Genomic DNA, 250,007 nt, shown 5'->3' with positions numbered 1-250,007 from the left:
AGGCGTCCCGAAGGGGCAGCGTGTCCCAGAGTGAAAGTGACGTGGCCAATTCCCCTGCAGCAGAAGCTGGCCCTTGCCACCCTGCTTCAGGCCTCCTTCCTTGGGGTGATCCTGCTAGACCACCATCACATGGACCCCTTCAAGACTAGACCCTACCAGCTCCAGAGTGCCAAGGCCACCCATTAGAAACAGCCATCTTGTGATCTCGCAGTGGCAGCCAAGCTGGGACAGCCCTCCTGTCCTCTAACCCCGGGTCTGGGTTCTTTTCTGCCAAGCCCCACAGGAGGGAAGACAGGTCTTCCTACCTCCACAGCAGCTCACTGACAGATGGCCAGACCATGAGACAGTGGAGGTTTCCCAGACAACATGCTGATAAAACCTACCTGATCTGAGGGGGGGTGGGAGCCGATTCCAGCCCAATAATGTGTGTATGTGTGTTTTACTTTTTTTTTCTTTTCATGCACCACACACCATGTGGGTTTTTAGTTCCCCAAACAGGGATTGAACCAACCCATGCCCCCTGCATTGGAAGCACAAAATCAACCACTGGATCACCAGGGAGGTCCCCTCAATGGTCTGATTCTCATTTGGGTTTTTTGCACTGTTCATTCCACGTGCAAGAGCATCTTCCATTTCCTAAAACTGCTGCTGAGCTATTTGTGTGCAGTCATATCAAGAACAAGAACTTTTTGACCATACCCTGACAGAGGCATTTTTCTCAGGGGAAAGGAGATGGTTGTGTAGACAGCGTCTTCCCACTGGGCCCGCTGGGCGGGCAGGTGTGCATCTGCGCTGCTCCTCGCCCAGCACTGGGGCCACAGGTGTGAGCCACAACCCCGAGGGTGGCCAGACATGTGGCACATAGCTGTAGGGCACTGGGCTGCCGTCTGGCCCCACAGGACGTGTTCGATCAAGGGGACCCAGGGGTTCTCACTTCCCCAGGGTGGGAGCTCCGATGCGGGGGAGCTACTGCTAACCCCACGGGGGTAATTTACGCTGCCTCGTTCAGCAGGTTGTAATCTGTATATTTGCAGTTTAATTCAGCAGCTACAGCCCCTAACACATTGAAAACATAGGCCAAATACTATTATCAACTAACACCTTGGCAGTTTCCTGCGTGCCTCCAAGGTTGAAAGTGAAGTCGCTCACTCATGTCCGACTCTTTGCAAACCTGTGGACTGTAGCCCATCAGGCTCCTCCGTCCATGGGATAATCCAGGCAAGAATACTGGAGTGGGTTGCCATTTCCTTCTCCAGGGGATCTTCCCAACCCACAGATTGAACCCTGGTCTCCCGCATTGGAGGCAGATACTTTAACCTCTGAGCCACCAGGGAAGCCCTCCAAGGTTACCACCATTCTAAACACAAGCTTATCACATTACTATATATATATATATATATATATATATATATATATATATATATATATATATACACATACACACACACACATCTATAAGCAATATTTTAAGTTTTGAATGCATTTTTAAGCTATGTAAATAGAATCCTATTTTAAGGGTCATTTGAGTTGCTTTTTTCTTCTATGCTGTGCTTTGACATTCATCCATAGTAATGTGCATAGCTCTGGTTAGTATATCTTCAAGGCTGTATAGTATTCCATTGAAAGACTACATCGCAATTTACCAAGTTGCTCATTTGCCTGTTACTGGCCTTTGGGTTGCTTCTGTGAATATTCTATGATATTTTGTGGGCAGAACCTCTCAAACTCATCATTGTACACATAGAAAATGACATGTACTGTCACATCAAGGAAAGCAGAAAGAGCAGTCCAGGGGCTGCCTGAGGCGACCACTAGCCTGTGAACGAGAGGCCACTCAGCCACTTCAAAGGCTAAAGGGTTAATATATGTCCCCATTTTCCGCACTGAGACACATCCAGCTTTCTGCTCCAGTGTCTGACAGCCGACTCCTAGAAGATAATGCCAGTTTGTTTCCCAAATGCTTTTACTATGTTGGACTCCTACCAGCAGGGTGTTTCCCTCCCTTGATGTTTGGTGAGACAGGACTCCCTGATGTTCGCCTATGGAGTGGATGTGAAATATCTCACTGTGGTCTTCATTTGCATTGCTTACAACCAGTTGCATTGGATGAACATCTTTTCATGTGTTTCTTTTCTATCCTTATTTCCTCTTTCGTGATAGGCCTGTTCATGTCATTTTCCCAATTGATTCTTTGTGTTTTTCTTACCGACTTGTAGGAGCCCTTTATATATTTAATATAAAGAGATATATTTATGCACTATTTTATATAAAGTTATAAATATATTGAAAATATCTTTATATTGGTGTTGCTACTGTTTAGTCGCTAAGTTGTGTCTGACTCTGCAACCCCATGGACTGTAGCCCACCAGGCTCTCCAGGGGATCTTCCTGACCCAGGGATTGAACCCACGTCTCCTGCCTTGGTGGGCAGATTCTTTACCACTGAGTCACCAAGGAAGCCCATGTCTTTATGTATTGCACAATAAACCTTCATGTAAACCTGTTGCAAATACCACTCTGCCAAATACACACACACACACACGCCCACACACACACACAACAAGGGTTTATCTTGCCACTTTCTTTACAATACTTTTTGGTTAATTTTAATGTAATTGAATATAAATTTCAAAATTCATTTTGTAATTAGATCTTGTTATGTCTTCAGAAAACTAAGATCATGGCATGCGGTCCCATCACTTCATGGGAAATAGATGGGGAAACAGTAGAAACAGTGGCTGACTTTATTCTGGAGGGCTCCAAAATCACTGCAGATGGTGATTGCAGCCATGAAATTTAAAAGACACTTACTCTTTGGAAGGAAAGTTATGACCAACCTAGACAGCATATTAAAAAGCAGAGGCATTACTCTGTCAACAAAGATCCGTCTAGTCAAGGCTATGGTTTTTCCAGTAGTCATGTATGGATATTAGAGTTTGACCATAAAGAAAACTGAGTGTTAAAGAATTGATGCTTTTGCACTGTGGTGTTGGAGAAGACTCTTGAGAGTCCCTTGGACTGCAAGGAGATCCAGCCAGTCCATTCTGAAGGAGATCAGTCCTGGGTGTTCATTGGTAGGACTGATGTTGAAGCTGAAACTCCAATACTTTGGCCACCAGATGCGAAGAGCTGACTCATTTGAAAAGACCCTGATGCTGGGAAAGATTGAGGGCAGGAGGAGAAGGGGACAAAAGAAGATGAGATGGTTGGGTGGCATCACCAACTCAGTGGACATGGGTTTGGGTGGACTCTGGGAGTTGGTGATGGACAGACAAGGAGGGCTGGCGTGCTATGGTTCATGAGGTTGCAAAGAGTCAGACATGACTGAGTGACTGAACCGATGTCTTAAGATTCAACAGCAATTAGCTAGCCTCCTAAAAGTTTTGAGGTTTTTGCCTCCCATGCTTAGATTACGGAGAAGAAAGCAAGAGCTATATCAGCCCATGACCCAGGCAAGCCAAGTCTACAAAAGAATTCAGGCCAAACTCTCGCAGTCACTGCTTGATTGTAAAAGATACTCCGAGGCCAGAAAGATCTGGCTGAAAACAGCTCTCAGCCTTTCAGTTGTCTGAGTCACTCCTCTGTCCTGAGCTGGCTGCTGTCTCGCCCTGGGTCTCCTCTCACCACTGTCCTGGGGATGCCCTTCTGCACGCTCATCTTTGGGATCCTCCTAGATCCGTTTTCACATCTTCCTCTTGCTTGTTTGCTGCTGTATTTTGATGAAGCTGCAGTATATCCTGAGAAATGGCCTCTCTGTTAACACAAAGGACAAACTGTCAAATCAGACCCATCAGAGATCTTAGCCAGCACGAATGTTGACTAGCAATTTCAAGGACATAAGTAGTTGTTCAGCACCAGTGAAGCACAGGAATTGAGGACAGCCCAGTGTACTTCCCTTTCTTGTTCGGACACTAATGTGCACAGATCAACACATGGAGCCTCTAAAAATATACCTGCACCTACAGTACTTACACAGGAAAAAGCCATGTTGGTTATGGAGCATCTCTACCTAGATGGTTACCCAGTTTGTGTGATGTTTTCCCAGGAGCCACGCCCCACATATCAATGGGTTTCAGAGGGTTTTGTGTGTGTGTGGTGCTGTGGCTATAAGCAACCCTGGAGAGACCAGATACATCCTGCTGAAAGCATTTCCTAAGTACCAGCTCTCCCACTAGCAAACACCATTCACTGTTTGCCTGGAGTCCAATCACTAACAAATGTGTAAGAATTTTTAACCTCAGATCACCTGTCTTTCTCAGAAGCAGCCCCTCAGTGCTGGATTTGAAGGCCTGATGCAAGCCATAGTCTTCTTATGATGTTACAAGAGATAATTTCAGACCTGTTTAAGTTATGGTCCAGCTATTGGAAACCATATCAGTTATTTATTGGTATTAATACTGGCAGCTGATTTCAATACCTGTTAGAGAACTCAAAAACTAAAGGGTAATACTGATATGATGCAGAGTAACTTCAGAAAGCAACCGTTATCCCCGCTCAGCTTGGGGAACAGAAAGGTTGAGTTTGGTAGGAAACTGAAGGAGAGTTCCAGGAGGGTTCCAGCCTCATTTATGCCCTGGCCCATAGTACTTGGAAGTTGATATAAAAGAGAGACCTGGACCACAAAAAAAAAAAAAGAAAAAAGAAACTGAAGGAGAAGCCAAGCAGTGGTGATGAGCAGACCCCTGAGGAGTGTGGTCAGGGTGGGGCCAGGCCTCCCAAGACAGGACATCGCGGCTCTTCCTAGAGCGGGAGACGAAATGGGAAACTGAAGTCACTGTGGCTGCCATCAGCTGCTACTGCTGGAGTGCAGAACCACTGCTGGGAGGAGGCTAACAAGAGTGACCTGACAAGGGGAAGCAAGTCCCTTCACCGTCTCCAGCCTCCTAGTCTGTGCTTAGTACCCACAATTGGCAGGAAGAAGCCAGAGGGCCAGCTGGCTAAGGAGAAGCGGGGTTTGCAAGAGTCCCAGGTCGACCACCACGGTGGGAAATACAGAGGATAGGTTTGGAATTGAGACAATAGCTTAATAACCAGCACTCTTCTACACACTTCAGCTTCAGTATAAGAACAACTGGTTTGTGGATTTTCTTTATTCACTAGCAAGCTCAGCACTGCAGTTCAAGGATGCAATTCAAGTTTGTAATTAATCTAACATCTGTATGCTTTGCTGCATTGGAGCCTTGACAAATACCTCATATGCCATACTTTCTAAAGTGGAAACTCTATATTAACTTTTCAGATTCTCTGCAGAAACTGTCTATGTTCTCATCCACTCAGTTTTTATCTCCTGAAGGATCAGCCTCTCCATTAGCTTTTAATAAATGTGTCTCTGTGACCACGGGCAGAATCTGTGCCTTGCTTTTTTTTTCAAATGTCATCTTTTCAAAATAAGTGTATCATCAAGGCTCAAAGTTGTGTTTATTTGCTAAAACCAATTTGTCAGTCTTCAACAAGTCTTACTTGAAAGAGTCAAATAACATTTTTGTTTCATCCCAAAGTAAGTATTCATCAAGAATTTGCCTTTCCCTATTTTGGGCTCGTGTGTCCCTGTTTCCCCTCAAACACTGTTATTCATTTCATCCCTGTTATTTTGGGGTCCTCTGGTCCTTCAAAGAGATTCTTTCCCCAGTAAACATTCTTGGAATTTAAAAGGACATATAAGTGGTCATTTCAGATTCTTTTTTTTTTAATTTTTATTTTATATTGGAATATAGTTGATTTATAATGTTGTGTTAGTTTCAAGTGGATAGCAAAGTCATTTACTTAGACATACACACATCCCTGGATCAGGAAGATCCCTTGGATAAAGGCATGGCAACCCACTCCAGTATTCTTGCCTACAAAAACCCCATGGACAGAGAAGCCTGAAGGGCTACAGTCCATGGGGTCTCAAAGAGTTGGACATGACTTAGTAAGTAAACAGCAGCAGCAGCAGCATACATGTATCTATTCTTTTTCAGATTCTTTTCCCATATATGTTATTACAGAATATTAAGTAGAGTTTCCTGTGCTACAAGTAGGTCCTTGATGACCTTTTTTATATATAGTAGTGTGTAGGGACTTCCCTGGTAACCCGATGGTTGGAACTCCACTCTTCCACTCTAGGTGGTACAGATTTGATCCCTAGTCAGGCAAGGAAAACTCCACATACAATGCAGCATGGCCAAAAAATTATATATATATATATATATATATATATACATATATAATAAATTATATATATGTGTATATATATATGTAACAGTAGTATGTATATGTTAATCCAACCTCCTAATTGATCCTTTCTCCCCTCCCCACCTTTCCCCTTTGGTAACCATCAATTTGTTTTCGTAAGTCTGTGTCTCTTCCTGTGAGTTTTGTAAATACATTCATATAAAATTAAAAAGAAAATCTAGCCTTTAAGTGAAATTCAAGTCCAATAAATCTGTCCACCCTCCACCTCCGGGACTCCTGCTTCCTCCCAAGCTGAACATGGATGGATTCTAGAGAGAGGGCTTTTGAAACCGGACTCAGAGCCCTTTTCTGAATGTCCCCATGTGTCCCCAGCCCCAGCCCTGCATGTGCTCAGGTGCTGCTTCTCCCTTTGACAGTCGCCAGGGCCGCTCAGGCCCATCTGTTCACTTGACGTTCCATTAAGCGCAAGGGCTGCCCCCGGATCCTGTTCGTCTCTTCCTGTCTCTTGCCACACTCCCTCAGACAGAATGACAGAACTTACTGTAAAGCCTTGACATAAATCATCTCCCCCCACCCCAGTCTAACCCCCTTTCTCTGAAAGCACAGTCTTCTGGGCCTTTCCCCTTCAAAACCCAGTCCAAAACATCCCACGATGGAAATAAACATCTCCAAGTTAGGCCTCAGAAGATGATTTAACAACAACAAAAGAAACTGAAATATGTTATTTGTGTTAAAAGGCTGAGGGAGCAGCTATGTCAGTGAGGAGGATGGCAAGCAGGCTGACTTAGCAGGGACCCCAGCACAGGGGCCGCTTCTTGAGTAAATCACTCAGCCTGTCTGCATCTCAGAGCCTTCATCTGTAAATGGGAATTCTCATACCTGTCCCTCTGGTCTCAGGTTGTGTGAGGATAAAAGGAAACCACTCATTCAATAAATACCTGCTAAGAGCTGGACCATAAGGAAGGCTGAGCGCCGAAGACATGCTTTCAAATTGTGGTGCTGAAGAAGACTCTTGAGAGTTCCTTGGACTGCAAGGAGATCAAACCAGTCCATCCCAAAGGAAATCAACCCTGAATATTCATTGGCACAACTGATGCTGAAGCTGAAGCTCCAAAACTTTGGCCACCTGATGGGAAGAGCCGACTCCTTGGAAAAGACCCTGATGCTGGGAAAGATTGAAGACAAAAGGAGAAGAGGGTGGCAGAGGATAAGATGGTGAGATATCATCACAAATGCAATGGACGTGAAAATGAACAAACTCTGGGAGACATGAAGGACAGAGGAGCCTGGCATGCTGCATTCCATGGGGTTGCAAAGAGTCGGACACGACTGAGCCACTGAACAACAAAGAGCCCACCATCCCAGGCCCATCCCAGGCCCATTCCAGGCCCTGGGGATGCCTGGGTGAGTGTTCGAGAGGCTCATCCCGACAGCTGCCTCAGAGTGGCTCATGCTCATGACTAACTCGTATCCTATGCTGTGAATGTACCACACCTGCCTTATCTTCCTCTTGATGAACCCTGGAGATTTGCTGGGCTTTTGGAAACCGGAAAATGAGGCTACGAGCATTTTAGCACACATCCTTCGGGGAAACTTCCTACACATTTCTGTTGGGTCAGTTCCCTTTGAGTCTTCCTGACTGTGTCGGAGGGAAAGTCTCAGGCTGGTGCTGGCATGCTGTAATGTCTCCCTAGCTCTGGCCCATCTGTCATTTTAACAGATTGCCAAGCCCAGGCCCAGAGCCTTCAGCATCCTATTATATCGAGTCAGTTTACCAACATCATTTTCTTGGCATTGCATACGCATGTTTTTGAAAGATTATATTTGGTAAGAGATTATCAATGCACCATGTATGTATATATTTATATATAAACCTATTTATTTGTTACTTATACAAACTTAATTTTTTTAAAATGAGTTGTTTTTCTAGTTTAAAAAGTTGTCATTTGGACACAAATGAACCTGTCTACAAAATCAGACTCAGACTCAGACTCAGACTCAGACTACAGAACAGACTTGTGGTTGCCAAGGGGGTGGGGAGATAGGGGAAGGATGGAGTGGAAGTTTGGGGTTAGCAGGTGCAAACTAGTATATATGGAATGGATAAACAATGAGATTCTACTATATAGCACTGAGATCTATACTCAATATCCTGTGATTAGCCATCATGGAAATAATATAAAAATGCATATGTATGTATAACTAATCATTTTTCTGCACAGCAGAAATTAACACAACATTTTAAATCAACTGTACTTGATTTTAAAAAGAAAGTAGTCATTTTTTTAAAAAAGTAGTCATTTAAATAAAGATATTAAATAAATAAAGCCTTCCCAAGTGGCGCTAGTGGTAAAGAACCCACCTCCCAATGCAGAAGAAATAAGAGACTTGGGTTCAGTCCCTGGATTGGGAAGATCCCCTGGAGGAGGGCATGGCAACCCACTCCAGTATTCTTGCCTGGAGTATCCCATGGACAGAGGAGCCTGGTGGGCTGCAGTCCATAGGGCTGCAAAGAGTTGGACATGACTAAAGAAAACTTCACATGCACACACACTAAAGAAATACAGATTATAGATGGATACATGCAGAGGGCAAAAATGTGAAAAGAGTTTGCAAAGGGTTGCAATTTAAGAAATGCTACTCTAAAAAAGTCACTCTTTTGAATTACACACTTTTTTTAAAATCATCACTGAGTGGCAACTTGCCTAGATGAGTCAGTTTAGTTAAAGACAAGTGCTCAAGTTGGGGACACAGATATATCATTCTAAAATAGTGGGTTTCCACTCTTTCTCTGCTCAATATTACATAACAATCTAAATGGGGAAAGAATTTGAAAAAGATTAGATATATGTATAACTGAATCACTGCTGTACACCTGAAACTAACACATTGTTAATCAACTATCTGCGTGTGTGCGCGAGTCACTCAGTCATGTCTGACTCTTTGAGATCCCATGGACTGTAGCCCTCCAGGCTCCTCTGTCTGTGGGATTCCCCAGACAAGAATACTGGAGTGGGTTGCCGTTCCCTTCTCCAGGGGATCTTCCCAACCCAGGGATCAAACATGGATCTCTTGCATTGTAGGCAGATTCTTGGCCATATAAAAATTAAAAAAAAAAAATAGTGGATTTCCTCATTTTGAGAAGAAACAGGTTACAACAGGTAGGGAAAGGGAAACTCCCAGAAGGACTTAGGACAAAAGGAATGTTCGAGCTGAGCTGGGCAGGTGGAGAACAGTATTGTGTTAAAAATAGCACATTTTCTTGTTTCCATTTTCCTTGCTGGACCTGGTGGGTCAGTAGGGTCTTGACAATGAGGAATAGGACAGCATGTAGGCAAGAAGAACAGGAGCAAAAGTTTTGAGAAGTTTCAGAGGACCATCAGGGAGTCGCTCGACACCTCCAGAAGTCACTGCCTCTGCCATCATCCTTCACCTCAGTGTCACTAATAACCTGAGGGCCTCTTGGAATTTGACCTAAATCGCTGACCACGCCTCCTTCCAACTCACGTCCCTGACAGATTTCAGCAAGTGTTGTACTCTTGACAACTTCTAACCCCATTGATCCTGAACTGATCAATCACTTTCCTTGAGTCATTATTTTTGCCCTGATTCAGCTTAGGTTCCATGATGCTAAACCCTCTCCTGCCAACAGCCTTAACTCCCAGGCTGTTGTTGTTAATGGTCCATAATGCTGGACACGGAGTAGCTCAAGTGTCTGCCCACCCTATGCTGGGGTTGTGTGTGTGTGTCTGTGTTTCCCTGAGCAGGGGGATATTGCTGGAGAAATGCACACACCTGCGCTGACCAGTCACGCTTTAAGGTCACAGACATGAACCTCAAACACACCCTCACTCCTGCTCAGCTGCTCCATATCGCTACCCTGATTTCTTCCCCGCCCATTGTTGCGGGGGAACAATGGCTTTTCACACCTTCCCTCTGTCTCCTGAATCGTCCTGGCCCCATTCTGTGATCAGCTTGCCTCACAGTTGTTGAATGAATTAAACAAAGAAGCGTTAAAAAAAATTTTTTTATTGAAGTGTAGCTGATTTCCAATGTTAATTTCTGCTTACAAAAAAGTGATTCACTTATACACTTGTATACGTTCTTCTTTTTATATTCTTTTCCATTATGGTGTATCGCAAGACATGAAATAGAGTTCTCTGTGCTATACAGTAGGACCTTGTTGCTTATCCATCTTATAGATATTAGTTTGCACCCACTAATCCCAAACTCCCAATCCTTCCCTCACCCACCTACCTTCCCCTTGGCAACCACGTCTGTAAGTCTGTTTTGTGTTGTAGATTTGTTCACTTGTGCTATGTTTTACAGTCCACGTATAAGTGATATCGTATGGCATTTGTCCTTTTCTTACTTACTGCAGTTAGTACCATCATCTCTGGCTCCGTCCATGTTGTTGCAAATGGCATTATTTCATTCTTTTTAATAGCTGAGGAATATTCTATTGCATATACGTACTACATCTTCTTTATCCATTCATCTGTCAATGGACATTTAAGTTGTTTTCACATCCTGGCTATTATAAATAGTGTTGCAATGAACATTGGGGTGCATGTATCTTTTCAAATTATAGTTTTGCCTGAGAGTATGTCCCAAAGTGGGACTGCTGGATCATATGGCAACTCTATTTTTTGTTTTTTGAGAACCCTCCGTACTGTTTTCCACAGTGGCTACACCAATTTACATTCCCACCAATTGTGTATGAGGGTTTCCTTTTCTGCACATACCTGCCAATACTCGTCATTTGTTGTTTTTTCGGTGCTGGCCGTTTTGACATTCTGAAACGCCAATACTTTGGCCACCTGCTGTGAAGAACTGACTCATCTGAAAAGACCCTGATGCTGGGAAAGATTGAAGGTGGGAGGAGAAGGAGACGACGGAGGATGAGATGGTTGGATGGCATCACTGACTCGATGGACATAAGTTTGAGTAAGCTCCAGGAACTGGTGATGGACAGGGAGGCCTGGCGTGCTGCAGTCCATGGGGTCACAGAGTCAGACACGACTGAGTGACTGAACTGACTGATTCTGATAGTGCTATTTTAACAAGATACTGGTCTCCACCTGCTATAGTGCACGGGGGTCACAAAGAGTTGGACATGACTGAGCAACTAAGCACAAATAATCAGTTATGTTGAAGCTCCTCAAATAACTTCAAATATATTGATTTTTTTTTTTTTTTGGCTCGCAGGATCTCAGATATGGAACCAAGAATTGAACCTGGGCCATGGCAAGCGAAAGCCCAGAATCTTAACTGCTAGGCCACCAGGAAACGTCCTCAAACAACTGTCTTTTCCATAAGATCTTATAGAAAAACTCAAATGAACTTTTTGGCCAGTACAATAAAAATAGTTACCATATGATCCAGTAATTCCACTCCTGGCTATACAAATGAAGAACACAAAAAGCCTAATTTGAAAAGATACATGTTCACAGCAGCATTTTTACAATAGGTAAGTAACCAATCTGTGTCCATCAACAGATGAATGGATAAGGAAGACGTGATACACACTTGCACACAAACACACGACTATCACTCAGTCATAAAAAAGAATGAAATTTTGCCATTTGCAACAACACAGATGAACCTGGAGAGTATTGTGGTTAGTGAAGCAAATCAAATAGAGAAAGACAAATACTATATGTTTCCACTTATATGTGGAATCTAGAAAATAAACAAATAGCAGAACAGAACAGAAACAGACTCACAGATACAGAGAACAGAGCAGTGGTTACCCGTGGGGGGAGGGATGGGGAAGGGACAAGATGGGGAAGGGCATCAAGAGGTACAAACTAGTAGGTGTAGAATAAATAAGACACAAGAATGCGATGTTGAAGCTGGATTTAGAAAAGGCAGAGGAACCAGAGATCGAATTGCCAACATCCGCTGGATCATCAAAAAAGCCAGAAAGTTCCAGAAAAACATCTATTTCTGCTTTATTGATTATGCCAAAGCCTTTGACTGTGTGGATCACAATAAACTGTGGAAAATTCTTAAAGAGATGGGAATACCAGACCACGTAACCTGCCTCTTGAGAAACCTGTATGCAAGTCAGGAAGCAACAGTTAGAACTGGACATGGAACAACAGACTGGTTCTAAATAGGAAAAGGCTGTATGTTGTCGCCCTGCTTATTTAACTTATATGCGGAGTACATCATGAGAAACACTGGGCTGGAAGAAGCACAAGCTGGAATCAAGATTGCTGGGAGAAATATCAATAACCTCAGATATGCAAATGATACCACCCTTATGGCAGAAAGTGAAGAAAAACTAAAGAGCCTCTTGATGAAAGTGAAAGAGGAGAGTGAAAAAGTTGGCTGAAAGCTCAACATTCATTGGGTCATTTATTTTTCCGGAATTGAGCTGCAGGAGTCGCTTGTATATTTTTGAGATTAGTTGTTTGTCAGTTGCTGCATTTGCTACTATTTTCTCCCATTCTGAAGGCTGTCTTTTCACCTTGCTTATAGTTTCCTTTGTTGTGCAGAAGCTTTGCAGTTTAATTAGATCCCACTTGTTTATTTTTGCTTGTATTTCCAATATTCTGGGAGGTGGGTCATAGAGGATCCTGCTGTGATGTATGTCGGAGAGTGTTTTGCCTATGTTCTCCTCTAGGAGTTTTATAGTTTCTAGTCTTTAGATCTTTAATCCATTTTGAGTTTATTTTTGTGTATGGTGTTAGAAAGTGTTCTAGTTTCATTCTTTTACAAGTAGTTGACCAGTTTTCCCAGCACCACTCGTTAAAGAGATTGTCTGTAATCCATTGTATATTCTTGCCTCCTTTGTCAAAGATAAGGTGTCCATAAGGTGCGTGAATTTATCTGTGGGCTTTCTATGTTGTTCCATTGATCTGGTGCACTGAGATGACTCAGAAGGATGGTACAGGGAGGGAGGAGGAAGGGGGGTTCAGGATGGGGACCATGTGTATACCTATGGCAGATTCATGTTGATGTACAGCAAAACCAATACAATATTGTAAAGAAATTAACCTCCAATTAAAATAAATAAATTTTTAAAAATCGAAGAAAAAAAAGCTCAACATTCAGAAAACTAAGATCATGGCATCTGGTCCCACCACTTCATGGCAAATAGATGGGAAAACTGGAAACAGTGTCAGACTTTATTTTTCTGGGCTCCAAAATCACTGAACATGGTGATTGCAGTCATGAAATTAAAAGACACTTACTCATTGGAAGGAAAGTTATGACCAACCTAGACAGCATATTAAAAAGCAGAGACATTATTTTGTCAACAAAGGTCCATCTAGTCAAGGCTATGGTTTTTCCAGTGGTCATGTATGCATGTGAGGGTAGGACTATTAAAAAAGCTGAGTGCCGAAGAATTGATGCTTTTGAACTATGGTGTTGGAGAAGAGTCTTGAGAGTCTCTTGGACTGCAAGGAGATCCAACCAGTCCATCCTAAAGGAGATCAGTCCTGGGTGTTCATTAGTAGGACTGATGTTGAAGCTGAAACTCCAGCACTTTGGCCACCTCATTTGAAAAGACCCTGATGCTGGGAAAGATTGAAGGCAGGAGGAGAAGAGGACAACAGAGGATGAGATGGTTGGATGCATCACCGACTCAATGGACATGGGTTTGGGTGGATTTCAGGAGATGGTGATGGACAGGGAGGCCTGGCGTGCTGAGAGCCGGACACAACTGAACGACTGAACTGAACTGAAGAATGTAATGCACAGCACAGGAAATAGAATGACTATTTCATAATCACTTTATATAAAGTATATACAAATACCAGCACTGTGTTATACACCTGAAACTAATGACTCTACTTATGTAAAGTCATAAGTTCAAAAAAGAAAGAAAAGGAAAGAAAGAAAGAAAAAGAAAGATTTTAATGAATAGCCCAAATCACCCTCTGTCATATCATTCTAATTTCATATCTGCTGTGTCCTCACCTGCTTTATGCAAGCACTGTTTTCTTCATGGTATTTCTCCACCCAAATGTTAGCCTATTAAGAGTAGCACCTTACAGGGGTGGTGAGCCCCAGCACCTAGAACAGTGCTGAGACACACTAAGCACTCAGGAAACACTCGTTTAACCTTAAGTGAATGATAGAAACTTCAGGAAGGGAAATTGGTTGGAAAATTTTGTAAGGGGAACCCGACACAATACCATGAAGGCCCCCAGAATAGTTACTTAGAGAGAAATACTACAGATTCAGAAGGGTTTCTTGGTATTTCACAAGTATCTCAAGCTCAGTACAAGTAACAGCACACAGCATTATCCCTCTTGTTCAATCACCTGCTTCTCCTTCATAACCCTTGCCCAAACAGCACCACCATCCATCCACTGTCTGATAACCCAAAAGAAAAATACAATCCAAGAGACAAGACAGGCTTGTTTGCAATGCCTGAACTTGCTGGTGTCTAGGGTGAAACACCCCCATTAGTCTTATGAATAAGTTAAGTTCTGGAAAAAAAGAAAAACCTGCCTATGACTCCGGTATATCACATAGACTGTATGTACCTTAAATCGCCATCCAGCGGGTGCTTGGGTCCAGGTCGCAAGAGAGGCAGCAGAGAAGAACCCAGATGTTAGACCAGGAGGTCTCCAGTCCCTACTGCACCCGACCCACCCCATCTTTTCCCCCTGCCTGTGAAGGTGTGAGTCTTCAGTGGGGTGCCAGATGGTGTCTGGGTGAGTTTTAAAATGCAACACCTCGGCTATTATATCTCTGATAACATGAGACTGAGTAAACACAAAAACTTTCTGTGTTAATGAAACCAACATTCTTTTGGCTCTAGTTAACCACTGATGCTGAAGCTGAAACTCCAATACTTTGGCCACCTCATGCGAAGAGTTGACTCATTGGAAAAGACTCTGACGCTGGCAGGGATTGGGGGCAGGAGGAGGAGGGGACGATAGAGGATGAGATGGCTAGATGGCATCACCGACTCGATAGACATGAGTTTGAGTGAACTCCGGGAGTTGGTGATGGACAGGGAGGCCTGGCGTGCTGTGATTCATGGGGTCGCAAAGAGTCGGACATACCGAGCAACTGAACTGAACTGAACCACGCTTCTCCAGGAGAACGCAATGGCAACCCACTCCAGTGTTCTTCGTTGGAGAATCCCAGAGATGGGGGAGCCTGGTGGGCTGCCGTCTATGGGGTCGCACAGAGTCGGACACGACTGAAGCGACTTAGCAGCAGCACCCACGCTTCTCTACACTGGTACCCCCACATCCATCAGAGGTGTCCGCTAGATGGCGCTCGTCCTCCACTGTACCCAGGCCGGGTCGAGAGTGCGTACATTTCTTTGTAAAATTGAGAGGTGATTTCAAACTCTGGCTTTTTACAGGTAAGAAAAGTAGCTCCAAAGGAAACACGTCTTTCATGACGCCGTATCGCATCATCTCAAAGCTTCGAGCAAAACTCAGGTCCCCATATTTTTGAACTTAGTGAACTTTCATCACCTGGCTGTCTCCCCTCAACACATGATTTAGTTTGTTGATTAGAATAATAATGGCGTTTCTTTCTTTCTTCATAACAAGGTTTAGGTTCAGATCCACAGGCCTTGGGCTTCCCTGGTGGCTCAGATGGTAAAGATCTGCCTGCAATGAAAGAGACCCGGGTTCAATCCCTGGGTCAGGAAGATCCCCTGGATTCTTACCTGGGAAAATTCCATGGACAGAGGAGCCTGGCAGGCTACAGTCCATGGAGTCTCAACAGAGTCGGACAGAACTGAGCACATGACTGAGCACCTAAGCCAGCGACTAATACTTCACCTCACCACAGACCTTAGCATTCTTTATTTTCGAAAGTACCAAACAGAAAAATATGGTTAGATGTGACTGCCTAAATTCTTTGATTTCCTTAAGTTTGAAGTTCCTTTCCTGATGACTGTAGCACAGGAATAAATAAGGAAGACAATGGGAAGAAAACAACGTGAAGGTTCCTGGGGAGGGGACAGCTGTTAGAACAGAAAACACAACTGGGTTGGCATTACAAAGTCAGATCTGAATCTTCATGGTGAAGTCATTTAAACTCACTCCATGAGTCTGTTTCCTCATCTGTAAAACAGGGATAATAATGTTTTCCACCCTCAGGGAAATGTAGATAAAACTAAACAACAAGCTGCGATCCTGGCACATTGTTGGTGAGCAGCAATTGCTTAAATATGAAACTTCCTCGGCCCATAGTCTGATAATACACCTGGACCACGTGCGTGAAAAATCCTTGCGGGCCTGAATGAGGATGACTTAGGAACCCAGGAGCCAGGGTCTGCTGGCCGGCAAGCGGCCTGTCGTTTGATGCCCAGGGTGCCTCGGTCACGTGGAGTAACCTCCAGAGCCTGCGGACAGGGAAAGGGGGGTAATTCCCAGGTTCAGGCTGCCTGGATCTGGCTCCAACGAGGCAGTCCTGCGCGGAGCCCTTTCCCGGCGCGTCAGCCCGCGCAACTTAGCATCGGCCTCGAAGAGAACCGGGTACAAACCCTCGGGGTTAAAGGAGTGGAAACCCTGGCCCAGAGACAGCAGGTGAATCCGGCCACGGCCACTGCGTCTGAGAGACCCGCGTGGCCTCCCACTGCGAAGTAGCCTCCCACGCTGGCCATCGCGCCTGCCGCGTCTCCCCGCATCCTGCCCGGGGCGCAGGTGGAAGGCGGCAGGGGCGCGGCGCGCGGGGTACAGCGGGAACATCCCGGCGGACGCTGGCCCGGGGGAGCGCGGGGGCGTGAGCGGCAGCTCGCGACGCGTGCCCGTCCGAGAGCTGGGGTTTCTCCCCCATCGCCGACCCCACGGCTCTCCTACCCTCACTGCGCACGGCGCCTGGGCCCGCGGAAGCCTCACCCTCCGACGGCGCTTCGGTGGCTCGGGGTTGGAGGGTACGGCACGCAGGCGGCGTGCCGGAACCAAACTGCAAAGGAGGAAGGGTGGTGGAGGATGAGGATGGAAAGGAGAGAGAGAAGACGAAGACAGAGCTGGGCGAGGGGCCCGGGAGGGCGCAGAGCGAGCCAAGCGCCTCCCCGAAGCCCGGCCGACGACTGCCGGGGGCTCCCGGGCTCCGCAGATTCCCAGGGTCGGCCCGGGCCGGAGCTCGGAACTGATCAAACCTCGGGCGCGGTCGGGCAGCCGTGGATTCCCCGGAGCTCACGGTCAAGCGCTCAGCAAATCGCCCTCTCTGGGCTGCGAGCGGGGCCCCCGTGAGCCCGCGCCGACGCACCCCGGTCCCCCAATCTCCAGCCTAGCGACAAGCGCTGACTTGCTGTGCCCTCGCCACACACATTCCTCCTCACTCGCCGGCCTTGATTCTGCAGGGCATGTACCCGGGAAACCTCTATGTATCCGTCCACCTCAGCTCACCGGCCCCCAAAGCCTCCTCGTTCCCACCCAAACCCACCATCAGCTATTTGTAGTTCCAGACCTGCGAGCTTCCAGACCTCTCCGCCAACACTCCCGGCCCTGTCTGCAGGCATTCCCTGGACCTAAAGGTTAACTGGCCGCCGCAGTGGCCCGAGATGACTCCATCCCTCGCTGTGCGCTTCCTGAAGACTCATACCCCGGGCACACACCAAACAAACAAACAAAACAAAAAACCAGAGAGCTCAAAGTCACCGAACTACAACTTTCTAAGCTTTGAAAAATCTCTACCCAAGCCTGTAGCACGGAGTATAGGCTACTTTGATTTGGGATTCTTTAAAAAAACATTGGGAGGGGGGAACTAAGTGGTGGTTATATATTCAAGTAAGTCTTTGTATAGCTCCCAAACTCACTATAACACTCGGTCATTCAACCCCCCAGCATCTTTGCGTGTTTGTCTCCATCAAGTCCTAACCCCACAAAGGGATGATTGTCTGCGAGACACAGTTCACACCTGCTCGCTTCTCTCCTGGGCCACTCTTGTCCATCTCCTCCTCAACTCGCCCCCAGAGAGGAACAACAAATTGTCTAAGGTGGTGGGAGGGGGGCGTAACTTAAAGGGTAAATCAAGGTCAGCGAGAGGAAGGAAAGAATGGTTTTCTTTTGAAACATCGTGTGCCTTCTGTTCTGTTCCCCTCCGGCCCTGAAGAGCGTCCTGTTCCTTACACTTGCCGCCAACGGACACCAAATTGAAACACCTTTCCCAGAAAACTGTAGTAGTCGTATAGAACTACTAAAGGGCAATGACCTCTCCAAGGGTAAGGTTTTCTTCCTCCTTCCCTCCCCAAACACCACAGAATCTGCACTGGAGGGTGCTTGGGATGCGAAAGAGCATCACGTGGCTGAAATGCTGGAAAGTATAGATGCTGCGAAGCCCTCCACTGGCCCTGCAAACTACCAGTGTGAGGATTTCATCCTGCGGTGCAGAACAAGAACCACAAAAAAAGAAAGCTAACGAGGGCGAATGTTATTTGTTTTAGTAGTACCAAAAATACCAATCCCAGCAATTTCAATTAAATTAAAATCACTGAAATAAAATCATAGCTCTTTAAGCTTATTTAATGGTTCAAATTGTGTATTTGGTTTTAAACCTCCCGCAAAAATTTATAGCAGACAATGAAGTGTGTTCCTTGAGTAAAGTATTTATTTTAAAATTAATAATGAAAACAGTGACAAATGTTTTGACATACCCACAATATTTGTGTTTCTTAGCCTGGCTTCTACTACATAAAGCAATTCACTACTCATTTTTAAAAAGAGTATTAAAGTCATCAGTTCAGGATCCTGAACTTTGGCAATTCCCAGATATTCTTTTAAACAAAAATGTTTTTCAACTCACAAGTAGCAGAATATTTCAAGAACGAACAGAAAACTTCAATTTTCTTCCTCGTGTAAAATTGTACAAACTACTAGTACATTCAGTATTGACCGCCCAGGGAAATGATCGCTGAATTTCCAGAAACTCCCAAAGATAACCTCCAATTTCTTTTCTGACTTTAGCTCTATCTGACCCATCTTTTCTTTTTTCATGCCTCTCCAGAAACTGAATCAAATACAATCCGGTGAGGAAAGAAAACTATTTCTAGGGTGACTTTTGGTTCATTCATTATTTCAGAGAAAAGAATGAGCCGTGAGGAAGCCGCGAAACTGGAAGGGGAAAAGAAGCAGCAATTTATTCTTCGAATCTATAAACCTCCCTAGAGAACAGAAACTAAGCGCACGATTTAAGGAGCTGCGTTAACTTGGGTTTCCCTCCCAGATCGGACTCAATTAAATATCGCGTTCCATAAAAGTGCCAGAATAGGTAAGAAGCCTTGGTCTAGGTGGCTGAGCGTCCCTGCGGCTAGAGTATGATGCCTCGAGGACCAGACTTGGGAGAAAAGGGGTTAAGTCAGACCCTGACTTTCTCCGAGCAACGTGCCCAGTTTTGTCGGTTCAAGTCAACGTCGCCCAGGAGGAGCCAACCAATGGGCGGCCGGGAAGGCTCGGGACCGCCCCCCGAAGGGGCGTGGCCTGATGCTGTCACTCAGCAGTGAGGAATGACACCCGGGCGGGAGGGGGGGTGGACGGTGGAACGCTGGGGAAGGAAAGAGAGAAGAAACAGATAAAACCAGGACAGGGGGTAACAAGGTGCCCCGCGCCTCTCGGAATCCTGCGGCCGTCGCCGCCGCCGCCGCCGGGGGTGGGCTCCGGAAGAGCCGGCCCAGCAGAGCTTGGAGACGACGATCCAAGGAGCGAAATCCTGCAGGCGGGGAAGGAAGAGACCAGAGGCGCAAAGAAAAAGTGACTCGGGCCGTGCGTCCCGGAGGCGCTGGAGAGGGGACTGCAGTCGCGGAGGGGGGCCTCGCCGATCCTCCCCTCCCCACCCCAAGTCCTCCGAGGGCCAGACCCCGGCCCACCCCTAAGGGAGATTAATCCAGCCGAGCTGCGAAAAGGAGAACTTCTGGCGCTGGATTTAGGGGGAGGGGGGGTCTCTGGGTGGGGTGGGCCTCGGAAGTGGGGGTGAGGGTCGGCGCTGATCCGGGGCCCGTGGGGGGAGGAGGCTGCTAGGCAGCGCAGGAGTGGGCTGCAGGGGCCTCGCGCGCGCGCCGGGCTCACCCGCGCTGCAGCGGCCCCCGCGCGCTCCATCCAGCTCGGAGCTGCCCGCGCGCCCCAGCCGCCCGCCCGGCCGGCCGCTCCGGCCCGCGGCGCTGATGGCTGTGCGCGGCGCCAACACCTTGACGCCCTTCTCCATCCAGGCGATCCTCAACAAGAAAGAGGAGCGCGGCGGGCTGCCCGCGACCGAGGGGCGCTCGGCACCCGGGGGCACAGCGGTGGCAGTGGCTTCGGCGCCCGCTGTCTGTTGCTGGCGGCTCTTTGGGGAGACAGACGCGGGAGCGCTGGGGGGCGCCGAGGACTCTCTGCTGGCGTCGCCTGCGGGGACCAGAACGGCTGCGGGGCGGACCGCGGAGAGCCCGGGCGGCTGGGACTCGGACTCGGCGCTGAGCGAGGAGAACGAGGGCGGCCGGCGCTGCGCGGACCCGCCGGGGGCCAGCGGCGCCTGCCGTGCAGGCGCGACCCTGGGCCTCGGCCAGCCGGTCTGCGAGCTGCCCGCCGCCAAGGACCTGGAGGAGGAAGCCGCAGGCCGGAGCGACAGTGAGATGTCGGCCAGCGTCTCAGGTTCGGGCAAGACTTCGCTGGGAAAGGGGGCTGGGCTGAGGGGCTGGGCAAGGAGGGCAACCGTGCAGAGCGAGGTGGGCGCGCTGTGAGCACCCCGCGCCCTGGGCCCCCCGCTTTAGCCAAAACCCTTAGCTCTGCGCGCTGGCGAGGGCTGCTCTAACCCTCCGGCCACTGAGCCATAGAGAGGGCGGATGGGGTGAAGTCTCAGAGGAAGACCTCGGGCAGTGTGCTTCAGAACCTGGTGGGAGGGAACCACTGCATCCTAGCTTTGAGTCCATCGCCAGTGCCTTAGGTTGAGTCTGTCTCCAAATCCCTAAAATCAAGGAAAGGGAAGAGGCAGCAGCCCAGAGACATTGGGGAGCCAGTACCCTGGGCCTCGCCCAGAGAACAGTTATTGTTTATTCCTTTAAGTCCTGTTTGACTCGTTATGACCCCACGGACTGTAGCCCGCCAGGCTCCTCTGTCCATGGGATCCTCCAGGCAAGAATACTGGAGTGGGTTGCCATTTCCTTCTCCAAGGCCCAGAGATCAGAGATGCTCCCAGCCTGAGGTCCCAGAGCCTGGATGGGCAGCTCAAAGATAGGTAGCAAGGGATAACATTCAAATGGGCCAGAAGCCAACCAAGCCAGAGCTTTGGGAAGAGGGTTTATGTAGCTTTCTCAGACCCCAGGCTAGAGAGAGCTGCGCTGGGCTGAAGACCCAAGAGCTGGAGTAACGCCGAAGCCAGCAGAAGGCAGCCGGGCTCGATTTAGGTCATCCCAGACCGAGAAGGGGGAGGGCCCTCCTCAGCCACGAGCTGGCACGCCCTTTGGTCAGAAAGACCCCCGTGCCTTCCCTTTCGGTTGGACGGTGTAGGCCTCAGCGTTGGCTCCAACGAACAGTATCTGCTGCAGGCCAGAGGGCTGGACCTCTGCTAGGGTGCAGCCGGGGGGCGGGAAACAAGGAAGGGACCCAGGAGCAGGCATCGGATTAGAGTCTAAGGATTCGAAGCAGGGACACCCCTCAATCCCCAGCCTTCCTTTTATCCCTTTTCGAAGGGCGAGGGAGAAACCTATCCACGGCCTGAGCAGTAGCCTGTTGCCACAGCCCGCGTGTGTGTTGTTGAAATGCGTGTGCGCGCGCGAGGTGGCGGGTGAACCCAGGGAGAGAGTCCCGGGGTTCTAGGGCTGAGAGCGGATAAGGTTTTGGGGGACGCTCAGGCCCGATATCCCCATTTGCTGAGAAGCGCCCGGAGGAGCTCAGAGAAGGCAGGGAGCTGGATCTTGGCCGCACAGCGTTGATACAGCGGCTGAGTTCCTTGCCGGCTCACAAGACTAGAAAGAGGCGGGAAGAGACTGGGGCAGAGTTGTAAGACTCGCCTCCCGGACCGCGGCTTCCAGGCCCACCCCACCACTCCGGCGGGATCAAAGTGTATATCCGCCTCCCAACCCAACCCCCAACCCCCACGCCAGCGGTTGAGGCCAGACCTCACTCCTCGGCGGCGCTGACACTCTCTTGTTTCTGTTCCCACCGGGTCCGCAGGCGACCGCAGCCCGAGGGCCGAGGACGACGGGGTTGGCCCGGGAGGCGCACGTGTGCCCACGCTGTGCGGCGGCGGCGGCGGCGGCAGGCCGGCGGGCGGCGCGGAGGAGGAGGAAGGGCCCGTAGCGCCGAAGCCCCGCAAGAAGCGCTCGCGCGCCGCCTTCTCGCACGCGCAGGTCTTCGAGCTGGAGCGCCGCTTCAACCACCAGCGCTACCTGTCTGGGCCGGAGCGCGCAGACCTGGCCGCGTCGCTGAAGCTCACTGAGACGCAGGTGAAGATCTGGTTCCAGAACCGTCGCTACAAGACCAAGCGCCGGCAGATGGCTGCCGACCTGCTGGCCTCGGCGCCCGCCGCCAAGAAGGTGGCGGTGAAGGTGCTGGTCCGCGACGATCAGAGACAGTACCTGCCCGGAGAGGTGCTGCGGCCGCCCTCGCTGTTGCCCCTGCAGCCTTCCTACTATTATCCTTATTACTGCCTCCCCGGCTGGGCGCTCTCCACGTGCGCGGCCGCCGCGGGCACCCAGTGAGCCGGCCTGCGGTGAGGCCGCGAAGGATCCCAGTGCCCCAGCTCCGGACGGGCGCCGATGGCCCTGCAGGGTTGTGCCCGGTACAGGGGCGCCCCGCAGAGGGGGCAGCAGGTGGAGGATGAAATCCAGCCCGGCTCCTCTCTCTAGGACGTGAGCCCTGGCCGCGGGGACTGGGTCTACCCAGAGGGGGTCGCCTTTTTTTCTAGTTGGAACAGAGGCATCCTATGGCCTAGGGACCCAGCGTCCCCTCGTCCCCACCTGCTGGGAAAGCCCTCGGACACTATTTATTACCACCGCACTGTTGGATTTGGGTTGTGTCTGCGTGGGGATGGCGTTTCCCAGAGCGGAGAGAGCTCCTGGAAAACACGGAAGCCTGAATCCCAGCATGTCAGGCCTGCGGGAGCTTCGTGCGCTAGGCCACACTAGTTCATGGTATCCATGCTACCGATCTATGTATATCTACATATCTATTATTTTTGGAAATCGCATTTGTTACAAAGGGGTACAGAACACGGGCAGTCCCCAAGGAGCCCCAGGCTAGGGGTTCATTGAACCGTGAAGTGCTTGGTTCTCGGGCCCTCTGCCCCATCCCTCCCCGCTGTCGCAGCTCGGGTGGGGGCGCCTGATTGGGTGCTGAATGTATGGAAGGGAACCTCTGGGCACTGGGCAGGGCACTGGCTTGGTGTCTTCCCTCTCGGAGTCCCGGGGCTATGACCAACCCCGGCAGCTCCTGGAAGCCCCTGAACCAGGAGAAAGAGCAAACCAGGAGTCCTTCAAAGAACTTTCCTTTCTTTCTCTTTCTCTCTCTTTTTTAAGGAGGTTAAAACTTGTAGCACTTTGCAGTTGTTTGTATTCAAATGACGGTTATTTTTGTATTCAATGTGAATATCCTCTCCACCCTCTGCGACTCCTGCCTCCGGACCCGGGTTCTCCCATCCCTGTCCCTAAGACAGGTGACCCTGTCAACCTCGCCGCTTGTCGCCTCCTTAAGGGCATTGTGCACTCAACTAGAGTATTAACTTTAAAAAGATTTGTGAAATTTGGAAACTCTATTCGTTGTATTTTTTTCCCCTTTTAATTTATAAACGTTTAGTTTAACATGCCCTCCTGGACGCGGTGTGTTCTCTGAGCCTCTCTCGGTCCGGCTTTGGGGGAACCGGTAACGTGGGCTCAGTCTCCCATTCAGTCCTCTCCAGGAGTCCTCTCCCCCACCACGGAAGCCACCTGGCTCCTCACCTCCAGGAAGGGTTTAAACCCACACAGCTCAGGGAATCGCTATTTCTGGGACTTTGCAGGAGTCACAGAGGAATCCCAGTGAATCCAGAGCAAATGCCTAAGATTCCCCTTCCCCCCCCGCCCCCATGGGCACTAGTGTGTCAGAGCCTAGGAAGCGTCCAGAGTTGAATGAAAGCCACTCAGTCCTGTCCGACTCTTGGCGACCCCAGGGACTGTAGCCCGCCAGGCTCCTCTGTCCATGGAAGTCTCCAGGAAAGGATACTGGAGTAGGCTGCCATTCCCTTCTCCAGAGCTGAACCCGCTGCCAAATTCCATGCCCCCCCGCAATCCAACCTGTTCGCTTGTCCACCTGCCGGTATCCTCTCTGCTTTCGATTTTCTGAGAGTTTGCTCCAAGTGATCCTATTATTATTCCATTTCCAGACTAGGCTAGCAAAAACTCTCGCTGGAAATCTGAACTGATTAGGGGCGAAGGAAGAGCTAAAAAGGTGTCTCCTGCACTTTGACCCCTGCCGGGTGCAAATGACTCTGCACCTTGCTCCAAAGTGTTCCCACTTATTTCCCCAAGGACATGTCTTCATCTGATGTGCAAAGAAGCCCACCAAGGGAGCAGAGGATGGGCAGGGCAACGCTTATTTATTGCCCCATTTTAGAGATGAACTGCGCCCAGCCAGCGTTCCCCAGAATAACTCTCCAGATGCCAAGGACTCACCGGTGCCAACTGCTCACCACTACGCCCCTCACGCCGGGGCGAGCCAGGAAGAGTTAATGCCACATTGCAGGCGCTGAGGCCTTCAGTCCGCGGCCCAGCTGGGAAGACGCTGAAACCCAGGCCAGGCTAACTTTCAATTTCACCCGGAGCGGGTAGGCCAGCGCACTCTCCTCCCCTGCCCTCCGTCTTTCCCAGCCTCTGACCCTTCGACCTAGGCACCCACACGCCTCGGCTTCTGTCACCCCTCCTCCGGCGGTGCCAGTGATTCGAAGGAAGATTTTACAAAAAACGATTCCTGCTTCTGAAAACAGGGAGACGCCAAGGAAAAAGCAAAGGGCCTCAGCATATGCACGCCCTGGCCCCCAAGTCCGGCTCCCTTCCAAAGGGTTCCTGCGGTCATTTGGTTTCTTTTTGATACCTTTAAAAATTCCATTTTAATCGCGTCATTAATCCTAAATGCCTTTTCCTTACATAAAAGTAGAACATTTCCGATAATGCTAGAACCTCCTCTCTGCTCTCCAGAGATCTTGGGAGAGGAGGGGAGGTTTTTTCCCCCTCCCTCTGAAAACCTCAGTAGTTTGTGGCCACGTCCTGAGACTGTAGTTTGTTCTGCATCCTGGCGAACTTGGAGTCCAGAGGACTGGGAGTTTCTTAGGCAGGCGGGGTCGCCCCCTTCCCTTCCATGAGGCTCTTGGGGCTCCTGGCCTGGGCAGGTTCTACTGGGCTGGCTCGAGCCCCCCGGGAAACCTGACTCAAACGAATTCAGTTTGACCCGAATTGCTGCAGTTTCACTCAGCCGCCCCGCCGCTGGCGTTGGCGCGAGGCCGTAAGATCTGATTCCAGGAGCTGGAGGCGGCCTCCGGGTCCAGCCCGCCCTCCGATGATTTCCCACCACATTTCACGACCCAAGATGGATGTCTTTACCTGGGCCCCAGGCCGCAGACGTGGCTTTTCTGTTGGAGATTTTCGGAATTACTTTATTTCCTTTTCCTTCTCAACTCCCACCCTGGCCCTTTCTTTAAAGGCGAGAAAGTCAGTCTTGCTTTCTGCCTGCCCTACTTCCTGTCCAAGCGGATCTTCCCTCATCCACTCCCTGTGACCCTGGGCCCTACCGAACCCTCTGGGCCTCGCCAGGGCCTGGTCATCAAGAGTAGCTGTCGCTGGAGTCCGGGAGCCTTTTGACTTCACCTTTCTCAGTCCTTTTCAGCCATTAGTGAATTTCAGAGCTGGTGAAAAGATCACTGGGTTCGACCCACACACTTAGATGGGAGCTGTGGCTGGGTAAGCAGGCAGAACATGCTATGACCTGTGCTGAAATCAGTCCTGAGGGATCAGGCTGAGTCTACAAATCTTGCTCAGGGCTGCAAATTTGGGATGATAGGCTACCAGATGTCACTGGTGAGTGTGTACATGTGTGTTTAACCTGAACTCCGGGACCTGTTGACGACTATGGCAGTCCCAAGCAACATCTCACTCAGACAACTGATTGATTTGCGGGGTTCCCAGACTCCCAAGAGTATCTCCAAACAGTAGAGAAAGTTTGGGGATGGATTGCCTTTCAGAAAGTAAAGGGTTCCCAGGCCTCAGCGAATCCCCACTTCTCCACTTTAGCAAAGGACGGGGAATCTGACTTCACTGGAGAAGATCAGGAGAGTTCAAATGCGATGACCGAATGTCTCAGAGAGTCATGGTACTCGTGCCTGAACCCCAAGCGGCTGGGCTGGAGGAGGAGTGGCGTTTGGGGGAGCAGGAAACTGGCTGAGCGTGATAGAGTCACCCTAGCATCCCACCGGGGCAGGACCTCGTCCCAGACCTGCAGACGTCCACGGGGCGAGGACTCCAATGGCCTCCACTCGCCTTTCATCACCAGAAGAAAGCTGGAATCTGGCCTTCCACGGAGTTCACCTTGCCTTATAGAAAGGCTCCTGCCTTGGGGAAAGCTGGGAGAATCACACATTCCTGGCAACCAGTGAAGTGGCGGAGAAACCCTTGGGCTCAGAGGATGAGGAGGGGAGGGAGACAGACCTGAGCTGGGGCTCAGGCCTCTGCAGGCACTCCAGGGCTTCAGGCTTGCGGGCCACCAGCTCCCCTCTGCTAACAGGCTTCATTAGGAACCACACCAAGCTCCCTGGACACAGCAAATGCTTGAAAGCGCTGAGGGCAGGCAGGGCAGATTCAGGCGCCTGTGGGTGTTGCAAGGCTGCTGAAGAAGTCAGGCCACACCCAGAGCCACTAAAGAAGCAAGAGTAGCGGGGGGAGGAGCCGCCAAACAGTCATACCACCAGCAGCAACAATCATAGTAACAATTCCTCTAATTCTAGTCCTTTTGTCCAGGGCATCATTATTGAGTAAGTGCTTCCTGCATCCTGCCCTCCACTAGTAGTTCCCCGAGCCCGCCTTTTAGCTGGGTGGACATCACCTCCCCATTTTGCAGATGGGGAAACTGAGGCTCAGAGGGGAAAGTGCCCCTCCCAAAGTCACAGATGCCAAGAGGCCAAATCAGCGTCATTCAAAGCTCAGAAGCATATTTTAGAATTCAAGGCAGCAGGGTGAATTGTCCTTCAGCAGTCAGAGCCAGCATCCCCCAGGTTTGGCCTCGGGTGTGGTTGGCTCACAAGAGGGTGGGTGTGCTTTGAAATCCATTAAGCACCGTGCAGCTGGTGTGGACCTGCTATTATTGTTGCCATTATTATATTTTTATGAACTTCTGGGCAATGCTGAGTTGGCTGATCTGCAACAATCTTACTTGAACTCCTGCACCCTCCACAGGGTTCCAAGTGCTCTGCAGTGCTCAGGGAAGGGGCCCACAGAGGGGTAGAGACTCTGGACCTCCTCCAGTTTTGGAGTCTCCTGATAAATATGTTTTTGCAAGGAAGAAACGCCAAAACAGGATTGCAAAAAAGAAGTGTTATATTGTAAATGGTTACATCATGTAATAAATTAGGGTTCTTCCCCCTGTAGTCACACATATAAGTTATTTAACACAAATTGGGTTGTTCAAATTATTAGAGTATTCATTTATTTTCTTAAAATTACAATCCGGGTAGTCTGGTGTGGGATCCAGGTTAAGGAGAACGATGAACTTATTTCAAACCTGTTAGATGTATCTGAAGTTGTGCCTCCTAGGAAGGAAGGAAGCATCAAAAAGCGCATTTTTAGGGCAATTGGTAAGAACTGGGCAGCCGATTCCGCCGCCCCGCACCCCTCCCGAATCAGCAGCTCCCGTTGCAGTTTTCTGGCTTGGAGTCGGGCAGGGAAAGGCCAGAGCGTGGCTCCGGACCGGCCCGGAGCTGACCCGGCACCTCGGCACTGGCGAACAGCACCTCTCTTGTTCCTGCTGGAATGTCAAGTTCAAAGGGAACGTTCGGTAGCTGCGGGACCAGGGGCGTCGCCCCGGGGCCTCTGGAGAGGTAAGCTCGGTGCTGGGCTCCACGTTCCCTCCAAGTCTGAGTTGGGTGAGCGTGACACACTCCCCCGCGCGAGGCCCGCGATCTGCCCCATGCGCCCCACTACAGGCGCCGGGGTTCTCTCGTTCCGCGCCCCGCCCGCAGTCCGGGGTGCGGCCCGCAGCCCGACCGTTAATGCGCCCTCGGAGCCAAGAGCTCGTGGTCTCTGCACAGGCCTCACGTCTCCAGCGAGCGCCTGCAGACTTCCCTGCCGTTTCTGCAATTGCAGCTTTAGTTTCTGGCGTGAGGATCCAGCTTAGGGGCTGCTCCAGGCCTCGGGGCTTGTCTGTGAGTCCCGGCCGGGTGCCTCCCGCAGCCACATTTTCAGGCCTCGGGCTGAGCCTCGCTCCCTAGGACTTGGACCCACGCCCCAGCACCTAGGGCAACCCGGGTCCTGGAGGTGTGGGATGCACAAGGTGAGGGCTTCTCTCTTCCGCCGCGCACTAGAGGGTGGAAGTGCTCAGTGGCCTCATAGAGGTCTAAAGTGATTGCCCTTTCGACCTGGAGTCCACAGGTGAGAAGCTGCTCTGCCGCTCCCTTGAGTCTTAGGAAATGCATTTCTTTTCTGACTTTCTATTTCAAAAATTAAATAGAGAAAAGACAGTTGTGAGATGCTCCTTCAGGCTTCCGGATAGCCTTTAGGGTCTACACTCACCCACAGCTAGAAGTAGAAGGAAGGACAAAGCCTTTCTACATTTTACTGTAAATAACTGCCACCCCCTTTGGGAGCAGGGTTTCTTCGCCTCCGGGAGGGAGTTTGAAGAATCTGGGCCTCCCCAAGGTCATTATCTTGGGGCCTCCTTTATCTGCTGTCCTGGCCTGGGTGGTCAGCTGTTTTGAAAAGTCCAGCCTTTTCTGCTGTGAGGACTTCTCCCCACCCACCAAGCTTGGGAGAGAGGAGGTCTGAGGCCGTTCCGCTTCTGTGGCTGCGCTGAGCTCCAGCGAGTCCCGTATCCTTGGGTGGAAAACGCAACGTGTTAAGAAAAAAAAAAAAATTAATGGCACAAGTGTTTTCTCTGCCGTGGTCCACCAGAAAGCAAGGGTGGGCGGCACGCTGTAAAACAAGAGCCAGTAAAGCCGCTTATTTTAATAAGCTTATTAACATTTTTGAATGGTTTCCCTTGTGTGCTCCGAGGCCTCCCTCGGCGGCGTGGTGGAGCTGGGCGGTCGGGATTTTTTACGCACGGACAAGCATAGCATTACGCACCGGTGCTGCCGCTCTGGGTACCTGGGGTCTGATTGGGGGGGGGGGGTTGCTGACCGGATGGCTCCCACAGTGCCAACTCTGGACTTGGGCGTCCCGACTGGTCCACGCCTTGCTGCACGCCCTTAGCAAGACCGCGCCAATCGGAGGGTACAGGGGTTGCCTAGGGTCAGAGGGCGCAAGGGAGCTCCAGTGACCCTAGCTCTGACCCTGAATTGTGCCCACAGCTTCGAAGGACCGGCAGATCTGAGGGTTGGTCCTGCTTTCTCACGTTTCTGCTGTGTTTTTGCAAAGGGTGCTGATGGGATTGGCGTCCCTCCCGGCTCGGGTGCCGCTGGCGGGGGCCGGCGCATCCTGGACTCGTGTTCGGGTGTCACCAGGGTGACTGACTTCCGGGAATCCCTCCTCCTTAAGGAGGCCCGGGACGCTGTCCCTCCTCTCTCCGGGAGAAGCTGAGCGACGTGTCTTTGGCCCGTGCGGACCGTGGGAAACGAAACTATAGACGCAGAGACAGGTGGTGAGAAAGAGTGGAGAAGAGATGCGCGGACACAGGGCAGGTGAGCGATAAGGTGGGCTCACGGAAGACCTACCCCGGCGGTGAAGCACTCTCCTTCCAGGTCTCAAGCGATCTCAGGCCTTTCCGTAGCAACGCTCCCCGCCACGTTTCGATTAAAAAAACTCCCAAATCTGTCCCCCTGCCTCGGGCCGTATCCCTGGCCGAGAGGATAAGTGATATTGGGCCCTTGGTGTCGTGACCCCAAGGAAAAAGGCCCGCAGTGGCACTAAGCCCCCAGGGCAGAGTCTTTCGCTCTTTGTCGTTCAGGACGTACGAACTGGCAGGACCGATGAGTGAGGACCGAGATCCTGGGTTTAGTCCTTGCCTGTCCCGCCCACACCTTACTCGCACCTCGGACTTTGCGTGGTCACAGGAGCACGCGCGCGCAGATCAGTAGGGTCAGTGGAGCTTTCCCGAGCTTCGGCAAATTCTTTTCTCCCGGCTGGTCTGGCGCAGGCCCTGGGGAAGGGCTGAGTGTGAGATCCAGGCGTGCCTTGTGGGGGTCAACTTATTTCGCCTCAGGCTCAAAGGTTCTTCTTGGCGCTTGGGCAGCCCGCGTGGCCGACAGCAAACTCCACGAAGCGCATCAACCTCGGATTTGATCCTCTTTAAAAGCCCATCAAGTGCACATACAATCTGAGCAGTTAAGGGCTGAGCGAACCATGGCCCTGAATAAACGTTCCCTGTCTCTGATTTATATGGGAGGCCTGCTGGTGGCCCAATTTTGGAATTGGACAGACGCTGTGAATGGAGAGGGCCCGCTGGCCGGCAGGGCGCTGAGACCCGGGAAGGGCATGTGCCAGCATCCTGGGGCTGCGGTGTGTCAGGTGGCAGGACTGAACTCTCAGTGACTCTGGGCAGAGAGGCTTCTCCAGACTCAGAGGGGTGACCGGCCTCCCGCACGGCTGGCAGTCTTCTAGTTGGGCTTGCCCCTTCCAGCGACCGACCTAGGTCTTTGGACTCCCAACTAAGGGCCTGGCACACTGTAAGCATGCCAACGTTTTTAGATTCCTGCTGTCTTGCACCTCATGTTTCCAGAATGGATTCTCTGGGCGACTTCTGTTGAGTCTCAAGACTGTTCTGGTTGCATGAGAAGGCACGGGAGTGGGAGAAGGTGGTGAGTTCAGAAGTGCTCAGCTAGAAAGGCTGAATCCAGATATTCAAGCCGGGGAACAAACTTTGGGAGATAGTGAAGGACGGGGAAGCCTGGCCTGCTGCAGTTCACGGGGCTGCAAAAAGTTGGACATGACTTAGCAACTGAACAACAAGAAGGGAAGACAGTGAGCGCTTCCGCTTGAAAAATCCTGTAGGAACAGAATGTGGATTTGGAACCCAGCCCTTCATGAAGATCCAGCTTAAGCTTCAGGGCTGAAAATATGAATCATCACCCCCCTATCCCACCCTTGGCAGCCGTAGAATAATTTAAGAACCCTGTACTTCCTAGGCAGTAGGTGCTAGGAAAAGTTCAGTAAGTTTTGCAAAATTAAGGAAAGGACATTTAGCATTTAAAAAAAAATATGGTGATGGTAAGGGACAGTCAGGGAATGTTGAAAGATTGTAAAAATCACCAAAGGAGTGAGAATGGTCAACCCCGACTAGAAATCTCTGAGACAAGAGGTTCCCTGCATCCTTTAACACTGCAACTATAGTTTTTAAATAAATTCAACACGGAGACTTTTAGGGTTCAGAAAAGCAATCTGCTTTCCAGAGGATTCTTTCTGCACAAGAACTTACCTGCAGAAGCGTTTCTTTAGAAACAATTCTTTTCTAAGATGTGCTCTGTTTATTTGATTAGTGGCAATTGTTTTCCACACCATGCTGGTACCCCGTGTTTGTGGGAGGCCAGTGTTGTGCCTTCCGGTGGGTCAGTCCTGAGAATGCACCCCCAGAACAGGTAGGGGAGATGGCGGCAAGATACACAAGAAGGCCAGCTGGGGTCCTACCTTCCCAGGTGCTCAGCGGGGCAAGGACCTCAAAAGAAAGCTCCAGGGAAGCCCTAAACACAGAGTTTTGAGGGGGTGGTGGTGACGAGGAAAATCTTTGTTGTGGAAAGGCCGTCTGACCTTCTCGTTCCCCTCTGTTTTGTCCTTCATTCATTTGTTCAGATACTCAGCTTTATTTGTTAGGTGCCTGCTCTGCGCTGGCATAACAGAGCAAACCGGCCCCGCCCTGGTGGAGTTGACCATCTAGTGGGAGACAGAGATGGAAGTGCCAGGAGGATCATACAGCGGGCTGTGGGTTCGTGCCGGCGATATTTGGGAGGCTAGTGCAGGAGGTCACTGGCGTGCCAAGTGTTCGGAAGCGCGCTCTCGGCGCGGCCCGACGTAGAGCCGGGTTGCTGCCTCTTTGACTCGATCAGAGGGTCTCTATTTTGGGCCAAGTCTCCGACTCTTCTTTTCAGTCCTTCTCTGAGCTTTTTTGCGGGTGCGGCGACCAGGCCGAGAGCTCTGAGCGCTCTTTTAAACACACGCTCCTTCTCGGGAGGCCTGCGGGAGGGTCTGGAATGCGCAGCCGAGGACGCCTTCGGGTCCCAATCACCCGCACTCGGAGAGGCTGGAGACGCCAAGAAGTTTCTGGAGGAGCAGGGGCGGGGGTGGGGGGTGGCGTGTCACTTCGCCTTCCTCGACAGGAGCCCTCCAAGCCTGCGTGGGCATTCACCAGCCCGGTAACCCGCGCTTTATTTAGCGTCTGATTAGTTTGCGCTTAATCGTTGTCCTTAAGTGCTTTCCGTGAATTATTTCATTCATCCCTCCCCGCAGCTCGATGGCTGCTCCGCCGACGTAGGAGATCGACCCCTACGCTGCGGCTCTCGCTGGCGGAGCTGGGGTTCGAACCACATTGTCTGGCTCCACAACCACTCAGCGCTGGCCACATTTCCGTTCCCTTCCCCACCGCAGAGTCGCGGGGATGAGGATCCCACTTACAGAGGCGGCAAATGAGGCATGGGGAGGATAAGCGCTGTCCGGCGCCGGGCTGGAGGGTTGATGCTGCTTAGCTCATTTAACTTTCTGAGAGGCGGGATTCGTGTACCCGGCAGCGGAGGAGAAAAGAACTAGATACGGGGTGGTTAGCTGGCCTTGCCTGTGCGGGCAGCCTGGTGTTAAGGCTTTGGCGGCCCGGCCAGCCTTGGCTGTAGCGCTTGCTTTTTCCCCACTTCATGCATGGCTTTTGGACGAGTCCCCTAACCTCTGGCTCTCATGTCCCCCATCGGAACGATGGGACATGGGTTTGCTGGTAGAAAAAGAACATGACGTAGTCAAAGCCCTTGGAGTTGGTGCTGGCACAAAGCAAGTTCTCAGTGGTGATGAGGATGGAGGCTGAACAGGAACCAGCCTTCCTAGCCTCTTCCTGGTCTTTCCCCCTTTCCTTTCCATCCACAGAAAGGGAATAATTTTCCCCAAACTCCTTATTAAGGAAGCATTGCACATAGGTGCTTGAGCTCAGTCCTGTCTGACCTCTTTGTGACCACATGAACTGTAGCCCACCAGGCTCCTCTGTCCATGAGCTCTTTCCAGGCAAGAACACTGGAGTGGGTTGCCATTTCCTCCTCCAGGGGATCATCCAGGGGATCGAACCTGCATCTTCTGCACTGACAGGCAGATTCTTTACCGCGAAGCCACCTGGGAAGTCCCTAAAGGAAGCATCAGGGGATAGTAAATTGCCTTTTTGACTCCAGAGGGGTCTGAGACACAGCCTGTAGGGGAGGAAGCCTTCTTAATCCAGGCTCCATTTACTTTGTTCTTCTCCTTGGTGACAGTGTGGTTCCTGACACATCATAGATCCTTGTGGGCTGATGGCTGGCCCAGGCCCCATAAGCAGAGTGGAAGACTCCACACCCCTTTTCCTAGATATCGTGAAGGGGGAGAGGTGGATAAGATGTACAGAAAGCACAGCAGTTGCTGTGAATTCAGCCCTCCCTTTCTTGCTTTCTCAGGGCCTGATTGGCAAGAGCTTCTCAGTAGCAGTCATTCAACCCTGATCCCCAGCCCCTCTGAACACACAACTGCAGCCCCCATGAGCGGGGTCCCTGGCAACAGAGACAGGGCACTCCAGGAAGAGAAAAGGGATCACATAGGTCCAAAGGGCCTTTGCTGCTCAGCTCTGGCCGTATTTAATCTCGTTTCATCCTCAGGAGAATCCCATGAAGTGGGTGGGATTATCTGTCCTTAACAGATGAGGGAGCAAAGTTCAGGAGGGTCAAGTGACTAGGGCAGGGTCACACAGCTTGTAGGGAACTCACCCAGGGGACCTATAGGACTTCAAAGCTTCCAGCTACTGCCTGGGACATCCACACGCCCCAATCCCACTCCTAGGGTGGGGTCTTGGTGGTGGGCAGAGGAGGCGGAGTCCCACAGGGAATGAAGAAAGGGGTATTAATTCTCTGGGCAGTTTCCTATTAAGAAAACACATCTCTCTGGCCAGCTTCTTCCCAGGGGCTGCAGCTCGGCCTCCGAAGGCGAGGCCTGTATATTTGTAGTTCGATTCCGCCCGTCAAGGCTAATTTCTCCCTACAACTTAATGGACTTGGCTTGACATGCGTAATGATTCCTAATCATGAACATTATTTTCGCTAGCCGGGAGACATGTTCCAGTTGTTGTGACAGATCGCATTTCAGCCATAATGACGGAAAATTACCATTTCTAATTCTCCGGTTTTTGACACCTAAATCCACAGACCATATGTGGCAACAGGAACTCTGGGCCCCTCAGTCCTCCCTTCCCGCTCCAGCCGAGATCTGCAGTTGGTGCTTCCACCCCGCCCCCTCAGCCGCACCCAAAGTGGGGGGGGGGAGCAGGAGTGGTCCTAGGGATTGATGGATGGGTCTCTGCTGGCCACTTGGCCTTCCGGTCACTCCCGCCAACATGAGACGCTCAGTCGCCAACAACAAAAGCCAGAACTTGGAAGGGACCTGGGAGACTGATGCGTTTTCAGCGACCCGTTTTACAGATGGGAACACAGAGAGGGCAGAAAGGGGAGGGCAGGGTTGTCTTAAGATCTCACGACTGATCGTGGGAGGCTCAGCTTTTCTCAGAACCATTCCTGGAGTTTACCAGTCGTGGAAAGGGAGACCTGGCTGGTCCCTTTACTTGCAAACCTCAAAACCATGGGTGAGGCAAAACTTATGAGGTGAAATTGATGAGAGCTGGGGCAGAGGAAATAGTTGAGGCACAGAGAGGTTAAATAAGTTGCTCAAGATCGCAGCGCTGGTGGAGGTGGAATTGGGCCCAGTGCCCCTGCTCTGAACTTCTTAGCAAGGTGCCACAGTTCACCTTGACCAGTCACCCACCATAGGTGTGAGGAAATTGAGGCCAGCAGGCAAAGAGCTGAAGCCAAGACTCCCACGTCCTCACACAGGTCTTGCATACTTTTGAGGCTGGGAGCCCTGGCAGGGAACCTCCGTCCTGCTTCAGGAGTCACTTCCTCTTCGCCTTCCACAATCCCCACTCCAAGTGCCTCCAAGGTCTGAGGCTAGAGAAGGAAACAGGTAGAACCCCCTCAGGGCTTCACAGTGACAACTGTTTGTCATGCACACCTAAGGGGCCTAATAGCTGCCCGTGCGCTTTGTTCTAGAGAAGTACGATCGTCCACGGGGCACAAGGAGTGTCTGCTCAGAATTTACTAATCCTGCCTTGGGAATTCGTCACAGAACCTCAGATTCACCATCCTCTGTAAGAAGAGAGTGAAAATGCCTACCTCCGAAATGGCTGAGGGGTTAGGGGAGGCCCCCTGTCTAGGCCTGGGGGACCCTTGCAGAGACCCTGTCCCACTTGGCCCGAGAAGCCCCGGTGTCAACTCCCACGGTGACGGGTGGGGGAACGCAGCTGGTGCCAAGGGGCACACCCTGATCAGTCAAGGAGGCCTCGAGCCTCCCTGAAGGCTTTCTGTCTGTGAACCCCCGAGGGTTTTCTGTCGTCCATATGGGGCCCTGAGCCGAGGGTGGTGGGAGCACAGTCTCCCCGCTCTGCGAGTAACCACGTGGGTTTGCACATCCAAGCATGCAGCTCCTTGTGCAGAAGCAGCGACGACCCAGCAGGGTCAACCAGGCCAGGCACCCACCCCGGGAACTGAGAACTGGAGAATAGCAATCACTCGCCAAGGTCTGAACACTGGGTGTGGGTCTCTACCATCCAGGAGACAGACAGCCAGCCTTGGTGCATACGGCTCAGCAGGGCGCATCTCGCTGGCATCTGCCCCGCCCCCTCCCCCCACCCCATTCCCCCTCGCCCCACTCCACCCCCGCAGATCGAACCCCTCAGGGCCCCTTTTCCCACATCCAAGGTCTGTTGGGACCACGCTCTGTCCTTACCAAAGCATCAATTGATGTCCCCATCTCAGCGTCTTTGGAGATGCCCAGGGAAGCTGTGGGGTGTAAATGCTAAAGCAACTGTCTTCTCCACCATACCTAACCTACCCTACCTTGATGTCCACCTTTGTTGATTAAAAAGAAATGTCTTGAGAATAGGTTTTTCTAAGATACAGGTAAGTTGGAGGCTTCCACGGAAGGAAGTTGAAGACAGCTATCAGGATAAACTAGGAAGCTTTGCTCATGCCCTTGGTCAGCTGGAAGCCCGAGTGGTCACCTCGACAGAAATTCTGGGTTTCCCTTCCTTGCTAAACATGAAAGAGCAACAGATTCCTCTTCAACCCTGCTTCTCAACAGAGGGTGCAAACGAAAGGGTATTTGTGAAAGGGTTTTGGGCTGCCCTGGTGGCTCAGATGGTAAAGAATCTGCCTGCGATGCAGGAAACTCAGGTTCCATCTACCCAGGCCAGTGCTCTTGCCTGGAAAGTTCCACGGACAGAGGAGCCTGCAGCAACTGAGTGACTAAAATCCCACACTCCTTCAGGGCATATGTTTATTCTATTTATTTATAGGCACCTCTTCTCCCATTCTTTTCATTGGTAGCAACCTCCTGAGGGTGGATCATGCATTATTAGCACTGATTCAGACTGGTCTGGTTGGCCGACAGTTTGCTTCACAGCTGCCATCTTGCCTCTTTTTGTTGTTTGGTTTTTGGTAAGCGGAAAGTTATGCAAAGAGCCTGTGGTTGCAGTTCACTTCTAGGGGTTGCCCAGAGTCTGAGGAGAACCCCCTTGGCCTTCCTGTCATTCCAAAGGGATCTTCCATTTTCCAGTCCAGTGCAGAATCATTTATAGGCCAGACTACCTGGGAGTCAAACTCAACTCTTCATTTTCCTGGCTGTAAAACATTGACATTAGTATGCGTGCATGCTAAGTCACCTCCAACTCTTTGTGATCTGTGACTGTGTCCTGTGACCATATGGACTGTAGCCTCCAGGGTCCTCTGCCCATGGGATTCTCCAGGCAAGAACACTGGAGTGGGTTGCCATTTCCTACGCCAGGGAATCTTCCTGACCAAGGGATCGAACCCGTGTCTCTTAAGTCTCCTGAATTGGCAGGTGGGTTCTTTACCACTAGTGCCACCTGGAAAGCCCCATATCAGTATGTATACGCTTAGTCATTTCAGTCATGTCCAACTCTTTGTGATCCTATGGATTGTATCACACTGGTTCATGGGATTTTCCAGGCAAGAATACTGGAGTGGGTTGCCGTGCCCTCCTCCAAGGGATCTTCCTGACCTGGGGATCGAACTCACATCTCCTGCATTTCAGGCAGATTCTTTACCCACTGAGGCATCAGGGAGGCCCATCAGTATGGTCAGTTGTAAATTGGAAGGAGCAGTGGAATCTACCGCATAGGGTTTTGCTGAGCGTTACATGAGTTAAAACTTGTAAATGGCTTAGAATGGTGCCCGGTACTCGATCATAAGTGCCCAGTCTCTGGTGTCTGGTGTATAATCAGCTACCAGTATATGTTAACTGTTTTCAAAGACACCAAGGCTCACATGGGAAGGATTCTCAGGTCTTTGCCTGGATTTAAACAAACAAATGGACTTCCCAGGTGGCACTAGTGGTAAAGAACCTGCCTGCCAATGCAGGAGATATAAGAGACATGGGTTGTATCCCTGGGTTGGGAAGACCCCCAGGAGGAGACCATGGCAACCCACTCTAGTATTCTTGCCTGGAGAATCCCATGGACAGAGGAGCCTAGCGGGATGCAGGCCATAAGATTGCAAGAAATCAGACATGATGCAAGTAACTTAGCATGCATGCAAACTAACAAATATAGAAGCTTTCACAGACCAATGGGGCCTAAAGACATCTGCAAACAGATGCTTCAAGTATTGCCTAGACTGGCAGTTGGATGGTGGCCTTTCCAAACTGATGGATATCAATTTCAGCTCTGCCGCTTAGGCAGGTGGCCTTAATCTATTTGTGCATCAGTTTCTTCTTTGTAAAATAAGTTTTAAAAGATAGGTATAAAATATTTATCTCACTGCCAGACAATAAGAACTCAATGTTGTCAGCTCTTATTCCTTGTTGGTATATAAACTGCCTTACAGACACTGCCAGCATAGAGGGAGACAACGTAACTGGTGAATACTCTGGTACCTGGGTGTGACCCCTCAGCTCAGGGCCAAGGAGTTTAGGGATAATCTGAACTCCAGGCTGACAAGACCACTCACAGGTGGGTGGTCTTGCTCCAGTCACAGCCTCATTGAGCCAGCTGTCACCTCTGCAAGGAGGATAAAAATGATTTTCACTTAGCAGCAGAGACTCTAGAATTTTCTAATATAGGAAGGGTTCTAGGGTCCAGGGGCTTTGGAAGATTGCCTTAAAGCTGTTCTAGCAGAACAGGCAGGCTCCTGACTTAGACTAGGTGTGTGCTTGTGATGTGCTGGAGGAGAGACGGAGTGCCCTTTGCTGCTCAGCCCATTAAAGAGAACAGAATGCTAAGGTAGTGTTCTCATTTCAGGTCTGTGGGTGGGGCAGATAGGGCGGATTAAAGTCCGATTAAGTAGAGGGACTTGCTGCTTAGTCCTTCCTAAAATGCCTGGAGGAGGCCAGAATTCACTTGGGGTTCACAAACTCTTCTTCTAGAAGACAATCTTGATCAGAAATCTTGATTACTTACTAGATCTTATGGACCACTTCTGGAGAAGGGAATAGCAACCCACTCCAGTATTCTTGCCTGGGAAATCCCATAGACAGAGGAGCCTGGCGCGCTATAGTCCACGGGATCGCCAAAAGTTCACCCCCGCTCCCGGCCCGCCCCGCCCCCGCCCGCGCCCCGCCACACGGACCACTTATAGCGTGTCTGCAAGATGCTAAAAGGCTCAGAGGCTTCAGCGCCTATTTTGCAGATTTAGAATTAAAGCATGTAAAATGCTTGGCGATGTGCCTAGCGAGCAGTACTGGAAAAATGGGAACCCCTGTTATTAAGTCAGATCATAAATGCCTGAAATAAAACGGCCTAAGTAGGACCTTCTGGGATCTATTCTATGCATTTTAAAGCCCTCCCGGAAGAAGCTTTGCAAGGCCCGCGGTGCGACTTCTGTGCATTTCTCTAAGGACATCCTGAGGCTTGGAGACCTTTCTTATTGGAGTCTCAGTCAAGTGGAAGCCTGTTCTAGGGGTAGATTTCAGAAGAGACACAATGCGGGTCTCGGCGCTTGCTCCGTGGCTCCCCAGTGGCCCGCGTCGGGGGGACAGGGCGCAGCTCCACTCGTGCGCTCTGCGTCTGCACCGGCGGTTAGCTCTGGGGCATCTTGTTCGCGCCCTGTGCTCAGAGCCCTAGGGGATCGCCTTGACTCATAGGCCTGGGAGAGTGAGCAAGGCCTCTGTGCTTTGGGCTTTCTGGTCCTATAGGCAGGGGCTGAGGGTTGGCATCCGCTCAGCGCCCAGCTTGCAGCGGGTTCCTCGGTGCGTTTTTGTGTGTGTGTGTGTGTGTGTGTGTTTTTCCTACGTCTGCATCCCTTTGCCCTGAAACTTAAGGAAAGGTTGTTGGCAAGACCGGTGGACATCACGTTGCATTTTGAAAGGGTAAGGGGAGGGACGGCTCAAGATTTGTCGAGCTTTCCTTGTCATCATGACAAGCTATCTACTTCTGCCCGTTAAAACACGCACATCTGTTCTGCGAGGGATGGATGTAACCTCATCATCCCGAATTTACAGTGAAGAGGGCTGAGATACAGTTAACTAAGTGATGGAACTCGGATTTTGAACCTTGACGACTCATGTCCCTAACCACGCCGCCTCTCTACTTTTTCCTGTGTCGCCGGGGGCCAGAATGGTGGCCGACGTCGGTAGGCTTCTCTGAATATTGGTGGGAAAGGAGGCATGGTTATTCTCGCCAGACCATGATGCAGTAGACAGAACTGCAGAGTCAAACCCGGCCGGGAACAGAGCCCAGGTCGCTTTGTCGTGGTCTCCCCTGCGGTCCAGGTGGCCTCGGCGATGGTTAGAGGACTACTAGCCTGATGCATCCTTCGGTTACCCGGTTACCCGAGTCCTTCCTTCCCCAGAGGAGCATGAGGGTCTGTGAGGCAGGTCTCTCGGCCTGGAGGGCTGAGTTAGTAGTATTTTTTGAGAACTCCCATCCAAAGTCTACCCCCAGGACTCACCGCGGACTCACAGTTTCTTCAATCCGCGACCCCCAACCCTGGGCTGGTCCGGGGTGCTGGAGGCCAGCGGCGCGCTCAGATCGGTAGATTGGAGCGGGGATGCGATAATCCCATCGTTTCCCCGGGCGCCGCGGACAGAAAGAATCAGGCCGAGAATCCTGGGCGACTGGCTGGAGCGGCTGGCCTGGGTGGCGGGCGTGGGGAGTGGCTGAGGGCGGGCGTGAAAGGAGTGGAACCGGGCTAGGGGCGGAGGCTGGACGCGGGTGGCATGCAATGGGGGCCGGGGCCGCAGGCGCAGCTGTGGTTTGGGAGTTGGGTCGAGAGGTGCCGCCGACCCTTCGCGGAGGTCACCTGGCCCAGAGGCGCAAGTCCGGGCTAGCCAGTGGCCCCCTCTCCCCCGGCTACCTCCCCCCTGGCGGGGGTCTCTGCAAATCGAAGCTGGCTGTAACCGGCCTCTGCCCTCTCTGTGGGGCCCCTCCTTCCCCACCCCTCCTTTCCCACCCCGGCAACAGCAGCCGCATTCGCACGGTCGCGGGCGGTCCAGGCCCGGGCTTGGGGTGCAGGTGGAGGGGAAAATCGGTTCAGGACTCGGAGCTCGAGGGGTCAGTATCCCAAATCTCAGCAGCGCAGAGCTGACCCGACGCCGCCGGGATGCGGAGAGAGCCCCCCGCCCCGTCGCGCTGCTTCCTCCTGGGGCCTTGGGTAACAACAGGCCTCTTGCTGCTGCTGGTCCTTCTCTTAAGACAAACCTGAGGATGTCCCCTCGTCGAGAAGCTGGAGAAGGACACGGCTGCAACAAAAAAGCTGCAATCGGTGTCCGGGGCCCAACCCGCCTCCAACTTAAGCAGGCGTAAACATTTAGTGGGGAGTGTGCTTGGTTTCCCTAGGGGCGGGAACTGGGTGGGGGTGGGGGTGGGGGTGGGGACGAGACAGGATCTGTATTTTTACCTCTCGGATGGCCCCAGTATACGCGGTTCAGGGACCTCACAGGGAGAGGCCAGCCCTGCGGGGCGGAGAGGCGAGGGGTGTGAAGTCTGGCCTCGGCGGGATCGGCCTGTCCTCGGACCCTCGGCTCCGAGGGCACTGGGGACACGGGGGCGGTAAAAGACCTGCGCTCGATGAAGGGACAGCGCAGCAGTGAAGTCAGGCCTGGGACCAGAACTCTGCGTTTAAGCCTATTCCTCCAGCAAGGCCGCCGCGCTGCGGTGCGTGTGTAGCTCCGATGCGCCACGCGCCCCTCTGCCCCGAATCCTCGGTACCTCCAGGCCGCCTTGGTGCGGTTGAATCTGCGGGGCTGGGGATCCCATTGAGACTTTGCGGGGTGGAGGGCAGCTCAGAGCACTTTGAGGAGCATCTTTTCAGACCCAGTACGGCGACCGATGTGGCCTTTGCCGACTGGGAGGGTGATCAAGTGGCTGGAAACTTGGAGGGGGTTGAATTTTCTCTAGTTTGGGTCTTGGCGCCTGTTTAGACTCAGAGGGTAAGGCATCTGCCTGCCAGGCCGTGGACCCGGGTTCGATCCCTGGATCAAGAAGATCCCCTGGAGAAGGAAATGGCAACTCACTCTAGTATTCTTGCCTGGAGAATCCCATGGAGGGAGGAGCCTGGTGGGCTCCAGTCCACGGGGTCGCAAAGAGGCGGACAGGACTGAGCGACTTCACTTTCTTTCTTTCTAACCCGGGGTACAGGAGCAAACTGGGCCCCGCTGTAGTCGACTCGATGAGAACAGGGGCGTCGCTTCCTGCCCGCCTCGGCGAGGGTCACATCAGGCTTTCCAGGCAGTCGGGTTTGCCCCCGGCCTTGCAGCCAAGGCGAGCCACCTGCGGAGGCCGCGGGCGAAGAGTTGAGCTGAGCCCACACCGGGAACGTTCCCCTCCGCAGTTCCCTCCTCAAAGCCCTTTCCTTGCCTGTCTGAAAGGAAGCGAGAGGCTCTGCCCCTCCCTGGGGTTGAAGGCAATGAAGTTGTCAGAGATTCGCAAGCAAACAGTGTTTCCTCCCCTTTACCTATCCAGGTGAATTATTTGCGGTGACTTCTAATTTCCTTCCCCCAAAGAAAACCATGTCTTCCCACCTTGCCACCTTTTTTTCTTTTTTTTCCCTTTAAGCTTAAATGCTTATGAAAAATTGATGGAAAAACATCTTCAGTGGCCTTTGGGTTCTCCTAGAAAAACAACCCAAACCCAGACCTCACTAGTAATAGTGAAAACTGTAAAATTCAGCTCTTTATCCCTGGCTTCCCCAGCTTCCAAACTGACAACTCAAACTTGTTTGGACTTCAAAATGCCAAGCTTGATATCTGGCTCTTTTGCAAAGATGGCTTGGCTGATACATGACTGAAAATGTAAAATGGTAATTCCAACAGATTTGGAATCCTTCTTTTTGTCTGGTTAATTCCACTATCAGCTGGCTGAGTGGCCGTGCTAGAACTGAAAGTTTTGTCAATGTATTGGCAGTTTATAGAAAATTTTAAAAATGTAGGCTATCGAGCTAATGACATTTAGCAAGAATACCATTAGAATTTTCCCTTATTTGCCATGCCCCCCCCCCCCCCCCCCCGTTCTTTTACATGGAATTCCGTATAAAATAGAAACTATTTATATGAAAGTTTGCAGAGTGTTACAGTAACCAAAAATACAGGGAATGAAACAATTAAGGAGCACATACAGGCATATTAATTACCTCACCTCGCACAGGCAGCTATATGTTCTACATGGAGTTTTTCATTGCTACATGAGCTGTTAAATGCATAAAATAGGTACATTTGTGGGCACATTAACACACTATGAGAACTTGAACTTGTTCATTTCCTGGCTTTTATGGGCCTGGTTGGGCTGTATGGGCTTGCTTTGCACATGCTCACATGCCCTGAACTCACATTGACTTCTAGAGTCCCACCTTCAAGGTAGCAGGAGACAAGAAGAAATGGCATACGCCGCATGGTTAAGTGTAAGCTTCGTTGTCGTATGTGCTGTTTTCTATGCCTGTATGACACATTCTGTAGTGTGTCTGGCCCAGGACAGAAGGAAGCCCTTGACTCCTTATGAAGCTGGGCCCGGGGGCCTTTGTTCAACTCATTGTCTTTTCTGAGACCACATGATAAGTCCACCATTACCCTGGAAGTTTTTATGTTTTTGCCATTGGTTCGCCTAGGCTGTTCTCCCAAGTTTACCTGTCAAATATGCAACCTGAAATGAAGCTGTCCTGCTCCCTCAGCAGAGTACCTGTCCTCTTCCTTTGTACAAATGAGTTTGAAATAATTCTCACCCCTTCTCTCCACACAGTGAGCCACCTGTCACTCTCACCTGAGCTTCTAGGTGCCTTTATTCTCAATCATAAATATGAAAATAATGTTAATAGGATAATTGAGCTATGTGCTTAGTTGCTCAGTTGTGTCCAACTCTTTACGGCCCCATGGACCGTAGCCCACTGGGCTCCTCTGTACATTGAGATTCTCCCAGCAAGAATACTAGAGTGGGTTGCCATGCCCTCTTCCAGGGGATCTTCCCAACCCAGGGATCAAAGCCAGGTCTTCCGCACTGCAGGCGTATTCGTTACCATTGAGCCACCAGGGAAGCCCATTAGATTCCTAGAAATGGATTGCTTAGTAAAGATCAGGTAGATTGGCATAGAAATGAATAGTCTTGGGTGTTGCAATAAATGGAATTAATTTACATTATCTCTGTTGAAAAGCACTGCTTATGTATTCAAAACTGTGGAAAAGACTGCATATCTCTATATTGCATATGTATGTATTTAATTTTTTATTGGAGTATAGTTGCTTTACAATGTCGCATTAGTTTCTGCTGTACAGCAAAATGAATCAGTTATACATAATTTCACTCTTGTTTTTAGAGTCCCTTCCCTCCATATTTTTTTTCTTAGTTTTTTTTTTAAGAAATAAGAATCTAGCAAAATGTAGCTTGTTTGAATCTGAAATTAAGATAAAGAACAAGACTTTAGATTCTACTTGACATCGTCTTACATAAATAAAATTTAAAGTCAGCTTCAAGATAAGTCTTGAAATAAATATTTAAGATATGATTTGGCTTACATGTAAATGTCACATGAAGGAAAATACCACAATTGTTTTAACGATGGCAAATGGCTTTGAAGAAAAGTGAAAAATGTCATTTGTCATTTTTATATCCTATTTACAGGAACAGATAGTCAGATATTTTGACGGGGAAAATATGGTGGTTTTTTGGTGTGTGAGAAAGTGTTTTATGAACAGTCCACATTTTCATATTTTATCTGCTGGGTATTGGCAGTTTATAATGGATGATTGGGGTCTGAACTGAATATAGATAGTTTTAAAACACAGGACTTGTCATTTTTGTCTAAAACTACTCCATATAATTTTTTTAAAGGGTCAAATCAAATGTGGAGGTAACAGTTATCATTTGAAAGCTTCTCATGTGCTAGACACCATGCTTCATATCTTATAAATATTATTTCATTTCCTCCTTATGAAAATCTCTGATACTACCCCCACTTAAGAGATAAGAAGATTGAGCCTTTGTGAGTGTAAGGAGCTTCTTTATGGTTATACAGATAGCAGTGGACCTGGGATCAACTAACTGTAAGATTCAAATTTTACTCACTACTCTAAGCTGCATCCCTCCATTGACATGAATAACCATGTTTCACTGAACAGTCTTGAATTCACAGAACCTTGTATTTAAAAAAAAAAAAGTGTTTACTAAATTAAATGGTTCAAGTTGAAATGGTAGAATTGGCTATGAACTTAGACTTTGAGAAAAATTACCTGGCTTTCAAGAAGGTGGTCTTATTTGCTAGGCCTAAAATGTTTTACTTTACTGTTCTGTTTTGAAATGTTATGTTTTGGAGCAAAACCAGTGGTAAGATTCAGAAATGGAGATGCCAATATGAAGGATGAAATGCTGGAGCTATTTCAGCTGTAAACTGGAGGGAGCTGAATTGGGGGAGTTAATATGTATATCAGTTTTCATATCAGACAGTTTCATATGTCTGATAGATTTCATATAGCCCCTTTCTGCTGAAAACATTTTTATTTAACATTTGTTTGCTGAAAAGTGCAACTCCACAGGCCAAATTCCCTGGCTTGTGTACTGAAGATATTCAGCGTTTTGAGTGTTAAGAAGAGCTACAAATTAATCCCCAGGAAAAATTCCTTCCATTTCCAAGTCTGCCAATGCAGGATTTTCAGAAAGGATAGTTGACCAAGTAAATTAAACTCCCTTTGACTATGCAGATGTCAAGAAAGAGCAAACTTTTCAGAGCAAAATTATGAAACAGAAGAATTTTTTTTTCTTCTCTTTGAAATACATTTTCTTCTTGCTCTCGGTATCTATGTAAGTTTGAGTTTCCTATGCGACTTTTAGTTTCTTTATTCTTTGTTACTGTGTGGTACTGCTTTTTTTTTCTTAATAGCCCAGGAGCAATATTATATAAGGAAAAATGAAAAGTTCCGTTACAATCTCCAACTCTCTTAAATTGAAAAAAAAGTAAACTGGAATGAACATACATGCCATTGAAGGTTGGAATTTTAAATTTGGTTTTAATAGTCTCAGTACTTAGAAACAGCAGAATTATTTTGTGGTTGAAGATTCTTTATTTAATAATATTTATAGAATGTGGTGAACACAGGTTGAGCAGGTTAATGTGCTGCCTTTTTAATAGGGAGCTATTGCTACTGGTTTCTCCTCCATGAGGCATGTACTTGGAGTTGTTTTTCAGGGCTGTGAGTGCTAATGAAGGCCAATTTAAAGCAATTTTCTTCAAGATTGCTGCTCAGCCCTGTCTGACTTCTAATTCCAAAACTTATGCCAGGCAGGAGGGTGTAGCGAGGGGTTAGTAAATACAATTATATTAATACTGGTCTTATTTTAGTTACTTACAGCTCGGTTACCTTGAAGGCAACCAGTCAATGAATACAGACCTGTTACATTCAGTGCATTCATTATACTAATAAGTCTCGCATTGAAACAGATGTTGAAATTCAGTGTGTGAGAAAGGGTGCGTAAGTATTTACGTTCGGCCTGAGCTTGCTCTGAGCTGATAAGTGACGGCCAAAGCTTCTCTTTTAAAACTCTAAACTGCATTAGATGAGTCACTGGCCTGTGTTATCTCAGCTATGTCACTGCTACGCTTGCCACAAAATTATTCTATTATCAGTGCATTTGAGAGGTTAAATTATTTTACTCTGCTATAGATATTATTTCTGCCTGTCTTTTCTGAGCAGGATGTGCTCTTTCCGGACGGATTTATAAACTTGAGATTGGCTTGAGCTGAATGTTGTGAACGTACATCATTCAGACTGAGGCTAGTTCAGTGATCTTTGCACAGTGAAAATTCAGTAGGGTGACTTCATTACAAGGAAAATAAAACAGAAAAAATGACTTTGACACAGTCTTCTGTCATTTTGTAGCCTCTCAGTCGTTTTCAGGTTTCACTTTTCATTTTAAAAACAAAATTTTACAGGCTCCCATCCAAAGTATGTAATTTACTTCTGGCAACTAAAAAGAAATAAGTTGCTTTTGAAAACTTAGAAAGGTACCTCTAGGATTGAACATAATATTGCACAGGACTTAATTGGGTATAATATAATATTTTATACCTTAAATTCCCTTGAGACCAAAAACGAAACATCTTCTCTAAAGGACAAAAGATAAAAATGATTTTAAATGCAACTAAAAGGTAATTATATAAATAAGGCACTTATGTTCTCTCTTATTTTTTAATTATGTCACCTTGTCTAAGACAGGATGAAAATTTCCAAGGAGGAAAGTTTAAGGATACCTAATTTGCAATCAAAACTAGTAGGTTGATATTTGCAAATTCTTTTGTAAGTTTTGAGTAGTTAAATGGAGATCATTTGATTTCTCAGTGACATTTTGTGGGACTTAAAAAGAAAATGGATGGTGAATGCTACATAAATTTTGGTATTTGAAGAAAATTACTTAACCTCTTTCTCCAAGTCTCTGTTTATATCAATATATTACAATGTGCCCTTTTATATGAATGCTGCAATTATAGAGATAATGTAAATGAAATTTAAAATGAGGTAATTTAATTTTCAGGGTTAAGTCAGTAATTTGCATTTTGTTCAATAATTTAATTTTTCATATTTGACTAATGATGAATTTTCCACATTGGGCCTTTTTTCTTCTCATTTGTATTTTGACTTGCCTACAAAACAAATGCATTCCAAAAATTAAGACTTTGTGGTTGGCAGTCAAAGCTTCTTTGAATATTAAGAAAAATGAGATATTTTATGAGCGTAATGAGCACTTTTCTGGTGTTCATTTGAAAAGAATATGGGTTCATATCGATACAAATACTTTGAAGAGATTTTATTAAAATGTCCTCTCTCTCTGAGTTACCCTTTGTCTTTCCATTTACGTGGAGAATAAGGAAGCATATATAATTTATTACTATTAAGGAACTTTGTGAATGGCCTTTCTCATATTTCCCCCCTGGAAGCCATTAGATAATCTGTTTTTGTAATACTGAGTCAAACATTTGGTTTAGTATTCTTTTTTTCAGAACAGACCACATAATCATAGGATTATTAGGCATCTCATAATTTTTAGAGGTTGTCTTAAACCCATGCACCTTTATTCCAATGCGGAATTTCCTAAAGTTACAATCTTTAATTCTTGTTCTCAAAAGCAAACAAACAAAAAAATGTTACCCAAGATGCACATAAAACATGCATTAAAGGCGTTTCCTACTCTATGTTTTTTTATTATCCCTCTCCCTTACCACCCACCAGCCTTGTGGATTTAAGAGAGTCGACATAATTGAGTAAGTAAATTACCAAAAACCTAGGCAGCTGCTGCAGACACCTAGCAACTGCCTGTTCCTTGGTTCTAATGTTCTCGTATTAGCACATTAAAACAAGCAGAAAGGGGGCTCTTAATTACGCCTTGCTTTATGGGAGCACAATAAATTCCTTTTGTTGACCTTACTGCACACTCAATGGTGTTTTTGTGCAGTGTTGTATTAAGAGATATCAAAAGTCATAGATTGAAGGATTATTCTGAGTATTTAAGGAACGTGTAAGTAGGTAGTAATGAACCCCCAATACAACCAAATCTGCTCGTCTCAATGCTAAAGTACCAGTTATTCAACATTTCAAACTGACAGCTTGTAAATGTAAATTTTATTAAATGCACAGCAATAAAAATTTGTAGGTTTCTGTCACTTTGAATTTTAGTGGCTCAAAATGAGGCCTCTAGCCTTTTAAATCACAGCAGGTAAAAGCAGAGTTCTCAAGCATTCAGCATTTTGAACCTTTTTTAGGTTTCACTGTGTGCATTTGCTCACATAATATCCTTTGCAGGATTCAAGAATGGATGTGTTATGTCACTAACAGGCCCACATTTTCCATCTCCTTTATATCACAGTTCACAAAATGTTTCTCTTACAACCCAAGAGGAGAGAGAGTGACAGATTTTGAAAGAAATAAGTCACAGAGATTTAAAAGAAAACACTAAAGCAATTATCCTCCAATTAAAAAGAAATTAAAAACAAAAATAAATTAAGAAAAATAAGAAAGTGCAACAAATAATATGAATGAACTGGTCAAGCTCATTCTCATGGAGATAATGGAAAATATAAATAAGCATGTAAAATAAGCATATAGTGAGACAATATAATGGGGAATAAAATCTTGGTTAAGATTTTCTAAAGATTTCTAAAACCTAGAAAAAAAGTGAAAAAACACACATATTTCAAGACTCACTTTATTGAACAAAATGATAACCGGTGTTTCACTTAAGGAAAGCCCAAAGCTAGATTTAAATAACAGTTGTTTGCTATGTTCTAAACTTAATGACAGGAGCATTTCATTTCTCTGTTTATTGTCCTATAGAGAAGTAGTCTCAGTTGATACCTGACCAATATCAGAATTCAAACACAGTAATTGACTATGCAGTTTGTCAAGTAATATTACTTTACCTTAGTGAATATTATTGCTATAAATGACTTTTCTGATGAGACTTAGGAGAAGGCATTTGGCCACCTGTGGTTGTTAAATATCCCTCTGGCACTTTTTGTAAGAGTTGAAGTATTACCCTGGTTTTGGCCACATTCCAGTTTGAGCTAATGGCATTCATCCTTTCGAAGTTGCCTTTGCAGTTTTAATTGGGTCTGACTCTTTTCTTCACTCTAAGGAGGCTTCACCCCTAAATATTCTCATTCTGGCAGAGAGGAGACAGTCATCCTTCTTTGTCTAAATTTCTGGAGAGTATTACAATGTTCTGTGCATTATCAAAGCAGTTAAAGATGAACTTCAGCAGTGCATGTGTACTTATTAGAGGGGTTTGTTGATTAGTCTCTCAATCGTGTCTGACTCCGCAACCTCACAGGACTGTAGCCCACCAAGCTCCTTTGTCCATGGGATTCTCCAGGCAAGAATGCCAGAGTGGGCTGCCATTTCCTCCTCCTGGGGATCTTCCCCACCCAGGGATCCAGTCTGCGTCTTCTGCATTGACAGGCGGGTTCTTCACTGCTTAACCACAGGGGACGCCCCCATTCGTGGGCTTTAGCATTTATAGAATATAAATGTTATTTGCTGCATTCATAGAATCTTCAAAAGATTTTACTTTTAGAGTACTTTGACAGATGATGTAAAGCGGTTTTGTTAACTTGAGTTTCAACAGCTTATCTTTGAAATGGTGGAAATCAAGAATGCTTTATCATAGTTCATAATGTATGTAAAAATTATAATTACCAAGATAGTAATCACATTTTGTGGGGTTAATTTTTCTTTCTATGTTAAGAGTCAAAGTCCTTTCTCAAAGACCTGTGTGGATGAGCTAACATGTCTGACACTGTGTCAGTTTTAATGCCTCTTTCTGCTGCTGTTTTCACTGAATCACAACGAGAGTTAGGTATAGAGGACACAGTAGTTGAATGGTTCTTAAGGTTTCCTTAGCTAATATGTTTAAATTTGAGAGGTAATCACTCTCAAGAATATTTCTATTTCTGGTTTCTTATCTTCCCCAATCACTTCTGCTGTTAAGGTCAACTCCCTCTCTAATTAGAACTAGCAACATTTTGATGTATAGGTGGCTGTCCGAGGGAGGGAGAGGAAATAAAAATAGAGGTGTGGGCTTAAAATCATGGAATTTCAGAGGTTGGAATGTCGGAGTTCACATGTAGCCAGCTCACATCTTAGTCCACTTCATGGTTTTTTTCTTTTTATTTTACATACGTGATATGTGGCTATTTAAAATATATAGACTGGATAAAGTAAAAGAATTTACTTTCTTTTCTCCTCTATCTTGTGTGCTGTGCTTGTGGTTTCCGACTCTTTGTGTCCCCATGGACTGTAGCCTGCCAGGCTCCTCTGTCCATGGGGATTCTCCAGGCAAGAATACTGGAGTGGGTTGGCATGCTGTCCTCAAGGGGATCTTCTCAACTCAGGGATCTAACTAGGTCTCCTTAATTGCAGGTGGATTCTTTACCAGCTGAGCTACTAGGGAAGCCCCTCTTCTATTTTGCTTCCCCCAGTCCTAGAACCCTCCCAGTGATAATTACTTATATTACTTCAGTATTGGTCCTTCCAACCACAAATGCATTTTCACACATAATTTTGTTTCGTGTGATATATTTCAACCATAATTGGAATCACACCACATCACTATACCATATGCTTTTTTTCACCTTGTAATGTTATCTAAGGAGCTTTCCACATTTGTACATATAGATATACCTACTTCTTTTAAATTGGGGCTTGTAAATCCATAGTATGAAGCACCTCCCAGCTGTTGATTATTTCATTTTTATAACCAGGTCCCTTTACCCTTTTTATATAAATGGGGGAATTATTGCTCTAGAGTAAGTACCTGATTGACTGATTCAGAAATATCTGATGCTAAGACTGGACTCCCTTGTTTCAACTTGAGAAAACTCTGACGAACACTCTGTAGGGTGGGCTGAAGCCTCAGTAGGAGCTGCATTCAGGGTCAGCTTCTCACTCCACCCAATCCAGAGTTTCTTATAGAAGTGTTCTACCAGAATGCTTGCTAAGAAACCTGCATGCAGTTCTCTGGTTCAAAATCTATTTCCAGGGAACCCAATCCAAGACACCTTATGGCTTCAAGTGTTTCTTCCCTAAATGTGAATAAATGGCAACCAACTTTGGCAACTACTAATCTGTATCTATGAGATCTGTTTTTTTTTTTTTTTTTTTTAGATTCCACCTATAAGTGATATTGGGCTTCCCTTGTGGCTCAGCTGGTAAAGAATCCACCTGCAATGTGGGAGACCTGGGTTCGATCCCTGGGTTAGGAAGATTCCCCTGGAGAAGAGAAAGGCTACCCACTCTAGTATTCTGGCCTGGAGAATTGCATGAACCATATAGCCCATGGGGTCGCAAAGAGTCGGACATGACTGATCGACTTTCACTTCCACTTCCACCATGAGTGATATCATACAGTCTTTGCTCACTCTGTGTGACTTATTTCATTTAGCATAATGCCCTTTAGGTCCTTCCATGTTGTCACAACTGGCAAGATCTCCTTTTTAATGGCTGAGTAATATTCTTTTATGAGTGTATATAGTGAAAGTTCAGAGGCAGAACAGGAAATGATTCAGAACTGAGGATTCAATTCCGAGATGATTCAGTTGTTCAGAACTGGAGATTATGTCAATGGAATCCATAATTCCTATAGGCTCTAGGACTCAGTCTAAACATTCAGGGCTAAGCCCTGCCTGCAGTTAATACTAGAAGAAAAGGCACGGAAAGGATGAAGGGGAAGATGTAGAGAAGAGGAGAGCTGCTTCAAGTCATTTGGGGGACGAAGATAAATGTTGATAAATAAATAGATGAATAAGGATGGAGGAATTTTGTTCATCAGAATTAGTTTCAGGTATATGACTATCTTTTAGGGACAATACAATGATTAGTATGAAGCACCCATTTCCAAACCCCCCTCTTGCCCCACACTCAATCCCAATATGCAGATGTAGGCTGGCAAAAAGAGCATGTAGGAGAAAGGAGGAGAAATCTAAAGCTCTAAGGGAAATTTGGAAAAAGAAGCCAGGGTAGCTGGGGGCTGCCTAGAAGAAGGAGGTTAGAGGAGTGGCCTGGGTAGAAAGAAGGCTGAAACATAACATTTGAAGAACAAGAAGGTCTAAAGGGAGATCCGCTGTTTCCCATAAATTATGCAATTTCAGCCATCTTCCCCTCACCCTTTCTTTGATGAATGTCCTTCCCTGCCTAAGACCCTGTCTGCAACCCTGCCCTCCAGCTCCTGTTGGTTAGACCTGGAATGGACCCCTGAACTGAATCAAAGCAGTCAGATGCTCTCAGTGATTTCAAATTGGGATTCAGAGACAGAGAATTCATCTCTGTGTATAATTAGAATTACAGTCATGCAAGCCTGAAGGCTGAGGCATGGCTGTCTTCCAGAATGGGGCAAGAAAGCAGAGTATACCAGGCTAAATGGAGTGGAATAAATTATATGCCAAGAGAGAAATAAATACAAGAGATAGAGTGTCTCTCTCTCCTCCTTATGGATTTCTAGGTCTTGCTTAAAAGTCCTCCTGTGGAACTTAATTCCATTCTTGTCCTTTGGTTCTATAGGATACTCCAGTATCCCAGTAACAAAAATGACTAAGCCTAGTTCAAGGTACTGTCTACTAATTTAACCAAAAGAGTTTTCCACTTCTGAGAATTTATTCAAAGAAAGCAAAGGCACTAACTTGAGAAGATATGTATATCCCTATGTTCACTGCAGCATTGTTTAACATAACAAGACATGGAAACCACCTGTGTCTAGTCGAAGGGCTGAATGGATAAAAAAGATGTGAGATGGATATATGTATGTGTGTGTGTATGTATATTCATGTATATATATATATATATATGCATACATAATGGAATATTATTCAGCCATACAAAAAAGGAAATTTTGCCACTTCTGACAACATGAATGGAAATTGAAAGCTTTGTGATAAGTGAAATAAGTCAGAGAGAGTGAGTAAAGACTGAAAGATATCACTTATATGTGGAATCTTAAAAAAATGAATAAATAAAGAAGAATAGAGCTCAAAGGTACAGATCGTTGTTTTTGTTGTTCGGTCGCTAAGTCGTGTCTGATTTTTTGTGACTCCATGAACTGCAGCCAGCCAAGCTTCCCTGTCCTTCACTATCTCCTGGAGTTTGCTCAAATTCATGTCTGCTTTGGCCCCACCTCTTCACTTTTTCTGGAGCTATTAGTAATTGCCCTCTGCTCTTCTCCAGTAACATACTGGACACCTTATGACCTGGTGGACTCATCTTTTGGTGTCGTATATTTTTGCCTTTTCATACTGTTCATGGTGTTCTCACAGCAGTAATACTGGAGTAGTTTGCCATTCCCTCCTCCACTGGACCACGTTTTGTCAGAACTCTCCACTGTGACCTATTCATCTTGGGTGGCCCTGCACAGCAGTGCTCATAGTTTCATTGAATTACGGAAGCTCCTTTGCCACAACAAGGTTGATGATCCATGAAGGAGAGATGCAGATTGGCGGTTGCCAAAGTTGACCAAGTGGGTGGATGAAATGAGTGAAGGGGGTCCAAAGAAACATATTTCCAGTTATAAACTCAATAAATTCTAGAGATGTAATACACAGTATGGTGACTATACTTAATAATATTATATTGTTTACTTGAAAATTGCTGAGATCACTGCAGATGATGACTGCAGCTATGAACTTAAAAGATGCTTGCTCCTTAGAAGAAAAGCTATGACCAACCTAGACAGCATATTAAAAAGCAGAGACATTACTTTGCTGACAAAGGTCCGTCTAGTCAAGGCTATGGTTTTCCCAGTTGTCATGTGTGGATGTGAGAGTTTGACCATAAAGAAAACTGAGTGCTAATGAATCGATGCTTCTGAACTGTGGTGTTGGATAAGACTCACGAGAGTCCCTTGAACTGCAAGGAGATCAAATCAGTCAATCTTAAAGGAAATCCGTCCTGAATATTAACTGGGAAAACTGTTGCCGAAGCTCCAATACTTTGGTCACCTGATGCAAAAAACTGATTCAATGGAAAAGACCCTGATGCTGGGAAAGATTGAAGGCAGAAGAAGAAGGGGATGACAGAGGATGGTTGGGTGGCATCACTGACTCGATGGATATGAGTCTGAGCAAGCTCCGGGAGTTGGTGATGGACAGGGAAGCCTGGCGTGCTGCAGTCCATGGGGTTGCAAAGAGTCGGACACAGCTGAGCAACTGAACTGAACTGAAGAGAATAGATCTAAAGCTTCTCATTGCAAGAAAAAAAATGTAACTATGATGATGGAAGTAAGCTAGACTTACCTGGGTGATCATTTCATAATACATACAATATTGAATCACCATGTGGTACACCTGAAACTAATATGATGTTATATGCCAATTATATCTCAATTAAAAGAGTTTTAACTCAGAACATTGGTGTCTGAAGTTGGATTGCAAATAATAGCCCTTTGGGGATGAGAACTGTAGAATTGGCTCAGTTGAAGTGCTATAAAATGGCATGAAAATGAAGTTTTCTCCAGAGTGGGACAGGAATATAGCTTGATTTTGTTATTTGCAACCAGGCAGATATGACTAATCACAGTTAGAGTGGGAAGATTAAAAATGCCAAGAGAAAACCATGTAACAAAAGCCCATAGAGATCACTGGAGAAAAGAACTAGATATGGACAGGAAGATCCAGTGTCTGTCAGGAAAAAGTATTCAGGAAGTGAACTGAACAGTTTTTCTCTTCAGATGAAGAAAATCCTAGGTAGAAGTCAGGCAAATTTTACATTCAAATATGATTAAGTATGAGCACTTATAAATGAAAACCATAAAATGTAGCATGGTGTGTATAATATAAAAAATGGAAGCATTGTGTATTTGCTTCCCCGGGGTGCAATGACAAAGTATCACAGGCTGAGTGGCTTAAGACACCAGAAATTTATTCTCTCATGGTTCTGAAATTGAGATGTCCAAAATCAAGGTGTCTCCAGGGCCATGCTTCCACTAAAGGCTCCAAAGGAGAATCTTTCTTTGTCTCTTTCATCTTTTGGTGGCTCTAGGCATTCCTTGGCTTGTGGCAGCATCACTGTAATCTCTGCCTTCTTCTTCACATTGCCTTCTTCTCTCTGTGTTTTCACAAGGTATTCCTCTCTGTGTTTCTTTCCTCTTCTAATAAGGACGTTGGTTTTACTGAATTCAAAGCTCATGAAAATGTTCTTAACTCAGTTACAACTGTAAAGGCTATTTCCAAGTCAGATCACATTCATAAATGCTGGGGAATAGGATTTCCACATATCTTTTTGGAGGGGGACAATTCAACACAAAACAGATTGTATATAAATATATCTTTTTTAAATTATTATTTGGCCACCTGATGCAAAGAACTGATTCATTTGAAAAGACCCTCATGCTGGGAAATATTGAAGGTGGGAGGAGAAGGGGATGACAGAGGATGAGATGGTTGGATGGTATCACCGACTCAGTGGACATGAGTTTGAGTGAACTCTGGGAGTTGGTGATAGACAGGGAGGCCTGGCGTGCTGCAGTCCATGGGGTCACAAAGGGTCGGACACGACTGAGTGACTGAACTGAACTGAACTGAACTGAACTGAATTCAACACAAAACAGATAGTGTATAAATGCATCTTTTCTTATTCAGTAGACAGTTATTTTTCAGTCTGGGGCTATTGTAAATCATATCTTCAAAAAGAGGGCTACAATGTCTCCCATCTTGGGTACCCTTCTGCAGTGTTCTTTACCACTCTTCCACTGGTAGATGGAGTGTAATTCCCCTCCCATGGAATCCAGCTAGCCTTGGTGAATTGCAATAACCAAGATAATGCAGCAGAAGTGTCGTCACATGACTACTAAAGCTCCATCAGAAAATATTTTGCAGCTTCTGCCTAGGACTTCAGAGAAGGCATTGACAACCCACTCCAGTACCCAGTCCAGAAAATCCCATGGACAGAGGGGCCTGGTAGGCTGCAGTCCATGGGGTCGCTAGGAGTTGGACACGACTGAGCAACTTCACTTTCACTTTTCACTTGCATGCATTGGAGAAGGAAATGGCAACCCACTCCAGTGTTCTTGCCTGGAGAATCCTAGGGACGGGGGAGCCTGGTGGGTTGTCATCTCTGGGGTCGCAACCCCAGCCTAGGACTTGAGAATGCATGTTTCTAGTCACAGCTCTTTAGGGTACTCCCACTCAGAATACAGCCATGTCCTGTGGGAAGCCCAAGACACTGAGAGGTCACATGTAGATGTTTCTGTTGACAGTCTCACCCGAGCCAAGTCTTCAAGCTGTCCTAGCACACGATCCAGACACTGAGCGAAGAATGCTTCAGATTACTCCAGACTCAAGGCGTTTGTGTCACTCCCAGTCATTTGAGTCTTCCCAGCTGTAGCTTCAGCTATTGCAAAACACAGACAAGCCACTCCTGCTGTGCCCTGTCCAAATTCCTGATAAACAGAATCCCCAAACATAATAAAATGGTGATTGTTTTATATCCCTAGTATGTGATAATTTGTTCGGCTGCGATAGTAATTGGAATAGTGGGTCACAACTCATTAGTGTGATGTAAAATGAATTTAGTGGGAAAATTAAACTAAAAGTTAAACATTTTATATTCTGTGTCTTGAGATTTTTATTTTAAAATGTAAATATAAGTTTGTTGTTAAAAGTGATTGTATTTTGTCTTTGTGGTTTGGAAGGCTATGTTAGAAAAATTATTGTTGTTGTTTAGTCACTAAATTGTGTCTGACTCTTTGTGACCCCATGTACTCTAGCCCGACAGGCTCCTCTGTCTATGGGATGTTCCAGACTTTTGAACTGTGGTGTTGGAGAAGACTCTTGAGAGTCCCTTGGACTGCAAGGAGATCAAAACCATCAATCCTAAAGGAAATCAGTCCTGAATATTCATTGGAAGAACTGATGCTGAGTTGAAACTCCAATACTTTGGCTGCCTGATGCGAAGAACTGACTCTTTGGAAAAGACCCTGATGGCGGGAGGAGAAGGGGATAACAGAGGATGAGATGGTTGGATGGCATCGCCAACTTGATGGATATGAATTTGAAAAAGCTCAGGGAGTTGGTGGTGGACAGGGAAGCCTGGCATGCTGCAGTCCCTGGAGTTGCACAGAACTGGACACAACTGAGTGACTGAACTGAACTGAACTGAAGCAGGAATACAGGAGTGGGTTGCCATTTCCTTCTTGGGGGAACTTCCTGACCCAGGGATTGAACCTGCATGTCCTGCATTGCAGGCAGACTCTTTACCACTGAGCTACAGTTATTCAAATGTAATAGCCAGCAGGAAAGATGTGCTGGAAAATCTACGAACTCAAGGATAAATGTGTGAAAAAGAACTTTTGACAATGGAAAAAATAGAAAGAAAAACAAATGCTTGTTATACAAGCAAACCCATAACTTCAGTTTGCATGGGCAGCTAGAGGATAAGAATGATTTCTTTTTAATCAAAAATTTTAAAATTTTAGTTTCAGATGTACAGTATAGTAACATCTAAAACTGTGAAACTAGGTATACCCACTTTTCCAGATTCTATCCCCTTATAAGTTATTATATAATACTGAGTATAATTCCCTCTGCTAAAAGCATCTACCTTCCAATGCAAGAGACGAGACAGGGGTTCCATCCCTGGGTCTGGAAGATCCCTTGGAGGAAGAAATGGCAACCCATTCTAGTGTTCTTGCCTGGAGAATCCCATGGACAGAGGACCCTGGTGGGCTTTTGTCCATAGGGTTGCAAAGAGTCGGACTCAACTGAAGCAACTTAGCATGCCTGTACAACCCTAGACAACTCATTGGAAAAGACCCTGATGCTGGGAAAGATTGAAAGCAAAAGGGGAATAGGGCGTAGAGGATGAGGTGATTAGATAGCATAACTGACCCAATGAATCTGAATTTGAGCAAACTCTGGGAGATAGTACAGGACAGAGGAGATGGGCATGCTGCAGTCCATGGAATCGCGAAGAGTCTGACAAAACCTAGTGACTGAACAATCCCAGGAAGATTATATCATGCATCTAAAGTTCAGTATTTTCATCTACAAAATGGAGATTATAATAATACCTACTTCACAGAGTTGTTAAGAAATTACATAAGTTAATGTGCATCACCTAACAAAGAGCTCAGTTCAGTTCAGTTCAGTCGCTCAGTCGTGTCCGACTCTTTGCGACCCCATGAATCGCAGCACACCAGGCCTCCCTGTCCATCACCAACTCCCGGAGTTCACTCAGACTCACGTCCATCGAGTCCGTGATGCCATCCAGCCATCTCATCCTCAGTCATCCCCTTCTCCTCCAGCCCCCAATCCCTCCCAGCATCAGAGTCTTTTCCAATGAGTCAGCTCTTTGCATGAGGTGGCCAAAGTACTGGAGTTTCAGCTTTAGCATCATTCCTTTCAAAGAAATCCCAGGGCTAATCTCCTTCAGAATGGACTGGTTCGATCTCCTTGCAGTCCAAGGGACTCTCAAGAGTCTTCTCCAACACCACAGTTCAAAAGCATCAATTCTTCAGTGCTCAGCCTTCTTCACAGTCCAACTCTCACATCCATACATGACCACAGGAAAAACCATAGCCTTGACTAGACGGACCTTAGTCGGCAAAGTAATGTCTCTGCTTTTGAATATGCTATCTAGGTTGGTCATAACTTTTCTTCTAAAGAGTAAGCATCTTTTAATTTCATGGCTGCAGTCACCATCTGAAGTGATTTTGGAGCCCTCAAAAATAAAGTCTGACACTGTTTCCACTGTATCCCCATCTATTTCCCATGAAGTGATGGGACTGGATGCCATGATCTTCGTTTTCTGATTGTTGAGCTTTAAGCCAACTTTTTCACTCTCCTCTTTCACTTTCATCAAGAGGCTTTTTAGGTCCTCTTCACTTTCTGCCATAAGGGTGGTGTAATCTGCATATCTGAGGTTATTGATATTTCTCTCGGCAATCTTGATTCCAGCTTGTGTTTCTTCCAGGCCAGCGTTTCTCATGATGTACTCTGCATATAAGTTAAATAAGCAGGGTGACAATATACAGCCTTGACGTACTCCTTTTCCTGTTTGGAACCAGTCTGTTGTTCCATGTCCAGTTCTAACTGTTGCTTCCTGACCTGCATACAGATTTCTCAAGAGGCAGGTCAGGTGGTCTGATATTCCCATCGCTTTCAGAATTTTCCAAATGAGCTCAAATAGATAAATAAGAAGCAGAAAATTCAGTACTCTGGCTTAGCTCTAAATAATTGAGGTGAGTTAGTTGGTATGGTAGGCAGAATTCGAGGATGTTCCTCAAGATATCTACCTCCTGATGGATGCAGCTTGTGTGTGACTGTGATGGGATAGTCGATCCCATGCCTGGTTAGATTATGTGGCACAGGTGACTTCAGTTCAGTTCAGTCACTCAGTTGTGTCCGACTCTTTGCGACCCCATGGACTGCAGCACACCAGGCCTCCCTGTCCATCGCCAGCTCCCAGAGTTTACTCAAACTCATGTCCATTGAGTCAGTGATGCCATCCAGCCATCTCATCCTCTGCTGTCCCCTTCTCCTCCTGCCTTCAATCTTTCCCAGCATGAGGGTCTTTTCAAATTAGTCAGTTCTTCGCATCAGGTGGCCAAAGTATTGGAGTTTCAGCTTCAGCATCAGTCCTTCCAATGAATGTTCAGGACTGATTTCCTTTAGGATGGACTGGTTGGATCTCCTTGCAGTCCAAGGGACTCTCAAGAGTCTTCTCCAGGTGACTTAAAGAATAGATTATCTTTTCTATTAAAGAAAAGACAGGTGACTTAAAGAATATATTGTCCTGGGTTGGTCTGACCTAATCAGGTGAACACTTACAAGGGCTCTTCCTAAAGCAAGAAATATGAAGCAAGAGATTTGATGCAAGGGAGGTTCTTGGTTGCGGGCTTTGGAGTGAAGGAAACCAAACAAGAAGGGATATAGATGGGCTCTGGGAACTAACAATTTATCTGATTCTTTCGGATTTTCGACTGTACACAGTCGTATCAATGCCAGATAATGACTGTTGTTTCTTAATGTCTGATCATTATAATTACTTCTCCTTAAGTTATGGTGCCAACTAGGATGGCCAGTACATCAGTAAGTAATATCAGTGACAGAGGGACTCCTCTTTCTAGGCTCAAATGGAAGGTTTGAATTATTTAACACAAAGTGTAGCGTTTACTACAGCTGCTGGTAGTGAAAGTTGCTCAGTCACGTCTGACCCTTTGCAGCCTCATGGACTTGTAGCCCGCCAGGCTCCTCTGTCTGTGGAATTCTCCAGGCAAGAATACTGGAGTGGGTAACCTTTCCCTTCTCCAGGGTATCTTCCCAACCCAGGGATCAAACCTAGGTCTTCCATGCTACAGATGGATTCTTTACCATCGGAGCCAAATTTCTTTATCAAAATAAGGGAGTTCCTTTCCATTTCCTATTTGTTAAAATATTTTTTTTAATCATGAAAGAATGTTGCCTTCTATTGAACTATAACCTTTTTATTTATCACCTGAGTGGTCATAATTTTTATTCTTTAATCTTTACATGTAATATATTGTATTATTTAATTTTATAGTGTCAAACCATCCTTACATTCCTTGGATAAGCCCTACTTCATCATGACTTTAGACCATTTGTCTCCATTTATTCCTTTCTCTCCCAGATTTATTTGCTATTATTATAGTGTATTTTAGTTCTATGCTTTAAAACAATATAGAATATATTATTTTAATACTTTAAAACTCAGTATTCCTTTTTTTTTTACACACATGTTGATCACTTTCTTTCTTCTTCTTACATGTTAGTCCTTATGAAATAATTTTTCCTGCCTCATGTGCATCCTTTGAAATTTTCTTTAGAGTGAGTCTAATGGTGGTAAGTCATTTTTGTTGGCCTAATTTATCTCTTTGTACAGTACAATATTATTTCTGTGTATAGACATCTAGCATAACAGTTATTTTCTCATAGAACATTCAAGAACCCATTTGTCAGTCTTTTGCCTTCTATGGCTGTTGAGAAGTCAAAAGTCCATATGCCACTCCTTTAATGATAACCTCATTTTAACACACTTTTCGTCACACTGTTTTCATGATTGAGAATTTGGGATTGGCATGTACACACTGCCATATTTAAAATAGACTACCAACAAGAGCCTACTGTACAGCATAGACAACTCTGCTTAGTATTCTGTAATAACCTAAAAAAAAAAAAAGACACTTTCTTTGTCTTTGAATTGCACATCCACAGGGTGTATATGGATATGGATTTGTTTTTATTTAACTTGTTTGAGATTCATTGCAATTCTTGAAGCTGTGGATGAATGTCTTTCATAAATTTTTGGAAAACCTCATCCCTTATCAATAAAAATATTACACCTGCCCTGTGTTCCATTTCATTATGTTCTGGAGTTCAAGCTGGATGGTTGATAAACCATTTCATTTTATCCTATGTTTCTCAATAGTTTATACTTTTCACCTTTTTTTCTTTCTGTTCTGCATTCTGGATACTATCATCTGGACTATCTTATTCACAAATTCTTTTTTTCATTTGTGTCAAATGTGTTTGTTGTGTTTTTAATCTCAGTTATTTTAAATTTCATTTAAGAAATATTACTGGATTTCTGAATGTCTGCTTTGTTATTTTTTAATAAATTCCTTTTACCTGCAAAAATATTCCAGTTTTCAGACTTACCTTTTATGTCTTTAAACATACTGAGCACGTTTTTTTGTAATTTGTATTAATAATTCCATTCTGTTAGTTATTTTAGGTCTGTCTATGCTGTCTGTTATTTCTGGTGATTGTCATTCACAGTGCCTTATTTCTTTCTGTCTTAATTATCTTTGTGAACTGCTCATTTCTTCATGGAAAATTAGTCGTGGTGATGCTTTGTAACATAGGATAAGGGTGCCTTCTTCCAGGGAGGATTAATTTTTGTTTTTTCCCTGTGCCTAGGAGCACTAGGGCTGGAGACTAATTTTAAGCTAAATTCATGGTTTGAATTTTATCAGTTATATAAGTGGTGTATGTTTATTCTCATAGCTTGCCTTTTAACTTTGTTTACAGTGTTTTATCTTTTTAAACTAAAGTTTTTTTTTATCTTAAGGGGATCATTATATATATTTTTTATAGTTTTGTTTTTATTCTTTAACAGCTCCTTTCCTACCCCAAGTTGTATGTTGTATATTTTTATCTAAAACAATAGAAAGTTTTGATTTTCCCAACTATATATTATTTTAAAATATTTACTTACATTTGCTTATTTGGTTGTGTTGAATCTTGGTTGTGTCATGAGGGATCTTCCACTGTGGTGCATGGATGCTCTAACTGTGGCGCTTGGGCTCCAGAGCTTGTAGGTTCAGTAGTCGTGATGTGGGGGCTTAGTTGCTCTGTGGCATGGGGAATCTCACCTCCCTAACCAGGGACTGAACCCATGTCCTCTGCATTGGAAGGCTACTGGACTACCAGGGAAGTCCCCAGATTATTTTTATCTACAGTGTAGGATGTAAATTTTTTTTCAAATGAATATCCAGTAGTCCAAGCATGATTTACCTACTAGTTCATCCCTCCTTCTCTGATTTGAAACACTGCACTTCCGTGCATGTATAAGTCTGTTTCTGGATTCTCCATTCTATTCTAGCAGTGTCTTTGCCTCTACAATGTCTGTATGCTTTGTTCATCTTTTTCAAAATTACTTGGAACTTCAGGATTATCTTGTCAAGTACCATATTAATACTTGTTTCAAATTTAATCAAAAAGTATTTGGGGGCTTACAGTCCATGGGGTTGCAAAGAGTTGGACATGACTGAGTGACTAGGCACAGCACGGCACAGTATTTATGTAGACTTGGGGCTATTTTACAGTAATAACTTTAAAAATATTGCCTTTCACCTCTGAATATAGTGTATATATATATATATATATATATATATATATATATCTATCTTCATTTATTTCTTCAATGATGTGTTACAATTTTCTCAACAAAATTTTTGAACGTTTTCTGCTTCTCATTACCTCGGAGTTTTTGTGTTTCTTTGTGAATGGTTTTTTTCTTTATAATTTCTAGTTGATTTAGTTGGCTTAGAAATACCATTATTGTGTGTGTGTGTGTGTTAATGTTGTAACCAGCAACCTTAATGAACTTTTTAGTATTATGAGTTTACTAGAAGATTTACTTTGCTTTTCTATGTAGTTGATCATGTCATCTGCAAAGATAATTTTGTATTTCCTTTTTAATATTTATAAAGATGCAAAGTGATAAAAATTTAATCAAAGTGGGTATCAAGGGAACATATTTCAACATAAAAATGGCCACTTGTGACAGACCCAAAGTAATAGCTTATTCAATGATGAAAAGCTGAAAGTCTTTCCTCTAAATTCAGGAAAAAGGACAAGGATGCCCACTTTTACCACTTCTATGTTAACACAGTTTTGAAAGCCCTAGCCACAGTAATCGGAAAAGAAAAAAGCCATCCAAATTGGAAGAGAAGTAAAACTGTCACTAATTATGCCACAAAAGCTGGCATGATACTTTGTATTGGAACTCTCAAAGTCTCCACCCCAAAACTACTAGAAGTGAATTCAGCAAAGTTGCAGGAGGCAGAATGATACAGGAATATACAGAAATCTGTTGCTATTCTACACACTATCAGAAATAAAAAGTAAAAAAAAAAATTCCATTTAAAATCACATCTAAAAGAATAAAATACCTAGGAATAAACTTAAAGATATGAAAGACCTATACTCTGAACACCATAAAACACTAAAGACCACTAACTGCCAAAGCAATTTTGAGAAAAAAAATAAAGCTGGAGGTATTGTGCTCCCCGACCTCAGACTATACTACATAGTCACAGTAATCAATACAGCATGGTACTGGCGCAAAATAGAGACACATGGACTCATGGGGTCACAAAGAGTCAGACACAAATTAGTGACTGAACAACAAGACTAGTGGGACAGAACAGAGAGCCCAGAAATAAACCCACACATCTATAGTCAATTAAGACAAAGGAGGCAAGAATATACAGTGGAGAAAAGACAGTCTTTTCAACAAGTGATGCTGGAAAAAATTAGACTGCTTCATGCGAAACAGTGAGATTAGAACATTTTCTCACACCACATACTCAAACTCAAAATATAGATAAAATAAACTTAAAGTGGATTAAAGACCTAAATTTAAGACTTGAAACTGTAAACTCCTTTAAGAGGAACATAGGCAAAGCATTCTTTGACATTAAATCATAGCAATATTTTTCCGGATCTGTCCCCTGAGGCAAAAGAAATAACAAAAATAACAAATGTAACCTAATTAAAAGCTCTGGCACAGCAAAGGAAATCAATGACAAAATGAAAAGACAACACATAGGATGGCAGAAAATATTAGCAAAGGATATGACCTATTAGGGGTTAATGTCCAAAATATATAAACAGCTCATACAACCCAACATCAAAAAAAAAGAATCAATCAAAAATGGATAGAAGACCTGAATAGACATTTTTTCAAAGAAGGCATATGGATGACTAATGAGCACATTAAAAGCTGCTCAATAATGCAATTATCAGAGAAATCGAAACAACAGTGAGATGTCACTCACACCTGTCAGAATGCTGCTGCTGCTGCTGCGTCACTTCAGTCGTGTCCGACTCTGTGCAACCCCACAGATGGCAGCCCACCAGGCTCCCCTGTCCCTGGGATTCTCCAGGCAAGAGTACTGGAGTGGGTTGCCACTGCCTTCTCCAATGCATGAAAGTGAAAAGTGAAAGTGAAGTCGCTCAGTCATGTCCGACTCTCTGCAACCCCATGGACTGCAGCCTACCAGGCTCCTCCATCGATGAGACTTTCCAGGCAAGAGTACTGGAGTGGGTTGCCATTGCCTTCTCCGCCTGTCAGAATGGCTATCATCAAACATATACAAGTAAAAAATACTGGAGAAGGTAGGGAGAAAAGGGAACCCAAATATACTATTGATAGGAATGTTGGTAGGACGTGGGTTTGAGCAAGTTCCAGGAGTTGGTGATGGACAGGGAAGCCTGGCATACTGTAGTTCATGAGGTCACAAACAGTTGGACACAACTGAGTGACTGAATTGACTGACTGAGGAATGTAAATTGGTAAAGTCATCATGGAAAATGGTATGGAGCTTCCTCATAAAGTTGAAAATAGAACCACCATGTGATCCAGTAATGCCACTCCTGAGTACATATCCAGAAAAAACAAAACAACCCACTAATTTGAAAAGATACATACACCCTAGTGTTCATGGCAGCATTTATTTATAACAGGCAAGATATGGAAGCAACCCAAGTGCCCATCAACTGATGAATGAATAAGGAAGATATACACAGTGGAATATTATTCAGCCATTAAAAGAATAAAATCCTGCCATTTACAGCATTGTAGATGGACCTAGAGAATATTATGCTTTGTGAAATAAGTCAGAAAAAGACAAATACTATATGATGTCACTTATACATGGAATCAAACAGATAATACAAATGAAATATTTGCAAAACAGACAAACTCACAGAAATAGGAAGCAAACTAGTGGCTACCAAAGAGGAAGACAGAAAGGGGCAGGAACAAATAGGGGCTTGGGATTAAGAGATGAAAACTACTATACTATATATAAAATAAATTAGCAGCAGTGTGCGCAGCACAGGGAATTACAGCCTTTATCTTGTAATAACTTTTAGTAACTTTTAATGGAGTTGCAAGGAGATCCAACCAGTCCATTCTGAAGGAGATCAGCCCTGGGATTTCTTTAGAAGGAATGGTGCTAAAGCTGAAGCTCCAGTACTTTGGCCACCTCATGCGAAGAGTTGACTCATTGGAAAAGACTCTGATGCTGGGAGGGATTGGGGGCAGGAGGAGAAGGGGACGACCGAGGATGAGATGGCTGGATGGCATCACTGACTCCATGGACGTGAGTCTGAGTGAACTCCGGGAGTTGGTGATGGACAGGGAGGCCTGGTGTGCTGTGATTCATGGGGTCGCAAAGAGTCAGGCACGACTGAGCGACTGAACTGAACTGAATCTGTGAAAATACTGAATTGCAAGGCTATATACCTGAAATTAATATAATATTATAAATTGACTGTAAATTTTTAATAGTTATTGTAATGTTTCAGAGTAATTTTGCCTCAGAGTAAGAAAGTTCCCTTCTATTCCTCATTTTATAAGAGGGTTTATTTTTTTTTCCTGAATCATAAATAAATATGAACGCTTGGATTGTGCTTTTGTTCTCTGTAATCATAAGAGAATTAACATCTTTTGTCTTTTCAAGACCTGAAGTCATTTATGCCCATAGTTTCATTTCTACCTACTGCTTTAACCTTCTGATTCACCATGATTTATGTCTTGAATTCTATTTTATATGCTATCTATTTAGTCTTATATGTTCATAGTAGAGGAACTTGCCTCCAATAAAAACTTTATAGAACTATTTTAACTAGGAGCTTGATTGATAGATGTTGTGGGTTGAATGGTGGCCTCTAAAAAGATATGTCTATGTCCTAAGCTCTGAAACGTGCCAGTGAAACCATACGTGAAAAAGTGTCCTTACAGATGTAATTACATTAGGCATCTCAAGACAAGATCATCCTAGATTAACTAGAAAAGCTCTCAGTTCAATGACAATAGTCCTTCTAAGAGACATACAGAGGTCTTCTCTTCCTTGTCTGTATCGGATAGCCATAAGTCAAGGAATGCTTAGAGCCGCCAGAAGCTAGAAGAGGCAAAAAAGGATTCTTCACTAGAGTCTTCAAAAGGAGTATGGCTCTATGGACACTTTGATTTTGGACTTCTGACCTCCAGAACTGTGAACTAATACATTTCTCTTGGGGCAATTTGTTATAACACTTCTAGAAAACTCTTAATATTCTGGTTATTAATTCTTTTTCTATTTTCTTTTATGCAAACCTCTTCTATGAGCTTGTCTCTTGTCCTTTAGTGGAATATGGGTGACCATCACCTTTTTCCACACAGTGAATCTCATTGTCTTCCAAAATGTCTCTGAGTTGGTGTTTTGTTTGTTTGTTTTTTTTTTCTGGAAAGATTTGAACATTTTTTTTCTGAAATTAAGGTAAAGGCATCACAGTGGTCACATGGAAAGGTCTGTTTCTTCTTATAGGCACTGACAGCAAGGAAGTTAAGTCGTCTCCTGACAAAAATACAAATCAGTCTCGTAGTTGATATAACATTATCGACAGTTATCGTTCAGTCATTCAGTCATATCCAACTTCTTGCAACCCGATCGACTGCGTCCAGCACACTCTTCGCGCTTCCCTTCACTTTCTCCTGGAGTTTGCTCAAACTCATATCCATTGAATTGATGAAGCCATCCAACCATTTCATCCTCTGCCACCCACTCATGCCCTCAATCTTTCCCAGCATCAGGGTCTTTTCCAATGAGTTGGCTCTTCACATCAGGTGGCCAGAGTATTGGAGCTTCAGCTTCAGCATCAGTTCTTCCAATGAATATTCAGCATTGATTTTCTTTAGGATTGATTGGCTTGATCTCCTTGTTGTCCAAGGGACTCTTAAGAGTCTCCTCCAACACCACAGATCAAAAGCATCGATTCTCCAGCGCTCAGCTTTCTTTATGGTCCGACTGTCACGTCCGCACATGACTACTGAAAAAACCATAGTTTTGACTATATGGACCTTTGTTGGCAAAGTGATGTCTCTGCTTTTTAGTATGTTATCTAGGTTTGTCCTAGCTTTAATTTCAAGGAGCAATTTTCTTTCAATTTCATGGCTGCAGTCACCATCCTCTGATTTTGGAGCCCTAGAAAATAAAGTCTATTACTCTTTCCATTTTCTCCCCATCTTTTGTCATGATCTTAGTTTTTTGAATGTTGAGTTTTAAGCCAGCTTTTTCACTCTTCTCTTTCACCTACATCCAGAGGCTCCTTAGTTCTTCTTTGCTGTCTATCATTAGGATAGTGTTATCTGCATTTCTGAGGTTATTAATATTTGTCCCAGAAATTAAGACAAAGGACTGTACTTTCACATGGCATATGTGGGCAACATTTTTATTCACCTAGAAGAATCAGAGAGGGAAAATAAATCTATAAAAGTAGCTGACGTTTCTACATTGAGCATGTGCTCAGGTGAACAGTTCTGTGCGCATTCATGTGTGTGCGTGTGTTTTAAAGTGTGATTGTTTACAGTATTCAGGATGTAGCCTTTTGTAATTTTCTGTACAATACTTTTTTAAGCCTGAGATATAACTTTTTTTGAAATAAACATTTCTCTTTAAAATGACTTAAATCTGCAAAATCTCGGACAGATAATATGGTACCACTATTAACACATGACTATTCATCACCTCAGAAATTAAGTACATTATGTGTAAGTAGAAAATTATTTTCAAGATTTCTAGGATGGTATTAAATTGTCATTACTCTCTGAAAGCATGGATCTTCTGCTACCTTAGATCACCAGTAGAGGACCTTCCCATGCATTCCCAATAATAAGTATTTTTCTCATTGACTAAGAAAATTGATATTTTGGGTGAGGGCTTTGGAGAGAAGAAGCTGGAGTCTCGTAGCTTTGTATATTATACAGTAGAGCTCAGAGACAGGTATGGTCTCCTCAAGTACTTCAGCTTGACCTGAACTACTGGAGTTCAGCTTCAACTTAATTGCAGCACAGCAAGGAGTCCCTTCTGGAAACCAGCTGCTTGATCAGGGATTCATTTATCAGGAGGATTATGACTCCAAACATTTTTCTAAACTGTTGTGACCATTTAAAAAGGGAAAAAAAGAGGAGTCTGGGGAACTAATTAGGAAGGAGTGGCTCCCCTCTGAGTCCTGACCTTAACCCCACTGAGAAAGTGTGGGATTTGCTTTACCTAAGGAAAGAATATAAATAGTTGGCAAAAATGCTCTGTGGTATGAGTTCCAGCAAGTCATGAATTGGCCTGATACAGAGATGGAGAGAGGTAACAAAACACAAGAAGAACTCCAAAAGCTTTAAAAGTAACAATTAAATGCATCATTGTAACACATCATTATTTTGTACTTTCCTGATTACAGGAAAATAAACTAATTTGAGTCTGTGATTAGTATATAAAATATGAAAAAATTTTTCTTGGTTTTTGGCAGATTATGAAGTGTTATCACAATAAGTCTAGGTGTTATTTTCTATTATTCCACTTAGTATATTGTGTTTTCCTATCTGCATTTTAATGTTTTTTATTAATCTGGAAAATGCTCAGGCTTAACCTTGCAGAATCCTTCCACATCTTCTCTTCTTTCTCCAACTCTGTATCACACCTTTTTTTTTTTTTAAATCTTCCATGTTTCTTAATCCTTCTTTCATTAAAAAAAAAAATCTCCTGATATATTTGAGTTACATTCTGGGTAACTTCATTATGTCTATCTTCCAGTTACTGAGCTGTTTCAACTGGACTTGAGTTTGGACTGCTACTACTACCGCATAATCCATTCACTAAGATTTTCATTTCAGTGTTTGTAATTTTAATTTCTTAAAGTTCAATTTTTCTTTTTTAAATTTTTATTTTTACTTTATTTTACTTTATAATACTGTATTGGTTTTGCCATACATTGACATGAATCCGCCACGGGTGTACATGAGTTCCCAATCCTGAACCCCCCTCCCACCTCCCACCCCATATCATCTCTCTGGATCATCCCCGTGTTGTGAGGACTTTATACAGTTTGCAAAGCTGCTGGGAGCAAATATTTAGCCTTTTTTCAAGTCTATTTCTGCCATATTAAGTAAACTGTAGGAAAAATGAAGATATAATCACTAGGAAGCTCAAATGAACACAAATGAGTACCTCCTGGTATAGTCTGAAGAGTTCTTCAGAATATCGGCATTTAATTTAGTCAAAGTACTCTTGTGAGGTGCTTATTCTTATATCCATTTTATGGGTAACAAAACTGAGACTTACCCAAGGCCTCCAAGCTAGTAATAAGTAGAGCTGAAATCAAACTCATGTTTTATGACTCTCATTTTATTCTATATTTCTTCTGATATTTATCCTTAAACATTTTTTACATTTATGCTATGAGTTATTAGAGTGTTGAGTAAGTAGGTAAAGGTGTACTATATTTCACTATGACACAATTAAACTTTCTCTGAAAAAAGCTACTTAAGCTCAGCCCAAGGTAATTCAAAATGTTTCCTGAGTAAATGACAATGGGTTTTCAGAATAATTTTTTTCCCATCTTTTTTTTAAAATTTCCTTACTTCCTACTTTGCTTTTCTATGTTTCTACCCCCTCCCTTAAGGGTCTTATATTCTGTAAAGCAATTTATAATTTGCAATTTATAAAAATTTAAAGTGAAAGAAAGTGAAAGTCACTCAGCCATGTCTGACTCTTTGCAACCCCAGAGACTGTAGCCTGCCAGGCTTCTCTGTCCATGGGATTTTCCAGGCAAGAATACTGTTCCCTTCTCCAGGGGATCTTCCCAACCCAGGGACTGAACCCAGGTCTCCTGCATTGCAGTCAGGTTCTTTACTGCCTGAGCCACCAGGGAAGCCCAGTAAATAAAAAATATCAAAACAAGACACTTTAATAATAGGGTCTAACACAGATTTACTAACACAGTTGTGCTAAGCATTGTTATTGTTCAGTCGCCAAGTCGAGTCCAACTCTTTGTGACCCCATGGACTGTAGCACCCCAGGCCTCCCTGTCCCTCACCATCTCCCAGAGTTCGCCCAGTTTTAGGTCCATTGTATACATACATATATTGCATTGTATACCTACCTATAATGTATGTATGCATAATATTGACGAACCCTATAAAGAAAGAATATTACTATAATCTGTTTTATAGATGAGGAAACCAAAACTCATAGAATTTAAATTACTTGTTCAAGCTCGTAAACTTGACCACAAATGAAATTAAATTTCTTTGACTGTAGGCCAGTGCTTTAACCTCTCTGCTTGAGTAGATCTTCATGTTCTTACAATACGAATTTATTTGAGTTATAATTGCAAAGGCACTGAGAAAACTTTAAATACGTTCTGAATCAAAACATCTATCAGTAAATTGAAGTCTTCACATATGTAGGAAGAAATTGAAATCTTTTTCATATGAATTTTGTATAGGGGAGATTTAAGTATTGAAAATCATTTGCTTACTGCTTTTAAGATTTCTTTCTCTATTGGAATTTTTTAGTTTTGGATTTTGTTTGATGTGTACAGTTTTAAAAATCTTTATTGAATGCATTACAATATTGCTTCTGTTTTATGTTTTGGATTTTGGTCATGAGGCATGTGGGATCTTAGTTCTTCAACCAGGTATTGCGGAGAAGGCAATGGCAACCCACTCCAGTACTCTTGCCTGGAAAATCCCATGGATGGAGGAGCCTGGTGGGCTGCAGTCCATGGGGTCGCTAAGAGTAAGACACAATTGAGCAACTTCACTTTCACTTTTCACTTTCATGCATTGGAGAAGGAAATGGCAACCCACTCCAGTGTTCTTGCCTGGAGAATCCCAGGGACTGGGGAGCCTGGTGGGCTGCTGTCTACGGGGTTGTGCAGAGTCAGACACGACTGAAGTGACTTAGCAGCAGCAGCAGCAACCAGGTATTGAATCTGCAGCCCCTGCATTAGAAGGCGAAGTCTTAACCACTGGACCATCAGGGAAGTCCATAGTTGCAGAGTTTCTGAAATAATGTTGTATACAACATTAATTTTATGCAATCTCAGTACAATAGAACTTTGGTCAAATAAGTTTGGGAAATTTGGGGTTAAAAAAGTCCAAAAGAGTGCTTTTTGCAATATTGTCAGAGTCTGTTAGGCTCAAGTGCATCATCATGTTCCAACAGTGGGATAGCTATAGCTGTTTGCAAACTTTATTTGAAAAGCAATTCATGGGACTAGTGTCCTAAAGATCTTGCCTTTGGAAAATGCTATCCTGAAGGTAAGATGGTGTTTTATAATACCATCTTAATTGTCTGAATGTCTGAAACCTAATTTTAAAAACATAGGTAAACTGGAAATCCAGATGATGTATCTAAGGGATGATTACAGGTAAAGCAGTTATGATATATAGAGAAGAGCTGTGGAAAACAAGGTTTCTGAAGGGATCAAAGCAGAGGATATTAAGTCTTGGAGAATATCTGTACTGCTGCCAGTGCATGGAATCTGGAAATTCAGATTTTCATGAATACTCATGGAGTTCTCTATGCTAGTTCTTGATGGCCAGGGAAATGCCCATCCCCAAAGCTCCCACATTCATGTTCCAGGTAGTATTTTGCATTTCTACTGCAACTTCTAATTTTGGGGGGATGTTTTGACACGTATTACCTTATTTAACTGTGCCAGACTCACTGGTAGGTTGTGATAGGTCTGGTTTTCACAGCTGTGGAGGTGATTTGAGAACTCTCCTGCTTTACAAATTTTGGGTTTTGTCTGGAGCTTTGCTTTAGCAATCAATGAAGCACATCCCCAAGCAATGAGGCAGAACTGTGGACAGCTGGGAATCTGCAGCTCACACACCAGCCTGGGGTTCTCTTGCAAACAAGATTTTTTTTTTTCTTTTCAAACAAAGGCTCTTAGATGATTATGAAACCAACAGGTTTTCTATATTAGTAGAATCTTCTTGCCACACAATAAAGTTCTCATCTGCCCACTGTGAAAGGGTTGTAGGTAACTATTTAGTCTTTTGTTGTTATTGATGTATTTTTGCATGTTGTTTTTCTGACTGCAACATACATTCACGTTTACTATAAAAATTTCATACAACACAGAAATATATAACATGGAAAATGATAGTTTTCTATAATCTTGCTACTATTAATGGCTACAAATGGCTTAGAGTCGTCCAGATTTAGTTTCACTCTGCGTTTGCTATCAACCATATATGTGGATCTTTATAATTTTTTTTTGCCTGGTCCATGCAGCTTATGAGATTTTAGTGTCCTGACCAAGGATGGAACCTGGGCCCTAGGCAGTGAGAGTCCTAACCTCTGGACCACTGGGGAATTCCCCAGTATCTTTATCATTTTAGTTTCAGAATAACATACAAAAAATTGTAGTAATTTTTAAGAATATACCTAAGTGAAGTATGAGAAAGTAGACAAACCAGTAAGCAACCCATTAGCCAAGTAAAAAAAAGAGAGTTATACTAGTACTCTAAATGCTTCTTTCGTGCCTTGGACTTCATCATTACCCACTTCTTTCTCCCCAGAGGTAACCATTATTTTGACTTTTAATACCACAGGGGTTTTCTTCAACTTTATGTAAATGGAACCATGGAGGATGTACTCATTTGTGTCTGAATTCTTTCATTCCACATTGTATTGATGAAATTCTTCCATATTGTAATGTAGCAACTTATTCATTTTCATTGCTGATGATATCTCATTATGTGAATATGTCACAATTCAATGGCTGATGGACATCTGGATATCTTCCAGTTTTGGAGCACTGTGAATAATGCTGCAATGAACATTCTTGCACATGTCTTTAGCTGCATCTTGACTGCATAGAGAAGGGGATGGAAGAAGACGAGATGGTTGTGTGGCATCACCGACTCACTGGACATGAGTCTGAGCAAGCTCCGGGAGTTGGTGATGGACAGGGAAGCCTGGCGTGCTGCAGTCCATGCAGTCACAAAGAATTGGACACAACTGAGTGACTGAACTGAACTGATTGGAGAGATACTAAGAAATGAAGTTATTGGACTAGAAGTGAAGAGGAACTAAAGAGTCTCTTAGTGAGGATGAATGAGGAGAGTGAAAAAGCTGGCTTAAAACTCAACATTAGAAAAACTAAGATCATGGCATTCAGTCTGACCACTTCACGGCAAAAAGAAGGGGAGAAAGTTGAAACAGTGACACATTTCATTTTCTTGGGCTTCAAAATCATTGCAAATGGTGACTGTAACCATGAAATCAAAAGACACTTACTCTTTGGAAGGAAAGATATGACAAACCTAATTGTTGTTTGGTTGCTAAGTCGTGTCTGACTCTTTGAGAGCCCATGGACTGTAGCACACCAGGCTTCCTTGTCCTTCACTATCTCCTGGAGTTTGCTCAAACTTGTATCCATTGAGTCAGTGATGCTATCCGACCATCTCATCCTCTGTCACCCCAAACCTAGTCAATGTATTAAAAAGCAGAGACATCACTTTGCCGACAAAGGTCCGTATAGTCAAAGCCATGGTTTTTCCAGTGTCATATGGATGTGAGAGTTGGACAATAACAAGGTTGAGTGCCGAAGAATTGATGTGTTGAATCATGGTGCTGGAGAAGACTCTTGAGAGTCTCTTGGACTGCAAGGAGATCAAACCAATCAACCCTAAAGGAAATCAATCCCGAATATTCATTGGAAGGACTGATGCTCAATCTGAAGCTCCAATACTTTGGCTACCTGATGCAAAGAGCTGACTCATTGGAAAAGACCCTGATGCTGGGAAAGATAGAAGGCAGGAGGAGAATGGGGCAACAGAGGATGAGATGGTTGGATGGCATTATCGACTAAATGGACAGAAGTTTAAGCAAACTCTGGGAGATATGGAAGGATATGAAGCCTGGCATGTTGCAGTCCATGGAGTCGCAAAGAGTTGGACATGACTGAATGACTGAACAACAACAACCGGAAGGTCATATGTGTCCAACTTTAGTACCTGATGCCTAACAACTTGCTGAAGGAGTTACAGAAATTTATGCTTAAACCAGCAGTGCATAGAATGCTCCACATTTTCAACACTTGGCGATGTCAGTCTTTGCAATTTTATTCTGGTGAGGGTATAGTGGTAGCACATTATGGTTTTCCTTTACATTTATCTGATTATTAATGAAGTTAAGACTTTTTAAATGTTATTGGCTATTTTTTGAAATGTCTGTTCAAGTCTCGTGTCTAATATTCTGTTGATTTATTTGTGTCTCTTTCTTTTTGAACTCGGTTGTTGTTGCTTAGTTTCTAAGTGATGTCTGACTCTTTTGTATAAACCTTTTCAGTTCTAGATACAATTCCCTTATGAGTTATACGAAATGAAAATATCTTCTTCCACTGTAGGGTTTTCATTTTTCATTTCCTTAAAGATGTTTTTTGATGAGAAGAGTTTTAAAATTTTAGTATAACTCATTTAATCAGCCTTTCCCTTAACAGTTGATTGGTTTCTTTTGGATTTTCTTTAAGAAGTCTTTGCCTACCCCAAGATTATGAAAATAGTTTTTCTAAGTTATCTTTTAAAACCTTTCTTATTTTTAAACTTAGCTTTATAAAATGCCTGGAATTGCTATGTGAATATGGTGTAGAATACAAGCTAGGGTTCATTTTTGTTTTATATAAATATCCAGCTGACCCAAGATTATTCACTGAAAAGAGAGTCCATTTTTCATTGCTTTGGGGTGCCACCTTTGTGATGCAGCAAGAAAAAAATGATCTCTTAGAATTCCAGTTATATATTTTAAAAATATTCTGTATATCTTCTATGGTCTTTTCTGTAATTTCTTCACCACTATGTTTCTGTCCTTCATTTATTTTCTTCTGAGTTATCTTTTGTCTTATTATTTCTCTCTTCAACTGTGTCTAATCTTCTATTAAATTTACTCATTGGGATTATTTCTGTTATTATATTTTTTATTGCTACTTTCCACTTGGTTCTCCTTTATATTTTCAACTTCCCTGACCAAATTCTCTATCTTGTTATATAAATCCTTTCACATTTCAGTTATTTAACAACCATATTTTATATGTCCATTACCTGGATGTCTGTGGGTTGCTTCTGTTGTTCACAGTTTCTCTTGATTTTTGGTTACAAAATTTTGGATTGATTGCTAGATATTGATAGTGAGAAATTGTAGAGATAATTTGACTCTCCTATAGAGAGAATGGAGATGGCAATGGCAACCCACTCCAGTACTCTTGCCTGGAAAATTCCATGGATGGAGGAGCCTGGTAGGCTACAGTCCATGGGATCGCAAAGAGTCAGACATGACTGAGGGACTTCACTTTCTTTCTATAGTCCCTTTTGGAGAAGGAAATGGCAACTCACTCCAGTGTTCTTGCCTGGCAAATCCCATGGACAGAGGGGCCTGGTGGGGCTGCCGTCTATGGGGTTGCAGAGTTGGACACGAAAATCACTGCAGATGGTGACTGCAGCCATGAAATTAAAAGATGCTTACTCCTTGGAAGAAAAGTTATGACCAACCTAGATAGCATATTCAAAAGCAGAGACATTATTTTGCCGACTAAGGTCTGCCTAGTCAAGGCTATGGTTTTTCCAGTGGTCATGTATGGATGTGAGAGTTGGACTGTGAAGAAGGCTGAGCACTGAAGAATTGATGCTTTTGAACTGTGGTGTTGGAGAAGACTCTTGAGAGTCCCTTGGACTACAAGGAGATCCAACCAGTCCATTCTGAAGGAGATCAACCCTGGGACTTCTTTGGAAGGAATGGTGCTAAAGCTGAAGCTCCAGTACTTTGGCCACCTCATGTGAAGAGTTGACTCATTGGAAAAGACTATGATGCTGGGAGGGATTAGGGGCTGGAGGAGAAGGGGACGACAGAGGATGAGATGGCTGGGTGGCATCACTGACTCGATGGACGTGAGTCTGAGTGAACTCCAGGAGTTGGTGATGAACAGGGAGGCCTGGCATGCTGCGATTCATGGGGTCGCAAAGAGTTGGACACGACTGAGCGACTGAACTGAAGTGAACTGAACTGAAGCAGCTAACACACAGAGAGAGAATAGAGGTTTGTTTCTAGTACTCAGGGGCATCAGCATCTCAATTCAATGAGGAATTGCTGCTGCTGCTGCTAAGTCACTTCAGTCGTGTCCGACTCTGTGCAACCCTATAGACAGCAGCCCACCAGGCTCCCCCATCCCTGGGGTTCTCCAGGCAAGAACACTGGATTGGGTTTCCATTTCCTTCTCCAGTGCACGACAGTGAAAAGTGAAAGTGAATTCGCACAGTCGTGTCTGACTTCGCGACCCCATGGACTGCAGCCTACCAAGCTCCTCTGTTGATGGGATTTTCCAGGCAAGAGTACTGGAGTGGGTTGCCATTGCCTTCTCCAAATGACGAATTTAAGTATCACAAAAATTGGCTTCAGTTTCTGTGGAGGTGATCTATTTCCACTTCACCCACCCTAACTCTTAAGATATAGCTTTTCAGGAACTTCTTAACCTGAAAAATGGGGACTGGTTTACAAGTGTTCTTCCTTTGTGATGTGCCTTGACCTTCACTGTTTCTATTTTATAATTTCAATTAATTTATTTTTGGTTGCACTGGGTCTTCATTGCTTTGTGAGGGCTTCCTCTATTTGCTGGTGAGTGGGGTCTACTCCTTCTTGTCATGCAAGGGCTTCTCATTGAGGTGGCTTCTCCTGTTGTGGAGCACAGGCTCTGGGTGCTTGCACTTTAGTAGTTGTAGCACTTGGGCTCAACAGTTGTGGCTCACTGACTGTAGGGTGTGTGGGCTTCAGTAGTTGTGGTGCACAGGCTTAGCTGCTCTGAGGCATGTGGAATCTTCTTGCCCCAGGGACTGAACCTATGTCCCCTGCGTTGGCAGGTAGATTCTTAATCAGTTTTGCTAGCGGGGATGTCCTCGTCATTTAACAAAATTTGGCTATGCTAAGACTTCATTGCAGTGCTCTGGCTCTTCGTTATGGGCTTTTCTCTAGCTGTGGCATGCTGGCTTCTCTTGTGGTGGAGCACAGGCTCTAGAGCATGCAGACTCAGTAGCTGTGGTATACTTAGTTGCACTGCGGCATATGGGATCTTAGTTCCCTGACCAGGGATTGAACCCAGGTCCTCTGTATTGGAAGGTGGATTTTAACTCTTGGACCACCAGGGAAGTCCTGACCTTCATTGTTTGCCCCTTCTTCTCCCAGCTCTGAGACTGTTAATGTGCTATTTATTCTCTCTCTTGACTCTAGTCGTGAATCAGCAGGTACCTCCTGGGGAGAGTGGGCCTCAGTGCTTGTTTATGATCTTTGAGCTTCCTTCCTCTGAGCTCTATAATTACCCATGTCATAACTCGGTAATTCTCTGATAATGTCAAATAGATTTAAAATATATTATGTATGCTGCTGCTAAATCGCTTCAGTCATGTCCGACTCTGTGTGACCCCATAGAGGTCCCCACAAGGCTTCCCCGTCCCTAGGATTCTCCAGGCAAGAATATTGGAGTGGGTTGCCATTTCCTTCTCCAATGCATGAAAGTGAAAAGTGAAAGTGAAGCCGCTCAGTCCTGTCCGACTCCTAGCAACCCCATGGACCGCAGCCTACCAGGCTCCTCCATCCATGGGATTTTCCAGGCAAGAGTACTGGAGTGGGTTGCCATTGCCTTCTCTCATATTATGTATAACTTTTCTAATTTTCCTCATCTAATCTATATTTTGTGGAAGCTTATATGATCCTAATGGTATTTTTTGCCACATGAGTATTTAAAATTTTATGTACACCTAAGTATTTAATTTTTTGACTGAGCTTCATGCCATGCCTATATGGTATGGCACTTAACTTTTTATGCTAATTTTTATGAACACACCTAGTGATGTAGACAGCTGGTAGTGATAGTGATGGAGCGGAGAAGGGAGAGTTGGGGACTAATAGCAACTGGGTAGTGACTATTATGGATGGCTCTATCTACAGGTGAAGGGACTGAGGCTGTACATTGGAGCCCTGGGTTTAAGGTAACCCGAATAGAAAGCAGTGACGCGTCAATACGGACCATATCTAATGATGTCCAGGAAGGTGATACCCGTTAGTACTGAGTGCTTATTATAAGCCGGCCATTGTACTATGTTACTTTGCAGTGGTTACTTTAATTCTCAACCCTATGAAAAAAGTGGTGCCTCTCTTTTATAGATAAGGAAATTGAGGCTCAGGGTCACACCTCTAGTGAGTGAAGGTCTGTAATTAGAACTTCAGTTCGGCTGCCAGCGTGAGTACTTCCTTACTCTTTACTGCTTTCCCATTTGAATTCCCATAGTCTTTGAGAACTACTGCCTCTGAGCTAAGCTTTTTGTGACTTAAGCTTCCTAATTTGTAAAATGAGATAATTCTACCTAATTTATAGGGCTCCCATGAGGAGTGAATCTGATAATTCATGAAAAATAATTAACAAGAAGACATAGTAGGCCGGCATTAATATTGTGTAATTTATCTATGTTGAAAAGTTCAATTATGTTTTTTACCTGCCCTAACTGGACTGAGATCATCCAGAATAGCAGTTCTCGAAATTTTAGGGTTCAAGGCCTCCCTCTACACTCTTAAGAATTATTGTGGACCCCCAAAGAGTTTTTATGTTAAGTTATAACTCCCATTGCATTGAAATGGATACCAAGAAACGTTTGGCCCTTTAGCTCTCAGTGGTGATGCCATACAGATTATGCATCTTCTGGAAAACTTCTAAGTATATTTGTAAGCGCATGAACGTGAAAAAGGAAAGAAAAATGAATTATTAGGAAAGTAGTTTTGACTTTATTGGGATCCCGCTGGGTACGCCGGACCACACTTTGAGAACTGCGGCTCCAGCTTAAGCACTTCGTGAAGGAACCATCGGATTCCGCAATTTGGCTAAGAAAACGCAGGATCTGAGGAGCAAAAAACGAGAAGGCAGCGCCAAGCGGACGTTTCACTCTCGCAGCATCGCCCCGCAGCAGTTACACTTTCTTAGCCATCGCTTGCTCCTCGGCTGCACTGCAGTTCTTCCCGGCGCGCGACCCTCAAGACCCACCCCGTTCCGAGGCCCCTCCTCCCCTGCGCGCGCTCCTCCCAGCAACCCGCATCCGGGGCGCCCAGAGACAGGCCCCGCCCCGCCGCCTCTTCTCCGGGTCCGGGCTCCCATGGCAACCGCGGAGCGCAGCCTGGATCCACCCCGCCCACCCGCCTAGTCAGGCTAAACCATTCGCTTCAGGGATCTCCACAGGGGGAGATGATGGAAACAGAGGGATTTCACAGGACGTCTACGCGCTACTCTGCTCTTGTTTTTTCTACCTAGTTAAAATTTTTTTTCTCTTCATCTCGCTAACTGTCCCTGCGAGGGGTAGTGTCGCGTCTCGCCTGCTCGGTTCGAAGGCCCCCTCGGCCCAGACCGGCACTTGGGCCGGCCCGCCAGGGAGGCTCGCGGTCTGCCCGGGTTGGCGCAGAGGCAGGGCCGAGCGCCCGACGTAGCACGCGGTGGGGGCGGGGCTGCGCGCCCGACGTAGCGCGCGGTGGGGGGGCGGGGCCGGGCTCAGGGGGCGGGGCGGCGGGCAAGATGGCGTCCGGCGAGTGATACCTCCAGTGGCCTCTGAGACACCGGCGCTGGGGGTGGGGGGAGTCCTGTCCCCGCTGCCGGGCTTCCTCCTCTCCCCCGCCCCCGGAGATCTCCCTCCTTCCTTTCCTTCTTCTATTTCGCGCGGGTGGGGTCGGTGGGAGGGAGGGTAGGCGGGCCTCGTTCCTGGGACACCATGTCGGACTCTGAGGAGGAGAGCCTGGACCGGCAACTGAAAATCGTCGTGCTGGGGGACGGCACCTCCGGGAAGGTCAGTCCTCTGGTGCGCCCGCCGTGCCAGGCCTGCAAGGAATCCCGGCGCGGCCCCGGCGCCCTTCAAACCTTCTCCTCCTCCCCGTTCCCCCGGGCGTCGCCTTATTTCCGCGAGTCCCGGGGCGTCTGGGCTCAGGCCCGCCAGGAGGTGGCTTGGGGCCCGACACAAATTAAACGCTTGAAGTCCGACGAGAGCTGTCCAGCTCCTTAAAAAAAAAAAAAAAAAGTCATTTCCTAATCCCTGCCTGGATCGCGAACTCCTACTTCTCTTCAAGACCTGAGCCAGCATCGCCTCCCTGGGAAGCTTTCCAGCTTCTCGCCTCTGAGGACTAGCAGTGATCTGCCAAAACATCTTACCTGTTTTTCCTTTAGGCCGGGTCACACTTTGCGCCTTACCCCAACCCCGTTTACTGTTTCTGATGCCTCCGCTGCACTGGGAGCTCCCAAGAGCTTGATTCTGGAATCAGGCTCCCTGGGTGAGACAGCGGGGGCTCCCATCACTTTACTGGTCGAGTCACTGGAGGGCAAATTGCTATCCCTATTTGTGCTTCAACTGTAGGATGGGTATGTTGATAGGGGTCGTTTCGGAGGGGTGAAGTGTGCGTATCCACAGTGAATGTAAACATCTACATGCAGCTTGCAGCACACGGAGTGGCCGCACTAAACGTTAGTTTCTATGTTCATACCTGTTCATCTCTGTTCCCCAGCACAGCACCTGTCAACACCAACATTCAATAAATATCTCTCGAGCTCCTCTTGTGGCCTGGGTGCTGAGGGCAAGGCTGCTGGCATGACAGATGGCATCCTTGCCTTAAAATCTGTCCTGTGATGACAGTTGATTGAATGAAGTGAGTGCGTGAGAATATCTAGCCGCCAGTCCCTTTACCTCCAAGGCAGGGGGTCTTTAACCCAGGGTTGGGGAGCTCCTGAAATGGAGTAAACATTGCCCGGACCTTGCTCTTTGAAGACCATCCGTAAGATCTTGAAGGATTCTGGATCCGCCCCGCCCCCCAAACGAGGAGCAGAGCCTCTGGCCAGGAAACCTCCACACCTGTCGCTTCTGTCAGTGGCGCCAACGCTGCCTCTGGTCATACTGCTAAAGTTTGTCTCCTTTCTTCTCCCTTCCCTTTTCCCCACCAGAGGCTCCAGAAACGCGGGTTTATTATTGTTACCAGGGTTCTGTTTTCCACTCGGTTTCCGTGTGCCTGGTGTAGTTTGGATGCTGGTTTCTGTGGTAACCACTGCTGATATGTCTTCCCTTGGCACTTGGCACTGCAGCTGTTCGCCTCTTTCGTGCTTAGGGAAAGGTGTCATTCATAGGCAGAGTTTGGAGAATTCTGTTCATTTCTTTCTTGCCATCGTGATTCTTTGTTACTGATTTTTACTGTCGAGGAGAAACAATTCAATATTCTCTGATTACTTTTAAACATTTTGAGGAAGAAAAGAACTTGGGATCACTTTTCTTAGTCAAGTATTAATTATATGACTTTTTGTACGTTTATAACAAGTTTTTGAGTGGATGAATTGCTTTAAATAAGTCAACATTGTTTCTAACACAATACAAACTTTGTTATATTTTTATAGTTTTTCTCATGATTCGTATATGCTTTTGAATGCCTTCTAATTTTTCACTTCCTAAATCTTTTTATCCTTCCCTCATAAAAATTTATTTCCTGTTTAAAATGATAGTGACTATAATACTAATACACCTCAAAAAAAAAGACAAAAGTTGTCCATTATCCTATATTCTGTCATAATTCTTTAAATTTTTGTTACTTTTTTCTCCCAGTACTCATTTGTTATCATGCATGTATTTCTCAATTGAAATCTGTTCATAACTTTTTACCTCCGTTTTTCCTCTAGCCTGTCATGTATTGTCCTCTTTTTGCTAATTTAGTGTGAATAATTATGACTTTTCATATCTAAAATTCTGTCTAATATGTGACAAAGTGTATTTTTCTCATTCTATATTATGGAATTAGGGATATTATTCTGCTCCAAAGGATACTGGTGTTCTTTGTCATCTTGACTCATCTGTTTTAAAATTGTAAAGATGTTTTTTCTCCCAGAAATTTCTGGATACCAGCATCAGACATCTTACCTTTTTTTCATTGTTCATATGTCAAGCTGCTATTTTTTTCATGCCATATTCAGTTTTCAAATTATTGGCAGCTACCGATTCCCATTCTGTTTCTTTTACGGTCTTTTTCTTTTATGAATTCAGCCTCTATTTCATTCTTACTTGTATCCTGATTTAACTCCTGTCCATTTTTTTCTAGCATCAGTTTTTTTTTTTTTTTGCTAGTTCTAATCAGGACATTTTTGTACACCCTTACAAAAGCAATAGAGTATTGCGATGACCACTAACAGTTTATGCAAGAGAAGTTTAGCACCTCCTTCCATTAACACATTTTTCTATTTCTTTCCTGTTTTGATTCCTTTGATTCATACTTTGAATTTTATTATATATTAAGATTTTTTTTGAGGCAAAATATCCTTTTATGGTGTCTTTTCAGTATTAGTAAAGGTAGTATGGTTAAAAATTGCTAGCAAAAGTTCACCAAACCAAAAAGAAAACTGTAAAGAATCACAGATTTGATAGATGGTTGCTCACTTCATAATTGTTTAAGAAAGGTATTTCTACAATGACTTCTGAGAAATTATCAAATGAGACAGATAACATAATATCTAGATAATTGGAGAGGAAGTGCCTCTTTCCTGCTGATTCAGATGCTCCTCTTTAATTTTTGTAGTAAGATGTCTGGAGATGATGTAAGAACCTATTTTAATATTCGTTGTTCCTAATGACCTACACTTTTGACAAATTATACTTTATTACAATTGAAAATTCTAGTTTTATATGTCTCAAAAGTGTGAGGGTAGGGCTATCAAAATCCAGAAGTCCTATTTTTGGGAAAAGAAACACTCTGCTGAAGTTACATGTGCCTTGCATTTCTCTTAGACTTATGAAAGTGTTTCAACCGTCCATATATTAAACATTTTGAAATATCTGTAATAGTATAAGTAGTGTTAATTACTTTGCTTTAGAACCCTTAGCCTCTTCATAGATAGTTTTGTCCTTTAAGTTAAATGAGTTCAGTGGCATAAACAGGCTAAATAATAAAAGGCTTTAAAAAGGAATGCTTACTTTTTTTTCTTCTGATCTCTCAGTTTTTATATTATCAAGGAAGCCAAATGAATTTTCATTTTGGTGTAGTAAGTTTATTTCTCAGAGTGTAGCAGAACATCTTATGGTACTCAATATATATTTGACCAAATATTTTAGCAATTTCTTACAAATGCTGATTATATAAATATTAGATGAATTGGAATTAGTGTGTGCAAATTGCCATTTATCTGAAAAATATGATTCTTATGTCAAAGGAATTTTAGGGTTTTTTTGAAAGAAAGTTTGGCCCAGTTTTCTTTTGCACTGTCATAATTATAATAAGCTATATGTCATAATTATAATAAGCTATCTTGCAAATTTTAGGTTTCATTATTTTAGGAGTTGACATCTAATTTTACTTTTAAAATAAAAAAGGGTTATTTTTCTTTAACTTTGAGAATCTGTCTTGAAGAGCAGAAAAGCTTCATGACGCTCCCGTTCTCTTCTTTTAGAGGATGTTTACAAATAAATAGTGCATTACAAATGTTTAAGGAATTTTTGAGTTGTTTCACTATAATGATTAATTATTTGTTTGCATTGGTAAGAAATGGTACTGTAAAGAAACTCTAGAGTTTTGAGTGTAACTTTGAATTATTATTTAAAATATGTAGATATATATTGGTTCTAGTTATAATATTCTTGTGACTGTTAAGCTTTCTAGTTCTTGAATGGAATATATTTATTTTTGCCTGCTTAATATTAATCTTAAAAATTTCAATTTCTTCATTTAAAAGATAAATACTATCAGTTCTATAGAATCATTTTCATTTACATGCAGAGAAAAATTAGACACATTTCTTAGGGGGGAAAAAAGAAATTGTATAAACAGGTTCTCCTTTCCTTAATTAGTTTTACTTCTTATTAGCTGAGGACACAAACTACTCAGATGTTTGACCTCAGAAATGAAACATCTGTGAAAGTTGTGTTGAGCTGATATATGGGGACATATAAAATTCAGATCTTTAATCATGTTGTTTTAGTTTTCTCTGTTGATAAATAGAAATTCTAATTTCTAGAAAGGAATAGGAGGTTGATAGTTAGGAGATATAAAGAGATTTAAAGAGATTTAGCTGATTAGTGTGTTGTTGCCACTGATAGCTGGTTGGCAAGTGAAATATACCTGGTGGAATGAAAAGTCCCTCTTCCTCTTGTAATTGATTAGAACTGCTTAAAGTTGCTTGGTATAATTGGGGTATAAATATTAAGATTACTTAATAAGATATAGTAGTGATTTTGTTTGCATTTCTAAAGCCGAATACATTAATTTTGATATTCTGTGCATCAATTTTTTAGACCTCCTTAGCTACCTGTTTTGCTCAAGAAACTTTTGGGAAACAATACAAACAAACTATAGGATTGGATTTCTTTTTGAGAAGAATAACATTGCCAGGTAAGAGACTAAAATGTCTTAACATAGGAAGTTGTTCACATCTGACGATAAGAGACATAAGCAGAAATGTGTAACATTCAGGTACTGTTTCTGTGTGAAAATATATGTAATCAGTAAATGTGTCTTAGGGAGGTTCTTTCATCAGCATCTATCGTGAAGACATACTGTTCGTGTGTGTAAGGAAAAAGTTTATATACTCCCCACGCTACACTGTTTTTGACCGTTGCACATTTTTTGAGGATAAACAATAGTTGCTTATAAAATTCTAACCTTAAAAACAAAATCAAATGCCATATAATTATCAACAGATATTGTATAAACTAAATGTGAGAAGACTGGAAAGGATTATTTTTTTAAATGTTATTTTGATTAGCCTCTGCTTCAGTTTTTTGTTTGAGAGAAAGTTGGAACAGAAGTATAATGTAGCTATGGAACTTCTGTGCTCTAATATGTGAATGCTGTTTTATGCAAGGCAGCATGAAATTGCTGGCATTTAATAGACCACTAAAATTTAGGGTCCCTAGGCACTCATAAAAATACAGTTTGAGCATTCAAGATGTTTCAGTTCACCATGCAAAGAAACTATTTAGATGCCAGTCGCAGCACATTTTGTGGGAAATACAGGGAAATAATAACAAAAAAAGAGTGGTTTCTGTTTTAAGTTAGTTTCTGAACAATTGGGGCTTTAAAATGCTCTGTCCATTCACTTGTGCTTAAATTATGTGTTTAAAGTATTTTATTAAAAGCAGTTTGTCTTGATTGACTTCATAAACCAGTCAATCTCTCTTCTCTCTGAGGAAACACATTTGAATAAAAACAGTTGCAAGTGTAGTGTCAGATTCATATACTGGACCATGAGTGATATAGTGGGAAGGGGTTTAATAAATTCTAATATGATTGAACTATGTTAGTCTCTCAAATACAACTCTCTGTGAATGTTTTAGAACAGCTAATGCAAACTCTTGGTAATTGAAGGTATTCTGCATATCTCACTAGTAATATGCTCTGTTATATTTTGATGGTTGTTACTCGACTACCAATGAAAAATAAGAAGAAGATATAATTTCAGAAATGAATTCCAATTATCCATTACTAAGTTATTGTTCAAAAAGAGGTTTAATGAGAAACGTGTGTATTTTGTTTCATTTGTATTTTTGTATGTATTAAAAACTGAAAATTTCCTTTTTATTATTAGCTTATGGATAGGTTAATGCTGATATAAATAGAATATTTATCCCAATCACTAGCAGAATACATGTAGAAATCAGATAATATATTTACTGAAAACTTATTTTACAACAGTTTCTTCAGAGATGCCAGCTGTACGCAGAGAACCTCAGTATGTATTTAATTACTGTTTTGTTTCAGTGCTAACTAGCAGAAGCACTAACTTTCTGTATTATGAATATTATTTAATTTTTCTGATTTTTCAGTTCAAAGACTTAAGTAAAGGAGCAAGCACCTATTCAGACATTAAAAACATTTTAAGGCTGATTCTAAACATTTTATATGTGTAATACATGTTGATGATTTCTAGTTCTTTGCACAATGCCAGCCATTTTTGAATTTTGATGACTTTGTAAAAAGTATTTGTTATTTTTGAAATCCAAATTTATAATATATTTTAGAGTAGAAAGTACGTAGGTTAAAGAAATGACACTAGGAAATGCATACTCTTATTGAATGTATGTTTTAATTTTCCTGATTAAGCTTTTATTTTGATGGGCAGAGTTCCAGAAAAAAATTTTTTTTATATAAAGCGGTTGATTTTATTCTGTTTAGTGGATTTAAAATTATTGTATAAATATTAGTAGGAAAAAGTTGTAGTTTGATTTGATATTAATAGGTATATTAAGAAATAAGATGAATAAATTAAAGGTTTATAGTATACCCTTTGTATAGTTTAATTTTAATTCCTTGTGCCCAGTGATTAATATTTGTATCATTTGCTGAAACATTATAGGCAGCATTATTAAATTTATGGTGTAGCAGCACAGAAGGCAAATCTAGTATTTGTTAGTATTCTAGTGAGTCTTCTATCCATTCAGATCCTTAGAGGTGTAATACCTCCTGTCCATCTATTGACATTCTCTTCATGCAAGTTTTCAAGGTCATTACTTTGTAAATACTCATCCATGTTAGTATATTTCATGATCTGGTATGCTGTATAGTCTGGATGCAACCACTGTGCAGATTTTACTGCTTAAAATAGTGTATCTGTTAGTCAGAGATTCTGCTGATAGAGCTTCTTAAGAGCCTAGTCAAAATACTTTCAGGAAGCTTGTGGGTACAGTCCAGTAAACAGCGTTCTACTGTGAAAAGGATTTCTAAGTCTTTAGTACAAGAAGTGGGCAGACTTGTGTTTTTAGTTCCATCTTGACTATGCAGCACTTTAAGTAAGGTTAACCAAGGCACCAAGTGTACTTTTACAAGGTCACTGTTGAATCCTCTTGGTGGCTTTGATTCATACCAAAAGCAACTTACCTGTATTTTGTCACCTCATTTATTTATTTTTTTCCCTAGTTAAATGTCATTTCGTACAGAGGAGCAGGAGTAGCATTTTGCATTTAGGATTAGATTGCTGACAGTTTCCTCCTTAACATTCTTTATTAGTTAGAAATTTATTTTAATGGATTCTAGGATTTTAAAAATTTTGCAATGTTGATTATTTGAAAATTCTTACATAGTTTTATGGGCTTGTCATTTTGAAAGTATACCAGAAGACTTAATATATTTTTGCTTGTTAGAACTAAAGGGAATATTAATTTGAATTCTGTATTATTTCCCAAATAGGAGGAACTCTTGATTTATTTTTATGTGTTAATAAGCATAAAATTCAAATATGGAGTTGAAAATACATTTCTTGATACATGAAATAACCATGAAGTTAATATCATTTGTTGAAGCTGTAACAAGAAAAGTTGTTTGTTTTTTGGTTAGCATTGTATATTAGTAGGTTATTAGTAATACACAGCTATTTTTATCTGAGGCACTAGAATATGTATATTAAAGAAAAACAAGCCAAGAACAACAAATAGTGTTTATTTGGAAAGGTATGGATTTAACAATTATTCCCTCAATATTGGAATATAAACCTCTCAGGTGGGAGATAGTTGAATAAATGATTTTAAGTCTTGAAATTATGTTGTCAGAATTTAAAAGTATGTAGTGAAGATGATACTTCTAAAGTTATAGATAGGATAGGGTCTAAATATCAGAATGTAAAGGAAAAAAACTTCATATTTCTTGATATAAAGTTAAGTTTATTGACCTTGAAGAAAATGATATTAAATGCCCTTTATTAAGTTTGCCTAAAATCTTTAAAAAGTTAACACTGTTGAGGACTGCTTTTTGAAGTGAACATTAACTAAAGAGTCTTGTTAGTAAAATGAATAGAGTACTGCCTGTTTATCTAGAGGCTCCTGAAACTATATGACATTCTTCTAGTGTCAACTAGCCCTTTCTCCCCTGCTTAATTTGAGACAGCATTGTAGCACAGTGAATTTTGAATTTAGATTTCTTAATTTTCTAGAATTTAATTTTCTTAATTAAATTTTCTTAAAATTTCTTAAAAATTTAGATTTTTAAGATACTAGCTTTATACAAGTTGTTGGGTGAGAATTCATCTGTGATGTTTTGGTTTTTGTGTTTGTAGAGCTCTAAGAACACTTCAGTCATTACTCTGTGAGTGTTGAAAGTGTGTATATGTGGGAAAGATGACTGGTGATAAACTTCAGTAGCTCTCATTAATGCTAATGGAAGTTCCTCATGTAAATCCTGCAGGTTGGCAGATGGAACAGAACTACATCCAGATAATGGAAAGGTTGTAATACAGACCCTACAAAACTTAGAGTTAAGGGTAAAAGTTGACTGGTTAATCTAGTGTTGTACTTTCTTTCCAGTTGCTAAGTTGAATGGTGTGACTAACATTCTCCAATTTTAGTGTTTTGCATTGGTATAAAAATTCCTATCTATATAACATTTTTTGGTTTGTTTTTGAAGTGAGACTAGTCTTTTAGTATCTAAGATTTTGAGTTTTCCTGATTTGCAAATCATTCAGAAAGATACATTTTTGGTGTGGGAGCTCATTTTGAAGGTGCTGATTGAGATTCTGTCCACATTTGGAGAAAACAGCATAATTTTATTAGGAGAAACAGTCTGAAATGTTAAAATACAAAGCATATTGAACTTGGTCTTTAAATTTTGTTGTTTAGTCACTAATTGCATTAATGATAGAGAATAAAAATAAATTTATAAATTTATAAATTTTTTATCAAGTAAATATTTTGCAAAATGGATGAAAGAATTTTAAAGATTGCCTTTTAGTAATTTAGAATGCTTTTATAATGTTTGTATGGGAAAGAGATTTGTGAAATCATCAAATAGATTTATTTTATTTTATGAGGGCTTTGAAGCACATATTATAATTAGTTTCAGTTGACTGCTTTGAACAGATATAAATGCATCATAACAATTTGTGATATCCTGGGTATGCTCCTACATCAGTTCTGAATAGGGCTGTCAAAATGTTTATATTTTATAAGTTAAATTTGAAAACATGTAATTTTAAAATTATGTTCACTATTGTATATAGTAGCTGACATTCAAATTTAAAACTTCATTCGAATTGAAACCTTGAGATCATTTTTGTAGTGTGTTGGTAATTTGTGAGTTTTATTTAGAATCTGTAGAGTTTAGAAGTTACAGCAAAATTCATTATATGCAATAAGGTAAATTTCAGTTTCAATTTTTAAATTATATCTTACTCCACACTCAAGTGCTGTATTGTTTTAGTCTCTGTATAAGAAAAAAAAAATTTTAAGGTTTAAGATGGTTGTGAATTAAAACTTTATTTATTTTCTTTTGTTTTGGAGGTGATTATAAATGTGGTTGCATGGAACTGGGGTAAAGTGTAAACCTAAATTCCCCACTGTTAATCTCTTTTGACAGCATTATTTCACAATTCCACTTACGTGAACATGCAGAATAAACATGCACATTAGGTTCAGAGTTTATCACTGTGACTTAATGTTCTGTGAAACTGTATTCGGTTGTTACATTGTTCCTGTTTTTCTTATTTTTATATTCTGTTTTATACTGTAGGAAGCTTGAATGTTACTCTTCAAGTTTGGGACATAGGAGGGCAGACAATAGGAGGCAAGATGTTGGATAAATATATCTACGGAGCACAGGTATGAAATGAATTCTGTGATTATTCCAATACTGAATATACTCTGCTTACAAGCACATAGACAGATACATACACACACCACACACACATATGCTGTTTCTACCTTGATTTTTACATCATATGTATGGAGACTGGTTTTACATTTGTGCTAATCCTTTTATTTCATCCTCCCTCAGAGTCGTGTTTGGAATGATTTGGGTCAGGGAACTGGGTTAATCTTAATAGCTTTCATATGCTACTTGTATTACTAATATTACTGTTAGAAGTCTAATACATGTAGTAATAAATGATATTTTGATATTTAGTAACTGATTTTGGTCATATTCACCACTTACAGAATATATAAATTGAATGAAAATTATTAGAGAGGAAAATTTAATTTCATTTTAAATTGTAAGGACAAAAAACATATATATGTATATAATTTTTATGATGAATTAGTTTCTTAAATATTTATAAGTGTTCAGATTTAGTACATATATCAGAAGACTATGACTAACTGTATATATGAAGCACATACAGTTTTTTAACGTGATAGTCATGTGCAGTGTGTGTTCAGAAGAAAGTATGTAGAGTAAGAAAAACTACTTGAATAATTATATAATAAAAATTCTTTGGCAACATGAGCTTATATAGATATATAGATTTTAAAATTAAATTATGCTAATAGAAAATATACATAGTAATCATTAATGTACTTAATTATTGACATGCTGCTTTTTTGCTCTTTCCTCCACTTTGAGTTAGTGTGTATCTTTCATATCATCATGAGGTATTGGGGGGTAATATTCATGATTCTCATTTAGTTCTTTGTTGGAGTTTGATGTTTTAAGTGGAGAATCATAACTTGGTTATGTGGAACTGTGTTGCTCATAAAAAAATGAATCTAGAAAATGAAGGCAGAGTTTTAAGCACTCTTCTATATGATGTTTGATGCTTAACAAATATCATTGCCTTAATTTTGGATGGAAAATAGATTCTGAGTTATTTTCTAAAATATGCAGAAAAGGCTGAGGCTCACTTGGTTCTTGATCATGTCTGAAGGCCCTCGAGCTGTGTGCTTGCCTTGTTGACGTATAGATTAGGCTTTTAGGACTCCTCTTCGCCATTTCTTCTACATGTTCTTTGTCTCCTGGAAAAAATTTCACCTGTGACCATATGACTTAATATTTTATGCCTGTTCATTTTCCTCTTAGAAAATATGTCTCAAGTTTTTGTGTCTGGCTTTTTTATTGTTGTTTCTTTCTATTTTAAACTGATCATGTTTAAAGTAGATAGTAAGGTAAAGAAAAATTATTGGACAGAGGTTTGTAGAAAGCCACAGTCCTTGTTTCATTCACCTAGTTGGTAAAATAGGATTTGAAAAATGACAGTTTCTTTTCTTTTTGCTCCATTAAAATCTATCTACATGGACACATATTTGATTTAAAAAAAATGAGAACTAGATTAGTCAAGCTTCTAATGATATTTGACTCTGAATGTAAAATAGAATAACTTTTTATGGTTCATAGATATATCTAGAGTTAGTGGTGAATGGGAAGTTTTTATGCATCTCAGAGTAAATAATATAATACTCGATTAAAAATTTTTTTTCATTTAAAAATTAGGGGAATATCATGTGTGTGGATTAGACTCTCTTAATTTTACCTTACTCCAAATCATTTAAAAATTTGATATATTTAGTGTTGGTTAAAACAAAATTTATCAAATTTGTTATTCGATTTATAGGAATTTAAAGTTTATTAATATTATAAAATTATAATGTAAAATTAATATTGATATGAAATTCACATAGTATGCAAACAAACATTTTCAAAATGTATAACCAGTGATGTTTAGTACATTTACAATGCTGTGTGACCATCCCCTCAAATCTTTATAGTTCTTTACAGTGTGTGTTTCATGCTATTATGTAGCTGGTTAAAGTCAGTAGACATTCATGGGCAAATTTGTAGAAATTTTGAAAACTTCCATCATCTTTGAGAATAGTTGAGTTTAGTAAAATGTCTGTATTCATTTCTAATGTAATTCATATTTTGGGAGAAAGAGAATGTCACATGAGATTTCTATTTTGAAGGTAGTTGTTGATTTTATTTTTTGACAGTGCCTTACATTGTTTATATATTATAATCTCTGTAAAGCATATACCTTGGTTTATTTAAACAATGCAGTAAAGTATTTCTAGGAAGTGCATGAACATTTTCATGAAATCATTCCAGGAAAGTAGAAATTCTGAAATGATAAAATGAATTGTCATAAATTTTTTCTGCTTTCCAGAGATTCTAAGTTAAATGCTATATAAAAATACAATAAAGTACAGTAGTTTCTTTTGTTAAAATATATGTAAACTTTTTTACCCAGACCAGAGAAGCTTTGACTACAGTTCTTTACTATAAATTGGGAGAAATGTTACTTTTAAAAACAATGCTTTCATAAACATTTTAATAGTGTTTAATGTAGATTTGTGTCTAGAATCATTGTAGATGCTGTATATTGCCCATCTAATGAATACTTCAGATTTTTGTGCACATGCTATAGGGTAGAAATCTTTGAGAAATGTTTTGACAAGCTGTTTTGAGGACATCGGTATAATGAATTATTTAGGGTTTTGTTCTATGTTCTCTAACTTATATAATGTGTATGGAAAGAATTATACATAATTGGACTATTACGCTATGAATCTGTTTTTTTTAAAGCATTTTTTATCATCCAGGAAGAAGTTTATTTGTCGGCTAGGAATTAACTTAGATTCAAATCAAACTGATTGTTTTACCTTCTTCACTTTTTACTGTCTTTACTTTTTCTCAACCAGCAGCATTGAATTTTAGTGATAGTGTATTGAATAGTGTTGGTTAAAACAAAATCGAATTGACATCCAAGAAAACTCGTGAAGTATTTTGTCAAAAACTAGTTCTAAGAATTGAAGTACGTCCCAGTTAAATTCCCTGATTTTAAATTAACTTAAAATTTTCTAGGAGTCTTCAGAAAGATGTTATAGGCTATTTTTCATAGTGGTTGCAAGCAAACACACAGCACGTAGTGTTTAGTGCCGTGTAACCTGTGGCTAACAGAGGCTAATAACAAACCTCAGAGAAGGACTGGATGTTTCGTTTTTGTAGCTCTTTCCGCCCTGGAATCTAAGTGGTTTGCAAACACTGCTCTACTGAGTATAAACTCAATGAAGTGTAGTCATTTGTGAGGTAGAAGAACATAACTACTATTGTGTGCCAGTGCCCCACGCGATGAGCCACCTCGTTAACCACCAACAAAAGGATATGGTGCTTGTATGACAGCTGGGGAGATGGCAGATCTTGAACTTGGACTCCCTGAGACTCTGCTGTCTTTTACTTTGAATGTTTTTCTAGTTGGATATTTGCCAACTTGTAACTGATTATATTTACAGTCCTCTCTTGCATTAGTGTTGCTTCTTACAGGTTGTACTTACATAGTAAAATATATGTTATTATGACTATTGTATAATCTATATGATTTAATTCATTTCTATATTTAATTAAAATCTAAAGTAGATTATTTGTTGTACAAATAAGCAAGTAAAAATACCTGCATTTTGGGAGTGAGGAACCTTTCACTAAGTTGTATATATTGTATCTGTTAAATTTTAGAACTAAGTTTTGAAATACCTGATAATATTGTTAAGTGCTGCCACAGTGTTTGTTATTTCAAGACTGCTATTCATTATTCCTTTGAAAATGGTGTCCATTTGATTTACTGACTCATCATACTTATTTCGCATAGTGATAAGTGAAGCAGATGAAAACAAAGTGCTATCTAATATTATGTAGGTATCTACTAAAAGTCTTAAGGTTTATAAAGAGAAGAGTTTTTTTTTTTTTTTACAATGGTGAAGTTAAGACAGAAAAATAGAGAAATTTTTATGAAGAGTTTATTAAGATGTAGAAGGACTAATTAAACTTAAGAGTGTGATTTCCAAAAGTCATGGCAGAAAGATTTGGAAAGAAGAGGAGCATTTGGAGGGTCAGTTAGGAAGAGGAAGCGCAGGGCAGGATAGGGATGAAGACATACGTAGCAGAAGGATAAATGGTGGACAGGTGTTTGATAGAAGAGGGTATCAGGGACATGAGACATGGTGGTGGGTTTAGATGGCTGCAAGGTTGCCAAGAGACAGTTATTTCCAGCAGTTCCCTGGAGATTCTTCTCAGAGTTCAGTTGTTGCCGAAATGTGTTGCATTTCAGAGGGAGTTGTACTTTCTGATAGTTTTCTGGAAGAGAGCTGGATTGATTGATGTGGTGAGAGACTCAGGGCTTTGAGGTGCTTGTATGATAGGCTCCCAAAGAGGTGAGTACTTAGAGGTCTGACTTTGGTGTGCTGAAGCTGGTGGGTAGAAGCTCTGGGAGTCTGTGGCAGCTTGTATGAGTTTTGGCAGTTTGTGTGTTTCAAAGAATTGGTTCATTTCATCTGTGTTCTCAAATTTTTGGCCGTGAAGTTGTTCATATTATTCCTTCATTATTATTTTAATGTCTACGGGAATCAGTAATGATCCCTCATTAATTTGTGTCTCTTTCTCAGTCTCTCTCTCTCTCTCTCTCTGGTCAGCCTGGCTAGAGGTTATCAGCTTTTGCTTTTGTTAATTTTCTCTATTGTTTTCATCTTTCCAGTTTCATTGATTTCTGCTCTAATTTTTATTATTTTTTCTTCTGTTTGTACTAAGTTTAAATTCCTCTTTTCCCTTAGTTTCCTAAAGTGGAAGCTTAGATTTTTGATGTTTCTTCTTGTGATATATGTATCACAAGAGATATATATATCACAAGATATATGTGTTACAGTCAGTGCTCTATATTTTCTTCTAAGCATGTTTTTGCTGTATCTTCAAGTTTTGATAGACTGTATTTTATGTAAGATATTTTAAGTGTCTCCTGGGACTTCTTTTTTTTGACCCATGTGTTATTTAGAAGTATGTTTAATTTCCAAATATTTTGAGTTTTCGCAGCTATCTTTCTGTTATTGATTTCTAGTTTAATTCCATTGTAATCTAAGAACATGCTTGGTATGATTTCTATTCTTATAAATTTTGTTAAGTATGTTTTATGGCCCAGAATGTGAATGTTTGATGAATGTTTCATACAAACTTGAGAAGAGTGTACATTTTAATGCTGTTGGATGGACTGTTTTATAAATGATGAGATTAGATAAAGCTGATTGTTAGTGTTGTTCAGGTCAACTTTCTGACTTTCTGCTTGCTTGGTGTATCAATTAATGAAAAAGAGGTATTGATATCTTCAACTGTGCTAATGGATCTGTGGGTTTTGAATTCCATACAGTTCTGTCAGTTTTGGCCTCCATATTTTGATATTCTGTTGTTAAGTGTATATACACAAAGGATTATTATGTTTTCTTCGAGAATTAACCCCTTTATCATTATGCTGATCTTTATAAAACCTCATGATTTCCCTTATTCTGAAGTCTGCTTGGTCTGAAATTTATATAGCTACTGCAGCTTTCTTTTTGCTTGTGTTACATGATATTTCTTTATCCCTTAATTTTTAACCTGTATCTTTGTATTTAAAGTGTGTTTCCTATAGGCAACATACAATTGAGTCTTGTTTTTCTGGAGTTTGTGTCTTGCAGCTCTTTCAAATATAGCCTTTTACTTATACTTGGAGGCCTTTTGGTGTGTGGTGAAGTATGGAGGAGGGGAAACATTCTGTACCCTTATGATTAAGTCACAGCCTTGTGTGACGTAAGCATTTGTGCCCTTGAAAATGTCTTTTAATTGGTAGATTTAGACTGTTCACAGTTAAAGTGTTGATTGACATAGCTGGGTTCATAGCTTTCATGTTTTTTTCTGACCTTGTAATTGTTTCCCTCCTCTCCTTTCTGTCTTTTCTCATTTTAGTTGAGCATTTTATCTCTTCTCTTAGCCTGTCAATTATACTTAAACGTGAAACGTGAAGTCGCTCAGTCATGTCCCACTCTTTGCGACCCTGTGGACTGTATGTAGCCTACCAGGCTCCTCTGTCCATGGGATTCTCCAGGCAAGAATACTGGAGTGGGTTGCCATTTCCTTCTCCAGGGGATCTTCCCGACCCAGGGATCGAACCCAGATCTCCCACATTGGAGGCAGACGCTTTAACCTCTGAGCCACCAGGGAAGCCCATTCTTTTTTAAGTAATTGCTCTGGAGTTCACAATATACATTTTAAACTAATCTAAGTCCATTTTCATACAATATTACATTGCTTCCTGTGCAGTTGATAAAATATTTCATAAAAGAATATTCTCAGTTCATCTCTGCTGTCCCTGACAACATCAGTGTCTTTCATTTCATATGCTATAATATAATCACTCAGTACATTAAATAGTTATATTTTAGATTAATTAAGAATAAGACAAATAAATGATTTTATTTTACCTTTCCTTGTTGCTTCTCTGATATGCTTCCTTTCTTTATATGGAACTGAGTTTCTGACGTGTATCATTTCCTTATTCTTGAAGAACCTCTTTTAACATTTCTTCCTAGGCAAGTCGTTTGGCTGTGAATTCTCTCAATTTTTGTCTGAGTAAGTCTTTTTTCTTCCTTACTTATGAAAGATAATCTTACATTTGAAATTTTAGATTGGTCCTTTTCTTCATTTCAGTGCTTTAAATATTTCATGTCATTCTTGCCTTACTTGTGTGGTTTCAAATGAGAAATTCTGTATAATTCTTATCCTTGTTCTTCTACAGATAGGGTATTCCCTCGCTCCCCTCAGCTTCCGCCTTCTACCTTTTCTTAAGATTTTCCCTTTGTTTTTTGTTTTATAGAGTCCGTAAGTATATGATATGCCTAGGTGTAGATATTTTTGTATTTATCCAACTTGGTGTTTTCTGAGATTCTTGGAACTGTGGTTTTGTGTCTAATTAATTTTGGCAATTTCTTGGCTATTATTACTTCACATATTTCTTAAGTTCCATCTTCTCTTTCTGATATTCTAGTCCCATGTATGTACACATTCAGAGTTGTCCCACAGTTCTTTGATATTCTATTTTATTCATTCTTTTTTCTCTTTTCATTTCAGTTTTGTAAGTTTCTGTTATGTTCAAATTTGCTGATTCTTTCCTAGGTTGTGTCTAGTCTACTGATGAGCCCATCAGTGGTCTTATTTCTGTTATAGTATCTTTGATATCTGACATTTCCTTTTAATTGTTCTTTAGAGTTTCCATCTCTTTGTGTACTTTACTCACCCGTTCTTTCAGTTTTCTATCTTTTCCATTAGAGTCTTTAAAATATTATTCACAATTATTTTAAATTCCTGGTCTGATCATTCCAAAATCTGTCTCATGTTTGACTCTGGTTCTAATGCTTGCTTTTCTCTTCAAACTGCCTTTTAGTATGATGCCTTCTAAATTTTTGTTGAAAACTAGACAAGATGTATGGACTGTTCAGTTCAGTTCAGTTGATCAATCGTGTCCTGCTCTTTGTGAACCCATGGACTGCAGCACACCAAGCTTCCCTGTGCATCACCAACTCCTGGAGCTTGCTCAAACTCATGTCCATTGAGTCAGTGATGCCATCCAACCATCTCATCCTCTGTCATCCCCTTCTCCTCCTGCCTTCAATCTTTCCCAGCATCAGGGGCTTTTCCATTGAGTCATTTCTTTGTATCCGGTGGCCAAAGTATTGTAGTTTCAGCTTCAGCATCAGTCCTTCCAAAGAATATTCAGGACTGATCTCCTTTAGGATGGACTGGTTGGATCTCCTTGCAGTCCAAGGGATTCTCAAGAGTATTCTCCAACACCACAGTTCAAAAGCATCAGTTCTTCGGCACTCAGCTTTCTTTATGGTCCAACACTCACATCCATACATGACTACTGGAAAAACCATAGCCTTGACTAGACAGACCTCTGTTGATATAGTAATGTCTCTGCTTTTTAATATGCTGTCTAGCTTTGTTATACCTTTTCTTCCAAGGAGCAAGCGTCTTTTAATTTCATGCAGTCACCATCTGCAATGATTTTGGAGCCCCCCATAATAAAGTCTGTCACTGTTTCCATTGTCTCCGCATCTATTTGCCACGAAGTGATGGGACCAGATGCCATGATCTTGGTTATTTTGAATGTTGAGTTTTAAGCCAGCTTATTCACTCTCCTTTTTCCCTTTCATCAGGAGGCTCTTTAGTTCCTCTTCATTTTCTGCCATAAGGGTGGTATCATCTGCATATCTGAATTTATTGATACTTGACCTGGGAATCTTGATTCCAGCTTGTGCTTCATTCAGCCCAAGATTTCGCATGATGTACTCTGCATAGAAGTTAAATAAGTAAGGTGATATATGCACTCCTTTCCCCATTTGGAACCAGTCTGTTGTTCCATGTTCAGTTCTAACTGTTGCTTCTTGACCTGCATACAGATTTCTCAGGAGGCAGGTAAGGTGGTCTGGTATTCCCATCTCTTTAAGAATTTTCCACAGTTTATTGTGATTCACACAGTCAAAGTCTTTGGCATAGTCAATAAAGCAGAAGTAGGTGTTTTGCTGGACTTCTCTTGCTTTTTTTGTGATCTGACAGATGTTGGCAATTTGATTTCTGGTTCCTCTGCCTTTTCTAAATCCAGCTTGAACATCTGGAAGTTGTCAGTTCACATACTGTTGAAGCCAATCTTGGAGAATTTTGAGCATTTCTTTGCTAGCATGTGAGATGAGTACAATTGTGTGGTAGTTTGAAAATTCTTTGGCATTGCCTTTCTTTAGGATAAGAGCTCAAATAAATAGCCTTTTAATTAACTTGAGGTTGTGTCTTAATTTGGCCAGGAGTTGTTGTGTGCTTAATGCTTACTGAAGCTTTACATGCCAGAGACATGAAATGCTCTTAGTGTCCTTGTTTTTTTTCCTCCCCTGTCTTTTTGTGCGTCTTGAACTCTTCCTTAGTTGGAGTGTGTGTCTTGCAGCTCTTTCAGATGTAATCTTCCTCTCTTATCCTGGAGCCCTATTGATGTGTGGTGAAGTATGGAGGGAGGGAAACATTCTGTACTCTTATGATTAAGTCACAGCCTTGTGTGACTTCAGGATTTGTGTCCTTGGGCTATGACTTTCATAGGTATCTTTTAGCTTTTCTCATTTATGTGATATAGGTGGGCTAGAAGGGGCTGAAGTTGGAAAATGCCTGTGATAGAAGACTCTGATTAAGGTTTTTTCCTGGAAAGTATGCCTTTTTTTGGACAGTGCTCTGGGCATATTTTACAGTGGTTACTTTCTCTTTCCTCCTACCAGAGCTATGAGGGTATTTTTCTTGATTCTTCACCATGGGTAAAACCCATGAAAGTATGAAGGTATCCCAAAAAGTATGTCTTCCAGGAGTTTCTGATCCTTAGGCTAGACCATGCTCAGACTTCAGCAGTTTGTCAAAATTACCGTTTAAGTATGTCTACTATTTACTGGTTCTAGTGACTTTTGTTCCAGGTAAGCAGGATTTTGATGGTGACTTTCGGGATTCACTCCTCTTTCTCCGGATTTCAGGATGTCAATTTGCCCTACAAACTCAGCTGTCTGTTTGGTCTAAAAAAAAGTCTTTGATTTTCCGTTTGTCCAGCTTTTTTTCTTAATGTAAGGACAAATGTGATGACTTCCAAACTCTTTACATGTCTGAGCTGAAACCGAAAGTCCTAGAACTTCTTTTGCTTTAATGTCTTTGGCTTTCTCATTTTCCTTTCTCAGTTTTTCACCACATTGATGTGATTCAAAACTGGTGCAAAGTTGTCATTTTAGGAGCAAAGATAAGAATCATAATTTTTCATTAAATGATATTGAAAAAGGGATATATGAATCGATAGATATTTGGGTTGCTAGATTAATGGAAAGGTGTTTTTCTTTCTTTCTTTCTTATGAGTCGTGGACCAATTCATAGGTATTGCTGATTGGAGAATATTGGGATACATCAGTTTAGATGAGAAATTGGCAAACTTCCTTAAGGAACTAGATAGAAAATATTTTACGTTTTACAGGTCAGACTCTGTTGTGGCTACACAACTTTGCCCTCATAGTGCAAAAGCAGCCATTGATAAAACTTAAACAAGTGAGTGTGACTAGGTGTCAATAAAACTTTATTTGTAAATATAGGCTATGAGCTGAATTTGACCTTGGGGCCATAGTTTACCGATTCCTAGTCTAGATCAGTTATAGTTTTTATTCTTTGGCTCTGGTCTAGTACTGATTATCAAAAGATGCTGGCCATGTTTTATTTGCATATATTCTATTATGTTCAGATATTGATCCATGTTGTGATGACTATTTTAATATATTACTTAGAAGAGTTCTAAAAATTTTCAGGTTTAAGAGGCACCATAGGTCAAAATTACTGTAGATGGTGACTGCAGCCATGAGATTAAAAGATGCTTGCTCCTCAGAAGGAAAGCTGACAAACACAGACAGTGTGTTAAAAAGCAGAGACATCACTTTGCTGACAAAGGTCCATACAGTCAAAGCTATGGTTTTTCCAGTAGTCACATATAGATGTGAGAGTTAGACCATAAAGAAGGCTGAGCACCCAAGAATTGATGCTTTCAAATTGTGGTATAGGAGAAGACTCTTGAGAGTCCCTTGTACTGCAAGTATATCAAACCAGTCAATTATAAAGGAAATCAACCTTTCCTTCAGCGGAAGCTGAAGCTCCCAAATTTGGCCACCTAAGGAAAAGAGCATTTCATTGGAAAAAACCCTGACCCTGGGAGAGGTTGAGGACGAGGAGAAGGGGGCCACAGAGTATGAGATGGTTAGATAGCATCACCTACTCAATAGATATGAATTTGAGAAAACTCTGGGAAATAGTGAAGGGCATGGAAGCCTGGTATGCTTCAGTTCATGGGGTCACAAAGAGTTGGACTTAGTGACTGTACAACAAATAGGTCAAAGCTCAACTTATGAGAGTGAAAGCTAGCTCAAAGGTACCTTGAAAATGATTCATATTCATTCAGAATAATAATAAAAAAGTTCCCAGTGATTGTGTAGTATCTTATTTTTAAATAAGTCTGTTTTTATTACTTCACTTAATCATGACAGGTATTATAAAGGTGGGTGACGAAATATTCCCCGAGATCAGTAGATGGTAGGGCCAGGACTATAATCCAAAGCTGATTTGACTTCCAAAGCAGAGCTCTAAGCATAATACATTGTATCACTCATGTCAACTGAAGGTAGAGTCAATGGATTGAGTAGTAGCTTTGTTCAGAGGCTGTTTCTAGGACATTATTTTTAGTAAGAAAAGTGGGATTATGATTACTACTTCAAATAATTCTGTGCTGAGCATTATTTTAAAGCATTTAGGACTATAGAAATAGGTTTATAAGTTGCTAAAATAAATCAGACACATGATTTTGCATAAAGATTATAGAGTGATTAAACTGGAAGGGATCATAGAGAGTGTTTAGGCAAATAACCTGAGACCCAGAGAAGCTAAGTGTAGTTTAACGAATGACTATGCAATATATGTAAATTAAGCCTTCATGCTGTATGCCTTAAACTTATGTATGTCAACTATTTCGTGATAAAACTAGGGGGAAAAAAGAGCATAGAACTGAAAGGTCATAACAGTAGTGAACTAGATCTGGATAGGGAGAGTCAGTTGTTAAAGTTTTAGGAATTTTTTTGAGCCAATTGTTGAATACACTTGTGATTACAATATATATATATATAAACTCATAAATTATATTTAAAACAAAGATTTATACGATCAAAATGTATCACTTACTGATTATTTTACTGTATATTTCTGTTGTTTGTGCCCTTAAGGTTCTTTGTATCTAGTGTATCAAGTGTATCTATATAGTGGAAATGCTATATGGTGATGTCCTACCCAGCTCTGTTTGGTGAAGTAACACTGATAGATTTTAAATGACCACAGGAGAGTATTTACATTACAGAAATTGGCAAATGCTACAAATAACCCTCTCTCATCCTTTCCTCTCCTTACCATGCCTTAAGCTGGTTAATTAATATTTGCCAGCATACTGTTGCTGATGAGTTTTGTGTTATATACTTGTCTGTTTGTGTGCCTGGCTTTGTTGCAGGGCTGTGAGTTCCTTGAAGCTGGAATTTATGTTCCTAGTACCCAGCACAGTGCCTGGCGTATAACTGACTGACAAATGTTTATAGAGTAAATGAGTGGACTTTATATTCAGTCCTTGATTCAAATTCTGGCTCCCTGTGACCTTGTGTTTATTAGTGAAAATGAGGATAATACCAGTCTTGCATGATTTTTTGTGAAGAGGAATGAAAAGATCCAGATATCTCTCTGGAACATAATAGGTATAAGAAGTTGTCAACATTTGTGATTATAACTTAAGAAGAAGGAGACATAAATGCCATTAGGGTCCAGACTTATATATGCAGAGCTTTGTATTAAGTGTTTGAGCATAAATTGGATGAGAATCAAGAATGTAGCAGTGTTATTTTGTGTGTGTACATCTCCTTCCCACACAAAATAATGGGATGTATTGAAAGGAATATGATATATAAGAGACAGGAAGCAATCCCTCTGTTATATTTGGCTTTGTTCAGACTCTTATTACAGTATCATATCCAGTTTAACATTGCTCATTTTAAAGAGGATGTCAAAAAACTATATGTAGCATGCCTTGGGAAGAACCAACAACTATGATTAAAAGGTTAGAAAATAGGTCCTTTGAGGCAAGTTTAAGGAATTGAGTTTGTTTATTCTGGAAAGGAGATCGTGAAAGAGTTACTTAACTATCTTCAAGTACATGAAGGGTTATTATGAGGAGGATACTCTCATGTTGTTCTCCTAATGCACAGAGGACCGAAAGAGGAAATTGACTTATTTCATTTAAAGAAAATTGTGTTAAACGCTGAAATTGACTATCAAGGGATGCGCCATGGGATCTCCATTTTTGAAAATATTTTAAAAGAGCAGCAGCAGATGGTTATTTATTAAAAAGTTTAAATGTTTGACCTCATGAAAGTGACAGGCAGAATTGTAGACCTTGCAGCTTTTTCCACCTCTATAATAAGATTTTCTTACATTTATTGAAAGTTATCAAGCGTATCCCAGATATCTTATTGGGATCTCACTTACAATTTGATATAATCATTCTTTATCTTGCTTTGTATCTTAACATCTTGAATGAAAACATTCAGTATTATCTGTCTGCTAATAACAGAATTAAAGTCAGATACAAACAGTCCTTGCTTGTATTTTTTATACTCAACATATCTATTACTTATGAGTATTTAGTATTAATATTTTTTAAAGCAGTATATTACAAATGTTGTGTAACTCTCTTATGACAGGGAGTCCTCTTGGTATATGACGTTACAAATTATCAAAGCTTTGAGAATTTAGAAGATTGGTATTCCGTGGTGAAGAAAGTGAGTGAGGAGTCAGAAACTCGGCCCCTGGTTGCCTTGGTGGGCAATAAAAGTAAGTTACAAATGTATGTTTATATGTAGTAAATTTATTTGCCTATCTTCTAGTTTTTATCCCTAAAAGAAATGATGTTTGGAGACATAAGTAGCTTTTTTGGAAAAATAGCTTTTCTGGAGTGAGCAAGTTGAGAAAATTCATAAAGATGTGTGCAGTCTTTTCAGTAACAGTTTTGATGCTTGACCTGTCGTAACTGCTCTGCTGCTTTGGCTGGTTCCCTGTTAAGGTAAGTTGTGTTCTGACAGTGTGTGTGTTTTGGCTTCCTGTGGTCTAAGGATGCAGTGTGGACTATTAAGAACGGCAGCACAGCTGCAGATTTTTATGATATTGCACTGCAGCTTTAGCTCTGCCCCAGAGATTTTGAGAGATACATTTCATTAAATGGTACCCTGTTCTGGGGAAGGAAGCAGTGTCTGCATGGAATTCTGTGTGTATTATTCCTTGCCCTCATTGCTCATAGCTTCTTTTTCTAAATTTTTGAGGTTTGCTTTTACATTATAATTTTTTTTTTCTTGAGAAAGTGTATTATTGTGGGGAAGGTGTGGTGCTTGGTAGAAATGATGGATAATTTTTGAAATCTGTCTCTTGGGCTATGATATACAGCATGTAAGAATTATGAGACTGATTTCAGTATAGGATGGTTACTTGGTTCTTAGTCCTGCAATGCATTTACCCTGGAAAAGAGGACCTTAATAAGAGTTTTCAAATAGATATGATATGACCCAAACTTCTACAACTTATTTGAGGTCAGAGAAAAAGAAATGAATTTAAATTATACCATGGAGGATTCAGGTCAGAAACTGTTTCCTGACTATAAGTGTTGTTAAATCAGTACCCAAGTTTACTACCAAGAGAATTATCTCCTCCAGAAGTCTTTAAACATACAGTGCATTTTTGGGGGGATTTACAATTGTTTAGGAAATAGTGCTTCCTGAAGGACCATACCATGGTTTCTTCATTATGTGGTTTTGCACACTTAGATGAACATTTAATAAATCCAAGCCTTGCTTTAAAACCATTACAAAACAGGTGTGAATATAATTTCTCTGAAGAGTTAAAAATATAAATTTTATACTACGTTCTAGAAAACAGTATAACGTATCACAAAGTGGATGAAAACAGTTTTTATTAAGCTTTAATTAAATTTTGGTCATCTATTTTATAGATCTAACTAAGTGAATCAGAAGCTTTTCAACTTATTGAAAACTCATTTTACAAATCATAAGTTTTGATGAGCTTAGGTAGGTTCTATTTCTGAGTACAGCTTTTCATTTTAGAAGATCATTTGTTAGTGATTTGTCATGTCACCAAAGCATTGGCATACATTATAGTTAAATTTGTGCTTTATTGGAGGTTTCCCATCACCTTTTGGGAAATTACAGAGTAAGGAAGTGATGGGAGTTGGGATTTGTTTTTGTTTCTTTCAGGATATAATCTAACTACATCTGGAGTAATGGTGTGGTGGTGCACAATTATATACATTATGTTATGTGTTTATGCTATCCTGTGAGGCCTCCATCATTGGTCACTGTCAGGATGTCAGACTAGATGGGCTATTGGACTGTGCCGGTGATGCCATTCGGAGTTTTAAAAACAAACATTTACATAAGTTATATGAACTTATGCAAAAAATTGTTACAGTGTTATATTTGAGATTTAATAGCATGAAAACTGAAAGAATTTTTTTACTTTTGGAGTAATCCTTTTCTTGTATTTATATTACTAATACTCTGTTTCAGAATGAGATCATGTAATAGAGTATGTGATCACACATGTAAAATTAAGTGATTAGAGATGAACATTTATCTGGATACTGTTTACTATTATCTGTCACTGGCCCAGTTTCATATGATCAATATGTTCATGTAGTGAATGATCTTACAGTTTGTTTTTAAGAGATAAGGCATTACATTATAGTAGTATTTTCTTTTTGAGGAGGTATACTCATATTAAAAAGCAAAGATTTTTTTTTTTATCAACACTAAGCTAAAGAGATTTTATTAAGAGTTTCTATATCAAGGGCCTCATGAACATTGGAAAGTCTTCCAAGTCAAGGAAGCAGCTCTCAGATTCAGAGAATGTTCCATAAGAAAAGATGCTCACAGTTATTCTGTCGCACCTTTTTCATTCATCACATGAGTGTCATATTTGTTCAGGCTATTGCTTCTCTTTTCTCCTCTTTTTCTTCCTTGGTTAATTGATTATTATTCCATTTTATCTCACTTATTATGCATATTATATATTCATGTACTATATTTTTAGTTGCTTCTTTAGAATTTCGGATTGGGTGGCCTATCCCTTCTCCAGTGGATCTTCCTGACCAAGGAATTAAACTGTGGTTTCCTGCACTGCAGGCGGATTCTTTACCAACTGAGCTATCAGGGAAGCCCAAAATTTTCAATATACATCCTTAATTACTCTACCTTCAAATAATAGTATCCCTTTTCATGTGTAGCATTGTTTAACACTCCCTCAATCCTTTGTGTTATTTTTTTCAGACATTTTAAAATATTCTATAAACAACTTTTGTTTTAAATAGTCACGTAGCTTTCAAAACAATTACAAATAAGAAAAAGGTGCACTTTATTTTGGTGTCCCAGGCGGTGCTAGTGGTAAGGAACCCATCTGGCAATGCAAGAGATGAAAAGAGATACAGATTCCATCCCTGGGTAGGGAGATCCCCTGGAGGAGGGCAATGCAACCCACTGTAGTATTCTTGCTTAGAGAATGCCATGGACAGAGAAGCCTGGTGGGCTACAGTCTGTAGGGTTGCACAGAGTCAGACACAGCTGAAGCAGCTTAGCACACATAGCACACACATGTTTTATTTTACCTTTAGTTATTACATTGCCAACACTTTTATTTATCTGTATACATCCAAGAGTCTGATAGTAGATTCTTTCTCTTTTAAGAACTTCCTTTATCATTTCTTTTAGAGTAGATCTATTGTCAGTGAATTTAGGAAGACATTTGAAGCTGAATTATGATGATTATTATCTATATAGAGTCATTGTCTGCCTAACTGTGCTTTTAAAAATTCATCATTCTGTGCTGTTCTGTGCAGCTTGAATGGAAAGCATATGTTGAAAAAGAAGCATGTGTAGACTAGGAAAATATTGACAGCAGTAGCCAACTTTTAGCCAAAGTTTAGCAAAAAGATAAGATACAGAGAAAATTTCTGTGCACAGAGTGTGTGTGATCAGCCCTGGGATTTCTTTGGAAGGAATGATGCTAAAGCTGAAACTCCAGTACTTTGGCCACCTTATGCGAAGAGCTGACTCATTGGAAAAGACTCTGATGCTGGGAGGGATTGGGGGCAGGAGGAGAAGGGGATGACAGAGGATGAGATGGCTGGATGGCATCACCGACTCGATGTATGTGAGTCTGAGTGAACTCTGGGAGCTGGTGATGGACAGGGAGGCCTGTCGTGCTGCAATTCATGGGGTTGCAAAGAGTTGGACATGACTGAGCGACTGAACTGAACTGAAGGACTTATATTACTAAGTTATAAAATCATTTGTTTTTTATTAAAATATGGTAAATTCTCAGAAATTTGGGCTGAGGATTGAGGATAGTCCTAGGTAAAGGTGAATTACAGGTTTATTCATTTATTTTTTTTTAAATTTAGATTTATTTATTTTAATTGGAGGCTAATTACTTTACAATATTATATTGGTTTTGCCATACATCAACATGAATCCGCCATGGGTGTACATGTCTTCCCAATCCTGAACCCTGCTCCCTCCTCCCTCCCCATACCATCCCTCTGGGTCATCCCAGTGCACCAGCCCCAAGCATCCTGTATCCTGCATCGAACCTGGACTGGTGGTTTGTTTTTTATATGATATTATACATAATACATCAGTACTTGAACCGTGAACTCCCTGATGTTCAAGCTGGTTTTAGAAAAGGCAGAGGAACCAGAGATCAAATTGCCAACATCTGCTGGATCATGGAAAAAGCAAGAGAGTTCCAGAAAAACATCTATTTCTGCTTTTGACTGTATGGATCACTATAAACTGGAAAATTCTGAAAGAGATGGGAATACCAGACCACCTAACCTGCCTCTTGAGAAATCTGTATGCAGGTCAGGAAGCAACAGTTAGAACTGGACATGAAACAACAGACTGGTTCCAAATAGGAAAAGGAGTACGTCAAGGCTGTATATTGTCACCCTGCTTATTTAACTTATGTGCAGAGTACATCATGAGAAATGCTGGCCTGGAAGAAACACAAGCTGGAATCAAGATTTCCAGGAAAAATATCAATAACTTCAGATATACAGATGATACCACCCTTATGGCAGAAAGTGAAGAGGAGCTAAAAAGCCTCTTGATGAAAGTGAAGGAGGAGAGCGAAAAAGTTGGCTTAAAGCTCAACATTTAGAAAACGAAGATCATGGCATCCAGTCCCATCACTTCATGGGAAATAGATGGGGAAACAGTGGAAACACTGTCAGACTTTATTTTCGGGGGCTGCAAAATCACTGCAGATGGTGACTGCAGTCATGAAATTAAAAGACGCTTACTCCTTGGAAGAAAAGTTATGACCAACCTAGATAGTATATTCAAAAGCAGAGACATTACTTTGCCGACTAAGGTCCGTCTAGTCAAGGCTATGGTTTTTCCTGTGGTCATGTATGGATGTGAGAGTTGGACTATGAAGAAGGCAGAGCGCCGAAGAATTGATGCTTTTGAAGTGTGGTGTTGGAGAAGACTCTTAAGAGTCCCTTGGACTGCAAGGAGATCCAACCAGTCCTTTCTGAAGGAGATCAACCCTGGGATTTCTTTGGAAGGAACGATGCTGAAGCTGAAGCTCCAGTACTTTGGCCACCTCATGCAAAGAGTTGACTCATTGGAAAAGACTGATGCTGGGAGGGATTGGGGGCAGGAGGAGAAGGGGACAACAGAGGATGAGATGGCTGGATGGCATCATGGACTCGATGGACGTGAGTCTGAGTGAACTCCAGGAGATGGTGATGGACGGGGAGGCCTGGTGTGCTGCGATTCATGGGGTCGCAAAGAGTCGGACACGACTGAGCGACTGAACTGAGCTGAACTGAACTGATACATGTTTCAATGCCATTCTCCCAAATCATCCCACCCTCTCCCTCTCCCACAGAGTCCAAAAGACTGTTCTATACATCTGTGTCTCTTTTGTTCTCTCGCATACAGGGTTATCGTTACCATTTTCTAAATTCCATATATATGCGTTAGGATACTGTATTGGTGTTTTTCTTTCTGGCTTACTTCACTCTGTATAAGTGGCTCCAGTGTCATCCACCTCATTAGAACTGATTCAAATGTATTCTTTAATGGCTGAGTAATATTCCATTGTGTATATGTAACAAAGCTTTCTTATCCATTCATCTGCTGATGGACATCTAGGTTGTTTCCATGTCCTGGCTATTATAAACAGTGCTGCGATGAACATTGGGGTACATGTGTCTCTTTCAATTCTGGTTTCCTCGGTGTGTATGCCCAGCAGTGGGATTGCTGGGTCATAAGGCAGTTCTATTTCCAGTTTTTTAAGGAATCTCCACACTGTTCTCCATAGTGGCTGTACTAGTTTGCATTCCCACCAACAGTGTAGGAGGATTCCCTTTTCTCCACACCCTCTCCAGCATTTATTGCTTGTAGACTTTTGGATCACAGCCATTCTGACTGGTGTGAAGTGGTACCTCATTGTGGTTTTGATTTGCATTTCTCTGATAATGAGTGATGTTGAACATCTTTTCATGTGTTTGTTAGCCATCTGTATGTCTTCTTTGGAGAAATGTCTGTTTAGTTCTTAGGCCCATTTTTTGATTGGGTCATTTATTTTTCTGGAACTGAGCTGCATAAGTTGCTTGTATATTTTTGAGATTAGTTGTTTGTCAGTTGCTTCATTTACTATTATTTTCTCCCATTATTTTTGTAAAAATTCTGTTTTATTATGGTTAAATACAGAGAGTAACTGGAATAGGTTAATGATATAGCCAGCAGAGGAAGGGACTTGCTTTAATGAAATAGTGTTAATTAGTAAGTTAATTATTTCAGTACATACTAAAAAGTATGTAATACATTTGACCCTTGAACATCACAGGGGTTATAAACATAGTTCCTTCCTGCAGTCAAAAATTCACATTTCACTGAATTTTCAATTTCAATGACTATAGCCCCCTGTAAACATGGTTACTCTGTGTCTGTGGTTCTGCATCCATGGATTGAACCAATCTTGGATCATGAGGTACTGTAGTATTTACTACTGAGAAAAAAACCTGCTTGTTAGTGGGTCTGCACAGTTCAAACCAGTGTTGATCAATGGTCAACTAAACATAAAATATTTTATTTTATATTCAATTCTAAAAGGCTATAAAATACTAGTTAATGTTTTTTCTTTGTACTGTTTAAGATGGAAAATGAAGTATTGTGTCGTGGTTAAGATCAGAGGGTTTTAAATTGAGACAGACTTTCCTTACAAGCCCCATTTTTTCCTCTAGTAGCAGTATAATACCATACATTATTTCTTTAATTTCTTCATCTGGAAATAAGGATAATGGTTTCTGTTTGATAAAGTTAGTTTAATGATTAAATGGGCTATTACATAAAAACACTTTTCCTATATACGTAAGTGCTTGATAACTATTATTATTAATCATATAGCCTTTTAAAAGCATGGACTATAACTTCAACTCCAGAAACCATAAATTACAGATTAGTTGAGCTGAAATAGAAATTTTACAAAAGTAGCCTGAAGGAAATGGTTCTTAAAGAATTCTTTCATCACCATCTTTTCTTGGTTTTTACCGTGATAGTTCTCGTACTATGTTTTGGGTTGGGCAGTTCATTCAGCAGACATTCTCGAGGGCCAGCTATGTGTATTCAGGTAGCCATTATTATTTTGCAGAAGAGTAGAATCCAAGAGAATGCTTAAGCAATGTTTGGGACCTGCTAACCTGGGTCTTAATTATATTCTTTTTCTATACCATCTTCAAGTTTTCTAGAAATTTGACCTTCTTTTGCTTTGTTTGATTGTTGAGATTAATAAATAGTTATATTCAAATTTCCATGGAAGGCCTTACTTTTCCCTAATGAGATTAAAAAAATTCGTTTGGAAGTAGTAACGTTTAGAATGGGAAAGAGGGTAAGCCATCTACTTATTCTGTGTGTTTTATGGAAGTTTGGTTGAAGTTTGATGATGTTTGCAGCTGCAAGTGCCGTGAGATGTCTCATAGGCTACAATGACTATAGCCACATAAGGACCTGGAAGCAATTATATTACCATCTAGGATAGCTTCTACAATTTGGGGAACCAGTTGCACCAGGCCTAGACCTTGGTTTCCTGGCCTTGAAGGTCTTGCTGTCCCAACATTGGGGCACTCTCAGTTGACCAGAGCCTGTACTGCAGAGCCTAGGGATTTTCAGTTCATCTCCACTTACTACAGGCTTGTTACAAGTGGACCTGACCGTCTATCATGTGAACTATGTCACTAGCTTCCTAACTGTTCTTCCTGCTCCTAGCTTTGTTCTCCTACAATTCAGCTCCCAAACGGCAAATTGTGTTATATGACTTTTCTGCTTAAAACCCACTGGTGCCTTCTCATCACACTTAGAATGAAATCCAAACTCCTTATCCAGTTTCTCAAGCACAAGGTAATCGGGCTCCTACTTACCTCTCAGACTCATTTTCTACTAAATGCTCCCTTGTCCACTGTGTGTGTAAGGCACATTTGTCTTTTTTTCTGTTCCTATAACATTCCAAGTTAATTTGTACTTTAGGGTTTCTTCTGCTTGATAGACTTTTCCTTCTGGCCTCTGCTTGGCTGGCTCCATTTTGTCATTTTTAACTCATCTTAAATGTCATCACCTCAGAGTTGCCTTCCTCGACCAATGAAATCTAAAGGAATCTAAAGTCTGTCAGGATGTTCTGTTTTAGTTATCTGCCTAGTCTCATTGTCATCTGGTATTATTTCTTGTTTGTTTCTTATCTGTCTAAACTCTGTGAAAGCTGAGGATCTCATCACTTACAACAGTGCCTGAATGAATGAATACTGAATGAATGAATAAAAGCCTTTTCATGAAGACTCTGTTGAAATTAGAAGTGTTTATGGCCCGGGATATGTTATTCAGGGAAAATGGTTTCTTAATGAGGAAAAATACATATGTAGATACAGGGAATCTGTTAGATGGCCTTCAGACCCAACGGCCCTAGTGAATTCCACTCTGGTAAATAATGTCAGAGTTTCTTAGGAAACACATCGGGATTATATTATGCTGTATCATGTTTGAGATAAGATGTCATAGATTGTCTGTCATGATTTTAGATTAAATAAATGTTAAAAAATTCAGATTTTGCTTCATTTTTTAAACTTTTACATATTGGTAGAACTGTACACTTTTAACTTTTAATTTACAGATTAAAAATTTGTGTGTTTAATTTAAAAATCATAATCTGCACTCAAATGCAATTTTAGTTTTTCTTTTAGTGTTTCAGGGAAGGTTCAAATTAAAATGAAATGAACATGAGGAATATTAATTTTTTAAGATTAATTTTATATTCAATCCATGTTTTATAACTACATGACATTTTAATTTGTCATTTTGTTATTTTCTATCTTTAAGCTGTTATGTTTTCCTACTATCTGATCCATCACCTAGTTTCTCCCCTGACTAGCTAACATTCTCAGTTGGATAGATTGTAAACAGAAATTAACAGGGTTGCATAGGAGCTGCCCCCTTCCTGATTTATAGCTTCTTAGTTAGTGGAGGGGTGGTGGCTATCAGTAACTTGTATTGGGAGTAAGAATTATCACACTCCAGTATAGAGTGAATGGATGAATGATTTCTACTCTTAAAGATATTAAACAGATCCTTTCCCAAATAAAGACTAATAACTCAGATTTTTAAACAATCTTCATGACAGATGAGGGCATAGAGAAGAGTGCATCTACACTAATTAACAATGTTGAGTGTATATTCTTCTTAACAGTGATTGATTGTTCTTGGAGTACTATCTCTGCCCAGGAAGTGATGTTTTACACTGTGAGGTTCAAAGGTTGCATTTTAATGTACCCTGTAAGTTGTGTTCCCTGAACTCCATGGAAATGTATTAGTAAAACAAGTAAATTTTAAGTTGAAAATTTTACTGATCTTCTCAATAAAATTATCACAAGGCTTTTAGAGACTGTTCTTTATTCTTTGTAATAGAAGAGTGTAAGAGAAGGTTGTAAGTCCAGCTTTAAGAACTTCAGGGGAATTTACATGAAAATACTTGCCGATACTGTGACTTTTTTGAGTCTTCAGAAATTCTTATTTTATCTGGAGAGTGGAAATGTGAAACTATGAAGTAAGTAACATTTACTTTGATTCCTGTTTTGAAGGATTAATATCAACTTATATAAAAATTGTCATCTATAATATTATGACAAAGTGAACAAATGAGTCATTATTACAAATTTGTGTAAGAGTTTACAATTTATAAAGCATAAACAAAAGCTTTTTTGAGGATTGGAAAAGTTCATTCTGTTTATATACTCTAAATTAAAAGTCTGCTCCTTATCCATTTATTTTAATACTTTGGTTCTTTTTGTTCCAGTAATAGTAATCCCAAGGTATCAGAGCCAAGTGTCTTTTTCAGATGGATCTGACAGTTCTGTTTCTGTGGCTTTATATGTATATTGCTTTCTCCTCTGTTTACATGTAAATTTTTTAAATAGAGCTATGATTATGTACTTACTGGAGGATGATGATAGCGTCTTATTCTGACGCTGGTAGCATCAGTATTCTGTATATTGAGTGAGTATTTTAATATAAATACTTATAGCTGTTCTTTTATGTGATACTTCACCCTACTACTGTACTTTTAAGAACATTTGGATAATATTTCAAGTTTAATTGATTGAGTAGTATCCTCAAATAAATGCATAAGCTTGAATTCAGACTGGTATTGTGACTGATATGTTGGGGGGGAGAAAATGTCATATGAGTGCTCTTTCATAATACTCATTAAGAAACATTTTTCACTTGACAGTTGTTACAGTTATGTCATTTCATAGTTAACTTTTTTTTTTTTTTTAAGACAGCCTGCTTTAAACCATTTTGGCAGTATTATGGCTTACTTAGCTTGGGAAGTTTAAGGACTTTGTGGTTGTGTTTTTTCTTTTTTTTTAATTGGAGGCTAATTGCTTTACAGTATAGGGTTGGCCTCTGTCTTATGTGGTTTTGTTTTGTTTGGGAGGAGCTGTGTAAGGATTTTGGGCATAGCAATCTGTTTATATAATTTCTGTCTATCTTTTCTTGATATAGAAAGTTTATTAAATATTAAAGCATAATCCATCTTTTGTTTCTTTATGATGAATTTCTTTGAATTTAATTTTTAGAAGAAAATTTAATGACTAAAAGTTAAATTAATATTAAGTATTAAATAGAAGAATGCAGCTATAAAAACAGATTTTTTTGTGTGTGAAAAAGAGATTTGAGATTTTCATCAATGTAATTTAAGCCCATTTAATAGTTCGCTTTATATTTGCAGTGATTATATAATAAATCCAGTATGCATTAAAAGAATACTAGAGTAGGGATCAGAAAACTTTGTACTGCTGCTGTCATTTTTTTCTAACTTAATTACCTTGGCAGTTTATTCACTTAAGATGATCCTCATGTATAAGATGAGGGGATTGTACCAGACAATCATAAGCACCCTTTATTCCTAAAATATGGTGACCCTAACTGTATTTAGATGTACGTCTGATTAATTGAGCATATTTGTTGCTGTACAATTTTAAGAGAGTTTAACTTTACATGTAATTGAAATTCTGTCTTAATTTTAGGCTCATTTTATCATTCAGTTATTAATTATCCATTTTCCATATACATGAATAGATGCATTACCTAAAACAACAGTAATGATAAATCATAGTATTGAATTCTTAGCTGTCTCTTTTGTTCTACTGATCTATGTGTCTCTTTTTATGCCAGTACCATGCTGTTTTGATTACTGTAGCTTTGTAGTATAATCTGAAGCCAGGGAGCTTGATTTTAAAAAGCATTTCTTTTTAACTGAAGTTAAAAAGTTAAAAAGTTTGTTCTCGAGTTTAGAATTTAGTTAGTTTTCATTTTCTGTAACGTTTTCTAAAATTTCATATGAATGTCTAGTTTCTGCAGTAAGTAAAACAATTCAGCAGTTATTTTCTTTGTCTGCTTTCTTACATCTTTTCTTATTTATTTTGTCCACTCAGCAAATTGTCATTGAGCCCATACCTGTCTAGGTGTTCCAGTAGAGGAAGATAGGCAATAAATAAATAAGTATAATGTGTAATGTATTAAATGGCATTGTGTTGTGTAGATAGATAGAGCAGGAAAGGAGAAAAAGGAATTCTCAGAAGAGAGTGATAAGATTTTAAATATGGTAGTCAGGGAAAGTCTGAGAAGATTACATTTGAGCAGAGGCATAAAGGAGATGAGAGAGAGAGCCACATAGATACCTGGCCGAAGAATTATCCAGGTAAAGGAAAAGAGTAGGTGCAAAGGCCTCCCTGAAGTATTTGGTGGTTGTTTCTTCTCTTAGAAACTGAAGAGGCACACATGTGTCTGTGTGTACACGAGGGAGAGAAAGAAAGAGACAGGAGAGGGAGAGAGCTGGTAGCTGTGTGTGTAGCTCTGTATGGGGAACGGTAACTGAAAGACTAGCATAGGATTGAAGCGTGATGAGAGAGAAGGGGAGGACAGGTCAGGAAAGACTGTTGGCCATTGTGAGGACTCTGACTTTTATTTGAATGAGATGAAAAGCCACTGAGGGGTTTGAGGAGAGTGAAATGATTTAACTTGAAAGGATTACTACAATTCCTATTTTGAGAATATACCATAGTGGTTAAAAGTGGAAGGAAGGTAAATGGAAACTTTTTGACAATCCAGGTGAGAAGTAGTGGTAATGGTGAAGTCCCAGGTGGCCCTAGTGGTAAAGAACCCACTTGCCAATGCAGGCCATCTCAAGGGCACAGGTTCAATCTCTGGGTCAGGAAGATCCCTTAGAGGAGGGCATGACAACCTACTTCATTATTCTTGCCTGGAGAATCGTATGGACAGAAGAGCCTGACAGGCTATAGTCCACAGGGTCACAAAGAGTTGGACACGATTAAAGTGAGTCTGAGTGAACTCCAGGAGTTGGTGATGGACAGGGAGGCCTGGCGTGCTACGATTCATGGGGTCACAAAGAGTCGGACACGACTGAGCAACTGAACTGAACTGAAAGTGACTTTAACATCCATGAGAAGTGGTTGGTTTCTGGATATATTTGGAAGGTATTGATGGATATTTTCGTAGATTGGTTATGGAGTAGAGGGGAGAAGAGGCCATATAATGCCAAGATTTTTGTTCTTCACATCTGGAAGGTTAAAGTTTAGTTTACTGAGATGAGGAAGAGTGTTGGAGGAGCAGACTTGGATAAGATTGGTTTTGGACATGTTAGATGTACTTTTTAAGCCTCTATGTAGAGATGTTTAGTAGTTGGATCTATGAGTCTATCATTCAGTGACAAGATGAAGACTAGAGATAAAAGTCTGGGAGTCAACACCATATTCAGTCAGTTCAGTTCAGTCACACAGTCATGTCCGACTCTTTGCGACCCCATGAATTGCAGCACGCCAGGCCTCCCTGTCCATCACCAACTCCCGGAGTCTACCCAGACCCATGTCCATCGAGTCGGTGATGCCATCCAGCCATCTCATCCTTTGTTGTCCCCTTCTCCTCCTGCCCCCAATCCTTCCCAGCATTAGGGTCTTTTCCAATGAGTCAACTCTTCGCATGAGGTGGCCAAAGTACTGGAGTTTCAGCTTCAACATCAGTCCTTCCAGTGAACACCCAGGACTGATCTCCTTTAGGATGGACTGGTTGGATCTTCTTGCAGTCCAAGGGACTCTTCAAGAGTCTTCTCCAACACCACAGTTCAAAAGCATCAATTCTTTGGCACCCAGCTTTCTTCACATCCATACATGACTACTGGAAAAACCATAGCCTTGACTAGACGGACCTTTGTTGGCAAAGTAATGTCTCTGCTTTTAGATATGCTATCTAGGTTGGTCATAACTTTCCTTCCAAGTAGTAAGCGTCTTTTAATTTCATAACTACAATCACCATCTGCAGTGATCTTGGAGCCCCCCAAAATAAAGTCTGACAGTGTTTCCACTGTTTCCCCATCTATTTCCCATGAAGTGATGGGACCAGATGTCATGATCTTTGTTTTCTGAATGTTGAGCTTTAAGCCAACTTTTTCACTCTCCTCCTTCACTTTCATCAAGAGGCTTTTTAGTTCCTCTTCACTTTCTTCCATAAGGATGGTGGTGTCTGCATATCTGAGGTTATTGATATTTCTCCTGGCAATCTTGATTCCAACTTGTGCTTCTTCCAACCCAGTGTTTCTCATGATATACTCTGCATATAAGTTAAATAAGCAGGGTGACAATATACAGCCTTGATGTACTCCTTTTCCTATTTGGAAACAGTCTGTTGTTCCATGTCCAGTTCTAACTGTTGCTTCAGGTTTCTCAAGAGACAGGTCAGATGGTCTGGTATTCTCATCTCTTTCAGGATTTTCTACAGTTTATTGTGATCCACACAGTCAAAGGCTTTGGCATAGTCAATAAAGCAGAAATAGATGTTTTCCTGGAACTCTCTTGCTTTTTCCATGATCCAGTGGATGTTGGCAATTTGATGTCTGGTTCCTCTGCCTTTTCTAAAACCAGCTTGAACATCTGGAAGTTCATGGTTCACCTATTGCTAAAGCCTGGCTTAGAGAATTTTGAGCATTACTTTACTAGCATGTGAGATGAGTACAATTGTGTGGTAGTTTGAGCATTCTTTGGCATTGCCTTTCTTTGGGACTGGAATGAAAACGGACATTTTCCAGTCCTGTGGCCACTGCTGAGTTTTCCAAATTTGCTGGCATATTGAGTGCAGCACTTTCACAGCATCATCTTTCAGGATTTGAAATAGCTCCACTGGAATTCCATCACCTCCACTAGCTTTGTTCGTAAATCCTTGAGATTGGGTGAACTTTACATAGAATGAGTATAAAAAGAAAATAGGTCAAAATATTAGTCCTTAAATTAAGTCATATTTTAAAGTTGGGAAAGTGAAGAGAAATTAGCAAGGGAATTAAAGTGTAGCCAGTAAAGGTAGGAGGAAAATCAGGAGAGTGAAGTGTCCTGGGAGCCCAATGTACAGGATTTTTAAGGAGAAAGAAGTGATCAACAGAGCAGGTCTGAGGATGGTTAGATTAAGCAGTGCAGAGGCAGTTGGTGGTGACCTTGGCAAGCAGGTTCACTGGAGTTGTGGGACTGAAAGCTGAGTAGAGTGAGTTCCAGAGAGATGGGAAGGAAATGAATTGTAGACAGTGAATGGAAGCAACGTGTATATGCAATGCCATTGAGTGAGGGAGTTGATGAGTGGGGGAGCAGTGGGAGGGGATGTGGGTGACGACCCACATTAAAGGAGGGATGGTAGTACCGTATGCTTTATGTTCCTTGGAAAAGAGAGAGACAGACATGGAGGGGAGGGAGTTGTGCAAACACCTGATGATGTTAAATGAATGTTTCAATTTTTTTTTAAACTTGTCCTGATTTTAGATACAGTTTTAAATGTCATCTTTCTTTACTCTTCAGTTTGTTGTATTGATTCTCATTAAATGAAAAGGTAGAACATGAATGAAGGGTGTGTGTGAGAACTTTCCCAATTCTCTTTTTAGAGGGTTGAGGAAAATAAATAGAAAAGGACTAGGTAAGACAGAATACTAGATAGTTTCTCCCTTGATTTTAATACTTATTAGCTGTTTTATGTTTTTTAAACTGTGCCATTTTCCTGAAAAAGTTATCTCCTTTTTTTAGAGCGAAGTTTGTTTCATTTTTCCCTTTGGGATCATGCAGGTGTTCTGTGACTAAAGCTCCATGAAGGCAGAGACTGTCTTGTTCACCGCTGTCTCTCTAGGGTCCAGTTCAATCCCTGGCCACAGGAAACGCTCAATAAATGCTAATACTTGTTGTGAATGACTACAAAATTATTAATTCTCAATCTCAGTAAAAGATGGAATTATGGAACTTTTGAGATGATAAAGAGAAAAAATAATACCCCCCCCCCCCCCAGCTTTTGTAAAACTCTAGGCTAGGTTTTTCATTTGGAAGAGGCATTTAGTAACAGCTTCACTTACTGTAACATAAGATCCTGTAAAAATTCTTTTATATTACACACATAGTTGTTTTGAAATCTAAACTCTTAAACCCTAATCACTTAATTTACATTCAAAATTTTAATTTTAAAAGATGAGAAGTTGTATTTATTTCCCCGTATTGATATTTGTTTTGTAGTGTGTTCTGGTACTTTAATATCTTTATTATAAAGGCAGTATGAGTAGTGGTCAGGACAAAGACTTCTAAGTAAGATCACTTAGGTCAGATATGGGCTCACTTATTTAAATCTGTGACCATGGGGAGGTAATCACCCTCTTGTACCTCAGTTTTGTCATCTGTAAAACAGAAATGACAATACCACCTACCTTATAAGGAGGTTGTTAAAAGAATTAAACACATACAAAACTCCTGGAATCATGCTTGGTATTTAATAGGTGCTATATATATTAGTTGTTGTTTTATTTCCCACTGTCTCTCAGAATGCTGTCTTCTAGTTATGGGTAATGGGAAGAGATACTGCTCAGTCCATGTAGATTTTTAACTTAAGGATTTGAAAATCAAAAACATCAAAATTTTTATGAAATGTCTTTGAATGTATTTCAAATGATTATTAAAGTTTTGGTTATAATTATTGTTTGGAAGCCACCCTTCACTTGTAGTTTAGAAGTACATTTTTTTCTGCAAAAATATTTAAATTCAGTTGATGGAGATGTTATAATTTTGGTATTCAATCTGAATGGTGAAGGCTGGTGTACAGTTGCCATGATTTTTTATCTCAAGTTTATTTTGATTTGTAGACATGTGTCTAATAAAAAAAAGATGCTACATAAACCATCGTTTGAGTTTGAATGTTCTTCTGTTTTTGGTTGAGGTATAAATGTTATTTCTGGCTGTGTCCTTCATACTTAGCTCTTCTTACAACAAATGGAAAGGCCTTAATTGTGCCTAAGGGAATAGTTAATCCACAGTGGACATATGGTGGACAAAAGCCGAGTCTAGTAAATGAAATAAAATTATAAATGGTAAACATTTGAATGCTTACAAAGTCTGGTAGCTATAAAAGATAGTGTATTGTTTGAGATTAGCAAATTTGTGTGCAGCATAACAGATCTCTTGGCGTGTTTGTGTTGTGTCGGTGTATGTAAATTCAGTTGAAAGACATACTCTTAATTTATGTATAAAGCATATTTGTCTCCTTTTAGCTTTGTGACTTTGACGTCAGCAATAAAGGCTGATGATCTCACAATTTTGGGAAGTTACTACTCTTTTGATTGGGGGCAGTTAATTAGCATTAACCCAGAACAGCTCTTGGACTTCATGGATCTGAGTATTATATGGGGTTGCACTGCTCCAGCAAAAGGTTAAGTATTAATGGAAAATGGTCACAGCCCTTTTACTTAAAGAAAACATGTTCCTTGTAAGTTTTCTTTTGATTTTACTTTTACAGTTGCATTGAATGTCTTCATTCATTTAGCCATCCATAAAGCAAATATTGTTGCACATGAGGTGGATAATAAGTCTTTTTAGGACTACTTGTGTGGCATGTCACAGATCATTAACTGCAAGTAACCACCTGACTTGAGGGAAGCCTGGAAGCATCATTATAGTGAAATAAGCTTTTATTTAGGTATCACTGCAGCACATTGATTTATTGAAATGTCACCAATTGCTACTGTGAAAATACATTCTCATTATCATTCAGGGAATGGTTAAGATTAGCCACTGTATACTGTAAAAGATGTATTTTGCTAACAGTGGAAAACATAAGAATAAATATTGTGGTCTGTATGTCTCTAATAGTTACTTTAAATGATTAATTAGATGGTTAATTAGGCTAAATTAAGTAATTCTTGTGGGGCTCCCTTGGTGGCTCAGTGGTAAAGAATCTACCTGCCAATGCAGAAAATGAGTTTGATCCCTGGGTCAGGAAGATCCCCTGGAGAAGGAAATGGCAGCCCACTCCAGTATTCTTGTCTGGGAAATCCCATGGATAGAAGAACAGAGAGAGGACTGCAGTCTTTGGGGTCAGAAAAGAATTGGACATGATTTAGCAACTAAACAACAACAACAAAGTAATCCTTGTACAATGCTTTAAAATCTGTGTGATTCTATATATGTGTTAAAGACATGCTCTGAGTTCTTTCAAATTTGAAATACCTTGAAATTAAGCAGCATAGAAAGATAATAGCAAACTTAATTTAACTATTTAGTACAGTCAGTCTATAAAGTAACAAGTTCTTTTTGTGAGCACATGGCTGCTTCCTGGGCACATATGTCATGAATCCAGCCTTCAGGAAACTTGTCTTGTTGTGGAAGTAACATTAACGTAATGGGCAAAAAGTACAAAAGAAAAACAACATATTACTTAAGCTCTACTTTATCAGTGGACGGGAAAGGATTAAGAGGAATGTGGAACTCAAACTGAATCTTTGCAAAACTGTTAGGTTTGGATACATCTTGTTATGGTTAAGTCTTGAGCCAATTCAAGGGTATCTCTCCATTTAATGTCGGCTTAAATTTTTTTTTAATTTACTTATTTTTATTGAAATATAGTTGATTTACAGTGTTGTGTTATTTTCGGGTGTATAGCAAAGTGAATAAGTTATATATATGTGTGTGTGTGTATATATGTATATGTACACACACTATTTTTGAAGATTCTTTTCCATATAGGTCATGGCAGTGTTGAGTAGAGTTTCCTGAGCTATACAGTAGGTCCTTATTAGTTATCTGTTTTCTATGTAGTAGTGTATATATGTCAGTCCTAGTCTCCCAGTTTATCCCTAGCCCCCCTTTCTCCCCTGGTGACCATAGGTTTGTTTTCTACATCTGTGACTCTATTTTCTGTTTTATAAATAAGTTCCATTTTCTTAAGATTCCATATATAAGCAGTATCATAAGATGTTTGTCTTTGTTTGACTTAATTCATTCAGTATGTCAGTTTCCACATCCATTTGTGTTGCTGCAGATGGCATTATTTCCCTCTTTTTTATTGCTGAGTAATACTTCACTTTTTATACTACTCTATGTAACATATCTTTATCCACTCCTCTGTTGAAGGACATTTAGATTACTTCATGTCTTGGCTATTGTAAATAATGGTGCAGTGAACGTTGTGGTGTATGTATCTTTTTGAATTAATATTTTCTCTGGATATATGCCCAGTGTTGGGATTGCTGGATCATATGATAGTTCTATTTTTAGTTTTTAAGAAACCTCCATACTGTTCTCCATAGTGGCTGTATCAATTTACATTCCCACTTACAGTTTAGGAGAGTTCCCTTTCTCCACACCCTCTCCAGCATTTATTGTTTGTAGGTTTTTTGATGATGGCCATTCTGACCAGTGTGAGGTGATATCTCATTGTAGTTTTGATTTGCATTTCTCTAATAATTAGTGATGTTGAGCATCTTGTGCTTTTTGGCCATCTGTATGTCTTTTTTGGAGACCTCCTGGACTAATGGAAATAAAAACAAAAATAAACAAATAGGGCCTAATTAAACTTACAAGTTTTTGCATGGCAAACAAAACCATCAACAAAACAAAATGACAACCCACAGAATGGGAGAAAATATCTGCAAATGAAGCAACTGACAAGGGATTAATCTCTAAAAATACAGAGAGCTCATGCAGCTCAATGTAAAAGGAAAAAACAACCCATTCAGAAAATGGACATAAGATCTAAATGTTGGCTTTAAAAAACAAATCTCGTATGAACTCATTTTCGAGTTTCTTGGAGTATGAGTTCCATGTCCATATTTGGTGTTTGTTCTCATGTTGCTGCTGCTGCTAAGTCACTTCAGTCGTGCCCAACTCTGTGTGACCCCGTAGACGGCAGCCCATCAGGCTCCCCTGTCCCTGGGATCCTCCAAGCAAGAATACTGGAGTGGGTTGCCATTTCCTTCTCCAATGCAAGAAAGTGAAAAGTGAAAGTGAAGTTGCTTAGTCATGTGTGACTCCTAGTGATGCCATGGACTGCAGCCTACCAGGCTCCTCCATCCATGGGGTTTTCCAGGCAAGAGCACTGGAGTGGGGTGCCATTGCCTTCTTCGGTTCCCATGCTAGGAGAATCTAAATTACTGATCAATATTAGAGTCTGTATTAGCGTGCCAGGGCTGCCATAACAAAGTACTTCAAGCTAGGTGGTTTAAACAACAGAAATTAATTTTCTCAGTTCTAGAGGCTTTCAATCTGAGATCAAGGGGTCTGCAGGGGTGGTGTGTAAATGGCTTTGTCTTCACATGGTCTTTCCTTTGTGCATGTCTGTAGTTGAGTCTCCTCTTATAAGGTCACCGTCAAGTTGGATTGTTTAGTGTAGCCACCTTTACCAGTTAACATAGCTCCATCTTCTTCTCGCAACTTCCCACAACTTCTCTACGAGCACTTTCTGGTTCACCTTGTGCTTTCATGTTGATGGAGCATGGCTCCATCTCCATGGAGATGGCTTCTTTCCCTGGACCTTATTCATCAACTTTTGTTAGCTCCAAATGTTTCTTCTGGAGGTTCCTCACCTCTCTCAGCCTTCATTAGTTGAAGAGAGTGCCGTGCTTTGGATTTTGCTTTGACTTAAAGGAATGTTATGGCTGGATCATTTTCTATATTGACCTCTAAAACTTTCTCTGCATCAGGAAAATGTTTGCAAATGATGTGACTGACAAGAGCTTAATTTCCAAAATATACAGGCAACTCCTACAATTCAATAACAACAACAGAAAATCCCAATCGAGAAATAGGCAGAAGGCCTAAATAGACATTTTAACAAAGAAGACTCAGAGACGGCCAGTAGGCATGTGAAAAGATGCCCATTATTGCTAATTACTAAAGTAATGCAAATCGAAACTACAGTGAGGTACAGATGTACAGTGGAATACTACTCAGCCATAAAAAAGAATGAAATATTGCCATTCATAAAAAGGAATGAAATAATGCAGCAACACTGATGGGCCTAGAGATGATTATACTGAGTGAACTAAGTAACACACAGAGAGACAAATATCATATAATGTCACTTATATGTGGACTCTAAAAAAATGACACAAATGAACTCACTTAGAAAATAGAAACAGACTCAACATAGAAAACAAACTTATCGTTATGAAAGGGGGAAAACAGGGTGGGGGCAGATAAATTAGGAGTTTAGACTTAACGTGCGTGTGTGTGTGTGTGTACACACAAAATAGATAAAAACAAAGACATACTGTATAACACAGGAAGTTCTACTCTGTATTCTGTAATAACCTAAATGGGAAGAGAATCTAAAAAAAATTTACAGGTTTAGGTATTACAGAATCAGTTTGTCGTACACCTGAAACTAACAATAACATTGTAAATCAAGTATATAAAATAAAAATTTTAAAAAGTAGTAAAAGATTTTAAAAAGTTACCACGAGGTACTATGTCTGTCAGTTAGAATGATCATTACTAAAAGGTCTACAAATAATAAATACTGGAGAGGGTGTGGAGAAAAGGGAACCCTCTTACACTTTTGGTGGGAATGTAAATTGGTGCAGCCACCATAGAATACAGTATGGAGGTTCCTCAGAAAACTAATAGTGTTACCATGTGATCCATCAGTCCCACTCCTAGGCATATACTCAGAATTATAGTTTGAAAGGATATGTGTACTATTTGTACATGTACAAATAGTGCTCATAGCAGCACTATTTACATTAGCCCAGACATGATCAGTGCAAAGAAATACAGGAAAACAGTACAATGGGAAAGACCAAAGATCTCTTCAAGAAAATTAGAGATACCAAGGGAACATTTCATGCAAAGATGGACTCAATAAAGGACAGAAATGGCATGGACCTAACAGAAGCAGAAGATATTAAGAGGTGGCAAAAATACACAGAAGACCTATATAAAAAAGATCTTCATGACCCAGATAACCATTATGGTGTGATCACTCACCTAGAGCTAGATATCCTGGAGTGTGAAGTCAGCTGGGCCTTAGGAAGCATCACTATGAACAAAGCAAGGTTAGCTGATAGAATTTCAGCTGAGCTATTTCAAATCCTAAAAAATTATGCTGTGAAAGTGCTGCACTCAGTATGCTAGCAAATTTGGAAAACTCAGCAGTGGCCACAGGACTGGAAAGATCAGTTTTCATTGCAATGAAAGGCAGTGCCAAATAATGTTCAAACTATCGCATAACTGTACTCATCTCACATGCTAGCAAAGTAATGTTCAAAAATCCCCAAGCTAGGCTTCTAGAGTACATGAACCGAGAGCTTCCAAATGTTCAAGCTGGTTTTAGAAAAGGTAGAGGAACCAGAGATCAAATTGCCAACATCCATTGGATCATAGAAAAGGCAAGAGAATTCCAGAAAAATATCTGCTTTATTGACTACACCAAAGCCTTTGACTGTGTGGATCACAACACACTGGAAAATTCTTCCAGAAATGGGAATACTAATAGCTTACAGTGAATGGTGTTGAATTCGTGATCTCTGAAGAAGAAGATTTAGCATTGGGATCAGGGACTAGGCTTGATCACTCAACAGCTTTTGTGTAGCAGAGTTTTACCAAAGTATGAAAAGGGCTAGAGAAAGCTTCTGACATAGACATCAGAGAGGGGGATGGAGAATGCCCCCCCTTGCTAGTGTAAGCAAGGGAGTTATATACTTGTTAAATTACTCAGTTCTGTTCAGTCACTCAGTCATGTCTGACTCTTTGCGACCCCATGAATTGCAGCACACTAGCCCTCCCTGTCCATCATCAACCCCCGAAGTTCACTCAGACTCATGTCTATCGAGTCAGTGATACCATCCAGCCATCTCATCCTCTGTTGTCCCCTTCTCCTCCTGCCCCCAGTCCCTCTCAGCATCAGAGTCTACTGGAGTTTCAACTTTAGCATCATTCCTTCCAAAGAAATCCCAGGGCTGATCTCCTTCAGAATGGACTGGTTGGATCTCCTTGCAGTCCAAGGGACTCTCAAGAGTCTTCTCCAACACCACAGTTCAAAAGCATCAACTCTTCGGCGCTCGCTCAGCTTTCTTCCCAGTCCAACTCTCACATCCATACATGATCACTGGAAAAACCATAGCCTTGACTAGACGGACCTTTGTTGGCAAAGTAATGTCTCTGCTTTTCAATATGCTATCTAGGTTGGTCATAACTTTTCTTCCAAAGAGTAAGCATCTTTTAATTTCATGACTGCAGTCACCATCTGCAGTGATTTTGCAGCCCCCGAAAATAAAGTCTGACACTGTTTCCACTGTTTCCCCATTTATTTCCCATGAAGTGATGGGACCAGATGCTGTGATCTTCGTTTTCTGACTGTCGAGCTTTCAGCCAACTTTTTCACTCTCCACTTTCACTTTTGTCAAGAGGCTTTTTAGTTCCTCTTCACTTTCTGCCATAAGGGTGGTGTCATCTGCATATCTGAGGTTATTGATATTTCTCCGGACAGTCTTGATTCCAGCTTGTGTTTCTTCCAGGCCAGCGTTTCTCATGATGTACTCTGCATAGAAGTTAAATAAGCAGGGTGACAATATACAGCCTTGACGTACTCCTTTTCCTATTTGGAACCAGTCTGTTGTTCCATGTCCAGTTCTAACTCTTGCTTCCTGACCCAAGTACAGATTTCTCAAGACACAGGTCAGGTAGTCTGGTATGCCTATCTCTTTCAGAATTTTCCACAGTTTATTGTGATCCACACAGTCAAAGGCTTTGGCATAGTCAATAAAGCAGAAATAGATGTTTTTCTGGAACTCTCTTGCTTTTTCGATGATCCAGCGGATGTTGGCAGTTTGATCTCTGGTTCCTCTGTCTTTTCTAAAACCAGCTTGAACATCTGGAAGTTCACGGTTCATGTACTGCTGAAGCCTGGCTTGGAGAATTTTGAGCATTACTTTACTAGTGTGTGAGATGAGTGCAATTGTGCAGTGGTCTGAGAATTCTGTGGCATTACCTTTCTTTGGGATTGGGATGAAAACGGACCTTTTCCAGTCCTATGGCCACTGCTGAGTTTTCCAAATTTGCTGGCATATTGAGTGCAGCACTTTCACAGCATCATCTTTCAGGATTTGAAATAGCTCCACTGGAATTCCATCACCTCCACTAGCTTTGTTCGTAGTGAAGCTTTCTGAGGCCCACTTGACTTCACATTCCAGGATGTCTGGCTCTATGTGAGTGATCACACCATTATGATTATCTGGGTCTTGAAGATTTTTTTTGTACAGTTCTTCTGTGTATTCTTGCCACCTCTTCTTAATATCTTCTGCTTCTGTTAGGTCCATACCATTTCTGTCCTTTATCGAGCCCATCTTTGCATGAAATGTTCCCTTCTTGAAGAGATCTCTAGTCTTTCCCATTCTGTTGTTTTCCTCTTATTTCTTTGCATTGATCGCTGAAGAAGGCTTTCTTATCTCTTCTCGCTATTCTTTGGAACTCTATATTCAGATGCTTGTATCTTTTCTTTTCTCCTTTGCTTTTTGCTTCTCTTCTTTTCACAGCTATTTGTAAGACCTCCCCAGACAGCCATTTTGCTTTTTTACATTTCTTTTCCATGGGGATGGTCTTGATCCCTGTCTCCTGTATAAAGTCACGAACCTCATTCTATAGTTCATCAGGTACTCTATCCATCAGATCTAGTCCCTTAAATCTATTTCTCACTTCCACTGTATAATCATAAGGGATTTGATTTAGGTCATTCCTGAATGGTCTAGTGATTTTCCCTACTTTCTTCAAGTCTGAATTTGTTAATAAGGAGTTCATGATCAGAGCCACAGTCAGCTCCTGGTCTTGTTTTTGTTGACTGTATAGAGCTTCTCCATCTTTTGCTGCAAAGAATATAGTCAGTCTGATATCAGTGTTGACCATCTGGTTGACCAGTGATGTCCATATGTAGAGTCTTCTCTTGTGTTGTTGGAAGAGGGTGTTTGCTATGACCAGTGCATTTTCTTGGCAAAACTCTATTAGTCTTTGCCCTGCTTCATTCTGTATTCCAAGGCCAAATTTGCCTGTTACTCCAGGTGTTTCTTGACTTCCTACTTTTGCATTCCAGTCCCCTATAATGAAAAGGACATCTTTTTTGGGTGTTAGTTCTAAAAGGTTTTATAGGTCTTCATAGAACCATCAACTTTAGTTTCTTCAGCGTAACTGGTTGAGGCATAGACTTGGATAACTGTGATATTGAATGGTTTGCCTTGGAAATGAATAGAGATCATTCTGTTGTTTTTGAGACTGCATCCAAGCACTGCATTTTGGACTCTTTCGTTGACCATGATGGCTTCTCCGTTTCTTCTAAGGGATTCCTGTCTGCAGTAGTAGATATAATGGTCATCTGAGTTAAATTCACCCATTCCAGTCCATTTTAGCTCGCTGATTCCTAGAATGTCGACGTTTACTCTTGCCATCTCTTGTTTGACCAGTTCCAATTTGCCTTGATTCACGGACCTCACATTCCAGGTTCCTATGCAATATTGCTCTTTACAGCATCTGACCTTGCTTCTATCACCAGTCACATCCACAGCTGGGTATTGTTTTTGCTTTGGCTCCATCCCTTCATTCTTTCTGGAGTTATTTCTCCACTGATCTCCAGTAGCGTGTTGGGCACCTACTGACCTGGGGAGTTGCTCTCTCAGTATCCTATTATTTTGCCTTTTCATACTGTTCATGGGGTTCTCAAGGCAAGAATACTGAAGTGGTTTGCCATTCCCTTCTCCAGTGAACCACATTCTGTCAGACCTCTTCACCATGACCTACTTGTCTTGGGTGGCCCCAGGGGCATGGCTTAGTTTCATTGAGTTAGACAAGGCTGTGGTCCTAGTGTGATTAGATTGACTGGTTTTCTGTGAATATGGTTTCAGTGTGTCTGTTCTCTGATGCCCTTTTGCAACATCTACCATCTTACTTGCGTTTCTCTTACCTTGGGCGTGGAGTATCTCTTCATGGCTGCTCCAGCAAAGCGCAGCCGCTGCTCCTTGCCTTGGAGGAGGGATATCTCCTCACTGCTGCCCCTCCAGACCTTGAACATGGAATAGCTCCTCTAGGCCCTCCTGCAGCCATGCAGCCACAGCTCCTTGGATGTGGTATTGCTCCTCCAGGTCACCGCCCCTGGCCTCAGTAAATCAAATGATTGTCTCAAGGTTGTAAAGATCTTTCTAGACCCACTCCCAGAATTTATATTTTAAGATAAAAGGATTAGCCAGAAGGTTTTCATGAATTAGAAACTGTCCTCAAGCAGGATACACTGTTGTTCAATTCAGTCGCTTAGTCGTGTCAACTCTTTGCAACCCCATGAATCGCAGCACGCCAGGCCTCCCTGTCTATCACCAACTCCCAGATTTCACTCAGACTCACGTCCATCGAGTTGGTGATGCCATCAAGCCGTCTCATCTGTCATCCCCTTCTCCTCTTGCCCCCAATCCCTCTCAGCATCAGAGTCTTTTCCAGTGAGTCAACTCTTTGCATGAGGTGGCCAAAGGACTGGAGTTTCAGCTTTAGCATTATTCCCTCCAGAGAAATCCCACGGCTGATCTCCTTCAGAATGGACTGGTTGGATCTCCTTGCAGTCCAAGGGACTCTCAAGAGTCTTCTCCAACAGCAGAGTTCAAAAGCATCAATTCTTTAGTGCTCAGCTTTCTTCACAATCCTACTCTCACATCCATACATGACCACTGGAAAAATCATAGCCTTCACTAGATGGACTTTCATTGGCAAAGTAATGTCTCTGCTTTTAAATATGCTATCTAGGTTGGTGATAACTTTTCTTCCAAGGAGTAAGCGTCTTTTAATTGTTGTTATCTAATCTAATCTAATCTAAACAACAATTAGAACCAGACATGGAACAAAGGACTAGTTCCAAATTGGGAAAGGAGTATGACAAAACTGTATATTGTTACCCTGCTTGTTTAACTTATATGCAGAGTACATCATGCAAAATGCCGGACTAGATAAAGCACAAACTAGAATCAAGATTGCCAGGAGAAATATTAATATCCTCAGATATACAGATGACACCACCCTTATGGCAGAAAGTGAAGAGGAACTAAAGAGCCTCTTGATGAAAGTGAAAGAAGAGAGTGAAAAAGCTGGCTTAAAACTCAATATTCAAAAAACTAAGATCATGGCATCTATTCTCATCACTTCATGGCAAATAGATGGGGAAACAGTGGAAACAGCGGCAGACTTTGTTTTCTTGGGCTCCAAAATCACTGCAGATGGTGACTGCAGCCATGAAATTAAAAGAAGCTTGCTCCTTGGAAGAAAACAATGATCAACCTAGACAGCATATTAAAACGCAGAGACCTTACTTTGCCGACATAGGTCCATATAGTCCAAGTTTTGGTTTTTCCAGTTGTCATGTATGGATGTGAGAGTTGGACTGTAAGGAAAGCTGAGCACTGAAGAATTGATACTTTTGAACTGTGGTGTTGGAGAAGACTCTTAAGAGTCCTTTGGACTGCAAGGAGATCAAACCAGTCAGTCCTAAAGAAAATCAGCCCTGAATATTCATTGGAAGGACTGATGTTGAAGCTGAAGCTCCAATACTTTGGTTACCTGATGCGAAGAACTGACTCATTGGAAAAGACCCTGAGGCTGGGACAGATTGAAGGCAGGAGGAGAAAGGGATGACAGAGGATGAGATGGTTGGATGGCGTCACCAACTCAATGGACATGAATTTGAGCAAGTTCCAGGAGTTGTGGATGGACAGGGAAGCCTGGTGTCTTGCAGCCATGGGGCCACAAAGAGTCAGACATCACTGAGGGAGTGAACTGAACTGTGACATGGACACAAGCTAAATGTCCATCGACAGATGAATGGATAGAGAAGATGTGGTATGCATGTGTGAATATATGTGTATATTCTACACACACAATAGAATAGTACTCAGCCATTAAAAGAATGGAATAATGCCATTTGCAACAACATGGATGGATCTAGAGATTATAGTGCTAACTGAAAGTCATATCGTATATGATATGTCTTACATATTGAATCTAAAATATGGCACAAGTGAACATATCTACAAAATAAAAGCAGACTTACAGATGTGGAGAACAGAGTTGAGGAAAGAATGGGGAATTTGGGGTTAACAGATGCAAACTATTATTTATAGGATGGATAAACAACAAAGTTCTACTGTATAGCACAGAGAACTATATTTAATATCCTGTGATAGACCATAATGGGAAACAATATGAAAAAGAATATATGTATATAACTGAGTCACTTTGTTGTGCAGTAGAAATTAAACACAACATTGTAAATCAATTATAGTTCAATGAAATTTAAAAAAAAAAACAACTTTCTTCATGTTAGCAGTGAGGCTGTTTGGTTTTTTATCATTTGTGTATTCACCAGAGTAATTTTCAATCTTATATGGGCTCAGTTTTGATACTGATAACTGTTCTGTTGTGTCTGTCTCTTTGCCACCCCGTGGACGGTAGCCTGCCAGTCTCTTCTGTCCATGGGATTCTACAGGCAAGAGTGCTGGATTGGTTGCCGTTCTCTTCTCCAGGGGATCTTCCCAACCCAGGGATTGAATTTAGGTTTCATGCATTGAGGCAGATTCTTTATCATCTGAACCACCAGTGATGCTCCAAAACAATTACAATAGTGACATTGAAGATTGCTGATTATGGGTCATCATAATGAGCTTCCCTGATAACTCAGTTGGTAAAAAAGAAAAAAAATCTGCCTGCAATGCAGGAGACCCCAGTGCAATAACTGGGTTGGGAAGATCCCCTGAAGAAGGGAAAGGCTACCCACTGCAGTATTCTGGCCCGGAAAATTCCATGGACTTTAGAGTCCATAAGGTTGCAAAGAGTCAGACACAACTGAGCAACTTTCACTTTCACATTTCACTAACATAAGAAAATGAAAAAGTTTAAAATATTGTGAGAATTGCCAAAATGTGACACAAAACCCAAAGTGAGCAAATGCTGTTGGATAAATGGTACCAATAGACTTGTTCAATGCAGTTTTCCCTCAACTTTCAATTTTTAGAAAATGCAGCACCTCAAAGCACAGTAAAGTGAAATGCAGTGAAATGAGGTATGCCTGTGTCTAACATTCAAGTGAATAAACTTAAAAAAATATATATTTGGCTTAATTCCAAAAGATTGGCTGTTTTACCTCTTTTTGAGCTAATGGTTTTCAAGTTTAATAAATATAGGAATGTCAAGAGGGATTCTCTAGATTGAAACTAAACAGTCAGGTGCGCTGTTTGAAGTGTTCAGGTTGAACATTATCTCAAGATAATCCCCAGAGATAATAAATTGCTAATATGATAGTCATAAAATTTAAAATTGTCAATGTGACATTTTAAATCAAATCTTAAGTTTAACCTAAGCTTTAATTTGTTTTTCTTTGTTATTTCACTGCTATAGTATTAATACAAGCAAGTGTTGAAAGGGAATGGAAGGGGAGTAGTACCTCAAAGTGATAATCCTACGAGGATAATCACTTGTGTGTTGTTTAGAACTGATGCCGCTCCATAGTATAACTACTCTACTGTCTTTCTTGCCACACAACTCTGTGTGCATGTGTTAAAAAAAAAAAAAAAGAACAGTTGAACAGAATTCCTGAAATTGCTAGAACCTGTAAAAGCCAAGAACTTTGTAAGAAGTTAAAAGTTTCTATTAATTCTCCACTAATGCTGAATATATTAAGATCTTGAAACAATATATATGGACCAAATTTGGCTTTTTCTCAGAATTCCTCCTAGTCTTTTCCATACACACACACAGGTACACGTGCACACACATACACGCAGAGCACTCTAAAGTAGAATCTTGAGTGCTTTTCATGATGCTGGAGATTGACTTTGCTAGTGTTGAGGTTTCTGAGATAGAAAAATCTGCATTAAATTACCATGAAGGATTAAAGTATTTGCGGGAAACAGATTTGTTGACATAGTTTTATATGAGGTTCAGTCCTTAATTTTAGTAGTAGTCACGGGAGCTTAATTCCGAAACTGACTGCCTGCTTGCTGATATTTAAAAAATTTAAAAAAATATTATTAGGACTCTTATTTTTTTAAAAGTAGTGTGGAAACAGTGTCAGACTTTATTTTTGGGGGCTCCAAAATCACTGAAGATGGTGATTGCAACCATGAAATTAAAAGACGCTTACTCCTTGGAAGAAAAGTTATGATCAACCTAGACAGCATATTGAAAAGCAGAGACATTACTTTGCCAACAAAAGTTGGCATCTAGTCCATCTAGTCCAGGCTATGGTTTTTCCAGTGGTCATGTATGGATGTGAGAGTTGGTCTGTGAAGAAAGCTGAGTGCCGAAGAATTGATGCTTTTGAACTGTGGTGTTGGAGGAGACTCTTGAGAGTCCCTTGGACTACAAGGAAATCTAACCAATCCATTCTGAAGGAGATCAGCCCTGGGATTTCTTTGGAGGGAATGATGCTGAAGCTGAAACTCCAATACTTTGGCTACCTCATGCGAAGAGTTGACTCATTGGAAAAGAATCTGAAGCTGGGAGGGACTGGGGGCAGGAGGAGGAGGGGACGACAGAGGATGAGATGGCTGGATGGCATCACTGACTGGATGGACGTGAGTCTGAGTGAACTCCGGGAGTTGGTGATAGACAGGGAGGCCTGGCGTGCTGTGATTCATGGGGTTGCAAAGTCGGACATGACTGAGCGACTCAATTGAACTGAAGGTTCACAACAAAATTGAGGGGAAGGTACAGAGATTTCTCATATTCCCTGTGCCCCCACACATGCATAGTCCTGCCTCATTAATAAGCCCCTGGAAATGGTTCTTTTGTTACAGTTGATGAACATGTAATGGTACATCATAATCATCCAGAGTTCACAGTTTACATTGTGATTCACTCTTGTTGTTACACATTCTGAAGTTTCGAACAAGTATATGATGGCATGCATAGCCATCATTATGATAGCATACTGAGTATTTTTACTGTCCTAGAAATCCTCTATGCTTCCCACCTGTCCGTTCCCTCCCTGCAACGCCTGGCAGGCACTGCTCTTTTTACTGTCTCCATAGTTTGCCTTTTCTGTAATATTATATATTAGTAGTTTGAATCATGTGGTCCTTTTCCATAATATTATATATTAATCATGTAGTGTGTAGCTTTTTCAGATTGTCTTCTTTCACTTAGTATATGTATTTGTAGCTCCTTCATGGCTTTTTCATGGCTTAATAGCTCGTTTCTTTTTAGTGCAGTTTATTTATTCATTCACCTACTAAAGGACATCTTGGTTGCTCCTAAGTTTTGGCAGTTATAAATAAAACTGCTGTAAACATTGGTGTGCAGAGTTTTGTGTGGACATATTTTCAAGTCATTTATGACCAAGAAGTGCAATTGCTGGATCATATAGTAAGAATATATTTACTTGTGTGAGATATTGTCATGCTGTCTTTCAAAAGTGCTGTGCCAGTTTGCATTTTTACCAGCACTGTCTGAGAGTTCCCTGCACTCCGCATCCTCACTAAAGTTTGGTATTGTCAGTATTCCATTGCAGTAGGTCATGCCATTGCATTGGTGTTTTCTTTTCCATTTCCCCGAGTGATGCTATGATGTGGAACATCTTTTCATGTGCCATTTGCCATTTGTGTGTCTTCTTTGGTGAGGTCTGGCTTGTCTTCTCATTTTTTAGACATCATCTTTCCCAGAGTAGTTCTTAATTTTAACAAAGCTTTATCAACTTTTTCTTTCATGAATTGTGTCTTTGGTGTTATATATAAAAAGGTGTCACCATACCCAAGGTCATCTAGGTTTTTTACTGTTATCTTCTAGAGTTTTATAGTTTGGAATTTTACAAATAGTTCTATGATCCTTTTGGGGTTGATTTCTGTGGAGGATATAAGGTCTGAATCTAGATTTTCCTTTTTTTGTTTGCATATGGCTATCCAGTTTTTCTAGCACCACTGGTTGAAAAGACTTATTACCTTATTACTTATTACCTCCACTGTATTACCTTTACTTCTTTGTCAGAAATCTGCTACCTGTGTTTATGTGGTCTATTTTTGGTCTCTCAGCTCTGTTCCATTGATAACATTTGTCTTTCTTTTGCAATTCCACATGGTCTTGATGACTGAAGCTTCATGGTAAGGATAGCGGTTGGGTAGTGTCAGTACTCCGTTTTTCTCTTTCAGTATAGTTTTGGCTACGCTGGGCCTCATGCCACTCCATGTAAACTGTAGAATGAATTTGTCAGTATCCACAAAGTAACTTGTTAGAATTTTGAGTGGGATTGCATTGAATCTGTAGGTCAAGTTGGATAGAACTCACATCTTAAAAATAGCAACTCTTCTTATCCATGAGCATGGAGTATATAATCATTTATTTAGTTTTTCTTTGATTTTGTCAGAGTTTTGTAGTTTTTCTCTACATGTACAATTCCTTTATAAGATAGAGATCATATACATGATTTGTTAGATTTATACGAGGATGTTTTATTTGGGGGGTATTAATGTAAATGGCAGGAGTTGGTGATGGACAGGGAGGCCTGGCGTGCTGTGATTCATGGGGTCGCAAAGAGTCGGACACGACTGAGCGACTGAACTGAACTGAACTGAACTGAACTGAATGTAAATGGCAGAATGAAAACCATAGTCACAGAAAGCTAACCAAAGTGATCATATGGGTCATAGCCTTATGTAACTCATTGAAGCTATGAGCCTTGCCATGCAGGGCCACCCAAGATGGACCAGTCATGTTGGAGAGTTCTGACAAAACTTGGTCCACTGGAGAACGGAATGGCAAGTTCATTCAGTTCAGTTCAATCACTCAGCTGTGTCCGACTCTTTGTGACCCCATGGACTGCAGCATGCCAGGCTTCCCTGTCCATCAACAACTCCTAGAACTTCCTCAAACTCACGTCCATCGAGTCGGTGATGCCCTCCAACCATCTCATCTTCTGTTGTCCCCTTTTCTCCTGCCATCAGTCTTTCCCAGCATCAGGGTCGTTTCTAAGGAGTCAGCTCTTTGAATCAGGTGGCCAAAGTATTGGCACTTCAGCTTCAGCATCAGTCTTTCCAGTGAATATTCAGGACTGATTTCCTTTAGGATGGACTAATTGAATCTCCTTGCAGTCCAAGGGGCTCTCAAGTCTTCTCCAGCACCACAGTTCAAAAGTATCAGTTCTTTGGTGCTCAGCTTTCTTTATGGTCCAACTCTCACATCCATACATGACCACTGGCAAAACCATAGCTTGGACTACATGGACTTCTGTTGGCAATGTAAGGTCTCTCCTTTTTAATATGCTGTCTAGATTTGTCATTGTTTTTCTTCCAAGGAGCAAGTGTCTTTTAGTTTCATGGCCTCAGTCACCATCTGCAGTGAGTTTGGAGCCAACAGAATAAAGTCTGTCACTCTTTGCACTGTCTCCCCATCTGTTTGTCATGAAGTGATGGGACTGGATGCCGTGATCTTAATGTTGAGTTTTACGCCAGCTTTTTTACTCTCCTCTTTCACTTTCATCAAGAGGCTCTTTAGTTCTTATTCACTTTCTGCCATAAGGGTGGTGTCCTCTGCATATCTGAGGTTATTGATATTTCTCCCTACAATCTTGATTCCAGCTTTGAGTCATCCAATCTGGCATTTTGCATGATATACTCTGCATATAAATTAAACAATCAGGGTGACAATATATATCCTTGTCATACTCCTTTCCCAATTTGGGACCAGTCCTCTGTTCCATGTCTGATTCTAACTGTTGCTACTTGATTGGCATACAGATTTCTCAGGAGGCAGGTAAGGTGATCTGGTATTCCCATCTCTTTAAGAATTTTCCACAGTTTGTTGTGATCCACACAGTCAATGGCTTTAGTGTAGTCAGTGAAACAGGAGTAAATGTTTTCCTGGAAAGCTCTTGCTTTTCTCTGCCCCAGTGGATGTTGGTAATTTGATCTCTGGTTCCTCTGCCTTTTCTAAATCCAGCTTGAACATCTGGAAGTTCTTGGTTCACATTCTGTTGAAGCCTTAATATAGAATTTTGAGTGTTATTTTGCTAGTGTGTGAATGAGTACAGTTGTGCAGTAGTTTAAACATTCTTTGGCATTGCCTTTCTTTGGGATTGGAGTGAAAACTGACCTTTTCCACTCCTGTGGCCACTGCTGAGTTTTCCAAATTTACTGGCATATTGAGTGCAGCAGTTGCTTGGAGAACCGCATACACAGTATGAAAAGACAAAAAGATATGACGGTAGAAAATGAACTGGATTTAGAAAAGGCAGAGGAACCAGAGATCAAATTGCCAATATCCAGTGGATCATAGAAAAAACAAATTAAAAAAAAAATCTGTTTCATTAACTATTTTGGGATCAGTGCCTTTGAGTGTGTGGATCATAACAAACTGTGGAAAGTTCTTAAAGAGCTGGGCATACCAGACAACCTTACCTGTCTCCTGAGAAACCTGTATGTAGGATAAGAAGGAGCAGTCCGTAGAACCGGACTTGGGAACAACAGACTGGTTCCAGATTGGGAAAGGAGTACATCAAGGATATATATTGTTACCCTGCTATTTCGCTTATATGTAGAGTACATCATGTGAAATGCCAAGCTGGATGACACACAAGCTGGAATCAAGATTGCCAGGAGAAATATCAACAACCTCAGATGTGCGGATGATACCACTCTAATGGCAGAAAGGGAAGAGGAACTAAAGAGCCTCTTGATGAGGGTGAATAAGGAGAGTGAAAAAGCTGGCCTAAAACTCAACATTGAAAGAAACTGAGATCATAGCATCTGGTCCCATCACTTCATGGCAAATAGAGGGGAAAAGTGGAATCTGTGACGGATTTTATTTTCTTGGCCTCCAGAATCACTGTGGATGGTGACTTCAGCTATGAAATGAAAGACATTTGCTCCTTGGAGAAAAGCTATGACAAACCTAGAGAGCATATTAAAAAGCAGAGACATCACTCTGCTGACAAAAGTCCTTATAGTCAAAGCTATGTTTTTTCCAGTAGTCATGTATGGTTGTGAGAGTTGGACCATAAAGAAGGCTGAGCACTGAAGAGTTGATGCCTTTGAATTGTGTTGCTGTACTAGACACTTGAGAGTCCCTTGGTCAGCAAAGAGATCAAACCAGTCAATCATAAAGGGAATCAGTCTTGAATATTCATTGGAAGGACTGATGCTAAAGCTCCAATACTTTGGCCACGTGATGCAAAGAGCTTACTCAGTGGAAAAGACCCTGATGCTGGGAAAGATTGAGGGCAGAAGAAGGAGGTGAAGGAGGCTGAGATGGCATCACCTACTCAATGGACATGAGTTTGAGCAAACTCCAAGAAGTAGTGAAGGACAAGAAAGTCTGGTGTGGTGCAGTTCATGGGGTCAGAAAGAGTTGGGCATGACTGAGCAACTCAACAATAGGAATATAGACATCTGCCTGTACTATATTTATGTGTAGATCTGGTGACATGTAGAACACCTCTTGACTATTTCTAGTTTCTCAGTGAAATGGGAAGCACAGTCCTGGTGGTTTAAATTCTTTTCCCCTAACAAAATACATTGAAATCTTGACCTCCAGAATCTGTGAGTATGACCTTATTTGAAAATATGGTCTTTGCAGATGTAAGCAAGTTAAGATGAGTTGTACTTGTTTAGGATTATTTGGAAATCCAATGACTGATATCCTTACAAGGACAGAGAAATTCAGACAGAGACAGAGACACTTAGGGAGGAAAGTCACGTGAACATAGAGTCAGATTGGAGTCAGGGAGCTACAAGCTTTGCCAACGTTTGCTAGTAACCATAAGAGGCTAAGGAGGGGCAAAAAAGGATTCTTCCCAAGAGCCTTCAGAGGGAGCTTGGTCCTGCCAGTACTTTGATTTATGACTTCTTGCCTCTGAACTCCAAGAGAATACATTTCTACTATCTTAAGCCACCTATTTTGTGGTTGTTTGGTTCCAGCAGTCCTTGGAAACTGATACCAGTCTTCAACTGTGAGTGAGAATAGGGGAAGACTTGATGTTTTGATTTCTCATGGATTTTTTAAAAAACTTTTATTTTTTTGACCTAAGACTTTCCATGATATCAAGCTTCCTTGACATTTTCACTGGCTGGTGCCTAGAATGTTACTAGGCCAGTTTTTAATGGACAGAGCATGTCTTCAAGGCTACAGTCTTGGTGGTAGTTTTCTTACCTTTTTGCAATTCCAAGCACGTGACTTCTTGCAGGTAGGATTTAGAAAAGCTGATTGCTACACTCAGAACTGATTGACCCTTCTCCTCCCAATGGGCCTCTGTTGAATCAGTTTATGATTATTTCTTTGTTTTATAACATTCTTATAAAAATTTTTAACATAGAGGGAAGTTGAACTTTGCAGTAAACACCTATATACTCACTGTCTAGAGGAAAAGTTTGGCAGACTTTTTCTGAAAAGAGCCAGATAGTAAATATTTTAAGCTTGGCAAGATATACAGCATCTGTCACAAACTGTTGAACTGTCCTATTGTGGTGTTTTTCCAGCCATGAATAATTTATGAATGAATGAATGTGACTGTGCTTTATTTATAGACACTAAAATTTGAATTTTGTATTTCTTATGTCAGAAATTATTCTTTTCGTTTATTTTCAACTTTATTCAAAATACTGTTGTTAGCTCATGGGCCCTAAGAACAGGTGGCAGACCAGTTTTAACCCACAGGCCATATGTGGTTTATTGACCCCCATCTGGGGTTTGCAGTGAATATTCTGTTTTGTTTGCTTGATCACATATCTATCCATCTATCCATCCCTCTATCAGTCTAGCAGTTCATCTGTATTTTGATGCATTCAAAATTAGTTGTAGATAGTACCTTTTATATCTAAACACTTCCATTATACATATCATTACTTAGAGGTCAAGTTTGGGGGGAGTGTGGTAAAGTTTTCTTACAGTGAAATGAAAAAAGTCTTAAGTATATCATGTGTTGACTTTGTCAGGTCACGCCCCTGCATAACCTTTATCCTTATAAAAATATTGAACATTATCATCCCAGACGAGTCCCAGCCTTCCTCCCTGCCCTCCAGACCTTGCTGTAGCCATTGCTGTGAGCACAAAGCTGAGGTATTGGACTCAGCAGCAGCTGTTGCCACTGCTGTATCCTCCACTGCCAGAGTCGGAAGAGGTTGGTGATGACAAGAATGGGATGCTTGCATTTTTTTTCGTTGTCCTTTGTTTTCAATATTGGCTGTTTTCTTGAGGGTTAACAGATCTATTCCTCCCATTCATGCTCTTGATTTCTTAAGATCTGTAGACTCTTGCTTGTTCCTGTTTAAATATGAATGTAAAAATTGAGTAGTATTAGTACCTGATCTGGGCTTCCCTGGTGGCTCAGATGGTAAAGAATCTGCCTGCAGTGTGGGAGACCTGGGTTCAATCTTAGAGTTGGGAAGATCCCCTGGAGGAGGAAATGGCAGCCCACTCCAGTATTCTTGCCTGGAGAATCCCATGGACAGAGGAGCCTGGCGGGCTACAGTCCTTGGGGTTGCAAAGAATTGGACATGACTGAGCAACTAAGCACACTCACAGTAGCTGACCTAGGTTTTAAAATTTATGATGAAGGTTATTATTGGATTTTCTTAGTAGTTCTTACCTTGAAGGTGAGGACAGCCTTCAGGGTTTGCAATATTTCACCCTGATTTTAGAGTATTGGTAGTATATTGACAATCAGGCTTCTAACATGGGTGTGTAGACAGGCAGTATCGGAGACCCCTGTCCATTGTAGATGTTAGAAAGGAATTATTTTGGACTGACTTAGAGGAGTTTACCACTGTATACAGCTGTTCTTCCTTTCTCTTTTTATACTTTATGGCAGTTTAAGGATAAGTGGGTATACTGCTGTTTCTCTGGTGGCATTGTACTTGGCTAAACTGGAAATATGTTTCCAAAATTTCCTTTCCTGTACTGGTCAGTTAGCACTGGTTACAAAAGATATTTTGTGGAAAAGCTGTAGGAGAGAAGTGAAGTGATAGGCATGCTTTGTGGCTCTCTGAGGGTCAGTGCTGTGTTCCAGGCGCTGTGGCAGCTCTCACACTGTAGCACTCATTTGCTAGCTCACCTTGTAGGTGTGGAATGGCAGGTGGACCTGCAGTTCCATCAGCACCTGTCAGATTTCCCCCTTCAGCATCTCTGAGTACTTGCCCTGCATGTGCAGCTCCCTAGAGAAGGGTGTGCGTTTCTCCTTTTGGTCGCCCTTGGCATCAGGCTTGGGTTGGTGAGAGACAGATGCGAGTTCAGTTTGTCATTACTGTCATCCTTACAGGTTCCAGTTAGTTCTTGCAGACTTCATGTCTCCTTATCAGTTCCAGCTTATCCTGACAGGTTCCGGTTTATCCTTGCCCTTTATCCAGTTCCCTTCCTGACTGCTGGTCTGGCTGACCTACAGCATGACTTCATGCTCAAGACCAGATGCAGGGGCAACAGCCTATACCTGTTGCTCAGCAGCTCCCACAATGTTGCAGTCTGACCACTGTAATAAATCTTTCTTCTAATCACCTATGCTGTTCTGCCTCATTGATTGAACCCTAATTGATATACCTTGGATATTCTAAGGTTCACAAATTTATAATATTAGATCCCATATTTGGAGAGTTATTTCTACCAGTTTATTTTATCTTCCAGAAGTGTTTCTGTTTCTCTTCTATTCTTGGCACCTTTTCTTTATTTATTTTTTCCAGTGCTACTGTGTATTCTCATTTATAATACTTCTTCAGCATATCAGTGGCATTTCAAACCTTTAATAGTTTGAATTTAAAAATCCTTATTGTGCTTAAGTATTAGTTTTAAAAAACATTTAAACAGTTGTAACTGGAGAAGCCATGAAATTAAAAGATGCTTACTCCTTGGAAGGAAAGTTATGACCAACCTAGATAGCATATTCAAAAGCACAGACATTACTTTGCCAACAAAGGTCTGTCTAGTCAAGGCTATCGTTTTTCCAGTAGTCATGTATAGATGTGAGGGGTGGACTGTGAAGAAAGCTGAGTGCTGAAGAATTGATGCTTTTGAACTGTGGTATTGGAGAAGACTCTTGAGAGTGCCTTGGACTGCAAGGAGATCCAACCAGTCCATTCTGAAGATCAGTCCTGGGTGTTCATTGGAAGGACTGATGCTGAAGCTGAAACTCCAATACTTTGGCCACCTCATGTGAAGAGTTGACTCACTGGAAAAGATCCTGATGCTGGGAGGGATTGGGAGCAGGAGGAGAAGGGGACGACAGAGGATGAGATGGCTGGATGGCGTCACCGACTCGATGGACATGAGTTTGAATGAACTCCGGGAGTTGGTGATGGACAGGGACGCCTGGCATGCTGCGATTCATGGGGTCGCAGAGATGGACACGACTGAGTGACTGAACTGAACTGAACTGAACTGAACTGTACCAGAAAAGGCAGTGGCACCCCACTCCAGTACTCTTGCCTGGAAAATCCCATGGATGGAGGAGCCTGGTAGGCTGCAGCCCATGGGATCGCTAAGAGTTGGACATGACTGAGTGACTTCACTTTCACTTTTCATTTTCATGCATTGGAGAAGGAAATGGCAACCCACTCCAGTGTTCTTGCCTGGAAAATCCCAGGGATGGGGGAGCCTGGTGGGCTGCCATCTGTGGGGTTGCACAGAGTCAGACACGACTGAGCGACTTCACTTTCACTTTTCACTTTCATGCATTGGAGAAGGAAATGGCCACCCACTCCAGTGTTCTTGCCTGGAGAACCCCAGGGATGGGGGAGCCTCGTGGGCTGCCATCTATGGGGTCGCACAGAGTTGGACACAACTGAAGCAACTTAGCAACAGCAGCAGTAAACTGTTGTTAACAGTCTTTTAAAAACAGCTGAAGTCTTTTTACCATAAAGACCCACTTAAAATGGTGAGCTGGGAGTGTACCAAAAACCCAAAGAAGTTTTTGCATATAAATGGCCTAGAGTGAGACAGCAGTGTCAGTTTAAATCAGTACTATGGCAGAGACACAGTGAGAGGTGTTTGACAGCCAACCTTGAGACTGTTTTCACATTATGCTCTAGACATGTAATATTATGTGATCGATTATGAAGTAAGATGTTACACTTTTCTTTTTGGCAGCTTTAAAGTTTGGTCACCTATTTCAGTGACGTGATTCTCCATGGGGGTTGATTTGTGTATCATTTGTTTTCAACGTGTTTGTTTATTATCAGTATATTTTTTATTTCTGAGGTTGACGTTTTTTGTTGGCAGTGAAGTGAAGTCGCTCAGTCATGTCCTACTCTTTGCGACCCCATGGACTATAGCCCACCAGGCTCCTCTGTCCATGGGATTTTCCAGGCAAGAGTACTGGAGTGGACTGCCGTTTCCTTCTCCAGGGGATCTTCCCAACCCAGGGATCGAACCCCAGTCTTCTGCATTGCCGACACACAGTTTACCGTGTGAGCCACCAGGGAGACAGAATTATTTAACCATTCAGGTTAATTGATGCCACTTTGGCCCCAAATGAGATTTTATTATAATGTTTTTTTTTTTTCTGAGACATATATAAAGGACTATGAAACAAATAATTGTTGAATAAATTATGCCAAATGGAGACATTCAAAAATATTATTACATTTTTAGAAATATATTATTAAATATTGGTGAAATAATTTTGTAAAGTACAAGATTATCCTTGATATGGTTTTAAAAAAACACTTATTTCCATGTATTTATATCTCATATTCAAGTATTAGCATACTGAATTATTTAAAATTTATTACTTGTATAATGTAAGACATTGGCTTAAAATTGAATACCAAAAATGGTTGTATAGTTTTAGTTTCTTCTTTATTCCTACTTCTTCCCTACCCCTGCCATTTATATAGAGAAGTATAATTGGATATGCTAATATATAGAAACTGTGAACTGAATTCTTAATCAGTGGACATGAATGTTTTCTGGGCTTGCACTCAAGCTCACTCTTTCCTTCAGATCTTTTTTTTTAACCTTTGAAGATTACTGACAGCTATTCTATATTTTAATAAGAAGTGGTGAAAATTGATGAAGTTTTATGTGTAGTCTTAGGTTCAGGAATGATATTTTTCTCTTTGAAACTTTTTTTGTTAGGAATTATCTGTATTTGCAGTTTTTCTTAAATAGTTCCTTTTTTTTTTTTAAGAGGAAGCATTTTTAAAAATCCGTTGTCTTATTATTTATTATTTCTTGGCTTATTGACGTATCAGGCTAGCACCATCTTCTGAGAGTTTGTTACATTACAGTTTAATACTAAAGTCTGAGATATTTTATAATTAAGAAAATGCTTTCAGTTTTTGTGAGAATTTAAGAATTTTTTTCTATAATCAGTTTGGTTAAAATATGTTTTGATAATCATGAAAACATAACTACCTGTTTGGATTGGACTTTGTTCTTACTATTGTGAGCAATTCAATTTCCTCTGACAATATTTTAAAGTATTCATTCGGTCATTCATTCATTAATGAGTGCCTTTGACATTCTAAGTACAGTGGTGTGCAGTTGGTGTGATGGCGGTGTCCTAGCACAGTGTACTTGGTGTACAGGAGGACTTGATGTACAGGTACAGAAGCAGACTCTTAAGGGATACGCAGGAGTGTGCCACACGGAGAAGAACAAGAAACAACAGTTCAGGAACAAGTAAAAGAATGAATAAAGCCTCAGACGCTAGGATATAGCCTGAAATATTAAGGGAAATGTACAACATTTTGTTGTAGCTGTAGTGTAGAGTGTAAAGCAGGAAGAGCTGAGAAACAGAGACTGTATTTTAAGGAGTTTGGATTTTCTCCTAAAAGCTATAGAAAGTCCCTCAGGGATTTTAAGCAGAAGAATGATGTGAGCAGTGGTGTAGAGCAAGAGTCAGGAAACTGCAGCTTATGCCACTTTTTTGTATGGCCAACTACCTGAGAATGGTTTTTACATCTTTAAATGGTTGGAAGAAAATCAAAAGAAGGATAATATTTTCTGACACCTGAAAATTATATGAAAATCAAATTTTAGTGTCCATAAATAGTTTTATTGGAACAGAGCCACACTCATCTGTTTACATCTTGTCTATGCCTGCTTTTTCACTACAACGGCAGAGTTGAGTAGCTGCTGTAAAGAACATATGACCTGCAAAGCCTGAAATATTTACTGTCTGGCCCTTTACAGAGAATGTTTGCCAACACCTGGTCTAAATACACCAATTAAATTATAGAGATAGTCAAAATGGGTAGAAAAGCAAGACCCAACCATATCCTGTCTATAAGAAAAGTGAAAGTGAAAAGTGAAGTCACTCAGTCGTGTCTGACTCTTTGCGACCCTATGGACTGTAGCCTCAAGCTCCTCCGTCCATGGGATTGTCCAGGCAAGAATACTATAAGAAACCCGCTTTAAATATGAAGATTCAGATAGGATAAAAGTAAAAGGATGAGAAAAGATAAGTTCTATAAACCCTAATCAAAAGAATGTTGAAGTAGTTTTGTTAATACCAGAAACAAGAAACTTAAACCAGGGATAAAGAAGGCTATTACAATAATGATCAGAGAGTCAATTAAATAAAAAGCCATCACAATCCTTAACATATATAAAGCCACTGATAGAGCAGAGAAGAGTAATAGACAGATCTACCATTGCAGTTGAGACTTCAACACTCCTCTCACTACTGATAGGGCAAGTAGAAAATAATTAGTTAAGGATGTAGAGACGTGAACAACATCAACCAGGCAGATATAACTGACATTTACAGTACATTTACTCTGACAACAGCAGAATACACATTGCTTTCAGGTGTATATGTATAAAAACAAATTGAAAAGAATTGAATATATTCTCTGACAGTAATGGAATTAAATTAGGAACCAGTCACATAAAGATATTTGTAATATCTCCAGTTATTTGGAAATTAAACAACTCACTTCTGAATAACCTAAGAATCAATAGAAAATTAAATATTTTGAACTGAATAAAAATGAAAGCACTGCATATAAAAATTTGTGGGATGCAGCTAAAGTAGTTGTTTAGAGAGAAATGTTTAGCGTTACTAAATGCTTACATTTGAAAAAAAGAAAAATCCTCAAAGTCCGTAACCCAAGCTTTCATCTCAAGAAAACAGAAAATGAAGGGCAAGTTAAATCTAAAGCAAACAGAAGAAAGGAAAATGTAAAGCTAAAACCAGAAATAAAAGACAGTAGAGAAATTAATGAAATCAAAAGCTGATCCTCTGAAAAGATTGATAAAATTGAATAAACTTCTAGCCAAACTGACCATAAAAACAGAGAGAAGATACAAATTACACTATCAGGAATGAAAGAGAATTTGTCATAAATCCTGTGGATATTAAAAGGAGAATGGGAAATATACTGAGAAGTTTTATTTCCATAAACGACAATTTAAATTAAATGAGCAAATCCCTTTAAAGATATAAACTACCAGAGTTTACTCAAGAAGAAATAGATAACCTGAATACTGTGATATTTATGAAAAACAAAACAAAACTGAATCCATAATTTAAAATGTTCCTACAAAGAAAACTACAGGCCCAGATGGTTTTACTGGTGAATTCTGCCAAACATACATGGAAGAAATAATACCAATTGTGTGTAAATCCTTTCAGAATATCGAAGAGGATGGAACCTTCTGAACTCATTTTGTTGTGACAGCAGTGTTAATCTGATACTAAGCCCAGGAAAAGACAAAGTAACTACAGACTAATATCCCTCATGAACATAGACACAAAAAATTCTTAACAACATATTAATGAATTGAATTTAGCAGTATATAAAAAGGATACTACATCATGACTGAGTGGTGCTTATTATAGAAATGCAAGGCTGTTTTAGCATTCAGAATCAATATAATTTACTATATCAATAGGCTTCAGAAGAAAAGGCATATGATGATCTCAATAAATGCATAAAAAGCATTTGATAAAAATTTAACATCCACTCATGGTATTAAAAAAAAAGTCAACAAACTAGGCATGAGGATTGACTTCTTCAACCTGATAAATGGCATCTGTGAAAAACCTACAGTTAACATCATGCTGCTGCTGCTGCTGCTGCTGCTAAGTCGCTTCAGTCATGTCCGACTCTGTGCGACCCCGTAGACGGCAGCCCATCAGGCTCCCCGACCCTGGGATTCTCCAGGCCAAGAATACTGGAGTGGGTTGCCATTTCCTTCTCCAATGCATGAAAATGAAAAGTGAAAGTGAAGTCGCTCAGTTGTGCCCAACTCTTAGCGACCCCTTGGACTACAGCCCTCCAGGCTCCTCCATCCATGGGATTTTCCAGGCAAGAGTACTGGAGTGGGGTGCCATTGCCTTCTCCGAGTTAACATCATACTTGATAGCAAATGAGTGAGAATGGTTTCCTACTAAGATCAGGTGCAAGGCAAGGATGTTCACTTTCACTGTTCACCATATTCAACGTCATTGTTGAAGTCCTAGCTATTGTAAAACAGTAAGAAAAAGATATATGACATACAGATTAAAAAGGAAGAAATAAAACTGCAAATTCTCAGATGATGTGAATAACTACTTCAGAAATCCCTGTGTTGAGAAAAGTATACAGTTTAATATAAGCTTTAAATATAAGACCCCAAATAAAAGATAACTCCCATGTTCAAGGATACAAAGACTCAATATTATAAAACTAACATTTCATCTCAAATTGGTTTACTGATTCAGCATAATTTTTAAACCCAATGTTATTTATGTGTGGTATTTAAACTAACTGACTCTAATAGGTATATGGATGGAAAAAAGGGCCAAGGATAGTTAATATGGTCCTGAATTACAAGGTGAGAACCATTTGCTATGCTAGTGATAAAAATTTTTATAAACAGCTTGTAGTAAATACATTGAGGAATTCACTAAAGAAAATAGAGTGGAAATGCTAGAAACAAACCCTCATATAAAGGGAACTTTGGTGTTATAATGGAAGTGATATTGAAGATCTTCTGAAAGGATTGTTATTGTTCAGTTGCTAAGTCATGTCCAACTCTTTGCGACCCCATGGACTGTAGCCTGCCAGGCTCCTCTGTCCATGGGATTCTCTAGACAAGAATACTGGAGTGGGTTGTCTTTCCCTTCTCCAGGGGGTCTTCCTGACCCAGGGATTGAACCTGGGTTTCCTGCATTGCAGCCAAAAGATTTCTTTTTTTTTTATTTTTATTTTTTACCTTTTGTGCTACCAGGGAAGCCCCATAAGTAATAATGTACACATCAAAAAGCCTAAGAAGTAACAGAGATATAATATGAATCTATAGGAATTCATGTTCATTGCTGGGTGGATTGTAAATTGATAAAATGACTTTGAAAATAGTTTGCCATTATTCTGTAAAGTTGAACATTCATAGACCCTAGGATTAAACAGTTTTATATCTTAAACAGACTGCTATACATATGTATCAGGTGACCTGTACTAAGAGTAGTCATGCTGCTTCATTGTTGATAATAGCTAACAATTGGAAACAATTTGAGTGTCCACTTGGAGAAAAGATACATAAATTGTGGTATGTTCATACAAAGATGTGTTATATGGCAATGAAAGTGAATGAAGTATTCCACTTGGGATAACATGAATGAAACAGCGTCCTGGGGAAAACGACAGTTGTAGAAGATTGTACTACCTGAGGAGAAAGCTGAGTGAGAGTTAAGAATGCAGACTCTGGAGATAGACTCCGAGGGCCTTGAATTCTGGCTCCTCTCCTTACTAGAAATGTGTTCTTATATAAGTCATTTATCCTCTCTGTGATTTATTTTCTCATCTGCCAGATAGTGGTTATTGTGAGGATTAAATAGTATGTGTAATGTGCCTGTAAAACACTTTCAGTTCAGTTCAGTTCAGTCACTCAGTCGTGTCCGACTCTTTGCGACCCCATGAATCACAGCACGCCAGGCCTCCCTGTCCATCACCATCTCCCAGAGTCTACTCAAACTCACGTCCATTGAGTCGGTGATGCCATCAAACCATCTCATCCTCTGTCGTTCCCTTTTCCTCCTGCCCCCAATCCCTCCCAGCATCAGAGTCTTTTCCAATGAGTCAGCTCTTTGCATAAGGTGGCCAAGGTACTGGAGTTTCATCTTTAGCATCATTCCTTCCAAAGAACACCCAGGGCTGATCTCCTTTAGAATGGACTCGTTGGAACACTTTGGTGCTATATAAATGTTAACCATTCTTATTACTCTGGATTCTGTTGCTATTGGGCAGTTTTGTCTTTACTTTTTGTTGTGATTTTAAATCATGTTATATCATTCCCCCTCTCCCAGTGGATCTAATATATGGTCATTGAGGGCAATTAGAAAAGAGGAAAATATAAGAAATAATTAAACAACCATAGTATAATTGCTAGTTGAACCAGTTCTTAACTGTTGCCTCTGATCCTTGCAAGATCCCAGTCTATACTGGTATCTAGGAAAGACAAATACACTTTTTTTTTTTTTCATGCAAAAAAAAGAAGTGCATTTTTTTTTTTTAATGAAAGACATAAGTGAACTGGGACCTTGTTATACTATGTAGCTGTCATGCCGATCTTTGCAAATAAACCTATGTAATACTGGCCAGTATGAGATTCTCTAGTAATAATTCCAATGGAGACTGCCTGAAACATGACTCAAAATAAGAAGAGTCAATACACAATAAAAGTTATAAACTGTCACAAATACAGAAAGAGTTGCTTACTCCATGGTATTATGTCCCCATTTAGACCTGCTGCTGCTGCTGCTAAGTCGCTTCAGTCGTGTCCAACTCTGTGCGACCCCATAGATGGCAGCCCACCAGGCTCCCCTGTCCCTGAGATTCTCCAGGCAAGAACACTGGAGTGGGTTGCCATTTCCTTCTCCAATGCATGAAAGTGAAAAGTGAAAGTGAAGTCACTGAGTCATGTCCAACTCTCAGCGACCCCATGGACAGCAGCCTAACAGGCTCCTCCGTCCATGGGATTTTCCAGGCAAGAGTACTGGAGTGGGTTGCCATTGCCTTCTCTGTCATTTAGACCTATTATTAATTACATTTTAACGTGAAGTTAGAGGAGAGGTGGTTATTCATTACCCACCACCAGAGAGAATTTAGATAATTCAGTTAATGATACTAAATAAGTTGAAATAATATGAATGTTTCCATACTCTCCTTCCTGCCCTCTCGATTCTGCCTGCTGTTAGTGTTACTCTGGTGACTCTACAGAGTAAATGGTATTTATTATTATCCCCTAAGAATCCTTGTAGGTCTGGTTGTAGATATGTATGTGACTATACAATAGAAATACAATGTAAAATAATTAGGCAAATCTTATAGCAATATAGAGAATCTATAAAAATATTAGAGAATTACTATAATGAAAAGTAATTAAAAACTGAAGGATCTGGAGGAGTCAGGTAATAAATAATTGAAGAGAAAATCCACAAGATTCATGACGTATATAGAGAGGTTGAAAGAGTATGATTTGATAATTAAGGGACTAGAGAAGTCCTTGGGAAAATTGTGAAAACCATGAATATTTTTGCAGCAGTGACCTTATGATAATGTGAAAAATTCAGTTTGAAGAGAAGATTGTCATATTAGTGTAATTTTATTAGACTTTTTAATATGATATGCACATACAGAAAAGTACATAAAATATATGTGTAGTTTAAAGAATTGCTGTTCCTGGGTCATGAAGTAGAGCATTGCCAAACACCCCAGATGCCAACCAGGTGCCTTTATCAGTCCTTTCTATTCCTTTAGAGTTAACTACTGTCCTTTGTCCTAACGTTTTCCTTGATGTTCTTCTTAGTTTCATCATCTGTGTATTCTTCACTGATAGCTAATTTTATCATTTTAAAATGTCACATGAATGTTGTCATTTATGTGTATTTCTTAATGTCTTTCTGTTTTGCTCAACGCATTTGTGATGTTCATTTTTAATTGTGGTGTGAGACTCTAGCTCAGTTTTTCAGTCCTGTATAGTATTCCTGTAAAATGAAAGAATACGTATTAGCTCAGACACCTTTGATATTTTGTATTTGTTTTAAAACAAATGTTTTAAATGTTCTTGTAAAATTTTTCTAAAAATGTTTTTCTTTTTTTAAACGTTGGTTTATTTTTTGTTGTGCTGGGTCTTTGTTGCTATGCGGACTTTTCTCTAGTTGTGGCGAGCGGGGACTACTCCCTGGTTCGGTGCACGAGCTTCTCATTGTGGTGGCTTCTCTTGTTGTCGAGCATGGACTCTGCGGCACACAGGCTCCGTAGCTGTGGCTTGTGGACTCAGTAGCTGCAGTTCCTGGACCCTGGAGCACAGGCTCCTTGGTTGTGGTGCATGGGCTTAGTTGCATGCAGGATCTTCCTGGATCAGGGCCGGGATTTGTGTCTCCTGCCTTGGCAGGCAGATTCTTCACCATGGAGCCACCAGGGTAGCCCCCAAAATATTTATCTTTATTCAACCAGTATTTTTGAGTGGCTGTTGAGTTTTGTGCTTTGTTAAAAAATTTGTTTTTGTTTTTAGCTGCTTAAAAAAGAACCAGGAAAGGTAGCTTAAGTAATAATGAGCTTATTTTCTCAGTGTATTTTATTTCATAAAATTTTCTGTGATCTAATGCATCGTGAAAAGGAAAATCCTAACTTGAGGGAAACAGTCACTGGAAAAAATATAGCAGATGTCCTTCTTGTAGAAAACACACACATTGATAGGATAAACATTAAAAACAGTAGAAATGGGGAAAGGAGGGAAGAGGCATTTCACAAAGAAATTATAGAAAGTAGTACATATGAAAAATGTTAAACTGCATTGAGGTCTTTTTTTAAGATTTATAGTAGAAATTAGTTTCTTTGATGACACCTTTTTTCTTTATGTATTTGTGGAACACAGTTTCAGGCAGTTACATTTTTTAAGAAGTTTGGTTTGAGAATCTCCAAAGTCAAATTCTGGTAATTTTTTATTTTCTTGTGTTAGCAATTCTTCTAATACAGTATGATTTACTATGTCATCACAGAAAGACAGCATTAGAGAGTGTGCATGGCAGGGTAAAATTAAACATATGCTCACAATCAAATTAATGTATTTCATCTGTCTTCAACTAATAACAATCTGTCATGTTATCTATCTGAGTAGGGGCATAAACAGTTTATTTTGTGTTTGGAGTAACTTCCTGGAGGTAGTTAATGTGACAAGTAGTTTGTTTGAATTGAGTATAACCAGATCAACACTCTAGATGTTTCCTTGATAACCTAAAAATTACTGTGAAAATCCATACAAGTGCTATATCTGTATTTTGCCTCTTTAAGTTAGGCAGTGACATATTTTGCAATAACTTCACAGAGAATATTGTTTTTGCCATTATATATGGACTAAGAAGTGTAAATAGTTTATACTTTTAATGCTTTCTTTCTATTAACAGGGAACAGACAATAATGTAATAAGTTACCATCATACAGTACTCTCACTTTTTTAAAAAACATGAAGTAATTCATTCTGGTCTGAATGAAAAAGTCATATTCATTATAGAATATGTTCTTACAGGATGTCGAAAAGTGAATATTTAGGAAAATAGAAATATCTTAGGCCAATATAAAGCAATATAGAAACTATTGTGATTTAAAAATTTTGCTGAAAGTTTTATATTATTTAGTTTAATTAGTAGCTCTGATTATTGTACATTTGATACATAGTTTTTAGGCTATTTATTACATTTGGGACTGTATCTTGGGAGGCTGTTCTGTTCATTGCATCAACAATCCTGTAAGTAGCTGCAGTGGAGATCCTGAACATGGATGCCCGGATGCCAGTAAACAAATAGGACTAAGAAAGAGAAGTTGTCATATACTTGGCTTATTAGCATTAGTGTGTGTATATTAGAAGTCAAAATATATACATAATTTTAAGCACATGTAAATCAAATTTAATAAATTATTAAGGGTATTTTACTTGTCATGTGTGGGCTAATCATGACGGATCATTTTTAAACATTATGTAATTTCACAATTTGTATGTACAGCTGCAAGTACTTTGTAAAGGACTTTATATAATCAAGTGCTAAGGCAGAGTGTCTTATTTTGTAATGCTGATGGGATCAGTTTTATGATTTACTATTATTAATGAATACTTTTAAAGTACTAGTAAGCAATAACCGGGTATATAATAGTTCACGTTTTTACGGTAATGAGGTTTTAAAGTTTGATGTCTTTATTCTTTTAATTAAAACTCTGAATAAAAGACTATTACGTGATCATCCCCCAAACTGAGGTTCCTCCTTCTTTGTGAGACGCTGGCTGGATTTGGAATAGGATGGTTTGGTTCTCCCTCGTGCTACAGATGACTAGCAATGGGACTTTGGTTCAGTCACTCTGAAACTCAGTGTGTTGTGTGTGAAGTTAGTTAATGCTTTACCTGTCTGTCAAGATTGTTATGGGGCCCCTAAACGTTCTGTAAATTTTGAAATGGATTTGAGGTTCTTCAGAAGTCTCCTGGAGTGGTTTCTCTACATCTGTTTTGCCCTTCCAGCTCCCTTCTCCTCTTAGTAGCCAGAGTCAATTTTTCCGAAATGCAAAGATCACATTGTGTTCTTGCGTACAGCCCTCCAGGGACTTTGCTTTGCCGTGTTTCAGTGACATCTTTGTGTTATACCACACATACCCACACGCGCTCAGTACGCTTCTTTGTTTTCCTCAGTTGTACTCAGTCATTTTCCTCTTTTACATTGTGTCCTAGTGACAGAAACATTTATCTCTTCCAGTTTCCTCCTAACCTGGTTGGCTTATTCTCATCTTTCAGATCTCAGACCAAAGAGATCTTTCATGGCTACCTTATAATATTGTCATAGTTGCCATGGCGAATTCAAGTCAATGTATGGCAAAACCAATACAATATTGTAAAGTAAAATAAATAAATTTAAAAAATATTGTCATAGTTGCTATCTTGCTTCTTGTCACTCTGTTACTGTCTATCCGCTCAACAACCCCCCCCCACACACACACAATTTCTGATTATGATTGTTGCATTGACTTGTTTATGTATTTGTTTGCTTGTTTCAGTCTTTCTCCCTCCTGAATGTGAGAGTAGGGATAGTGTCTATTTTGTTCTCTAATTTGTTGCTTACACTTAGCATAATACTTGACATAATAGGTGTTTATATTTATTTAATAAACTAATTTTAAGGTGATCCATTTTCTTTTAAAGAAATACATGAACTATTTTCTTGGTAGCCTGTGATGTTTGCAACTGCATAGTTAATCTGAATCATCTTAGGTTGATTAATATGCAGTGTAATGACTAACGACTTTGTGTATAAGTATAGACCTTGCCATCTTCTATTTTTAAAGTTATAACATGACAGTGGCAACTATTTATGTATACAAGATGCCTGAACAGAAAAAAACATGTCCTATTCCTGAAATCTCCATTTATCATTTGCAGTTTTCTTTTGAATAGTCTCTGAAATTAGAAACAAAAGTAGTCACTGTGTAGTTAATAGAAATACTTTGAGTCCAGCAAGGAAAAGTTGAAGGTTTTCCAGTGTATATCATCACCTGTAGGATTTCCTTTCAGTGCTTATATTTTGGCTCAGATCGACTGGAATATATGAGGTACGATAAATGAAAGTGTAGTGGTGTTTTTGTTATCTACATGTATATGAACCTCTTATTATCCTATAAAGACCCTTATGCACCAGCCCTGCGGATTCTACCATCTCTTGGAAGCCAGGTTCTTCAGATGCTTTTGCACACGTTTCTTGGTAAAGAATGTGTGTCTCCTCTGTTTCCAAGACTGTCTGGGTAATTTTTCCTCATCCTTCAAGAGTTAGCTGAAGCATCAGCTTCTCTTGTGAGATCTTTCTTGTCCCCATGTGCAGTCTTAGAAGTTTTCTGTATTGCTCCTGTTGTACCTTATCTTATACAGACCACTGTTGTTCTCTTGGTCTTAGAATGTCATTGTATAATATCTTTCCACATGTGTTCCTCTCAGTCTTCTTAGCAGTTAGCACTTAGAAGGCCCTGGATAAATAGTTCAGGAATAAATAGATTAATGACAGTAATACTTATTATATGCCAGTCACATACTGTGTACCTTGCTATGTACCAGTCATTGTTCTATGTGCTTTATATGTATTTAGTCATTTTATCTTGGAGAAGGAAATGGCAACCCACTCCAGTGTCTTGCCTGGAGAATCCCAGGGACGGGGGAGCCTGGTGGGCTGCTATCTCTGGGGTCGCACAGAGTCAGACACAACTGAAGCAACTTAGCAGCTTAGCAGTCATTTTATCTATTACATATTAATATTATGTGGTAGGCACTATTGTTGTTGCCATTGCGTGAGCAAACTGAGAGAGGTTGGTTGTTCAAGGTTCCACAAACAGAAACCACAAGGCATCAAGCCCAGGCACTTTGGCTCTGCAGACTGTATTCTTTACTACATCTCCTACATCCTTTCCAAATAAATTGTGAATGATTGAAGAACCATAGTTTCTTCTATTTTTGCCATAATGCAAACATTTGAGAAGTTCGGAAAAGTTATTTCTTTTATTGAGACTAGTGTTTATATATAATCTACCACTCCAGAGAGTAAAATAGTAACAAAGATCATCTATTGGAATATGAAAAATATTGTTGTAATGACACTTATTTTATGATGATATTTGACATAATGTCATTTTTATCAAGATTGTGTATTGTTTATTAAACACCATTCACTTTCTGTTACTCATCAAAATCTGTTTTTATATCCTGATATAAAGGCCACTTTATCCTGAAAGTTATCAAAATAAGTAAATTTTGAACCATCACATCAGTTTAGGGGATTAGTGTCCCACTGGAATCAGCAGGACCAAATGAAGGATGAAAGTGACAGCTTTAGATTCAAAACTCTCATGTGTTGCTTCTAAATCAAAGCTTTGTTCTTCATTAAAATCAAAAGAAAGCATCTTAAGAATATATCATAAAATATCATGGTTGAAATGATATGGCTTTGATTTGCTTTAAAATAAGAATGTGGATATGGGTGAAACAAGATTTGTCATGACTTGATAATTTTTCAGATATTTTGTATCTTCCAGCAAAATGTATTAACAAAAGGAGAATGAACTTTTGTTTTCATACTGTTTTCCATGTACATATTACTTGAACTGTTTAATGGCAGAAGAAAGAACATTTCTCTAGTGGTTTATATTTGGTTTGTATTTGTTTCCCTGGTAACTAAAAATGTAATTGCCTTTCAATTTATAATTAAGTTTGATGTAATTTTTAAACTGTTTAGTTGAATATGACATAATCAGAATCTAAGAGATGACTGTAATGCTGGATTATATGATCTCACTAATTATAACTTCAAGTTTTCATTAGTTAATAACTCAAGACCCAATATAGGCTCAGGAAGAGGTTTATTGTTAACAAGAGTGATGAAAATCTATATTTTATATTAGTTAAGGTAATTAGTGGTAAAGAATCTGTTCAATCCCTGAGTCAGGAAGATCCCCTGGAGAAGGAAATGGCAACCCACTCTAGTATTCTTGCCTGGGAAATTCCATGGACAGACGATCCTGGAGGGCTGCAGTCCATGGGGTCACGAAAGAGTTGGATATGACTCAGCAACTAAACACCACCACCAACAGTCTGTATTAGTTAAGGTAATGCTAAATGCTATAAACAGACCGTCCCTGAAGTTTCAATATCTTAACACAATAACAATTTATCTCTTACTTACATAAAGACCAAACCCTGGTACTGCTTATCAGTGGCTCATCTCCCTTTCAGAAACCCAGACTCCTTCCATTTTTCTGGAACTGCCAGTTTCAACAGATGGCTTCATAGATTACTGTGAAAAAGGAAAGTAAGGACTATCACACTAGGGGTCAAGCCTAGTAGTGATCAGTTCAGTTCAGTTTGGTCACTCAGTCATGTCTGATTCTTTGCGACCCCATGGACTGCAGCACGCCAGGCCTCCCTGTCTATTGCCAACTCCTGGAGCCCACCCAAACTCATGTCCATGGAGTCAGTGGTGCCATACAACCATCTCATCCTCCGTTGTCCCCTTTTCCTCCTGCCCTCAATCTTTCCCAGCATCAGGGTCTTTTCTAAGGAGTCAGCTCTTCACATCAGGTGGCCAAAGTATTGGAGTTTCAGCTTCAACATCAGTCCTTCCAATGAGCACCCAGGACTGATCTCCTTTAGGATGGACTAGTTGGATCTCCTTGTAGTCCAAGGGACTCTTCAAGAGTTTTCTCCAACACCACAGTTCAAAAGCATCAATTCTTCAGTGCACGGCTTTCTTTATAGTCCAACTCTCACATACATACATGACTACTGGAAAAACTGTAGCCTTGACTAGACAGACCTTTGTTGGCAAAGTAATGTCTCTGCTTTTTAATATGCTGTCTAGGTTGGTCATAACTTTCCTTCCAAGGAGTAAGCATCTTTTAATTTCATGGCTGTAGTCACCATCTGCAGTGATTTTGGAGCCCCAAAAATAAAGTCAGCCATTGTTTCCACTGTTTCCCCATCTATTTGCCATGAATTATAGTAAAAATTGTACATATTTATTTTTCAAACAGCTTTCCAACTTCTTATCCAAATTATTCTTGTTAGCCAAAGTTAATTGGCTTCTAAGACTTCCATCTCATGAACCATGTGATTTTTAAGAATATGGCAGATAGATTTAGTATCTTGATAAATTATTTTCTTTTGTTCCATTTTAATTTCCAGGTTAAGGTGAGTGAGCTAAGGGATTTGGGGGGGTGCTGGGCACAGTTGATTTTGACAGTGAAAAATTTGGGTTTTCTTGTCTGTCTAACACCGTCTTAGAATTTTTTCATCTCATGTTTTTTTAATCTCCATTTATGTCAGCTACAGAAGAAAGCCTTTGACATTGTTATTATTGATTTACTTCCTGCATTCTTACCCTATACAGTTCTGTCCTTCACTTTTCAGACCCCTGTTTCTGCCCTTTCTTAACTTCTGAGATTCTTCTATTGGGTCTTCAGGAACTTACAAATGAGATATCAGTAAAATTCCTATACTCTCAACATCTTCCTTGAACCAGGCTTTCCTAGTAGCTCAGACGGTAAAGCGTCTGCCTACAATGCGGGAGACCTGGGTTTGATCCCTGGGTCGGGAAGATCCCCTGGAGAAGGAAATGGCAACCCACTCCAGTATTCATGCCTGGAAAATCCCATGGACCAAGGAGCCTAGTGGGCTACAGTCCACGGGGTTGAAAGAGTCGGACACGACTAAGCGACTTCACTTCACTTCTGTCACTTAGCTCTCCTGTAAGGACAGCGCTGCCGTCTCCTGAAGCTCCTTCAAATATTGACATCCCCTCCTGTCTCTGCCTTATCACTAGTACTGGAGGGTGGGTAGTGACCTAACCAGATCATTTTTCATCTTGCCTAAAAACCTTTAGATTTGACTATCAAGCTGTATGATTATACATCAGCCAACCCCTGAATCACTCACTACCTTGAATTTCTTAAAGATTTTGGTTCCTGAGTCAGTCACTGCATTACTGTTGCTATCTTGATTAGCAATTTTAGTTGCATATAGATTATCCTTTTAATACTTTGGTCTCTCAGTTCCTTGAATTCATCATCTGCTATAATGTTGCCACCTATCAACACTAACATAGTTTTTTTTTTAATTTATTTTTTTGTTGAAGGATAATTAATTGCTTTACCGAATTTTGTCGTTTTCTGTCACACCTCAACATGAATCAGCTATAGGGATACATAGTTATTCTGAAGACTTACTGTCTCCATAATATCAATTATCACTTTCATGTGTCCTAGTTTGTCTGTTATCTCTCATCTTTGGTAACCCAATTCCAGTAATTTTTAAATCCACTTAAGACTTTAACATTGCTTAATCTTATCAATTTTTCATTTTCTGGATCCCCCTTTTTATCTAACTTAAATTCCATGCTCTTTTCAATATAATCTACTCCTAACATTTTCTATTTTCAATTACCTGCCCTTCTTTTCTATAATTGTATGTGATTGGGAAAACTCCAGCACTGCTTAACTGCAGATGTTTATCTGCTCAGCACCTACCTACAATACACTGTTTCATTTAAAATCCAGGTTAAACTATCCTCAAGTGATTCTCTTTATCTTCTACATCCATGTCAAATCCATTAGTATTTCTTACTCACTTTTTATTCCCAAAATACATTGAGAATCTACCCTACTTTTTATCATCTCTCTTGCTCCTACTCTTGTCCAAACTACAGTCTTCTCTTTCCTAGAGTTTTACTGTAATCTTACTCAGTGTCTTCTCTGCTTTACATTTAATTACAGTTTATTTCCCAGTAGCTTAGCAGTAAAGAATCCACCTGTAATGCCGGAGATGCAAGTTGAGAAGATCCCCTGGAGAAGGAAATGGCAACCCACTCCTGATTCTAGCCTGGGAAATCCCAAGGACAGAGAAGCCTGATGGGCAGTCCATGGGGTCACGAAAGAATAGGATAGGACTTGGTGACTAAAACAACAAACAGTGGTTTATTCAGCAGCCCCAACCTTTTAAACTGTAAGATTACAGCTTAAAAAATTTTTTTCCTTACAAACCTCCCACTAGCTTTGTATCTCTCTTTCAGTGACTTATATAGTTGCTGGCTTTTAAAACTTCATTTCCTGGTGTTTCCCTCTCTTGCTAACTCATCAGCCACTCTGGCCTCCTGGCTTTTCTTTGAGTGTGGTAAGTGTGGTCTTCACCTTAAGGGTCTTTGGCCTACGTGTTTGAAAGAGTAATTCATCTCATGTATATTTTATTTTTTTTCAATAAGATATATCAACATTTGCAATACTCTGTAATTTACTTGTGTGTCTGTTTCTCTGAATTAGAATGTAAGGTCATTGTTACATATGCAGCTCTTAGGACAATGCCTAGCCATGTCTGTGTTTGTGTTAGTTGCTTAGTTGTGTCGGACTCTTTGTGACCCCATAGACTGTAGCCCGCCAGGCTCCTCTGTCCATGGAATTCTCCAAGCAAGAATACTAGAGTGGGTTGCCGTTTCCTTCTCTGTGCCTAGCCATAGTAGGCACTCAAATATTCGCTGAATGAGTAGAGTGAGTGATCAGTAAACTGGTTATCCATTGAAATTGTTAAGCATACTTTAAGCAGGGTATAGTATAGTAGAGCTGAAAGAAAGTTGCGTATTGCAGTGTTAATGCCCATGACCTTCAGTTGTTTAGATATTGGAAGGATATACACTAAAATGTTAACAGTAGTTGTCTCTAGTTAGTGACATTTTTTATATCCTTTTGAAAATTATTTTTCTGAATATTTGGGAAATGTTTATGTATTAATGCTGTTGGAAGGTTTTAATTCCCTTCTTAAAAATAAAATACAGGAACTAGCTGTATTAAAATAAGAAAATAATAACAGTAAGTATGTTATTAAAAACAAAATAAAATACTGGTTCACTGAAGCAGAGTCCCCAGCCCTTGGGCCATGGACTGGTACCACTCTTTGGCCTGTTAGCAACCAGGCTGTACAGCAGGAGATGAGCAGCGAGCAGGTAAGCAAGCAAAGCTTCATCTGTCTTTACAGCCATTCCCTGTTGCTCACATTGCCTCCTGTCAGATGAGCGACAGGCATTTTCATAGGAGTGAGAACCCTACTGCTCTTGAATTGGTCATGGAAAAAATTGTCTTCCAAGAAACTGGTCCCTAGTGCCAAAAAGGTTGGGGACCACTGCACTGAAGGATATAAGGGAAATTAAATCATATCAGTAAGATTGTTAACACATGTATGCTAGATGAATACTGGATGATAATTTTAAGGATGCTTTCAGAAATCGAAGAAATGAAAGAATTTACCAGTATCTCACTGTAGTTTCATTGTCAGAATTTATTTACTTCTGGATTATTTAGAATGAAGTACTCTAGTAACTAGGGCTTTCCTGGTGGCTTAGCAATAAAGAATCCTCCTGCCAATGCAGGAGACATGGGTTTAATCCCTGGGTCGGGAAGATCCCCTGGAGAAGGAAATGGCAACCCACTCCAGTATAGTGCCTGGGTAATCCCATGGACAGAGGAGCCTGGTGGCTATAGTCCTTGGGGTTGCAAAAGAGTCGGATACAGCTTAGTGACTGAACAACAATGGACTCTAGTAATTAAGGCCTTTTAATTTTGCTCACTAAATTCTAACACAACAGAGGAAAACAATGGTCAGTCAAATTCTGCGAGGGCCTTTTCTATATCTGCTGTGTCATTCTCAACATCTTGGTTATTTCAGATGACTTTTATATTTCTTAACTGTCTGTTATATTCCTAATACTGGTGGTAATTTTTTTAGGACCTGGATTGTATCTTTTTCCTCTTTGGATTCTCACTGCCTACCATAGTGCTTGGTATATCATAAATACTTACTGAATAATTTTTTATCAATTGGTTAGTTATAATTATTAGTCTCTAATGATTATCTTTGTTAGGAAAAAAACTTTTGGCTAGTAAATCCCCCAGTGCTATATAGATAAATTTATAGTAGTTTATCTACGTAAGTAGTTGAGGAGTTATCTGGTAGGGCAAGTGGAGAATGGAGAGAAGAAAGGAAAGAAGAAAAGACACAGCCGTGGCGGACTGTTCCATTAGAAAAGACAAATGCCCATGCATGTTGAATGACAGCCTTTATTTTTTTAATTGGACAGTGATCTCACTGGGGAATTTCCCTAGTGACATGATTTGTTCTTACTCTTGTTGAATTAGGAAAGTATTCTAACTTCAATATTATGGTAAACTAGATGTACAAATGTCAGTGCTAATAGCTTAGTATTTTAGTCGTCAACAAATTGATGCCTGTGGTATCTGGACATGTTTTGGCCTCTTCTTGTAAATAAAGTCTCAGTGATGTTTAAGGAACAGCAAGTTGTGGCCAGAAAAGAAAAAAGGTGCATATTATCCTAGTTAGGCAGTATAAATGGGGCTCAGGAATCCCCCAGTAGATCAAAAATCTCCTAGAGAAAGATCTCTTGAGCTTACAAACTAAAGACCTTCAATGTAATTTCAAATAAAGCCTTTTACATAGTATGAGAGCATTTTTTAGTTGATAATCAATTGCCACTATTATGTAAGCTTACTAGATTTGCAAATTTACAAGTTTTTACAAGTCAGTTGGGTCCCTTCCTCAGGAAATCAGTTTAAGTTTTTTTTTCCTATATTGACTCAAAGAGCCTAGTTGTCCTTAAATCCTGTGAATATATTTGCCTTATAATTTGACGGCATTGAATCAACACCCTTATAGGGTTTGTAGTGTTGTAAAAAGAGAAACTGTTCAATAAAAGATCACATTTGAAAAAATTAGACTGTGTTGGATAAAACCAGTATTGGATATGAGTACTATGCTTTGCTTTAAAGCACCTACCACTATTCAAGAAAATATATTCTGGCCCATTACTGCTTTCCAAATGGACACTTTTAGAATTGGAAAGCAAATGAGCTATGTCTTTGTGAAATTAAGCAGTAACTGTAAATAAAGTAAGTATATAATGAAATACTGATATCTTTTGGCAGAAAACTAATAATGTGCTTGTGTTAACATTAAAGTTTATAGAGATTATAGAACTATTGTAATTAATGTATTAAGGTAATTAAATTTTCAAACCAAATATGCTGTGGTAAGTATATGTTACAATTAATCACTATGTTTAAATGCATTATACTAATGCATATTTTTGCATATCATCAAATGTGCCTCAAACTATATAGATAATAGGAATGATCTTTTAGTTTTCTGGGCACTTAACATGTGCTGGTCATTGTGCATGAAAGCAAAAGTCACTCAGTTGTGTCTGACTCTTTGCGACCCTGTTGAGACTATACAGTCCGTGGAATTCTCCAGGCCAGAATACTGGAGTGGGTAGCCTTTCCCTTATCCAGGGGAATCTTCCCAAGCCAGGGATCAAACCCAGGTCTTTGGCATTTCAGGCGGATTCTTTGCCAGCTGAGCCACCAGGGACGCCCCATTGTGCACTAAACATGGATTAATTCTCAAAAAACTTTGTATATGATAGGTCCATTTGTTTTTCCCAGCTTTTAGATTTACAGACTGAAGCATAAAGAGACTAAAAGAATTGCCCCCAAATTATACTGCTAGTATCTAAACTGGGGTATAATATTGGAAAAGAAGTCACATTTAAACTTGTTAAATATTTATTGATTAACTTTATTATTGAATTTGGTTCTCTGTTTTTGTTCACCTTTCTAGTTGATTTGGAGCATATGCGAACAGTAAAACCTGAAAAACACTTAAGATTTTGCCAGGAAAATGGTTTTAGTAGCCACTTTGTCTCAGCAAAGACAGGAGACTCTGTAAGTAAGATAATGAATGCTGAATATTATAAGTAATGTTTTACTTTTATTTACTAATATTCATAGGAAGTATACTTCCATTACTTAACTTTTAGATTAATTCCTATTGAAGACATAAAATACCTTAGGTTATATACAGCATGCTTATTCTGTTGATACTCCTCTTATTTATTTAAAATAATTTCATGATTCTTTTAGGGAATTAAAAATACAAAAGTTAAAAAAAGAGTATAAATAGCTCATAATCTCAGCCTCCAGAGATGATCATTCATAACCTCATATGATAGTCTCGTTTTCTGATGCTGCTGCCACCACGGCTAGTGGACTGCTGTTTACTGAGTGCCTACTTTGTGATGGGCATGTACTACTTTGATTATCTCTATTTAGTTGTTAATTAATTGCATTTGATTGGATGCTTATTCTGTAAATCAACATAACCATTTAAATAAGTTTAGAATGATATTAAAATATTTTTGAATTAGTCTAAAATATCTTCACATATAAGTCAGATTTATTTTCCAGCAATCATAAGTAATTATCTCTGTTTTATAGAGTAGTTTTAGAGAGGTTATGTTGTGGGGGTTCAGGGTACACAGAATAAGTGATGGAGATAGGATTTGTAAACCTAAGGATTGACCTTCCAGCGTTTACCATATTAACTATGCTAAATGTTTATTTTTTTAAAAATTGAGATCATAATATAGAAATAATTTTGTATTTTTTTGTTTAATATGTTTATTCATAGAAAATTTTCTCATGTCACTTAATATTACTAAATAGATTAAAAACCCACTAGATTTAATAATCCATTAAATAAATGTTCAGATTTATTCAACCAGGTCCCTATTGTTGGATATATAGATTGTTTCCAAATTCAAGACATTGTAAAATTTTGCAGAATTTCTGATGTAAAATTTTGTCTGTAAGTTTTGATTATTTCCTTGGAAGGGAATTGAAACCTTTTGCCAAATTACCACCAGAAAGCCTAAGTTAATTTATACTACCATCAGCATTGTATGAAAGCCATATCACTGTAATCTTTTTTAACATTCAGAATTTATTTACTTTTAAAACTTTGTCAGTTTGATAGACAAGGGATTAAAAGGTATTTTACTATTTAAATTTCTTTGACTGCTCTTGAGGTTGAAATTTTTAAAATTTTATTACCTACTTTCTGCTTATATCTGTTTATAATATTATATACTTATTGTAAATTTATTTATTGTTGATTTTCTGCTTATTACCTGTTTATTGTATTTTTGTTGCTTTTTAAAATTTTTTATGACCATTTTTGTGTTAGGGATAACATAACAGCCATTTGTCATAATTTTTGCAAATATTTTCTTTCTACTGCCCAGATTTTTGTTTGATTGTTAATTTTCTTGACATTTTCAACCAGAGGACATTTGGATTTTTCTGTGGTTTAATCTTCTTGATGTTTTTCCTGTATGATTTCATTGATGGTTTTTATGCTTAGGAAAAATATTAAATAATATAAAAGGTATTTATTCTTTTGAGGGATCAAACATTTAAAAATGTGATATGTTAGCACCCTTTACCCAGGATAATGCTAATGTGGGACACCTACCTACTTTAAAAATGTATACAGTATCAATGTTCCTTGATAAACCCATCCATGGATTGGGTTTTTACCCTCACTTATCTTCCTGGGGGTCTCTTATCAGTTTAGAATTTTTTTAACTTCCAGTATTTTAGCTTGTGTTTAACCACTTAGTATATTTTGTGTACTTATGTTGAACGACTTTTAAAAATCCTCATTGTTTTCTTTTTAAATGCAACTTTGAAATGGTTTGTTCTTGTGAAATCAGTTTATGTCATCTCCAATCACAGATTACTTCACTTCATTGCTTGAGAAGTTGATCTCCAGTCTTACTGTACTTTCTCTGATACTACCTTTGTCATAATTCTTAGTGGTGTCAGTATCGTTGTTCACCACCCCACCTCATCCATGCGCCCGCATGCTACTGTAGCCCTTCTGTTATCTCCTGTCTCAGTATCAGGCATGCAAATCACTGACCAGCTTGAATGCCCTAGTCCAGTCAGTCTGCAGCCCCAGCAGGGCCTACATGACAGTGATCCTAACACTTGCCCCTGACCTTTCGTGTCCTCATTTTCCTTTCTTCCTTACTCGTGGTCAGTCAAAATCATTACCATGCAGTACTCTGTCAGTTTCCTTTCCCGTCAGTCACTTTATCTAACTTACTTGACTAAACCTTGACCACGCCCCTTTATATGGTTGCATTCATGTATTTGAACATGATGAGAGAAAAAAGCTTAGAGGCATGTTGGAGGTTTCATTACCGTCCACAGTCAGCTCACCTCAAGTGGACCTTAATGCTGCTTAGAACTTAGGTCTTTAGGCCATTGTCTCTCTCCTTCACCTAAACGAGTGTTCCATAGCTTCTCTTCTCAAATTTTCAAACCTTCATCATCCGTTCTCTTAGCTGATTCCCTTGTTTCTTATTTTATTAAAAAAATATTGAAACAAAGGGAAGACAACTTTAACATACTCCTGCCACCTCGTTTCCCCCAGCTCTCCTGCCCACCCACTGTCCATTCCCACCTCTCTGTCTCCTCTGAGATTCCTGTGGGTTGGGCTATCTCTGCTGGTAGCTAGGCTCAACTTCTCCCTTGTGCATTAGTCCCATGTCTCTTTTCCTAGTAACAAACATGGCTTAAAATTCTCACTCCGGCATCGTTTTTTTCCCATCTACTGGATTATTCTATCAGCACACGAAATGTTATAACTTCTCTTACCTTAAATATAAGAAAATGCTTGATCACCCACATCGTTAGCTGTTTCTTACTCTTTGCTACTTACCAGTAGAATGTTTTCAAAGAGCTGTCTCCAGTTCTCTCCTCCCGGTTTGTCTTGAACAGTTCCAGTCAGACTTTTGCCCCTAATATTTCACCCCCAGATGCTCTTATTAAGGTCATCAGTGACCTCCTTTTTGTTCAATTCAGTGGCCAGTTCTTAGTCCTCATCTTACTTGATTTAGTTGCAGCGAATAAAATAGTTGATCACTCGCTCCTCTTTGAAATACTTTGTTCACTTAGTTTCCAGAATACTACATCTTCTGGTTTCCCTCCTACCTTGCTAACTACTCTCTTATCGCCTTTGCTGATTCCTTCATTGAATTGCCCTAGGCACAGTCCTTGGATATCTCTCTTTTTTAAACTTATTCCCTTTGTGACCTCATCTAGTCTCATGGCTTTGGCCAGACTTCTTCCCTGAACTCCAGGCTTATATACCCCAGCACTCCTGCTTAAGTGTCTTAAGAGTCAGTCCCAGTTTAATGCAGGATTCAGGTCCAGAACTGAGCTCTTGATATTTTTTCCTCAGATCTTTTCCAGTCTTCCCCACTTCAATAAATGGTAGGTCTCCTATCTTGCTAAGAACAGGAAAATTTGGGGGTCATCCTTGACTCCTTCTGGTATGTCTTTGACATACCACAACTCTCACCAAGTCCTGTTGGTTCTGCTTTCAAAATGTGCCCATAATCTGGTGACTTTTCTTGCTATTGCCACTGCTGCTACTTTGTTTCAGGCCTCCATCATCTCTTACATTAGTGTTCTTGCCAATTTCTCTTTTTTACCCTTGATCTTCTATAGTGAATATTCAGTACAACAACCAGATTGACCTTGTAAAAATCTCAGAGTAAATGAAAGCCAAAGTCCTCCCCATAATAGCCCAACAGATCTTGCCTGCTTTGTTAGGCTTACCTAAAGCTCTTAGTCACTCTGCTGTTTTTCTTTTTACAGTCTTCCCTTTCTCTCCATTTCGCCACACTAGCTTTCCTATTTCTCCTTGAACTTTGACCATCAGTGAACTATAATATATAATGCTCTTTGGGGTACAAATGACATAAGCCTTTTGGGGACATCATCTCTTTTTGATTAGAAGTTAAAATTAAGTTGTTGAAAGTGAAAGTCATTCAGTCCTGTCTGACTCTTTGCGATGCCATGGACTGTACAGTCTGTGGAATTCTCCAGGCCAGAATACTGGCGTGGGTAGCCTTATTGAAGTTGTGATAAATATTCAATAAGTAATCATGAGTACAAAAAGTTCTTCATGACCCAGATAATCATGATGGTGTGATCACTCACACTCACCTAGAGCTAGACATCTTGGAATGTGAAGTCCAGTGGGCCTTAGGAAGCATCACTACGAACAAAGCTAGTGGAGGTGATGGAATTCCAGTTGAGCTTTTTCAAATCCTAAAAGATGATGCTGTGAATGTGCTGCACTCAATATGTCAGCAAATTTGGAGAACTCAGAAGTGACCACCGGACTGGAAAAGGTCAGTTTTCATTCCAATCCCAAAGTAAGGCAGTGCCAAGGAATGCTCAAACTACCACACAATTGCACTCATCTCACACACTAGTAAAGTAATGCTCAAAATTCTCCAAGCCAGGCTTCATTCTGCAATATGTGAACCATGAACTTCCAGACCTTCAAGCTGGTTTTAGAAAAGGCAGAGGAACCAGAGATCAAATTGCCAACATCCGCTGGATCATTGAAAAAGCAAGAGAGTTCCAGAAAAACGTGTATTTCTGCTTTATTGATTAAGCCAAAGCTTTTTTGACTGTGTGGATCACAATAAACTGTGGAAAATTCTAAAAGAGATGGGAATACCAGACCACCTGACCTGCCTCTTGAGAAACCTGTAATGCAGGTCAGGAAGCAAGAGTTAGAATTGGACATGGAACAACACACTGGTTCCAAATAGCAAAAGAAGTATGTCAAGGCTGTATATTGTCACCCTGCTTCTTTAACTTCTATGCAGAGTACATCATGAGAAACGCTGGGCTGGAAGAAGCACAGGCTGGAATCAAGATTGCCTGGAGACATATCAGTAACCTCAGATATGCAGATGACACCACCCTTATAGCAGAAAGTGAAAAGGAACTAAAAAGCCTCTTGATGAAAGTGAAAGAGGAGAGCGAAAAAGTTGGCTTAAAGCTCAACATTCAGAAAACGAAGATAATGGCATCTGGTCCCATCACTTCATGGGAAATAGATGGGGAAACAGTGGAAACAATGTCAGACTTTAATTTTGGGGGGCTCCAAGATCACTGCAGATGGTGACTGCAGCCATGAAATTAAAAGACGCTTACTCCTTGGAAGGAAAGTTATGACCAACCTAGACAGCATATTAAAAAGCAGAGACATTACTTTGTCAACAAAGGTCCGTCTAGTCAAGGCTATGTTTTTTCCAGTAGTCATGTATGGATGTGAGAATTGGACTATAAAGAAAGCTGAGCGCTGAAGAATTGATGCTTTTGAACTGTGGTGTTGGAGAAAACTCTTGAAGAGTCCGTTGGACTGCAAGGAAATCCAACTAGTCCATCCTAAAGGAGATCAGTCCTGGGTGTTCACTGGAAGGACTCATGTTGAAACTGTAATACTTTGGCCACCTGATGTGAAGAGCTGACTCCTTAGAAAAAACCTGATGCTTGGAAAGATTGAGGGCAGGAGGAAAAGGGGACGACAGAGGATGAGATGGTTGGATGGCATCACCAACTCAATGGACATGGGTTTGCATAGACTCTGGCAGTTGGTGATGGACAGGGAGGCCTGGTGTGCTGCGGTTCATGGGGTCACAAAGAGTCGGACATGATTGAGTGACAACTGAACTGAACTAAGTCATGAGTAAGTAGGGGTCAGAATAAACTCGGATATTTTGGGAGCAAAGACAGAATATGCAGACAAGCAAAGACTGTATTGGAGCTCCAGGAATCCTAGTGGACCCCAGATAAGCTATCTGTGTAGGAAAGGATGTTTATAGAAGTCTTCGCATGTTTTTGTTTCATGATACTGGATTGTGAAAGTGAAGGTCACTCAGTGGTGTCCAACTCTGCAACCCCGTGGACTACACAGTCCATGGAGTTCTCTAGGCCAGAATACTGGAGTGGGTAGCCTCTCCCTTCTCCAGGGGGTCTTCCCAACTGAGGGATTGCACCCAGGTCTCCCTCATTGCAGGCAGATTCTTTACCAGCTGAGCCACAAAGGAAGCCCAAGACTACTAGAGTGGGTAGCCTATCCCTTCTCCAGTGGATCTTCCTAACCCAGGAATCAAACCAGGGTCTTCTGCATTGCAGGCTATCAGGGAAGTCATATACTGCTACTTTTCTGTTTGACAAAATACAGTAAAGGATACTAATTTTTTTGCTCCACAGAGAATTTATTAAAATTGATTAGAACCTTAGAGATTATGAGAGTGGAAAGTAAGACCTTTCAAGGTAGGCTAATGCCATATCAAAAGATCAGTGTAAAATTGGCAGTGAAAAACTTTCCCCAGGTAGTAAAATATAGACTACTTTCATTTTCTTCAGGACTTACAGCAGTTTATTATTTGGCTAGTAGTCTTTTTTTTAAATGTTGTAGTTATAATTAATTATGTTAACTCTTTAAAAGTATAAGTTTTTCAGGATAAATGTATAAATTTAGACCAGCTCAGTGAAGTGTATGAATTTTCAAATTATGGTTTAATCATTTAAAAAATTATTATACTTAAAATGTTGCTGTATTTGACAAATAGAGCTATTTTTGAAACAACCTGGTACATCATATTTTTTGCAGTTCTTGCTGTTTATCATTTTTTAGAAAGTTCAATTTGTTTGAAGGTAACTTAGGCATGCCTGTTTTAAATCATTTAAACCTGTTTTTGTTATGCAGGTCTTCCTGTGTTTTCAGAAAGTTGCTGCTGAAATCCTTGGAATCAAGTTAAACAAAGCAGAAATAGAACAGTCACAGGTGATTATGTTGAACTGTATACTTAAAAAGATAATTTATTTCTTAAAAGACATTAATTTTCACTCTGAATCCTTTTACACTTATGCATTCTATGTACATATCCCTAACAGCCTTAAAAATAGATTGTGTGTATGAGTCATTGTTTATTGCAGAAGATGGAGGATGTTAACTTTTTGCCAAATGATGATACCCTTGAAACCTCATTTTGTCTTTTTTTTTTTGTCGGAAAAATGAGATTAATGTAATAAAAATTTCATCAGCAGTTAAATAATGGCTAAGGAACTGACCATCTTCTTTTGTACTTTTTTATTTAAGTTCTTCCATGATTACTATATAATATCCTTTTTATGTTTTATATAAAATCCCAACTATTTATTTAAGTTTAGTCTTAAGTAGTAAGAGTTTACCCAATTTGGCATCTTCTATGTTTGCTTTGGTGAAACACTATAAAATATAGTATTTCTCTCTGTTCTTTTGTAAAATATCCTGTGTTATAGTATTAATTCTTGATGTTATTTTATTGTTAATTTAATAATGGTATTAATTATTGAAGATTGCTAAATTCTCCCCTATTCCTAGACAGTTCTCTTAGACTAAGAAATAAACATGAATACCAAGTTAGCTGCTTAAAGATACAGCAGCACACTGCTTTACATGTTTGATTGAATAAAAAAATCAGAGCAAGAGCCTGTAGTTTAAAATTAGACTTCAGAAGTGGTTTGCTTAGAAGCAACATATATTGATAAATTACATTTTCCCTCAACCCCCTCTACTTTTTCCCTGCTTTGTGAAGCTACAAAGGTATAACAATCTTTCTCCATCCTTAAATTTTTCTTTAATTCTTTCTGAATTAATTCTGTGTCTTCTTTTCATGGTCACTCTGTGTGTGTGCATATGTGCATGTTTTTAGACAATTTGAGTAAATATCAATTGAAAACTGTTATGCTGATATGGCTGTTTCTAGAACTTCATTAAAATATTTGGAACTCTGTAAATCTACCTTTACTTCTCACATTCAAAAGACATTTCAACACTTACTGTGGCCAGACACGGTGTTTAGTTATTTGTGCCTTATAAATTGTTCCCAGACATAAAGTAGTTACTTGATTTTGGCCTAGGAGGATGGATACAAGAAGAGAAATCAGTGATTTGCTTGACTATACAGAACTTGGCAGATTCAAGAAGTCACGTGATGCCTCTGCTTTGTAGCTTCACTTTCTAAATGATATTTGTGCCTGGTTAACTAGGTAGTCCGTAAGTGATTTTCAGATGATGATAAATGATTAATTGATCATATAAGTGTGGTTTACTGCTGGATCCAGAGGAGATATAAGAGTTTAAGATGCAGTGAAGACAATGAATAAACGTGCCAGCTTCTGTTATATCATTTAATCCTTATAATAACTCTGGGGCAGGTGGCACTTCATCATTTTATGGTTGGAAAACTGAGACTGCAGAAAGGTTAAGTAACTCGATCTGCTTATCCACAGCTGGGCAGTGGTAGACCCAGGATTTGAGCTCGGGTCTGTCTGATGGCAGTGCCCCTAACGTTTCCATGCTACCATACTGGGAGAAGATATACTGGGTGGTTTGGAGTGGGGAGTTGAAAAAGAAGCTAGCACAAACAAGTTGAAAAGTTTAGATTGTATTTTGGAGAGAGAAGAGCTGTTTGGTAAAAATAAAGGACTATTTGTGTTGGAATGTGAAGGAAATTTGAGGAAAGATTATGGAGATTTATGAATGCCAAGTTGATAAATTTTAATCTCACATATTGACAGTGGAAAATAATTTTAAGCAGGGAAATAAGCAAAAGCAGTTTTTAGATGGGATTAATCTAATGGAATTTGTGTGTGTGTGTGGATGGGTGCCAGAGAGGTTGAAGCAAGGAGACTGGGTTACTGCCCTCGTGTGATAAAGACCGGAATTGGATGGAAGGGGAGGGATGGATGTAAGAGACATTTCACAGAAGAATCAGTAGGACTTGTAGAATGACCAGATAAAAGGGGAGAAGTCATCCCAGATCACCTTAAGGTTTCTCAGCTGGAAGAATGGAAAACGGGAGACCCAGTGATGAGCCCCTCTCGAGGAGACGGTGTGCCCGTGCAGCGCTGACAGCCCCGGACAAGGAGCCTGTACTCGCCCGAGCCCGCCACAGTGCTCAGGCTCCAGGGCATCTCCAGAGAGGTGGCGACTGGGGCACTGCTAAGAGGCAGAATTCTAGGGATGCTTGGCTCGTGTTTTTAGTTCACTGTTAATCACAAGAGACAGAAAGTTACTCTTTGGACTTCTGGAGATCGACTTACCAGCTAGGCACGTTTTAACTAAGCCCGTGTCAGCGGCGTTCACTCCAGAGCCCCTCGCCCTCCCTGGGCACGCCACCTGTTTGTAAGTGCGCCCCAGCCTCTTAGGCCATGAAGCTTGGCTCTGATTTCGACTTGCGGGTGTCTACTTTGACTTCATTCATCTGAAGACGAATTCCAGCCACTAAGCCCTCCTTGACTGGGTCTGTCAGAGCCTTCGTGTAGGGAAACCTCATTCTCCATTCCTTAGACCAGTGAATTTGGTGCCTTTGCCGGTTAAATTATGTGTTTCACAGTTAAGTGTTCTCAGTGGAAGGAAACATTTTTGAAAGTTCATTATTTTTAAAAGATTTTCTAAGAACATACTTGCAAGCTATCTTGAGCACAGTATTATTTTTTATTGAGATATACTTGCCACAAAACATTATGTAAATTTAAAGTATGTAACATGTTAATTTGGTATCTTTATATATTATACGATTTTGCCATTATAGCAGTAATTAGTACCTCTATCATGTTACATAAATATCTTTGTTAGTAGTTGGAATAATTAAGTTCTAATCCCTTAGCAAGTTTGATGATTATAAAGCAATATTGCTTTCTGTATTGACTATACTGTGTATTGTTTCTAGGACTTATTTACTAATAATGGTAAGTTTGTACCCTTTAGAAGACATCTTTCCTATCCCCTCATCCTCCGGGAACAACCATTTTATTCTTTTCTTTTTTTTTGCAATTTTGGCTTTTTAAAATTTCATGTGTAAGTAGTATCATACAATTCTTGCCATTTTCTGTCTGATTTATCTCATTTTGCACAATGTACTCAAAGTCCATCCAAGTTTTTACAAATGGCAGACTGTTACTTCTCATGGCTGAATAATATTACATTGTATGTGTGTGTACATATATTTATATTCCACATTTTCTTTATTCACCTATCAACAGGCACTTTGATGTTTCCATATTTTGCTTATTGTAAATAACACTGCAATGAACATGGAAGTTCATGTATCTTCAGATAAATACTCAGAGATGGAATTGCTGGATGGTATGGTAGTTTAGTTTTAACTTTGTGAGGAGACTCCATACTGTTTTCCAGGGGCTGCACCAATTTACATTCTCATTCAGGGTTTCCTTTTTTTCCACATCCTCTCTAGCACTTACTTCTTATATTCTTGAGGACAGCCATTTTAACAGGCAGGAGGTGATATCTCATTGTAGTTTTAATTTGTTGATTAGTGATATTGAGCCTCTTTTCATGTACCTGTTGGCCATTTGATGTCTTTGAAAGTTCATTTAAAAGCAAAGAAGTCCAGATAATCTGAACTTCGTTTCTATATATAATTTATATACAGAAAGTGGAGGAGTAGGGTGCAAAGGAAGGGAGAGAGCGAGAGCTCGTGCACCTGAGTTCTGTGGTTTTATGTCATTCGAAAGAGTCCTGAAGGAACTCAGTGTCACAGAGTGATAAAGTGGTTTGTATTATTCTATACAGAAGAAATTAGATTGTAGACTCACCAGTCACATGGAAATTGATGCTGTAGTAATTTTGTTTGTGACAAACATTTATAATAAGGCCTTAGTCTTAGTTCCATTCACTGATTATTTAAAGAGATTCTGCTATTTTAGTTTTAACCTAGATTATTCCCATTTTACAGTCATATAAAATGAGTTATCAACACACTTTACAAGCTGTTCAAGGAAGAGAAGAAGGAGAAAAGACGGAATGAAGTTTACTAAGACAGCAGACGTTTTTTGAGGGTCTTTATGCCAGAACACTAAAATCTGGGGATACAGAGATGAATAAGTCACAGTGCTTGTCCTCAGGGAGCTCCCAAATTACATGAGGGCAGACAGATAGGTCAAGTATGCTCTAGATCTGTTTTTTATAATGCTCTATTAGTGACATTTCCACTGGCCAGTTAATAAATTATGACTTTGTTTGCTTTGAACTAGGTATGTGTTAGTTTTAGTGATCCTATATTTTTATAGATTATACTTCATATAAAGTTATTAAAAATAGTAACTTTACATTATTTCCTTGTATTTTATTCATTTTTGTCCCTAGTAGGTTGTACCTCTTAATCCCCGTCCCCTGTCTTTCCCCTTTCCTCTTCTCTCTAACTACTGGAAACCACTAGTTTGTTTTCCATATCTGTGAAGCTATTTGTTTTGTTATATTTAATTGTTTGTTTGTTTTATTTTTTAGATTCTGCATGTAACTGAAGACACACAGTATTTATTTTTCCTCTATCTGACTTATTTCCCTACACATAATAACGGCTAAGTCCATCCCTGTTGTTACAGATGGCAACATTTCGTTCTTTTTATGGCTGAGTATATTCCTGTGTGTGTGTGTGTGTGTGTGTGTGTGTGTGTGTGTGTATCACATCTTTCTTACCCATTTTGGGCTGATGAACACACGTGACTTCCATATCTTGTTTATTATAATTAATGCTGCTGTGGACATTGGGGTGCATATATCTTTTCAGATTAGTGTTTTTGTTTTCCTCAGATATATACCTAGGAATGGAATTACTGGATTATATAGTATTTCTATTTTCAGTTTTTTGGAGAGCCTCCATAGTGTTCTGCATAGTGGCTGTGCCAATTTGCATTCCCACAGCGGTATAGGAGGGCTCCCTTCTCTACACATTCTTGCCAACACATGTTATTTCTTGTCTTTTTGATAGTATTCTAACAAGTGTGGAGTGATACCTCATTGTGGTTTTGATTTGTATTTTCTTAACTGTTAGAAGTATTGAGCATCTTTTTCATGTGTTTTTTGACCATCTGTATGTCTTGTGTGGGAAAAATGCTTATTTCAGTCCTCTGAACATTTTAATTCTGTTTTTCTGTTGTTTTGTTTTTGGTATTGAGTTGTATGAGTTCTTTTTATATTTTGTATATTAATTCATCATATCATTTGCAAATGTCTTCTCTCATTCAGTAAGTGGCCTTTTCATTATTTAATGATTATTTAATGTGACCTTTCATTGATGGTTCCATAACCATCACCTATTTTGTTGATGATTGGTTCCCTTGCCTGGGGAGAAAGTTCCAAAAAAATATTGCTAAGCCCTATGTCAGATCATATTCCATTTTTTTCTTTTTTTATTCACTTAAAAAAATTTTTTTTCCATATAGTTTCAAAACCAAATGGGATCTTAGCAGCCACATAGATAAACCTTATGTTTTATAGATTAGGAGAGTGTGAAGACCAAAGAGGTAAAGTAGCTTGCCCAGAGCTGTGACTGTTGCTGACAGCCTGGGATTGCATATTATGCAGTGTATGCGTAGGCCATTACAATGAAGGAAAAGGAGAGTCGCTTTCTTTAAGCTCCTACTGTGTGCATGGTACCATGCTTTTAAAAAATGCTATATCTGTGCTTTGAGTGGTAACCTATAACCTTTTGCACATTGAATTTGTATCAATTGTAGTATTCTTTAATAATTTATGCATTTGTTTTCCTTGCTAAACTCTTAATGAATCTCAAAAGAAAAAAAAGAGATCATGATTGCTTGTTGGAATGTTTCTAGTACCTAGAATAGTGATTTGCTTTGAATGAGTGATAGTGACAGGTGTTTTAGCTGTCAGAGTATGTTTCCTCTCTATCCTGAGGTGACCAGCTATGACTTTTGTAAGGTAAATATGTTTCTACTATCTGGATTAGAGCACAGTTGCAGAATTGACTAGATTTATCTTTCCTGAGTCCATCTCTACTGCTTATACCTTACCACTTCAACTCCTAAGTTGCTTTCTTGCTTACCCTAGTGAAGAGCCACCACTTCCAGTTCTAGTATCTGACTCTGACAACTCTGACAAAACAGGGGTTAAGCTGGTGTTCACCCACATGGCTCCCTTTCTCTTAGGGCCACTGCATTGTTTTCGTTCACTTGACTAATAGCGGAGAACAATTGAATTTACTCTGTTGCTCCAAACATAAAGCTGGTGTTTTGTAGGTAACACTTTTCTCTGAAAACATCAATAACTGAATGAATTGTAAACAAGCAACTACTGTGAAGTCCCCTACCATGAAGTTTATATCATAGAAATTATGCTTTATTTACTCAGACAAAGCAAAGTCCTGAATATGTAGAACTTTGAGTCTGGCTTCCAGTTCAGAAATTTTGTACTGAGCTTTATGTCAAACAACCAAGGCCCTCAAGAAAGATGTTGCCTTGTTAGTTCTTAATTAATTTGATGAGAATTAGTGGTGAAAATCCAAGTCATTTGTGTTAGTCAATACTTTGACCAGAATGTCTTGACCACAGGTCAGTGACCTGGTTGTGTTTATAAGATAGGGTTTAAACCATCATTTTGAAGGATTAATGAGTTGCTTGCTGATTATGAAAATCCCTTCTCTGTATTGTAACCCATAGTTTGGCATGAAGCAGTTAGGTTTGGGGAGGCCAGATGATGGTGTTCAACGGGTCATTGATGCGCCCTCCTCGTATGTCATGTGACAGTTGGCAATGCTCCTGTGATAGCATCAGGCTGAGTGCCTAGTAAATCATGAGTCTTGTCCAGAAGTTAATACTGCTTGCTGGAGAGCTGGAGCAGAGCCTGTCCAAGGCTAATACACCTTAGTGTCCTGTTCATTTACTCTCAGTTGTTTATCCAGGCTTTATAAACATTATCATAAGCAGCAGCCTGATTAATATGTTTTCCTCTATGTGCTAATTAATAGATGCTATGATGAAGGAAGATCTTTCCAAAATAAAATATTTGAACTCATTAAAAGTGGGTATAGTTCCAAGTCTAAAAACTTTGGGGAATGTGTTATCTCTGTCATATTTGTCTTATGTGGTCTTCTCATCTTAAGGGTTATAGTAATCAAAAAAATCTAACTAGTTTTGCTTTGTTACTTAGCAGAATTCATTTGAAAACATCAGCTGTCATGCTTAAAATATGGTATGTTTTTTAACTATAAAAATATATTTTGATCTTACTTATTTCTGTATGAAATTTCAAAACTTGGAGGTTAGGGCTGTGAGAGCCGGGGAAGTGACCATCAAAAGGAAGTCTTTGACAATAATGAATATGATTAAATGTAAAAACCGTAAATGGCATGCAGCATCCTCTCCCTACCTTCAAAGAAAATGAACCACTGTTTGTTCCCACACAAATCCACTAGTAAATGTCTTACCTGGTATGATGGTTAGCTGTCTGCATGTTCCCTTCCCACGGCAACTTGTGAACAAATCCTGTGCAGTTCATCATTTGTTCCCAGCGTAGAGCCACCGGCCCACGGTAGATCCTCAGTAATGTTTGTAAAAGGAAATTGAATGAGTACCTCTGCTGTACTTTAGTAGAGAAAAGCCCCCAAATTCTTTGTTGTCTTCTGAAATACTGGGCATTATATGTGTTACATGTAATTGTGATATCAAAAATAGAGCCCATAGCTTTTCTGGGAGGCTCAGTAGACAGGTCCATTTCAATAATTAAATAGAATTGTAATGTTTCTTGAATCTTGGTTCATTTTCTTTCCTTTTATATGTATATATTCTGCTATTTCCTTTGTGGCTTGTTTAAATTTATGTGCATATTTCTTTTTCTGCTTTGGCGTTCCCATCTATTTTCAGTCATTGAACACACTTTCCATTTTTTTCTTTCTTTCTTTTTTTCCCCCTTTCTCCTGCATCTTATTTCTGTTATACGGAATTGACAGCATATTGTCAGGGCAGAAATAGTGAAGTATTCGGAAGAAGATAACCAACATACCAGCTCTGCTCAGAGCAGAATCTGTTCAGTACAGTAGTGCAGGTATTAATCGATAAACTATTGCAATTTGTGGGAGGAGGGTGGGGAGAACTGGTGAATGTTATCTTGTTCTTTATGAATAAAAAATTCAAAGATTTATTGTACATTCTTGGGAATTAATATTGCATAAGTCCTGTTCTGGAACTTTGAAAAATTGATCCTTTGCCAGACTTACAACTTAAGGAATTGGGAACAAATTAAAATAACATTTCATTTACTTTCAAATGTATTTGTCTTTATGGTCATGTTTATTACATGTGCAGTGAAGTGGAGAATTGAAGCAGTTATTTCATTATTCTCTCCTTACTGTTTTTCCTGAAATAGCGTGGTAATTGAAAGAGTATTTTTAAAGTTTGCCTTGAATTACCCTTCTTTGTCTGCTTATATGTGCAGACTTAGTAGGAGTTGAAAACAGTTCAGGATTTGTTTTTCCTTAAATTATTACTTAAAGAAGAATGTTAGAGCATGTCGCTAAATTCATTGTTTAAAATATTCCTTGAAGTTGTGTTAGAGGAAAGGAAGAAAAAGTTAAAAATATCTTTTGATTTAAATTATTTTAATCACATGAATGTGAGGTAATATAAGTTTCTCATTATTCTATATTTTGTTAGAGTCATTATTCATGACCCAATAGTGGAGCCATTTGGAACTAAGTCAGGGATTTAGGAGAAAAGTTTTAAAAATTGGAAGAGTTCTGCTCAAAACATTTCTTCCTTATATGTGACTTCTCTTTAATATTTTTATTTCTTCTCACTAACTCACAAATTGATAAACATTTTTAAAAGAGTTATGCCTGAGTATAATAGTATATGGAAATATTAATAAATAATATTTTTACTTTGAAATGATGAGGCCTTATCTATGAATCAAAACTTGTAATGATTAATTTTAAATCCTTTGCTTTAAATTATAACCGGGGTTTAGTTTTTCATATTGATTTGCCAGTTTTTTACTAGACTTGTGATAACTGCATAGATATCATAAAACTAGAGAAGACTAAATTAAAAAATTGCTATTACACCCTTAACAAAACCAACCCCTTCCCCACCCCCCTTCTCCCCCCCCCCCCCAAAAAAAAAAAGAAAATCCTAGCTTGACATGAGTTGGTTCTGGCTGATACTTTTAATATCAGCTTCTGCTTCATTTATGACGTCTGTCATCAGGAGTTCACGAAAGTTCAGAAAATAAAAATATACTTTAAGGAGCTCTTTCTAAATGTTCTGATGTCCTGATAATAACTCTGTTTTCTTTTATGACAGAGAGTGGTGAAGGCAGATATTGTAAACTACAACCAGGAGCCCATGTCAAGAACTGTTAACCCTCCTAGAAGCTCTATGTGTGCAGTTCAGTGAGCACATTTTTCTTTTGTATTGATAGTTCTGACTGCCCTTCGCCTCTGTGTGGGCCCCGAGGACCTCTAGGAACTTGTTTTATCAGTGACCATCTCTGTAGTTCAGTTAACACTTTCCGCTCAACTCGCTTCATCATTGCGTGTTGCCTCAGCCGTAGGCAGCTCCTCTGACTGGAAAGAATTCAACTTTGGGACCACACACTTTGAATTCAGCTTGGAAAGCCCATTCTCTGGAACCAGACTGCTCCATTGAGAAAGAATAATGTTGGCTCTCTTATGGCCTCACTTCTTTTTTCTGTGATGTAAATTTTTGTTCAAACAAATATGAAAACTATCCAGGTCTTGATCATCAGCCAGGATTTTGCTGCAGCACAGTTTCATTCTCTTATCTGAACTCATACCTGGCAAAGTACGCTTCAGAGTGCAAACATCTGAATGAGTAATATATTTTATCTACCGATACTTAAGAAAGGATTCTTTTGCTATCTCTTGTGAGTAAAAATATATAAAGCAGTATCTAACTGAAAATGCTTGAAATAAAGCTATAGTAGAAATATTTTCTTCATTTTTTAAAAAAGCCTAACTTGTTTATATTTTAGCTGTAGCTCACAAAGTAGTGAGTATTTGATAGTGTGTTTTTATTATTGTATCATGGTCATTATGTCTTGTGTAATACTCTGGTTAGATGGTTTTGTGATTCTGATGCTCCATGCGGACTTGCTGTGTGAGAGTCCTCCCAGAATGAGCTGTGACTATTGTTGGATCATTGTGGATCAGACTGTACCTGACGGGCAGATATTTTTCTCCTGCAAATAAATTTATTTAAATTACTTTTGGGGGAGAATTTTCTTTCAGCCACGTCCCCTTTCTTTACAGAAAAGATATATTTGGATACAAATCAATGGTTGTGTGAAGTTTAATAAACATTTGGTCACTTAGAGTTGTTAGGACTTCCCTGCTGGCTCAGCGGGTAAAGAATCTGACTGCAACGCAGGAGACACAGGAGACAGGGGTTCAGTCTCTGGGCCAGGGAGGATCCCCATGGCAACCCGCTCCAGTGTTCTTGCCTGGAGAATGCCACGGACAGAGTCACAGACAGTCGGATATGACTGAGCACACGACCCGTGTTCAGTTGGTAGGTAGGTAGAGCTGTTAGGGAGCTTAGTTGAAGTGATGAAAATCCAGACCTCAAAGCCTGACGTTCAGGGGTTCCATGTCAGTCGCATCCTGCGCCCTGGACACAGCCTCCCACTGTGCCAGCAGAGTCACGGCCACGCGTGGATGCTTTGAGACACGCTGCATTCCTGTCTGCCCTGCACAAGTCCCCCTGCCTGGAATTCCTCCACCCTCTCTGTCTCCCTTCTGCCATTAGCCTTCAGGCACTGTGAAGGCAGGTGGCTTGGTAACAGTTTTGTTTTTTTTGTGCTCGGGCACAGTCCCTGGCATGTGGGTGCACTGTGTTGGCCACATCAAAACAGGATGAATGCTGCCCCTCTGCAAAACGTTTGTCATGCCCACAGCTGTGAGTTCCACATGAGCACCTCCCGGATGGCCATTACCCCCTTCCTGCCTGGGATCATGGTTATTTGTGTCCTTGTGTTTTATTGTTCATAGACCATAAGTTTATTGGAGAACATATCTCTCATTTGGTCTCACATCCTTCAGGAGTGCCTGTCAGGGCACCTTACTCATAGGAGACCTGCCAGAGAGGTATGGAGAAATTTTGGACTTCTGATTTTACAACAGATTTTAGAAAGCTTGCTAATTCCATCTTGTGTGGCTAAAGAAACTGAAGTCTGGAAAGAAAAAGGAACCTGCCAGAGATGGGGAAGCTGCTAGGGGTTCTGGAACTTTGCTTTTTCCATGATCCAGTGGATGTTGGCAATTTGATCTCTGGTTCCTCTGCCTTTTCTAAAACCAGCTTGGACATCAGGAAGTTCACGGTTCACGTATTGCTGAAGCCTGGCTCGGAGAATTTTGAGCATTACTTTACTAGCGTGTGAGATGAGTGCAATTGTGCAGTAGTTTGAACATTCTTTGGCATTGCCTTTCTTTGGGATTGGAATGAAAACGGACCTTTTCCAGTTCAGTGGCCACTGCTGAGTTTTCCAAATTTGCTGGCATATTGAGTGCAGCACTTTCACAGCATCATCTTTGAGGATTTGAAATAGCTCCACTGGAATTCCATCACCTCCACTAGCTTTGTTCATAGTGATGCTTTCTAAGGCCCACTTGACTTCACATTCCAGGATGTCTGGCTGTATGTGAATGATCACACCATTGTGATTATCTTGGTCTTTAAGATCTTTTTTGTACAGTTCTTCCGTGTATTGTTGCCACCTCTTCTTAATATCTTCTGCTTCTGTTAGGTCCATACCATTTCTGTCCTTTATTGAGCCCATCCTTGCATGAAATGTTCCCTTGGTATCTCTAATTTTCTTGAAGAGATCTCTAGTCTTTCCCATTCTGTTGTTTCCCTCTATTTCTTTGCATTGATTGCTGAGGGAGGCTTTCTTAACTCTCCTTGCTATTCTTTGGAACTCTGCATTCAGATGCTTATAGCTTTCCTTTTTTTCTTCTTTGCTTTTTGCTTCTCTTCTTTTCACAGCTATTTGTAAGGCCTCCTCAAACAGCCATTTTGCTTTTTTGCATTTCTTTTCCATGGGGATGGTCTTGATCCCTGTCTCCTGTACAGTGTCACGAACCTCATTCCATAGTTCATCAGGCACTCCATCTATCAGATCTAGTCGCTTTAATCTATTTCTCACTTCCACTGTATAATCATAAGGGATTTGATTTAGGAGAGTGAAAAAGTTGGCTTAAAGCTCAGCATTCAGAAAACGAAGATCATGGCATCCGGTCCCATCACTTCATGGGAAATAGATGGGGAAACAGTGGAAACAGTGTCAGACTTTATTTTTTGGGGCTCCAAAATCACTGCAGATGGTGACTGCAGCCATGAAATTAAAAGATGCTTACTCCTTGGAAGAAAAGTTATGACCAACCTAGATAGTATGTTCAAAAGCAGAGACATTACTTTGCCAACAAAGGTCCGTCTAGCCAAGGCTATGGTTTTTCCTGTGGTCATGTATGGATGTGAGAGTTGGACTGTGAAAAAGGCTGAGCACCGAAGAATTGATGCTTTTGAACTGTGATGTTGAAGAAGACTCTTGAGAGTCCTTTAGACTGCAAGGAGATCCTACCAGTCCATTCTGAAGGAGATCAACCCTGGGATTTGTTTGGAAGGAATGATGCTAAAGCTGAAACTCCAATACTTTGGCCACCTCATGTGAAGAGTTGACTCATTGGAAAAGACTGATGCTGGGAGGGATTGAGGGCAGGAGGAGGAGGGGATGACAGAGGATCAGATGGCTGGATGGCATCACTGACTCGATGGACATGACTTTGAGTGAACTCTGGGAGTTGGTGATGGACAGGGAGGCCTGGTGTGCTGTGATTCATGGGGTCACAAAGAGTCGGACACGACTGAGTGACTGAACTGAACTGAACTGAACTTGGGGTTCTGGCGCTGGGTGAGCAGGACTGCTTCTGATTCTTCTTGCCGTCCCAGCCCTCTGTGGAGGGGCTGCTGCAGTATAATCATATTTAAGAAAAAAGAAAAGGAACTTGACAGAAGTCATGGAATCACAAAGGTAGATCCCATAGGAGATCTTCTATCTCTCAGCTGGGGAGACACTTTTTCAAGAGTGGTTGGAAATTTATGAAATGTAAAAATTATGACTGCTGTATTATTAGGCAGTGAGTTCACTTTTTCCCTAATTTCTGTGTTCTTTTTTTAGCAACTAAGGAATCTTTTAAGCTCTTTTCCAAGGTGGCATGCCCTTCAAGATAGTTCAATTTATCCTTCCTTTCAACATCTATTATATCCCAGTCAGTCTGCTAGGACCTTTAGGAGAATATAAAGTGAGATAGAAGATTTCAACCCTCAGGGACCTTACAATCTAGTACGAGAGATGTTTGTTGTCATTGCTGCTATTTTAAAGCTACGACTGATTGAACTCTACTATTGAACTAAACTTGCCCAAGGCTTTACATTCAGTAAGGGGTGAGGACATGCCCTTTTGATCATTTCGTGTTATTTATATACCTATGTGAAAATTTTGAGGATTTACAAAAGTGGTTTTTTGGGGGTTTTTGTTTGTTTGTTTGTTTGTTTTCAGTCTCGTTATTGTAGTACTAAAATGTGTGACTTAACACTCATATGTGATGGTACAGGCATCTGGAGGAGACAGAAAAGACAAAAAGATCTGGGATCAGACCAAAATACTTGAGTTGTGTGTTTTAAAGTCAGAGCACTGAATGGGACTGAATGGCCTTCATGGGCTTGCTCTGTCTGGTACACATCCAAGAACTTGTCACAGGAGCTGTTTTATTTGCACACCAGTCATGAGAAGGTGTATTGCAGTTCCTTTCGTTGACGTGGGGATGTGGAAGCATGGAGTAAGTGATTGTACCAAGCCCCTCCTCCAGTAAGTGGTAGGGTCAGGATCCACATAAACCGTTTCTGAGGTAGGTCAGACCAGGCCAAGTACTTAACTAGGTTACCTTCCATTAGAAAAGATCACGCAGCTGGCCTTCCTGGGCCTTGACTAGGCCTGGGTGTTAACGTTGCTCATTTGCAAAGTGGTAATGGCTAACTCTGGTCCACCCACTTTCTCACACTGACCATCTAGACCTGCAAGCAGTGCGTGTCGAGAGAGGCTGATAATCAGTTGCTAAGTTGTGTCCAACTCTGCCACCCATGGACTACAGCATGCCAGGCTTCCTTGTACTCCACTGTCTCCTGAAGTTTGCTCTCAAGTTCATGTCCATCGAGTCGGTGATGCCATCTAACCATATTATCCTCTGCCTCCCTCTTCTTTTGCCTTCAGTCTTTCCCAGCATTAGGGTCTTTTCCAATGAGTTGGCTCTTCGTATCAGTGGCCAGAGTATTGGAGCTTCAGCTTTAGCATCAACCCTTCCAATAAATATTCAAGGTTGATTTCCTTTAGGATTGACTGGTTTGAGGCTAATGGGTATATTTGCCCTCTGATCACTGAGGTGAGGACGAAAAAATGCATTCCCTGCATTTGATCTCCTTGGTCTTCTGTCTTTCCCCTCTAAGCCTGACCAGTCAGTGAGAGCCGTTTGGCTCAAGGAGAGCAGGCACAGTGAACGTGCTGTAGAGGACAGGGCCGAAGCAGATTTCTGAATTCCATATTACAGTTTTCCCCACCCCTCGGGTGTTATTTTTGAAACAGAAGCATTGGATTGATGCTTATTTTACTTTGACTGTTACCTCTCCTGTCCACACTTTTTAATTTAAAAAATTACAAGTCTTTCCATCTAGTTTTAGGCACTTTGTCTCCTGAAGACGCATGCTATAAAGTTTCAAACACATTGTGGTCACTTCTGGTGCTTATTGAACTTTTTGAAAACACAAAAGCCAGAACTGGCCATTGGATGCTGTCTTTCAAGTGCACCCTCTATTATGTGTGGCAAACCACTCTGGAGTGGTTTTTGGAGTGGCCCAAAGAACCCCTCCTGTGACTGCTTTATTATTCCAGGAGGAGGTAAGCCAGGGCCCTTTAAAGTTGATCACTGAAACAATGCGATGGGGCATAATAATGTGTGTGTGTCGTTTAAAAATAGAAAAGTTTTCTGGCCATAACCCATGCTGGTGATTGGTGCAGTGCTGGACATCCTGAGAGAATGCTCACAGGATTCAGAGGAAATGGAAATGCAGACCCATAGAGCATCATGGCCGACATCTGTTGGCCTCCTCCCCAGCATCACGTCGCCACTTCTCCCAGCAACAGTCATCTCCCGGTTTCCTGGTGGAGCCCTCCTCCATTTTCAGCTCCCAGGGCTCAAGGGAGTGCATTCTCATTGGCTTAACCCTATTAGGATATTCATTTCTCTTGGCCTCAGTGATTGGCTCAGAAGTGAGTGGTTAATTCCATCAGAGCTAATGAAACTGGAGAGGACTTTGCTGAAGTTTCTGAAAAAGAAACAAGAAAGCTTTCATTGCCTGAAGTTTGCAGACGACACTCTGCCTGCTGGGCTCGAATGAGAAAGCTGTAGCCCCTTAGCAGCTCTCTGAAGGGTGATCCTGCCCAAGTACAGGGTTGACACTGAGGGAGCGAGGTGAGAAGTGGGGAGAACCCCTGTCCCCAGCACTGAGCTCCAGGTCACGCCATGCCATGAATCGTTTCCTTTATCCTTCTTGGGGCAATGTTACTTCATTTTTTCTGTTACTTCTTACATAAAAGTGTTAAGTAGGTAGAATAGGAAATAGGAGTCCAAAATGGCGGTGGCTAAAAAACAAGGAAGGGAAAAGCCCATGAAAATAGAACAAAGGAAGGTCCGAGGACCAGAGTGAAGACCTCAGGTAGAACAAAGAGCATTCCTGGCTAGCCCAGTTTACACAGGGCAGGCCCAGGGGGAGGAGAAACATGTAAAAAGAGGAGCCAAAGAGCCAGGGATTGGCCTCTCACTTGCACATGCTCTTTCTCTCTCTCTCTTTTCACATCTTTTGGGTTGGCATGCCCCCATGCCTCAAGGATGTATTTTCCTTTATTTTCTAAATAAAACCGAGGAAGCTATAACACTGTCCCAGAGCTTTGACGCACCAAGGGCTTTAATGTCCATCACTTCAAATTTTTGTTGAGAGGAGACGCAACTGAGGAGAATACACTTGCCTAACAAAAACATCAAAGATGGACAAGATCTGTGTTTGGTCCTTAAGCTCTTCCTCTAGGCACATGTATAACTCATCAAAATGTAATTAGGCTGTTAAATGCTTCCATAAAACTGTTAATACACAGGAAGGTATGGCTTGCTGCTGCTGCTGCTGCTAAGGCACCTCAGTCGTGTCTGACTCTGTGCAGCCCCATAGATGGCAGCCCACCAAGCTCCCCCGTCCCTGGGATTCTCCAGGCAAGAACACTGGAGTGGGTTGCCATTTCCTTCTCCAATGAATGAAAGTGAAAAGTGAAAGTGAAGTCTCTCAGTTGTATCCAACTCTTAGTGACCCCATGGGCTGCAGCCTACCAGGCTCCTCCATCCATGGGATTTTCCAGGCAGGAGTACTGGAGTGGGTTGCCATTGCCTTCTCCCGGGTGTGCCTTAGTGAGTGAAAAAATGGATTTCCGATAACAGGACTCAGGGTCAACAATATGACTACCTCATAAAAGACTGAATCATGTAATCTTTTTCAGTTCAGTCGCTCAGTCGTGTCCGACTCTTTGCAACCTCATGAACCACAGCACGCCAGGCCTCCCTGTCCATCACCAACTCCCGGAGCCTACCCAAACTCATGTCTATTGAGTCGGTGATGCCATCCAACCATCTCATCCTCTGTTGTCCCCTTCTCCTCCTGCCTTCAATCATTCCCAGCATCAGGTGGCCTTTTCAAATGAGTCAGCTCTTCACATCAGGTGGCCAAACTATTGGAGTTTCAGCTTCAACATCAGTCCTTCCAGTGAACATTCAGGACTGATCTCCTTTTTACTAATTTTTATTGCAGTAGAGTTGCTTTATGATGTTGTGTTGCTTTCTGCTGTACAGCAAAGTGAATCAGCTGTCTGTATACATATATCCCCTTGTTTTTGAATTTCCTTCCCATTCAGGCCTCCACAAAGCATTGAGCAGATAGAGTTCCCTGTGCAGTACAGTAGGTTCTCATTAGTTATCTGTTTTATACACAGCAGTGTGTGTATGTCAGTCCCAATCTCCAAATTCATCCCACCCTTCCTTCCCCACTTTGTGTCCATACGTTGACTCATGTAATCTTCAGTTCAGTTCAGTTGCTCAGTCGTGTCCGACTCTTTGTGACCCCATGAATTGCAGCATGCCAGGCCTCCCTGTCCATCACCATCTCCTGGAGTTCACTCAGACTCACGTTCATCGAGTCCATGATGCCTTCCAGCCATCTCATCCTGGGTCATCCCCTTCTCCTCCTGCCCCCAATCCCTCCCAGCATCAGAGTCTTTTCCAATGAGTCAACTCTTTGCATGAGGTGTCCAAAGTACTGGAGCTTCAGCTTTAGCATCATTCCTTCCAAAGAAATCCCAGGGTTGATCTTCATGTAATCTTAGGCTATGTCAATACAGAAAGAGGCTCTGTTCTCTGAGTTGGTTTGTGCAGATCAGCTGAAGAATATTGATTCAGTAAGCCTAGGGTGAAATTTGAGGCTTTGCATCTGTAACAAGCTGCAAAGTGATCCTAGTGCTGATGCTGGCTTTTGGATTGCACTTTGAATTGCAAGAGATTAGAGCATGCCTGCATTATTTTTTTTCCTCTTATGAGTGCTCCTCTTTTCAGATGCGTGCATGCTCAGTTGTATCTGACTCTTTGCAACCCCATAGACTGTAGCCCGCCAGGCTCCTCTGTCCACGGAATTTTCCAGGCAAGAATACTAGAGTGGGTTGCCATTTCCTTCTCCAGGGGCTCTTTCCAACCCAGGGATAGAGCCCATGTCTCCTGCATCATCTTGCATTGATTGGCAGGTGGATTCTTTACCACTGTGCCACCTGGGAAGCCCCTCTTTAAGAAGGTGGTTTCTGATTATGGTGTCCTAAGAAGCCGTGTCCTAAGAAACAGATGAAGACAGACAGTGGGCTTAACATGGAAAAGAGAAGGCCTCAGGGTCTCTGATGATGGTTTCCAAATTGATGAAAGAACTGCTTTAGAAAAAGGTTCAACTTCCAATATGGAACCTATAGAACTCTAGATATAGGATAGGTAGATAGAAGCTATAGAAAGGATTTTGATCCAGCCCAAGAAAGAACCTTGCAAACATCCGTTTTATGCATTAGAAATGTGTCACATTGCAGGGCTACAAACGCATATGGCATCAGGGGCTAGGAGGTAAGTAATACAAAGCAGTTAAGAATAGACAGCAGGGAGTGGGCTGAAATTTGGAGAGCATGTGCCCACCTAGAGCCACCCAATCCCATTTTTAAAGTTACATTGGCCAAATAAAACCTGTATATAGATAAGGCCACTGCCAGTGTGTATAGAATCACTGGGCTAACTAGAAAAAAATGTTCCTTTCTCACACCACTTTATTTCCCTCTTTTAGAAGACTGTCACACTGTTTTGATAGAACAGATCACTATATTATCCTGGAAAATGGGTGATTGAATCTACAAGACCTGTGATGTGAATGGCAGCTCTATTGATGGGGGGATTCAGCCTTTGGGATCACACCCTCAGTGTCTGGATGTGAAGCTGATGAAACTGGGAGAGAAAATTACTTGTCAAGGTCTTTCAGAGAGCAGAAGCGATGTTCAGGCCCTAGGGACTGAGATGCCTAGGGACATGGTCTCTGCCCTCAACTTAGCAGGGCACCCTCCCTGGTCTCAGGAGAGGGTCCATCGTGGTAAACGGTGGGCAGGGTACTAAGAGCAGCTCCGTTCCTCCAGGCAGGCCGGGGTGACGGGGTGGTCAGACAGATTGCCCAGGGAAGTGATGCTCAGCCTCATGGCCTTGAGGGAGACAACTCTTTCAGCACCTCCATCCCTGGGAAGCCAGCCTTTCAGTGGAGCAGGGCCTCAGGGCTGAACTCGGAACCGCATTTATCCCATCCTGCCTGGCCCTTCATTTCGTCAGTTTGCCACATTGGAGAGCAGGAAATGACTCTGCTTTAAAACGCTGCTTCCAAGTGGGTTGGAAGCACTGAATGTTCTTAGGCCTCTGACGCTGTAGATTGAAGCAGACACAGGGCTGGTGATGAGGGTGAGGGAGGCGTTTATTGTTGCCACTGTGCGCGCACCGGCTCGGCGAGCCACTGGCACCTCAGCCTTGCGAGCCGGCCTCCTTCACCCTTCCTTAACCTGCATCCACAGGTTGCATGGGATAGGACACCTGGACACGGTGTCTCGTGGGCATCCTTTTCCACTGCTGCCTTCATTCCCCGCTTGCGAATGTTCCAAAAGCCTGCTGAACTTGACTCATGGGTTTGAATCAAGTCACTCTTGTTCCAAACTCCCCATGGCTCCTCATGACCTTTTCCATCAAAGGAAAATGACTTCCTCAGCTAGATACTCAGAATCCTCTCGCAGCTTCCCTGTCCTTCCTTCTAAAACGTCTGTTCATCTTCAACTCTGGTAACTGACTTTGTTCTGTTACAGCAAGTGGTTGCTCACTGCTGTGGCTCCACTGGGATTTCCTGTAGGGAAAGAGTTATAAACCCTAGCAGAGACGAGTTAGAAAATGTGCTGCTTCTCCCGGCTCAGAAACCCACTGGCTGTATGACTGGTCAAACCGCTTAACGTCTCTGAGCCGGTTCTTGGGGCTCCTTTGTGAGTACAGTTATATGTCTGTGTTATCGTCACTCTGGCTTATAAAGAATGCAGTGCAGATACACCAAGCCCTTTATAAACATCTCCTCCTTTGATGGATGGGTTACTCAGCCTTCAAGACGGCCCCCGTGATCTTTGCCACCAATTTGCCAGCCCTTGGACGCAGTTGGCTTGGAAGCGAACTCTGGCTTTATCTGACTCCAACTTTGGCAGATACCTCCAGCTAGAAGCACCCAGCTGAGGTCCCCCCAAATTCCTGGTCTGCAGAAACTGTGAGATAATAAGTCATTATTGTTCTTTTAAGCCATTAAGTCTTGGAGTAGTTTGCTTTATAGTAATAGGTGACTAATACTGTGGGTACTTGTGTTACCTTTGATAGACAGGGAAACTGAGACTCAGGGCAGTTTAATATCCTAAGGTGGTATACCTGGGGAGTTATGGAACAGTGATCCAAACCCAGGTCTGCCTGGCTCAGCAGCCTGACTTCTTAGCCATCATGTTGTCCCCCTCACTTAGTATTATACCATCCCTGTGCCCCCATTCATAGTAAATGCTTATTAAACAGTTTCAAGTGAATGAACAAACTGTTTTCATGACTGAATATATAAATGAATTACATGAATGTATATTAACAGAGAGGAGCCTGTAAAAATAAAGAAAGAATATTTGCAATCTCTATTAAATCAAGTTGGAATTAGCCTAGTTTCTTCAAATGTTTTGATCTCCAAATGAAAATAGCTCTATCATTTGTCCTTGCTGTAGAAGCACAATAAAATACTTATTGCAGAGAAAAATAAAGAAATTAAAATCACTCCCACCCTGCTCATTATTGTTGACATTTTGGTGAAAAATAATCTTCCAAATATGCATGAATACACGTGTCCAGGAGCTATATTTAAAATGTATTATATTAAATAACTCACTTTGAAATTTGCTTTTCTCAATAAAAGTGATAAGAGACATCTTCCAAATCCATAAACAAATGCACATTGTCATTTTTAGTGGCTTTAGAGTTTTCAAGAGTAGAAAAGAAGAAAATGGAAGTTGTTCAGTTGTGTCTAATTCTTTGCAACCCTATGGACTGTAGCCCACCAGGCTTCTCTGTCCATGGGATTTCCCAGGCAAGAATACTGGAGTGGGTAACCATTCTCTTCTCCAGGGGATCTTTCCAACCCAGGGGTTAAACCCAGGTCTCCCACGTTGCAGGCAGATTCTATACCATCTGAGCTACCAGGGAAGCCTTTAATAATAGTGAAAACACGGGGCAGGGGAAATAGCCATAGATTGTGGATATTGGACTAAATTATCTAGGCCTTCTGCAATCTATGGGCATTTTTCCCCCAAATTTTCACTATTTTTATAATGTATGCTTTGTCGAACATCCTTTTCTGTTTTCCTTTATATATTTATCCTTGAGATAAATTCCTAGAAGTAGCATAGCTTGTTCAAATGGTAGTTTGAGAGTATTTTATGTATTTTTTAAAAAATTTGCCAAACCACACTTCAGAAATATTGTACAACTTATCCTACTGATGGCGAATGAAAGTGTTCACCTCCCCATGACCTTGGCAACATTAGAGATAGTAAATTCCTCATGCAGATGTAGGGACTTCGCTGACCTGTTCAGCCCTCTGCCTGGCCCTGGTGTGGACCGATTTTCACCAACATCCATGAGCCAAGGCAGATGCAGTATCTCTGTGGTCGTGAAGACTCGTCCTACAGGGATGTTTTCCCGGTGCCTCTATTTTGGTCTTAACATATTTCAGTCACGTCACATGGTTTCTTATACGCCCAGCAAATAGCCTTAGAAATCTTGAGTTCACCATCGTTTACTCTAACTTGAATAAAGTCACAGCACACAAGTGGCTTATTAAAACAAAACTAACTCACCTTCCATAAAAGGAGCCTTTGTTTTCCTTATTTTTCTCTCCCTTCCTCTGTCTGAAGCCTCATGCCTTCCCCCTGCAACTCCTTCCGCCCTCCTAGCCCCCCACCAAGCAGCAGTTACCAAGCCATCTTGTGCCTTTTGCTCAGACGTGGACATGAACCCTCCAGCCCTCCATCTGACCACAGCTACACTGGAGGCCCTGGGCTAGAAGCACCAGCTCTGAGCTCATGGCACCCCCAGGCCACCCAGGATTCTAAGGCCAAGATCCCTGTTGTTTGTATCTCCCTGGCGCCTGGCGCTGAAGAAGCACTCAATAAAGGTTTATTGAATGAATGAAACCTATCTCTGTTGTAGGTTGTCATGAGCAACGAAACAACCCAGAGGATGAGCTGGGAGGAGCTCTGTCCTGGAGACTGCCAACTCAGAGACTGACTTTGTCTCTGCAACCGACTGGCTGTGTGACCATGGGCTAATTCCTCTCCTTTGTCAGGCTCCGTTTCTTTATCTGAAGTTAATTTGTTAGATGCGATCAGTGGTTTCCAAACCTGTTGTCATCAGAGTCACCTGGAAAGCTTTAAAACAAAAATACTGATCTGGGGGCTCCACCCCCCCCCGCCCCCCGCCCAATGCAGAGTCCTGGAGGAGAAAATGGCAACCCATTCCAGTATTCTTGCCTGGAAAATCCCATGGACAGAGGAACCTGGTGGGCTACAGTCCACGGGGTCGTAACAAGCGACTAAGCATGCACACACACTTCTCTCTGTGTATCTGCTTCTCCCTTACGTGGCCAAGAACATGTTGCCAGCTTTGAGGCTTCTGTTTGCAGATCTGTAAAATGGGGATGGATAACCACAGAAAGTGCCCTGACAACTAACTCCATGGGGCTGAAAAGAGACTATGGGGGAGACGGACCTCAAAAACTTATAAGAATGCCAAACATGTGCATGAACTATTGGCCTCTTCTGTCTGCTTTTCTCAGTGTGACTTGAGGTCCGGTTTTGAATAGCCAAACGTGGGGCTTCCGTAGTGGCTCAGATGGTAAAAGAATTTGCCTGCAACGCAGGAGACCCAGGTTTGATCCCTGGGTTGGGAAGATGCCCTGGAGAAGGAAATGGCAACCCATTCCAGTATTCTTGCCTGGAAAATCCCATGGACAGAGGAACCTGGTGGGCTACAGTCCACGGGGTCGTAACAAGTGACTAAGCATGCACACACACTTCTCTCTGTGTATCTGCTTCTCCCTTACGTGGCCAAGAACATGTTGCCAGCTTTGAGGCTTCTGTTTGCAGATCTGTAAAATGGGGATGGATAACCACAGAAAGTGCCCTGACAACTAACTCCATGGGGCTGAAAAGAGACTATGGGGGAGACGGACCTCAAAAACTTATAAGAATGCCAAACATGTGCATGAACTATTGGCCTCTTCTGTCTGCTTTTCTCAGTGTGACTTGAGGTCCGGTTTTGAATAGCCAAACGTGGGGCTTCCGTAGTGGCTCAGATGGTAAAAGAATTTGCCTGCAACGCAGGAGACCCAGGTTTGATCCCTGGGTTGGGAAGATGCCCTGGAGAAGGAAATGGAAACTCATTCCAGTATTCTTGCCTGGGAAATCCCATGGACAGAGAAGCCTGCTGGGCTTCAGTCCATGGGGTTGCAAAGAGTTGGACACGACTTAGCAACTAAACAACAGTAAAAAAACCCCCATGTTAGGTAATGCCTTGCTGATGCCGCTGTTTTGCTTGTCCCACTGGGAGTCCAGATTCTCTTGAAAGCCCCACCCCCATTTGTTTCTCACTTGAGAGCAGGGTATAGTCTCTTTCCAGCTTTCCCCAAACCCTTGGCTCTGAGCTAACTTACCCATTCCCTCTCATCCCGCCTCTGTCCCCTGTTCTGTCCCTTATCCCAGTACTCTGACACTTTCTCAGATTTGTCTTCCAAGTTGGCAGGTGGCCCACTCCCAGATTGGCTGGCTGCCCTGTGTTGGGGTCAGGGTATAGGGATGATGCTGTAAATGCTGACAAGAAGCTGAGTGAACCAAGACGTGGGTACCATCTCATTACCTCTCCCATGACCAGGAACAGAGGGGACCTGGTCTAGTTTTACATGTGCTCTCTCTGAAGGCCTGTCCCCGAAGACTTGTCGATGAGAAGCGAGAGAAGAAAGATAGAGTGAAGGCATCAAAGATTCACTGAGGAGCTACTCTGTCCCGGGTCCCATCCTCGGCCACTCTGTGCATGGTTTTCGTGACAGCTGAGCTTTACAGCGCATCTCCTTTGCTGCACAGTCTCCTTCAGCTCAACTCAGCTCAGTCGCTCAGTCGTGTCTGACTCTTTGCAACCCCATGGACTGCAGCACGCCAGGCCTCCCTGTCCATCACCAACTCCTGGAGTTTAACTCAAACTCATGTCCATCGAGTTGATGATGCCATCCAACCACCTCATCCTCTGTCGTCCCTTTCTCCTCCCACCTTCAATTTTTTCCAGCATCAGGGTCTTTAGGGTGTCTAATTTAGCCCTCGTCTCAGGCCTGCAGTGGGAGTTGTGATCCTCACCTTCCTGATGAGAAAGCTGAGATGGAAAAGTGACCAGTCTAGTCCAGCCTCACCCATCAGCAGGAGGCAGAACTGGGATTTGAACCCTGTGCAGGGAACTGGCTCCAGGGTCTGCCCTGCCTGACAGGAATGGGTGCTTGTTCACGCTCCATGTTTAGCATTTAAATTTCTAGGGAAATGCTTGAACCTAGAAAGGGATTTCATCTTAAGTTTTTGGAGCCAAAATTATTTTAATTTTATGGCTAGGAAAAATGTAAACTTACATTTTCAGCAGACCAGAGATGATAAAGTGTGCATTTGTCAAATAAAATTCTTTGCCGTGATAAAGTAAATTATTCCTTGGCCTTGTAAAAAATTAGGCCTCACTTGAACTGTTTTCACTTCAGCCTTTGCTAATATTTCTGTTATCTCCATTAGGGATTACAATGATGAATGCCTTTTATTCGCATCGTTAAGCACTTCAGTGAATGTGTGAGCACACAGAACATCATAAGTCACAGGGAAATGAAACAACATGGTCTCCTGGAACGAAGGGAAGTCTTGAGAGCCTGACAGATTGGGGTTAGCAGCCTGTCTCTGCCACTCTCTGGCTATGCAAACTTGGTCAAATTCCTCAGCTTCTCTGGGTCTCTGCCTCTTAATGTGTAAAACACAGATAACAAAACTTATCTCGCTGGGTAATTTTAAGGATGGAATGAGATGACATACTTATAGCACTTTGCACAGTTCCTGGCATGAAGTAAGTGCGTAATAAATGTCATGGTTATTACTGGAATGGCTCTCATGATAACTAACTGTTTAATGACACGCCCAGCACTCACTCCAGTTATTAGTCCTTTGGGCAGCAGGACTGAGTTTAGGCCTTACTGTTTGATGGACCCCAGCTGCTGATGTACTTCTGCCCCTGTTAGAAATAGGTCAGGCAGTAGGCAAGTGAAGCTCATTAGAGGGTGTTATCTGTTGAGATCCTTTCGGCTGCAAGCAACAGAATATCCTGGCTTCCCAGGTGGCACGAGTGGTAAAGAACCCACCTGCCAATGCAGGTAGACGTGAGAGACACAGGTTGCATCCCTGGGTCTGGAAGATCCCCTGGAGAAGGGCTTGTCAACCCACTCCATTATTCTGGCCTGGAGAATCTCATGGACAGAAGAGCTTGGCGGGCTGCAGTCCATAGGTCTGCACAGAGTTGGACACAACTAAAGCGACTTAGCACTCACGCACGCATGCAACAGAATGTACAACTTAAAGTGTCTTGAAAATTGAGAATCGTGGTCACCTCTCACAACGTGAATTCTCAGGGTAAGGTGATTCTGAGATTATTTAAGTTGCTGAAAGATGCCACCAAGTTCTCAAAGTCTTCCCTCTCTTCTTAGCCATTCTCAGCCATTGTCTGTTATGGTCACAAGATGGCTGCAATAACACCAGGCATCACATCTTTACAGCACAAAATCCAAAGGTCAGAAGAAGCAAAGGGGAACCATGCCATCCTCATGCCCCTGTTAAATAAAGACAAAAAATTTTCTCAAAGCCCAGCCTTGCAGAATATTTCTCATCACCTTTGTTGGCTGGAGTTATTACCAGACACTCATCCCAGACCAGTGCTAAGGGGCATGGTTCAGGCCAGTGATTCTCAACTCTGGCTGAGATTGAATTGAGGAGCCTTTAAAATATCAAGATAAACAGATGTCCAGGTTTTACACTTGGAGACTGATTTAACTGGGCTCAGTTGGGGCCCTGTTCTGCATACACACGTTGTGTGTGTGTGTGTGTGTGTGTGTGTGTGTGTGTGTGTGTGCACATTCCAAAGAGCTCTGATAAGCATCTAGGGTTGAGAATCACTGGCTTAGACTCTCCAGGTCTCTCCCCATGGGACACAGCATCCTGGTCTTCAGTGAAGCGCATGGCCATAGGACAAGTGAGCCAACTGAAGTTCCAGAAACAGGAACTTCTATCTGCGGTACATGTCCAAGTGCATCTCCCAACACAGGTCCGGGCAGAGTATCTGGATGAGGCCACATGGTATTATGAAAAAAATACACTACAATCTGACAGACCTGAGGACTCCCGTTCTACCACTTGCAGATTGCATCAGTTTGATTAGCTTCATGTCTCTGCATCTCAGTTTTCTCACCCAAACAATGAAGGCAATACTACCATCCTCTTGGAGAAGTTCTGAGGCTACTGACGGCCAGGCAGTGAGAACTGCTGAAACAGATGAGGGCTCAGCACATGCTGGCTACGTCGCTGGAGGTCAGATTCTCCTTTTCTAGACCAGAAAATATAATTGGCTCCTCCCCGGGGCCCTTTTGGCCTGTCCAACATGGTTGTGACCTGAATACTTGACCAAAGCAACAAGAGCAATGTTCTTCTGTGTTGTTTGGATCAGAGGCTTGGCACAGAGTGGGTCAGAATGGTGCCCTAGGCAGGGTTGGGTGGAAGGTTTCGGAGACCTTGTAGGAAAGAGTGAGGTGTGAGTTCTGACTGGATTTGAGGCATATCAGAGGCTGCAGAGCCCAGGCCTAACTGCTTAATGGAATCCACTCTGGGCCTGCCCAGCCTCCTCCCTGTCAACCTGGTGGCCTCTTTATCTGCCTACCGGCCAGGAAAAGCGTCAAGTGTAAACCGACAGTTATGGAAATAGGTTGTCAGGTCATTGAATCAATATATTACGGTTAATCTGTTAGAAACAGCAAGGCTCCCCATTTGTAAACGTCTCCTTGATAAGCCCGTTAGAGCATATACAGCTGGGAAAATGAATGGCTTCCCACCAGCAGCCCTGGGATCAGTGTCCCCCTGTGCTTGTCCAAATGACCTCCCAGTTCAGCTTGACCCAGCCCAGCTGACCCCAACCCAATCCTGCACACGTGGACCCACCTGAGCAGAGCTCTGTGCTTTTCTACTCGGGACAAGGGATCTCCAAGGAGAAGGTGCAGACCTCCATTTTTTAAAGGCTCAGAGAATGGGGGATGAAGTAATTCTAGGAGTCTTCCTGGTGTAAGGATGTGATCGTGGGCTGAATACTCAGAGGACATTGGGCTTGGCTCCTGGTTCTCAGCTTGATGCCGTGTGGCTCCAGTAAGCTGCTGAATCACATCCTATGGGCACTTAACCTCCATAGATATAACTCCACAAACTTGGTAAAAGAGCTGGTGAAGAAGGGAGATGGTTATCTATAGCGTGGGTGATTTTGCCTGCCCGTCTCCACAGTGAGCACGTACCCAGGAGTGAGAAGTAGGCGGTGTGGATCTGAGTTGTCTAAGTCAGTGTTTGTTTGCTTATCTCCCGTGCTACATGCATCTTACTTTGTAGGGTGTGATTCAAGGGTCTAGGGCAAATGTGTTTGACTATAGACATCTTTTGCCAGGCTTGCTAACTTCAGAACCCAAGTGCTGTGCAGGATGGGATTCCATCCTCTCAGACAACATTATGGTGGCAGTGCCTAGGCTGTGTTACCTCATTTTCCCTTCCAGAGTGGGAGGCTCCTCACGGAGAAATCTGGTTCTTCTCCAGCTTTTAGTTGACCTTGCTTGCTCTCTCCGAGAACCTAGTGTAGAGCCCTGCACTTACTAAATACTGAAACTAACGCTTGCGTGCTTATGTGCTAAGTCGCTTCAGTTGTGTCCCCCTCTTTGTGACCCCATGGATTGTAGCCCACCAGAATCCTATGTCTGTGGGATTCTCCAGGCAAGAATACTGGAGTGGGTTGCCAAGCTTTCCCCCAGGGAATCTTCCCAACCTACAGATTGAGCCCCTGTCTCTTATGTCTCCTGCATTGGCAGGCAGGTTCTCTACCACTAGACCCATACTTGGTGCCCATATATTTCCACTTCCTTCTAAAATGGAAACTGAGGCAGAGATACTATTGTGACTCACCTTCTCTAGCCAAGTTGGTCTCAGCAGTGAGTTCCTGGCCCAGACAGACCAGTGAGTTCCTTCTTTAGGATTCCTGAATTTAGGAATGGCACAGTGGCTCAGGAATAAAAGATGGAGGCAGAATTTTTAATGGCATTCAAACCCCTGGTTTCAGTATGTCCTAGAATCCAAATACTGTGCTTGCGTGAGACCCAGTATCCTTATAAGAAACTTGCATGCTTGCCTAGTTCAAGGTCCATTTCAGTTACCTGAAACCAAAGGAGTTTTAAAGCAAAACAATTAGTTAGATTAGACAATGACCCCATGTCACTTGGATCAAAGGTTCCAGTAGGCTTATCGGCAGAGATTCTCACAGGCTATCCCACCTTAAAAACGAACTCTGTTAATCCTGAAACTAATGCAACATTGTAAATCAGCTATACTCCAATAGAATTTAAAAATATATATATATTTGGTCATTCAGATCATCAAAAACAACAAAACAATAACCAAAAAAAGAATGAGCCTTGTTGAAGATTTTGGAGTAGCCGCAGGGCTGAAGCTATTAGTTGACTGTCTCAGCCTGGGATGTTGTGGCTTAAGCCAGAGCTGATATAAGGGTACTCTATAGATGGAGATCTCTCAGGCCAACCAGTTAGGAGACACTGGTTATGTGTCATCAGACATAACTAAGGACTCAGATGAAATGTGGAGACTTGGTTTTGCCTTTTCCATGATAACTCTTCCCTCAAGCAACTGCATGTTTGGAAAATGGCTCAGCTTCAATACTTTGGTTCAGTCTATGAAATGAAAGTATCTCCTGCCATATAAATGAACAAGAAATGTCGCAGCCATCAGCAATTTCTGGCCTCCAAATGTAAATGAGGGCTCCCCAAACTGTGATCCAGGGATGCTGCCACCCCCCATGGGGATTGCTGAGGAGCTGAGGAAATGCAAGAAGCAAGGGGAACAAGGAAACAGGATTGACCCCAGATAGTTGAGATGTATATGAAAGGAATGACCTCAGCCCAGAGGCTTGCATCATCCCCCACACAGAATGCTGAGTTCCTTAACTTGATCCCTGGTCCCTGATGTTCAGACTGCCTGCTCCCTTTGTTGCAAACTTGTATATAGCCCGACTCCCCCTCCTGCCTCCTTGGAGCAGTTTTCTCAGAGCTCCTGGGATGCTGCCTCCTGGGCTAAACAGTTCAGTTCAGTTCAGTAAATTCGCTCAGTCGTGTCTGACTCTTTGCGACTCCATGAATCGCAGCACATCAGGCCTCCCTGTTCATCACCATCTCCCAGAGTTCACTCAGACTCACGTCCATCGAGTCCATGATGCCATCCAGCCATCTCATCCTCGGTCGTCCCCTTCTCCTCCTGCCCCCAATCCCTCCCAGCATCAGAGTCTTTTCCAATGAGTCAACTCTTCTCATGAGGTGGCCAAAGTACTGGAGCTTCAGCTTTAGCATCATTCCTTCCAAAGAAATCCCAGGGTTAATCTCCTTCAGAATGGACTGGTTGGATCTCCTTGCAGCCCAAGGAACTCTCAAGAGTCTTCTCCAACACCACAGTACAAACGCATCAATTCTTTGTTGCTCAGCCTTTTTCACAGTCCAACTCTCACATCCATACATGACCACAGGAAAAACCATAGCCTTGACTAGACGGACCTTAGTCGGCAAAGTAATGTCTCTGCTTTTGAATATATTATCTAGGTTGGTCATAACTTTTCTTCCAAGGAGTAAGCATCTTTTAATTTCATGGCTACAGTCACCATCTGCAGTGATTTTGGAGCCCAGAAAAATAGTCTGACACTGTTTCCACTGTTTCCCCATCTATTTCCCATGAAGTGATGCGACCGGATGCCATGATCTTCATTTTCTGAATGTTGAGCTTTAAGCCAACTTTTTCGCTCTCCTCTTTCACTTTCATCAAGAGGGTCTTTAGTTCCTCTTCACTTTCTGCCATAAGGGTGGTGTCATCTGCATATCTGAGATTATTGATATTTCTCTCTGCAATCTTGATTCCAGCTTGTGTTTCTTCCAGTCCAGCGTTTCTCATGATGTACTCTGCATATAAGTTAAATAAGCAGGGTGACAATATACAGCCTTGACGTACTCCTTTTCCTATTTGGAACCAGTCTGTTGTTCCATGTCCAGTTCTGACTGTTGCTTCCTGACCTGCATACAGATTTCTCAAGAGGCAGGTCAGGTGGTCTGGTATGCCCATCTCTTTCAGAATTTTCCACAGTTTATTGTGATCCACACAGTCAAAGGCTTTGGCATAGTCAATAAAGCAGAAATAGATGTTTTTCTGGAACTCTCTTGCTTTTTCCATGATCCAGCAGATGTTGGCAATTTGATCTCTGGTTCCTCTGCCTTTTCTAAAACCAGCTTGAACATCAGGGAGTTCATGGTTCACGTATTGCTGAAGCCTGGCTTGGAGAATTGTGAGCATTACTTTACTAGCATGTGAGATGAGTGCAATTGTGCAGTAGCTTGAGCATTCTTTGGCGTTGCCTTTCTTTGGGATTGGAATGAAAACGGACATTTTCCAGTCCTGTGGCCACTGCTGAGTTTTCCCAATTTGTCCCACCAAATAAAATAAATTTCTACTTTCAGGTTGTGACTATGCTTTTTAGTCAACAATTCTAACCCAGAACATGGCCTTCCTATTCTGTTGTTTATGGTGAAACCGTAACAAAACTTTCAGGAGGCAGTGTGGATCTGAGACTTAGAAGACCTGAGTTCTGGTTTTCTGTGAATGATTTGTTTCATCTCTCTGGGCCTCCATTGACTGATTTAAAAATGTGATTATCAGACCAGGAATGGAACAGAAGGTCTGTCTTGCCATCTCCTTCCACACTTGCCAGCTGATGCAACTACTACCTTCTCACCCAAATTGGCAGGTAATGCTCACTGCGCAAACTCAGGAATGCAAGACGTATTTATACCTTTGTGTTTTTCTACAGTGAACTTGATTTTTGTCTCAAGCCCCATTTACACTTGAGTAGTCTGTCCTATCTTTCGCCAGGGTCCTGTGCAACTTCTGGAAGTTTTTAGAGGCTGATTCATTGACCTTTAATTACCTTCTTCATCCCCCGTTATCCTGTCTTATTCTTAGTCTTTGGTGTTGCTCTTGCAGAGGCCCTCACGTGAATCCCATGGACCTTTCTCAGGGTATATCTTTATGACCTTGCATGTCCTCCTGACTTCCTTGGCCTCTGGGATGTCTGTCTCTTTCCTCCTCCAAACTCTCTGCATCCCCTATTCTCCATCTGCTTGCACTGGTCTGTCTTGCTTCTTGGTGCTCCCGAAGATCTCATTCTTGGCCTTCTCCTCTTATCGCTTTAGAGACTCTTTCATTCTCTGGAATTTCATTATTTCTCAGTTTAAACCACTCTCAGTAAGTTGCTAACCCCATCAAACCTCTGTGTGTGTGTGTGTGTGTGTGTGTGTGTGTGCCTTCTCAGCTGTGTCCACTCTTTGTGATCCAATGGACTGCAATCCACCAGACTCCTCTGCCCATGGAATTTTCTAGGTAAGAAAACTGGTGTAGGTTGCCATTTCCTTCTCCAGGGAATCTTCCGCATCCAAGGATTGAACCTGTGGCTTTTGCATCTCCTGCACTGGCAGGGGAATTCTTTATCACTAGCACCACTTGGGAATCAAACCTCTATTCCTATGTTAAACTCCTCTCCTAAGCTTCATTCAATTTTCCATCCTTTCAATTTACAAATACATGTCAAGAGTTTGATGCATGCCAGGATTTCCCTAGATTGGATTCAGAGATGAATAAAGCCCACTGTGTTCTGAAGACACTGGCTTTTGGACATCTCAGCTGGGATAACATACACACGACGTGTACTGAACTCTTGCTGTAACTCACTCTCACCCGCACCTGCTCTGGCGCCTGTGTCTAGTTCATGGTGTTGTCATCCAGCTAGTTGCTCTGGGTAGAAACTCAGGGGTTATCCTAGACCAGCTCTAACCTCAATCTCTATGTCCTGTGATCTTTTTCGATGAATGTTTCTGAATCTTTATGCTGACCCTCTGCTTTCTCAGCATAGCTCCATCCTTGGTGCTCATCGCCTACTGATTCTTTTGTAAGAAGCTTCTCATGAATCCTGGGGCCTTCAAGACTGTTCCTGAACACAAATAGGGCTATGTCACCCCCTCGTTAGAACTTCCAAGGGCTTCTCCTGGTGTCTGGAATTAACTGCAGATACTCTACTGTGATATCCATGTGATATCCTGTGTGTCCTTGCTCACTCCTCTTGCTGTTTCTCTGCCATTCTGTGCCTTGCTTTCGAGCACTGAGCTGCTTGTAGTTTAGCCACCTTAATCGATTTTCAGGTGCATGACTCCCCTTGCTTGTAGTCCCCTATGCTGATTTCTCACTTACCTAGTTCCATTTTTTCTTTAAACCTAACCTCAGGCATCAGTATCTCAAAAAACCTTTCCTGATCCCTCTCTCTCCCCACCGCATTGTACTTCGACATCCTGGATTCTGTGCAATCATACCAGTCTGTCCATGTCTTTCCCATGACACATCCTGTTGTTTTATCTGTCCACATATGTCTACCATTGGAATTGAAATCTTGAAAGAATTAAGTTAAAAATCCCATGTATGTGCTTAGCTATTCTGTTACTTACTCAATCACTCTGGCTCAGAAGAATTTGTGGGGCAGGGGAAAAATGTGTCCACAGGATTGTCTAAAGTGCCCAGCTGGGCCAAGAACTGAAATTTCACCTCTGACCTCCTGACTTTCTATTGCAGGCCCTGACTTTAAGACCACAGCAAAGCTCCCAGAATTTCAAGGCATAGGACAATCTCTCTGCCCCACAGATTAATTTTAGAGTCATTGAAATTCTGCCAGCTCTGGGGGCAATGATTGGGAGCCAGGCTGACAACCAGCAAAGGAGGAAATTACTCTGTGTCTATTTCAAGATGAGGGAGCTGTAACCACTGGTGCCTCCCCCAGTGATGCTGTTCGAAAAAACATAAATTTAATACTTTCATGAAACTCAATCTTCTAACCACAAGTGTTTCAGGGCTCTCTTTGATGTTCAGGAAAAGTTTCCTGGTGCCAATGTCTTTTGCACATATGGTGTGAAAGCCTCCTTGCACGTGAGTCCAGCATCTTGGGTCCCCGGCTATCTGGAAGGAAGAATTAACATTTGTTTCAATAACGCAACAAATATTTATTCAGCGTCTGCTCTGTTTGAAGCACACTGTGCTGCAGAAGGATACAGTTGAAAGGGTGTTCAAATCCTCTCGGCCCCTCACTGGCCAAGGATCATTGTCAAATCCCTTCTTCCCTTGAGCTTTGGTCTCCTCGTGTGTGAAATGGGCTTATGAGATCTACATTTCAGGGATACAAGAAAGATTGTATAAGATAGAGTGAGAAAGAGCCTGCCTAGCACAGTGCCTGGTACCTAAATCTTGATTTAAGAGAAACAAGGAGAAGCCAGTTTCCTACAAATATAATCTGAGCTGACAAGTGATAGCTCTTCCTTTAGGACAAGTAGCATTAAAAACCCTTAGGGACGCATCAATTGGAAATGTATTTGGCTGCAGACACACAAGACCAGTGGCCGATCAGTAAATGATTAACAATTGACCCTGGGAAAAAGTGAAACCCCAATTTGTAGTGTTTGCTGTTTTTCATAGTGGAAATACACCCACCATGGCTGGTTTTAAGTTACCAGTGTGATGGAACTTGATATGGAGTTGTAAAGATATATAGTATCTAGTACAGTATGTACTATGTACATAATATGGAATGGGGAGATAAACAGAGGGATATAGTCTCAGGAGCATAGAGAGCAGTAAAACTTTAAGCGAGTGAAAGTCACTCAGCTGTGTCTGACTCTTTGCCACCCCATGGACTACACAGTCCATGGAATTCTCCAGGCCAGAATACTAGAGTGGGTACCCTTTCCCTTCTTCAGGGGATCTTCCGAACCCAGGGATCAAACCCAGGTCTCCCACATTGCAGGCAGATTCCTTACCAACTGAGCTATCAGGGAAGTCCCTAAAACTTGTACAATATTTAAAAATTGCAAATACTGTAAAATTTTTTTAATAATTCCCTCACAGGAGTTGGTTGAGTCAGCTCCAGCACACAAAGCCTACCATTGTGACTTAAACATGTCATATTTTGTTTGTCTTATGTGACCTGAAGTTCAGGGATGGCCAGCCCAGGGCTGGTGGCTTGGTGAAGCTTCAGAGACCCAGACTCTGCTGGCCCGAGCATGAGTCCTCCATCCTCATGGATATTACTGCAAGACTACAGGAAGGCTGCCATCCCACCGGACCCTGTATCCACATCCCATGCAGCAAGAAGGGGGAAGGAGAGAGTGAAGAGAGAGTGTCTCTTCTGTTTGGGAAGAGACACTGTATAGTTCTGAATTGCTGCTGTAACAAACTGCCATAAACTTAACACCAAAATAGCAATGGTTAAAACAGCACAAGTTTAGAGATCAGAATTCCAAAAGGATTCCCAGTGGGCCAAGGTCAAAGACTGGGCAGGGCTGCATTCTTCTTTTCTGGAGACTCTGGGGGAGAATCTGTTTCCTGGATTATTCCAGTTTCTAGAGCCGATTCCCTGGCTTGCGAATCCCTCCAGCAGGGCCTCGAGTGTCCCTCATCATGTCACTCTGCCTCTGACGTCACATCTCCTTCTCTGATTCTACTGCCTACCTCTCTCACTTGTAAGGACCCTTGCGGTAGCAAAGGGCACATTGGATAATCCAGAATAATCTTCCCATTTCAAAATCCTTGCCTTAATCTCACATGAAAAGTCTTTTTTTTTTTTTTTTTTTTGCCAGAGGAAGAAACTTTCACAAGTCCCCATGTTTAGGACACAAACAACTTTGGGGGCCATTTTTATGCCTACCCTAAACGCCTTCCCCAGGGACAATTTCCTTTCACCCACTGGCCACAGCTGGACTGTCCCAAGGCCATCCCTACTTCAAGGCAAGCCAGCAGATCAAGCTTGAGCTTTTAGAGAAACAGAAAATGTGGATAAGGCAGTTGCCTAGTCACTCAGTCATGTCCGACTCTTTGAGACGCCACAGACTGCAGCCCTTGAGTCTCCTTGATCCATAAGATTCTCCAGGCAAGAATTGCTGGAGTGTGTTGCGATTTCCTTCACCAGGATAAGGCAGTAAGGGGCTGGAAATGACCCTTAGAATGTGACAGCCAACCAATGTTGTCTGCCACACTGGGAAATGATTAGCAAATACCTAAATGGTTCTATTCAGGGGGAAGGACACCTCACAGTCTCCCTTGAATCAATGGAATTGTGTGTGTGTGTGTTTTTTAATAGAGTACTATCCTAAATTGGTCATTGGTAGGCTTACCATATTAAAGGCCATTGTTCAAGCATGCTTCCTGCTTGCCTGCTGCACTCCTCTCTCTCAAGCATCCTGGCCTGTTTTCTGGCAGACGGGATGGGTCAGGGTGCTAGCTTTTGTGTCTCACACAGGGTGGATGTGAAGCTGACCCCCATGCTCTTCACATTGGGGAGGAAGCAATAGGATGCAGCCTTGTGACCAGCTACTTCCCTGGATCCATTAAGAATCATGCTGGAAAAGTTACAGACCTCTTCTGTCCTCTCTCCATTTGTTAGACACCATAATGGGAGTGCGCAGTGGGTAGGGAGTCAGGTAGCCAAAGGCATCTGAAGGTCAAATACAGTGACTTAGAGAGCAGAGGTACCTTTAGGGAAGGAGGAACTTCATGGTGCAGCTGAGGAGCTACGGTGTCAGGCAAGAATACTGGAGCAGGTTGCTATTTGCTTCTCCAGGGGATCTTTCTGACCCAGGGTCTCCTGCATTGCAGGCAGATTCTTTACCATGATGGGAGGGCACAGTGGGAAGGAAGTCAGGTAGCCAAAGGCATCTGAAGGTCAAATACAATGACTTAGAGAGTAGAGATACCTTTAGGGGAGGAGGGACTTCATGGTGCAGCTGACACTATAGCTCCTCATTGGCTTTGCCATGGGACCTGAGTTTTCCCACATAATAGGAAATGTGGCATGCAAACATTTGTAATTGGAAGGACTCCTTTTTTGGGGGGCTTTTGTGAAGTACTTTATTTTTAAAAATTCATTTGCCTTTAATTGAAGGAGGATTGCTTTACAATATTGTGTTGGTTTCTGCCATACATCCACATGAATCAGCCATAGGTTCCTCTTGAACCTCCCTGCCACCTCCCGCCCCATCCTACCCCTCTGCTGCTGCTGCTGCTGCTGCTAAGTCGCTTCAGTCATGTCTGACTCTGGGTGACCCCATAGACGGCAGCCCACCAGGCTCTCCAGGCAAGAACACTGGAGTGGGTTGCCATTTCCTTCTCCAGTGCATGAAAGTGAAAAGTGAAAGTGAAGTCGCTCAGTCATGCCAGACTCTTAGTGACCCCATCGACTGCAGCCCACCAGGCTCCTCTGTCCATGGATTTTCCAGGCAAGAGTACTAGAGTAGGGTGCCATTGCCTTCTCCGCCCACCCCTCTAGGTTGTCACAAAACCCCAGTTTGAGTTCCCTGTATCATACAGCAAATTCCCACTGCATATCTATTTTGCATATGGTAATGTATATATTTCCAAGCTATTCTTTCCTTTCCATTCATCCCACCCTCTCCTTCCCCCTTCCCCTGTGTCCATAAGTCTGTTCTCTGTCTGCCTCTCCATTACCAGTGAAGTCTTGTCCGACTCTTTGCGACCCCATGAACTGATGCCTGCCAGGCTCCTCCATCCATGGAATTTTCCAGGCAAGGGTACTGGAGTGGGTTGCCTCTCCATTGTTGCCCTGCAAATAGTTTCAGCAGTACCATCTAGATTTTAGATGGTAGAATTCTAGATTCTACATATATATGTGTGTTAATATACGTTATTTATTTTGCTCTTTCTGACTTACTTCACTCTGTGTAATAAACGCTAGGTCCATCCACTTCATTAGCACTGACTCAAATGTGTGGAAGGATTCTTTTTTAAATTAATTAGTTTGACCATGCTGAGTCCAAATTGTGGCATGTGGAATCTAGTTCCCTGACCAGGGATTGAACCCCAGCCCTTGCATTGGGAGCCCAGAGCCTTAGCCACCCAACCATCAGAGAAGTCCCCTGGAAGAACTCTTGATCTCCAACTTGGTTCCTGCAAATAGAATACAAGCCAAGAGAAAACGGCTTCTGTTCTCCTTACCAACAAACCAACGAAGCCAAATGAAAATTTTCATATCCCAGGAAAGTGTTGACCATTTCTCACTAAGTCGATGTCCCTTTTCCTTGGCCTTGTGTCTTGTGTGATTTTAATTCCCTGACCAGGGATCGAACCTGGGCCCTTGGCAGTGAGAGTGTGGAGTCCTAACCACTAGACTCCCAGAGAATTCCCTCTGCGCCCCTTTCATAAAGTAAGACACTTCAGAATTGACTATCCTCAAAAGCACTGTTTCCCTTAGAAACTTCTAGGTATCTTCGTCTTGGCATCAAGAACTGGTGTAACAACACATCTCTCTCTCTGAAGCTCAGCTGCAGCAGCTGTGTTAACTTGCACAACGTAAGTACTTTCTTTCTCCCTTTCTTCCTCAGTCCTGATTGTGTCATACAACCTTTATGCATATATGTAGGAGCTTCCCTGATGGCTCAGTGGTAAAAAATCCGCCTGCTAATGCAAGAGACTCGGGTTCAATCCCTGGGTCAGAAAGATCCCCTGGAGGAGGGCATGGCAACCCACTCCAGTATATCCTTGCCTGGAGAATCCCATGGACAGAGGAGCCTGGCAGGCTACAGCCCATGGAGTCGCAGAGAGTCTGATGTGACTTAAGTAGGAGCAACAGATGTTTCCTTTGGGCAGGCAGGTGAAGTAAGGATCGATTTGAAAACCAGAAGAACGAGTGAGAGAGAAAAGCTAGAAAATCAGCTATGGGCGTCCAGGGGAGGCCAGAACATTCAGAGGGGGCAGGCAAGGGAGAAGCCACATTCAGAGAGATAGGCTGAGCCACAGAAAGCAGGAGGCTGCTTGGATAAACACTTGACATCTCTATATAGGGCTGAGGCTGCAGGAGGCCCGGAAGGAATTTGCAGGGAAGAGATATTATAGACTGAGAACTTCCCTTTTGAGCCTCCCTAAACAAGGGCTTCGCATGCATATGGAGTGGTGTGGTTTGGGTGCTGCTGTTTCTCCTTCTGAAAACCGCATGTGCTACAGAAATGAAGCCAGCCTCCCCGGGAGGGGGCTGAGGACACATGGGCCCCTGCCACAGGCTCTGTGCCTCTTAGGGCGCCCCCAGCCATTTGAGACACCATGAGTTTACCGTTCGGACCCTGATGTCCAATTTGTCTTTGTCCCTTCCTGTCCTCTACCACTTGGGGGTAGCCTGGGTCACTCAGTTCAGTTCAGTTGCTCAATCGTGTCTGACCTTTTGCGACCCTATGGACTGCAGCACACCAGGCCTCCCTGTCCATCACCAACTCCCAGAGTCCACTCAAACGCATGTCCCCAGGATCTCATGAATCCACTTAGACACGTCAGCAGTGGGGCCTTCAGTATGTGTCCGATTTGTTCAGCACAGTGATCGAAGCCACTTCCTGGTGATGGGGCATCTGTCTTAGCAAATGGTGTGGGGCCAGTGAGAGCCAGAGACGCTTAACCTGAACGTGTGATCTTTACTCAAAGACATTGGAGAGTGTGGCGAGGACAGATTCGCTCTTTTAAAAATTTTGGTGAAACATCCACCATGTAAAGTTGACCGTGCTAATCATTTTTAAGTGCACAGTTCAGTGGCAGAGAGGCTATTGATAGTGTTGTTCAGCTATCATGACCATCCATCTTCAGAACTTTCCTAGTTTCCCGAAAGGAAACTGTTCCCATTAAACCGTAGTTCTCCTTTCTAGAAGTGAGGGAGAGGTAGAGCCTGCTATACAGAGTGAAGTCAGAAAGAGAAAAACAAATATCACATATTATCGCATGTATATGGAATGTAGAAAGACAGTCCTGATGAACCTGTTTGCAGGGCAGGAGTAGAGACACAGACATAGAAAACAGCCTTATGGACACAGAGGGGAAGGAAAGGGTGGGGCGCCTTGAGAGAGCAGCACGGAAGCATATGCATTCAGCTCAGCTCAGTCGCTCAGTCGTGTCCGACTCTTTGCGACCATGGGCTGCAGCACGCCAGGCCTCCCTGTCCATCACCAGCTCCTGGAGTCCACCCAAACCCGTGTCCACTGAGTCGGCGATGCCATCCAACCTTCTCATCCTCTGTTATCCCCTTCTCCCCCCGCCTTCAATCTTTCCCAGCATCAGGGTCTTTTCCAGTGAGTCAGCTCTTCGCATCAGGTGGCCAAAGTATTGGAGTTTCAGCTTCAATGTCCGTCCTTCCTTATGTTAGTCTTTGCCATTTCCTTCTCCAGCGGTAAAAATAGATAGTGGGAAATTGCTGCTTAACACGGGGAGCTTGACCCTGTGCTCTATGATAACTTAGAAGGGTAGGGGGTGGGAGGGAGGTTCAAGAGTGAGGGGACATATGTATACTTATGGCTGATTCACATTGTTGAATGGCAGAAACCAACACAATATTGTAAAACAATTATCCTTCAATTGAAAATAAATTTTTAAAAAAGCAGATAAGCAAGCAAAAAAAAAAAAAAAACCACAATAGTTCTCTGTTTCCCTGCCCCACCTCAAGCTTTGGCAACCACCGTTCTCCTCCTGTTTCTATGAATCTAATCACTCTCAGAATCTTGTTAAAGTGGAGTCATGCGCTATTTGTCCTTTGATATCTGATATTTCATGCAATACAATGTCTTCAAATGGGCTTCCCAGGTTGTGCTAGTGGTAAATAACCTGTCTGTTAATGCAGGAGATATGAAAGACATGGGTTTGATCCCTGGGTCAGGAAGATGCCCTGGAGGAGAGCTTGGCAATCCACTCTAGTATTCTTGTCTGGAGAATTTCATGGATGGAGAAGCCTGGTGGGCTATAGTCCATAGAGTCGCACAGAGTTGGACATGACTGAAGCATCTTAGCACACATGCAGTGTCTTCAAGGTTCATCTCTGTTATAATATGTGTCAGAGTTTCATTCCTTTTTCTGGTCAAATGATATTCCATCGATATACCCTATTTTGTTTATCCAGCCATCTGCCATGAAATGGTATCCCACTGTGGTTTTGATGTGCATTTTCCTAATGATCAGTGATGTTAAGCATCTTTTCATGGGCTAATTGGCCATTTGTGTGTCTTCTTTGGGGGAAATATCAATTCATATCCTTCACCCCCTTTTAAAAGAGGGTGTTTGGATACCGTTGTTGAGTTGTACAGATCTTTGGATAACAGACCAAGGACCAGTGAACTGTGATATTTAGAGTCAGTCCTTGGTAAACAGGTCTGCGCATCCTTCTCTCATTTCAGGTGCAAGATTTTTCAAGCATCATTCATATAGATTTGTTTCTGGGATATTCCAATCTCATTTCATCACCTTGACAATATCTGGATATTTCCATTCAAAGGCATCCATGCTACTGGTGTTGCATTGTTTTAGAAAGAGAAAATCTATGGAAGGAAGAATTGGAAATTCGGCCGTTGGTCCACTTTGAATCTATAATGTCGACTTGGGCAGAGGGCCTGAAATGGTAGAACCCAGGATGTACATGTTCTAATTATCTTCTGACCACTGTAGGGAAAAGAGCCATCTAGCCTACCTCATTGGCAGTTTTGCTGCCCAAGCCATATCATCTTGGAGAAACAGGGTGGCTGTCTGTACAGAATGCTATGAAACATAAAAAAAAACAGAGAAGCTCAGTCTCATTGCTGGGGTCAAAGGCAGGGTGGAAGTGTAGTGGGGGAAACTCCAGCCTCCAGGTACCCTCGAAGCCTTCCACAGGGTTCTGAGAACCTCAAGAAGGAGGTCCATCTCCTATCCTATAAAAACTTGCCCTTTTGGAGTTGTGTGGCTTTTGCTTCATTCCTCTCCCAGTCCTGATCTCAACAGCAATATGGTTTCTGGGCTTGGCTTGTCAAAGCTTTTCACCAGGGATGGTGGTACCTGCCAGTGCCTGCTCGAGGCTGATGAAACTGGCCTCAGGCACACCTTGACCAAATGATGCCTCAGCTGCTGGCTTCAAGGTTGCGGGTACCTTACACTTAACATGTCCCATTCTTCTAAATGTATTTGCTTTCGTATGATAGTCCCTGATCACAACAATAGTCAGACTCAGATGCTGTGTACAGGACCTCAGGGCTGTCTGGTGGACAGTGTGAGCTGTACCCAGACCCACCACGGATGCAGGCACATTGCCTCTGGTGGAGCTCATGTAAACAACTCATGAGATTTTCCCTGTCAGGGTACTCTTCTCACTCTCCCTTATGAAAATAAGCCTCACTGGGGTTCCCCTTGCCAGCTGTGAATAAACCTCAGGGTAGGCACAGGTGAGGCTCAGACTGGGACCCCATTACATCATTTTGAAGAGAGAAACACTGTGTTTTGGCTACAGTTATTCATTCACTCATTTTCCTCTGGAGATGATTCTAGAACAATGGTATCTCTGTGTTTCAAATTGCAAGATCTACACTTCATCCCTCCATTCAGAATATTCTTATCTTTTTGGGAATTTTAATCTTAAAATATTTTACTCTGTTCATATATGTACATATATGAACTTATTTTAAAAAATATATATATTTATTTATATTGGGAAGATCATGACTTAGAAGTCATGACTGAGTGACTTTTACTTTCATATATAAAGTGAAAGTAAAAGTCACTCAGTCATGTACAACTCTAGGTCAGAATACTGGAGCAGGTAGCCTTTCCTTTCTCCAGGGGATCTTCCCAACCTAGGGATTGAACCCAGGTCTCCTGCATTGCAGGTGGGTTCTTTACCAGCTGAGCCAAAAGGGAAGCCCAAGAATACTGGAGTGGGTAGCCTATCCCTTCTCAGGGGATCTTCCCGACCCAGGAATTGAACCGGGGTCTCCTGCATTGCAGGTGGATCCTTTACCAACTGAGCTACCAGGGAAGCTATCAGGGAAGCCCTATATTTTAAAGCAGATATAATGTATAATTTATGTATCATAATTGAATATATATTATATATAAACAATATTATTTATATATTTGTTATTTATTTGATTAAATAAATAACATATATTTAATTATGATATATAAATTATACATTATAGCTGCTTTGAGGAGAAGGCAATGGCACCCCACTCCAGTACTCTTGCCTGGAAAATCCCATGGACAGAGGAGCCTGGTGGGTGCAGTCCATGGGATCGCAACTTAGCAACTTCACTTTCACCTTTCAGTTTCACACATTGGAGAAGGAAATGGCATCCCACTCCAGTGTTCTCGCCTGGAGAATCCCAGGGACAGCAGAACCTGGTGGGCTGCCGTCTATGGGTTTGCACAGAGTCGGACACGACTGAAGCAACTTGGCAGCAGCAGCAGCAGCAGCAGCTGCTGCTGCTTTGAAATATATATGAATAAATATAACTTTTAATGGGGTTGCCCTAGTGGCTTACTGGTAAAGAATCAGCTTGCCATTATAGGAGACGCAGGTTTGATACCTGGATCAAGAAGATCCCCTGAAGAAGGCAACCCAGTTCAGTATTCTTGCCTGGAGAACCCTGTGGACAGCGGAGCCTGGTGAACTACAGTCCATGGGCTCACAAGAGACATGACTGAGTGACTAAATGACAACGACAAATCACTATTAATGCATTCATTTCCCAGTCCCCCCAAGGAGACTGACGAACCTAGAATACTTAATCAAACTTGGAGTCTTTCTGGAATAACTAAAACAACAGCATTAAAGGATGATGGGATGCTGTTACTAACATTTGGCCTCCTATGCATTCTATTCTAAGAAACAACCCTGGTGGAGAGGAAACCGATGCTAGTCAGTGTAATATTGGGACTTACAGACGGGGGAAGGCAAAGTGTGTGCTCATCAAATAAATAGTTCCTTTTTTGACTTGGCTTTAAATGGCATTAGAATCGAAACTGGAAGAAGCACTTGCGGTTAATTTAACAGATCCGGTCATGAAAGGACCTCTGGACAAATGTCCAAACTTTCCATTATACAAACAGGGAAGCTGCACAAATGGGGAAAATGAGTAGCTGGAACTCAAATCCTAAGAGAAAATGTCACTTGTTCATCATCTGTGGCCAAATAAGTCCATGCAGGTAGTTCTGAATCACAGTCATTACCCTCAGACTGTTTGCTAGTGGTTGTCGCTGACTGGTAATGGCTCGTGGTATTTACCTTTCCAGAGTCTAACATTTTAACGTGTAACAGAACGCTGATGCGCAGGAAGAAGACGGTTTTGACTGTAAAATAGGCTCTTCTCTAAGACCATCTAGAAAATGGAATGGGCAGAGCCCCTTTACCTAGGGTCTATGGAAGGACTTCAGCCTCTGATATCATATGAATTATTTTATGCACAGGCTATAGGTTTGTGCATTTTCTTTAGGCAGAGGATCTATTTATCCTGGACTCTCTTAGTTGGATAAGAGAGAAGTGTTGAGCATAAAGGTAATTTATTGGCTTATTTTCCATGGGCTCATACCCAGGATACTAATAGCTTCCAGAATGGCTGACTCGGGTTGTTCTGTTTCTTGACTTTCTCCACTTCTCCACTCAGCTTGCCTCTCACTTTATTCCAACTCAAGGTTCTTTGTGCTTGGTAAACAGAAAGGCTACCAATGGGACTCCCTTGGCAGTCTGTGGTTAAGACTCCATGCTTCCACTGCTGGCAGCACGGGTTCAATCCCTAGTTGGGGAACCTGCATCCTGCAAGGCATGTGGTGTGGCCAAAAATTTAAAAAAAAATGAAATAGAAGCTCTCTTTATTATTTCTTATTGAAAAGAAAGTGAAGTGGCTCAGTCCTGTCTGACTCTTTTCAACCCCGTGGACTGTAGCCTACCAGGCTCCTCTGTCCATGGGTTTTTCCCAGGCAAGAATACTGGAGTGGGTTGCCATTTCCTTCTCTAGGAGATCTTCCTGACCCAGGGATTGAGCCCAGATCTCCCGCATTGTAGGCAGACACTTTACCATCTGAGCCACCAGGGAAGTCCATTTTTATTGAAAGGCCACCAACAATGCTATACCTACACCTCCCAGCTTAGCACTACCTAGTAGGCAGAGAGTGACTCTCAGGACCCTATCTGGGTCATACAGACATGCCTTCATCATTTGCTGGGTTTTAGGGCATTGAGTCCCTCTGGTTGATGCACCTGGGTCACTTTTGCACCCTGTGCCCCCACGTTGATAGGGACCCACGTTGATAGGGACCCACGTGGAGTGGGGGAGGGGACCCACATGGAGTAGGGGAGGGGTCCCCCTCTAGGTGCAAGAAGAAGGGAGATGGGAAAGCCCACAGAGCAGATAAAACTATACCAAAACTAGGCCATCACTCACCAGACTTTCAAAGGATTTGTGATCAAAAAGGTCAAGAACCTTAGGTCGTCTTAGAGTCAAAGGCCATATCATGGATTTCCTATGAGGTCATGTTCAACACTCTGCTGGCCTAACTGAAGAAGATGGAACATTTGGAATGGAATTTGGATGGAACACATTTTGCTTCAGCCACCCAAGTGCACTCTGGGTACTCACTCTGCAAAATGTGCTAGTGATTTCAGTTTCCTTTTTGGAGACATTACCGTGTTTGGATTTCCTTCATCTGCACAAGTCTACTGATCGAGTCTTTCCAAATGACTTGGAACAGATAAAAACAAATAAAAGATCCTGTGCTCTGTAGAACGTAGTTTAACGCATGATGAACTTTATCATGGTCTGACTGTCTGTGACTCTGCATCCCTGAACACTCTCCATATAATTTCCATCAACCAGAACTCAGGGAGATCTCAAATGCAGGATATTTGCTTCCCTCACTCTCAGTGCCTGGAACCCTGCTGCAGTGCATATACAAAGGGCTCAGCACCTTTGCAAAATCACATGGACACTCAGGTTTTTTGCCTTCTCTTTTGGAATAAAAGTGAAGTTGCTGTCATGTCTGACTCTTTGCGACCACATGGACTGTAGCCTACCAGGCTCTTTCATCCATGGGATTTTCCAGGCAAGAGTACTGGAGTGGATTGCTATTTCCTTCTCCAGGGGATCTTCCCAACCCAGGTATCGAACCTGGGTCTCCCGCATTGCAGGCAGACGCTTTACCATCTGAGCCATAAAGGAAGCCCCACACTGAAAACCTAGCTATAAAGAGTGAATGAATGAGTGAAAGTTGCTCAGTTGTGAGCAACCTCATGGACTATACAGTCCATGGAATTTTCCAGGGCAGAATACTGGAGTGGGTAGCCATTCCCTTCCCCAGGGGATCTTCCCAACTCAGGGATTAAACCCTGGTCTTCTGCATTGGAGGTGGATTCTTTACCAGCTGAGCTACCAGAGAAGCCCATAAAAGAAGAGCTCTTTTAGGCCATTCTACAGAGGGGAGTTAACCTCTCCCTGGCTTGATAGAAAACACCTCCCCAGGAGAATGGAAATTAGACAATGTTTTGTGTAGATGTTACCCTCAAGGAGAAGGGAACGAGTTTCCATTGGTCTTAATTAGGGGATCTGTTTTAATGCTCCATTGAACTGCTTTCTGATGGCCCATCAGAGTCCATGAGAGGGATATTAAGCACCATGGCTTTCTGCGTGAGATGTCCGGTGGGATGGCATGGGCTGATGGAGCTACAAAGAGGAGGGGAAAACGAAAGAGAGAACCAGAATGCCCTGTGTCTTGGTTCTGGTGCTGGTTCACTCTCCTGTCTAAGCAGTAACAGTGTTGGGTCAATGGACCGCCAGCTGACCACTCCCACAGGGAGCTAAGCTCTGTCACTGGGAGAATTCTACCTGCTGCCTTCCCTCAGGGCAACTGAAAGGCTCAGGAGACCTAGGAGACCAAAGCGCTACTTGAGATGCTAAACTGAGCTTCTGGAAGTGCTTAACTGGGTGGTCGGGGGAGGAGAGAGGGATACCTCTATTGCACAAATTGCATTTATCAGTTGAAAATCACAGTGAGTTGACAGGACTGGAAAGTCAATGAAGGCACCACCCTCATCCATCAGAGTAAAGACGTCCTGCTCCTCTGCAAATCACAGAGGCTGGAACCTGAGAATGACATTTCCCAGAATTTCTTGCAGCAAAGTTTCAGACTGGACTGCGTCAATGACCACAGGCATTAAGGTGTGATTCACCAGGTGCACAGAGGCCAAATCAATGTTATTGCTTCTCTGATGGTGGTGGGCACATGCGTGGGTTTTGGCAAATGGGATGCTTTGGGATGACCCCAGACGTTATCCTTGGATATCCTTTGCTGCCCATGATTATCAGTAGTGGTTGTTCTGTGACTCCACCTTTCTAATCCTCTAAAAACTCACGCTGAATCTAAGAGCTGGTGGGAGCTCTAGCTTTCTCTTCTACAGCTCTTCCGATGGTTTTGTTAGAACCTATTTCCCTTCCAGTTTGAAGTACCTACAATGTATTTTTTTTCTGATTCTTAATGACTACTCGTTGTTGTTCAGTTGCTAAGCTGTGTTGGGTTGTTTGACACCCCATGGACTGCAGCACGCCAGGCTCCTCTGTCCTCCACTATCTCCCGAAGTTTGCTCAAGTTCATGTGCATTGAGTTGGTGATGCTATCTAATCATCTTATCCTCTGCTGCCACTTTTCCTTTTGCCTTCAATCTTTCCCAGCATCAGGGTCTTTTACAATGAGTCGGCTCTTTGTATCAGGTGGCCAAAGTACTGGAGCTTCAGCTTCAGCATCAGTCCTTGCAATGAATATTCAGGGTTGATTTTCCTTAGGACCACTGGTTTGATCTTGCTGTCCAAGGGACTGTGAAGAGTCTTCTCCAGTACCATAATTAAAAAGCATCAATTCTTCGGCACTCAGCCTTCTTTATGGTCCAACTCTCACATCCGTACATGACTACTGGAAAAACCATAGCTTTGACTATAAGGACCTTTGTTGGCAAAGTGATGTCTCTGCTTTTTAATATGCTATCTAATAAGTATGGGCAGAACTATTCAAATCCAAGTTTGGTGAGAGTGGAGGCCACTCCAGTGTTAAAATACATTTCAACTCCACATTTTTGTGTGTGTAGGGGGGTGGAGTCAAGACAGTCACTCTCATTTCAAAGATGCTTTCTTTAAACCCTGTATACAGTGCACTAGGTGGTAAAAGTGCTACACTGGCTACTCATACAGTTAGGATTTTTTTTTAAATCAAAGAATGTAGTTTTTCAGAATGTGAGCTCTATCAGTGTGATGCCAAGATGGCAAGGGATGAGGGACAAGGAGGAAATTCCCAAAGCAGAAGAGTAGCAGTTTTTGCTTTGCCAGATTCACATAAGCATTACATAAACTTTTCTTCACTTAATTGTCTTCACAAGCTTTGTCTATTGCTCACTCACTTATTCAACAAATATTTCTTGAATATCCACCATGCGACACAACTTGTATAAGTAGCTGTGCCGTATCCATGAGTAGCACAAACTGAGCGTGTCCTCCTTTGTGCTCTTATGCTAGCATGCGTAGGCACAGAGGGAGAAGACGCAATATGCATCGTAAATACATAACTTTAAAGATGATACTGCGAGAAACAGGTTAAAGGGAATCAGACCTCCTCCAGGGGACGTAGGGGTGAGTGGGTTATTATTTTAAATATATTCATCAGGGTAGGACTGATTGAGAAGATGACAGATGAGCAAAGACTTAAAAAAGGTGAAGGAGGTGATGACTGGAGTATCCGAGGGAACAGCATTCTAGGCGGAGGGAACAGCCAGTGCAAACTCCCCGATGCAGGTGAGTATCTAGAATCTTTAAGCCACATCAAAGAGGGCGATGTAGTTGGAGAGAAGTGACGATGGGAAGAGCCAAAGATAAAGTCAGAGAAATAACACAATGCAGTGCAGACTGTGGGAGGGGGTGTGGTTCATGCAGAAATTTTGAGGCCACTGAAAGGTTTTTGACTTTTACTTTGAACGGAAAGAAGAGCCATCAGAAGATTGTGAGTTAAAGGGTGACATGATTTGACCCATGCTATTTTTGGAGGCAAATTTACCTACAATAAAATGCATAGATCTGAAGAGTATCCTCTGATAAATTTGGAAAACTGTGAAATCCATGAAACTATCACCCAAGACAAGATAAAGAATATTTTTCTCACTCTTTAAATTTCCATCATCACTCTTATTATTTATTACATTTATTATTTCTTCTCCCCTATTTTTTATGTGTTTCATTCTTCTTTTTTGAGTTTCTAAAGGAGGTAGTTTAGATCTGGAGTTGGCAAACATTTTGTGTCAAGTGCTAGATGGTAAATACTTTAGGTTTTGGAGAACATATACTCTTTGTTGCAATTACTCACCACTGCCACTGTAACACAAAGCAGTCATAGGCCATTTGTAACCAAATAAGCATGGCTGCCTTCCGATAAAACCATTAACAAAAATAGACAGCAAACCGGATTTGGCTTGGAGGCTGCAGTTTGCTGAGCCCTGGATTAGATCATTGATTTTGAATTTTTCCTTTTTCTTCTTGCTATTGTATTTTTTCAGTACTAAAATTTCCATTTGATTCTTATTTCTTTGCTGAGGCTAGTTTTTCATTTGTTTTAAAATGAAAGTGAAAGTCGCTCAGTCGTGTCCAACTCTTTGCAACCCCATGGACTATACAGTCCATGGAATACTCCAGGACAGAATACTGGAGTAGGTAGCCTTTCACTTCTCCAGGGGATCTTCCCAACTCAGGGATGGAACCCAGGTCTCCTGCATTGCAGGCAGATTCTTTACCAGTTGAGCCACAAGAGAAGTTCAAAAAAACTGAAGTGGGTAGCCTATCCCTTCTCCAGGGGACCTTCCCGAACCAGGAATGGAACCGGGGTCTCCTGCATTGCAGGTGAACTCTTTACCCACTGAGCTGTCCAGGAAGCCCATTTGTTGTATGGCTACTTGTAACGGCACACTGAAGCATCCTTGCAATGCTGCCGCTTAGTCTTTCAGTAGTATCTGACTTTTTGTGACCCCGTGGACTGTGGCCCATCAGGCTCCTCTGTCCATGCAATTTTCCAGGCAAGAATACGGGAGCAGGTTGCCATTTCCTACTCTGGGGGATCTTCCCTACCCAAGGATCAAACCTGTATCGCTTGAGCATCTCCTGCATTGCAGTCAGATTCCAGCCACTGGGAAGACCATTCTTGCAATGGCTGCATTAAAATCTTGGGCACAGAATTCCATCATCTGGATCATCTGGTGTGGAATCTGTCGACTGTCTTTCTCACTGAAGTTGAGATTTTCCTGGTTCTTGAGGGAAAGGGTGATTGTTTTGATGGAAACCCGGACAACTTGGGAGTTACGTTAGGAGCACCTGGATCTTCTTTCAATTTTCTGTTGTCATCCACCTCCACTGAAACCGCTCTGGTGGGTCTGCCTCTGGGTCCCAGGTGGGTGTGGAAGTCCGAATCTTCCACTCGGCCTCTGCTGATACCATCCTGGCTGAGACAGGCAGGGTGCTTAACATTTCCTGCTCATCAGGGAGCCTCCGCTGACACTGCAGAGTCGCTGTGTTATCGCTGGACGGTGGTGAAGTCTTGGCTGTCTGTGAGGTCTCCTCTGATTCCCAGCAGCAGAGCTGGGGAGGGGCACCTCTTTACTGCCAGGTAGGGGTGGGACTTCGGGGTCCTGTAGCTCATTCCCGCCCAGCAGACATGAACGTCCCTCTTCTCTAAGCTGCCTTCTCTGATACCATCCTGGTGGAGGAGGTGGGTGTCGTATGACTGAGTGGTGAAGGTGGAAGTCTAGGCTCCCCTCCTGGACTTCGTGGTGATGGTAGGAGTGCAGTACAGGTTTGTCTGCCTAGAATAGTATAGTCAGCATCTGAAAGTTTCTTGTCTTGTTAGGTTTCACTTTATTTGGTCCTTTGGTTAGGTTCCCCCCCCCCCCGCCCCCTCCCTGCACCTCTTGGGATATGGAGTTTCTGGCTTCTCTGCACCCAGTCTGCTGCTGCTGCTGCGTCGCATCAGTCGTGTCTGACTCTGTGCGACCGAATAGACAGCAGCCCACCAGGCTCCCCCGTCCCTGGGATTCTCCAGGCAAGAACACTGGAGTGGGTTTCAATTTCCTTCTCCAATGAATGAAAGTGAAAAGTGAAAGTGAAGTCACTCAGTCGTGTCCGACTCTTCACGACCCCATGGACTGCAGCCCACCAGGCTCCTCCATCCATGGGATTTTCCAGGCAAGAGCACTGGAGTGGGGTGCCGTTGCCTTCTCCGCTGCACCCAGTCTAGAATGACCGAAAACCCAGGGACATCAGTGCCATGTTGTCCTTGAGGACCTGAGATCTCTAGTCAGCCCGCCTTCTTCTCTGCATCCTGATACTCCTAACGACCTGCTCACAGTTGAACTTCAATGCCCTTAGCTCACCTACTTGCCTCCCATGGGGCCAGTTTAGCTGGATATCTTCAGCTCTTACCAAATCCCTTTAAAGAGACACTGTCCTGCCCTTTTTAATAACTGGTAGATCTCTAGACTTCTTTCTGTGTTTCCCCTCGGGGTCTTTGTTTAGGCAACTTTGTCTGGATTTCCTCACCAGAGAACACCTCCTCTTTCAAAAGCCTGCTCAGCAGAGCCTCAAGGATGTTCCCAGGGTGAATCTCTGTCTTCACTGATCTCCTGGAGTACTTTGTAAACAAATATTCCCACTCTAGAACCTCCACCATGTTCTGGGTGAGTGCCGGGTGCCAGGACTCACAGATGGATCAGATTGTCTTCTTTCTCTAGGGATTTGCAGCCTGGTTTTCTTGCCACACTACAGTGGAGCTTTTAGTTTCCACGGCTGTCTCCTGCCAGAAGGAAGACAGATCTATGTCTTCTACTGTTTCTGTTCTGCAAGTATCTAGTATCAGACATGACACATAATAGGGACTTAAATGCATGAAAAAAATCTAATTATGCTAAGAATAGGACTGTCATTCTTGGAGCTTATTACCATCAACAGTTGTTGAAATTCCATGGATTTCAACAAGCCAAGGACGCGCCATCCTGGATGTGATGAAATGCAAGCCACACTTGTTTGTACTCTCAGGAGTCAAAGTAGTTCTATGTTCTAGAATTGTCCTCAGACTCATACATTGTAGGAACAATATGTCAGAGATCCGTTAATTAATCCAGTATTTCTAGAAGTGTGCTTATGTTGGACTGATGAAATGTAAGATGACTTTTAGTGGTAGACAGATGAATTTTTTAAATAGTTATTTATTTTGACTGTATATTAGGAAAATATACATAGAACACCCAAGATATCATTGCTTGACAAGTGAGTGAGTATAAAGGCAAACATGAGACAATGATGTTTTAAATAATAGAATAGGGGCTCTTTTTTCTGGCTGTTCAGTTGTGAAGACTCTGAGCTTCCACTGCAGGGGGCATGGATTCGATCCCTGTTTGGGGAACTAAGATCCTGCATGTCACACAGCATGGCTAAAAAAATAAAGTTATGTTCAAATTGAAAAAAAAAAAAAAGGAATAGAAGAGCTAAGATGAAGCCATAGTAAAGATCATGAAGTTAGGACGTGAATGAGGACAGTTTGCTTATTTTACAGATGACTGAACCAAGGCAAGGAGGAGTTTTGCTCAAGTTCACACAGCTTGAGAGTGGCTGAGCAGGAATGAAGTCTCTGACCACCTTGGACTCCAGCTGGGGAAATTTCTGGGTCGCATCTCCAGCTCCGTGCGGTTGTAGCAAAGGACAGGCTGGAGGGCAGGAATTTGGGTGTGGGCACCAGGTGGCCTGTTTGGAGCCAGAGAAGAGTGTGGGAGAGAAGGAGGAAACCAAAGGGAACAGAGAGGCCTGGGGCGTGATAATAAGCCTTCAGTTCGGTCTGGGCTGCAGACGGCCGGGCGGCGGTGGGTGGCCGCGCCCTGGTTACTCTCCGCGGGGGGCTGGGGGGGAGCATCACTCAAGACAGACAGCCTCCCTTAGCTGCGGACTAATGCCAGTGGACCCTGCTACCAGCAAAGGGCCAAGGAAGAGATTTTTTTCGCTCATATCCAGACAGTGTCTTTTTTTATTTTGTTCCATCGCGCAGCACTCTTTGGTGCCTTCGAGGTGGAGGTCTTTTCTCATCTCCCCGGAGGGGGCGAGGGGACTTTTCTTTGGGTATTGGATTGAAAGGGATAGAAGCTTCCACTTCGCTCTTGGAAAAGACTGCAGCAGAGAACAAACCCGGCCCGCCAAAGAGAAACCCGACTGAAGCAACTTAGCAGCAGCAGCAGCAGCAACCTTGTCTGCAGAGGCGTGAGCTGTCTGAGCCGGTTGACTGGCTCTTCTGGGAGTCAAGGTTGTTTGGGCTTCCTTGTTTTCTGCGGAAGGATATCTTCTTGAATAGTTGATTTTTTTTTTTTTTTTGAGTATTTATTTATTTGGCTGTGCTGGGTCTAGTTGTAGCCACGTGGGATCTTCAGTTGAAACCTGCAAACTCTTACTTGTGGCATGTGGGCATGTTCCCTGAGCAGGGATTGGGAACCCTGCTTTGGAAGCATGGAGTCTTAGCCACTGGACCACCTGGGAAGTTGCTTGAACAGATGGATCTTTTAAGCCAGGATTTCATGCAGAAAAGCCTACCTACCAGGCTCTCCTTAAAGAACACTCCCCCCCCCCCATTTGTTCAACTGATATGTGTTGAGCATCAACCACGCCTCAGATGCTCTCTTGGGCACTGGGGTGTGATAGAAAAGCAGGCAGCATCCTCACCCTCTTTCATTCTAGAGGGAAGACACCAACACCCCAGTAAAGGCAGGAGGAAATCACATATAGATTGTGACTGGTGCTATGGAGGAGAGACACCGAGGAGGAGCCGGAGAATGATAGGAGAGGCCTGGTTTGGAAGGGCGGGCAGGGCAGAGCCATGAGAAGAAGGGACTAGAGGTCGAGACCCCAAATGTAAGAAGTCAACCACCGCATGTGAGAAGCAGGGTGTGGAGTCATCTGAATGGAGTGCACAGGGGAAAAGGCTCGGTGGTAGGAGAGAGTAGCACCTTCTCGAAGGCCTGTGTGTCTGGAATGTCATGCTGTGGAGGAGGAAGCGGGCCTTGGGGTGTAGGGAGAAGCTGAATGGGGGCAGTCTCTGCAGACTCTAGTGAGGAGGTTGCACTTTCTTGGAAGAGCAGTGGGAAGCCACTGAAAAGCTCATCACGGTGGCCAGCCAGTGCTCACGGATGAAGGGAAGATGGAGGTCGCCCCACTCCCGGTGGACTCAAGCCCAAGCATCAGAAAGATGTACGGAGGCTGTGTTAGCCTGTCCTCTCTGTCCTCCTGGACTGTGAGTGGTACTTCCACTGTTGACAGTGGAACACTTTAAGTAATAGCCTAAAAGACCTCATTGTATACAATGAAGCTGGTTCAAGATATAAAGCATTGTTTGCAATAAGTCCAATGAGAAATTTCCTCCACAGTCCAGCACTAGGAAAAAGTCTTCCATTTTCTGAATAGCAAAATGTGTCTCTTCCTTCTCTGTGACAGAAGGAGTTACAGATCTGCCTCTGGTTGCTTTTCCCCTTTGGTTGCTAGCAGACATGGAGTGAAATATCTATGGCCCCCAAAGACCTGACCTAAATATTGATTCCACTTCCTGTTATGGTCTTTACATCCAGGTTAAAAAAAAAATCTTCTTGGTACTGCTTTTTTCCTACATCCTTTTTGTATTGAAGTTGTGTGGGTACCAAGTGGCTTCAGTCATGACTGGCTGTTTGTGACACTGTAGACTGTAGCCCACCAGATTCCTCTGTCCATGGGATTCTCCAGACAAGAATGCTGGACTGGGTTGCCATTCCCTACTCCAGGGGATCTTCCTGACCCAGGGATTGAACCCACTTCTCTTATGTCTCCTGCATTGGCAGGCAAGTTCTTTACCACTAGCGCCACCTGGGAAGCCTGTATTGAAGCCGGCATAAATTTAAAAAAAAGGACTCTCTTCTCTCAATGGTCCTCTGAATCACTATGCTACCTTGTTGCAACCCAGGCCAGTGTCTCTCCCATTTTCTGGCACTCCATATCTTCATCCTTTGAGGGGCAGGGAGGTCCCATGTCCTCCAAGAGCTCTTCCAGGTTGTCACCCTTCTCCAGGTTTCTCCGGCTCTTTGGTGAGTTCCACACGGCTTAGTCTCAAGCCTGGATTCACATTTTTTCTGTGTGTTAGTCTTCTCTTTCTAATGAGATTGTATTTTAAAATTCAGGGACCAACATTTGATGAAACTACTACTGGCAAGGGGCTTGCCAGGTGGCACGAATGGTCAAGAACCCACCTGCCAATGCAGGGGACACAGGAGACATGGGTTCGACCCCTGGCTCTGGAATATCCCCTGGAGGAGGGCATGACAATCCACTCCAGTATTCTTGCCTGGAGAATCCCATGGACAGAGGAGCCTGGTGGGCTATAGACCATAGGGTCACAAAGAGTCAGGCAGGACTGAAGCGACCTAGCACGCATGTACATCATTGATAACATGCCTACTGGGTGCAAAGTCTAAATGAAAATTCACTTCCTAATGCTCACAACTACCCTGTGAGGAAGGGTGTTTGCCTCTTTTTTACAGACGAAAACTGAGGGGGATAGAAGTTGCCTATAAATGTGACAAGAGAGAAAGTAGGTAGACCCAGGATACACACCCTGGCTCCAAAGCTTGTTTGATTGGGGCCACACTATTCCTTACCTTTTTTGAGCTCATTGTGGGGTCCAACAAAAGCTATCTCTCACATAACTGTAAGGCCACCTCCCACCTGCTCTCTGCTGCTAGAAAAATCTTCCAATCAAGAGTAGGTTTTCATTTAGAGCAAGAAACCAGACTTTAGTGCAAAAAACTCTCCCCAAATCCTCTTCGGCACTTTGCCATGGAGCTATCAGGCATGTCATGGGGACTGGGTTTCATGCCAGATGCCGGGAAGGATACAGAGGTCACTGACCCATGGTGTCTGTCCCCAGTGGGCCCCTAGTCAAGGGCTCAGCACAGATTCCTTTCTGAGCATCTGTTTTGAGTAGAGGCCAGTGGGAAGAGTACTGCCCTTGTTAAAGTGGCAGAGAGACAGCAGGTAGGGGAGATGGTGCTGTTCAAGGCTGCGTTGTTCTTGGTTTACTCATGGAGAGAGAGCCAGAGGGAATAAAAAACAAGTGGCTATAAAAGTGCTTGAAAGGGTTTGTGCATCAGTTCAGTTCAGTTGCTCAGTCGTGTCCGACTCTTTGTGATCCCATGGACGGCAGCACACCAGGCTTCCCTGTCCATCACCAACTCTGACAAAACGTGGTCCACTGGAGAAGGGAATGGCAAACCACATCAGTATTCCTGCCGTGAGAACCCCATGAAGAGTTTGTGTATCATGTGGATGCAGAATATCCTTACTTTTTGCAATGGTCACTTACCTACCAGCTAAGGCACGTGAGGGCAGCTTCAGGCTGCGCTTTTCAAAGTGCACCCCAGGGTCTTCCTCCTTTTGATTCATCCACCATAAGAAACCTAGGTTCGTGGCCCATTGCAGACTTACAGAATCTATATTTCTGAAGATAAGACTCAGGAATTCACTTTCTGGCCTCTCCTCCGTCAGTTCTCATGCGCCTAAAAGCTTGAACATCAGAGGTAGAGGGAAAAGCGCAAACACCAAGATGGGCACGCCTTAGAGCATCAAAAATTTAAGCTGTCTCAGAATCTGAGTGGGTACTGGTGGACACTGGTGAGACAGGGGTCACCGTGAATGTACCAGGAGTGGGTGGAGCCTGTGGGTGAAAGGTACATGACCGTGGCCAAGTCAGGAAATCCAAATTTCATTTAAAAAGTAAGCATGGGGGCAGGAAATTGGAGGAACAGTTGCTGGGATGGGGGAAGGAAGCAAAGTCAAGAGTAAAGTCATATTTTTGAGATTAGTTGTCAGTTGCTTCATTTGCTATTATTTTCTCCCATTCAGAAGGTTGTCTTTTCACCTTGCTTATATTTTCCTTTGTTGTGCAGAAGCTTTTAATTTTAATTAGATCCCATTTGTTTATTTTTGCTTTTATTTCCAGTATTCTGGGAGGTGGATCATAGAGGATCCTGCTGTGATTTATGTCAGAGAGTGTTTTGCCTATGTTCTCCTCTAGGAGTTTTATAGTTTCTGGTCTTACATTTAGATCTTTAATCCATTTTGAGTTTATTTTTGTGTGTGGTGTTAAAAAGTGATCTAGTTTCATTCTTTTACAAGTGGTTGACCTGTTTTCCCAGCACCACTTGTTAAAGAGATTGTTTTTACTCCATTGTATATTCTTGCCTCCTTTGTCAAAGATAAGGTGTCCGTATGTGTGTGGATTTATCTCTGGGCTTTCTATTTTATTCTGTTGATCTATATTTCTGTCTTTGTGCCAGTACCATACTGTCTTGATGACTGGCTTTGTAGTAGAGCCTGAAGTCAGGCAGGTTGATTCCTCCAGTTCCATTCTTCTTTCTCAAGATTGCTTTGGCTATTCAAAGCAACTTATGCAGCTCAATTCCAAAAAAATAAATGACCCAATCAAAAAAATGGGCCAAAGAACTAAATAGACATTTCTCCAAAGAAGACATGCGGATGGCTAACAAACACATGAAAAGATGCTCAACATCACTCATTATTAGAGAAATGCAAATCAAGGCCACAATGAGGTACCACTTCACACCAGTCAGAATGGCTGTGATCCAAAAGTCTACAAGCAATAAATGCTGGAGAGGGTGTGGAGAAAAGGGAACCCTCTTACACTATTGGTGGGAATGCAAACTAGTACAGCCACTATGGAGAACAGTGTGGAGATTCCTTAAAAAATTGCAAATAGAACTGCCTTATGACCCAGCAATCCCACTGCTGGGCATACACAGCGAGGAAACTAGAACTGAAAGAGACACATGTACCCCAATGTTCATCGCAGCACTGTTTATAATAGCCAGGACATGGAAACAACCTAGACGTCCATCAGCAGAGGAATGGATAAGAAAGCTTTGTTACATATACACAATGGAGTATTACTCAGCCATTAAAAAGAATACATTTGAATCAGTTCTAATGAGGTAGATGAAACTGGAGCCTATTATACAGAGTGAAGTAAGCCAGAAAGAAAAACACCAATACAGTATCCTAACACATATATATGGAATTTAGAAAGATGGTAAGGATAACCCTGTATGTGAGACAGCAAAAGAGATACAGATGTATAGAATGGACTTTTGGACTCAGAGGGAGAGGGAGAGGGTGGGATGATTTGGGAGAACGGCATTGAAACATGTATACTATCATGTAAGAAACGAATCACCAGTCTATGTTTGATGCAGGATACAGGATGCTTGGGGCTGGTGCATGGGGATGATCCAGAGAGATGATATGGGGTGGGAGGTGGGAGGGGGGTTCATGTTTGGGAACTCGTGTACACCCATGGCAGATTCATGTCAATGTATGGCGAAACCAATACAGTATTGTAAAGTAAAATAAAGTAAAAATAAACATTTATTTTAAAAAAAGAGAGTAAAGTCAGATGGCCTAAGATGAGCCCCAAGAGTGAATGTGGAGGGAGGGTGTCTGGTGGGCTTGTGTTGACCTCTACTGACCAGGCATGAATAGCCTGGGCTGTTTGAATGGCTGGAACAGAGAGCCAAATCCTGTCTGCAGGGTATGAGCCCAGGGTGATGGTGCTGGAGATACAAGTTTGATTCCCGTCCAGCCCCAGGCCTGGGAAGGAGGCCTGGTGACTTGGGCCTCCTTCTGCAAGACCAGCCTTCCTTTGTTCTCACCCGTTCTTACCCTCTTACTTCTGAGTCCTCCTCACCACTACGTAGGTGGCAATTGATCCATAATGGACATGTTTTTATTAGAGTAATGGTACCACTTTCTACAGAAAAGAGCAATGCAATTTTGTTAATGAAAGTCATGTGTCGAGACAGGGGTGGATGATGGGGAACTTCTGGGTCTGGTTTGGCCCCGGCTCAAAACCTTCCGGGAAAACACAAACTTTGAGGGCCACACCCAGAAAGTCCCATTTACCTCTGTCAGGCCCATCTGCTTTGCATTAGAGCAATAATAACAGTCGCCTCGCAGTGCCCTTTCATAAATATAAAATGTGTAATAAAACGGTTATTAGAAGGTAATCAATGGTGCTTATGTTTTCTTCTGGGCGGACATTAATAATGAATTGGTGCATAGTCCCTTGGCTATTCTGTGTGACTGGCCAAAGTCCACCTTGCTCCTGGGCTCTTGGAGGTCAGAGGGCAGGACCCCTGAGAGTTCATTCCTGTGCTAGGGAGGCATCTCTGGGGATGCTTTTACTGGAGAGGAGAGAGAAGAACAACTCTAGGATTGGTCCAGGGAAAACCCACACTGACCAAATAGCATTAATGCTAGGGTTAAATGAAGTAACACTGATCAAGAGAAGAAGCCCAGTGGGCTTCACATCACCAGGGCTTATTTTCCCTTCCCCAACTCCCTATCTCTCCTTATTTGAATATTACAAAGCAACCCGTAGAATACCAAGAAAATTAAGGGCACATTTCAAGAAAGTAAAAATCCTTCCTATTGGTTATCTATAAGAGAAAAGAATCTTACAAAGAACAGATATAGGTATATGTATAACTGAATCACTTTGCTGTACACCTGAAACTAATGCGACATTGTAAGTCAACTATATGCCAATAAAAATTAAAATTAAAAAATCTTTCCCAACGAGGAAGCCCACATGATCTTCCCTTTCTCTTCTAAAGCACTCACTGAAGGGCCTCATGATTTAAAACTTGATAAAATCAGATAGGGCTGACCCAGAGGCGGGGATGGGGAGGGAGGTGGGAGGGGGATTAAGGATGGGGAACACATGTACACCCATGGCGGATTCAAGTCAATGTATGGCAAAATGAATACAATATTGTAAAGTAAAATGAATAAATATATTAATTAAAAAAAATAAGATAGGGCTTCCCAGGTGACTCAGTGGTAAAGAATCCACCTTCCAATGCAGGAGACACAGGAGATGAAGATTCGAACCCTGGATTGGGAAGATCACCTGGAGGAGGAAATGACAACCCACCTTAGTATTCTTGCCTGCAAAATTCCATGGACAGAGAAGCCTGGTGGGCTAGAGTCCCTGGGGTCACAGAGTCCGCTAAGACTGAATGACACGCATCCTGTCCTCAGAGATCACAGTATTGGGTGGGAAGCAGCAGAGATTGCGTAGGCAGTTTGTTGGGAGCTAAAACTACTGCCTGAGTAAGTTCTAGAAGAGCTCGGAGGAGAAAACCTACTTCCCTGAGGTCTCAGCTTCTGGGTCACTCTAATCCGGGAGCTGGTGGTGGACAGGGAGGCCTGGCGTGCTGCGATTCACGGGGTCGAGGAGAGTCGGACATGCCTAAGCGACTGAACTGAACTGAACTGAACACAACTGCCTGAGTAAGTTCTAGAAAAGCTCAGAGGAGAAAACCTACTTCCCTGAGGTCTCAGCTTCTGGGTCACTCTAATCAGAGTGTTCTCTGGGGTTCCTTCCTCACCACCCCTCCATGCTCCTGTGCCTTCTCCCTGGGTGTTGTCAAATAGACCAGGGGCTTCAAAGAACACACACATACAATTTAACCCCCAAGACCTCTCCCTAGCGCAGACTGCTCCCCAAAACTCCAGACCTAGTGTCTGAGTGCCTTTTGGACCCTCCACTGGCAATCCCAAAGTCACTTGCAACTCAACACATCACCATTCAAAGTCATGGTCTTTCTCCCAAGACAGTGTCAGAAAAATTAGGACAACCTGTCTCTCATCACTTAGCAAGAGCAAAGAACAGTGACCGGATTCAAACCCAGCACTGCAAATCCTAGACTTTTTTCAGACACTACAGTCTCCGGGTCAGGAAATGTGGGGAGGGAGGCAGCAGCCTTTCCCTCTTGCTTTGTGTCTCTGCGAAGCTCTCTTCCACCGTGCTCTGTTTGGTATTTTGTGCTCTGTTCAGCAAGTCTCCTGGTTTCCTTTTTCAGGAAGGAAACCAGCACTGATGACTTCCTTTTCCCACTTCACATGTTAAGCCTCAGCTTCCACACGTGGCGGTGACAGAAGAAAGACTCGTTCTCTGGGAAGGGAGACTCTTCCGAGCCCTCGCGCTGGACTCCATTCTTTCACGGGATTCTGGTGCCTCTCCACCAGAGATGGAGCAGGTTTTAGCCTCCATTGTGCCTCCAGGCCCTAGAGTTGTGCTTGGCTTAGACTTGACGCTCAGCATGTGCTGAGTGAATAGGTAGTGTTTTCCACACCAGGCAGGAATGTGTTTTTCGCAACTGCGTGCATTGAAAGGTTGGCTGTAGACTGCCGAATTTGAAAGGAAGTCCAGTTGTTCAGACGGCAATTCAACATGCATTAAAAAAAATTATTTTATTGTTGAATAGCTGATTTACAATGTTGGGTCAATTTCTGCTGTACAGGAAAGTGTTTCAGTTTTGTATGTTCATATATGTATATATATATGTATTCTTTTTTTAAATATTTATTTATTTTGCTGCACTTGGTCTTAGTTGTGGCAAGATGTTTAGTTGAGACCCCCTACATGGGGAGTGTGGCGTCTTAGCCGCTGGACCACCAGGGAAGTCCCTATATATTCTTTCTCATAATCATGGGATGTTGAATGTAGTCCTCTGGGCTATACAGTAAGACCTTGTTCTTTATCTATTCTATAAGAGGACAACAGAGGATGAGGTGGTTGGATGGCATCACTGACTCTATGGGCATGAATTTGAGCAAGCTCCGAGAGTTGGATATGGACAGCGAAGCCTGGTGTGCTGCAGTCCATGGGGTTGCAAAGAGTCAGACGTGACTGAGCGATTGAACTATATATTAGAGTTTGTATCTGCTAATGCCAAACTCCCAGTCCATTCCTCCCTCACTAGTTTTGTCTGGTTACATGCCCAGGAGTGAGATTGCAGGTTTATAGGGCAACTCTAGTTTTATCAGTATCCATTTATTGATTTTTACAATATACCAGATATTGTGCCAGGTGCTGGGATTTCAGGACAGAATAAGACACATCTGTGGCCTCAGGTGCCTTCCCTTGTGGCTCAGCTGGTAAAGAATCTGCCTGCAATGTGGGAGACCTGGGTTCGATCTGTGGGTTGGGAAGATACCCTGGAGAAGGGAAAGGCTACCCACTCCAGTATTCTGGCCTGAAGAATTCCATGGACTGTATAGTTCATGGGGTTGCAAAGAGATGGACACGACTGTGCGACCTTCACTTCATGGGCCTCAGGTGGCTGAGAGGGGACAGAAGGGAGGAGGCAGAAATGGTCGGAGGGGCAGACGGGACAAGGCAACAGTTGTGTGGCAGCGTGGTTGGCACAAGACAGAGGTGCTGACATGGGCCAGAGTAGGGAACCACTCACTCTGTGGGGATGAGAGAGGATGAGTTAGGAGGTGACCACACACTTGAGCTCCTCAGACCCTGAGATCCTCAGCTAACTGTCCAGGGACAGGACAGAGGGAACCTTTCTTGATCTCTCTTGGGTGGAAGTGAAACTTCCTCTAGCGCTTTAAAGAGAAGCAAAATCGAGATCTGTGATATCTCAGAGTTGAAGGGGGTATTAGAAGCATCTAATCCAGTGGACTTCCAATTTCCTTTTAGTAGCAGAAACCTCAACCTAGATCTTACCAGGACACCCATTTTGTAAAATGCATCCAAAGCGAGGGTCTCTGATAGCTTGAAAACCATGATCTAGGCCATGGGTCTCATTTTTCAGGTGAGGAAACCAAGGACAGAAGCCCAGAGCCCATGAGGGGCAAAGTGGAGTGTGCGTCCCTGGTTTCTGCTCTGCATGCCAGGGTGGGTGTGGACAGTGGGGTAGAGGGATCATTCAGACAGCCCAGCCTGGAGGCCTGAGATTAACCATCAGGTGCGGCAGACAATGACATTCTGCACAGGCGAGATCCGCTGGTCCCATTCTCCCTCCTTACAGTTTCTGTCAAAACATGCAGGCAGGATCCTGCTTCTTCTCACGTTTTAAAAACATACAGTGGACTCGTGTTTACAATACCGCAAAGGGAGGTGACACGGAACAGCAGAGCACGCTGCCCCCTGGAAGAGCCAGCCGGTCTTCTCCAGGACTCGCTGGGTCCCAGGCCATGAGCTCTCGAAACGCTCTCCTCTGGGCTCCAACTCAGACAGGCTCGCCGGGGGATATCTCCCAGCTTCAGGTCTTAAACAGTGTTCTACGTTGTGCAAACAAACAGCACCAACAATGATCTGACCCTTGGATCCTAGCCACGTCTGTCTGAGCCACTCAGCCTGGGAGTCTTGCGGTGGGTGTAGAGGGAAAACAGATGAGGCATCAGATTTCCAGTTCCAGATCCTGTGTTTCTGCTTCTTGCAGGATGGTACGTGGGCTCTTCAGCTCTCTTAGCCTTAGCTTCCCATCTGAAACTGAAGCTGAAGCTCCAGTATTTTGGTCGTCTGATGAGAACAGCCACCTCATCAGAAAAGGCCTTGATGCTGGGACAGATTGAAGGCAGGGGGAGCAGGCAGTGGCAGAGGATGATATGGTTGGGTGGCATCAATGACTCAAGGGACATGAGTTTGAGCAAACCCTGGGAGATAGTGAAGGACAGGGAAGCCTGCCATGCTGCAGTCCCTGGGGTAGTAAAGGGTCAGCAGGACAGAACAACAAAAACAGAGCTTTGAGCTTATTCCCTTGATTTCCTATGTGTGTTGCAGTAAAATTTTGTTAAAAAATCTTTTAAGTTTAATAAACTATAACCCTGATTATTTAACTTATATGCAGAGTACATCATGGGAAATGCCAAGCAGGCTGGATGAAGTACATGCTGGAATCAAGATTTCCAGGAGAAATATCAGTAACCTCAGATATACAGGTGATACCACCCTTATGGCAGAAAGTGAAGAAGAACTAAAGAGCCTCTTGAAGAAAGTGAAAGAGGAGAGTGAAAAAGTTGGCTTAAAACTCAACACTCAGAAAACAAAGATCATGACATCCGGTCCCATCACTTCATGGCAAATAGATGGGGAAACAGTGGAAACAGTGGCTGACTTTATTTTTCTGGGCTCCAAAATCACTGCAGATGGTGACTGCAGCCATGAAATTAAGAGACGCTTGCTCCTTGGAAGAAAAGCTGTGACTAAGCTAGACAGCATATTGAAAAGCAGAGACATTACTTTGCCAACAAAAGTTAGTCTAGTCAAAGCTATGGTTTTTCCAGTAGTCATGTATGGATATGAGAGTTAGACTATAAAGAAAACTGAGCACTGAAGAATTGATGCTTTTGCACTGTGGTGTTGGGGAAGACCCTTGAGAGTCTCTTGCACTGCAAGGAGATCCAACCAGTCCATCCTAAAGGAAATCAGTCCTGAATATTCATTGGAAGGACCGATGCTGAACCTGAAACTCCAATACTTTGGCCACCTGGTGAGAAGAACTGACTCACTGGAAAAGACCCTGATACTGGGAAAGACTGAAGGCAGGAGGAGAAGGGGACAACAGAGGATGAGATGGTGGGATGGCATCACCGACTCGATGGACATGAGTTTGAGTAGGCTCCTGGAGTTGGTGATGGACAGGGAAGCCTGGTGTGCTGCAGTCCATGGGGTCACAAAGAGTCAGACGTGACTGAGCAACTGAACTGAACTGAATAACTGATTTATAATGTGTCAGTTTCGGCTGTTCAGCAAATCAACTGATTCACAGATATGCATATATTCACTCTTTTTAAGATTCTTTTCCCATATAGATCATTGTAGAGTATTAAAAATGGAATCTTGCAGGCAAGCCCAAAGTATAAAATAGATGAAAGGGAAGTCTTTTCACTTCAGGCTGGAGGGAGTCCTTGGTCATCACTATCTCCTCTGCTCTTGGAGTCCTTCAGATATATCTGTGGATCATCTCAGAACATGGTTTGATACCACTTCATCCTTTAAGACTCAAACATTCGATAATCCCACAGTTGGAGCTAAATTCTAAGTCACAGTTGTGACTAGAAAAACATGTCTGCATGTGTATGTATGAGAGATTGTACCGTTTTGCATTTTATTTTTTAAAATAAATTTTAATACCTGCGTGTTCTCTAACCAAAACAAAATGAAACAATATTCAGGTGTGGCCATGCTAGGTTTAGTCTTCTGTTAATGGGAGTTCTTTCCTTTTTCCATGTTTAATCAGATGTTCCCATCCCTGCATTAATTTAGCCTTTTATTTTATTTTGATCAAGACATTGTATTTTTTAGAAAATGAAGACAATTTAAGGTTCACAGAAAAACTGAAGGGAAAAGATTTCCCATATACCCCCTGCCCCCACCCATGCAGAGCCCTTCCCATTATCAACATCCCCCACCAGAATGTACATGAAACTTATGAATATACACTGACTCATGGTTTGAAAAGTCCACCAAAAATTCATAGATTACATTACAGCTCACCCTTGGTGAGATACATTGTATGAGTTTGCACAAATGTATAATGTCATATATCCATTGTTATGGAATGTTTTCACTGCCCCCAAAATCCTCTGGGCTCTACCTCTTCATCCCTCCCACCTTCACCTACCAAAAGACTTCATATTTTTAAGTCACTTTTTCTTGATGGTAGAAGTAATATATACTCATTCTTAGAAATAAACTCCTATAAAATAAACAGCACATGAAGCCCTGCGCCTTTGAATTAAAATTCTATTGAAAGGTGGCTCTGCCGCTTATAGAACTTTCCAGGTTGAATGAGTACAACTTCAAAGGCAAATGGGTGAAGCCGCTTGACTTTTCTGGTTGGCAGACCATCATGATCTCTCTCAAATCTGTGTTCCATGTTCATCACATGTGGGTCTGAGGGTCTACTTGCTCCTCAAACTAGAGGCAAAAGAAAAGTGATGAGAAGTTTTTTTTTTTTTTCCCCAGAGGGAGAGGATGTGTCTAAAACTGCATAGTGAGGATGGGAGAAGCCAGGAGCAGAACCCCACAAGGTGGCTTCAATATGAGAAAATAACACTTCACTTATTGCAGCTGCATTCCTTTTTCTTTATTTTCATTTCTCTTGTTTTTGCTGTAATTTGGGGCAGGAGCTTTTTTTTTTTCTTCTTTTATATTTAGCTGTGTTTCACACCTTTGCTCTTGATGAGGGTGAAAGAGGACAGTGAAAAAGCTGGCTTAAAACTCAACATTCCAAAAACAAAGGTCATGGTATCTGGTCCGATCACTTCATGGCAAATAGGTGGGGAAAATGTGGGAACAGTGTGAGATTTCATATACTTGGACTCCAAAATCACTGTGGATGGTGACCACAACCATGAAAATAAAAGATGCTTGCTTCTTGGAAGAAAAGCTATGATAAACCTAGATGGTATATTAAAAAGCAAAGACATCACTTTGCCAACAAAGGCCCATATAGTCCAAGCTATGGTTTTTCCAGTAGTCATGTATGGATGTGAGTGTTGGACTGTAAAGAAGGCTGAGTACCAAAGACTTGATGCCTTCTAACTGTGTGCTGGAGAAGACTCTTGAGAGTCCCTTGGACTGCAAGAGATCAAACCAGTCAATCCTAAAGGAAACTAACCCTGAATATTCATTGGAAGGACTGATGCTGAAGTTGAAGCTTCAATACGTTTGTTGGCCACTTGATGTGAAGAGTTGACTCACTGGAAAAGACCCTGATGCTGGGAAAGACTGAACACAAGAGAAGAAGGGGACAACAGAGGATGAGATGGTTGGATGGCATCACCGACTCAATGGACATGAGTTTGAGCAAGCTCTGGAAGATGGGCAAGGACAGGGAAGCCTGGTGTGCTACAGTCCATGGGAGAGCAAAGAGTTGGACATGACTTAGTGACTGAACAACAGCAACACAGCTTGCAGGATCTCAGTTCCCCATCCAGGGATTGAACCTAGAACACAGCAATGAAAATCTGGAATCCTAACCACTAGGCCACCAGGAAACTCCCTAGGAGCTTTGTGTCTTTATCTTGGACCCTGATGGTCCCCCCACTTCTACACCCAGTCTATTGCTGCAGTAATTCTGTCTCCCCTCCCTAGTTCCCAGATCACATCTCAGACCCCCAGAGTCCAGGAAGAGACCCTGATAACCAAGTTCACCATAGGATGAATGATGAATGTGGTCCTTGGCACTCTGCATGATTGCCACTCTGTGTACTATCCTGCAGAGCACCTAAAGCTAAGGAAACTACATTTCCCAGACTCCCTTGCAGCTAGAGCTCTAGATGACATTTAGGTTCAGCTGATAGGTACCCTTACTGAACATTTGAAAGGTGAAAGTGAAGCAACAATTCTCCATAGCTGATGGCAGATAAAATACATAACAACTAAGCTTTTACAGCCTTGTAAGCTTCTTGAACGAAATCTGAGGTCATTTGATTGAGCAACCATCCTCTGCCATATACATCATCTTTCTGAGTTTCCTTGGTTTTATTTAGTTTCCAAGCTATAAAGTGGAAGTAAGAAGACTGCCTACTTCCTAGAGATTTGGAGATCAAATGAGGTGATGTGCAGGAAGTGCTCAGGAGACACCTAGCACAGTGCAGAAGCTGGCAGATTTCATTCCTTCCACTTCCTTCTCTGCACCAGAACTTGCTGCTTCTCACCCATGCTGGGATTCAGTACCTGCTGTGAAGTAACCTTAGAGCCAACACTAACACAGTGTTTCCCAAGTGGTTCCCTGGGATACCGCCTCAGATGCTAGGGTTCCAAGCCTGCATTTTGGGAACCACCACCCTAGAATATCATTCCTGGAAGAAACATTAGAGATCTTTGAGTTTACAAGCCTCCATTGAAAGGAGACTGAGGCCTGCAGAGGGAAAAAAAATAACTTCCCTAATGTTATATAGCAAGTGACCTGCAGGGGAACCCTGGGCTCCTAATATTAGGGTCAGGATGAAAAGTTACTAAATCTCTCAATTTCTCTGTTTATAAAATGTTTGTAAGAAAGCCTGTTCTTCCCACCTTACATGGGACAGGTGACAGCAAATTATTACTTGTGAAAATGCTTTTGAAATCTTAGGATTGTCTATTTAAATATCCTCACATATATATCCATGTTGCTGTTTAGTCATTAAGTCATGTCCGACTCTTCTGTAACCCCACGGACTGTAGCCCACCAGGCTCCTCTGTCCATGGGATTTCCCAGGCAAATATACTGGAGTGGATTGCCATTTCCTTCTCCAGGGGATCTTCCTGACCCAGGGATCAAACCTGCATCTCCTGCACTGGCAGGTGGGTTCTTTACACCGCTGAGCACCAGGGAAGCCCATAAACATCCATACACACATTTATATTTGCAGAGGCTTTATATGAAGGTAAGGCATTGATAAAGATCTGCATTTATTGATTAATCATGTAGCTAAATGTTTATTGGGCACCCACCAGGGGCCAGGTACTGTTCTCAGTGCTGGGCACACGGTGGAGAAGTAGACCGCCATGGTGACTGCTTACACTCTGGATGAGCTGGAGCTGGTAGCAAAACAGAGATGCACAGAGAACAAAGTGAATAAACGAGATGATGTTCAAGGTGATAAATGCTATGAAGAGGTGCTGTAGGGTGTTACAATCAAGAGTGACAGGGACTGTTTCAGACACGGTGGTTGTGGCAGCATCTCTGAGCAGGTGACCTTACATTGGCCCTGGATGACCAGAAGGAGGTGGGCAGGGGGCCCTGGGAGCAGAGAACATCAGGCAGATGTAGGGCTGAGCCAGAGGCTTTAGATGAGGCGGAGGTGTTGTGGAATGATGTCCCACAGGGACACGGCCAGCGCAAGCAGAGTGGAGGAAAGGAAAGAGGTGACAGTTTGGATTTGTTTGTTTGGTCGCTAAGTCGTGTCCAACTCTTTTGCACCCCCCTTCCTGCACTCTGGATACCTGAGTTCTAATCCTGGCTCTGCTGCTATGTAGCCAGGTTACCTTGGACATGTTCACATCATAGTCATGGCCTCAGTTTCCTTATCTGTCAAGGGGGACCATAAATCCTGCCCTTGCCCAGAGTGGGACTATGGCAGGGGTGAGGCCTAGGGTTTGTTTTTTTGTTGTAGTTCCTAAGTCATGTCTGATTAGTCTTTTTTGATGCTATAGACTGTAGCCCACCAGGCTCCCCTGTCCGTGGGATTTCCCAGGCAAGAATACTGGAGTGGGTTGCCACCTGCCCCCTCACACCCAGAGCAGTGATGAACCCCAGTCTGTCTCAGGCCCTTCTTGGAAGAGAAGCTGAAGGGATATGGGGACCCCAGACTCTCCATTAGCACAAGCAGTGTGAGTCCTGTGTCTGCCCTGTGGACATGAGGCACAAGAGAGAGAGTCTGCTTTTTCTTCTCGTGGACTCGAGCCTTCAAGCCTTTGGACTGAGTGCCAACAATAATTCATCAGGAACGCTTTACAACTCAGCATTACAAAACCTGTTAGGAGACAGATCGCCCACAGGACAGGCATGAGAAGGAAATGTGTGTAGGGCTGGTGACCTCCAGATGATTAATGATTTTTCTCAGGGTGAACTCTGTCCTCTGCCTCCCGTGTGCTGTGGGCTCCTTCCCTCCCTCATCCGCTTGTTTGCAGGGATGGGGTGGGGGAGGGTGTTAAACAGGGAGGGGTGTGGAGTAAGGGATGCTGGATCAGAAGGAAAACGCAGGAATAAGAGCCCTGGGTTGAACAGGCTGGAAAGTCCTGTCCTTGTAATAACATTTATTTTTGCAAAAACAGCAATACAGTTTCTATATCTTGAAATGCACACTCTGAATTTTAAATGAACTCGTTGTAATTATGCATTTTTGCACACTGCCCTGGGCTTTCATCATCATTCTTATGATTATCCTCTCTCCCATCTCCATAGACCCAAATCTTGACTTTATTGAATTTGGGATGTGGTGGAAAAGGAAGTTACGGTTTTATTTTTTTGATGTTTGAAGTCATGGTAGCTTGATTTTTTAAATTTTTTTAGATAAAAAAAATTTATAACTGTGATTATGCTGTTTCAACACACCCAAAATATAGGATTGCTGGGGGAAAAATTTCAGATCCACCCCGCCCCCCCCCCCTTGTTTAGTCTCAGAGCCTTGAGATCATCAGTGTCAAATCAATGCAAGCCTTGGTACTAGCTTAGCCACGTTAAGCTGGATCAATAGTATCAGGTATGTTCCTGTAGGAAACAGATGTTTGATGGAAACCGAATAAAGGCAGCCTTTCCAATTCTGTTGGGAAAGCAATTTCATGATGATGGGGATAATAGTTATCATTTATTGACTCTTTTAGTTAAACAAGGTACTGGTCTGTCATAGTGCATTACACGTAGCAACAACCATTGGAGGTATTTGCTGATATCTCCATGTCCCAGATGAGGAAACTGAGCTGTAAGGTAAGGATTGAAAATAGTAAAGCAAGGATTGGGGTTCAGAAGGTCTTGTTCTAGTCCTGGGGCTCTGCTGGATGGACCTTTTTTAGTCTTTCTCCTGAGTTATGTGCTAAGTTGCTTCAGTCGTGTCCGACTCTTTGCAACCCTATGGACTGTAGCCCGCCAGGCTCTTCTGTCCATGGAATTCTCCAGACAAGAACTATTATCCCCATCATCATAATGGAGTGGGTTGCCATGCCCTCCTCCAGGGGATCTTCTCTACTCAAGGATTGAACCTGTGCCTCTTAAGACTCCTGCACTGGCAGGTGAGTTCTTTAGCACCTGGGAAGCCCCTGTCTCCTATAACAGTTCCTAAAACTCTCTTGCTTCCCTAGGTATCTGTTTGCAAGTCCTTACAACTAGCAAAACCAGTGAGAAGGCGGAAAGGATGAATTAATCAAGGATGAAATTCCTGTCTCTCGGGCTCAGTGACAGCTGTTCCCTCCATGGGTCCCGGTTCTGAGTGAGACTTAATGTCATAAACACATATATTTTTCTGCTCCTAAAACTGCTCTTGTTCCAAAAATCCAATCAACTGTCTAACTGCTTCCTGGTATCTTGTCTGGCTTTTAGGTATTCCAGTAACGCCTGCACAAGTTTGAGAGCTGCTGAACTTGACCCTGACGTCTGTATGAAGAGTGTGGAACTTGCTCGTCTACGTGCATGTTTTGGTTGTGTTGCACAAGCAGTCAAAGGAGCACGGGTTTATTTACTTATTTGCTTTATTTTATTCTTACTTTGGCTGCACCATGCAGCCTGTGGGATGTTGGTTTCCCAACCAGGGATGGAACCTGCCCCCTCGACAGTGAAAATCCTGAGTCCTAACCACTGGACCACCAGGGATGTCCCAAGAGTGCCAGGCCCTGTTAGAACTATGCCTCTTCCACGTAGCAGTCATATGACTTTGGGCTTCAGTATCCTCACCTGAATGACATCACCTGATGATATCACTCCTTGCTTTATGGGGTTGGAATCAGGATTATTTGAAATCATATTGTTGTAAAACATTTAACACTGTCCCTGGAAGATAGGAAGGACTTAATTCATAGTAGCTATGGTAATGAAGACAGAAATTTATCATATTTGTTCAAAATTCTTTCCTTCATTGTCACTAATTCATTTGGAAGGATCATTATCTGAAATTTATCAATAGTTTCACCCTAGACTAGGTTGCTATTACAGGGCTTTTAAAAATTTTACAAAACATGATAAGAACCATACATTACAGAGGACAAAAAGGAAATGAAAGCTGGACAACTTGTTAAACATATCCTCTATTTAATCTTAAATTGAGAGTCAGATTGATCATTCCCACATGTTGATCAGTTCATGTCAAATAGACCAGCTGAACTGGGAATTTTTGTTTATGAGGTGGGTGAGATGTGCTTGTTCTTAAAAAAAAACATTAGTCCAAGCCACCCTTTGGTGAATGGTGAAGTCCACCTTAAGTTCCGGACTTAAAGGACCCGGGATGGATGAGAGTCTTGTTGTTCAGTGTCTCACTCGTGCCTGACTCTCTGCAACCCCATGGACTGCAGCCTGCCAGGCTTCCCTGTCTTTCACCAACTCCCGGTGCTTGCTCAAACTCAGGTCCATTGAGTCAGTGATGCCATCCAACCATCTCATCCTGTCTTCCCCTTCTTCTCCTGCCCTCAGTTTTTTTCCAGCATCAGGGTCTTAACCAGGTATTAATAGTTTTGGGGGACAGAGATCCCTTTAGGCTACTCCAATGATAAGAGTTTATTTTGAGAAAACTACAGAGAACAGACTCTCATGGGAAGTGAAATATAGCCAAGAAAGATGTTCTGACTGGATAGCTCTATTGAAATTATTTGAGCTTACACATATATATATATATATATATATATATATATATATATACATATATAAGTGTATATATACATATATATAATGTAACACATGATAATAAATATATATTTAAACTGATAAACTGTATGTATTAGTTTGCTAGGATTGCTGTTCAAAATACCACAGATTCAAGGCTTCCTGGCACTCCAGTGGCTAAGACTCTGTGCTTTCAGTGCAGGGGACTCCTGTTTGATCCCTGGTCTGGGAACTAAGATCCCATATGGTACAGCACAGCTAAAAAAAAAAAAAAACCTAAATAAAATGAAATTAAGAATGGCTTTATTAAAAAAAAAAGAAAGAAAAAGAGGTGTATGCTAGGCAAAAATTTTAAAAAAAATGCCACAGACGAGGATTCTTAAACAACACAAATTTGTTTTCTCACAGTTCTGGAGGTGTAAGTCCAAGCTGCAGGTGTTGGTGGGTTGGGCACACGTGGTCTTCCCATAGTGTGTGCTTTTGTGTCCGGAGTTCCCCTTTCTATAAAGACATCAGTCCCTATTTTAGGGCCCACCCTGATGACCTCATTTTAACTCGATCACCTCTGAAGTGACCCTGTCTCCAAATATGGTCACAGTCTGAGGTGCTGGGATTAAGACCTCAGCATATGATTTTGGAGGGACACAGTTCAACACATAACAGTCCTCTTGACGTCTTCAAAAATGTTTGGTTCACTCCCTGTCTGATCTCCTTGAACTGTGATTGATTTTCACCTCTATGATGTGGCTCAGCAAGAGTTTGTACTGAGAGAAAGAAATGAGACCAGACTCTCATTTTCCTATTGTTTGCCTGCACTTGTAATATTACTTGGTGTGCACTTCCTCTACAGCTTTTAAAGCCTATCTCATGAGGGTTGGTTTCACAGTCACAGTTCAGTTCAATTCAGTCCAGTCGCTCAGTCATGTCCGACTCTTTGCTACCCCATGGATTGCAGCACGCCAGGCCTCCCTGTCCATCACCAACTCCCGGAGTTCACTCAGACTCGCGTCCATCGAGTCTGTGATGCCATCCAGCCATCTCATCCTCGGTCGTTCCCTTCTCCTCCTGCCCCCAATACCTCCCAGCATCAGAGTCTTTTCCAATGAGTTAACTCTTCTCATGAGGTGGCCAAAGTACCGGAGTTTCAGCTTTAGCATCATTCCTTCCAAAGAAATCCCAGGGCTGATCTCCTTCAGAATGGACTGGTTGGATGTCCTTGCAGTCCAAGGACTCTCAAGAGTCTTCTCCAACACCACAGTTCAAAAGCATCAATTCTTTGGCACTCAGCCTTCTTCACAGTCCAACTCTCACATCCATACATGACCACAGGAAAAACCATAGCTTTGACTAGACAGACCTTAGTCGGCAAAGTAATGTCTCTGCTTTTGAATATGCTATCTAGGTTGGTCATAACTTTTCTTCCAAGGAGTAAGCGTCTTTTAATTTCATGGCTGCAGTCACCATCTGCAGTGGTTTTGGAGCCCCCAAAAATAAAGTCTGACACTGTTTCCACTGTTTCCCCATCTATTTCCCATGAAGTGATGGGACCGGATGCCATGATCTTCATTTTCTGAATGTTGAGCTTTAAGCCAACTTTTTCACTCTCTTCTTTCACTTTCAATCAAGAGGCTTTTGAATTCCTCTTCACTTTCTGCCATAAAGACAATATTATCTGGAAATTAGTTACTTAGCGTCTTAGTTTCAGCTGCTGTAACTGAGTACCATGGGCTGGAGGCTTAAATGGCAAATACTTACTTCTAACAGTCATGGAGGCTGGAAGTCTAAGATCAGAGAGCTGGCATGCTTGGGTCCTGCTGAGAGCCCTCTTTCAGATAGGTGCCTTCTTGTTGTATCCTCACGTAGAAGACAGACAGGGGAGAGAGATGGGCAGGGGAAAGACAGAGAAAGAGAGAGAGAAAAATGTGTGGGAAAAATTCTGGACAAAAATATGCCAAAATGACAACCGTGGCTGCCTCTGGGTGGTCGGATAATGATCAACTTTCCTTTCTGCATCTTTGCTGTTTCTCATACTGTCTAAGCTTTCTGCTAAGAGCACCTATAATTTGGACAATTAGCAAAACACAAAAGAATAATAGCCTTGAGGCTGAGGAAATAGGAATGTTGTCTCCATGTTTTGTGGGGTCTCAGAGGGGCCTTGTTTTGGGGATGTACCCTGAACAGATTTCCCACGGGGCAGGGGAGCCGAGGGCATCTCCCCCAGGACAGACTGAGACCAGGCTCACGCCTCCCCTCCCCCTGGGTCTGGATGGGAGCCTCTGCTGCGTGGCTGCACACAAGCACTGTCTGCTGCCTATAGGAAACAATGGGGGTTTATACTGACCTGGGGACTCTAATGAGAAATGGTCATGATGAGTGTGGGATACTGAAGGAAAGACTGCTGGGAGAGGCCACGGCAGGGGCAGAACCTCAGTCTCCATGAGCTTCATGGAAGAAAAAATGGGACAGGGGAGACAGACCCTGACAGAGAGATGGTCAGACAGACAGAAGCAGAGTCAGGGGAAGGGGAGACTCCAGAGACAAGGCAAAGGTACAGAGAGAAGCAAAGGAGAGGCAGGAGGAGAGGATGAGACAGAAAAAGATGGGGAGATGAGAAAGACCGGGAGAGATAGGCTCCAAGAGACAAGAGGAGAACAGGAGGGGGAAATGCCAGGTGAGAGAGCAAGGAAGGGAAAGAGAGGAAGACCAAAAGGAGGGACTGGAGATGATGGGCAGAAGCAAAATAGAAACAGAGGGATACAGACAGAGAGAGATACTGTGGCCAGGAGTATGGATGGAAGACTCAGAGAGAAAGACATAGAGACACAGAGGTGATACTAAGACTCCCAGAGACCAGGACAGACATGGTGGCTGGCAAGACAGGCAGAGGTTGGAAGGGTGGTGAGCAGGGAGTTTTCCCGGCAGGTCCCTCAGAGATGGTTTTTATTGTGTCCAAGTGGTGGTGCTTGCTCAGACATGCATGGACCATCCCCAAACTCATTTCTGTCCTAGTTACATTCTCAGTGTCAGCAATACTCTAAGAAGCTTTTAAAAAGCTTTTCTGTAATAATGATCATTTATGAGTCTCTTCTATGTGCATTATTTGCATCACCACCTCCTCACTGAGTAGCTAATGTCAGGGCCCTTCGGTTAGACTTTCATGCCCATTTTACTTGCGTGGAATCTGAATCCCAGAGGGGTTAGGCATTCGCCTTGTCCTGGTGGTGAATCTGGCAAACCGCCAAGGGGTGATGAAGACTCAAGCCTTCCAGACTCCTAGTTCAAGATCTGGTTGCTGTCACGCTCTCCTTCAGTCCGTGATCTAGCCTTTAGTGTGCTGTGCTGGGTGTAAAATCCCCTGGAGGAGGAAATGGTAACCCACTCCAGTGTTCTTGCCTGGGAAAATTCCATGGACAGAGGAGACTGATGGACTAGTCCACGGGGGTTGCAAAGAGTTGGACATGACTGAGCGAATGAGCGCTGGCCTTGGCTGGGCTGGGTGCAGAGGGGATTGTGAAAGCAACTTAACGCAATTGTTAAGCGCCGACTGTGTGCACAGGCATCGAGGCGGTGGTGATACTGTGCATTTATACTCTGGTGGGAAGACTGAACGGACAGAAATGCGAGTCACTCAGCTTTTCCGTCTGGTTTCAGGTAGACTTACTTCGAACCCCCAGGGTTTTGGTGGTTAGAATCCAGAGTCCTCGCAATTTCCACAAATTCCCACTTTCCTTCCTCCCAGCCTCCTCTCTTTCTGCTGCTGCAAATTGGTGCCCCATCTTGAACTGGCTCTGGGCCACTTAGGAAGCGGACCATGTCCCTTGGTCATTTTACTTATCACCCCAAATCTATGACTATGGGTAAGTGTGGTGAGTTTAGTAACACCAATAAATATTAGGGAGAGAAGGACGAGAGTTCTATTTCCCAGCATCCAGCTGTCTTCCAAATCCCCCACCCTGGGTGTGTCTGCTCCCCACTGTGCCTGTTCCCCCACCCCCCACACAAAGTCAAGTTCCCTCCTTTGAGGCTCAGCCTCATTCACAGCCTAGCCTTTCCCAGATCTCCTGAAATCGAGGGGCAAACATTTCCCTATATTCCGTCACACCTAATACAGTCAGAGAGATGCCAGGGATCTGTCGTGAGGTCCTTATGAGGCAGAAGGAAATGATGAGGGTGGGCGGGAGCTCTCAGGGCAGGCGCGCTGGAAGCCAAGGTTCTAGAGATGGGCTTCTGGAAGCTTCCAGAGCTTTGGGAAGGAGGATGGAATTTGTTCCTCAGGACGTGCGGGTGGCCAGTACAGCAACCACCCACCTACTTCTCTCTCTGCATCCACTAGACCCTGACTGGTGGGTAAGAGCCCTAATTCCTACTTGGCTCTGACCCAGAGACCCTCCTCACTAAGCAGTTGGGTAGGGCTGGCAGGACGTGGCAACCAAACTTGCACTGGTCTTCCTAGAGAGTCTGGGTCTTGAACTCTTCTTTTTGTTAGACGACAACTCTTACTCTAACTTTCACTTTCAGGACCCCAAACCAGCCTTCCCTCAGACTCAGACGGAGGGGCAAAAGCGCTTGTGTTGCATCTGTTTCCATCTACCTTTGAACACAGCTCATCTTTTTACACGACCGATAGTTCAGTGTTTATCAAATGCAGCAACGCACGCAGGCCTGAACAGAAACCACAACAGTGCGCTTCCCCGTCTCCTGGGCCTCCTTTCTTGGAGGCTCTGATCGCACCCGGGGATCCCTTGAAGTCCTTGGGCACGTCTGTCTTCCTTGTGCAGCCTGAGCGAGTTTTCCATTCACATGTGTGAAAATCATTCCAGAAATACGACCAGAGGCTTTCCACCGCTTCTGCTAACACAGGTGTTATGTCCTCTGGCCTGGCCCACGTTTCACAAGTTTACGTTCTTATTTTTCAGTCGTTCACTTTGATAGATGCCTACATATTCACCCACCACAAGTGAATTTTGAAAAATGAGACCCCAGAAAAGAGAGGGAGAAGGAGAAGAGGACAAGAAGGCAAGAGAGCCCGGGGGTAGAGTCTGAGGCCCCACGGCCTGGGTTCTACCCCCTCCTGTCCCCTCTCCACCTGGCCCCAACCACACAGCAGCAGGCAGCTCTATTTCAAAGAATCTCCAACCTCCATTTCCATATCTATAAAGTGTGAGTAATCATCATCCCTCCTATTGGCCTTATAAGCTTGTCATGGCTTTTCTAGTAGTCATGTACGGATGTGAAAGCTGGACCGTAAAAAGGACTGAGGGCCAAAGAATCGATGCTTTTGAACTGTGGTGTTGGAGAAGACTCTTGAGAGTCCCTTGGACTGTAAGGAGATCAAACCAGTCAATCCTGAAGGAAAGCAACCCTGAATATTCATTGGAAGGACTGATATTGAAGCTCCAATGGCCACCTGAAGACTACTGGAAAAGACTGATGCTGGGAAAAATTGAGGGCCAAAGTAGAAGAGAGAGGCAGAAGATGAAATGGTTGAATGGCATCGCCCACTCAACAGACATGAATCTGAGCAAACTCCAGGAGATAGTGGAGGACAGGGAAGCCTGGCATGCTACAGCCTGTGAGGTCTCAGAGAGTCGGACACGACTTAGCGACTGAATGACAACACCATGAGGATCAGACCTGCTGATGGACCTGAGAGTGCTTTGAAAACTTTAACACAAGAGACAGAAAACAGATGTTTACAGAGCATGCGCCAGACGTGGGGGAAGCGTTTGCAGAGATTATTTAGTTGAATCTCCACCATCACTAGGTGGGGCAGATACTATTAGTCTTATTTTACAGGCGAGGAAACAGACTTCATAAGATTAAGTAACTTAGCCAGGATCACACATCTTGTTAAGAAAATTGAAGCCTTCTAATCCCTTAACACAAGCAGCTATTAAAAAGTCATGTTATTTATTTATTTTTGGCTCTGCTGGGCCTTTGCTGCAACATGGGCCTCCCTCTATTTTCAGTGAGCAGCGGCTATGCCCTAGCCGTGGCACCCAGGCCTCCGCTGCAGTGACGTCTCCTGTTGTGGAGCACAGGATCTTGCGTGTCCTAAGAGTTCAAATACAACAACTAAAGGTCCTGCATGTTGCAGTGCAGATAAAAAATCCCATGTGCTACCACTAAGATGCAACACAGACAAATTTTAATTAAAAACAAAGAAGAACTAGACTAAATTAATGGCTTCCTTTCTCTTCTATTTAAAATGCTCTCAGATTCTGAATCTGTGACCCTCAAACCTTTCCTTATGTCTTTTCAGTTCAGTTCCATTGCTCACTCGTGTCTGACTCTTTGCGACCCCATGGACTGCAGCACACCAGGCTTCTCTGTCCATCACCAACTCCTGGAGTTTACTCAAACTCATGTCCATTGAGTCAGTGATGCCATCCAACCATCTTATCCTCTGTTATCTCCTCCTCCTGCCCTCAGTCTTTCCCAGCATCAGGGTCTTTTCCAATCAGTCAGCTCTTCACATCAGGTGGCCAAATTATGTCCTTTAGGAGCTCCCTTTTCACCACAAAATGCCACTTGTGGACTGTAAGGTGACAGGTGGCTAAGATACTACCTCTGGAGGCTTGAAAAATGTTATAAACAGGTTAAAAAAATGAGAAGGAACCTCAATGTGCCTTTGGACAGATTGAATGAGGAGATCTGTACAGAGCGGGCTGGAGAGTGGGCACTGATGTGTCTAGGTCTCCTTGGTATCTTTCAGATTGATCCACTCTATTACCAGGGTTGCTGTCAACTGTTGCAATAATCTCCCAAAGAGTCTCCCTGATGCCCAGACCTGGAACCAGGGGAAGGCTGGGGAAGCACCTAGGACATACATTTAAGGAGGCACTCATTCTTGGGCGTTGACTCCAAGCTTGCAGGGCCATGAGAGCGAGCACCTCCTTAAATGTTTTGCATGAGGTACCTCCTCTACCCCCTCCTCATCTGGCCTCACTGCTGCCTACCCCTCCCATCACTGTCCACATCACAGCCACAATAATGATTCCCAAACACGAAACTGATTGTTCCTTTCTTTGGCATAAGATTTTTAAATGGTTGCACACTACTTTCTGGATGAAGTTGCGCCTTCTTGTTCATTCATCAGTTCACTAAGGTTTTGAATGATTGATTGATCGAATCAATACACAGAGATCCTAGCACCATGCTGGGTGCTGGGATTATAGAATGAAGAGCAAGGCAGTCAGTGTTTCCTGACCTGCTGCGGCCACGTGAGTGAGAAAAACAGGACATGCGAACAAGTGGAAACAGCAAGCAACAGCAAACTCTGAGTGCTGTAAGAGGAACTAACATGGGTTGAAATGTCGAATGGGCACCCACGTTAGATGTTTGATTGGATGAGGAAGAGGTCCCCAAAGAGGTGACATTCGACAGACTGGAAGGTGGAGCAGCAAGGATGGGAGATGAACTCAGGGGAGGGAAGAGCACGTGTGAAGATCCTGGAACAGGGACTTCCCTGGTGGTACAGTGTGGATAATAATGCGCCTGTCAATGTAGGAGACACAGATTTGACCCTCCTGCTCCCGGAATATTCCACATGCGGTGGAGCAGCTAAACCGCTATACTGCAAGGACTGAGCCTGTGCACTTGGAGCCTGTGGTCTGCAACAGGAGATGGGGCTACAACAGAAAGCCTGTGTACCACTGTGAAGAGTAGCTCTGCTCGCTATAGCTAGAGAAAGCTTGCACACATCAATGAAGACCTGGCTTAGCCAAAAAAAAAAAAAAAAAAAAAGAAGACCCTGGGGCATGAACCGGCTTGGAATATCCCTGGAGCAGAATGGAAACCAGTGCAGTGTGTGTCCTGGGAAAGGTGGCCTGGATTGCAGAATGGAAGGACCTCAAAGTTTGCTCAAAGGGTAATGAAAAGACATTGACGTTATGCAGAGGTGTGACATGGCTGATATTTTACAGTGTCATTTTGCCTGCTGGGTATAGATTGAGACAGAGAAGGCCAGCGTGGAGGCCATTGCAACATAAGAGGCAAGAGATGCTGGTTGTCTGGCTCTGGGTGTAGGCACCGGAGCCAGAAGAGAACAGATGTAGATAGTGTTTTGGTGAATGCTGGACAGAAGCTGTTGTGCTTATTCGGATGCAAGTGTGTCTGTGTGTGAGAGGGGAGTGATTGTTGAGAGACCGAGAAGCATCAGAGGCTGCTTTCGTAGGTAAGGAGACATGAGTGCTACAGACCAAGGGAAGGAGCCCAGGGCTAGGGAGGGGCAGCATGGTGCTAGGATCTCTGTGTATTGATTCGATCAATCAATTGTTCAAAACCTCAGTGAACTGATGAGTGAACAAGAAGGTGCAACTTCATCCAGAAGGTAGGGCTAGGAAGGGGCAGAACAGGTGCAAGACTGGGGCGATAAATCTGTCCGGTTCTTGCAGGTACTACACGTTTGAGTAACTTAGCCATCTGAATGGAAATGGAGACACAGATATAGAGAACGGGCTTGTGGACATAGCAGGGCAAGGAGAGGATGGAAACAACTGAGAAAGTAGCTTTGACATGTATACACTACCATGTGTGAAATAGATAGCTAGTGGGAAGCTACTATATAACACGGGGGGGCCAGCTTGGTGATCTGTGATGACCCAGGAGGCAGGGTGGGGGGAGCGGAAGGGAGGCTCAAGAAGGTGGGGAGATATATATAT

General features: G+C 42.2%; 2 protein-coding genes across 7 annotated transcripts; both read left to right on the top strand.

Annotated features, from left to right (window-relative positions):
• The first annotated feature begins 19,628 nt into the window (after positions 1-19,628).
• Positions 19,629-23,828, top strand: NKX3-2 (NK3 homeobox 2). The gene is made up of 2 exons (XM_069595058.1): positions 19,629-20,728; positions 22,250-23,828. Exons 1-2 carry the CDS (start codon positions 20,263-20,265, stop codon positions 22,774-22,776), a joined length of 993 nt encoding a protein of 330 aa, XP_069451159.1. The 5' UTR covers positions 19,629-20,262; the 3' UTR covers positions 22,777-23,828.
• A 56,658-nt stretch (positions 23,829-80,486) lies between these two features.
• Positions 80,487-234,753, top strand: RAB28 (RAB28, member RAS oncogene family). 6 transcript variants are annotated; one of them, XM_069594701.1, is made up of 8 exons: positions 80,500-80,871; positions 85,336-85,432; positions 90,536-90,624; positions 103,882-104,011; positions 163,218-163,321; positions 170,022-170,099; positions 178,072-178,166; positions 179,423-180,344. In XM_069594701.1, the coding sequence occupies exons 1-7, from the start codon at positions 80,797-80,799 to the stop codon at positions 178,159-178,161; spliced, it is 663 nt and encodes a 220-aa protein (XP_069450802.1). In that variant the 5' UTR covers positions 80,500-80,796; the 3' UTR covers positions 178,162-178,166; positions 179,423-180,344. The 6 variants fall into 6 exon arrangements, 4 of the variants coding, with proteins under 4 accessions (XP_069450801.1, XP_069450802.1, XP_069450800.1 ...); XR_011257862.1 differs by lacking the exons at positions 178,072-178,166; positions 179,423-180,344 and adding exons at positions 192,064-192,781; positions 193,245-195,037 and having other exon boundaries at positions 80,576-80,871; XR_011257863.1 differs by lacking the exons at positions 178,072-178,166; positions 179,423-180,344 and adding exons at positions 192,064-192,875; positions 194,060-195,037 and having other exon boundaries at positions 80,576-80,871.
• Positions 234,754-250,007: the final 15,254 nt, after the last annotated feature.

This window comes from Ovis canadensis, chromosome 6 (genome assembly GCF_042477335.2).
Source record: "Ovis canadensis isolate MfBH-ARS-UI-01 breed Bighorn chromosome 6, ARS-UI_OviCan_v2, whole genome shotgun sequence".
Classification (NCBI taxonomy): domain Eukaryota; kingdom Metazoa; phylum Chordata; class Mammalia; order Artiodactyla; family Bovidae; genus Ovis; species Ovis canadensis.
The sequence above is the reverse complement of the archived record's forward strand: the minus strand, read 5'-3'. Positions and strand labels throughout refer to the sequence as shown.

Excerpts from the sequence above, each read along its gene's own strand:
- NKX3-2 (XM_069595058.1), top strand. The coding sequence starts at position 20,263 with ATGGCTGTGCGCGGCGCCAACACCTTGACGCCCTTCTCCATCCAGGCG. Across the intron at positions 20,729-22,249 it reads GATGTCGGCCAGCGTCTCAG|GCGACCGCAGCCCGAGGGCC; the intron begins GTTCGGGCAAGA and ends CCGGGTCCGCAG.
- RAB28 (XM_069594699.1), top strand. The coding sequence starts at position 80,797 with ATGTCGGACTCTGAGGAGGAGAGCCTGGACCGGCAACTGAAAATCGTC. Across the intron at positions 80,872-85,335 it reads GGGACGGCACCTCCGGGAAG|ACCTCCTTAGCTACCTGTTT; the intron begins GTCAGTCCTCTG and ends TCAATTTTTTAG. Across the intron at positions 90,625-103,881 it reads AATATATCTACGGAGCACAG|GGAGTCCTCTTGGTATATGA; the intron begins GTATGAAATGAA and ends CTCTTATGACAG.